This window comes from Ctenopharyngodon idella, chromosome 16 (genome assembly GCF_019924925.1).
Source record: "Ctenopharyngodon idella isolate HZGC_01 chromosome 16, HZGC01, whole genome shotgun sequence".
NCBI lineage: Eukaryota > Metazoa > Chordata > Actinopteri > Cypriniformes > Xenocyprididae > Ctenopharyngodon > Ctenopharyngodon idella.
In genome coordinates this window covers 19,222,900-19,511,257 of record NC_067235.1, presented here as the reverse complement: position 1 = coordinate 19,511,257, position 288,358 = coordinate 19,222,900, and the positions used below count along the sequence as shown (strand labels likewise).

The following is a 288,358-nucleotide window of genomic DNA, read 5'->3' as shown; positions in this document are numbered from 1 at the left end:
AGCGTTGTTTATCTGCTCCAGTCCAATACGGGTCTAAGCGGCCAGCTTTCTCCCCTTATTCACTTAGCTAGCGCGGCTCTGTCAACATGAGCTATGCTTTCTGTAGCCTTGTAAATACCAAATAACTTTGTGCCGTATCGAACCTGAGCCCGTCTGGTATTACAGCCCAGTGCTCTGAGGTAATAGATCCACAGCTACAAGTCTAGGCCATGTGCTTTTAAAGATATAAAGAGCACTTGGCCGGCCCCTATTAGATGACCCTGTTCTATTGCCAGCATTACTCAATAGACTTTATAGGATACTTGCTTCACCGGAACAATCTTTCACTCTTTGTCCTGTCTGTCTTGTGTTTCAGAGTGGCATGGCGCTGACCTATGACCCCACTGCAATGCAGAACGGGTAAGAGTCATTTGTTGTTTTGAGTTTTGACTGCTTGTTAAAGGTTGTTTGAGGATAAAATGATGAACTTAAGCTTCTAGCAGTGAATCCATCCTCATACCGGTGTTTTCTTGCTGAAAAGACCAGTAGCCACAAGCATAAAGTGCATTATGTTTTGTTTTATATGCTAGTAGTATTCTTGTCTGAGGTTTTACATTCCAGTAAAGCCTGACATATGAAATCATTTTTAAATAATCTTTTTAGAAATGTTTAAAATGCTTTTAAAAGAAGTGTTTATGAAATATTATTAGGGCCCAAGCACCGATGGTGTGAGGACCCTATTGTGATTGCTCAGTCAATTCTTCTTCTTCTCCAAAATGAATCGCTTTTTTGAGGGCCTAAACATGTTCAAAAACTCATGAAACTTTCCGTACGCGTCAGAAGTGGTGAAAATTTACATCTGATATGGGTTTAAGAATTAGGTGTGGCAAAATGGCTCGATAACGCCACCTGCAAAATTTCAATTAAGTACCATACATACTAGAAAAATGTTAAATCATGCAACACTTGGCTAAGTGCTAAAGTATGCGATTAACGCCACAAAACAGGAAGTTGTTGTAACTCAGGCATACAATGTCTGATCTGCTCCAAACTTCACATGTTTGATAATAGTCCTGGCCTAAAGACATCTGCATGGCAATATTAAGTAATAGTCAAAGCGCCACCTGATGACAGTTTTTTTTGTGGAAACTATGATGCAGAATTCTTTGATGGGTAGAAAGTTCAAAAGAACAGCATTATTTTTAAAAAAAAACTTCATGGAAACAGTGTTGGCAGTGTGTATGTATGCATTTATAAGATACATATAACATATGTATCTCTAAAAGTATCTTAGTGAAGTGAAATTGTTTCAATTTTCAATTAATTTAATGATTTAATGATTAAATTGATTGTCATTTTAATTTGGTGGGCATATTACATTAAGAAATGCAATTTAATGATGATTAAAATAATACATGCTTGGTAACTGTATCATTTTCAAACTGATTTTTCTATTAATAATGTATGAAATATTAAGTAAACAAGTTGCTTGTGAAAATACATTTTGAACTATCAAAAACCTAAATAAAAATGTATTATTTTTGTTAATTTATCAACATTAGCAAACATTTTACAAAAAAGTATCCCAGCCCGAAGGTGGACATTTTGGAAATTATAACTAAAAAAAGTATTTCTTCTTCCTGAGAAACGAATAATCCAACAGGGGGCAGAATACATGCGGTACATCATATACAACAGGTTTTTCAGAAGGTATTGATCATGTTAATGATACACACAGCTGTATTGGGTCAACTAGCCATAACCAGTAAGACAGTCTTGACTAACCAGGCGGTTCAAGCAGATGTAATTTGGTCTTTTCAGCAGGGTTAACAATGTCTGAGGTGCAGTGAATAATACGTTACAGAGTTGTCTTGTACACTGGCACACACATACACGCACAAATACTGTCATATCCAATCTGCATTTTGTGCCATTGTTGCACGGAAGGGTGTAAGTGTTTCGTCAGGTGCTGGTTTCAGGGCAGGGAGATGGGTGCTGGGCTTGGGTAAATAAGTCCGTTTCTGTCTGTCCGCTCCTGTGGACGAAGTGCCCAGGGCTCTGTCTCTGATCCGGCCCACTGGGGAAACATTCATAGTCTCCTAAATGTACCGCGGCTACCAACTTCGGCTTCTTTTACACCTCTGACTCAGCACTCGCTGTCTGCGGTAAAGGAAACGAAATAAGGAATGACAAAAATATGCAATTGGAAAAGAAGGCAGATTCTGAATTGTAAATAATAGAAAAGAGAAGTTGCAATGCTTTATTTGTTTCCTTTCTCCTTTCCATCACTTCTACCACATTAGCGTATATAATAGAGAGTTCATACAGTCTTCTTAATTGTTTAATGGCCCATGCCATCTCAATGTCAACGGGCTGAAGCTAATAGCTGGCATAAATAACAGCAGAGCGGTGCTAGGCTAAAAAAGGATTGCACAGTAACATAAACTGGTGTGTAAAGCTTCACATTTTAACCCTGCTTCAAAGATTGTGTTACCTTCTTCCTGGACATGCTCTCACTCAGGTCGTCTTGTGTGACTGTGACATAAGGGAGCATGTGCTCTCTAGGGCAGACAGCGTTTCTCTCCCCACGCTCCATTTCTCAGCTGCCAGACAAGCCGATCAATAAAGCCTAGCAACGGAGCTTGCAGATGAAACATGTCCGCAGTAGGTACACAATGATAAATAAAGTCCTGCCCGAGAACTGTAGCTATTGGAAAATGCTGTTGCTCGGGTAACATGGAGGGCTCAACAAATTAACTGTTGTGACAAGCCTATGCATATAAATAAGTGTACACAGACATGACCATTTTATTAATAATAAACTTTTTTAGTCAAAAAAGATGCATTTATAATGTTACAAAAGATTTTTATTTCAAATAAATGCTGTTCTTTTGAAATTTCTATTCATCAAAAAAATTGTGGGGGAAAAAAAAAAAATGTAACCCAGTTTCCTCAACAACAAAAAAATATTAACAGCTGTTTTCAACATTGATAATAATAAAATGTTTCTTGAGCATCAGATCAGCATATTAGAATGATTTCTGAAGGATCATGTGACACTAAAGACTGCAGTAATGATGCTGAAAATTCAGCTTTGCCATCACAGGAATAATTCACATTTTAAAATATATTAAAATAGAAAACAGTTATTTTAAATTGTAATAATATTTCACAATATTACTGTTTTTGTGCCTTGGTATGAGCATATGAGACTTACATTATACATTATTATTCTTAAAGACCCTAAACTTTAGAATGCTAGTGTATATAAAATTAAAGTATTAAGTTTAATAACTACTTGTGCTACTTGTTTAGCACATTTCACAAAAATGTGCTGGTGTTAACTGTTTTTTCCCCTCTTTTCCAAACCCAAGTTTTAAAACCCTTGTCTTAGGGTGTGGTTTGATTAATACAAACTCCTGTGCGATTGCTCTGTTAGAGCGGTTCTTTTGAATAAGTGTGAATGCGGCCCCGGTGCGCACCAAAGACCCCTGAAAAGGTTGGTTTCAGTCCACTTCCAATTGAACTCAGGTGTGGTTTGACTGAAATATGAACGCACCAAAGACCAAAGTACTCTATACAAACCAAAAACAGGATGTGATGTCACAAGATGCAACCCTAAAAAGACAGAATGATCAAGGATACATGCTTTTTCTCATCCTAGTCACAATGTTGCCCATTATAGTTCGGTACAGGCATCAGAAACGGTGTCTCCTTGCAACAGATCTTCGTTTGTGTGCAACGGAGGAATTCTTGCCATTGTTTTGACTCTTTACACATTGTTTAAGCTCTTCACAAGTTCTCAGCTGCTAAAAATACCATCATATGTACACACATACAATGAGCACACCCAGCACACATTATTGTTTTGGATGTTCGGTAAGTTCAGTCGCCAAATATATGTCATAAAAGCTTCTTTTTTGTTGTTTTGTATCTTTACGTTTCGTCTTAAAAATGGCAGTGTGGACGTTAAGCAAACCAAGACTAAATGTATCATTTTCTTTTTTGGTCCAGACCAAAAGAACCAGGAGAACCGACCTACAAGTGTGAACACACCGTTAGACAAACAGAAAAGAGTACTAATAGTGTTTTTGTATATCTTGCAGGTTCTACTCCTCACCATACAGCATCTCCACAAACCGCATGATCGCTCAAACATCAATCACTCCATTCATCGCAGCCTCTCCTGTCTCCACATATCAGGTAAGATCACAGCATGTACTGTATGCAGCGTTCAGAATGAACACATGCTGCAGGCAAACAAACTCACACATTCACAGACATTTATGCAGTGGACCCTAGAAACATTTGGATGCTTAAAGGGTTAGTTCACCAAAAAATGAAAATTCTGTCATGAATTACTCACCCTCATGTCGTTCCAAACCCGTAAGACTTTCCTTCATCTATGGAACACAAATGAAGATCTTTTTGACGAAATCTGAGAGCTTTCTGTCCCTCCGTTGACAGTCTATGCAACTGACACTTTGATGCTTCAAAAAGTTCACAAAAAGATCGTAAAACTAATCCATATGAATTGAGCGGTTTAGTCAAAATTTTCTGAAGAGACACGATCGTTTTATATGATGAACAGATTGAATTTAGGCTTTTATTCACAAAAAAAAACATTCTTCAACTCACACATTAGTTGTGGTAAATGGAAGCTCAAGCATATGTTTGCTTGATGCGTGTGAGAACTATTGAGGTTCATTCTTGTGTGCTACGCAGCACGTTTGAGCTTCCACAAGAGGTTTGTTCTTGCGCATCAAGCAGGTTCAGGTTCATAAACTACTGTTTACGTTCACTGATCAAAATTTATATGTGAATAAAAGCCTAAATTCAGTCTGTTGTTCATATAAAGTCTCTTCAGAAAATTTGGACTAAACCACTCAATTCATTTGGATTACTTTACAATCCCTTTATGAACTTTTTGAAGTGTCAAAGTTTCAGTTGCATAGCTGTCTATGGAGGGACAGGAAGCTCTCAGATTTCATCAAAAAGATCTTGATTTGATTTCCGAAGATGAACGAAAGACTTGCTGGTTTGGAACGACATGAAGGTGAGTGATGACAGAATTTATATTTTTGGATGAACTATCTGTTTAAAAGGCACACATGAATGTGCCCTTTATGAATGTCTTATTTATAATGTCATACTTAAAATATGAATTTGTTTTAGAAAGATAGCAAAGATGGGGTTTTTTAAAAATTTGTTTGTTAAATGAATTTTATGCTGTCTGGGAAAAGGTCTAGCATGAATTACTTGTGGATGCCACATGGTTTAATATCTAATGCAATGACGTTAAGCCAATTTTAAGTGTAACTTGAATGTCTAAAAGTGCCCTAATACTTTTAGAGGGCAACTGTATACAAAGACAATTACATGCAAACAAACATGTTTCTGTCACATACATATGAGGAGAGCGTGTTGCAGTATAGCGTGTTTTTCCCATCGCTCTCCATGTTTGCTGTTTTGTTAGGAAAGCTTATTAACGCTGTTCTCCAGCCTTGCAGTCAGACGGAGTGAGCAAACAATGACTATGAGCATCCTTAATTGATTTGGCTTAAGCTAAACTAAACAAAACATTGCTGAGCGTAGAGAATAGCTAAGTCCTTTAGATCATGTACCTCCCGTCCTCATGAGAACCTTGTCCTCACGCAAACACGCCGACACACACATACACAAGCACGAGCGCACATATACAAACCACCCACGCTGGCCACAGCAGCGCCCTAGTCCTAGTTTAAGCTCTCGGCCGCACGTTTCTTATGATAAATTCTGCATGCCAGCAAGGTTATCTCTTAATCAAATTTCGTGATATCATGTGCAAAAGTGCCCCACTGGCCGGCGAATTAATTTTAAATTGCAAACTGCGCTGAACCCGCCAATACTAGTTCAAAGCCAAGCTGACGGGAAATCAATGCGCTGCTACCTTTATTTCTCCCCTAGAACTTCGAGAATGGAACAAGAGACAACTGTTTCCCTCTCCGGTTAAAGGACAGAGAGGAGCAGAGACTAAGGGAGAGCAAGAGCATGAATCTTTTAGCAGTCGGGGAGAGAGAGACAAGGTGTGCACTTACACATCTTAGTGGACTTAGTGTGTTTAGAGAAAAAGAGAGAGAGAGACGCCCGAGGCAGATCACAGTGATGAACAAATCCCAAAGGCTTTTCTTCCTAGAACAACATAAAAGGACACCGCATATAAATTTAGACACCTACGACTGTTCAAACGCACTTTCATGAAACTAAATGCATACATCCATCCTCACAGACAGGAAGTGGCTACTTATCCTCAGTCCACATGGTATAAAAATAATACTCAAGCATATTGTGTCCTAAATCTGTTACTAAATCTGTTATTTTAGTATATATATGTATGTGTGTGTGTGTGTGTGTGTGTGTGTATATATATATATATGTTAGATTTTGCATTATAATAGTTTTAGTAATTTTGTTGTGTTTTTATTTTTATTAGTTTTTGCTATATGTCTATAGTGTTTATTTATTTATTTATTTATTTATTTATTATTTTTATTTATTTCTATCTAATTAAAAATGAGAATGATGTACTTTCCATGGTCACTATGATAAGTACAGTAGTGGCCAAAAGTTATGTCCGGCCTAGCAACATTGATATCTTCACCCTTTATTAAATATTATTAAAAATTTGCTAAAGATTTTGTAAGCATATTGCTTAGTTGGAGTCAATTGTTTTATTTGTAACAACGTAATGAAACATGCCAGATTGTGCGAACATAATTTTTGGCCAGACTGTCATATAAAGAAATTATGAACACATGCAAAACCAAGAGAGGATCAACAAAATATTAATAACTGATGTTGTTGATGTAGTCAGTGTATGCCTTTTCCTGTTATGCTTTTTTTGCATACTAAAATATAACCCGTAGCTGTAGTTTGTCTTTTTAGCAAATAATTTGTCAGATAAATACCTTAACCAAGTTTAGTGTTTTGTTCTTGCCTCATATTTAAAATAATGAAAAAATGTTGGTGGTTTAATAGAACTTGTAGGGTGATTAAGAACAAATATCCCCTCCAGACATCACTTTTGGCCACTACTGTAGCGGAAATAAAATGTTTATTTGTATTTTTAATATAATGTTATATTTATTTATATTTTGTTTTATTTTCAGTAAACATTTATTTTATTTCAAGTAACAAAAACATTTTTAATAGTTTTAGTTTTAGTTAATTATAGCAACCCTGTCCTAAATGGAGTTGGTGTGTGTAAGAATTACTATGGCGGCGAGATGAAAGGAGAGATTTTTTGGGGTCCAATTCGGCCTTAGATGATGAAATTGCTGCCGCAGCACTGTAATTAGGAGGCAATATCGCTGTCTGTAGAATTCCGATCCCTGTGTAATTATCGCAGTTGTATTACTCGCTCCTGCCTCGACTGCTCTGTGGGAATCGGGGCTTCGAGGCAGCGGGAAGAGGTGTAGGAGGGGGGGTGAGGAGTGAAATTAAGAAATGCTGGTTTCCGCCCACAGGTCCAGAGTACGTCCTGGATGCCTCACCAACAGTACGTTATGCAACCTACGGTAAGTGCCGCTGAGGAGGTGTTCATTTATCTTTGTGTGTGTGCGTGTGTGTGTTGGGGGACGTGAGGAAACAGACAGATAGAGAGGAATGAGGAGAGGCGAGAGTGATTCTGTTTATCTTTGTGAAAGAGTGGATGTTCTGTGAGTTTAAAAAAAATGATGTGGCTCTTTACCCCTATTGCCCTCTTGTGGCCGTGCAAGTAAATGCAGGAGCGGTGAAAGGGCAGAGAAAGGGTGTTTATATGTGTTTAACCCTTGTGCATCAATTTTAGTAAGTTACTCTGAGGTCCATGTCAAAAAACTGTCATAAAAATTTGAAGCTTTGGAGCACAGACTTAAGTTTGGTCTCATTTTAAAGAAGACTCTTGGGCGATTTTTGTTGAAGTAAGAACAAAATGAAAAAAAAAGAGGTTTATGAAAATGATTTATGAACATTATTTTATATATAATATACATTTAATAAAACATGTTGAACTCAAAAACTGCTAGAAAATCAAAGCCATATATCTAAACAAGTTGTGTTCCAAATTTGAGGTTGATATCTCAAAAAATGAGCTTTCAGTAAGATTTTGTTTGGGCGCAGTACCAAATTTTCACTATTAGATGTCAGCACAGCTCCACCAGTACACACAGTGGTTGGATTTGTGATTTGCAGTACAGTTTTTCTCTCTCAAATATTACACGCCCACACTCACAATTTTTTTTTTATTACATGCATACAAACCACACTCATAAATACTAACATACCCACACAATTATACCTGCATAATTTATCCAATTGGCTCTATAACACACAGAAGCAGAAAACAGGAATAAAGCGAGTATTTGCTTTATAGCTAAACCTGAGAAAATGCCACCATCTGGGAAAAATAGTACTAGTTTTAATGGATTTCAATGGGGACATTTTTGTCCTTAAGGTCCTGAGTGTAACTACAGTAGTCAACATTTGAAGTGGATCAAAACCTTTCATCAAAGTTGTCCTAAAATCTTCTTCATAGGACAACTTAGTTCTAGGACAACTTTGATTAACTTTTTTGATCCACTTCAAATGTTGACTACTATACTTTGTGTACCTGGTGTAAAATAGATTTATTAATGGAATCGGGGGTGAAATAGTAAAATTCCAATAAAAATACACACTTGTGCCAAAATTTATGCAGTTGGCATTAACACAGGCAAAATGATGAGACAAAAATGTCCTTAAGGAAGCACAAGGGTTAAATGGATAGTTCACCCAACATATTAAAAATTTGTGATTGTTTACTTGCCTTCATGGGCAGATCTGTTGTCTTCATCAGCACAACTTTGTCCACCTGGAGAGACCTTCTTTTCTCTTTCTCTGTCTCACTGCACAAATACACACATACAGACTACCTCTCTTATGTTCTTTCCCTTAAGTCTTAAAAGAAGGCAACCCTCGGCCGTGGTCTGGAAGTCTGCCCACTGTCTCTTTGGCTCTCACCTGATCTTGGATTTACTGTAAGCCAGGGGTCTGCATTCCACCTTGGAAATGGCCAAAAGGTAGTCTGGGATCAGGGCTTTTTCACTGGCATGGCCTGAGAAAAAAAAAAAAAGGCTTCAGTCAGCTGTTTCCAGATCCGCAGCAGGCAGATGCAGAGCTTCATACGATCCTGAGCAACACAAGAAGTGAAACAGGGTTATAGAAAAGGAGGCAGATGTCTGTCTGACTAGATAATGATATTCCAGACTTTGTGTGTGAGTGTGTGTGTGTGTGTGCATGTGTCGTCGGATGGGAGGTTTGATGATCATGATTATGTTGTGTAAATGTGTTTGTAACCAAACCCTCATATCTAATGATCTGGCAACCCATCAAAAAAGACCTCAGCTGCCTGGGAGAGAGAGAGAGGCAGTGGGAGTCTGTGAGCTGATCTCTGCCTAATTTGAAAATCCTGGAAAGAAAACAAAGGCGGAAGAAATCATGTTTTTTCTTTCTTTTTGTGGGTCCTGCAAAGAGAGAAGGCAAGCAATTAAAAGTGGCTGAGAAAGGGAAGCATTGTTATTGCAGAACGGCACTGCATTTGGCACCTTGTTACCGTGGAGACACGTGACCATAGCGACCGGAGCCGGCGATGAGGGTTTAAGCAAATCAGCAGACAATGGAAGCGCTCTGAACTCCCTCTCCGCAGTGCAGCGTGTGTGTGTGTGTGTTTTTAGTATACATCAGTACCTTACGTGCACCTGCTGTTGTGACCTGCTGATTATGTTAGCCATGCAGCTGAGTTATGCATTACTATCCCAACCAGATGACAGCTGTGTGTGTGTGTGTGTGTGTGTGTGTGTGGGCGGGCGGGCTCACTTGTGTCCTTATCAGGGTTGAGTAAAATTCAGAATTTAAGAATTGGCCTCCTTTCGAATCACAAATGTGAATTTGAATTGAATTGACCATGAACCACAGGATGCTGAATTGAAATTAAAATTGGAATGACAAGAAGAGGAATTTCCTGAAATGAAATTCAACAAAGTCATACAACAAAAGAGTTTCATTAGTTCAGCGCAACAAAAAGTGGCCAAGAACAGATCACTTTTCAGCCTGCTTCATCTAGTTTGGCTCCAACTTTTGAGGTAAACTTTGAGGTTTAGAACATTATAGGAAATTAAATATTCATCCACTACAGTCCTTAAATTAAAGCTGCTGTCCGTAACTTTTTTTGGTTAAAAATGATCCAAAATCAATTTTTGAGCAAGTACATAACCAGCCAGTGTTCAAAACTATCTTCTTACCTTAGCCCAATTCACAACGGTAAGCTTGTAATGATGTTTTATAATAAAATCGGTACTGGTGGGTTTCCGTGGGAAATTCGAGCATGCAGCCATTTGTCTTTGCGTCATTACGTCACGTCTGTAAAAAGAACCAGCTAGTAGGCTATATGTCATGTGGAGGATGTTACTGGTAGCGGATCATTTATAGTGATTTCTCACAGCAGCTGGAATAATTAAACTTATCATTTTGATGGTGGATTGTAATCTAGAAAGGTCCAAATGACAATCATCAATGACAACTGGAGATTCACCCGTAGTCAAAAGCAAAAGACTTCGAACTGCGGAGTGGCTACAGAAATTAAAATCTACAGGTAACGCTAATACACACTAAATACACATAGTCACGCAATGCTGATGTTGTTAACATTAACAATTTGTGAACAAATTATAACAAAAGTAATCGTTTGCCATGATCCGAGCTAAGCGATCGTTAGATTTAATCACCATTGGCAGCGCTATTTATACTTTTTTCTCAGTTGGTCAGAACAAAAAGTGTCAAATTTGTTACTTACTCCTTCAGATGACATTTTCCGGTGAAAATTCTTATTTTGGTAATATTTCCAAGATGTAGAATTTGTGATTCTGAAGTATAGTATCCACATCGGTGCAGTGACTGACAGCAAACATTAGATTAATCCGCGCTGAGGAGCCGTGCCGATGTACAACCCACATAAAGATGATAATTCTGCAAATAACTGCAATTGCAGGTTTCAAACAGAGATGGCAAAACTTGCGAACTGCAGCTTTAAATTGTCAAGTAATGTAGTAAACACACACACACACACACATATATATATATATATATATATACACTGATGACCAAAACATAATGACCAGTCACAGGTGAAGCGAATATCATTGATCATCTCCTAACAAGGCAACAAATTAAGGTCTGGGTAGATTAGATGGTAAGCAAACAATCAGTTCTCGAAATCAACGTGTTGGATTCAGGAGAAATGGGCAGTAATAAAGATCTGAATGACCTTGACAAGGGCTAAATTGTTATGGCAAGGTGAGTGGGTCTCAGAGTATCTCTAAAACGGCAAGGCTTGTGGGTCAGCAGTGGTGAGAATTTACTAACTGTGGTCTGAGGAGGGACAAACCACAAACTAGCGACAGAGTGTTGGACGCCCAAGGCTCATAGTTGCCACAAGGGCAACAAAGGCTATCCCATCTGGTTCGAGCCAACAAAAGGTCTACTGTGGCACAAGTCACAAGATTTTAATAATGGTTATGGGAGGAATGTGTCACATCACACAGTGATGCGTATAACATTCTACTGCGTATGGGGCTGCGTAGTCACAAACCAATCAGAGTGCCCATGATGACCCCTGTCCACCATTGAAAGCACCTACAATGCAACCGAGCATCTGAATTGGACCTTGGAGCAGTGGAAGAAGGTGCACCGTTTACCTGGGGAAGTGATGGCACCAGGATGCACTGTGGAACGACGACAAGCCAGTGTAGGAAGTGTGATGCTGTGGACATAAACATTGTTGCAGACCAGGTGCACCCCTTTGTGACATTGGAGCTCCTTGGTGGAAGTGGCCTCTTTCAGCAGGATAATGCACCCTGCCACACTGCACATTGTTCAGGAATGGTTTGAGGAACATGATGAAGAGTTCAAGGTGTTGCCCTGGCCTCCAAATTCCCCAGATCTCAATCCAATTGAGCATCTGTGGGATGTGCTTGACAAACAAGTTCAATCCACAGTGTCTTCACCTCACTCGCAACCTACAGGATTAAAGGATCTGTTGCTAACGTCTTGGTGCCAGAAAATACACTTTTTTTTTTTTTTTTGCAGTATAGCTAAAAGGGATAGTTCACCCAAAAATGAAAATTATCCCATGATTTACTCAGCCTCAAGCCATCCTAGGTGTATATGACTTCTTTCTTCTTTCAGACAAACACAATCAGAGATATATTACAAAATTCTTCCGCCGCAAATCGACTTGCGCATTCTGAGTACGGTCGTCCACCGGAAGCCATTATAAACAATGGAGGACTAAGAATATTTTTAAATGTATCACCGTTTGTGTTCATCTGAAAGAAGATAGTCATATATACCTAGGACAGCTTGAGGGTGAGTTTTTGGGTGAACTATCCCTTTAATTATCAACAGTATCTTGGCCTACCAGCTTCACAAGAAACAACATGCTGGTTGACCAGTACTAACCAGAATAAGCCAGTGTGAAAATCCATGCTGGTTTAAGCTATTTCAGCAGGGTAGCTGCACAGATGTTGTCAGCAGGGCACACACATACACCAACCAGCAGGCACACACTTACCCACAATGCACCACCCAGAGGGCCATCACTCAACTGTACCTGTTACTTTCCATCTTAGCGCAGAGAAGAATCCCCAGCCGCCCTAACCAAATCACATCCTGGAAATGAACATTAATGAATCAAGACCGCAGTGCATTACGGCAAAGCCGCTTAAAGTGGAACCGCCACGCAAGAGGAGAGAAAAGAAATGAAACGCTTCTCTAAGCCCCTGCTAGTCACGGCCATTTGCAGAAACAAAGAAGCCCATGTTTGAGTAAAGATTTGAGTTTATCTCAGCCCCATCGCAGCCCGAGAACGCTCTGTTTGAACGGTGGGAATTGGCGGGGTGTCGTGTGTGTGTGCGTGAGAAAGAAACATGCACGGTATATGTTTTTCTTAAGTGTGTTTAAATGGTGGGAATTGGTGGTTATGCCTTGGCACATATTGTTTAAGATTAATATCAAACATCCTCCCTGGCAGCCTGCTTTTTTAAAGCACCGGTACCTGAGAGAGACAAAAAGAGCCACTTCCTTTTCCTGTCTCTATTTTAAATGTCTTGGCAAAAAAATCACTCCTTCCTCTGATGTCACATGAGATTTCTGCTAGTCCAGTTTACATCGGAAACCTCTGGCTTTAAAGTGCAGCCATAGACGTTTTTGGCATCCAGTACTTGAAAACATCAGCTTAGATAAATGTATATTTGGTCTGAGGTTGAAAATGAGTATACAGGCTGCTGTTTGAAGAAAGAAATCTGATTGGCTGTCTCAGAAATCTCTCTCAGAATGTCACTCACTTTCCGAATACTCCCCCTCAGGGAAATGAAGGAAAAACACACACGCATGCACACGTACGCACAAGTGCGGCTTTAATCATCTGTCTAAGTCTCACTCTGATACGGCTGTAAATTAGAGTGGAGAATTATTCAGCATGGATTTCTTTTTTCTTCGCTCATTATGAAAGCTTGTCGCGGGGCGGGGGAACTGTTAGCTTGAGGCTCTCACGTCTGAAAGCTAAGACGCGGCAGGCACTGAGCGGGGCGGCTGAACGGTTTACCTCTGAAAGCTTGAATAGAGACAGAGCGCTTCTGACACCAAGTGCCTGTACAGTTTATTCTTCAAGCGCAGGCAAGCACCAGCACCACCAAGCTGTGCAAGCTGAGAGACAGACCGAAGCTCGCGTGTTTGTGTGTGTGGAAAGGCTTTTTTTTTTTTTTTTTTTTTTTTTACTGTTGGCACACTCAGAGAATTTGTCTTCAGAAAATGGTACATTTTACCTGGGATAACCGGTTGTTTTGAAATGACAAACAATCCAGAGTTCCCATACAATACTGGATCATATATCGTACATATGAAATTAGCATGTTTATCAGAACTTCTTAGTATTTACTTTGTTCCTCTTTTGCATTTTGAATTGGATTTTTCCCAGATTTTAAATGCTCTTAGTCACATCACAATTATGCTTGAAAAGTTGATCGCTGATGCTCTTCCACAGCTGAGACACCGCATGCAGATTGTCATGACAATGACGAAACACAGAGTGAGAAGGGCACTAAGGTGATGCGAGACTGAAGTGACAGTGGGGAGACAAATATAAATGAAATATTTCAATGTTCTAAGACAGTAATCGGATGTACTTCTGCCTAGAAAATAGTGAATTGTATCCACACACTCAGACAATGATAGAAGAATATTTAGACCAGTGGATGACCATAAATAACCAGCTTGAAACCTTGAAAACCAGCTATCATGTAAATCTAATTGGGTAGTTAGGATAAAGCCAACATGATCTGCCATTCGCAACCCATTTTACTTGCATAATGTTGCATGTTTCCATATTAATGGGGTGGTCTTGAATTGTCCTCTGAATATTGATTAGATGGTGAAATGTACCAGAATGGAGCTTTAAGGCCCATTCACACCAAGGATGATAACTATAACGATGTAGATAAAAGCCGCTTTTCCACTATCGGGCCGAACGGTTCTTAGTTTCCACTGGAGCCTGGTACGGCACAACACAATTACAAACCGTTCTCGGCCTGGAATTCTAGGCACTGTTATCTAACCGTGCTGAATCGTGCTGGTAGAATCGTTAAGTGACGTCGCCACACAGGATTGGTTACTTGTCTGTTGTCTGGCTACCAGTGTCTCCGTAGCTGGCTAAGCGCTCTATTTGAGCAACGTAAACACAAATTAATAATAAAATTAAAAGAAATTTCTAATCCTCCATAACGCGGTCGTTATTTACATCTCATATCATAAGTAAACTGTTGCATTACCAAGGCAATGACTGACGCTTTTATATTACATTCCAAAGAGCGGCTGTTATTAGCCCCACAGTGGAAAATGAAACCGTAACCGTACCAGCTGGCCTGGATCGGCACGGAATGGAACGGTTACGCAATGAGAACCGTTCGGCCCGACGGTGGAAAAGCGGCTATAGTTCTAAAAATAAAAGAATATCATTTCACCATACACTACCATTCAAACGTTTGGGGTCGGTAAGACTTATGTTTTAGAAAGACATGCTTACCAAGGCTGCATTTATTTGATCAAAAATACAGTAAAAACTGTAATATTTTGAAATATTACGACAATTTAGAATAACAGGTTTCTATTTTAAAGGGGACATATCATGAAAATCTGACTTTTTTTGTGTTTAAGTGCTATAATCGGGTCCCCGGTGCATCTACCAACCCAGAAAATGTGAAAAAGGATAACCCAGTAACTTTGTTTTGGTAAGCCTTTCTCTGCAAGCATGTGAAAAGAACGAGCCGCTCAGATTTGTGACGTTGGAAGGGGATCTTATTATAATATTACCGCCCCTTAATCTCCACGTTTCCACACTGTTGAACACCGTTACTGACAATCTAATTTTGGCTGCGTGAGATTCTCCAGCTTTGTTGTTGAGCAACCGAAGCGTGAGCTGTTAAAGCTCGGCCCTCTTTTGGAAAATAGAGAGGGAGCAGCAGCTCATTTGCATTTAAAGGGACACACACAAAAACGGTGTGTTTTTGCTTCCACCCAAATAGGGGCAAATTTGACAAGCTATAATAAATGATCTGTGGGTTTTTTTTAGCTGAAACTTAACAGACACATTCTGGGGACACCAGAGACTTACATTACATCTTGTGAAAAGGAGCATAATAGGTCGCCTTTAATATATTTTAAAATGTAATTTATTCCTGTGATGGCAAAGCTGAATTTTCAGCATCATTACTCCAGTCTTCGGTGTCACAAAAATCATAGAAATCATTCTAATATGCTGATTTGGTGCTCAAGAAACTTTTTTTTTTTTCAGGATTCTTTGATGAATAGAATTCATTTGAAATGGAATCTTTTTGTAACATTATACATCTCTTTACTGTCACTTTTGATCAATTTAATGCGTCTTGGCTGGATAAAAGTATTAATTCCTTAAAAAAAGTACCAACCCCAAACTTTTCCAAGGTTACTTATGTAAGATTAATGAAGACAAACTTTTACTTGAGAACAACATGCTCTGATGAATCGCTCACAAAAAGGTCAGGAATGTGCAATAACACCATTGACAGTAAATAGGGTTCATTTTGATTTCATGTTGACTTTTAAGGACCTCTGCAGACAGGACAGATGAATTTAAACTCCAGTTATGCATTTTGCTACTTTGGGCAAGTGATTCTGAACTGATAAGAGTCTTAAACACAGCAGTACTAACAGGAAAGAGTACTTCACACAACTGTAACCAGAGTTGTACACTGCACAATGGTTTCTCATCATCCTTTGCCAAAGCATCTGAGAAGAATTGAACTTTCTGACAAACTGTTTGACGGAGGGTCTCCTCGGAAAGATTAATCCTAATCAAGTTGGCATGTGAGAATGAGCGTGTGCGTACGTCTCTGGCCTAGTTTTGCTGAAGCGGTCATGTGACGGCATCAGATGATAGCTCAGGTCAGCGGTTACAAATCGCAGCCGTTTTCTCTCTCTCTCTCTTGTCTGTTCCTCACATGTGTTAGCACTCTCATCCCAGCGTGCCTGAAACGTAAACACACCCGTGGTGTGGAGCAGCTCTGCTGTTAAGTGAGCGATGCATCATCTCTGCAGAAGTATGCATGACTCGCATTTGGATCACATTATTTCACTTGTTGAAGTGGAACAGCTCATGTCTGGCCCTCATAATAGAGCCCAGCTGTGGCCGTACAGTGATGAGATGAGTGAAAGAAGGAGAGAGTTTTTTTGTTGAGAGCATGACTGCGTGATCAGCACATTGACTCTAATGAAGTCGTCCAGATGTATTGTTGAATGGTAGCTCATTTCCTCCCCCGTCCTTCATGCGGTTTGACCTGTAACAGTGTGTGTTTGTACATGTGTGTCCTCTCGTAGGGTGCTGTGATAACGCCAGCCATGGACCACACCATCTCCATGCAGCCCGCTAACATGATGGGACCCCTAACACAGCAGATGAACCACATGTCCCTGGGTACCACTGGCACTGTGAGTGTGTCCGCTGTCTCTATCTTAAGGCCTGTTCACCTTCAGCTGCTCTGAATCACAGAGGAGCAGAGGAAGAAAGCTAAACTCTAATTAAAAGTATGCAAACGGTTACGAAAAAAGAACAAGCAAGTAAAGCTCTACCCAGGAGAGTAAATAAAATATGGATACTGTGTCAATATCGTACTCAATTAAAAGTATCTAGCCAAAATTGTACCCGAGTGAAATAAATAAGGCTTCCACATTGATTTGTACTTGAGTATTTCAAAGTAAAAAGCAATTAAAAAGGTAAAACTTTTTTCTTAGCTTTTGAAATTAATCAAGAGAACTAAAACCAATATCCTGAAACCTTTTACCTGACACTGTTAAATGTTAAACAGCCAAACCTGATTTTATACCTGAATAAAGTAGTTTGTCGAACTTAAAGGCCCGGTTTCACAGACGGGGCTTAGATTAAGCCAGGATTAGACCTTGGTTCAATTAGGACATTTAAGTAGCTTTTTTAAACATGCCTTATTTTAAGATATGTCAGTGCAAGTTGCTTTCAGTTAAAACAGCTCAAACATGCATTTTAGTGTGGGACTAGGCTTAAAGGAACACTCCTTGGTTGCAAGGCACGCTCCCTGTGCAAGCAGGGGGTCACAGGTGCTGCATAATATCATTGCGCCTGCTGCACCCATGGTACGGCAGCAAAGTTCCTTGATTATTACGCCGGAATGAGAGTATAGTTCCTAGCCATATCGGCCTAGAAAATCGCAACTTTTAATTTTCCGTCGGTCTTGGTACACGATGTAACTACAGAAGAGTCAAGTTTTAAATAGGAAAAATATTGAAACTCTTTGGTCATTTTTGTGCGAGATGCTAACGGTCTAATCAGATTCAATGATCTATGCTAAGCTATGCTAAAAGTGGTACCGGAGATCGGCTGAATGGATTCGAAAAAGGTAAAACTCAACTGTTTAACTCTAGGGGAGTTGGAAAATGAGACTATTTTCAAAAAAAGTGGAGTGTTCCTTTAAGCCTTGTCTGTGAAACTGGGGGGAAGAAAACTACAAGTTTTTGCAATTGGAAATAAATCTGAAAAAAAATATTACATGAAAAACTTATGAAAATTACAAATGTTGGCTTGCAACCAACTGAAATAAGTTAAAGTTGAAGTGCTAAAATGACTAAAACTGAAATAAAAAAAATAATAATAATGACAAAAGCACATAAAATTACTAAAACAAAAATTCAAAATATTAAATATACTGTAAACCATAATAGTATATAAATAATATATTAGAAAAGCTGGTTTGTAGTCTGTTCGATGACCATGTTTGCACTCAAGTTCATATTCAACATTGGTTTTAATTAAGCATTAATTTAGGTTTAGACACTATACTGTATGTTGTGGTCATTTTTAGAAATTTACCTTCTACATTGATTTGTACCTTTTACCATAAATTGATTACAATGGGTGAAGGTATAAAGTCCCCGATATAATTCAAGCGGATGTGACGTCATTTTGAACAAAATCAGGCCAAAACAAACTTTTGTTGGGAGTTCCTTTTGGGAGTTTTGGGAACTTTCCAGAAAAGTTCGCTCCGGCTGGTAAACTACCATTGGTCCGTGGCGATTACGTAATAGGTAGATGTGCGCAGAGGCTCCGCCTTCTTTCACGCCGAAATCTTTTCCAGTGCATTTGTGCTCACGAGTCCTTTGAGATCAGATGTCCATGAGTGAAAACATGAACACACTGGAGAGCAGCTTTATAGTAGAAAATGAAGTTATACTTCTGATAAAACCTGACACTGACACTGTTTTGCATGTTTAATATTGTAAAGTTCTTGATTTTAAGCAATATAAAATAAACATGACCTGACTTTACTAGAGTGCCGAATTGCAGAGCTCGTGCAAACATATCCACGTTGCTATGATCAGATGCTTTTCTTATGCTTTATTAAAAAATGCTTGCTGTTTTCTTAATTTTGTTGTGTTTATTTTGTTATTGAGAGTAAAGCGCGCTGCACATATTTACATATTCATCTCCCCTCTCTGCAGTGTGGGCGGCGTCAGATGTTCGCTAACAGTAAATCACTGCTCACATATTTCGAACTTCGTTTTACCTCTAAGCAAAGAATGAAACAGCTTTGCAGCGAGTGTATCGCGGCCTTAATTCAACATCCCAAAAAACATGTTTGATATCGTTCATCATTCATCTCAATGAAATACTTCATGGAGCCCCTAAAGAGACATGGTGATGAGAAAAAAAATGATGGGAGGAAAAATGATACTTCAACGTTCACTCTAAAAAGTTTTGCATCCCATCTCATATTTTTTCCGTCACCATGTCCCCTTAGGGGCTCTGTATTTTTGCGGTGGTTACTTGGCGAATTAGCTTTTGATGTATAAGTCCCACCAGTTTCACTGTAATATGCAACAGCAACTCCGCACACATGACGCAAAAGCTTACATCTGATTGGGTAATGAGTTTTCTCATCAGACAAAAAACTAAAATCAACCTGCACTTTAGACATTGGAAAAATGTATGTTAACAATGTGAATAGGTCCATAGGAATGCTTTGTTTGCTGTGTGTGAATGTACTTTCTGTGTATGTTTTGCTGCAGTACATGACTGCGGCTGCTGCTCCTATGCAGGGGACCTACATTCCCCAGTACACTGCGGTGCCTGCCTCAGCTGTCTCAGTGGAGGTGAGTTTCCGGGTGACTGAAAATCCATTCACTGGTCCAACTGATTAGATGAGCTCTGCTAATTGAAAACATAGAGATCAGTTGCCTCAGGCCAAAATCCACCCACAACTTCCTTAGCGCCTTTTATTCCAGCTTTACAAGGCCTGACTCCAGTCTGCTGCGTCTTTAAGTTCAGTACTGTCTGAGTACCAAACACAGCCCTAAGGCCTTTTTTTTTTTTAGGTTAAAAGGTGTTTTTGTTTTTGGTGAGGGGGCATCCTATAATTATGACATCATTTCCTTCCAGGGAGTGGTGACAGAGGCTTCTCCACAGAGCGTTCCGCCCTCGTCGCAGGACGCTAGCGGTCAGCAGCAGCCTCTGGGCGTGGACAACACCAGCGATCACGCGCCCACCTACTCTTTTCAGCCCGCTAAGTGAGTTTGAGAGACACTTCACATTGATAAGATGTATAGGAGACAAAGTATCTTGTTCCCTTATGCATGATTCTCCAAGCACACAATGATTTTACAACATTGCATTTTGGTTGCAGTTGGGAAAGCGTTGCAGTACAACATTTTATAAAGAAATCAAATGTGTGTTTTTTAAAAATATATATATTGAAACAAAACCTAAATGACCAGAAATAAACAGCTCCATTTTTTTTTAAAGAAATTAATGCTTTTATTTAGCAAGGATGTATTAAATTGATCAAAAGTTAAAGAAATGTATAATTTTATTTCTATTTCAAAGAAATGCTGTTCTTTTGAACCTTCTATTTATCAAAGAATCCTGTAAAAAAAATTTATCATGGTTTCCACAAAATATTAACTGTTTTTAACATTGATAATTATAAGAAATGTTTCTTGAGCAGCAAATCAGCATATTAGAATGATTTCTGAAGGATCATGTGACGCTGAAGACTAGAGTACAGGAGTTAATTAGAAAAAATATTAAAATAGAAACCTGTTAATTTAAATTGTAATAATTTTTCACAGTATTACTTTTTTTACTGTATTTTTGATCAAATAAATGCAGCCTAAGACACTTTCCAACCTCAAACTTTTGGACAGTTATGTATAAGAAAGGTTCCAAATACATCTCATTTAATTTTATACAACCAAAATAAAATATTTTGGAAACATTGCAACATTTGTAGACATATAAAAAAAAAAAAAAAACATTTTATTTAGATTTGAACATAATCTGTACATTTGAATAATATGGTTCCTAAAATGTTTCAATGCTAGCAACTTAATAACATTTCTGAAACAATGCATGTTTTACACTACCAAATTGTTGTATTAATTATGTAGGATAAAAACGGAATCATAAAATTTTTATGACTCAAAAATACAGCTATGCTGGAGATCAAGCTGAATTATGACATGGTCTTATATTTAGGTCAATAAATGCTGTTGTTATTGGGACATCAGGACTAATTGATGATCCATGAGTAAACCTTGAATTGTATACAGTATGCTTTTCAAACTCTCTCGTTTTCCCATTGGTTCAGATAACCAGAGGAGAAGTGGGGCGTTGAGGTGACTGCGTTGCCTTGAGACTGGGGGACTGCAACGAGGGAACATTGAAGACAGAGCGCAAGAGATAGGAAAACACGTTTGTGTCTACTTTTGCACAAGCATCTTAAAAAAAAACAACAACAAAAAACAATTTATTTAACACCTGGCCCACACCGGAGGACCTTTGGAGAACTCACAACCAGACAGGAAACGAGACAAATGCAGTCTGGGAGATCGAGCCTACTGTTAATCGGCTACCCGAAAAACTGTACCTTCATGAAGTGAACGAATTCAAACAAGTACAAGTTTTCCTATTCTTTTTTTGAATGTGCAGGTAGGTTTTCAGAAACAGTGGGTTTTTCTATTAGACGAGGAAGCACGTTCTTGTAAAACAATGAGAGAAGGAGCAAAAGAAGTCTTCCTCGGATTCTAAGCTACTATTACTTTTCTTTTTTTATGAGTTAGATTTTAGTTTTCTAGAGAAGATTAATGTTTTTTCATCTTTGTTGCCTTAATTTCGAGAAACATCTAAGACTTTTTCCTGTTTGAACTGAACAGACTGATAAATGCAGTGAAAATGACCTGACAAAGAAAGGAAAATTACCTGTATAAAGCATAGAAAGAAAGAGAGAGAGGTCTCCTTGAGACGTTTTAAATTATCAGTGGTGACTATGTGTTTAAAAGAGAGGACAGACAAAAAAATATTGTGGTCATGATGATGATGATGATTAAACAGAGTTGCATTTTTTTAGAAACAGAGGAAAAAAATGTTAATCCACTGCATCATGGGAAATGCAGTTTATTGTGTAGTGCAGATCATTTTTAATGGCATTATTGTTTTTATCTGCAATATTTTTTATGAGCTTTAAGGTGTTTTTAGCCTGCTTTGCTTGTTTCATTGCGGAAAAAAGAAAACGAAAACAGTCAAAAAAAAAATGGCAGCGCAAATCTACATAGATAAAAGCTTACGGATTAAATCAAAACGAAAAAAAGCAAATGTGTGCAAAAAGCAATAGTAATAGGAAATTGTTGACAATTTCTTTAGTCTTTCTTAGCTGTGGATCAAATGCAGCCCATGGATGGCATATTTTATACCAAAGATGAAGAAACCCCCCCTCAAGACAGTGGAGTGGATCAATTTTTTAGTTTCTTTTTTTCTATTTGAGATGTTTTGGCATATTAATTTTGTTTCAGAAGTATCCGTTTGACCTTGACGGCCAAATTGGTACTTTAGGGTTTAAACTTCCTTCCACTGTTGCAGAATCTATGTCAATCGTTCAGTTGAGAGGCAGAAAACCACCATCACTGATTCACACGAGTGTGATCTCCCCACCAGAGGGCGTCAGAGAGTGGCTGAACCATCAATCATCTCGCGTCTGCCCGGCTGAATGAACTATACCTCTATCGCTGCACCTCCCAGTCACCGACCGATGGGTTGGTCGCCATTTAACATGTCGCACGTCCGTTCAGTTCGAGCTTTCTCACAAAGAAGGCAGTTTTCATCATTTCAACTTAACAGGAAGGTATCAAAGCACTCACTAGTGTATATTTAAACTCTGTGTACAGATCACTACCTCATTGAAAGCAATTTTACCATGAGGAAACACAGGAGAATGTGTTGCAGGTCATAAAACACAAGCTTTGCTTCAGGGGCACTGAGAAACATTTGCAATTAGCAGCATTAGCATGACACGTTGTTCTGAGCACCTCCGTCTTTCTCTGTAGATGTATTTGCGATCCAAACGCCTCATATTATATGCAAAGTTTCTTTAATCAACCAGATGCCATAGGAAATCTCTCGTGAAAATAACACTCTTTACTTGAAAACGAAGGCTCTGTCCCAAAACCCTTGCGGTTGCTTTAAAGTCCATATTTTGGTGACGTAATGCAGTTAGAAATCCGTAGTAGTAACCCTTAAATGTCAAATCGCAAGACAGCGAATGCACATCCAGTTTGTTATTTGGGACAGGGCCTAAGGTGCCCATCATCATGGGATTCGGCGGTTGCTCAGGTGCCTTGACAGCTCGGAATTAGACATCTCGACTTTCCATATCTGAAATCTGCTTTCATTTTATCAGGCTACCCATTCCAGAGGGGGGAAACTAGCTAACAGAAGAGTAGAAAGGGGTAACGTCTCATATATTAATATAAAAACAAGGCTGCTGTCCTTTATTTACCATGAAGTAGATGTTTTTTTGATGCGGTCTGATAGTATAGAACTCTATAGAGCACTACAGTGATGAGGTGTTTTTGTAGGCCAACCCGGAAGTTAGCATTACCCGTGTTCCTTTGACAAAAATACTAGTATTTTTCCATTGGCTTTTGGATTATTGCAGAAAATAAGCTCTGTGACCAACAAAAGTCTCACACATTTTGTTCATCATGATAATCTTCACAAATGAACACAACTTTTATGAATTCCGAAGCGTAAATACAATCGCCACAAGTAAAAAGCTACTCGTACTGTAGGCTATAAACAAACTACACCAGTCACTTAACTTAAACATCACCACCATTACACTTCTGACACCCATTTCAGTCTTTACTTTTTTTTAAATATTTTCCCTTAAAGTTTAAGTTTGCAAGAGCGCAATTATAAACACATTGAGTTCTGTAGTCCCATTTAGCCACTTGTTAGCAACCACTGTTTGCAAGACAAGTAAAGGCGTTTAAAAAAAAAAATAAAGATAAATATTAGTGATAAATTTTAAGTTGTAGAATAAAATGTGAAAATATATTGAGCTTGACCCATTCATAAATCCCACTGACTTTGGGATGATGGAACGGGAAGTGCTAGAACTCGTTTCCGGGTTTTTGGCCTACAAAAATACGTCATCCCTGCAGCACTATTAACACATCAGCAAAGAGTTTCAATACACATGGTGAATTATGGACTGTCTTTGCTGCCTTCATGGTCGTACGCTTCATAAATACACCTCCTAGTTTTACGGTCGGGTAATTAGAGTTGTCGAGGTGCTCTGGGAATAAATTCACCTGTCATTAAAGGGCCAACGAGAGTCATCAAGATCATTTTGATTTCTTCATGTGTTCTTTTGAACGTCATCATGAACTCTGGTCTTTTATTCCTATAATATGACCTCTATACAGCTACATAATAATCTCAATTAGCCACTAGGGGACAGTATTAAACAAAGTTGGTGTACTTTATCCTCTGTGATGACCATTGCAGTGAGCTATGAGACAAGTTCACACTGTGGATTAAATCGATGCCAAGTTCACAATGACCAAGTCAGCACTGCTTCAACAAGCTAGCTTTTCATATTTCACCTGTTTAATCAAAAAAAAAGAAAAAAGGAAAAAAAAGTCACTGTGTTTTGTGTCTGTCATCCACTGTCTTCTTGGAGAGTTCTTTATATCATGTGCTCGCTGCTATCAAGCATTCAGTATTTAAGGGGTCCGGGCCTTGGGGACGGAGAGAAAACTCGGGCTGGTGTCTCATATGAGAGGTGTGTGATGTCGTTGAATGCGTTATACACTCTGCAGCCTTCATGCTTTTCATTAAAGAGTGAATAAATGTGTCGGGTTAAGCTGAAGGTTTTGCTAACTGTAGGATGGGGTTCTCATCCCAACTGTAATTTAGTAAGCTAAACACCTTCTATCCACTCGAAGGTTTTCGCTGGCTCCTATTCATTGGATGTGAGGTCCAAGCCATGCATTTTTTTTATCTGTACATCTGATTGGCTGTCACGGTTGAGGTCATTGAATGACAAATGTTCGTTCGTTCGTTGGACTGTCACGAAACAGCGTACTACATTCAACCAAATTCAACACAAACGGCAAAACCTCAATTAGACACTAACGTACTGGCAGATGAAATAGAGAAATATTTATGGAAATGTTTTTTTTTTTTTTTTTTTGTACAGGTGTTGAAATATGAAAGCGGAACAGTTTTACGATGCTATGATGATTTTTTTGAGTTGCTTCACTTTCTTGCCTCCCATGTGCTCGAGCTGTGATCCTGAGAGTGTCTGTAGACCAGTGGATGTTAGGTTTAAACTTCTGTTTATTTTGTTTTCTTTTGATGAAGCTTTCAATAAAAAAAATCTACAAAATCACGCCAATTTTTGATTCTGGTTGAGCTTTTCTTTTTGTGACTTTCATGCTGTTTGTTGAAAGAGCCAATGTTACAACCCTAGAGCTGTTGCTGTACATTAAGCGGGGAGAGGAAAATTTTACATCGAGGAAAAAAAAACAGGTCTCTAGATGCGACAAGTAAATAATTTGAAATCTAGTCTGGAAAACTTTGTGCGTACCAGTGTTCCTGAGTACAGCGTGTGATGCCGCTGAGCTGTGATCTCCGATTCACAAATAAATTACTTTTTGTATCTTTTTTTAAATCAAAAAGATTCACAAAACAGCCTTAAACTCACCATAAAAATTCCATTACTTGAAATAAAATAAACATTAACTGAAATGTTTTTTTCATCTAGTTGCAAAGGCAACATTTCTCATTTTCATTTAGTTTATTTCGATATACTAAAATAACTAAAACTGAAATTAAAATAAAAACTATATAGACATATTTTTAAAAAACGGCAAAAATACAACTAAATTACTAAAACATTTTAAAATGACTAAAACTGTTTAAAAACAATTAAAAACGAAAATGAAACGTAAAAGTAAAAAGTAATTCAAAATATTAATAAAAAACTTTTAACGGGTCGGCGACAATAGCCGGTTGTGTTTTGGGCGTCCCGAGTTTGAGTCCCGGCTCTCTCTCTCCAACTTCGCTTCCTGTCAACCTACTGTCCTGTCACAATAAAGGCGAAAACGCCAAAAATAATTCTTTATCAAAAAAAACTAGCATCTCAATGATACTAAAATAACAGTTACAGAGTTCACAACTGACTCCTTCACTGAACCGCAAGTCATTTTTCAGTTATGTCTGAATATTTCAAGTTCTAAAATTAGTATTTATTGACAGGTTTTTTTATATGTAATTAAAAGATACATATTCACAAGAGTTTTGTTGTATTTAATTAATAAAGGTGTATATATATATATTGTGCAAAAATATTATTGGTTATAGTTTAGCATATCCAATTTAATGTAATTAAGGCTGAATCGACTTACAGTTTGGGACTGTAACCCTGTATCAACTAAAAATGCCTTAGTTTACATAATGTAAATGTTTAATCTTGTTTGTATGTTACTTTTTTTATATATATATATATATAAAAAGGGGGGGCAGAGAAAATCCTAATCTCTAGGAGTTACAGTGCAATTGACAACAGTACATAGAGTGTCTTGGCAAAAACTATACTCTCTGCAGAGCAGTTCTACCATACAGAGAGCTGACACTCCGATGGAAAGAATGAGAGGTCAGTGAACCCTGCCCTTCCCTATAGGGCCTGTGACTATTTAGGCCTGTCCTCCGCCCACTTCTTCTAGACTGATCGATAGAGGGATTGTTCGGACACACAAGTGAGTGTTTCAGTCATGTGCTGACCTTTCAACTTGGCCTCCCCCACCCCACAACCCGTCTCCATCCTCCTCCAGTGCATACAATACTCATTTTCATATCTGACATTTAGCTACAGTAAAAGAGGGGGGCAAGTGTGCTGCAAATACTCACAATACAACCAAATACAGAAATGCGCTGCAAATAGCACAAAGCTCAACGCTCTGCAACTGAAGAAAACACGTGCAAATAGAAAAAACACCAGCAAATTAAGAAAATATCATCAGTTTGACAACGTAATGCATTACAAGTAACTCGAGTTACTCTAGTTTTTTCAAGTAACAAGTAATGCATTACTTTTACATTTACAGCAAAATATTTGAGTTACTTTTTCAAATAAGTAACGCAAGTTAATTTGTTTTCCCATTTATTGACTGACAGCTCTCCTGTCCCCATGTTGAGAGAAATCGGGAGTAAGTGCAGAGGCGGGTTCACGGTGTAAACATGATGGTGATTCTAGACTAGTTCTAGACTAAATGTGAGCATATATTTACTCATTTATTTTTCTCCTGCGTCATATTCTTCTGTATTCCAGAATTGCAGCACAGCTGAAATGCTTGTTTGTTTAAACTGCGCCCTCTACTGTACAGGCGTGAATTTGCATTTCCTTCATCCTGAGGCTTATTCATTTCACTTTTGGTGTGAAAGAGCTGTTACATTTACCAAAAATAGAACATTTTTGTTGTTATAAAAACAACAAACAAACAAACAGCCCAGCCCAGATGAGAAAAATTAACGCAAATGTATTGTAACGCATTACTTTCCATAAAAAGTAACTAAGTAACGCGATTAGTTACTTTTTAGGGAGTAACACAATATTGTAAAGCACTACTTTTAAAAGTAACTTTCCCCAACACTGTTGACAACACGTGCTGTAAATACTCACAATGCAACCAAATACAGAAATGCGCTTCAAACACTCGCAAGTGACGAAGCTGGCTGGGACATGCTTATTGTTCAATGTCTACCTGTCAGTGGTGTTGTTGATGATCTGAAAGGTGAGTATTTTGTTTATTTTAACATCCTGATCGTATGTGCATTGTGAGTATTTGCAGAGTGTTTCTATATTTGGTTGCATTGTGAGCATTTGCAGCACATGTGTTGTCAAACTGATGAAGATGTTTTCTTAATTTGCTGTTTTTTTCTATTTGTATTCTTCAGTTGCAGCACTTTGAGCTCTCTCGGCCACCGTACTCTACAGTCGAGCTGTCAATGGTCAGTGGGAGGAGGTCAACAGAGTTTCTCCTGAAGTCCATCACAACTATCTTTGTCTTCCCCACATTGAGGGGGACAGGTTATTTGCACCACACCACTGAACCAGTTGTGCCACTTCCTCGTGGAGTTTTTCGTCGTTGTTGCTGATGAGGCCTACCGCAGTTGTGACATCTGCAAACTTGATGATGTGGTTGGAGCTGAACTTGGCAGTGCAGTTGTGTGAAAAGCAGCGGACCGAGCACAAGGCCTTGTGGGGCACCTGTGCCAAAGACTTTAGATATACAAAGACTGTGTGCTTATATTACTTATGAATGGATGAAAGTGCAATGCACAGTATGGCGGAATAAATCCCGCCTTCTAAATAAAAGAACCAATCGCTGATTGGTAGAGTCATCGCGTCACTGCAACTGCCGTTAGAAACTGGTTGCTATAAAAACAGTAAGTGTTTTGAGACGCACGCTTACGCAGTGGCGGATCTAGCCTGAAAAATAATCTTGTTTTAATGCTATTTGAACATAAGAAATACAATTTATGGGACAGTTCATGTCAGATTTTTTTGCTGATTTGAAACATGTTATTTAATTTTGAGTTCTGCAAGCAGCTTTTGAGATTTCAGGATTCCCCCATTCAAGTAGATAGGATTTGGTCTGGGATGCCCGAAATAGCTGCCTGGAGGCATTGCAAATATGGCCGCCAAGTGAACAGACTTTCTTTGAAAAGGACTTTGCCAGTGCTCAGTGTGGTAATGCTGGAGGTTTTGCAGCCAACACGGGCTGTCTGAGGTCTACTGGTTAAAAAGTCCAGGATCCAAGGGAGGGAGGAGTTACAATTTATCATTTTTTATCAGTAAAACTAAAAAATGAAAAATCGTAATCAGGCTATCTCTACATGTAAACTTGGCAAACGATTTGGAATTTTCATGTCATGTTCTTTAAGATTGGAGCTGTATTTGCAAAACTAGAAAACAGCTGCCCAGCTGCATTACCAATATAGACAGGTTTGCTTAAACAGCACTTTTAACTCAGTGACTAACCTAGTTTCCTATTTCCCATGGAATGACTGGTCAAGATTTGTGCCATTAACACACTTTCCATTGTCGTCTTTCTTTTCATCCCATCCTTCCCTGTTCCACATGCCTCACCCATTCCTTCCTCACTGCCACTGCATCTTTTTTCCCACTTTTGTCTTGTTCTCTATGTTAATGTTTCATAAGGTTGTATCATGCTGTGCTGGCACTGCCTTGAAAGACTCTGAGCTTGCATAATGTGAAGCTGGAACGGCTGCCAAAACGTATTTAGTCTGTTTCTCTCTCTCTTTCTAAAGTGTGTCACTCTCCCCCCTCCTCAAGAAGTAATGGGGAAAATGATGCAGCTCCAGGGTCAAAGGATACATTAACTCAACTAGTTGAAGGGATTTGCCAATTACACCTTCAAAAATCAAAATACAGTCACTGGCTTTTTGATTGAAATGATCAAGTGAAACAAGTTTTGACACATTCATATTCCCACAGCTCTTGTTCGTTTTCAGCCAAACACTCTTTTCTTTTAAATCAGAACAGGATTTCAACATCACTGGGATATGGAGCACTCCCGCATTCCACTGCAATTGAGTTATTTTGTCTTGTCGGAGCTGGCTATAGATGTATTATTTCTTGTAACATCTTTTGTCTCTGACAGAAGTGAGTTATGCCGTTGCAATCGTCTTTTTTTCTGTGGCTGCACAGAGTCTTCTACAAAGCAACATCATTCACACATTTCTACAAATCCCGCTTGCCTTGTGTTTGTTTATTAAATATTTTGGCTAGTTAAGGGCGCTTGCTAGGGCTCACATTACTATTGTTGTTCATACATAAAGTTAAAGTCACCATGAAATCGAAATATTTCAGTAGTTATTATAAATTGTTTATGATGATTTACACATATTTTTAATTCACGTGCCCTCGTAATCTTTTATCAAAATAACTTCTCCCTCTTGCAGTGACATCTCTTCTCTTCTCTGATGATGCATTTACTGACGCAAGGTACATGACATCACAGCAATAGCAAACCACAAGCGTCCAGTCAATTCCCAGTGGACAAAATCAAGTCCTGCCTTACATGTTTCTGGTTCAAGAAGCCGTTTCACTCGTATATACATCACAATAGGGAAGAAAATACAATTGCAACTTCCGTTTCATGCCGACTTTAACGGTTTATTCTAAACCATTAGCCTGAGTATAACTTGTGTGTTACACTTCCTGCAACGTTTATACTATGGACTTGAATGATACCTCAAATCATGAGGCAAAAAAGGCACATAGACTTTGAAGTATGGATCGGAATATCTATTTTAGGCTCTTTTGACTGGCCAGTAAGCAGCCACCTAGAAACCACCCAACACACCCTATAGCAACCCCATAGCAATATGCTAGAAAACACCCACAACACCCTTGTGTTGTTTTGTACTGGCAAGCCACCACCCTATTTTCTTTGGAAAATATCAAAATCTAGTTTGATAAATCTATATTTATATTTTTGAAAAGGCTGCAGACTTCATTCCAGTGAGGGTACACATTATTCTGCTTCATATTCATTGGCACTTTGCACCTGCAATTTAGTCTAAAGTCTATTTATGGTTGTACTTTGATTTTTCTTCATACTAAATGTGTAGCTACCTCAAATGGGAGCGGCAGCGAGCAGCAGAGTCTGTCAGCTGAGGCAGTTTAGGTTCTGAGGAGATGCTTCTGAAAGTCTCAGATACTTCTGAAGGTCTGTGATGTCCCTGATCGGTCATGCACCGGGTCTGGAGAGTATATATGTACACACAATACATTTTAAAATATACATAGCATTGGTGAGCATAATAGACTTCTTTCAAAAACATTTTATAAAATCTACTTTTGAACGGTAGTGTTCAGTGGTGTCATAAATTGTTTTTGTAGCTCAAATCATAGAACAAAAGCTGTATTTTGGATTTCTCAGTGCAAAAACTGATGACACTGAAAGTGATTGGTTCTTTTTACTGAAGGGTGGGGCTTACATTTCTCCCATTTATTTGTCTCTGAGGCCCTGTTTACACTTAGTATTAAGTTGTGTTTTGGTTGATCGGATGCTAAATACAGGTGTAAATGGTGTCTAAAATGTTTTGAGCTTGTCCGCTTTCAACCACTTCCAGAGGTAGTCAGTGTTGCCATTGGGCTACTTTTACACTGTTGCCGCGGGTTGATTTTCATGTCCGGGGGTTGAAGCAACCCCAAATAACATGTTATTTAGCCCCTGGAATGCACATTTTACGAGGGGAACCCCACCAAAAATGCAAATTTTACCACCCGGAATGCAATTTTTACCATGGGACCCCCACTGAAATGCGATTTGGCTAGTTTTGAGTAACAGTTGGGCGGGTTTTGTTCTGAAAAACTGGCAACCCTGGAGGTAGTCAAAAACGCATTTGACCGGATTGCTTTCATAATGTAGACGCTCATGTGGTCGAATGTGTTCGAACAGCCACAAAAGACCGCCTACTCTCCGCCTGCTGAATGAATGCATAAACATTATGGGAAGCGCGCTAGCCAGGTGGGATTTAAACTTTGTTGGCTGGAGATCCAAGTTTGGTTTGAAGACGAAAAAACGTACCAAGCATTTCCCCTCACCACTCCTGATTTCTAACATGCACTCAGAGCGTTCACCGTGGTCTTGCTGCTATCGGAGCGGAAAGCTGATGCCATGTTTTTTCGTCATCTCCGGGCGTGTACAAACAGTATGTACATTGCGCAAGCTTGTCTGAAAAACCCCATACATTTACCTGCTCATAGAAGAAATCAGGACAGAAGTGGTTGAAAGAGGACAAAAGAGACGGAATTAAAATACCAGATGTCTCCCTCGTCCACTTGTGATCCAATCGACCAAAACGCATCTTAATACCAGGTGTAAACAGGGCCTAGAGTTTTGTTTATAATACCCCCTTATAATACCTTATACTCTGCCAAAAAAGTTTGTTACAGTATTGGTTTTATGTCTTGCATTGCATAACAGTATTTCATAATGAAAAGTACATTGTTTTTGTAGTACTCTGTTTTCAAAGTGTTTTTCCAATGCCTCGTGTTTTTGCTAGCTCTGTTCCATGTCTCTAAAAGAGCTATGTTATTTCGTGCTGTGAGACGATATTCAAGGGTCTCTGTGTTTTTGTTAGTAACGGAGACAGATGGGATGGTGTCAAGTTTCATTTTATTATAACACCCTCTGCCTCTCTCCCTTTAATGCAAACTGACAATCACATACCTCTCTCAAAGACAACGGACGACACAACAGGCTCTCAGCCTTTGCAGTAAAAGCTGAGTCTCCATCTCAATTCCTGAGCGCCAGATCGATTACCTCAGCGCTATGGAAACCGTTACGAAGGATCTCATCCCTCATTACAAAGCACAGACCTGAGAGCCAAGCCTCTCAAGAGGCGAAGCGGAGTAACGACCTTCATAAAGGAGGGAAACCAAAAGCTGAGTGATTGACCAGGGCCTGGAAGGTTGATGCATTCATCAAGATGACAGCCGCTAGGTGTCTGGCTGAAAGGAAGACAGGACATCATCGAACGATATCCAGCCGATAGGTTTTCTTACCTTTTATTAAAGAGATAGTTAACACAAAAATGAAAATTCTGTTCTTTAGACACCACCATGTTCTTTACAATGCACCCTGTATGAATTTAAGAATAGGCAATATGAAAATATATATTTTTATAAATATTATATATAATAATTATTTAATGATTTCTTTATTTATTTAAAATTTTATAATTTTAACATTTTAAAAGTTTAAAATTTTATTGATTGATTGTAACCCAGAGGAAAATATTGCCGCTCAAGTGTATACTGTAGGTGGCTTAAAGGTAATATAATGTATTTAATAGTATATAAAGGCTTGCAATCCAAATTATTTGGAAAAACAAAAACATTCATGCCAGGCAAAAATCTGAATTATCTTAGGGTTATATGAGTTCACAATCTTTTTCATTCTTTTTTTGTCATTTATGGTCCAAGTTGATATCTTCTTCACTCTTCTTTCTGTCTTTTTCCACCAAAGTTTTCCAGGAGCTTTAGTGAGAATATCACACAGACAGTTTTTTCTCTTGTTTCCATTCCCCCTTTCAAGATATGACGAACTCCGAGGCAGAGAGGTTGCCATGGCGTCAGCACCGACAACAGGCACAAACAGTGGCAGCATGTAATGTGCTGAACATCCCAGGGCAGCACAGCTGGGCACTCCACCGACTGCTAGTGAGTGAATCCAGGTGGAGACACTACATTTAGGTTTTTCGCTTCTCATGATTGTTGCTCGTCAGTTTGTACGATGTGATCCCACCGAGATCTTGGGTAAAAACTTGGATACTTATCGATCCAAGATGGCTGGTTTTGCCGTATGACAAAAAGAAATCTTTTACAATCACCTAAAATGGTGGCAAAGATTGCACTGTGTACCTTTAGACAAAAAAGTTTTTTGTTAATCAGAGATCAGTAACAGTTACCACTGAGATCCAGGCCCTCCTGAGAGAGGAATGTCTATTTTCCAGGCAGGTTAGGCCGGTGGTGGGTGTATAGTGAATCAGAGACATATGGGTGGCGGTAGAGAATCGGTGAATTATAGCTTCTTTCAAAGCCCTGTTTGTTTTCCTATGGAGCAGGATGAGGCATTACCTCATCCTTGTGTTTTAGCTGCACACGGGTCACTGCCGCTCTGTATGTGTGTGTGTGTGTGTGTAGCGCTGGTATGAGCACACGTGTGCTGTTAGGGCATTCCAATGGCTTTCAGCATATTTCAGATTATCTCTACAAAGATGTAATGGCCCAATGGGAATGGGGTTTGGGAAGCTTGCTAATAAGCTAACTGATGAATGGAATGTTAAATTGAGTCCACTGACATGTTGAATATTGGCTAAAGCCTGCTGACCGCTTCCATCTTCTGTGGTATGTAATATCAGTCCATAACTCAGTCCATGCTAAATCTGGGATTTCTACAGTTCCGTGAAGTTTATCAGTATGGAATTTTTTAATAAATGTTTTAATTCCAGGTTTTGACATATTTCCTGCTGAAACCAGAAGATGGGGTAGGAAATAGAGAAAGGCTTGTCCTTAGTTTACATCACAGACAAGGTGTTGGAGCACATTCTACCAAACTTCTGATCTAAAAGTATTTTGTGTTATATTTTGTTCTAGGTATTCAAATGGCTTTTCTTGTTAGCCTTTTGTAGCAATATTAGTCTGTTGTAATATCTTACGCAAGGTAAGAATATTGGGCAGGCTATAATGGGTTGACCATGTATGTATACATAGATGCCACATTCGACCGCTTCAGATGTGTCGTCACTCACAGTAAGAATCAATGATGCCACAACATTGTAAAAACCACCGAGATTTAAATTCCCGAAGAAATGGGATGACCTTTCACAGGTGAGAATGTGTTGGTTTGTGTTTTTATATGTATTAACTCAATATTACAGGGTTTTAAACTATGGTACATTTTTAGTGTCGTGTTAGCTGATGCCTTCGTCTTGTATTGTGTTAGTTTAGCAAAATCATCTGCTAAAGTCTACTGTAGGTATAGATATCATATCATACATGCGTACAACTACGTTGCAGATGCACAGTCAACTTGCTCTCGAATGTTCACGGACCGGCTTTGACCATTCCAATATGGCGGATGGTTTACATATAGCGGCCCGTAGAAACATCCGCTAATGAAGCATCTTATTTATAAATATCTATGGGGTTAACTGGCCAAACGGTTAGCATATGCTAAGCTACTGGGTTGCTGACTGTAAGCTAACTGAAAACACAATGAAAGAGAAATGGTTACCATTCAGGCACGGAATACCCCAAATAGGTAAGAGAGTGTAAATTTTAAATGTTTTAAAAAGTTTAATGTGTGATTTTTTTTTTTTTTTTTTTTTTTTTTTTTTTTAAGGAGTAGGCTACACATGCATATAGAACGCTAAGCTAATATAGTTCATAGTTAACTTGGACTCAAATAAAAGTACAAAAAAATTATATTTAGATATTACATATAAAATTATATTATTATCCTGTATATGTTAAATGTTTTTGTGAATTTTTTTTTTTTTTTTTTTTTTTTTTTAGGAGTAAAGTTACAAGTAGATGCTAATCTAATATAAACCATAGCTAAAAGACTAAAATAAACATTACAAAATAAAATATTACATTTAAAGTTATATTATATTTAAATATTATATAAGAACATTGTTATCTTGAAAAATGTACTCATTGTGCGTCTTTACCCTGGGTTCCAAACGTTAGATTAGCACTGCTGTTGCTCTAGCCTTTAGGACTGCAGTGTCCTGGGACATCAGAGAGGCCCTTCTCTCTGGCTGTGTTTTAGTTGTAGTCGAAGCCAGGCACATCTGGACTCGATTAGGCCCGTAATGTCACATGGACCATCAGATCACTGTCTCTACCTCATTCGGCTCTGAGCTCCACCATCTCCAGCATCCCCACCTCCAACATTTAAACAGTTATTAGTGTTAATCACACATAATCACTGACATGTTTTACTCTGTGACATCATGCCTTAGGTTGAGTCTTCAAAACGTTATGGCTGGAGAAAAACAGAACATGAAATAGTCAGTGTGACTCCTTCTAACTTCTGTTTCACAAGTTAAATGCACAGTTTAGGGAAGCAATGAAAAGATTTCCCATACACTGTCCTGTTATAGTGTGAATTTGTCAGGTTGATGTTTTTCTCTACATAGTTAGTAGGCATTTTTATCAAAAAAAAACAAAAAAGTGATTGGACCAAATGCCTCACCCAATCACATCTTCACTTACTCTTTTTGCTTGCATAGACGTATATTACATTAATCAGGGCATAAATGCATAGTATATTTAGCTCTGAGACTGCGATTTTTTTTGATCTGGTGCTCATATAAATTCTGCATTATATGAAAGTAAAAAACAAAAATCTATAATCTTGCTCACATAGAATCAAGTGTGCAGGAGGAGGTTGTTTCAGGCCTCAGGGTCTCTCCAGCATGTATTGACTTAGCTGTGTACACATAACACTCTCAATGGTCCCGGCCTGCCAAACCTCATTTTGTCACTATCTCTCAGCCCCCGCTGAGAGTGATGTTTTCCAACAGGAAAAAAAAACTCAATTAGCAGGCTGAGTCTCCCGGACAGCCACAGGAGTCACCTGATCATTAAGAACTGACATTAATTAAAGCAGATTTGTCTTCCTAAATTAAGCTGGAATTTTGGTCTCACCTCAGCTTTGTGAGCTGAAATTTAAAGGTCAGAGGTCAGCTCTGTGGTCGGAAAAAGGTTTTCAGACTTCCAGCTTCTTGGTGTCACTCTCTCGCTCTCTCCCTCATTTTCTTTCTCTTTTTACTACCTTTCCGGTGTAAAAGGAATTCACATCTGCCCATGTAGCTGTTATGTTACGCTCTAAACATGCGTACAGTCTAGACTGCTGTGGTTGCGCCTGTTCAAGAAAGACTTATAAAAACACGTTTGGAGAGTTCTGGTTTATATTTTAGTCAATTCTGTATGTGCTGGTTTCGCAAGTTCATCACAAACACATTTTTTTTTCTGTTTGTGCTGCTTAGAGGATGCTTGGGTAGCTCAGAGATTTTGGGTGGTTGCCAGGGTGTTGCTAAGGGGTGCTGGGAATTTTCATTGTTTGTTCCACTCCATTTGTCTTTGTTTGCCTGTTCCTGTCAGTTTGTGCATTAGTGGTGGGGATTTTTCAGCAACTCTTTCTGCAAGTTACAAACATACGACAGTAGGTGGCAACAAGTGACTGTCTTTATGAGTGAGTCATTAAATCGAGTCGTTCAAAAACTCTGATTCATTCAGCAATGAATCAAGTGACAAATGTTATGAGGGAGTCATTGAATCATTCACTCAGGCTGTTTAAGTCCACTTTTTTAATGCCCTTCCCTAGCTAACTTCCATCTTGTTCACTCGGATATACGTCATTGCTTACTTTGCATGAGTGCCCACTACTGGTGGAACCCTAGAATCTTCCTGAACTGTTCATATGAGTAGACTCGCTCCCTTGGTCAAAATCGAGGGGTCGAAGGTCTGTCCAAATAAGCTACTCTCGTCCATTTACCAAAGTTGAATGCACTTCAAAATGGTGGCAGGTATTCCCCTAAGGGGAAGTGCTAAGAGAAGTTCACGAGTGTATGTCTAAAAGTTAAAAGTTAAACACAAATTTCTTTAAAAAAAAATACAGATTAATTCACAAATGTCTTTATGACGCTGTAAAACTCAAGTTCAGAATACTCAAAACATTTAAGTACACTAATTTTTTTAAGTTAGTAGAGCTTAAAATTTTTGTGACAAGTGGGGCGGGGCCAAGAGCCATGGAAGCGGAGCAAGGCCAGCGTGGTGCACAGGTGACTCTCATTAACAATCACGTCACCGGCATTCCTTCGCTCCCACAGTTCTCAGCCTCACCCAACTCATCATAATGTCAATTATATACAGTTAATTTACATAAACATCACATTCAGATCTTGGTTAAATGTTGGATAGCAAATAACATGCTATTATAACTATCAAAGAGACTGTCATTATATACTTGCATGTATATAATCAAATTACATACAGTATATGTGGTCTTAAAAGTTTTGCAACCACAGGCTCTACTCTTCACCACAATAGTAACCCTACAAAACTAACATAACGGAACGCGCTGTAAATCCCAACATAACACAACATTAAACACTAACTTGTCTCCCTATGTTAATCTTATGCAAAAACACACAAAATAACACTTAATTTCAGCATTTATTTATACAGTCTGACACAAAGCATGCTGGGAATTAGAAATCTGCTGCAACTCAACTCAATCATATTAAGTTCAGCTTACTACAATGAAATTTTGAGTTCACACAACTTTTTTCTATTAAGTACAATGAACTTTCATTATTATTTGAGTGAAACAAACTCATTTAATTTAATTAATTTCACTGTTCAGTTTTACAGTGCATTTGAAGGTCGAATCAAACACAGATTCATTCATGTATGCACAAATCATTTAATCATTCACTCAAACGATTCCTTCAAAATCACTGATTAATTCGCCACTATGCCTTTTGCTAGGATATGCGCAACTGTGGTGACTTTGTTTTCACTGGCAGAGCAAATATAGACTAATAACTAGCAATATTGTGTCTAAGATGTACATTTCTAAATGTTAACTTATTTTTTGAACTGTGGTGTAAAAGCAATATTACACTCAGTCACAATCATCCTACATTCAGAACAACAACACTCTCGCTTGTGTGATATTGCTTTAATGTACTCTATAATAAGTAATATGAATAGCATTTCTCGCATAATTAGGTCTTGGATGATTTCAATGAGAAATGTCTTACGAGATAAATCTGAGAAATAAAACACATTTTCTCTCTGTCTAACCAATTCCAGAAAAACTGAGATTTTAAATAGACCCCATTTTTCATTTTTCTTTCCTGCAGGGTCACCTGTACGTTCTCAAACAGACAGACACAACACCACAGAGAATTCACCATGCATGACTGATGAATTAAAACACTCAAGCGCATGTCACCTTCTGCCACTTCCGTCAGCATAACCGCCTGTCTGCAGCAGACCGCAAGCACTCTCTACAGGGCAATAAAAACACAAGTGGAATAAACTGATTTTAAAAGGCCAGTTGTCTGGTGAAAGTATGGATGTGTGAAGTGAAGGAAGGAGAAGGGAGGGAGGGGAAGAGGAGGCTGTGTGTGTTACATACCAGAGCGGTGAGATCGAGCATGTAGAGAGGACAAGGATAATTTAGAAACACATACCACTCTGCTCAGCAAACACACGCAGTGTACTCGCTCCTGTATTGTAGAACATTACAATGTTTGAGCTGCTGGGTCGCTGTGCGGGGTTTTAAAGCTGAGTGTGCACATTCATATGTGGAGACACATACTGTATATCCTGCTGAAAAATCCATCTTAAGCTGTTGACTGTGTTTTGGAAAATGGTAGTAGTTGGTTTATAGCTAGTCTAAGCTGGTCATTAGCTGGTGCAAGGTGGTAGCCAGCAACCAGAAGGTCGTACACAGGGCTTTTATAGCTTTGAATGTAGGGTACGTTTACATGGCAATAATGTACTAAAAACGGAAAAGTTTTTCTTTGTATTTTTCCACATACAGACGACAACGTTGTCAAAATGATCCCGTTCAAACCAATCCGCGAAAACGACTAAAAGGATTATATAATGCATGCCCGGCCAGTAGTTGGCGGTGTTACTTTGTAAAGAAACACTACGCACCAATACACTGAACACGTAATAAGCATGCGCATGATGTCACCATCTTTACACGGAGATTCAAAAATGTTCACTTTGAAACCCGTTTTCAAAAGTTTGCATTTTCAGGCCTGCAAAACGCTGTTAAAATGAAAGGGACACTTTAAAAACACATCAGATCTCAATGGGGAAAAATATCATGCTGGATATCTATACTGATATGGACTGGGTAATGTGTTAGGAACGAAAGGATGCCACATCGTTTGATGAAAATGAAAATGATCAACCTACAGAGGACTGAATTCAAAGACACCCTGAAAATCAAAGTGAAAAAATGATGCAGCAGGCTAGTCCATTTTGCTGAAATTTCATTGCAGCAATTCAAAATGGTACTCAGTAGTTTGTATGACCCCCACGTGCTTGTATGCATGCCTGACAACGTCAGGGCATGCTCCTAATGACACGACGGATGGTGTCCTGGGGTTTTTCCTCCCAGATCTGGACCAGGGCATCACTGAGCTCCTGGACAGTCTAAGGTGCAACCTGGCTGCGTCAGATGGACAGAAACATAATGTCCCAGAGGTGCTCTATTGGATTTACGTCAGGCGAGCATCTGGGCCATTTAATGGTATCAATTCCTTCATCCTCCAGGAACTGCCTGCCTTTATTAGCATGACTGTGAATCACAATGTTGCCAAAGCAACTGACTCTTTCACGTCCTCATGAAGTCTGTTTCTGATTGTTTGGTCAGAGACATTCACACCAGTGGCCTGCTGGAGGTCATTTTGCAGGGCTCTGGCAGTGCTCATCCTGTTCCTCCTTGCACAAAGTAGCAGATACCGGTCCTGCTGATGGGTTAAAGACCTTCTACGGCCCTGTCCAGCTCTCCTAGAGTAATTGCCTGTATCCTGGAATCTCCTCCATGCTCTTTAGACTGTGCTGGGAGACACAACAAACCTTCTGGCAATGGCACGTATTGATGTGCCATCCTAGAGGATTTGGACTGCCTGTGCAACATCTATTTAGTTTATTTAGTTAGTTTGTTTATATTTTAGTTTTATTATTTTTGTGCTGTCAAAGTTAATATGTTAATTTATACAATCTTCAAGTTTATTGAAGTCTGTTCTGTAAAATATGAAACCTTTTTTAATATATTCTGTATCTAAATGTAAAATGTAATTTGTTGCCATTTTTATTTTATTTTAGTTAGATTCAGAGTCATGAAAATCTATTTGGTTTATTTTCAGTTTTTCTAATTATATTAGATATTAGATATTTATTTTTATTTCATTTAACAAAGATGTTTCACTTACCACTTACCAGCTAATCAGACTAGCCAGTAATGACCATCCTGGACCAATTAAAAACCAGTTACCATGTTCAAAAACATAACTACCAGCTTAATATGGACTTCCGGCTTCCACAATGCACACACTATAACCTTTGTCTTGTACATGTTGCTGTTTCACTGCTACTTTCACACCTGAAAACATCTTAAGGAGTAAGTGAGATTTTTCCAGCTTGTCAAGTATATTTATGTCAAGAGGTTATTTTACTGTAAATACTACTATTTTGGCTGTCTGTTAAGACTGTCTGTGGCATTGGATGACGTTAGAAAGCTGTAGCCCAGAACAGATGTTCAAACACTTTATTCTGAGAAAAGCACCATATTTTCACTCAATAACATCTTTATAACCAGCCTGGTCCCTTCTCTGATCTGTCCCTGTGCAAAGATGGACCACTTTGTCCCAATTTTTAGCTCTGAATTGACCTTCTAATATAAACAAGTTTACATTTATCCTTATAATTAATACGTTTCTTATCATTCTCAAACTTGAAACATGGCTCAAGCATTTTTATTTTGAAAATAATTTGTTCATATTGATCTCTTGTTTCTCTCTGCATTGGTTCATTCAGGAAGGAGCTGTTTCACTCATACGTATGGTGATTTACACCTCTTAATTTTGTTGGTGTTACAGCTGCAGCTGAAAAGAAGCTTTGGACCGCTCAGATTTTCAGATTGTTTAATCTTTTAAGCAAGGCTTTGTTGAGTCAACATAAATTCTGTAGTCAAAGCTTTTCTCAGTTTCCCTTCATTATTCACAATCCTGTAAGCGCTGAGCAGTGAAGCAGATGGCATTTTATGCTCACTATTTTTCTTCTGATTGTTTCAACAGCTGAACTTGGAGCCCCTTGTGTTACCGGTGGCTGAGAGGAAAGGTAGAGTTACACTGCAGTCTGTGAGGTTTCTCACACCCAACCCTGGAATATATGTGCTGATAAATCAACATTGAATATTCATTCTGGAATCTTGAAAGCTTCTGATTTATACTGTGGAATCTAAAATTGATGCCTTTTAATTTTAAGTTCATTTTAAATTATCAGAATAACAATTTGACTGAAAAGTGAATGTAACAATTAACATGAAATTCAAGAAATAGGAAAATCTAACCTTGTGTACAGATGGGTTCACACGATCATTGTCACAAATGTATACTTATTTGAATAGAGAGAAATAGTGCAGCAGCTTTCTTTCTTTATTTTCTTTCTTTCTTTCTTTCTTTCAATAAATAAACCTTTGTGTTTAAAAAAAGAGAGACATATTTACTGTGATCTGTTGGGGCAACCATCAATCAGACATGTTTTATGAATCTGTTTGTTTCCTTTAACATTATTACTGATCTCAAATTACGTTGTTTTAGGTTCTGTTGTAAGGTTGTTATTTTGATAAAGTTTTAATGTATAGGCCAGACATCTGTGTTCTTTTATTTGTTCTGCAGCAGACATAGAGGTATTTTCCCATCAGTGTTTCTCTCTTTTTTAAAATCTCAGTAAATCTCTATGAAAATAACAACCACATAATCAGTAAAATCCCTTGATGGGGCTCCAAAGAGCCAAACAGGCATGTATTCAACTATTTTACTGCTTCATCGAGGAGACGCCCCATTCAAAGAAGAAATCACCTCATTCATTCTGACATCACTAGTGTTTTTAAGCTCTTTTTCGTAGTCAGTGGCGTGTCATTTGTTTGGAACCGTGTGATTAAGAACAGTGATTCACTTACAAAAAATGTTTGGTTTGACATGCCCAAATGGTGTGTTTCGAACAAATGCAAAGTCAATACATGTCCTTGGGTCATTGTTCAGCTAAACCACTATCACTGTAGTGTGAAGTGAACAGCAGTACATGAAGAAATAATGAATCATTTACTAGCTAAATGAAATGTGTCTTTTGGATTAGGGAGTGGTTGAATATATGCCAAACTCTAACGCCATTTTAAGTGGACCAAACTCAGACCTTTGGACTTACAATATAAGTACAAATATAAAGTTTCAACACAAAGTCATTACACGGAGCCTGCTTTTATAGCGACTCCTTCTGCAGGTAACAAAGTTACGCCAATAGGTGGCGGTAAGTGACTGTCTTTATGAGTGAGTCATTTAACCATTGATTCATTCAAAACGCTGATTCATTCAGGAACCGATTGAGTCATTGAATCATTTACTTAACCGATTCGTTCAATAACGCTGATTCATTCAGTAATGAAACTCAATTGTGTGTTGCTTGAATTCACTCAACGTAAATTCTGCTGTCGTCTGTCCTCTGCTGAGATATTTTCTTTGGCGTAGCGAATCAGACTGGAAAGTAACTGGAGAGGACTTGTCTAAAATGTAAGTTACTCAGTATTAACTTTTTGTGGAATTAATTGTTGTATAAAGCAATACTTGTGAGTCGCGACACCGCGGGGATAAAGCGATTTGAAGAGCAGATGGATGGATAAAAGCAATAACACACAATCGTGCTGCCACCCTGTTACAATAACTTCTCAGAAACGGTTTCAATGTGATGTTTTTGAATTAGTCATGTAGTTTTATAAGTAGAAACGACAAATCCTGAATCCTTGACAAAAGTAGATCTATACGGGTTTTGAGACACGCCTTACTGTTGTATAAAAGCTTGTATACATTAGGCTTATGTATTCCAATTTCAAGATCAATGTTCAAGAAGGTAGCCTACTTTAAATGGTCTGTGTGGTATTTGCTAAAGAATGTGTCTAGCCTCTCAAGTGTATAGTTACTCATACTTATTTCTTTAGGGTGACAGCAGCTTTTGCCCTGCATCTACTGAGCTAGTGAGCTTGTAGATATATTCAAAACATTTTGTTTAAATATGTCTTTAAGAGAGAATGACATAAGTCACAGCTTTACTCCCTCAGCCGTTTAGAGGGAAAAAAAAACAAAAAAAAAAACACATCTTTGCGTAGTACGTCATGGCGCAGCGTCATATCATTGTGTTTACTACGTTGCAGAAGTTCATTCGTGTGCGTATTGCTGTCCCGCCGGAAGCTCGTTATTTTACTTTAAAGTTTTAAATACGGATATTTGTCTTAAACAAATGCATCGATTCGCTTCAGATGGCCTTTATTTACCCCCTGGAGTCGTATGGATTTTTTTTTTTTTTAATGGATGGATGCATTTTTTTGTCTTCAAAATTTGGGCTGCCGTAACCATTATAAACATTGGAGGACTAAGGATATTTTTAAACTAACCCTTTAAAAATATATTCTCTATATTGTCTCTATCGATAGTGTACATGTATATATACAGAGGAATATTTAAATTAATATTTTAAAAAAATCAGATAGCTGTCTTAAAAAAACTTCCATATATTATTCACCTGACTGTTAAATTGCAGCACTAAAGACTGGCAGTAAAGTTAACAACCCCTGCACAGCGACGACTCCATCTACTGAGTCGACATGAAGCACTTAATGAGTTTGAACGGATCCCATAAATTCCTAATCATGACTTCTGCAATGGGTGATAAGCTGCATTGTGCGCTGCACTAAAGCCTACTCTCAAAGCGCTAATATCCGTCTACACTTTCTCTCGCTGCTACTTGGTTTGCAGTAAATACTGTGGTGACAAAGGAATGACATGAGTTTCTGTTAAACCAATCCTGATTTTTGCTTTCAAGTTCCTCAGTTCTCTCATCTGCTCTGCGGTGAGAATAATTATCTGTTCACATTAACACCATACCACATCGGCCTATTAACATTCACGCTGACACAGTGCACACATGATTTATGTGGCTGACCCACTGTCATGTGGGGATGTTCCCATTCCTGTGGGGAGTGAAACCTCCCCCAGACCTGTACTGAAAGACAATTATCCACACACACGCGTACATATCATCCTACCAAAAAACTTATCAGCTGTTATTCTTCTCAGGCCAAGATTAGCGTCCCCTCCTCCCTCTCATGTCATAGATAAGACCGCCACACACAAGGCTCTTGCAGTAAATCATTATGGCCTGATGGCTGCCTGTAGTCTCACTGCTGGCTGCATGTACTGTGAAGAGATGAGCCTCTTCAGAAAGCAACATGCAGAGCAATGTGATGTTTCCATTTACATTACATAAAATTATACTTTTTCAGGTTGTAGCCTATCTGTTGTGGTATCACACAGTGTTTTTTTTTTTTTTTTGCTTATAAACATCAGCTGATGACATTCAAATGCTGTGTGTGACTATTAGACCTACTTCCTGTCTCTAAGCCAACTGTGCACCATATGCAGTCAATATTGTACTTTAAATATATGTTTTAGAAAGACGCAGTTCAAGTCTTTAGCTATTAGGTCACAAACATGTAAATACAGACATGAATGCATGGCTAATGAATTGCAGAGCAAAGGACATCTATTTCAGTTATCTATCTGTAATTGGTTCACTTTGGGCATGGTATTTAAAAAAATAACCTCGTTATGCTCTGTCATTTCTGTAGTTAACTTGCAAGCCACATTAATGGTATAGCGCCCCCTGTGGCAACACTGATAATAAGGCACAATAAACCTCACAAGAATTGAAAATGGGCTACTTTCCCATAGACCTTTAGTGAGACCATAGACATCTCTCGAGTGACCTTTTTTGGTGCTCTGTGGCATGACTGACACATATGTGTAGCACTTCAGTTCAAACAGAGGCAGAGCGCACGTGAACCGATCATCACTTCCACTTTACAACACGAAATAAACATGAATGAATATCCGAAGGTATGTTGAAAGATACAGTACAACTTACCAAAATCCGTATCATGTCACATGTTAACGTTAATCGATGAATCAGTGTTTTAACCACGGAAAAGAGTCAATAAAACAGCTTGTAAAAATGTCACATTTACCGTAACATTTACCTCAGAAAAGCCGTTTAATGTCCAAAAACTTGTTAGTCAACTACAAAAATGAACTTAGAAAGCAGTATTTTGATATATATCCACTGTGACTATAGGCCATTGCTTATTCATTGTACTAAAATATTGAACACCGTTTTATGACAGCCACCATTTAAAAGTTTAGGCCGATATTAAATAAAAGAGGAGAAACATAATTGTGTTAACGTTAATTAAAATTGTATTATAACGTTATTATAAAAACTTCTTTATGTGTAATTTATACAGTATAACAGTGATTGACCAATCAGAACTCAGTATTGTAACGCGCTGTGCACAGTCTCGCCAGAGCTCTGATTTAAGCCAAAGTCCCTTTCAAGGAAAATCTGTTCACTCAGCGGCCATATTTGCAACGCTTCCGGGCAGCTATTTCAGGCATCCAAGACCACGTCCTATCTATTTGACTGGGGGAATCCTGAAATCTCAAAAACTGCTTGTCGAACTCACAATTAAATAACATATTTCAAATCAGCAACAAAATCTACAATGAACTGTCCCATAAATGTTGTTTCTTATGAGGAAAATAAAGTGGGTTGAATCCAAGCAGTTCTAAAAGTTTTTAGAATAGTTATAAAATAATCTGGCCTCCTTCTGAAGGTAGCCTACTCCGCCTGTGCTTGAGGGGCTTCATTTATAAAGAGTACGTACACACAAATTTGATCTTAGAGTGTGCGTATTCTTAAATTTATGCCAACGCTTATATTTATAAAAATGGTCTTTGACGTGGAAAAGCACTTAGCGCCACGTCAGGGTTTGGGCAGATGTACGCACTTTTCCTTGTCAGATTACTGCAGGTTTTTGGAAATCTAAGCTATTCTTGCAGCTCGCCATTCTAAATTAAAGGATTAGGACGATGACTAGTGATCTTTTAGGCCCTATATGTAAATGACATTAATTAGGTGTTGTTTACAACGCAGAGAACTGAAACCATTCAGCTGCGCGCAAGTTCAGGATCATTTGCGATTTATAGATTTCAAATCTGAAAGAGAGGCGTACACTCGTTTTCTGTGTGTACGTTCATTCTATGAATCACACATATGTACATCTGAGAAATGATCGTAAGATCAAATTTAGTATGGTTTCTTTGAATGCTCTGTTGATAATTTAAACATGTTAATTACACAAAAAGTTTAGCGTAGATTGATTGAACAGTTATTGATTAGCCTATATTTATTTATTGTAGACTTTATCATTAAACGAAGTAAACATTTTGCTGAAATATCCACAACATATAAGAGCGCACGGTTTATCCGTCGATAAGATGCGTGTGAAAGTTGTGTTCGTTAGAATCCTCGTGCAGTGTTTCAGAATCAAACAATCATTGTAAAAATAACTTTTGTTAGGTCAAGATGACGAGAAAATTATGTCGCGATCTCAAGAAAACAACTTTTGTTATATCAACGTGATGAGAAAATTAAGCCTACAAAAATGAAAACTACAGAAGCCCTAAAAGGCCATGGAAATCACGATAAAAAAAATAATAATCCATGGCCTTAAGAAAATAACTCGCAATCACGAGAAAACAAGGTAGAAAAAAATAATAATAACCCAAGGCCTTTTAGGATTTCCATAGTAAACTACAATGACAAACACAGATATGAGCAATCAGCATATTAATCTCAACAATGGTGACAACAAAATATTCAGATAATCAGATCAACTTGGGACATCACAAAAAGCTACTAAAAGACAGAACAAAAACCACAGCAAAAAATAAAAGCAACTAGTTCGAATTAAAGAAAATAACAGGACAATTCAGCTGCATAATTTATTCATGCTGTGATGCATGCTGGGAGTTTTGTACTACTGTTCCCAGCATGCATTATGGCATGACACTTTTGATTATCACTTTTGTTGAGATTCATGTGCTGATTCTTGATGTCTTTGTGTGTCATCTTAGAATCATTTTTTTTTTTTTTTTTAAATCTTCTGATCGATTTTGTTCCATTATATCATTTCAATGACGGTCGGTTTTGTTCGGTTTCAAAATCACTATAGCAGTCAGTTTCATTCCTTCACGAGATCTCAATAGCAATCAGTTTCGTTACCTTACAAGATCTCAAAGACTGTCAGTTTTGACACTTTTTTTTCTGTACGAGATCTCAACAAAGGTAGGTTCTGTTCCTTTGTTCCTTTACGATATTTCAAACACGGTCGGTTTTGTTTCTTTACAAAATTTCAATGATGGTTGATTTTAGCCCTTACTAGATCTCAGTGACAATCAGTTTTGTTCCTTTACATGATCTCAGTGGTTGATTGTTTTTGTTTTGTTATGACATTTCAATGATGATTTGTTCTGTTCGGTTACGGGATCTCGGTCGGTTTTGTTCGGTTACGAGTTCTCAATGACAGTCGATTTGGTTCCGTTATGAGATTTCAATGACGGTTGAATTTGAAACAATTCAAACTGTTGGTTTTGTTTAATTATGAGATGATGGGCGGTTTCTTTTTGTTACAAGATTTCAGTGATGGTTGGTTTTGTTCCATTACGAGATTTCAATGACAGTCAGTTTTGTTCCATTCTCAGTTTTCAATGACAGTCGATTTTGTTCCTTAAAGAAATTTAAATAATGGCTGTTTTTTTTTCCATTACGAGATTTCAATGACTGTTTTATTCAGTTATGAGATCTCAATGACAGTCAGTTTTGTTCCTTTACGAGATTTCAATGACAGTCAGTTTTGTTCCTTTACGAGATTTCAATGACAGTTGGTTTTCATTGTCAGTCAGTTTTGTTCAGTTACGAGATCTCAATACGGTATGTTTTGTGCTTTTACGAGATTTTAATGCCAGTTGGTTTTGTTCCATTACGAGATTTCAATGATGGTCGGTTTTATTCCGTTATGAGATTTCAATGACAGTCGTTTTTTTCGGTTATGAGATTTCAATGGTGGTTGGTTTTGCTGAATTATGAGATTTCAATGACGATCGGTTTTTCTGTGTTTTTGATCAAATAAATGCAAAACCACTACAAATGAAAAAAATAGAGTGCTTCCATGTAAGTTGTAAGAACTAAATAAAGTACTACAGTATATCATTTTTTATGTGAAACTAACTAACTACCTGCATGGTATGTGATGTAATGTAGGGCTTATTTTTGCCCCAGGGTTACACCCCTTATTTTCTGGGGTTTATTTTAACCCTTTATTCAGTACAGTTTATGGGGCACTGAAAATTTTGCGGTATGCAAAATTGGGTGGTATGTTATGTGCTGTATGGACTGTTTTACACCAGGGTTACACCCTTTATACAGTACAGCTTATTGTGACTGTACTGGGGTGTTAGGACCCACTCAGGCAACAGGTTGATCAGACCTGCTGGCCTCTCTAACACCTCTTCCCGCAGCTACCCAGTCTCCCAGGAGGACTCCCATCCAGATAGAGACCGGGCTCAACACTGCTTAGCTTCAGTGGGTGTGCAGGTGAAAGCTTCAGGTTGACTGCTGCAGGGCTTCTCAAGCATTTTTCCAACCATAGACCCTCTTTCGTAGAAATATAAATCTCAACAATGGTAACATGCTTCATGCCGCAATGCATTCTATGCATTCGGTTAATTTCGGTCGGTTTTGCTGGCTTATGAGATTTCAAATAACGATCGAGATTTCAGTGATGGTCGGTTTTGTTCCTCTACGTGATTTCAATAACAGCTGTTTTTCAGTGACAGTCAAGTTTGAAATGATTCAAACTGTTGGTTTTGTTCAGTTACGAGATTTCTATGATGGTTGGTTTTGTTCGGTTATGAGATCTCAATGGTGGTCGGTTTTGTTTTTTTTGTTCTTTCATGATATTTCAAAGACATTTGGTTTTGTTTCGTTACGAGACGTCAATGATGGTCGGTTTTTTCCTTTAGAAGATCTCAATAGCAGTCAGTTTCGTTCCTTTACCAGTTCTCAATGACTATCAGTTTTGTTTCATTACGAGATTTCAAATGACTGTCAGTTTTGTTCCTTTACAAGATTTCTATGATGGTCAGTTTTCAATGACGAGATTTAAAAGACAGTTTTCTTTCATTACGAGATCACAGTGACAGTCAGTTTTGTTTTGTTACAAAATTTCAATCACGGTTGGTTTCATTACGAGAATTCAATGATGGTCAGTTTTGTTTCTTTATGAGATTTCAATGATTGGTTTTGTTCCTTTGTTCCTTTCCGAGATTTCAAAGACGGTTGGTTTTGTTTCATTGCAAAATTTTAATGATGGTTGGTTTTGTTCCTTTACTAGATCTCAGTGGTTGATGGTTTTGTTTTGTTTTGTTATGAGATTTCAATGACGGTTGGTTCTGTTCCCCTTCTAGATTTCAGCGACGGTCGGTTTTGTTCCTTTATGAGATTTCAATGATGGTTGAATTTGAAACAGTTCAAACTATCGGTTTTGTTTGTAAATAATATTTTAAAGTATATTAAAATAGAAAATAGGGATGCACCAATGTATCGGCCGCCGATATTTATCGGCCGATTTTTGCTCAATTTACAACCATCGGCACGGCTGTAGCAGGAAAAAGGCCGATATAACAAACCGATGGTTTATAAATTAACTGCCTGAAGGCACTGAGCTGTATAATGACTGTTGCGTAATCCTAGCGCCGCTGTCTGTGCTTTAAAGTTAATCAAATAACAAAAGATCGCACACTATTCTTGACTAAGTAACTTTTGTAACTTTCATAAGTGTAGCGGACCCCATCGGAATAATGACTAATACTTTATATAACATCAGTAAAGTTTATTGCGTCCGTTTTCACTCCAAACAAATCACCACAAAAGCTAAACATTACAGAGCACAAGAAGGGCTCATTAAACTTTCTCCATGGCATTATCATCAACATACAGCGAATTACTCAAAACACTTTTTACAACGAACAGTTAACAAATACATACAGATCTTATGCCTTTTCGGGGGATGCTTAACAAACGGACAAACTTTAAATCTGCAAAATATCTCTGAAGAACTGCGTGCTCCCCATTACCTGTATTAAAGCTCCGTAGATGAGAAAACCCGTCAAAATAAGAGTCCCGCCTTAGTAAAGGAGATAGTGCAGATCTCATACATATTTAAACTTACAAAAAATATTAAAATGTATACAAAAACAAATTAGAAGATCAATCACAAAGTCTGTTACAATAAAGAAGGATTAATATGTATTTAATTTATACAGTGAAGAATATGCAGTGCTATTTTAAATGTTTACTTTATTTCTGTACCTGAAAACTATTAAACCTACCTAAAAAGCACTGTTTATGTCATATGTATCTTTGTTCAGTTGTCTTTATGTAGGCCTGCTGAATGTTAAATGGATCCAATCCATGTTCATTAAAAATTGTTTGATGATGCAGCAATAAACCTGCTAGTAGGCCTATATTTTAATGCAGGTGTTTTTGAACTTTGCTTATTTAAAACATAATCAAAATACTATCTATTTTGATGACAAAATTTCAAATAAGAGAGGAAGTGAAAAATATCGGTATTGGAATCGGTATAGGCCAATAATTTTTTCTTAATATCGGTATCGGCCCCAAAAAATCATATCCGTACATCCCTAATAGAAAACCATTATTTTGAATTGTAATATTTCACAATATTACTGTTTTTCTGTATTTTTAATCAAATAAATGCAGGCTTGATGAGCATATGAGACTTCTTTCAAAAACACTAAAAATAGTAATGATAAAAATAGAGTGCTTCCATGTAAGTTGTAAGAACTAATAAAGTACTGTCATTTGTGATGTGAAACTAACTAACTACCTGCATGGTATGGGATGTAATGTAGGGCTTATTTTTACCCCAAGGTTGCACCCTTTATTCAGTACAGTTTATGGTGACTGTACTAGGGCGTTGGGTGGTATGTGATTTGCTGTATAGACTATTTTACACCAGGGTTACACCCTTTATACAGTACAGCTTATTGCAACTGTACTGGGGCATTAGGACTCAGGTGGCAGGTTGATCAGACCTGCTGGTCTCTCTAACACCTCTTCCTGCAGCTACCCAGTCTCCCATCCAGATAAAGACCGGGTTCAACCCTGCTTAGCTTCAGTGGGTATGCAGATGAAAGCTTCAGGTTGACTGCTGTAGGGTTTCTCAAACATCTTTCCAACCATAGACCCTCTTACGTAGAAATATAAATCTCAACAATGGTGACATGCTTCAATTCAATTCACATTTATTTGTATAGCGCTTTTCACGATACATAGCGTTTCAAAGCAACTTTACAGAGAATGCATGTCAACATTACAATTTAGAGAATCTGGTATCAGAGGTGACTGTCCAATATATGTGGTTTCAGAAATGTACATATAATCATGCAGTTAGCTAACAAAGTAATAATTTAAGTAATTTAATTTACAATCACTGTTAGCAGTTTAATTGAAGGTAGAAGCAATGAGCTCCTGGAAATAATGCATTACATATTAACAATAATTATGATATATAGAACTTCATGCCGCAATGCATTCTATAACAGACTATTATTAAGTTTAACTGCAATTAACTGCATTACATCTACATGATTAAAAAATAAACACTCTGTAAGATTAGACCACTAGATGATAACAGCCTCTTCATCATCATGCTGCAATGCATGCTGGGAACAATAGTACAAAACTCCCAGCATGCATGACAGCATGAATAAATTACGCAGCTGAATTGTCCTATTATTTTCTTTAATTCTAACTATTTGCTTTTATTTTTGCTGTGGTTTTTGTTGTCTTTTAGTAGCTTTTTGTGATGTCCAGAGTTGATCTTGTCTGAATATTTTGTTGTCACCATTGTTGAGATTCATATGCTGATTGCTCATATCTGTGTTTGTCATAGATTATTATATTTAAAATTTAAATAAAAAGAATTGTAATTAAAATGATGTAAAATGTAAAAAATTTCATATAACTGCAATAAGTAAAATTTTTAAATAGAAATGGGACAAGCTTTGAATGATGGCTTCTTTTAAAAATGTTTAAAATGTCTTGAAGTTTTATAGGCCTACATAATTTATATACACTAAATATTTAATGTATGCTTAAAATTTTGGGTCAGAGTGGAAGAACACTTTATTTGAGAATTCCATTACCTGTTGAATTTCTCTGAATGGTAAATTCCACTTCCTTTAATTCAAGTTCTTGTATTGAAATGTTTTTTAAGAGACAGTGAAATGGATGTGTATTTTCTCACTGCATGTTTTTGATCTTGTTGTGAACAAATCACTCTAAAAAATGCTGGCTTAAAAACAACCCAAGTTGAGTTGAAAATGGAAAAACCCAGCAATTGGGTTGTTTTAACCCAGCGGTTGGGTTAAATGTTTGCCCAACGTGCTGGGCAGTTTTATTTAACCCAAGTATCGTTTAAAAATTACTATATGGCTGGTTTAAAATGAACCCAAAATAGGTTGGAAATTAAAAATCAGACACATAATTAATAGAGAAAACAATAATAATCAAAAGGTGAACATTTATTAATAAGCAATTTAATAAATGTTTATTGTTTAATTATTATTCATTAAACTTATTAATAGATGTTCATTTATTAAACATTTTCATAAATGTTCATTTCCAACATATTTTGGATTCATTTTAAGCAAGCAATACAGTAATTTTTCAATAATACTTGAGTTTAACCCAAACATTTAATCCAACCTCTGGGTTAAAATAACCCAGTCGCTAGGTTTGTCCATTTTTAACCCAACTTGGTTTGTTTTTAACCCAGCATTTTTTTAGAGCGCATCTATATTTTCTTTTCTTTCTTTCTTTTTCTTACTTGATGTCATTTTTGTAATGTCATCTCTGTCTTCAATTGAAAACAACAGACTTCTCTCTGGTGACATACATCTGACAAGCTCACACACAGACCTGCCTCTATCCAGTCAACAACCGATGGATAAAACCAAGTCTTTAAATCCTGAAAAGCCCAGCCCTGGATCTGACATATTTCAGAATACAATAATGTGCAAAATTAAAGTTGCATATAGTGTTTTCATTCATGTACTGTACTTGTGTAGAGTATGTTTTAGCTCTTACTGTGAGATATCTGTATCTCTTTTACATCGGGCCCTGTAATCAAGTCTTTTCTGTTTTTAGGATGGTTAGCATCTTCTCCTCAAATCCTTCCTTTTCCTTTCATCCTCTAATGACAGACCTGTTCCTCATTATGGAATTTCAAAGCCTGCCAGACCCCAAACCCAAGCAGCCATTTCTTCCACCCAAATCAGGCTGTTCTTGTGAGCTTTGCAGTGTGGGGAACGGGGGTGGGCGAGGGTTGGTTTTGCCCAAGAGATGCACTCAGACCGATCCAACCCAGCTCTGGAAGCGTTGTGTAACCATTAGCCTCATCATTTTGTGATTATCTAAGGAAGAACTGCCATAAAACCACAGTCAGTTTCTGTCAGGCAAATAACATGTGGAAGTAGCAGTGCCATTAAAAATGATGTCTGGCCATAACTTTAATACAGAGTAAGTGCTTCTTCTGGGTGGCATGCAGATCCATCAACCTCAGAGATCCACTTGAAGATAAGGAACAGGAAGCAAATCCCACATACCTCAGAAACAAGCCCTCATTGTGAAGAAAGTGGTTCAGGTCATGTGCGTGTGCTATGCTTGAATGTAAAAGATAGGAAGAAATGCTGGCATCCTTTGCAGCATCTGAAGGTGGAGGGACCCTTCTTCCTGCTTTCCTGTCAGCGACATTCCGAGCAGCATTCCAGCCCTCCAAAGTGCTTACTGTTTGGAAAGCATGTTTCTGCCCGCAGCAGGGATCGTATAGGGGTTATAGCATGGATGTAGAAGCTGCAAGAAAGTAAGAGAACGAGGTCAGCAAGTAAAGGAAGAGTGGCTTAACACCCAAAAACACACACTCGCTCTCCATTATATTTCACACAAGCATCTTTTGGCCTCTCTGCTTGAGTTCATTAAACACAATGGCTTGGATATGGGGAGGCGGGGAAACTCTTTGTGATACTGCTGCGAGTGATACACACTTCATTTCCTTTTCCTCCTTCCCTGAACTCTCCCACAATTCATCTTCAGGACAATGTGTTTGAGATGTTCTCAAAGCCAGTATAGGATCAGCAAATTTAAAGGATTAGTTCACTTCAGAATTAAAATTTACTGATAATTTACTCACCCTCATGTCATCCAAGATGTTTATGTCTTTCTTCATTCGAAAAGAAATTATGGTTTTTGAGGAAAACATTCCAGGATTTTTCTCCATATAGTGGACTTCAACAGTTACCAAAGGGTTGAAGGTCCAAATTTCAGTTTCAGTGCCGCTTCAAAGGGCTCTACACGATCCCAGCCGAGGAATAAGGGTCTTGTCTACAAAATGATCGATCATCTTCTAAAAAATTATATATACATACGTGGGCGACATTTTTCCCGATGTGAGCTGTCAGCTCCACTACAGTTTGGAGTTTTTTCCCACTACAATTTAAGGCCCAGGTATACTGCATCACTGGTTGTGATAACTGCTTTGGAACTGCATGTCTGTTATCAGCTTCTGCCACTCCCATCACCCCTCCCTCACACTTACGAAATCATTTTCTATGAAATTGATCTTGTTCCTATGCACACATCTATGTAATGGACATCACTGTGGCTATACTGGCCCACATTTCATATCCAAACATGTTGACACTGTCTACTGTCTCTTAGAAAAAGAAAAGTCCACTTAGCGCGCAGGCGCCGAACGCGTCTTTCCGCGCTCACGGGCAAAGGAGTGTCTTCGTTCAACTGTGTGCAAGACGGAGTGGGATGCGGAAAATGAAGTATACCCGGGCCTTAACTGCTCCAAATTGTAGTGGAGCTGACGACTCGCATCAGGATTTTGTTTCCACAGCAGGAGAATGCGCCGTCTATCTAATAATGTTAAGAAGGCAAAAGTCTTTGCAGTATTTCCAGGCAAACCAGTAACATTTGAAGGAAGTCCAAAAAGTGCAACCAAAGGGCAAGGCTCGATTTGTTTCTTTGTCACTAAAGAAAAACAATTAAAGATTGATAGCCAAAAAGAAGTTATGGATGGACATAACCAAAACATATGTATTAAATCCGCAGGGGCCTGATGGCAACGATCACAGAGAGGATCAATACCGGGCTTGATTTTTGCCAACCTCACTTTTGTCCAGTAAATTCGATGAATAAATTTTAATTGGATAAGACTATGATGTGCGCAAATAGAGGAGGTATGAACGTAAGTGGATTTTTCAAGCGCTCAATTCACTCGCACATGCGCTGTTGTATGCGCACCGTTCAGCCAAAAGCTCGGTCAGTTTTTACTTTCAGTTTTTGTAATGAATAAATGACTGACATTTGAGACTTCACCCGCATAACTCTTACGCAAAGTTTGCACATTGTTTGTGTGATATCCACTTCCTCTCCTTCATGGTTTAAAATGGAAATATTTTCAATATTGAAACATGGCATTTTTCTTTATCACCAGTTGCTCGCAAAATGATGGACAACAATTCACAAATCGTGCGCGTCATATCCCGTGATAATAAAATTAAGTAAATTATTAAATAAATGAATAAATAAACAAGTAACAAGCAAACTTAAACTTGCTTGTGTAAAATTTCTGCGAACAATTTGCTGATGCAGGTACAAAAAGACTTGATTTTTTTTTCTTGCCCCCCCTAACTCGAGAGTCAAATGTCACCCATTTGTATATATATATATATATATATATATATATATATATATATATATATTAACCACAAAGGCTTATCTCGCACTAGCTTTGCAATGCGCCATGCTTTACGTAATCTGTTGGAAAGGTCATGCGTGATGTACCGAACAAGTGTTTACAAAGCAATCGGGCAAAGACTAAGTCAAACGCCCTTTACAAAAAAAAGGTAAACGACGTTGGATGATTTTGAAGTTGGAGGAGAAAATGAGATGTTTGAGTTTTTCGCCCTACTTCCGCCTACATCACGTGTGACCTTTCCGACGTGATTACGTGGTGGATCACAGAGCTAGTGCAAGACGAGCATTTGTGGTTAAAAAGTATATAATTTTTTTTTTTTTTTTTTTTTTTTTAGAAAATGACCGATCATTTTGCAAGACAAGACTGAAACTGCAGATTGGACCTTCAACCCATTGGTAGCCAGTGAAGTCCACACTATGGAGAAAAATCCTGGACTGTTTTCCTGAAAAGCCTTAATTTCTTTTCGACTAAAGAAAGAAAGACATGAGGGTGAGTAAATTATCAGGAAATTTTAATTCTGAAGTGAACTAATTTTTTAAAGTAGCAACACTACTATCACTAACTTTTTTACTAGGTAAATGTAGGTGAATCATTTGGAAATTTATTTTTTAAATATTGCTTGTCCTTCGTTGTGCTATAATATGCCCATGAATGAATTATAAATTGTTATATTTAAAAAAAAAAAAAAAACTTTATTATAATTAGCTTCTTTTCATTAATGACTTGTAGTACTTTTTCCAAAAGAGTAGCTTTACTCTAGTTCTCTTTCTTTTTCTCAAATTAGTAATTTTTTGTGGTTTGTGCAAGTTTGTATTTTTGACCTCCCATTTCCTGCTTAACACACAGCAAGTGTTTTTGTTTTTCCTTTTCATCTTTTTCATGTGGCTTCTGCTTTTATTGTGAAGAATCGCTGGCTTATTTTGTTGTTAATTAGCTGTAAGCCCGAGGAATTGTGTGAACAAGCGTGCAAAGCTTTTTGAAGTGGGTAGAAAATGGAAAGTCATTGGAAACCAATGGACTTATTAATGCAGTTCAGTTCCTCTTTTCCTCTCTAACTCTCTCTCTCTCTCTCTCTCTCTCTCTCTCTCTCTCTCTCTCTCTTTCTCATACACATAATATGCACATAATCAAAATTCTGAACTTGGCTGATGTGAATGTTATTTGATGTGAATGAGAGATTTGGTGACTAAAGCACATTTAGGACAGGATTAAAATTTTGGTCAATGTCCTTAAAGTAATTGTTATTTTGGATGTGGGATGAGATGTCTGTTGAAATGACATGAAATGACATAATGAGATAGGAGTGCGTATACACTATAATCTTTACCGGCATTGGAAGATTACTGACAAGGCTGATTTGGATGGGATTGAAATCATGGAGAAGCTCTGTAATTATTACATTACCCTACTACTCCCGTCCCAACAGGGCTTTCACACAAAGCAAGGAGATCTCTGATCAGATCAGCTCGAGATCCTCTCTGTCCGCGTGTGCAGATATACTCCACATTCATATACAAGCCCAAACGTGCACAACTCTGGATGTGATTAAGTCAACAGACATGTCTTTCACCCAGTGCCATGTGTGTGACTGAATGTAGAAAGTGTCATAACAGCTGGCAAATGGGCATGAGTGAGTGGGCGATTGGTCCCCTCCAAGGGGATTAAGACCACAGGAAGTGCTTAGACACATAGCCCTGGAGCCTGGGACTGATTCCATGCACTGACTCAGTCTAATTCACTCCAAACGGACTTCCCATGAGCCATTCAGGATTTCATCCAGGCATTTGAGAGTGATTGGGTCACCGTTCAGTGCAAGTGATTTACATTTGGTGAACGGGTGCTGAGTTTTGTTGAGAAACACTCAGCCTATTTGTGGTGACTCACATCCTGTTTTTAAAAACGCTGCAAGCTAAGTTATTGTCTTAGGGCACGTTTAAACAAACACTGTGTGCTTGTCTTGAACGTAAGTGTGTGTGTTTATCCTGTGTACTTCATATTTAGTCTGAGTTAGTATACAGGCCTTTACTGTGTGTTCTTGTGTATATATGAGTGTGATTTGATCGGATACATTAGGCTCAGTAAAGATAGAACAATGTGCACCAAAACTTTGAAGTCTTCCGATAATCCTTTTAAGTCATCTGTCTTGGTCCCTTGTTTAAATACACTAGATTAGTCAGAATAGACTGCATGTAAAAGCCCCTCCTTATCCTCACCCCTTTTTCAATGATGTTATTATTTCCAAGTGCATTTGTATACTCTGCACATCCCTGTAAGTTTAGGGATAATGGGAAAATGTGTGCGGCATGACTTATCTTGGATTTGGTTCTTAGTCTGACTCATTTGATGTGGAGAAAGGTGTGGTGTTTAGTCCGAATAAACATGAATGATAATGAATCTTTTGGTTCGGTTCCTTACAACGAATCTGTCAAATAGCATAATTCACAATTCAGTTAAAATGATTTAGAGAGTTCATGCTCACGTTTTAGCTCAAAATACCCCTTGGATTTTTTATAATACCATGTTTTAACTGCCTATTTTTGGGTGGGGGGAAAATGCGCTGATTTGGCGTGTGTACCTTTAAATCCAAAAGAGCTCGTGTTCCCCGCCCCCAAGCTCACGATTCTAATACACTGAGGCATAAATAATACAGGAGAAGCTCACACTGCAAATATAACTCTCAAAATGGATCATTACAAACTGTTCGTGATGCAGCATATTAGATCACGTATATGGCATGTATTTTGTGGATGTTTGCTAACATTCGATTCTGAACGAGTTTGATAGGACGGTCATTCTTGAGTGCTGCTGTCCTGCAGAGTTTTGCTCCAACCCAACTCACCCACCTTCACGTAGCTTTAGTAATCCTGACGACATTCAAGTGTGTTTGATCAGGGTTGTACGTAAACTGTGCAGGACAGTGTTACTGGTACACCGTTGTCGCTTGCGAAAACGAAATGGCGGCGCCGTGGGTGGAAACATACAGATTCAGGGGGCGGTAATGGTATAATAAGGTCCCCATCCTACGTCACAAGGGGAGCACTGAACGGCTTGTTTTTTCACATGCTTGCAGAGAAAGGCTTACCAAAACAAAGTTACTGGGTTGTCCTTTTTCACATTTTCTGGTTTGGTAGATGCACCAGGGACCAGATTATAGCACTTAAACATGGAAAAAGTCAGATTTTCATGATATGTCCCCTTTTAATAATAAGTCAAAAGTAAGCTACTATTCTTGCCTGAATCATCTGTCATCTTGGATGACTTTTGTTCACTGAGCTTGTTGCATTGTATTCTGGGCTTCTGAGATACTGCATCACTAACACTGAAAATGTTGTATTTTAAAGAATAAATCTGTCAGATGAACATAAAGAACTATCCCCTGGTCTCACAAACAAGGCTTAAGCTAGTCCTAGACTAAAATGCATGTTTGAACTGTTTCAACTGCAAGAAACTTGTTCTGAGATATCTCAAATATGTCAGTGCAATTGATTTGTCTCAAGATGCACATCAGTAATATTTTTTTCTAAGACAAGTAAAAGTTAGGCTACTTAAATGCCCTAATTGAACTAAGGCCTAATCCTGGCTTAGGCCTTAGGATTGTGAAACTGGGCCAAAATTTCTGTGGTTCTCACTTGGTGTGCTGCGGTCCAAAAAATAGGTCATATAAGTCTGCTAAATTGTCATGTAGGGATGCACCGATACCAAGCTCATGTACTTGTACTCGTAAAAATACCCCAGATACCAAAGACCGATATAACTGACAGAATTTTCCACGCACTGAGACACTGGCGGCAGCAGCAGAAACAATGTCAGTCTCAGGGGTGTGGAAATACTTAAAAATTAATGATGACAACTGACACATTGCGAACTGCATGCAAATCGCGCTGAATGACAGACCAGAAGCGCTCTCTCTCTTTCTTGCGCGCGATCCTAGTTCTCAGACGGAGCGTGATCCCAGTTCTCTCAGACAGCGCGCGTTCAGTTCTCCTTTCGCCTGAATGGTCAAATGCACAAATAGTTGTCAAAATGTCCATCGTGTGGAGCATTTCTTGTAAATACAGTCGGTTATGGCTTAAGTGGACATAAACAGGTGGCTGAAAACAGGATATGTGTCAGTATATTACATCCTTGGATTCAGTCTTAAAGGGAGAGTAGCCTAATTAAATATTTGTCTGTCATTAATGTTAATAAAACAAGATGTTAAATGAATGTGTGTGTGTGTGTATATATATATATATATATATAATCATAAAATAAAATTTCTCATATCATGGTCATATTGCCCACTCGTCCCGTATTCCACATGAGAAATCTGGTCACCCTAGGTTGTGTTTACATTGGTTCACAGTGTTATGTTATAAACATTTGTTCTGTAATATTTGTTTAGCACTTTTTGAAAGGCAGGTTAAAAAAGATTTTTTTTTTTTTTTTTTTTTTTTTTTATTATGACTTTGGTAATTATGCCCTTTGAAGGTTATTGGACATTGTGAAATCTGTGCTTTAAGTTTGTGACAAGTACATAAAAATTATTACTTTTTTCATTGGAGTAATAAAGAAGCTGTCCTACATTCATTAGTCTCACTGTGTTGTACTTGGAAAACTGCCACATCAAACAAAAAAACAAAAAAAACAAAAAAAGAAAGAAAGAAATTAATAAATGTATAGGCATATTTAGGAAAGATAAAGGGGCTTATTGAGTTTTAAAATAAAAAAAATACATATATTTTGTTGTTGATGTCCTGTGTTGTGTGTAGTCAAATTCTTTGATATTTTGATTGGGCACAATGTTTAATATAATATAATGCATCATGTTTCATGCGTGATATCCAATGAAAATATCTGGGTCATGGCCTACTATGCATGAAAAACATGCTGAGAACAACTTTTATTTCTTAACACTCACACTTCCACACAACAAACTCTGTACAGAATAGAATGGTAAAGGTCTGACTCAAATCAAGCTCTGCATAAAGCCTACTTTCGTTAGATTACCTTTCATCTTTCCCCATCTCATTATGAATATCTCAGCCATATAAACCACTCAGCCCTCTTTTACAGCTTTCTGTGTCGGCCCTCCTATTGCATCCCTCCCCTGCTTTCCACAGCAATGGGTTCAGGTGACAGGAGAGCAGAGATACACATGGCATGCCTGTCATAGCAAGCATGCCATCAGAAACCCTACTCCTCTCCTCTCCTTAACCTTTGTGTGCTCAGAATAGAGCCAACAAAACACACGCGACACACTTAAGCTTTTTGATATAACAGATGAAAGTAACCGCAGTAAAGTTTTGTTTACGTTTATGGCTTCAGGCCTGCGATGGAACTGATGGATGTCAGAACAGATGTTTCAGGTGTTCCTGAAGAGGAGATCTGACCACACACCTGTCAACTCTGAAATGTTAGATTATTGCCAGAGTGATAGATGATGCCAACGGGGCAGGTGTATAAAGCATGTTCTCACATAAAAGTCTCAAACAAGTTGTAAAGACCTGGGATTGTTTATTACTTGTCTTAATCACTTAGTCTTTATCCACATACAAAGTAGTATTCAGATGGTCATATGATCTCAACATTGCGCCCAAGGGTAGGGAGCAATTTTCTTTCAAGTTTTCACCATGAGCAAGTGTTTATAATTTTAAGGTTGGCATGAACTGAGAATTGCAACCAAATGTAGGACTTGATTTTGTCCACTGTGAATTCATTTGATTGTTGGATCATTGTTGTTTGCTAATTGCTGCAATAGTTTCAAGCGAGTGACAGGTTGATGGAAATTTGGATACATGAATTTGTAAAAAATGATGAGCACAGATAAGTTAAAGGTTTAGTTCACCCAAAAATGTAAACTCTGTCATTAATTACTCACCCTCGTGTCGTTCCAAACCCCTAAGACCTTCATTCATCTTCGGAACACAAATTAAGATATTTTTGATGAAATCCAAGAGCTTTCTGACCTCTGATAGACTACAACGTTATTACCACTTTCAAGGCCCGGAAAGGTAGTAAAGACATCGTTAAAATAGTCCACGTGACTGCAGTGGTTCAACCTTAATTTTATGAAGTGATGAGGATACTTTTTGTGCGCAAAAAAAAAAAAAAAAAAAAAAGTAACGACTTTATTCAACAATTTCTTCTCTTCCATGTCAGTTTCCTACGATGTCCTACGTCAGAAAGCCGACTCATTATTGGCTGGTTCTTGCGTCAGCATCACACACATGCATCGTAGTGCTCATGTGAACAGCATCGGCCAATAACGAGCCGGTATTCTGAAGTAGAATCTGGAAGCGCTGCACTGTTTACTACGTCAACAGCATAGGAGACTGACATGGAAGAGAAGAAATTGTAGAATAAAGTAGTTATTTTTGTTTGTGTTTTGCGCAAAAAAAGTATTCTCGTCGCTTCATAAAATTAAGGTTGAACAACTGTAGTCACATGGACTATTTTAAAGATGTCTTTACTACCTTTCTTGGCCTTGAAATTGGTAATAACGTTGCAGTCTATTGGAGGCCAGAAAGCTCACGGATTTCATCAAAAAAAAATTAATTTGTGTTGTGAAGATGAGCGAAGGTCTTACAGGTTTGGAACAACATAAGGGTGAGTAATTAATGACAGAATTTTTATTTTTGGGTGAACTAACCCTTTAATATATAGTTATTATAATAATTACTGCACTATTCCATAAAAAAATAAGAATTGTGATTTCATGGTGACTTTAAACATATTTGTCAAATGTATTTCATTTAGTAAAACATTTTTAGGTTTAAATTACACCCTTTTTTTATTTTTATTCTGAGCACTTCACAGCTGTTTGTTTTAGCCTCCATAATTTTTTCCTAGTGCAAGTGAGCTTCTCTCACTTTTCCATATCTTGTTCTTTTACCCTCTCAGGCATCCTCATCTACCTTTTGAAAGCAGCACTTGAGCAACATGATCTCCATCACACTCGCCAGTGCTTTCATAAGTCCCTCTGCTCTTTCCAAGAGGATGTTCCGACCTCTGAGAGATGTAATTCACCTCTGGCATGTGCATCAGCACCAAGAATATGTTTACTTAACCGAACATACTGAGCAACTGGCAATACCTTTTGAAAGCTAGAGATTTACCGCCGCTAAAAATACGATTTTCTAATTTATTAATACTAATTTGACAATGAATCAGATTGATAAATTGCAGCAATCCAACATGAAGTATGAATATCAATGCATAACGATTTCTGACACGATTTCCATGCATCATTCTATGCAGTAGTTGCAATGCTTTTGTCATAAACAGTAGCTAAACATGCCCACTACATGCCAGAAAAATGTATGATTTACTGTCGCTTTGATGCTTCAAATCACTCTTTGAATGCCCCTTTAGATAGAAGCGTTAACATTAGTGATGGGTAAAAGCATGACGACATTGACGTAGAAGATAAAGTGTCCTGATGCTTGTTGGAGAGCCCTAGCTGTGCTCTTAGCACTGTTATATAAATCCAGAGAAAGATTTCAACATAATCATACACAAACAATAATCAATCATTCTCAGATCTTGGCAGCCCCAGCTTTAAATGTTCTACGTGCTGAGCTTTGTTGGTCTGCAACCCCTGACAGCATCATTACTGGATTGTTTTTGATTCTAAGTTGACCTCTTTCTCTCTTTTTTTGCTCTCTATCTCTGTATGTATCTGCTGTGGTAGGCCTGTGCACGTTCAGACCTGTTTCTCTACTCCATCCAACAAATAAGCCTCAAGTTTGACACCACATTGTTCTGTCTTTCATTAGCTGCCTCTCAAGAAAAAAAAAAGCATTAAAAAAGTCTAAAGCACTGTAGCAATCAAGCAAGAGACGGCTTATGTAGGCCTACAGTTTAAATCACAGTCACAGACAGCTGTATTGTAACTTGGTAAGGTTTAAACTTGATGCCTGACATAGCTAATGATCACTTAGGTTGTCCACTATAACAAGTGCTATGGTATAATGATTACAGGGCAGCAACTGTTTCTGTAGAGGCAAATGGGGGCCACACAGATACATGTGAATGCACGTTTACCAATGAAGTCATGCCATATAGACATACCATATACTTGTCATTGACTTCTGTTGTACTTAAATTGTCAACTATGATTGCTACCCTAAACTTGACTGTTTGAAGAGGTCTTAATATATTTATGAATGCATTTTAGCCACTTATAAATGAATTGAGACAAATATACACATTTATTATAGAACAGAAATATTACTAATATAATATATTAGACAAGTATACAAGTATGTAGCTGTCTAAATTATTGTAGATAGATAGATAGATAATGCAATTATTATATGAGAAATGAGAATTTTTTGACCTTTTTTAAAGTTCATTACTAGCGAGGATTGTCGTTTAGGGCAGTTTATTTCATTTACATTTATTTAATTATTAAATAAGTAGCATAACAAGAGCACATGAAACAAGTATAGCCTACACATGCTCGTGAGCACTACAGACAGATATTTCCACCCCAAAAATGCCATAAAGGAACCGCATCAAGTGAGAGCGTCGCGATGAAGGCATCCGTCGTCTTTAAACGACACGAATCCCACGATAATGCCGTAAACGTATTATTTAAAGTTCTACACAATAAAATTAGAAGTGAAGGCATATATATAATTACAGGGCTAGAGTAAAGACTGTGTCGAGAGGGAGGGAGACGGAGGAAAGTCCTGCCCTTTCTGAAAGATTTCCTGTTTGACTTGCAGAAGTAAGTGACTAAAGCCCACAGATTCCCTCAGTGACTGTTCACTTCAGCAGCATGAGACGCTCTCCTTCACTCCGGATCAGACGTTAAAATTATTACGCTTTCTGGTAAAACAACGCCAGCTTGATCACGTTTACATTAATGCGAGGGCTACGGGCAGGATTGTGTTTCTAATGGAGCAATATCGGCTTTCTCTGCTATGTTGGGGGACTTTTTTGATTTCTACAGTTGTCCTGGATCGGAACGCAGTCGGTGAGTGAATGTACTGACACTTCTCGCGCGCTCCTCAACTTGGCAGGTATATACGTTTGTATATGTGTTTTTATGCAGGAGGAGACCCGTGTTTTTATGATCCACTATGGCTCGTGAGCTTATAGAGCAGCGTTTGTTTCTTGACTGCTTACTTTTTAAAGCGTGCAACAGGTGATCGTATTCAGTGAACGCCAACTTCAGTGTTGTTTTTTTCCTGTCCAGTTTTCAGGAGTTACGTAAGAAGCAGCATATTGCTCAGGTGTTTTGAGATGACATCAGTCCCACAAAATGTAGTTTTATTGTTTTGTGCCGACTAAACTTTGCACGGCTGTTATAGATATGAGTGACGTTGGCAGAGGTGTCATTGTGTTTGTAAAACCGTTATCTTTGTGCATGTTTCATTAGAGATAGGATGGATAGATATGTTATGTACGTAGGCCTTTGTGTGTATGCAATGTAAAAGTTACACTATACCCCTTATGAAGTGGTTGAAGATGGTATTAGTATGGTGCTTTGATATAAACCATGATGCTGAATGATTGACATATATAGTGACATTAGTTAACTACGTTAGTTAACATGAACTAATAATGAACTGCACTTCTACAGCATTTATTAATCTTTGTTAATGATCATTTCAACATTTACTAATACATTAGTTAATGCATTGCGAACTAACATGAACAATGAACTGCTGTATTTTTATTAACTAACGTTAACAAAGATTAACAAATACAATAACAAATGTATTGCTCATGATTAGTTCATGTTAGTTAATACATAAACTAATGTTAACAAAAGAACCTTATTGTGAAGTGTTACCGACATATTTGTGTACAGTGAATAACCTACAGATAAAGTATAGGATACTGATATTGACATTGCCTTAAAATATGACATGATGTCAGGACTATGTCCATTATGTCATCCCAAACTAGTTTAAGATGACCTTAATGCTAATTTATATGGAAGGAAACACACAAAATGACATAATGAATGTTAAAAAAACCCCATAGTAGTACCGTGGTACATGAAACATTGTAGTGTTATTAAATAATGCTAGTACAGTTGTACTTTTTTGGCACTTTTGTTTATGACGATACATTCTGTCTCCTGTAGCTTTGAAATGCAAAGGAATCAATCACTATTCCTCTAATCGAGTGCATGACATTTTAACATGTTAATACATCAGACAGTTTCTGTTGTTATTCCCTCAAACGTGTTTGTGTGTGCGCACAAGGGAACGCCCTTATGAGCTGACAGCTGAAAAACATTACGATTTTGTGTTTTCAGTTGTAGTGGAAGTGTTTGACAGTGCACTCAAGACTTTTTTCCATTTCAACCAGCTCTGCATCCTTCCTCCCATTGGCATAAATTGTTTATCTCTTTCTGTCCTGTCATTAATTTCAGCCTCTGTGATTACAGGTTACTTTAGACACTAATTACACTCACTGAACTCCTCCCCACCTCACGCCTGTGATTATACAGCAGGATATGTTTGTTACACAGCACTGGCATATGCTGCGTTTGGTGGAGTAACAGAGATATTTCTTACAGAAATCATATTTTCCAGATGTCCGGCTACATCTTTGCCACTTCCTGTTTCCAGTCTTGCTTGGCTGCATGTAGTTCTACACACATCGCTGCTGAAACACACTAGCACTGTGTGTGCTGCATTTGAGCCACGTGCAGGAGTTTTGCTCTGCTTGCTTTAGGTGTTACAAATAGCATCAGACGCCCCGTGTGACACTTTTCTGTTGGTGTCTTAAAATGTTACTTTTATTTCTCACCTGCCCACATAGGTCATTTTGAGCTCATCCTGTCTTGCATCATGCACATAAACCTGTGCATTTTTGTTATTGGAGTCACTCTACCCTGAAGTTTAAAAGTGTAAGTTTTAATTAAAGTGCAAATAATTGTGCTCAGATTTTAAAATAATGCACAGTCCTTAAAGAATTAGTTCAGTTTAAAATGAAAATTACCCCAAGATTTACTCACCCTCAAGCCATCCTAGGTGTATATGATGAACACAATCAGAGTTATATTTATAAATATCCTGACGCATCCAAGCTGACGAGTATGAAGCTCAAGAAAGTGCATCCATCCATCATAAACGTACTCCACACAGCTCTGGGGGGTTAATAAAGGCCTTCTGAAGCGAAGTGATGCGTTTGTGTAAGAAGAATATCCATATTTACACAGTAAAATATCTAGCTTCCGTCAGACCACCTTCCGTATTCAACTTACGAACTGACGCAAGTTGAATATGGAAGGTGTAGGATGTAGTGTAAGCATTTTAAACTGCAAGAGGCTTTACACTTTCTTCGTAAGTTGAATACGGAAGGCGGTCTGGCAGAGTCTAGATATTTAGGGCCCGAGCACCGATGGTGTGAGGACCCTATTGGAATTGCTCCGTTTATTTACTTTATAACTTGTTAAATATGGATATTTTTCTTACACAAACGCATCACTTCGCTTCAGAAGGCCTTTATTAACCCCCTGGAGTATGTTTATGATGGATAAATGCACTTTCTTGAGCTTCATACTCGTTGGTCCTGTTCACTGCCATTATAAAGCTCAGATGCGTCAGGATATTTATTAATATAACTCAGATTGTGTTCATTAGAAAGAAGAAAGTCATATACACCTAGGATGGCTTGAGGGTGAGTAAATCTTGGGGTAATTTTCATTTTAAAGTGAACTAATCCTTTAAATGATGTTAGAAAAAAGACCTGTTCAAATCTGTTAAGAACCTCTCCTTCACTCTGAATCGCACGCTAAAATCTCTACGCTTTCTGGTTAAACAGCACCAGCTTGATCAAGTTCATATTAATGTGAGGGCTACGGACAGGATTGTGTTTATATTGGATTTCTCTGCTCTGTTGCTCTGACTTTTTTGATTTCTATAGTTGTCATGGATCGGAACGTAGTTGGTAAAGTGACTGTCTTTACACTTCTCACGTGCTCCTCAACTTGCCAGGTACAGTGTTTAAATGTGTTTTTGTGCAGAAGACCATGTTTTTATGATCCACTGTGGCTCGTGAGCTCATAGAGCAGTGTTTGTTTCTTGACCGCTTACTTTTAAAAGCTGCAACAAGTGAATGCCAACTTCAGCGCTGTTGTTTATTTCTGTGCAGTTTTCAGGAGTTGCGTAAGAAGCAGCATATTGTTCAGGTGATTTGAGATGACATCAGTCCCAAAAAAAAAAAATGCAGTTTTATTGTCTTGTGCCGACTTAACTTTGCACGTCTGTTATTGATATGAGTGACTTGGGCAGAGGTGTCATTGTGTTTGTAAAACCATTATATTTGTGCATGTTTTATTATCTATAGTGAAGTTGACGTCACAGATAGATAGATACATGCATACATACATATGTATTTATGTATGTTACAGTATGTAGGCCTATGTGTGTGTAATGTGTACATTATACCCTTATGAAGTGGCTGAAAATAATATCAGATGGTATTACTATGGTGCTGATACAACCATCATGCTGTATGGTTGTCAATGACACCTCTGCCCAAATGATATTGGCAGGATATTGGCATTGCTTTAAAATATGACATGATATCAGAACTATTTCCTTTGTCATCCCAAACTAGTTTAAAGGCTTAGTTCACCCCAAAATGAAAATTCTGTCATTAATTACTCACCCTCATGTCATTCCACACCCGTAAGACCTTCGTTCATCTTCAGAACACAAATTAAGAAATTTTTCATAGCGACGAGAATATTTTTTGTGCACCAAAAAAACCCCAAAAATAACGACTTTATTCAACAATATCTAGTGAGGGGCGATTTCAGAACACTGCTTCACTTGCGAATCAGTGGTTCGGAGCGTGTATCAAATTGCCAAAGTCATGGCCCCCAGTGGTGAACCATTGAAATTTCAAAATACTTCTGACGTAACGAAACCTCGTTTACTGAAATCACGTGACTTTGGCAGTTTGATACACGCTCCGAACCACTGATTCGAAACAAAAGATTCGTAAAGCTTCGAAGCTTCATGAAGTGGTGTTTTGAAATCGCCCATCACTAGATATTGTTAAATAAAGTCGTTATTTAGTTTTTTGTTTTTTTGGTGCACAAAAAGTATTCTCGTCGCTTCATAAAATTAAGGTTGAACCACTGTAGTTACATGAACTGTTTTAAATATGTCTTTATTAGCTTTCTGGGTATCTGAAAGTGTTAATTATCTTGCTGGCAATGGAGGTCTCACTGAGTTATTGGATTTTATGAAAAACATCTTATTTTGTGTTCCGAAGATGAATGAAGGTCTTACGGGTGTGGAACGACATGAGGGTGAGTGAACTAAATGGGTGAACTAACCCTTTAAGATTACCTTAATGCTAATTCATAGTAATGGAAGGAAATACATAAAAAACATAATGAATGTTCAAAAAACCCACAGTAGTACCATGGTATATGTCCTAAAACATTGTAGTATTTTGAAATCATGCTAGTACTAGTACAGCGGTAGTTTTTTGGCACGTTTGAGCCACGTGCAAGAGTTTTGCCCTGCTTGTTTTAGACATTACAAATACTCTAAGATGCCCACATATGCAGGTATGACACTTGCCTTCCTGTAGGTATCTTTACATGGAATGTTTTTTTTTTTGTTTTTTTTTGAGCTCATCCTGTCTTGCATCATGCACAAAAACATTTTGTTGTTGTTTAGTCATTTTATCCTCAAGTTTAAAAGTGAAAGTTTTAAAGTGCAATTAACGGTTCTCAGATTGTCAATTTTTTTTGTTTGAAACACCTTACCAGACAAATCTTTAAAATGAAGTTGACTACTATCTCTCTCTAGACGCCAATTTAGGGGCCCAAACGGACTGCAAGAGCCTGTTCTGCTTATCTAGATCTGTACACTGCTTATCGTAATGTTCAGTCCTTAAATGACATTTGAAAAAAGACCTGTTCAAATCTGATAGAGAACCGTTTAAAGTGCCAAACTAGTGCAAGTAATTTCCCTTTGGCCTTCTGGAAAAGAATCACATATTTGAAGTTAAAAAAATATATCCTCCAGAATCAAATTTTGGCTATGTTATGAATACTGTCCAAAGGAAATAGTGTGAGGTAATGGCTCTGCAGTATTATCCAGTCAGGGCGAGCAGTAGATAAAGAGTCAGTGAGCAGCGCTTACGGAGTAAAAAAGCTCCTTTGTAGGCCCTTGAAGCCATGTGAGACTCGGACTAGTGGATGAAGGTTGTGAGTCCAAGCTTATGTTTACTGAAGCCTCTCCGGGCCTCTGCACAGAGAACTCAAAAATAGCTATCTCGGGGTGAGAAGAGGAGTCACATAACCTCAAAATGGCTGCATCTGATTTGACCATATTTGTCTTCGTATCCTCGTGGCCGACACAATCCCCTCTTGGCTCGCTCCAATGAACTGGAGACTAAAAGGGCACGTAGTCCTGCTTATATGCCCAGCTCCAAAGACAGAGCTAAAGCAGCCAAAAATGACAATGGATATATCATAAGACAGATGGTATTATATATGTGTAGTTTTAATTTACAGTCAAACTAAACCTATTATTCCACAAAACAGTGATGACCTTTAACCAACACTTAATATAATAGAAATATACTTTGCAATCTATTTTCAGCCATAATTTGAACATGCAACACATCGCTTAATAATATGGGCTTATTAGTGTTGCAAAGGTGAGTTTGTGTAGTGGTTGGTTGGTTGTTTTTTCAGTAGAAGTGTCTTGGCTGTTATTCTAGCTGTGAAGGAAAACCACACATCCGCTCTATCTGTGCTTCCTTCCTTGATCAGGTGACCTGTTCCATCCTTTCCAGAAGAGCAGTGGAGATAGATTGAGGAGCGAGAGCTGAGTTAAGGGAAAATAAGGGATGGAGTTTTTGCGATTGTCGCTCTACATTGTTGTCATACTGCCTTCTCTGTATTAGAAACTCTACTGATGGACTGATTTGCAAGTGACTCCGGATTCAATTTTAAGGGGCTTTTACACCGACAGCGTTTTGTGAGTGACTGCGTCATTCATTTTCAGTGAAAGTTGGCGATTTGAGGTGACATTAGAGACTGCAGACCACTGATCATCAAACTTTATTCAAATGTGAATGCGCTAACAACCAATGGGAGAGCAGACAGTGGAGTTCTCATGATCTGCTGCCTGATACAGTCGGATGCTTTCTAGCAATTTAGTGATAAGCCAATAATTATTTTCATGTTATATTTCATTTCATGTTATATAGGCTAGCCGATATTAAAATCCTAGGTAACGCTTTGGTATTGGGAACACACATTCACTATTACTACGACTTTTGCCTCAATAAACTCTTAATTTACTGCTTATTAATAGTTAGTAAGGTAGTTGGTAGCATTTAAGTTTAGGTATGGGGTAGGATTTAGGGATGTAGAATAAGGCATTAATATGTGCTTTATAAGTACTAATAAACAGCCAAAATGCAAGTTAATAAGCAAAAGTGAGAATTGTTCCCTATACTCAAGTGTTACCAAATCCTATACTATTTTGTCAGAATAAATGTCAAACAAAACGTTAAATACTAAAATGAATGCTGTGAATAGGCATTATTATAATTTATAGTATGTTATTTTTAGATTTGCAAAATATTACATGTGCTTAGATTAACTTTAAGTGACTGTTAGATGATGACAATGGTGATCTAAATGAGCATGCATAATTAAATATACATATTAACCAATATGATACAAAAAAATAATATCTGCTGATAACTGATATTGTATCGATATATTGTCCACACCTAATTAAATGCTGTGTGAATCAGTGTTATTTTAGTATTATTATAGTATTTATTAATATTTTAAATTGGCTTTAATTTTATATTTGCAGTTTTAAGTTTAATTTTATGTTTTAAAGTCTCTAATTAGCATTGTTTTTATTTCAGTTTAGTTCTATTCATTTTAGTAATTCAACTTAATTTATTTCAGTTAGTTACAAAGGCAAAATTTTATATTTTCATTTAAATGTAATTTTTCTTTCTACTTTTTATATTTCATTTTATTTCAACTTTATTTCAGTTAACAAAAACATTGTTTTTTTTGTTTTAGTTTATAATAACAACACTGCTGTGAATGCACTTTTATGGTTTGCCTCATTTTTCCCCAATGAACCCTCTTTAATCTTTCCATTATAACACTAGAACAGTACTGTGCAGTTTTAATTAGTTTTCTGTATGATTAATGTGTTTAAATATCAGTTGGGCTTTGCAGTATGGGTTGGCTTCTATGTCTTTCAGTGTGTTTGAATGACCGGTGCCCCTTTCAGTCCCAGAGAGCCAAGGTGGCCTTTTATCACAGGAAAGTCTTGGAGGTGTGTGGTACTCCAAAGAGCAGCTAAACTAACAGATTACATAATACAGTTTAACGACTTCTTATGGATTGGCCAAATACAGACACGCTGCAATTGAGAAACCATACACACTTAGAAATGACTCATACAAGACCAGTAACCCCTTACATGTTCTTGAATTCACCTTTTGGGTTTCTAAGATTTACAAACTAAAACAGTGACAGAAGCATAACTTTTCCACTGATCTGAGGTCTTGATGTGAGTCTTTATTTTGCAGAGACAAGAGTTTGACGCCATTTGGTCTCTCTGTGCTAGTGTTTGCTTGATCGCATCAGTGCATTTAGGTCAGAGTCTCAGGAACCTGACAACAGCGCTGGAGATGAAAGCAGGTCCAAACAGGGCATTGAAAAGCAGATAAAAGAGAGCAGCATGTATATCTGATAACACAAGCATCCAGCATTTCATCTTGCACTCTTTTGTAGTCCCTTAGGACACTATTCAAAGGCAGTAGATGCAGTATTGGCCTTTATACAGATGTTGCACATCTATAGACTTCTTAATTTGATCAGATACTGTGGTTTGATATTGTAGTATAATATTGTGTCTACACTGAACACAGTTTTGCCAAGTCTGCGATTTTTTTTTTTTTTTTTTTTTTTTTTTTCTCCGCGGAATTGGACTATTTTAACACTTGATGTCCGCGAGTTGAAGCGACCCCAAATAACATGATATTTAGCCCCTGGAATGCGAATTTTACAAGAGGAACCCCGCCAAAAGCACGGATTTTGTCCCCCGGAACACAATTTTTATCAGTGGACTTGGGCTAGTTTTGGGCTAGTTTTGAGTAGCAATTGAGCGGGTTTTGTTGTGAAAACCTGGCAACCCTGACTAGACGCAACAGTTGCAAAAATCCATTTGTTCTTTGTGTCCAAAGTAGCGAGAGCCCTTAAAGTACGTCAGAAATAGAACGGGGCATCAGTTTACTGTTGAGGATTTGTCGCGCTGTGCTGCATCCAGTGTAGACAGCATCACTGATTATAATGGGTTTGCTATTTGCTTTTGTCTCGTCACGACACTCGCGTCCAGTGTAGACACGGTGTAATGCCTTTGGCTCAAATACCATAAGATTTGCATTTTAAGAGAAATGAACCCTCACGCTTTGGCTTGACTGTAAAGTGGATGCCAAGAATGCATGTTATGTAAACACCCCCTGAAAACTCATCCAATCGGATCTAATTATATAGGGTTTCAATAGTCGTAAAATGTAATTTTGCACATTTTTCTGTCAATCACAGGTAAAATAGTAGAGATATTTAATGGGTGATCTTGTTTCTGTTTTATCCTAGATGGGATGCATCCTTTACATAATCCATTTCAGCTTCGTCAACTGTGTAAGTTCTGTGACTTGGAGGTATCCAATTGTAACGGCACCGGAACCTGTGACACCAACTGCAGCATCACGTCCATCTGTGCCCAGCCTGATGAGATCTGTGTGGCTATCTGGTATGTCACTGTCAAAGCCTTGTTTTTTAACTTTTTATCATGTGTGTAACATCTGTTGTACTGTATGCAAGTGTGAAACATCTGCTTTGCATAACAGTCAAAAATCACAACTGCATCTTGTTTACAGATATTATTCTCATAAAAAAAAAACATGAAATCAAAATTGACTCTTAATAAATGCCTTTTATCTCAGTATATTTTGTTCTAAAGAAAGAAATTTTTAATCAAAGTTTCACTACTTTTGAAACAACTTTTTTACTGACATAACCAAGGCCAAATGGTGAGGGGAAAAATAATATTATCCAATAAAAGTCTAATACTTCGTAATCCAATACTAAAAATAATATCAAGTATCTTGTTTTACTCTGAAATACGTGACATTGAAGTTAACTGAGCTGTGAATACCATTTCATGTTGTCTTCAATTATGGAAACAGTGCAGTTAAAAATAGCAACAAGTCATTGCTGTATCTATGTGCTTATTATGTTTACTGGTGTAGCAACAAAGGGATATGCAGTTTACATTTTATTGTCAGTCATTTTAAAAAGTAAAATAACAAAATTGTATTTTGGATTGACAAAATAACTGTCATTTGATATCATAATCCCTTTAATCACAGTGTAGTTGTATTTGTGTCCTCTCTATGACATCAGGAGGAAGATTAATGACAACACCACGATTGAGACATTGTGCCATAAACCCTCTGAACCCCTCTACGGCATCATGGTGGAGAACTACAACAGCACCAAGTGTGAAATGAGAAAGAGGATGTCAAACAGAGGCCCTTTCCACATCTGCTCCTGCAACGCCGAGGAGTGCAACGACAAGCTGATATTCACACTCCGTTAGTTTCCCTCTTCATTCCTCCTTTCTAACTTTGTCAATCCTTGTGTCATTTATAGTAGTGGTTTAGGATAGTAACTAAAAATTGTAGTTCAGGCCATTGTGTCCTTGAGAAAGGTACTTCAGGTTGGTCCAGTGGGTTTGTCCCAGTAACTCACTTACTAGCCCAGACGGAATCTGCAGTATTGCGTTTTCTCTGCTGATTTTGAAGGAAGAGATGTGGAAAACTGCAGGAATAGATTTAAACATGGTAATTTGTTTAACGGAGCTGAATAGTACATATTTATTTGTAGATGAGAGTATAATCAAATTATTTAAAATCAACATGACCCTATTTACTTGTTTCTTGTATTTGTCATGTCATAATTTTTCATCAAAATCATCATTGTCTCTGAAGTGACTTTCCTTTTTTTGACTTTTAATTATTACAAAACTTTCCCGCCAATCACCTGGTTTCATTCTGGTAACACCCACACCCACTAAAAATCCAGAATAAAAATTCTGGATAAAATTAAGCCCTTTTGCCAAGCTTGCATTTATTTTCAGAAATAATGTTCTAAAAGTGAAAATAAACTGCAAACGAATGTTTAATAATATTAAAAGTGTTTAGGGGAAGGTGTAGGGAGGGTTTTTATTCTCCCAATAAGGCAGCATCCATTTAATAATTTTAATAAATATAATCATTTACAATCTATGATATTATTGCATCCTGTTAATGTACAAAAATACTGAGGTGCAAATAGTATCTGCCAATATAAAGTATAGATAGCATTTAATTACTATTTACTCTTATTGCAAAGAACTGATACTTTTACATGGAGTAAATAGAATCTATCGCTATTTTCACCTGGTGTAAATAGCATATCGCTAAGAAAAGGTTGCTGTTGTCACTTACTGTAAATAGAATATATTGCTATTTTCACTTAGTGTGAATAGCATCTGATTGCTATTTTCAATTAGTGCAAATAGCCGCTGCCAACAAAATAGGTGTGAACACCATTTAGATGCCAAGCAACATTATTGTTAATTAAAACAAAAACTATTTAAAAAAACGTTTTTGTTAGTTGGAATAAACCTGGAATAAAGTATAATATAAATATTAGATGAAAAACACTTCATTAGAAATGTTGCATTGACAACTAACTGAAAAAAGTTAAAGTAATAAAATTACTAAAACTTAAATAAAAATAGCTAAATGAAAAAAAATAAACTAATAAAATGACAAAAGCACATAAAATTACTAATGTAAACTAGGCCTAAAATGAATACTGAAAATATAAAAGTTTAAAATACTAATACATATTAGTATATAAATAATGCAAAAATAACACTGACAGAAAGGGCGGGAATTTTACGAATGACAGGCGTTCCAATTCTGTGGAAATCTGCAGCGTTCTTCAGTCACAGATTCCGTGTGGGCCTTTGAATTGATAAGCGAAACCAGAGCATTGCAACCTTCTCAACCGTCTCATGTGATGTAGCCTACACCTCTCTGAGGATTTCCATAGACTATGGAAACGTATAAATAATGAATTGTGTTTCAGCTAGTTTTAGTTTTGCTAGTGCTACACTTCACCACACTAGATAAGTAGCATTCAAGTGAATATAATCCCAAACCCCTGCAGAACATGTTTAACTACAAGCTGAAACAGTCTGCGTTAGCATACAATGCTAACTAGTTAGCACTGGCTCATAACGTGTAGCTCGCTCTGGTATGTGAGCTCAGGTTGTCGTAACGTTCTAAAGCAGCTGCATTGTTGCTGGCCAGGCTGTGCTGTCTCAGGCAGACATTCTATTGGCTCTGGTTGTGTGGACGGCTGAGGATCTCAGACATGTGGTTTCCTGTCTGTGTAACTTGAAGCAGAGACATCACAACCACATGGCAAAACAGCTGTGTGCACTAGGCATGCTTTAAAATAACCTTATTTACCACTATTTGGAAAGTTTATAGCATGTTTCATACGTTTTAAAAAGCCACAATTCCAATTTTTAATGCGAGGAACATCCACAGTGTGTTTTTGTAAAACCTAAAACAGTACGCGGGGATTTCTGAGGCGCAGAGTATCCTGAGGTGAATGCGCTTCCTTTTTTTCAGTGTGTAAAAACATATATCGTAAGCTAATGAGGACAGATTCCATGATGTTAAATTGTGGATATAAGTTAAAAAAAGATGGCTTTTGTTTGGAGGTGTTTGATGCCTGTAGTGTTGACTATGTAGGTAGGAGCAGTCAAGGGAATCTGTAATTCCATCCGGTGAACGAGGCCTCATTCCCCTGCCAGAGTGGGGAAGTATTGCAGGAAGTCCATGTTTACTTATTGGAACGGTTCCATGGCATATTTCTCCCGAAATGCCTGGCATTGTTTTCCCGGACCATAACATTTTTATGACATTAACTGTGAGCTGAGAGCCTGAGCATTACAGCGATAAGCTCCCCATTCTGTATTCGACTGGAGACGCCGACATTTCTTTCGACTTTATTATGGCAGCTGCAGGGTGTACACACCAGCTCATAATTATATCCTGCACAGCACAGCTTTGTCATATAGCAATTTTACACATATTTTTTGCTGAATCAAATAAACAAAGTCACACTTGCACTACTTTTGGCCTAGGTGGACTTTTTAGGTGAAAAGTACACTGTGAAAACCAAAGGTGCCTCAAATATCCCTTTTCTGTACTTACGTAAACTATATTACATTTTTACATTATATATAATGCTATAAACTGCTCCAAAAACCTTTTTTCTTCTTGATGGGTTACCGGAGAAACCATCAAAAGTTTATATAGAGGTTAATCATGAAGTTATTCCCGTGATGGAAAAACGAACGGATTATCAAAATGTATTAATATTGACTGATGTATTGGTTTATCCAAAGTATATATCCCAGTGGGTTTGTATTGCAAATTTTCATTTCCACATTCAGAGCCAATATGGTGTTTTTAATATTTGAATGCCGCATGAATGCTGAATATTTTGAATGAGAAACAGTCTGTCAGCATGAAGACATCATTATGTCTTCTAGACAAATCTCCAGACAAATGAATAGAGTGAAATAGGGAAATGGAGAAACTGTGGTTAACTGTGGATTACTGTCATTAGTTTACCAAAAAAGAAAAAAAGAAAAAAAATGTTGTAATGTAGTTTCTGCTGAAGTGTATCTAATTCACCTGCAGAATATTAGTGCTGTTACTCGAAATGGACATTCCAGAAAGAAAACAATGAGTGAAAGCACAAACCACGGAAACATTTTTGAAAGTGAACCACGGAAATGTTTGATTTTAAAAGTGAAAGTGATTTTGTAACAACAGGTTCTACAGTTTGTTAAATTTGGCTCTGAAATGGGTTGATGAGATATGAAGACAGATTGATGTCATTCATGATTGAAGCAGACATATTTGCTGCTACTCTCTTCACAGTGATGGCCATTATTGCCTGAGTGCTTCAGCAAATGTACATTTGTTTCTAATAAGCAACTCGTAAAGCTTGTCAGGAGCGTTGCACTTTTCATTGTGGTTTGCACACATGTTTTTCTGTTATTCGACTTGTAAACTTGATTGGCTCAATCGGAAGGAACATGAAGTGAATATGGAACCTTGGAGGCGTCTTGATTTAGAGGTCCTGGAAGCCTCTCGTGTTTTTTTTCCATGACATGCAACAGTGTATATACCATCACACTGAAACTAGGTTGTTGTAGGTCATTGCTGTAGTTTAATTTTTATTGTATACAACAATATTGTAACAATACAATATTGTTACTATAACGCGTAAAAATATTGCATTATAAAAAGTAACTAATTATGTAACACTGTTACATTTTTGGAATGTAACTGTCCGCTGATAGACGCCTGCTTTCAAATGCTCCCGCTCCCACTTTCAAAACTCCTTCAAATTTAAACACTCCCATGCATTGATCATTGTAGCCAATCAGACATATCTGATGAGTGTGCGAACACAAAGGCCAATCAGAGGTGTTTACGAATCTTCTCAACAGCGTTCAAAGCGTCACATTTTTACAATTTCAGTACCGAATTTGTATCGCGGTCGGTACTTTTGACAACACTATTCTATTTAGATTCAGTTTCCATAGACACAATTTTTTTTTTATTAGTTTTTGCGGATATTTTCTCTCAGCAACCATACGTTAAATAAAAAACTACTCAATGAAAAATACATGTACGTATACATACAAACATTATATATTTAATTATTATTATTATTATTATCAATAATCATTTTATTATTTATGTTCATATTATGTAATTTCAAGTAAAATAAAAACTTGTATACACGTATATATGTATATACTGTGTATATACTGTGTATATACTGTGTGTGTGTGTGTGTGTGTGTGTGTGCTTATTTTGACACATCAGTGTCATCTTTACTCCAAAACACAAAACGATAGATGCCAAAATATTCTTTCTCAGATCTTGTGGAAAGTACTCATTATTCTTTCCCAGGATGACAATCCAGGCCATTTGCCTGACAGGACAAATAAGTAGCAGCATGTGTCTGTGTCTCACTGGAATATTTCCAACCTGACAATATGTTTCTACTCAGTTGATCTTTTATCATAGGTTATTTTGATGGAAAGAAGAACATAAAGGAAAGGAAGAAGAGTGCAAACTGAGGATCAGTCTGTCTGTATAGACTTTATTTTCAACCCAACCCTGACCTGCACGTATATATGCTGGCTCGCAAACACACCCACGCTCACATGCTGAGGAATCTTGGCCTCCAGTTATAGAGCAGATAGTTAAAAGGTCTGAGTCACACCGAGAAAGCCAACGAGAGACCAAGACGGTGTTTGTGAGAGAGAGAAAAAAGTAAAAGAAAAATCAGACTTGTTTGCAGTATGAGCCATGCTATAAAACAAAGCTGTAGTCATAACAAACAAACAGTAACAGGTCTGTCTTTTTCATGTAGAGCATGTTATCAGTCTTAGTACTCCACATCAGGACAGGGCAAATCCAAAAGGCAATAACACGTACATACAGTATGGGAATCCTCACTTTGAATTCTGACATTTTCAAAAGTAAAGCAAGCTCACAATGTGCCCAGCCAACAAATCAAAGCAGGCAGAAGCTTGTTTGCTTGTTCGCAATAGGGTGGAGAGATTTGGCCTGTCAAATCAGTAAACTTAAAGGATATGTGAAATGTCATGTTCAGAGATTGGAAAAATTAATAAAATCTTAAAAAGTAATGGAAAGTCATTTTTTTATAGAAAAGAAATGCCTTAAGATATTAACCTATAAATGAAAAAAGTAAAATTTTATTTAAAAAATTTTATTTTTAATTTAAAATATGTATTGTATTTTATCTAAGTAAAAAATCGCTAAACACTAAAATTGTTTAAATGCTAGTTAATATAGGCAACACAAGTATAATATAAAAAATGTTTATTAATATTGAGTTTGTGTAATAGTGTTTTAAATTAGAGGGGTTTTTTTAACATTTATTTTAAAGATTTGGCAGAAACTTTTGCCCAAAGCGTTTTTTCAATTTATGCATTCTCTGGGAATCGAACCCATGACCTTTGCCGTCGCTTGCGCCATGCTTTGATGTTTAAGCTACAGAAAGGCAAAAGTAATGTAAACACAGGCGGAAATAACCAAATTAAATATCCAATATCGACCAATACTGTTAAATTAAAAACTCAATATTCTGGATCCCCTTAAAGGCGCAATATGTAAGTTTCTCTGCTAGAGGTCGCTTATTCTAAACAATAACAAAGGCATAGTTTGATGACACTGTGAATGAGCGTGGAATCATGGGAGTTGTCGTCTTCACATACACAGCTGATGAAAAGCAATCTGACAGGTCTCAAGCAAAAATCATGTTTTATTAACATTACTGTAGTATGAAGCAGGGCAGGGCCGAGAGCCGTGGGAACGGAACAAGGCCGGTCGAGTAAATATATATTATATGGCAGAGAAAATGCTGTATTATTGTTAATACAAATAAAGCTCTTTCTGATTATGCTATGTTAGCCACTTGACAAAATAGTGTTGTCTCTGAGGCATGGCACAAACATGTTACTCGCGGTAAATCAAGAAAATGAGATTCAAACAATAAGACTAACCGTGTTGAGCTATATAAGAATGACTAATATTCTGTCAATAAAGGTATCCAAAATCTCACCTGTCTAATAAAACACATAATATATTAAAGTGTCTAAGGTGTTTCCATTGGTTTCTGCAGAAGTAAAACTGGAACTCGAGGGTAACGCGGATATGACGTCACTGACAGGCGTCACAATAACACGGGTCGTTACACTGGTTCAAATTGTGGATTTCTCTGGATTTAAACATTTGTTGGAAACATTTAGGATAATGTAAGTAAACAAGTCAACAAAATTCAAGACTTCCAGTTTTTTTTTTTTTTTTTTTTTCTTATTTATTGTGCCTTTTAATTAATCCTTTTCCAGTAAGTATGAGCAATGGTAATAGTAATAGTGGTGCTTGTTAATGCACTAATAAGAAACATGTCTATTGGTGTGACATGAGAAGCAATTAAATTTTAATAGATTTACTTGTGAGTCAGAGGCTTTGGAAAGCGTAATCCACTTAATTCTTGTTAAGACCTTGGCACAGATGTACAGTGATGCGTTTAACAGTAGAGCCTGCAGAAAAGTGCCTCTTATTAGCTGATAATGTCATGGACCACAGCAGTGTGGCTGGCATCCTGTTTTATGTGGCTGGAAAAGACTCTGTGATTTCATGCATGTTTATATTGGTTGTTTGGCTGGAGAAGAGGTTTCTGCCGCTGTATGTGAAGGGTTGAGTGTTCCCTCTGCACCACACGTCTATGCTTTATGTATGTGCTTGCTGACTGTTCTGTCTGCCAAACGCTTTGGCATTTATTGACGTTTTCCCTCTCCCAGTGTCGTGTATCCATTTCTGTTCTTTTTATGTCTGTGTCTCAATGATAAGGCGTGTCTGTGTGTTTGATGGAAGAATGCAGACAGACGAAACACTGACTCCACTCTCTGCCCACGTAGTTGGCAGGTCTCACTTTGTCTCTGGATTGAACCTGCAGCACTAGGGCTTCCAAGCCAATCCTCTGGTTGGCAGGCGCACATCGTAGCAGTGTAAACTTTCCCTTGAAGGATGTAGTCGCTGAACAGACTCCCACTGTGTGAGCTTCACTCATGCTTCCTGGTGTGGCAGGAAAAACTGCTCACAAACTGAGTTAATGATTAAGAGTTCAGTCAAACTAGGTATAGCTAAATGGTTATAGCTGGCATTTGAAATGGCTCTAAATTCTGGACATTTCTGCTAAGTAGTTAATGAACAGATTCAGAGTGACTTAGAGTATACTTTGCTCAAGGACACAATGGTGTTACAAAACATCTCTACTTCTAACTACATAACATCACTTTTTTTTTTTTTTATCAACATGACATGATGCATTGAGATCTTTTATTGAACTCCTAGTTTTAATAATTTATTGGTGTACATTTTGAACTGAATTAATCTTATAATTAGTCTTAATTAATTTGTAAATAAAATTAAATGTTATTAAATTAATTTAATAAATAAATAAATGCTATTTTTTTATTAACTTTCTTATTTTTATAAATGTTCCCAGTAATACTATATTGTTGTGCTAATTTTAATCGGATCATTCAATGCAAAATGCCTTCAGCCAATAAACTGTTGTCAGGGCAACTAAAGATTTCTTGTTCAACAAATGATCAATTAGCAACACAAGAAATATAGATTTGTCATTATTTCTTTCTTACACAGTTAATATGAGGTAAAGTCTTGGCCTCTCAAAAAAAGTTTTGTTCAGGCAACTCTTTAAGGATAATTGAGACAACATATGGGGAATATTGTTTGTCTAACACGTGTTTTTATGTAGATTCATAGAAAATGTTTTTTGTAAAATGATCAAATTTCTTGGTATCGGAAATTCCTGTATACAGGATGAACTGTTACTTTTTTTGTTGAACTGTTACCTTTTAAATTGTATTGATTTATAAGATATACATAACTAGTTTTGATACAAACATTTGCCTTTTGCTGTATAGAGGTAAATGTTGTGACATCATCTGCTTTCTCTCCAGCTATTATTCCAGACCCCACGAATAACCAGGTGGTGTTGGTGATCCTGGTCAGTTTGCTTCCCCTCCTGGTTCTGGCTGTGCTGGTCATCGCCTCTTTCTACTGGTATCGCATGTACCGTCGCCGCAAACTTGATGAGTGGGAGACCAAGAAGCCGTCCAAACGCAAGGGCCCCAAAGGCCCGCTGGACTGTAGTGACGCCTGCGCCATCATGATGGACGACGACCGCTCGGACAGCAGCTCCACGCACGCCAACAACCTCAACCACAACACGGAACCTCTGCCCATTGAGCTGGACCTTCAGGTAGGCAAGGGCCGCTTCGCTGAGGTGTACAAAGCCAAACTGAGACAAAGCCCCTCGGAACAGTTTGAGACGGTGGCGGTAAAGATCTTCCCCTACGAAGAGTACGCATCCTGGAAGAACGAAAAGGATATCTTCTCAGACATCGATCTGAAGCACGAGAACATTCTACACTTCCTGACTGCCGAGGAGAGGAAGGTAGAGAAACAGTACTGGCTGATCACCGCCTATCACCCACGCGGGAACCTGCAGGAGTACCTCACGCGCCACCTCATCAGTTGGGAGGATCTACGAGTGCTCGGGGGCTCGCTGGCCCGGGGTGTGGCTCATTTGCATAGTGACCACACCCCCTGCGGGAGGCCAAAAGTGCCCATCGTCCACCGAGATCTGAAGAGCTCTAACATCCTGGTGAAGAATGACCTCACTTGTTGCCTCTGTGACTTTGGGCTTGGTCTCCGTCTTGACAACTCACTGTCAGTGGATGACTTGGCCAACAGTGGGCAGGTAGATTCAGCAACAATATTTCATATGGTGCATTCTGTCTGCTTACTGCAAAATTTTGTTATTGCCACAAAAAATTTTGGTAACACTTTAGTTTAGAGTCCAATTCTCACTATGAACTAGTTGCTTATTAGCAGTGCTGGAGAAAGTTACTTTTAAAAGTAATGCATTACAATATTGCGTTACTCCCTGAAAAAGTAACTAATTGCGTTACTTGGTTACTTTTTATGAAAGGTAATCCGTTACATTACTTTTGCGTTGTTTTTTTTTTCTCACCTGGGCTGGACTTGCTTGTTTGTTTTTTAATAGCAACAAAAAAAGTTCTGTTTTTGGTAAATGTTAAGGCCCTTTCACACCAAAAGTGAAATGAATAAGCCTTAGGCTGAAGGAAATGCATATTTATGCCTGTACAATAGAGGGCGCAGCTAAAACAAACCTCTCAGCTGTGCTGCCGTTCTGGATTAAAGAAGAAAAGGATACAGGAGAAGGAAGTTCAACACTCTTATTTCTAAATCTAATATAAAGTAATTTTTGCATATTAATGGTTGAATTGGATCATTGAAGGTCAGCAGCAAAGACATTGGTTAATAAAATTAAATACATAAAGTATATTTGTGTAATTTAAAATAAAGTTAATTATTACAGATTTGCGTAAAATTCTGAGACTGCATTTCACTGTTTTTATTAATTTTGAGGAGTACACAACACCTCTGCACTTTATTTCTCTCAACATCGGGACAGGAGAGCTGTCAGTCAATAAATGTGAAAAAGTAACTTAGATTTTTTTTTGTAAATTGAAAAAGTAATGTGTTCCTTTACTAGTTACTTGAAAAGTAATTAGATTGCATAACTTGTAAGTTGTACTTGTAATGTGTTACCCCAACACTGCTTATTAGCATGCATATTACTTGGATATTAGCTGTTTATTAGTACTTATACAGCAGATATTAATGCCTTATTATCCATGACCATATTCTACATATCTTAATCCTACCTAATACATAAACTTAAAGGGATAGTTCACCTCAAAATGAAAATTACCCCATAATTTACTCACCCTCAAGCCATCCTAGGTGTATATGACTTTCTTCTTTAAGCCAAACACAATCAGAGTTATATTAAAAATATCCTAACTCTTCTAAGCTTTATAATCGGAGTGATTGGAGGATGAGATTTTGAAGCCCAAAAAAGTGCATCCATTGATGGTAAAATGTACTCCACGTGGCTCCGGGGGGGTTAATAAAGGCTTTCTGAAGCAAATCGATGCATTTGTGTAAGACAAATATCCTTATTTAACGCATCAGAAGGCCTTTATTAATCCCCCGAAGCCACGTGGAGTAGGTTTTATCATCATTGGATGACTTGTGTTTGGCATGAAAGAAGAAAGTCATATACACCTACGATGGCTTGAGGGTGAGTAAATTATGGGGTAATTTTCATTTTTGGGTGAACTATGCCTTTAACAACTACCTTACTAACCATTAATAAGCAGTAATTAGAAGTTTTTTATTGAGGCAAAAGTCATAGTTGAGAGAATTGTGTGTGAATAGTGAGAATTGGACACTAAACTAAAGTGTGACCAAAATTTTATATATGCATGCATAGTGTAGGCCTATATATTTAATTTCTTCAGAATGAATGTAAACTCAAGTCATTTGTTTTCTCTATTGAGTGATCGATCGATTTATATAAATCTTTCAAGACAGACCTACCATAAACTCTGAAGACTGTTGAAGCATTAGTCAACGTAATTTCAACTTAAGATCCACCAATCTGTGAACAAATGAAAGAGAGAGATCAGCAATGAAATAGATCAGCAGAGATCTCGTCCACTCGCGTGAATCGTGTAATAAAGCCAGGCATCTTATTTATTTACATTTATATCTTATTTATGTTTGCAATAAATTTTAAATATAGTTATTATTCTTACAACAAATGACTATAAATCAGTGGTTTTATATTATACCATTGTTTTTTTATTTATTTACATCAGTTGCATTGTTTTATGGGATTGTAATTCCTTCATAAAAAATGTTTATGAAGCAATTTTTTCTCATTTTCATATATTTTTTTGCTTAAATTTTACCTATTTGATTTTAGTAATTAAGTTCGTCAGCTGAAGCAGCTTAACTTACATTTTTATCAGCCCCAGTGCATCAGACTACTTATGTTCACATGCTTTTATAGCGTTGTAAGTGCCAGGTAAAGCACTGATGTATACGTAAATTTGTGCAGATTTACAATGGCAGGGCCGTTGTCATAACTTGCAGGGAAAGTCCCCTCAGGCATCTCACCATGTGCAGATGTGTATGTATGTATGTGTGCCCTTTGTACAAACTGTCTGCTCAGATTTATGATTCACTGGCTAAAAATGAAAAGACAAAAGGCACTGAGTGAATCAGTAATGAACTAGCTAACAATCGCCTGACTCTGAGCGACGTCTCTCCATACCCAGAGTGCTTTGATGTTTGTCAACCTTCTGCTGGTCCCAGGCATTGACCCTAAACACATTCAAAGGGAGTTCAGATTTCAGTGCTGAGGTTGTTTAATTTATCACGTTTTGGTTTGGTTGGTTTATCGGTGTGACCTTTTGTACTCTTAAAGTGAAGTTGAGTAATGAAGTAATTTGTGCATGTTTTAAAGATAAAGAAATAAAAAAAGATGCAAAAGCTTGGTACCCTCAAAACAGTTTTCTGAACAAAATCAATGAACGATTAGATGAATTTATAATCTGAATGAGCATATGGAAGGAGTGAGTAAACTTGTCATTTAGATCAATGTTAATAATAATAATATTTTTTTAAAATAATACTTTTATTTTTTACATTTGTATAATAAAAATTATTATTATTATTATTAATATAGCCAATTATTTATAATAATAATAATTTGTGTTGTCATGAAATAATAGTAAAAATAAATGTATTTTTAATAATAATATTTTCAAATTAATAATAATTAAAAATTATTTATAATAATTATAATATATAACAAATATATATATATATATATATATAATATTATTATTATTATTATAGCTATTTATAATAATAATTTGTGTTGTCATGACAATAGAAAAAAATTGATGTATTAAAAAAAAATTTTTACATTAATAATAATAATAATTAATTAATTATTTATAATAATTATAATATATAACAAATATATAAAATAGATTCTTATTATTATTAATATAACTAATTATTTATAATAACAGTAATTTGTGTTGTCATGACATAATAGTAAAAAAAATCAATGTATTATTATTAAAAATATTTTCAAATTAATAATAATTATTTATAATTATAATATATAACAAATATGTATAACAAATATTGTTGTTATTATTATTATTAATATTAATATAACTATTTATAATAATAGTAATTTGTGTTGTCATGGCATAATAGTAAAAATAAATGTATTATTATTAATAATAATATTTTCAAAATAATTAATAATTATTTATAATAATTATAATATATAAAAATATATTATTATTATTATTATTAAAAGTGCTGTGTTGTCATGACATTGATAGATAGACAATATCAAATTATTTACAGTTAAATAAGTATTCTATTTATCTGATTCTCAGGTGGGTACAGCCAGGTACATGGCTCCAGAAGTGCTGGAATCGAGGATCAACCTTGAGAACATCGAGTCATTCAAGCAAACCGATGTCTACTCCATGGCCCTGGTACTGTGGGAGATCACATCCAGGTGTAATGCCATCGGTGGTGAGTACAACCATCATAAAGATCTCACTTGGAAACATAACTGTTATTTTGGCATTTCCCAAATCAATATGGTTAGTAAACTGCAGACAATGCTGTTCTATTTCTATTCTGCCTGTAATTGTCCCTCAAGGAGAACAGGGATGAAAATAGGCTTGCTTTTTTGTCTGATTCTATCAGTGGCATTTTGGTTTGTTTTTTTTCTCCCATCATTGGGCTATTGTTTCAGTACACTGCATGGAAAGCCCACTGTGGCCCACACTGTGTTTTGACCGATTTGCAGCTTCCTGTTATTGGAGGAGTCGTTCTTTAACAAGAGCAGAGATGGTACCGCGTACTCACTCTATTTGGGGAATGTAAGGAATGTGTGAAATGTCAAGTGCTTCCTAAGAACTTTCCCTTTTTTGGTCAGGTGGGAAGATTCTTGGCACACCAAGATGTAAACGACGATATATAGCTGTCACTCATTGACTATTTATGTTCTCATATGTATGAAATGCAACAGCAAAAACTGGAATTAGTTATGGTGGTAAATATAAATATAAATGCATGTGGAAACTGAGGAAGAGAGAGGGATTTTGTTGTTTTTTGTTGATCAGGGTTTTTCCTGCATTGAAAATTTTTCAGTAGCTGCCCTGTGAAATTACGGTCTGCTGAAGTAAATTTAAGTATCTTGGGTTTTGTTTTGTTTTTTTGGCTAAATGCTAAATGCTTTTGCATTTGAAGTGGATGAAGAAAAATTAACATGTACTATATCCATGTACCTCCAAATGAATAGATATTGAATCAAAATCGAATCGCAAGCTCGTGAATCCCTTTAAATCCGCTCTGGGAATATGAGTGACAGTGTGCATGTATGAGTGTATTTGCATGGTGTATATTGTTTCTCTCACTGTCCCTGTGCCTGTAGAGTTGTGTAACCCACATGCCCCGGCATGCCCTCTGTGGTTGACAGGGGTTGCAGGAGTCCTCCTGTCATGCTGCTTGGAGCTTATCTGAAGAGCTGGAGGTGTTTTCAGCCAGACAGACTGTCTCATTCCAGCCTGTGTTGAGGGGGGTAGAGACAGACATCCCAGGGTCTGTCTCTCCAAGCCATTGCTGTTTTTTTTTTTTTTTTTTTTTTTTACCACCTTCCATTAAATGCAATGTTAAAAACCTGGGATCTAATGCAAAAAGGGGGAAATGAAGTTTTCGGGACATAAGACTGCAGACAGCGGCTGCAGAAATTCAGTGTGTGGGTGATGGTGAAATGGAAAGCTGTGGCCGCGTTGTTCTGCTGCTGCGGCTCTGTGTGTATGTTAGTAAGTCCTGAATTAGCACGGGGTGCGGCCTGCCTGGTCTAGAGTAGTAGAGCGAACTTGAGACACTGCCAGTCAAGGAGAACTCCCTCCCTTCCTCAGAGAAGGAGAGGAAAACAAGTAAATGGAGGACAGCAGCTGGCTAGCAGGTGGCAGAACCCCATGCAGGGTGTTCATCCATCAGTACAGGTCTCAGATTCACTGCCACCACGCCTCTGACTGACTCAAGCTCTTCACAGACACGCAGAAGAGTCAAGTTTGTCGTGTTCTCATGATCTACCCCAAAACTCTCTGACTGATGCCTGAATCCTCCGGCAACATTGCTGCTGCATTGCTCTCTAGGCAACTTTAAAATAGGTCAAAGTGTTTAAGCAGGAATCTTACCTCCTGTCTGCCACGATTGACTGTCTCACTCACTGTGATTTATGGATGTTTTATTTAATGAAAATAGTCTCTCTTTTTATTTTTTTCTAAACTGTCAGTGTATAAAACCTTGCACAATTTCACAATTAGCATTTTATTTATCCTAAATGCAATCAAATAATATTTTTAAACTTTTTAGTTTGCTAAAATTAATGTTTGTCTAGAAATTATATTTACCTTGCGTAATTTACCTTTTTTAACATCACAAGCTACTCTTTTACGAAACTTTTGTTTCCTTAGTGACCAAGTAAACTAACTTTTGAAGAAAGAAAAAAAAATATTGGGGCAAAATTGTTCAGAGTGGTTGAAATAATGTAATAAAACAACTGTTTTTAATAGAAATAAGTATATAATATATATATTTATATCATTTTTTATTCATTTGACTTATATAAATACTTTTCAAACAGTAAATATTAAAATAGTTTGTTTACATAACTTTTTATTTAAGTTTATTAGTTTTTTTTTTTTTTTATGTTTCAAAGCCTATGTCTGGGACAATAAAACATAACAAAAGTAAATGAAGAAGGCATGATGAAAATTTTCCAAGGGAGTTTTACTTTGTGGCCTTATAATATATACCATATAAGAAAAAGAAAAAAGCTGACGTTTTTTATTTTAATAAAAATCAGCCTCTGGGACATAAAAGCACTCAAGAATGAAGAAACACCCTTAAATTGTTTTTCTTCTTCTTCTTCTTCTTGCACTCTTTCCCAGACAGAGACTCAGAAAGGCAGGTCTGTGGAGGTAGCAGACAGTTAATCTAAAGGGGAAACTGTAGTAAAAAAGCGTTTCCCTGGATAGCACTAGCTGGGCCCGGGGTGGGAGGCCTCAGCCGGCAGGACATCTGTTCCCAAAAAACCACGGCATTCCTCACATAGCGAGTGCATTTGTGGAGCCTGGCCTCTTAAGCAAAGCAAAACGTATAGAAAAAGAGACGGAGACCAAAAAAGAAAGACGCTAGGTGACCTTAATGTTGCAGACAGGCAGCCGAGTGTCCTCATCTGCGGACTGCATGCATGCTAAATTCCCATTTTGGGGTCAAAGCCACAAACAGGGCACAGAGGACAGCAGAAATAGCACCGCAGGGGCGGGAGTATTTTGTTTAAGAGCTGAAACAGGGGAAGTCCACTTGTCAAAAACAGGATGCGTTCGCTTGTGGAGTCAGCTTCTCCGCAGGGTCCCAATCACAGTCCTCCACTTCCTGTCCTGGGCTGCATGCTGGCCTAGCCCCTTCCTGTGGGCCAGAGTGCTGGGCAAGAACCACAAAACATGCTCTCCAATCATGAGCAAGCCGCTCCAAAGTAAACGTACTCATCAACCATCATTTGCTGTAATGGATTTTATATTGGCCAAGAAGAGGACAATAACCGCTGTTTTATGGGAGGTTTTGGTGTTTCTTGCAGATTTTTTTCCTGTTTAGCACCCCATGTTTGTGTGTGTTATCTATAGCTGGCTCTGGTCAAGTACTTGGCTATGGAGGCTGAAGACGGATATATGATTGGGCCTCTGCAGCTGCAAGTTTCACAAGGTCTGGAAAATCTGTTTTTGGAGCTCACTGGCACAGTCCATTGATTAGCCTCGTATTTCACCAATTTGTTTTCACGAACAAAACAAATGATCCACAAACTCAGCATTGTAAATTGTTGCCATTCTGATGGAGCAACTGACTTTTCTCCAGTTGCCACATTTACAGTTTAGGTTTTTCATGACCGGATAGAATAACCAGAGCATATGAAACATGCTTTCCCCCCTCCATCAGGGCTTGCTTCCAGCTTTAAGAGTTTCCAACCTCAGTACTTCTCACGACCGAACTTCTGAAATGCTCTAAAAGATTGATTTTTCATGCTGTCATATGCACATAGATCATATGTCTGATAATGTGATTGTCTTGTGTGTGTCTTCACAGAGGTAAAGGACTACGAACCTCCATTCGGCTCTAAAGTCCGAGAGCACCCTTGTGTGGAGAGCATGAAAGACAATGTGCTACGAGACCGGGGCAGGCCAGAGATCCCCAACAGCTGGATGAAACACCAGGTAAAAGAGCATAGGGTTGTATTTTGATCTCAGAACATGGTAAAAGACAGCATGTTAGCTGACAGACAAGAATTTTGTCAACTGTTATTGAGAACTTTTGGAAAGCGTACAATTCTCCTGTGGAAAAATAGCTTTAGTTATATATTATAAACAGATAGTTCCAGCCCTTGATTCTGATCTGGTTAAGCCGCGTTCGAAGCCGTTGTAAAATTCCCGAAAACATACAGCTGACCGCATTACATAAGTATCGCTGCGCCACTGAATGTGTATGTTGCTGCGTCTGTCTGCTGTCCCTTAGCAACTTAAACATATGTTTGTTCTCTATTGATTTTGTTCATTAAAGCTTACTGTATTATGTAGAAGAGTATTGTGAGAGAGATATCGAGTGACCAAGTGTATTATCTGCATGCAAATTTAGCATTTTCCTTCAGGTCAGTCCTATGTTCATAATAAAAGATCCGTTTGAATGTCCGCTGCGATCTTTTCCTTTTAACATGGGATTTCCACACTCATAAAGACAATCTTTACCGCCATCTAATGGCGTAATAATGTAACTTATTTTGCTGGTCACTGTCAGGGACTATTTTTTCCAGCGGAAGGAAGGCTTTTAGTGATTTTTTTTTTTTTTTTTTTTTTTGAAAGTTGCATTGATACATATTTTTTGGCTTTAGTATTTGTATTGTGTGGTAATCGTTTTATAAAAGCAATAAACCCTATGAAACCGTGGTTTACAGTGAATTTATAACAGCTAAGGGGCGTTGTTAGGCATGACGCGGAGCAGAGCTTATTGCTTTAATACACCACCGTTGGAGTTTGGAGTAAGAAAGAAAAAGAAATGAACACTTTTATCCAGCAAGGATGCATTTAATTGATCAAAAGTGACAGTAAAGACATTTATAATGTTATAGAACATTTCTACTTCAAATAAATCGTGTCAATCAAAGAATTCAGAAAAAAAAGTATTACTGTTTCGACAATAATATTAAGCAGCACAACTGTTTTCAACATTGATAATAATAAGAAATGTTTCTTGAGCACCAAATCAGCATATTAGATTGATTTTTGAAGGACCATGTGACATGTGAAGTCTGGAGTAATGATGCTGAAAATTCAGCTTTGCCATCACAGGAATAAATCACATTTTAAAATGTATTAAAGTTAGAAAACAATTATTTTAAATTGTAATAATATTTCATAATGTTACTATTTTTACTGTATTTTTGGTCAAATTAATGCAGCCTTGTTAAGTATAAGAAACTTTTTTTTAAATTTGTTAAAAAAAAATTTACTGACCCCAAATTTTTGAACTATAGTATACATACATTTTATAACACAAAATTCTGTTATTTCTCTGAAAACAAGGCTTATCTTATGTCATTTTGCTTCTGACGTTAATGTGTCTTGTTTTAAGGATGTTTAGATATTTTTATCTGAAAACAATATACTGAGTAAGGGGCAGTTCACACAGAACATATTTTTCCATTCCACTGTGCTACTTTTCCATTGTTTATCAAAGTAAACATGTGCTAGATGGACATGTTTGACCATTGCGTTCTAAAAATGCGGTGTTCAAGTTAAAATAAGACCCTGTCCACACGAACACGAATATTTTCAAAACCGCAGCTTTCTATGCGGTTTGGCCATTCATCCACACGCAAACACAGTAACGGTCGCTGAAACCAACTTCTTTTTAAAACTCCTGCCAGGATGAAGATTTTCAGAAACTTTTGAGAGATTTTGGCTTGTGACGTCGGAACCAGTAATAACCTTTTTTCCAGGCTTCTGATTGGCCAACATGGCTTTACGGTTAGGGTTATATCGCCACCTGTTGGCGTGCTCTTGACAGCGCTTTATAGTGTATTTTTGCGCTTTCATATGGACGCAATTTATTTTATTTTTTTAAACAAAGGAGGAAAAACTCTATCTACTCTTATTTATAAAAATACCCATGTATGTGTGGACTAGGCCCAAGTTAAACTTAAAAAAAAAAAAAAAAACATCTCTAGACCTTACAGGGTTTTTTTCACTTCACTGACCTGCATCGCACATTTTTAACCGCAAAAACGTGTTCTTTGTGAACGGCCTCTAAGAAAACAATTTTGTGCTTGTGCTTTTGTTTATTTTTTTTTATTAGTTTGACTGTCAAACCGACCCCAAACTTCTGAACAGTAGTATATACTGACAAAAAGAGAGATTTAAAGAGAAAAAACGCCAGGGGTGTAGAGTTTAGTTCTCAAGTTGAACCCAAAGATGTTGATGAGCTCAACTACTATAGCTATAGTTGATTAAAAAATTAGATATAGTTGAGTAAAATATTTGTATATGACATGACGAAATATTGACTGAATTTCAAGGGTGTTTTCATCAAAAGACAAAAACTAAGAGAAAACAACACTGTATTGTAGGCAAATACATGCACAAACACTTTGTTTTGTCTCCAGGGTGTGGCTACAGTCTGTGCCACCATCAACGAGTGCTGGGACCACGATCCCGAGGCCCGGCTTACAGCGCAGTGTGTGGCGGAGCGCTTCAACGACATGGACGACGACCTAGACAAGTTGTCCACCTGCAGCAGCTCTGAGGAGAAGATTCCAGAAGATTGCTCTGTGAGCGTGAGCGATGACAAATGAGAGCGAGAGAGAGGAAGGTCACTCTCTCTCTGCAAAAACTGAATGTGTGGATCCTTCCATTGAGGTGGAGTGGAAGAATATGGCCTTTTCATTAAGCTTTGTTTCATAACCAAAGATTTCATGCACTTTATCAGATTATGCATAGCTCACACTGAGGAAGGTCAGGCTACTGCGCAAGAGGAGCTGGACAGATGCTGGGTTTTCTCCTCTGACAGCTGACCAAGAGCCAAATGTAATCAGGAAAATGTTTTTGCCTTGACACTAAAGATTCATAGGAGATTGTAAGACTTTCTACAGATCAGTTCAGGATTTTCTGGATTTATGAAAGAATGTGTTTGGTGAGAGATTTGTGTGTTTGTGTGCACGAGTGTGTAAGAATACTAGCGTGTGTGTTTGTATGTTTGGTGTTGCTTTTACAGAGAAGTGTATTGTTCTTGTTAGCCAAAGAAAAAGTATGTTGTAAATACTTTTTTCGACATAAAAATCAACCCACACTATTGAGAGAGCTAAAAAGGGAAGAATATGCTGTACATACCTAGGGCTGGGCGGTATATCGTGTTTGTACGATATATCAATATATTTTTATAAACTAAATAGGATGAGGCAATACCGTTTATATCAATATGTGGTGTTTTCCTCAGTGCATCACTTACATTTCACAGGTATATTCTTAGAAGGTCATGCATTTTACTGTCAGATGTGGATGAGCCTTATGCAAGATAGTCTCCACTAAACTTCACAGACTTCAGTGAACGAGCACTGCCATGCTCCAAACCGACGGAAATACAGAGATATGACTTTTTTTAGCCATATCGCCCAGCCCTAAACATACCAAAAAATGTGTTAATCGAACAGTATTTTGAAATCACAAAATGCCTCATATGTTCACATATTCTGGGTATTGAATTGTGCCTCTTTTACTACTTTTCATGTAATATATTGTAAATCTTTGATGATTAAAATACATTTATGTACAGTATTGACACTAAAAATGGGTCACCTTTTTTATTTTGTTCATTGTGTAGTATTCTTTGAATTATGAGTTTTTGGAAATGTGTGACAGTTCCTTTCATATTAATGATGATTGACAGCCAGATATTAACTGCAATACCGCCGCTGGTTGCAACAATGTTTTCAGTTAGTCTTTAAAAAACATTCCATTAACCATTTGTCACGCACGCCCACTAGTTCAGTGTTGTGGGAAACAAACCTCTTTAATGAAAATCAGCTGTCAAATATGCCTCGGAGAACTGACACCTGCATTTCAGTACATAAGCCTCAGGGTTTCTACTACAAGAACACCTTTAGCTGTTTCTAAATCAAGAAGTTGTTGTGAGAAAGTATCTTTTACCACAGAAGCCAGTGGGTAACAGTGTAAAACTGGATTTTTGTCATTTTCAAAAGAAAATCCAAAACCCGCTTTTGGTGATTTTAAGCATTGTTATTTCAGTATTATTTATATAATATTATAGTATTTATAAATATTTTGAATTAGCTGATAGATTGATTTAGTGTTGAATTTTTCATTTACTCAGACAAAATAGTACAGAATTTAAATATCTGTTTTAGATGGGTTATCAACATGAAACTCATGTTGTATTTTTAATTTATTCAGACAATAAATAGGCCTATATACAGTAATTTTAATATCTGTTATTTATCATTATCGCCAAGTTTCAAGTTAGGGTAGGCAATTTTTTAAATAAACACTTTTTGTTATACTGGTTGAAACTCTCTTCACATCCTGATAGCAATCACTAATAAAAGTGGTCTAAATATGAATACATGTACATATATATTCTGTGGAAGTCTCAGGACCAAAAAATTTTCGTCCAATGCAATGATACGATGTCCTACCTGCCTGTCAACGTAATTTAATGGCGTCTCTCATTACGCTTTGCTGACTCTGCTGTGTGCATTCCATAGACTGTATAAAACAATGGACGTAACGTCACCCATAGGTTTCTGAAGAGCATTTTTGAAGCCCAAAGTGGGCGGAGCCAGTTATCGCCATCTTGGCAGCGCGTCACCACGCATCACTCCTAGATAACCGAAAATGGGCAAAGAGGCGAGATGTGGGTGGAGCTGAGGTACCTGGTTGCTGAAACCATGCCCACCTAGCGCTACGTGATCAAGTTAGCTCAGGCTAAGGAGCTTATGCTATATGCTACCATTCTGTCGTTTCATGTTGAGCATCCATTGGTCCAGCCTGAGATGGTCTGGATCACCTAGAGGAAAACTTTACACAGACAAATAGATAGTTGCCTCCTTCACAGACTACTTTACATGCAAACAACTTAAATTACTACAGTGTCCAAAAGGTCATCATATAGATGTCTATGGGATTGACTCCCTTTTGGAGCCTGTCTCTAACGGCTAGTCGATGAATTGTAGTTTAAGTCACTTCCGTATTGGATTCAAGAGAGAGACCGGAAGGTTGCTGCTTGGTGCATTCATGTGTTTTAAAGGAGGACGTGGCTTTGGAGAGGGAGGGTGGGATCTCATGCTTTCAAAGCTAGCTTGCTATTGCTAGCCTCTCCGAAATTGCCTACCCTACCTTTAACATCAAATAATTATGAAATAACAATTATTATTAATTATTAACAGATTATTTCTCGTCCGTCCATCGGTATTTATCATTAGTCTTGCACTGCGCATGCTCAGTTGTTTCTAAGTGTGAGCTGGGGCAGACGGCTGTCTAATTGAGTGAAATAATCTTCCTCTTTGACTCTCTTTTGTGGCGTGAGGCTGTTTGAATTGAGCTCTCACGCTGGAGTCAGTATAGCGGTTTATCTGGGCTTTGTTTGGGAGTGAGAGTTTTGAAATTCAGGACTGGGAACTGCCGCGACCATAATGACAGAGAAAACGAAAACTGCAGAGTTCCTCAGACAGGTCATTTTTATCCCCGGCAGTCGTACACACCCCTGTTCCTTTCACCATCCCTCTTTTTCCCTATAGTGTCTATTGTTTCTTTACTATTTTAGCCCCTAAACTGCTGGAACGTCTGGGGGGAAGAAGCAGACAGGGGAATAAACCAGTATCTGTGGGGCTGAAGGCCTATAAATATCTCTCTGTGGCACTGATCTCAAAATAGGATTTATGGGCCCGTTCTGAGACTTGGCATTTATTGTTGTTGTGGTGTTCTAGAGAGAGCAGAGCTGACCAGAGGGAACCGTAGTGCATCCACATTTGTTCTCTTGTGGAGAGGAGTAAACAGTTTAGTCTCTAGTCTCCATTTTCAGAGATGTCTGTAAATAGCTGGAGTACTAAAATGTATAAACATATGCTAAAAGAAAAAATTTACAAGACCTCAAATATGTGCCTGTGAAAGAGACTTCTTGTGAAGTGAGGAATTCATAACAAGTGCATACGGTAAGTTTTCATATAGCCTACAACAACTTTCTTGGGCACAGTTAAATTCATCATTGTACATAATACATCATACATAATACATTGATTATCTTTAATTGTTTAGTTAATCCTCAATCCTAAATAACCCAAAACAAAAAGTTTATTTAAGTGGCACTTTATTTAAAAACCAGATTCATCTTAGCCTGCAGGCTTTAAACGCATTAAAATAGTGGTATGCCATATTTAAATTAAAATATAAAATAAGACATTATACTGTAAATTAAAAAAACAAAAAAAACAAAGGCTTTATATGTGTAGTCTTAGTATACCCTGTTTAAAAGTATGAAGTACATTTAGTAGTTAGATTTGACTCAAATTACTTTTGTAAAAAGAAAATACATCTAGCCTCTTTCCTATGCTCAGACACACATTTTTTCTTTCACACTTGGACTGCATTTTGTTTATAAACATGCTCGCACAATAATTCTGAAATTAAAATAAACTGACAAATAAAATTAATGTCTGTTTGAAGATCAAAAGTTCATAGACCAAATAAATTTGAAAAAAAAAAAAAAGAGGGTTCAAAAAAGGAGGGTAAATAGATAACAGTTTATGCAAGTAAAATGAATATTTTTGTTTAAAAACATTTCAGAGTAATACTGATGTTGTTTTGATGCTGTTTTGGTAGAAAAAGAATGTTTAGGTTTCATAAATTTAGACTGTTTTGAGCAGTCATGAGTTATAAGTTCAAGGCCCGGTTTCACAGACAGGGCTTAACCTAAATCAGGATTAGGCCGTAGTTCAATTAGGATATTTAAGTAACTTTTATAAACGTTCACTAGAAAAAAAAACATTACTGCTGTGCATCTTGAGACAAAACAATGGCACTGACATATTTTAAGATATGTCAGTGCAAGTTACTTTAAGTTAAAACAGCTCAAACATGCATTTTAGTCTAGGACTAGCTTAAGCCTCGTCTGTGAAACCGGGGGAAAAAGAATTAATTAAATCCATTGAAGTCAACGGAGTTCATACTGGTAATTCTCATATTGTATGTTCTTATAAATTTCATATGATATATACAAATAAAAATTTTTATAAATATTGATAAAAATATATATATATCTTTTCTTGCGTCTCACTGCTTTGTGCTGTAGGTCTTGTGAAATTTGAATTAATTGAATTTATAAAAAGGCACATTTGCACATTTACTCATTAATGAGAAGTTACTGATCAGATACAATATGGTTTTAGTTGAAATAAAGTTTTACAAGCTTACGTTCCACCGGGTCTAAGCGGACCCGGGAATGCAAAAGCTGTATACAGTTTTTTTTAATGCATTACAAGGGTTAAAATGTCATTTATTCCTGTGATGGCAAAGCATTACTCCAGTCTTCAGTGTCACATGATCCTTCACAAATCATTCTAATATGCTGATTTGGTGCTCAAGAAACATTTTTTATTGTTATTATCAATGTTGAAAACAGTTGTACTGCTTAATATTTTTAAAAACTGATAATAGAAGTTTAATAGAGAATGATAATAGAGATTTTTTAACAATGTAATTCTCTACTGTCACCTTTGAGCACCCTTGATGAATAAAAGTATTCATTTCTGTCCAAAAAAAAAAAAATGCAGATGGATCGTCTCTGCAATACTGTCTTTGTTGACAGTCTTTGAAACTCCCTTTTAAAGAGTTGATTCACATGGCTGATTAGATTCATTCACTCTTAGTGATTCCCCCCTGCTATCTGCTTCTTTTATAAACTTATAAAGCTTCAAGTTTTGCTTGAGTGCCACATTCATCATCACCATAACAAGGCTGGCACATTAAATGTTGTACCAAAGGCCATGAAGGTCTTTATGGGTCCTCTCCAGTTCTTTCAGCAGTTAAGTTGAAGTGGCGGGCTTTAAGCCATGTGCCGGCTGACTGATAAGTATCTGTTTGAAGACATTCACCTTTTTCCCTGCACATCTGGTAGTGAGCCACCATCAAGCTGTGTTTCATCATGCTCTTTGATCGCTGGCGCCACCCGAGGGTACAGAGATCAAACAACAGATAAGAGATAGACACTGCAAGGGGAACAGTGCACACAGCCCTAAGACACAACAGACTATCATACTTGCTTCCAAACAAACACACGTGGAAGGAGCTGGGATAATGACAGGATGGCCAACTGGAGTATTAGTGCGCCTCCGTTATATTTTTGATGACCTTTGGGCCATAAAAGTACAAATTAATCCAAGAAGCAAACTGTCAAATGGTCTATTTTTAGGACTATGAAGACTGTTATCATTTTCAATTAAAAACATTTAACAGTCTGTTGTTAAAAAAAAAATAAAAAAATAAAAAATGATGGAGGCCACTGTGCTCATTGGGACCTTCAATGATGCAGACATTTTTCTGTACCCTTCCCCAGATCTGTGCCTCGATACAATCCTGTCTCAGAGGTCTGCAGACAATTCCTTGGTCTTCATGGCTTGGTTTGTGCTCTGACATGCACTGTTAACTGTGGGACCTTATATAGACAGGTGTGTGCCTTCCCAAATCATGTCCAATCAACTGAATTTACAAGGTGGACTCCAATCAAGTTGTAGAAACATCTCAAGGACGATCAGTGGAAACAGGATGTACCTGAGCGCAATTTTGAGCGTCATGGCAAAGGCTGTGAATACACAAAACACAAATGAGATTGATTGATTATTTATTTATTTATTTATTTGGGAGATAAAATCTGACCTTGACGTGCCTAACAGGATAGCTCATCATTTTAAATCATAATTTACATAAATTTGCATATATATAAGCCAGGTTGAAAGGAGTATCAAATATACATGAGAATTAATTAATTCATTTATTTATGTATTTATTTATTTTTACTTTTTGGAGATGAAATCTGACCTTGACATGAGCTTAACAGGATAACTCATAATTTTAACTCATAATTTAACATAAATATACATTAAGCCAGGTTGAAAGGAGAATCAAACACAAGTGAGATAAACCACCAAAACCAAACCAAAACAAGAAATAAATAGTTAACACATTTCAGCACAAATCTTTTAAACTTGTCATTTGCAACGATCCCAAACTGTGTATTTCTGCTGTTTGTGGCCTGCTCCACAGACATTGCTTGTTTACTAAACACTTCCGTTCCCAGACTAAACCACTAAATCAAACCCTTTTGTTGTCAGAGATCTAAGGATTTGACTTTGTTTTACTCCAGTGATTGATGTTGGGCAAAATTTGTGCATGACAGCAGTTCTGACTCTGTACTGAACTACACTGCCCTCTGTTGGTCATTGTTAAATCCCATGGTAAGTGAATATGGTTCAGTACCATGATATATGCAACTCCTGGCAAAAATTATAGAATAAACACACTTAGAGGATGTTCACCCAGCTTTTTTACTTTATAGCACACAAGCAAATCACAGAGTTGACACAAAAAAGGTTTTGTTCAATAGCTTAATATTCTGGCTTCATGAAACATACCTCAAACAAATTCACACATTTTTTTTTTAATTATTATTAATGGCATGTCTTTTTCCAGACCAAATAGAGGAAAACAGTGTGGAATCACTCAATATTGAGGAAAAAAAAATATGAAAAACACACAGACACACACACACACACACAATACTTTATTGCTCCTCCACTGTCATTCGTGACAGCCTGAGGCACTAATGAAAAACAATATTCCCCATCAAGCTGGTTCCAACTTTCTCAAATAGCAGTTGACAGATCAGCTTTGCAGGATAAAGCCTTATCTTATCTTTTTTTTTTTTTTTTTTTAATTTCCACCATAAATTTTCAATTGGATTGAGATCTGGACTGTTTGCTGGCCATGTCATTGAGTTTAACACTCTTTGATCTGTGACAAGATGCATTATCATCCTAAAAAAATGACTCCATCATCACCAAACCTATTTTCGATTGATGGAATGAGAAATGTTTCCAAAATTTCAATGTACGCATTGATTGCTTAAGTAATGATTGCCGTCTCTCCTGGTCCTTTACCTGACAAGCAACCCCATATCATAAATGAGTTGGGAAATGTGATTGTTTTCTTCAGGCAGACATCTTTATATGTTTCATTAGAACGGCACCAGACAAAAGTTCCAGCATCATCTCCTTGGCCAATGCAGATTAATGAATCATCACTGAATATCACTTTCATCCAATCACCCGCACTCCATGATTGCTTCTCCTTAGCCCACTGTGTTTTCTTCTGTTTTGGAGTTAGTGCTGGTTTTCATTTGGCTTTTTTATATTTAAATCCCATTTCATTCAGCTGGTTTCTTACAGTTCCATCCCAAACATTGACTCCTGTTTCCAATCATTTGTTTTTCATTTGTTTTGTTGTGCATTTACTATTTTCAAGGCATATTGCTTTGTGTTTTCTATCCTGATGCTTTGACATATATCTTGGTCTGCCTGTATGTTTTCCTTTTATAACCTTCCCATTTGGTTTATACTTGCACCAAATTTTAGACACAGCTGAATGGGAACATCCAACTTCTTTGGCCACACTGTGTTGAAATTCCTAGTTGAAGGAGTTTTATAATCCTTTCTATTGTTTCAACTGACAACTCTCTTGTTGGGGCCATGTTTTCTTTCAATTAGCCAAATTAAAACAACTTGATAAGGTGTGTAAGCACTTCCCTTTTAACTGCTGACTAATTAGCATTTTTAGACGTGTCCCAGTATTTGTTTTAGAAATGGAAATTAAAAGATGATTCCAAATTTTTTTACTTAACATTGAGTGATTCCATACTTTTTTTCTTCTACTTGATCTTGAAAAAGACATGCCATTAAGTGAATTTGTTTGAGGTACAGTATGTTTCATGAAGCAGAATATTAAGCTTAATAAGCTAATATTAAGCATCCTTTTTTGTGTCATATCTGTGATTTGAAAAGAAAAAAAGGCTTCTAACTCTAGAGAGAGAGAGAGCTGTGAGAGAGAGATATATGAAAAAGTTTGTATGCAAGTATTTTTGTTTGTGTGGCTAAAGACTTATGTGACTGTACATCATTTTAAACATCATTTTATTTTTATTTCTTTAAACTGATAAAATTATGTACCTATAACTGGATCTTCCCACAATGCCAAGCTCCTCACTGGCCATTGCACACTGTAAAACCTAACAATAAAAATCGCTAAATGAAATAAGTTAATTTGACTTAAAAAAAAATTTAAAAGTTAATCCAGCTTAACAAATATTTGTTATGTGAACTCAAAAATGAATCAAAAACGAACTCAATCTGAAAAAGTTACTAGAAATAATATGCTATTTAAACTCTAATGAGTTAAGTTACAAAAATGAATTTAATCTAGTAGTTTACGTCTATGGCTGACCACAACATATTTAAAAGAAATTTGAACTTATTTTATGGTTTCTAATTTCTTTTAAATAATGTTTTTTGAGAAATTACATTTGGTATAGCGTAGGTTATGCTTTTATAGCTTTCATAACTAATTAACTAAAAGCTAATCAAATAAATACATAAACAATATATGAATCTCCTGTTCTGTCATAATTGCTTTGTGCCAATGTTAGTTTTTGTTTATTCTTATATAACTTTAATGCTTTGAGTTTGATGAACTTAAACCATTTAAGGCAAATGGTTTCCTCAAACCATTTAAGTAACTATAGTTAGATGAATTTAGATTTGTTACCTGAATTTAAACTGAATAAGTGGAATAAACTTAAAATCTTTAAGTTGAGTTTACTCTAATGATTGACTAAATCAACACTAAAATATAAGTGACTTTATCTTAATGTATATGAGTTTACAGTACTCATACTTATTGATTTTAAAACTTAAATGGTTTAAGGCAATCTGTTTCCTCCAGGTTTGAGATACTGCAACTTATCGGATTTACAGTGCAGTAATTTATTCCCGCTGCAGTATTTATAGGTTTTACGGTCCTAAAATATGTGCTTTATGATGGTAATTTCTCTGGAAATTGATCATTTGGAAATAATGCATGTGCTGAGAATAGAAAGCCTTTTTAAACATTTAAAAAAATATTTGCTTTATCACGCAGTCTATTAATTAATTCTTTTTTTTCATTCCGAGTTGGGTAGAAAGCCAAAGCAAAGTGATCATTTACTAATTATGAGCCTGTGCTGAGCTCTGGGTCGTCGCCGCGAGTGCCTCGCTGTCTCTACAGATCAATCTAACATCTTTTCCAGCACTTCCGTCCCCGAGTCCATTAAAGTATTACTGGAGAAGCCGATGAGAAATAGGAAAGCAGTTTTACAGCAGAAGGCCACCTAATGAAGACAAACAGACCTTCTCCACACTGCAAGTATGTTATTTTGTGAGACGTCTCTGCAGATACAGAGATAGATCAATGCCTGTGAGTAGTGGCGGAGTAGATTATGGAGTATGTAGTGCCATTTTGTTCAGGACCATTACGACACAGTACTACAGTCCGGCCTTCAACATCTAATGGAGGCTTGCATGATGCACAGTTGGCTTTGATAAAAAGTCATAAATAAACTAACAAAATATGTCAATACATTTTATTGATTTACTGTAGTTTGATAACCTATAAAACATAAAAGGAAACAAAGAAATTACTATATTTAAAATGTCTGAAAAAAAAAAAAAAAGGGTTAGCTCTTGTCCATACAAAATCACACCTTGATGCTAAGGTTTTTGGGGGGTGGTTGCCAGGGTGTTGCTATGGTGTTATGGTGGTTGCTTACTAACTTAAAGGAATAGTTAACCCATGTCATTCCAAACTTGTATAACTTATTTTTCTACAAAACAGGTCTCAGTGTTTTTTATTTATTTATTTATTATGTCATGCAATTAAAGTCAAATGGGGTCCAATGTTGTTTGGACCCCAGCATTATTATACTATTTTAAAAGTTCATAATTTTGTTTTGGATGTCTCCTACAATAGGTTTTCATGCATTCAAGGTCAAAAAACACTAATTTTTTCATAATATACACTGAAGCATCACTTCTTTTCTCACAATGTCTGAAACAGTTTGATAAAGGTTTCTCTAAACCCCTCCTTTTCGAAAGGCTTCTCTGCTCTGATTGGTCAGGTGGCCCAGTCTGTTGTGATTGGTCTACCGCTTACAGTGCGTGTCGGAAATGAAACGCCCATTACCATATCTGAATTTCAGCTCCTGATTTTCCTCATCCTTTGGAAGTGCAAACAAATTTGCTTTTGCAGCTCAGAAAACAGCGTCTTCTTGTCATATCGACAACACGAACCAAACTCTTCCAGGCCTCAGCTACAACAGTGTTTGAGGGCGGGTCAAAATGGACGTTGTTCGCCGGCAGCCAATGAAGACCATAGGCTGGCATTATGCAAATTTGTTACAAACCCTCATAGGTTCGTGCAGGAAGTAAGACTGGAATTATTGACGACTCGTTTCAGGCAGTTCAGAATCGATTCTTTCTTTTGGTAAACAATAACATTTGTTGTGCACTTTAATCTTTGAAACTTTGCAGACTGTTTGAATTCAGCTATATCACACACTACATGAAAGGTAATATCAGAAAAAACTTAATGGGGCACGTTAAAAAGAGCCCACAACAAAACCTAAAAATGTCTCAGGTCCCTCCAGCAATGCAAGTTTTACCAGTGTTATTGACAACTGTATGTATGATCTCTTAGAAACATCTGTCTTTAACAACCTGCATGAATTGAGATGTCATTTATGTCTGTAGCACAAAAGGTGCACTGAATTTGAATATGAATGAACCACTAAAGAACAGACTAATGAACAACAACAGATTAATCAAAGTCAGCACTAATCAAGATGTGTCCATCAGTTGTTTCCTCTGCGATAGCTGCAGCTGTCTTCAGAGACATAAAGGTCTGGAGCACTGTGTTCTTATAGCTTATATCATTCACAATAAATGGAACAGCCCACGAGAATAACAGTCTTTCAGAGCTCCTTTTTCTTCTGTCGAACAGATACACACTCAGCCTCATTAACTGCCTCAATCACGCACAACTGATCTGAGTCACCAATAGGTAAGTCGCATCATGGAGGAACCGTCTGATCTCTTCTAACCTCTTCATACACAGTTTTTTTTTTATTATTTTGCCTAAACTTTCGTGATTCAAGCTCCTACAGAAACAAAGACACCACAGAGGAAAATAAAAGAGAAAGAAACCGGATGTTAATGTCAAAATGCAATGGGTAATTGCTTTGGCATTTAAATAAGAAGAGAACTTCTGGATTACAGAAATGTTCTTGGTGCCATTCTCTAGGAACACAGCTATAAAAAATTAAATAATGGCACCAGGAAAAGACCAACTAAACACACTGAGAACACACTGAGCACACCACAAAAATATCATTCTCTTAATCATGTTCTTTCCAGTAAAAAGACGTAAACATCCTAACCAAGATACATGTATTCGTGAAAAGATTTTTTTTAGTACATAAGCTGTACTGAAAAATATGAGTCTTTGCCATTTTAATTATCAATATTTGGTAACACATTAGTTTAGGGTCCAATTCTCACTATTAACTAGTTGCTTATTAGCATGCATATTATTAGGATATTAGCTGTTTAATAGTACGTATAAAGCACATATTATGCATGACCATATTCTAAATCTCTTAATCATACCCAATACCTAAACTTAACAACTACCTTACTAACTATTAATAAGCAGTATTTATTGAGGCAAAAGTTGTAGTTAATAGTGAGAATTGGACCCTAAACTAAAGTGTCACCCAATATTTTTTTATCTAAATGGCTTTACAATTCATAAAGAGTGTCAGTTACAATATTTCCATAAAGTAACTGGAATTTTAAAAAAATGATTTTAAATAAACCAGTATATAAAAATGCAAACTAATGTCAAGACCAATGATTCCACTTATATTTTGAATTATATATGGATCTATATTTTTAACAATTATCATATATTTGTGGAGGACTGATGGTTAAATCAAATATTAATTGCATTAATTGCAACTTTTTAGCCAGGGGGTTGCTGTGCAGTGGCATCATGGAAACTGTGGGTGTCAGCAGAGGTACATTGAAGCTGTTCCAGATCAGAACAAGACTTACTTGACAAACATTTGACACTTAAAAAAAAAAAAACTTTTGGCAAATGTGATTTGTTTTAAAATGCTAAGCATCTCTCCAAATTAATTTACCCTGGTAATTTTCCTAATGAAAAAGATATATAAAAAGGCCTGTTACATTCAAATACTATGCAGGACACAACAAATTTTCCAATACAATATAACCAAAGCCACATGTGCAAGGAAAAAGAGGCTTAAATTTTTCCAGATGCTAAGCATAACAATAATCAATTGGCTTAAATGCATCTATTGATTTTGTACTGACACATGCTTAATGTTGGATATTGTCTGCAGAGATGGATTCCTTGCACTTGTGGATAGAGGCATGTTTAGCTAAACCAAATGTTTAACTTCTAGTTTACTGGTCACTGTTAAACATCACATCTGCAATGTCACATTAATGGATAACTTGAACATGTATTGTAGACAGAGCAATCCACTGACCAATTAAGGCTGCTTTTAAAAACCTTGTTATTTTTAAACATGACCTTAAAGCTTAAAGGGATAGTTCACCCAAAAATGAAAATTATGTCATCATTTACTCACCCTCAAGTTGTTCCAAACCTGTATGAACTTGTTTCTTCTGCTGAAAGAAGATAACAAAGAAGATATTTTGAAGAATGTTGGTAACCAGACAGATGACAGTAACCATTGACTTCCATAGTATTTTTTTCCTACTATGGAAGTCAATGGCTACCGTCAACTGTCTAGTTACCAACATTCTTCAAAATATCTTCTTTTGTGTTCGACAGAAGAAAGAAACTCATACAGGTTTGGAACAACTTGAGGGTGAGTAAATGATGACAGAATTTTCATTTTTTGGGTGATCTATCCCTTTAATGCTGAATTACCCTTGAAATAAAACAAAGCCAAGTAAAAATATAATCCATATAGAAACATTTGTGTTAATAAATGTTTTTTTTTACCATTAAAACTCATTTATGTCTTGCTTATACTGTATGAGATGTAATGGAACTGATTTTCTACTGTGCCTGTGATGCGCAAAACTTTAAAAGGCTGTATGATCTATACTGCATGCAGATTTTGAAAAAGTGTGTTTTTAAGCAAACATATCCTGGAATGACATTGTGAAGTGGCTTCAGTGGTTGAGCCTAAAACTGGGATCATGTTTTAGAGGGGATACAGGAGAATATGAGAGAACCTGATCAAGGCAAAGAATTCACTTTGTAAATTTCAGATCACCATCCTATGTTACTGTGGTGTAACGGTAAGTTTTCTAGATCCTATGCTATATTAAAATATTTCGAATGTTCATTGGATATTTTTATCTCCAAACACTTCGGCTTTAAAGTATTGCTTGTAGGTGCTTGAGAATGACATTATCCAACCATTTTATTGATTTATTTAGCTATAATTTTTTAATGATTTGTTTTAAGTGACTCTTGAAAAGAAAGCAGCTGATACCGTGTGTCAGTTGCAAAGTCATTCAGATCTAATAAAAATGGCAGAGACAAGCTGATATTGTTTTCAGTACAGCTACAGCTTGAAGGCTACTTCTAAAATGTGTGCCTTACGCAATTTTGTTTCTCAAATAATTTATCTTGTTATTTTAGGATGAATACACGTTTACTGGAGATTACAGATTGAGAACTTTTTTTTTTTTTTTTGCGGTGTGCTCAGGATGTTCCTGTTTAGCCGGTCTTCTTGATGCCATCATTAAATCTTTTACTGCTGCAGCTTCTCAGTTTATTATTGTGCAATATGTGTTCAAACTGTGTCCAAAAGCAGACACCAGTAGCTGGCATAACAAATACAGACACATACAAAGCATGCAGATGTAATATACACGATTAATGTAGCATGTTTGCCAAACATTTTATCATCATAGAAGGGAAAGTTAACCTAAAAATGAAAATTCTGTCATTAATTAGACACCCTCATGTCGTTCTAAAACGATATAACTTTATTTCTTCCGTGAAACAAAGATTATTCAGTAGACATTTACTCTCATTGCAATGGAGTTGCTGACGACTAAGGAAGTCATTATGGCTAAAAGCTCCTATGAGGGTGAGTAGCCTAAATGATGATGAGACGTTCATTTTTGAGTGAAACATATGCCTTTTTCGCGATAAAACGCAATAAATGCCTGGCACAAACTTTATGTCGTCATATCAAATCAATCGTTTGACATCCGCATAAAAATATCGTTTGCGTAGTATGAAGGCAGTTTTTGATGCAAAATTCATTTATTTCATTGGTGTATCGCGGCACAGCGCCGCGACGGTTATTCGTGCTGATTGGCTCAAACGAGTGTTCGTTATTAAAAACCAGGGACAGGATTGGCTAACCTCCTGTCAACGTTTTTCCGTTTGTGTTTGTCAACGTCCCAGACTGTGCGTGATCTCATTGGCTTCTGTCAGTGGTTTGCTTGCAGCGGATTGGCTGAAAGAGTCGCGCGTGTGACCCGCCTTGTTCTACCTGTCTCGCTATGAGAGGCTGAGAGATTCTTCCTGCTGTGTATGGAACAGAACCGCCCTGTTCACCCCCTCCTACCAGTGGATCTCGTGTGCCGAATGGTACAAGCCGGTTAGCATGCCACTCAGACGCGGAATCTGCTGCAAATAAATCGAAATTGTTAAAACACAACGTCAAATACCTGCAGTTGGAGCGAAGGCCTGGTTGCGCAGAAATATTGGCGCCGAGGAGGGAGCGGGTTGGTGGAAAGAGGGGTGCGTGGCGGTGGGAAGTGCTTTCCTAACCAAATCCTCCAGAACATGGCGGAGCACCACACCGCCTCCGACTGTAAGCACAAAGCGAGCTCCAACGCTGGAGGTTCGGTCTCGGGCAACGGACGGCCCAACTCCCCGGCTGGATGCGGCGGCGGAGGCCTGTCCGGAGGACTGACGCAGCCGGCGGGATGGCAGTCTTTGCTGTCGTTCACCATTCTCTTTCTGGCCTGGTTGGCAGGGTTCAGCTCTCGACTTTTCGCAGTTATTCGCTTCGAGAGCATCATTCACGAGTTTGACCCTTGGTGAGTATAAAGGAGGGCGGGTGTGTGGCGCATTTATAATCTGACGTTTGGAAATGTAATGCATGATTAATCTCGCCGTGAATGAAATGTCCGTGCGTGATGCACAGAGCTGCTGCGATCCTTCATTCATCTCCGTGTAATTGTCTCAGGAAGCGTGCTTGACAATTTTGACACGTAACCGCATGGCAGTTGCCCTCCATCTTTTTATAATTTACGATAATCGAAATTGATTTTGATTGCGTTAGCAACATGCTATTGTAATTTTGCACGACTGTTGATTACTATCTGTTGAGATATAATGAATATTACACGGTGTTCTAAAAATCCAAATCAGGAAATGATTGGAAAATATTATGTCATCGTTTTTGTTACCATTTCTTTTTGTTAATTACTAGTAAGTAAATCAACAGTGTCTAAAAGCTAACTAACATCATTAGTTCTATTATCTATTCAATAATCCACTATTACATATTCATTGCATACTAGTACCTACTCCTTGGCTACTAGTCACTAATACAGGAACTAATTACAATTGGAGTGCACACAAGTACTAGTGTCTAGTCAATTAGATCTAGGTAAATGTAAAGAATAAGTACTTAGAATAAGTTTTGTACTCCGAATAAATTCCTTCTGACTAGTACCCATTCCAGTTTTACCACTTACTAATCATAAGTGAATATCTGAATTGCATATTACTGTAGTGTCCTATCACAAATGTGCACTAACCAGTGATGTAATAGTTACTTTTCACTGTTGGGAAAATGACTAGAAACAAAGAAGTTGTATCTAATGAGAAATATATTGTGATATTCAAGATATTACTCTCTATTGGATCACATTTGCTTAATATGGATGACTGTTTGTTACTATTGATTTATTGTTAATCACTAGTAAGTAATTCTATAGTGACTATAAGCTACTCTGTAACAACAGAATAGTTACTTGTCACTATATAATATAATATGGATTGCTGGTAATTAAAATAAGTTTTAGTAACATAAATATAAGTTCAGTTTTAAGAAATAAGTGTTAAATTGACTTGCCGTACAGTATTACCACCTCCAGATACTATTAATGTGTGCATATATGGTTTATTCATAAAAATCTGTTTCATAACAATGTCAGATTTGCAGATAAGTGTTATTCTTTTGTTCCATAGAGCTGTCAAATGCAAGCTCTTAACTTCTGCTTTAGAGCTAATGGTGTATTTTTAGCTCTAAAATGTTTAATCCATTCATGAATCATCGGTTTGAATTAAACCCCTTGAGCTGTAATTGCATCCAATTGAGACTCAAAAGCATTTACTTTCTTTTCTTCAACATATAGACACATACTGTCAATTATTTCCTTTTGTCCTTGAAGAACAGTGAAGACATACCCTTTTTTTTAATCAAACTGTTATATAAAGTCTCAAGGTGGTAAATGATGCTGGATGAATTTAGGTCAACTTCTGATTTTATCATAATCTGAAACTTTATAGTCACGCTTCTCACCATGACAGATTCTTTAAACACTTTAATGGTGTGATCAGGAATTGCATTTCAGCAGTTATGCTACATTTCTTCTCTAAAAGAATAACAGCAGGAACATCCTTTGACGGTATGGTCCCAATTTTCAGATTTGCAGGCATAACTGCTTATCTTGAGGGTCATGGTGCTCTGCATTCATTAGTCTGAACGGAAGATCAAACAGTGTTATCTATGTGCTTAAACAAACTAACTCCTAACCTGCTTCCTAGGCTAAAATTAATGATATTCAATGGACAAAACATCCTCATTCAAAGCAGGTGTTTTGTTTTTTTGGTTGTTGCCAGTTCTGGTTTCCTCTTAGGTGCTGTAAAGCTTGGTCATTACTAGTGATGCTCCGAAAATTCAGCAACTGAAGGTATTTGACCAAAATAGCATACAAATACATTTTTGGTTTCGGCTGAAATGGTTTTAGAAGGCTGAAATCATTGACCAAAGTAGTGACTTTTAATGAGCACTTCTGTGATGATGCGTTTTGACTGTCAGTCTATTTTGTCCAGTGTGCACACAACCAATATAAGCTACAGCAGGTAAACATGTCAGCAGTGTGGACAAAAAATGATGCTAGAGTAGAAATATGTTAAATTTGTTTGGTTAAAATTGAGAGGCGGCTTGTTGCTGAATAGCTTTACTACAGATGGTTTAATTTATTACCTATGAAAACAACATCAATCGTTTAGAACAATAGTTTATAAAGTTCAGTTACCCAAATTTAATTACTAAAACTTTGTTTCGGTGCATCACTAATCGTTACACAGTTTGCAGTGTATAATGTCATGTATAATAGTGTATATAATTTATGATGAAGCACACAAAATTGCTTGCAATTTGTTTGGTTTCTATGGACAGTAATCTTGCAGAAAACTATTAAGTGTCTCAAATAAAACTCAATCTCTTTCAAACATCTGAAAACATTAATGTAGCAAACTCTGGCCAATATAGTGATGTCTAGCTTGAAAGCGTTTATTGCATCAACCACATCCTTTCAAGACGGACAGATAAAAAAACCCAACCCTATGTTCCCAAACTCCCGGAAGTTGCATCTATTTAGCCAATCGGATATAGGTTGCTAGATTGAGAGAGTACAGTGATGGTCAGGATGTGAATAGAATGGATAGGTCACAAAAAACAAAAGTTTAAAAAGTTCATAAGACATTTGTTGCCTTGATTTCACAATAGCGAAATTAGTAATAGCCTCAGATATAAATCTGTCCACATGACTTTCACAATGTTTTTCACAGTTGCTAAGACATTTCTTAAAAGTGCAATATGTAATATTTTCTGTCCGCTAGAGGCCTATTCAAAACAAAGGCGTAGCTTGATGACGCCAAGTTTGAGCGTGGAATCTTGTGATGTGAAGACCACATGTCCCAGCCGGTGGAAATAATCGGGATAGGACTCGGGAAGAAATCATGTTCATGGATGCGATTATTAACGTTATTGTAGTATGAAGCAGGACTGAGTGTTGTGGGAGCTGAACGAGGCCGCTGGAGCGATTGCGCAACACGCCGCGAGCAGCGGAACTTTTTATTATGTCACAGTCGCCGGCGCTGCTTCCGCTTTTCCGGTCATGAGTATGAGGTAATGCAGCTCTGTTTATCATGTCAGATACATTTGAGTGTGTTGAAAATGTTATAATGTTACTTTGTGTTTTCGCTCGGCGGCTGCTGTGAAACACTTGTTGCACACTGCAATAAGCTAGATTGATTTTATAATATCATATTAAATGCTGGATGGCTTGTGTTGATAAAATGAAATAAAATCGGAAACCGAGGGTAATGCGGGTGTGACACAATTGACAGGCGACTCCTCACACGTCCCGGAGCCTTGGTTAAAATTGTAATTTTCTTACGATTTACAAATAGTTGGAAACATTTGGGATAATGTAAGTACTCAAGTGAACAAAATATATAACACTGGCCTAGTGGTTTTGGATATTTTACTGCAAAATTCTTACATATTGCACCTTTAACAAAACCAAATCTTCAGACTACATTCACAAAACCACTGACTCTTCTGGCAAAATAAAATCTTTTCACCTGTTCTCAAAATCAAACAAAGCTTTCAGATCATACACACATCAGTCAATATATAAACTAGAGCATTCATTAGATACCTCATCAAAAAAAAGAGAACATGGCATCCAGAGCATGTATTTACAGAAAAAATGTATATTGTGTACAGTAATTTTGCAGTAACGTAAAAAGTATTGTAATCGCAACTTAGTAAGGTGACTATATATTGTATACTGTATGTACTGCAAGTATTGAATATTGTATAGTTGAATTTCTGTATATTTAGATATGCAGTAGTCCTACTGTTAAAGTACACTGAAAAAAATGGCAAAACTGCAATATCAAGGTCAATGAAAGATTCATTCTACCTCAGCATTTGGTCTTCCTGCCAGGGCTGGTCTGAGAACTTTGTCTGCATCACTGGCAATGATGTCTCTTGCCAGGCAAAGGGAAAACCCTTTGCTGTTGTGCCGCATCCAGCCTTAACAACATTCTGACCACACTTTGCTTTTTTTCATTCTATCCACCACCTCTTACACATACACTTCCTCTTCTCCGATACTTTCCATCTATTGTTCATATCAACATTCAGTTGCAAATGCAAATGGTGTCTAACTATGTGAACTTGTTTAAGGTTTTGCCAAAAGAGTGATTTATTTTATTTGACAAATGTTTAGGCCACTGAGCATTTGCTTCAGAGAATGGGTTTTAGTATTTTTTGCAGTTGATTAAAAACTGTAGTAGCATGTTAACCGGACATCCATGAGAAGAACTGAATTTCCTCTTTGTGGTCTATTATTGAGTCCCCTAAACTGCATGTAAACCCGAAACAAACTGTGCTTGGTTTGCTTTATATGTTGGCCAAACAGTATCTTTGTGTAGGAAGTAGGTTTTACCGTCCTTCTGATTCAGTTGAATACTGCAGTCCAGTAGGAACGCCTACTAGCAAACAATAGCACAGATATTTGGCGATCAACAGCCATTTAATGTGAACTATATGTGTGAACACCCCTTAAAGAACATTCTTTCATTGGCTCAGGGATTCATTGACTATATGGAGTAAGTGACTATATGAGCACCACTTGCATGAGTAGATTTAATTAGCAAACCGGTCATTGCTGTTTGCTAATGGCCTTTCTGAATTTTATTGGTATAGTTTTCTAAAGCATTTACATATAATGGCTCAGCCATACCGGGCCTGTGTCATTAGCCCATTTCCATTCACAGAGTTCATAAGACACACAGCATATTCTGAAATGGCACGACAATTTATTTAGCGTGATGCTACTTTTTTCCTCTGATGCTATTGCACACTTGGGCAAATCTGTTGGCATCTGTTAACGTTGAAGTGTTGTTTTTTTTTTTTTTTCTTCTTCTTTTTTTTTTTTCAATGTTAGAATAATTTCTCCTGTCCTTGCTTGTTTGAGCAGCCTAAAAGAAAATTGGCTCAACAAATTGTGTGAATTTGAGACCATTTGTTTGGCTGACCAATGGCAGATGGAAATAAAATCTGCGTTTTTGCCTTTCAAAAATGATTCCATTACCTTTTATTAATTATTTTATTCCTTTTACATTTTTAGATGTAGAAATATGTGAATAGGTGTGTATAACATTTGTCTATGCTATGAATGAGATAAATACATATATTTTTTTTTTTTTTTTTTTTTTTTTTTTTGGCTTGCCGCCGCTTTTCAGTCTGATCGTGTAATTTCTTCCAATCCTTTTCATAGTCTTTTCTGCCTTTTGTGCAATTGTGGAGCGTTCAAATGGTCTCTGATATAACCCACTGATTGCATTTTTAGAATTATATCTGTTCGTTTGTGCCATTTATTTAGCTGTGAATAAGACATTGGATTTTTTGTGATACATAGTGCTTACCTTTTGTTTGCTTGCACACAGGCGAGTGTCCTCTCAAGTGTGGCATTGACACCTCTCCGGCTATTGTGTGCTCTCGTTCAGTAATCTACTTTGACATGCAGGAGGAGTTTTTCTTTTTTGCTGGCAGGCGTGCATTGGCTCAGATTGATTTTCCAGCTCTGTTAGTCATATGAATGTTGAGAAGCTTTTAACTGCGTGAGAGTGCTCAAGTCCCTTTGTAGAGGTTGGGATGGAGGTCCCTCTGGGTTATTGGTTTCCTGGGCACAGATTTGGCCTAGTCTTGGATTTGAGCCCGCTGACACTCACCAGTGATTCAGCATACAAATATATATATTTTAATCTTCGGACAATGTGTAAGCATGCATCTAGAACTTCAAACATAGAAAACATGTAGCATGCTAAAATAAACAACACCTATATTTAAGATTTGCAGGCTTTTGAAACTTGATTTTTCCCTGTAGTTGCACCAGGTGTTTGGTTTTGTCTGAATGCTGGTTTCTAATATTGAAGGAAAAATTTATTCATCCTGTCTCTGTAAATACCACAATTTAAAAAAGCTTTGAGGCTGACTGTGCTCCATAAGTGTTTGGAAATTGTAAAAACTCAGAGCACCTTACTTTCAAATGCTTTGTTCAAACAGCTTTTTTTTCTGTTTCCAGCCAGAGGCTTCATTGATTTGAGAGCTCAAATGAGTAATTGTTTCATGTCCAGATAATTTCAGTGCAACACACACATACACACACACACTTTGGTTCTCTGGGTGTCTCATTTAGATCCAGCACACTGCCCCGAGCCTGCTCTGTCCTTTCTCATTTTTGGATTCTGGAGTGTTGTTTCCTGTTCTGCTTTTCTACTCTTAATTCCTCTAGTGTATTTTCTGTCTATCGTTTTCCTCTCACTTGCTTTAGCATGTGCACTTCTTTCACCTCTCTAAGGCAAATAACACAGCCTGCTATTAGGTCTGGAATGGAAGTCGAAATGTGTCGACCTGTAGAGATTTTTATGTGCTGTATATATTGTGGTAGGCATACTTTTGCTGCTATCAGTGGGCGGGAACCATTTACATTATTTACATGCAACAAAGAATCGGGGTGTTATGAAAAATTACAGAGAAGAACCTGAGCAAGCTAGGAAGAAGACAACTGTACTTAAGGCGTCACAGGCATAGGTTAACATATATTTATTAGTTATTTTACATCAGCTTCGAATGTGGCTCATTAAATCAGAACTTAAAAATATATATGCTAATATTAGTTTTTGTTTTTCTTAGATCAAGTGTTGCATAATGTTATGAGACATTCAATTCGTTATGAATTTATTTACTTGTACTAAATAAAAGGTAATCAAATTAGATTTAGTTATGCTTACTTAATGATTAATTAAATTTAAAAATATCAATGCAGTATTGAGGTAAAATATTGCCACATTTTGAAAGATATTTTTTTTTTTTTCCCCCTTCCCAACTCTTATATAAAATGGATCATACTGTGAAATGAGTTTGATCATGTTGCCCATATCTAACCCTTATGTTCTCTTTGCAGAAATAAGGGCAGCATTGCAAAGCTCATATTTCTGTTTTACCTTCCCCTATTTTCTTTGAATTCCTCTCTGCTCTCTTTATCCATATGGCATTATCCATCCACCCTTGCGTTAATTGAGCTTTCATCCTGTATCTCCCTGACCGCGGCTGCATTGTCTGTGACGGGCTTTCTGATCTGAAGAAGCATTTGAGTGCCACTTATCTCTGAGCTGCCTGTGGAGTTGAGCCGCTTTCTTGTATATCTGAATGAGATTCTACTTTTATTGGAGGATATGAGGAGAATTATAATGTTTCAGGGACCACAGGGCTCTTGTTTTCTCTGCCTGGCCTTGAATATAAGTCGTCCGATTAATTAGTCTCAAAAAGGAGGAAAAGATGCCAGGCACAGGTCATCTTTTTACCGCGCTTAGTGTAACCTTCTCCAAATATTGTAAAGAGTAGTGGGAAGTTGTCTGTTAATTAGGGTGGTTTAAAATGGCACCAGGTATTGTGGTAGTGTTGTACTCCACCTTTAGCTGTCTGGTTAGCATCCCTAATGCCACTGCAGCTCGATCCAGGTTTGTGACCTCTCCATATTTGTCTATTAGCCAGCTCATTAATATTACTACTTCCTGTTCAACTGAATGGAGAGTTCCCTTGTCTTTAACATTTCAGTAGCCACGTTTACATGTCATTCCGATTAAAATCATTCCGATTGAAAGATTCAGTGGACTGTTTACATGAGGCGTTATCTAATCCGATATGGTGTTTACATGTGCCGGCACTTTCAATCGGAATGACTTTGTGACATGCGCACATTAGCGTATGTCCTGTTTGCCGCCTTTTATTCCTGTCAACACAGAGTTCCATTATTTCTTATGCGTGCTATTTTTTTTTTTTTTTTTTTTTTTGTTAAGTGTTGCTCTTAACCAAGCAACAGCGTGAATTTGTAGCATATTACTGCTGGAAGGTATGAGGAAAAGATGGGTGCGGGAAGCTAACCTTTTTGGTGGCTCCCTCCTCCGAAAGCAGAAGCGTGTGGATGAAGGTCCGTAGTAATGGTACACTGAGTTCCTTCAGTGTGTTTAATAAATGTGTTGTTTCAGTTACTCCAGTTTGATTTTGCTGCCGTCATTTTGCATTCTGACGACCCCCGACCTCTTGACGTGATGTAGACGTGAAGTAATCGGTTTAACGCGTTTACATGGCAGAATTTTTATTTTGTTTGGTTTATAGAAAGGTTTATCCCACCCCTCTCAAACCGATTACAATTTCATTCGGTTTGGGCATTTTTATTCTGATTGAGGTGTTTATATGAAGCATTTTCATTCAGATTGGACTTTTAAACCGATTACAGTGCTCCATGTAAATGCACCTAGTGTTTGGCAGCCATAGTTGTCAGGTCATGGTAAGTTGACCTTCATGTCATTTGCTTTTGATTAGTCAAAAGTCTGATTGTGGTCTGTGTAGTAATAGAAATGGAGGGGTGGATGATGTATATAATAATGTCCTCCTTCTCCTCACACAGATAGAGATCAGTCTGAACAAAAACCATAGATTTTTTGAAGTCTCTACCGCAATCCCTTTTTCATATTCTTTTTTCTTCATTGGCTCAAGATGATTCGTTTAAAACTCGATTTTTCACCATTTACTGTTTTCCCACCATTTTGAATTTTCCGGGGGAAAAACAACTTTTTCAAACTCCTCCTAGGCCATTGCTCTGATTTTCACAAAAATTGAATTAGATCATCTTCAGACCATGGCGGGAGAAAAACATGGAATTCAAGTTGATTCATCAAACCGTTCTTGATTAACGTGCGAACCAGTTCTCCACAATGGGCGTGAGGCTATATCTTTGCAACATTTTAATGTATTCTGACCAAACTTGGTGTGTTATGACAACCATGACCTCTGGGAACCTGCACAGGTTCGGCACAGTGCCACCTACTGTTTACGAGATATAAAAAAAAAATTGCCTTTTTTTTTTTTTTACTTATAACTTCTGAACAGTTTGACCAAAAATCAAAAGACTGATCTCTTTAGATTTGGTGAAACATACCTATTGTAATCAAACTGGTCTTAATAGATTCCTTGAGTCATGCCAAGAACATGGATACCAATTTTGTCATAGTCGGCCCAACTTCTTGTCCACCATTTTGATTTTCTTTAAAAACTTCCTTTTTTTTTTTTTTTTTTTTAAACTCCTTCCAGATCGGACAAACGATTTTCACCAAATTCGAGTCAGATCATTTTCAGCCTATTCCGGCAAAAATGTATAGATTTTGTGACAATAGATGCTATTTTCGTATACTGCGTCAATGAATTCGTTGGCATAATGCCAAACTGTTTTTGAGGGTGTATCTCTGGAAAGATTTGACATTGACGCCAAACTTTGTGCGTAATTGTCACCCAACACTGACCACACCAGATCATTTTGGTGTCTGAGCCACCCATTTGTCAAAAGTAATAAGCAATGTCACGTTACAAGTGTATTGTATTGTATTTATGGTCTTTCAACTATTTTGCTTAATCTTCTCCAAATTCCTACTAATTTTTGCAGTTGGTCTCATGCACGCAGTCTTTTTTTATTTTTTTTTTATTATTCTGCCTCTGGTGCTTGCAGCTATATTTTTTAAGATGATGATGATGATAATAATAATAATAATAATAATAATAATAATAATAATAATAATAATTATTATTATTATTATTATTATTATTATTATTATTATTATTATTATTATTATTATTATTATATATTATTATTGTTATTGTTATTATATACATGTATTTATAATTTAACACTGTATAAAATCAAGTCAAACAAAAAGAGACTTTTATAATTTCCAGCTATTATTGCTTAACCTAATAAATTTATTGTAAAATGTTTTGTAAAGAATTTAATTTTTAATAAAAAAAAAAAAATACTAATTATTCTAACAAACAAAAATATGATGCATAAAAAGTATCCGTTTTGTGCCGAAACTGGTGAAAATTTTGGCAGAGCCCGTATAAATCTGAACTACTTGGCCAGCAGGAACAAAATCTTTGTTTTTGAGCCCTGCTCTATCTTTAACTGGTATATCGCCCACACCTAAATGGAAGTAAGGTTTTAGTTTCTTCTTTGCTTCTGTATCTGGCATAGTTGTGTCTGTAGCCTTCTCCCACTCAAGTTTCATTCATGCAGTGTCATCTCTGCTTGAGGTCAAAGTGGAGCAGTTAACACGGTCCAATTGACTGTGAAAACATGATTATGGGGGCAGTTCTTCTTTATTCCTTCATACTGTTGGAGTCTTTCAGCATCTCCTGCTTATTGAAAACCTGCTTGTGGTCCATGAGGTCGCTTGCAATGTAATGTTCCACCCTGCCCATTTCTTATGATGGTTATTCTTATGATAGTTCACAGCTGTAGAAACTCATGGATTTATAATGCTCAAACAAGGGGTGCAAGGTTGTTGTTGTTTTTGTGGCAAGAAATGTTATGAAATCAAGTTATATATTAAGGTTTCCTTACAATAACATTGTTGTTAAAGCAACTTGTTATATTTCAGATCTTTTGAAGGTGTATGATAGCTTTGTCATAACTATACTAAAAATTGAGGTTCTTTTTTACTGAGGTCTCAATCTTATCTTGTCAAGCTTTCATTTGCAAATTCGTTAATGTGAGCAAATAGTTTTTATAGTCTTTTCAAATAGTGTTTTCTTTACAAAGAATCAGTTGAATCAGTTCACAAATTTGAATGATTCATTCCTAAGTCTAGCTCTTGAGTTCAGTTCGACTTAAATTGCAGTCTTTACACAGAGATATTATATATTATGTTATATGTACCTGGTGTCAACAAGGCAAACTTTGTGCTTGCCAGTCATTGTGAATTTAATTTTTTTCTTTTTCTGCACCAGATAATTATCGGTGACAATTAAACATAGATATGGGATCATTAGCAATTTTCAGAGGAGTCTTACAGAGAAATCTAGTTAAGGAAAAACCTATCAGTCTCTGTGTCTAGTTAATGAAATGTAAAATTTGAAGTAGCACTGATTGCCTAATTATTGTAGACGGAGGTTTTCTAATCTGTCATCACACAGTGATATGCTAAATATTAATCGCGATGGTTTTTCGGCCCACTTGGGTAAAGTTATTTGCTCTGTGTGTGATGCACAATACGTCGCAGGCGTCTTTGTGTGCTGAAACGGAATGGGTTTTAATTAGGATGTGCTCACTTAGCTGAGCTGCTTTGCATTCACAGCACAAGCTTTCCCCCTTGCCAATTACGGGCCCTCAAAGTTATTCCAAAAGCATTTGATGTGCTTGTGTCAGGCGGGACGAACTCCTTGTCCTCATCCGGAAAACCTTCCGTATCGTTCCTCAAGGTTAATCAGTTCTTTTATGTTGGATTAAATCTCCAGGAAATGAACACAAAGGAAGTGAGATGTGAATTTGGCATTTGCTGTTTGGTTTTCCTCCTCCCATCAGCGATTAAAAAGATTAAAGTTTTTTCAGTATGAGGCATGATCAATGCTTAAATCATTCAGACTCATTGCTTTGACCAGACGTGCTTGATGTGTGAATTTGGATTCTTAAATATAATCAGGTGTTTCATGAGTTTCTGAAGCACAGTTTCTCCTTTAAAAAGAACAATCTCCAAATTTTATACAGCTGACTGATCTGTTGATCTAGCCAGTTCAGTTATGAAATCTTTTTCATCCTTTTTGTTTTTCTTTCAGAGTTCGGGTCAGTAATGGAGCCATTGATGCACAAGAATGTACTTGCATTTGGTTGTATTCTGAGCTTCATGCTTTTACTTGGATGAATTTGGTGACACTTCACAATAAGGTCCAGTTAGTTAATGTTAATGCATTAACTAACGTTACCGATGAGCAATGTTACATTTGCTAGCTCATGACCATTAAATAATATAAACGGATGCAACTGTTGATTTTAATAATGTATTAGTAATTTTTGTAATTGACATTAAGATTAATAATGCTTCAGATTTTTTTTTTTTTTTTTTTTTTTTTTTTTTTTTTTCCACTGTTAGTTCATGGTAACTAATGTAGTTAACTAATGTTAACAAATGGAACATTATTGTAAAGTGTTACCATAAATTCTTCTTGGCTTCTTAATAATACATCAATCATTATTAGTCTCATTTTCACTAACATTGTAAAACACCAGAAAGTCCAAAGATTAAAATCTGATGGATTACATCTTAAGTGATATGATGTATTGTGCTTTGTAAAGGTCAGAATTTATTTAAATTCATAAATAATTACTTGCAAATGTCACATTTGTAAATTGATTGTTATGCATTTTTTATTTCAGTTGGACAGGAAAATAAAGTGGCTGGAGTTAGCTGTGCAGTGACCAAAATAGCAATGCAGTGTCCAATGTCCAACTTCAATTCAATTCAAAATATATTTAACTTTAGTATTGTGATCTTGTGAACAGCCTTGACATTAAAACAATTGCCGGCCTATTGTATTGGGCAGAAATTTAATATCAGTGTAATATAACGAAGATAATTTACAGTCAGTTTTTAACAATTTGAGGACATTTTTGAATTTTAGTCCTTCTCTTTCACAGGATTGAGGATTCTGCAAAGCACCAGCACTCACTTTTACTCCCTGACATATTTAATGCACACAGAAGACAGCGCATCTCATTTAATAAACCATAACTCTTTTCCATATATTATTCAGCCATCAGACTTCTTTCTGCTGAGTTGCTCTGCCTAAAGCAGTCTTGCTTAGACAGACCCATTTTTAATGGAGCAGGTAAAAAGAGCAAACTTAGCTGAAACCCCATCACTCCTCCATCAAAACTCCAACCTGGCTCTAACTTGCAGTCTTCACTTTTTTTACAGAAGGATCCATGGATTCACGAAGCACCTGTATTGTTGAGGTTTGAGGTCTTTGCTTGGTTTTTTGATATCTGTTTTACACAGGCTGTATGAAGGATGCTGAAGTGCGGTACCAAAGTGGTGTACTTTCTCCACTGGGTGCTGACATGGTTTTGTTGGCATTTTCTTGTTGATGGTATAGTCCTTGTTTTGTTTTCTTCTGTAAATGCTGTCACAGGCCATGACATAAGCTTGTGGTGCAATTGAACCAGAATCTGATCTTAATGAGTTGGAGATGTGTGTTTGTTTGGGCTATACTGATTGAGGTCAGATACGTTGGCCCCACGGCCACCTTCAGAGCACATTAAAGCATAAAACCCTCTTTTAATTCTTTGAAGGGTGGAAGACTGCCTTATTAGATCACAGTAATTGGCTTTTTGAAGAGGAAAAAGGTTAGTGAAGGAATAAAAAGACTTAAGGAACATCCACAGACTGTTTATCTCTCAGGCTACATCTATTTTTGTCAACTAGAAAATAGGGATGTGCAAAACCTGTATTTTAAAAATCCACTTGTCTGTGGTTTGCCTGAACGTCTCCTTGACTAATAAGGAGCCCTGTGCAATAGGCTAGTTTTGGGTTCACCAGACCCAACGCGTTATTTGCATTCAAACAACAATAGATGCTACACAATTAAATTTAGAAAACAAGCAGCTTGGCAAAATTTTGGCAGAATAGTTGCTAAAGGATATCTACAGTTCTGTCCCAAAGGTTTTTTTTTATTTTTGTTTTATTTTCTCCCCTAATTCATGACCATTAGGATCATGGTTGGGCGTATTTTCTTAGGCTAATATTTTAATGCTAATTGGAGCATCACCACTAATAATTTACTTTTGGTCTAGTAGGTGACTATTGTCATCCATCCCTACTAGAAAAATAAATAACACTTAAAGTCAGCATGAAATGGACATTTGCCCTATCTATTTTCTAAATGCATGTTATTGATCTTATTGTGAAGGATTCATCCATGTATGTTTCTTTTATAATTATTTTTTTTATCTCCACATTTCGATAAAATATACATATCTCGATCTCGTGAAATGACAGACTTCTCTCTAGTAAAAATTTCCAGACTTATTTAACCCTGCCCCTTTCTTACAGTCGACTGCAAGCTTGCATTCAGATCTGCCTCCATCCACTCAACAACTGTTTTACTATTGTATGTCAGAATACAGAAGAAAATAACTTCCAATACATAACAGCTGTAAATGTTCTTTCAATGCAACTTGTAGAATTTTATTAAAATCCTTTGTAGATTTTTTATTTTATTTTTTTTATTAGCTTTTAGCCATGTAAGTTGGCCTGGATGTAACATTTAAGCTGTGCTTTATCCTGCTATTGTGCTGGTTTATATGGTAGTAAATTAAGGATGAGTTATTATTAGGATTGCTTAACAATTTTCCCCAGAGATTGTCATCTTCCATATTTGCAACCCTTTTCTTTTTCATCAATAGCGGGCTCCTATCTGCTCCAGATTCTAAGCTCCTTGTGCCTGCATCCTGATTAAATTGATGAAGGTGATACAGGCGTAATGTCAGCCATCAAATTTAATGACAACCCAGCCTGACGACTCTGTATAAATTACTACAATCATTTTTCCACAACCTCCATCTCAAAGGAATGCTTTGCAATTTGCGAAGTCTAAAATGTCTGAGTTTTGACCTTTGAGATGCACAAGGTGTGATGGGGTGGAGTAATCAGAAACCCAACAATTGAGTCCAGGCTAGCCCCTCAGTCTCATTATGATACCCTTAGTCACGGTGAGACATTTTAGATTTAATACGCTTGCTCTGTTGTTGATTTTTCTCTTCCTTTTTTTGTCCCATAATGCCTTATACCAGGTCCTTAATGACCACAGAGCGATTTGCAGTGACAATGTGGCCGGAAGTCATTTGTTTTCAATAATAGTTGGAGATTTGAAGTTCACTGCTGGAGACAGTGAAGCTTGCGCAATTTGTTGCCGCCTTTGGATACTTAATACAAATAAAAATGCCTTGTCAACCTCCCACAATATCAGCATCGGTGTGAACGCTCCTTTATGCTACAAGGTTGAGCTCTTTCAGGCTGAACAGGCAATTATTAGATTCCTAGCTTCATTTCTTACTCTGGTTATTCTAGCTTCAGTTGTATTTGCCAAGCAACAAGTTATTAACATGACCTTGCCTTTACTGCAGGCTTTAATAAACTCTGAATCAGTCCTGATACCTTTAATTGCTTAAATCTGTTCTACATTCTCAAAGTAGTGCTGCTTCTCACCTCTGGACTCTAGCCGTTTGGTCTACAAGAAACTTAAAAGTTTAAACAACCTTTATGTCTAGCGTTTTCAGACACGCTTTAAGCAGCAATTTCTGCCGTACCTTCTGCAGTGGCTGTTAATAAATGTTAGGTTGCTGCACTCCATTGAATGGGACCTTTTCAAAGCTCTGCATGTATGTCCACGCAGTGTGAAATTGAGTTTTATGAAGTGCGGAGTTCAAGAGTTGCCGGGAACGTCGAGCAGAACGTGTGTCACAGAGGTTAAACTGCAGAAGAAAGAAGTCTAGTTCACTGCTTGCATAAAGACATCTCAATGTATCCAGCTGATAATACAGTCACAAAATCTGATAGTCCTGCACATTGTCTGCTGAGATTACCCCACCTTAAAACGACATGGCTCAGTGTCACCCTGGGTCATTTCCGGGTGACTTCCCTGTGATTGTGTATCCTGGCGAAGAGTGTGCGGTCACAGATACATTAGGGTGTTTCTTCAATCATCTCATGATGGCTGCTTTTTATTAAAACTAATAGATTTGAATTTTTTTTTTTCCCTTATATTACAGGTTTCATATATTAGGTTATATTAAGGTTACATTACAGCAGTGTATTCTCCATGCCTTCATTTATTTTTGCTACATTTGGCTTTTGTTTCATCTTTGTTCCAGATCAGATGTTCTTCTGATCTGGTAATAACTTATTATTATTATTATTATTATTATTATTATTATTATTATGGATTTTTATGAATTGAATTTATAAATAAAAATGAAGAAAATCAGGGTTTTAAATGTCTGTCCCACAGTTGTGACATTTCCATTACAGGTTAGTTTACCAAGGAGACAATAGTGCCGTTGAAATATGAGACTAGTGTACGCTACCTTTAAAGATGTGGGGTCAGTGTATTTTTATTTTTTTTAAGAAATTAATACTTTTATTCAACAATGATGCATTAAGTTGATCAGAAGTGACAGTAAAAACATTTATAATGTTACAAAAGATTTCTATTTCAAATAAATGCTGTTCTTTTGAACTTTCTATTCATCAAAGAATCCTGAAATGTGTCCAAGTTTCTACAAAAATATTAAGCAGCACAATTGTTCTCAACAGTGATAATAATAAAAAATGTTTCTTGAGCACCATATCAGCATATTAGAATGATTTCTGAAGGATCATGTGACACTGAAGATGTAATGACTGCTGAAAATTTGGCTTTGCATCACAGGAATAAATTACATTTTAAAATACATTAAAATAGAAATGGTTGTTTTACATTTTTATGTCAACATTTCTGTTTTATTGTTTTTATCAAATACATGCAGTCTAGAATGCTTCTTTCAAAACTTACAAACTTACTTACAAAAAATGTCAAAATATTATTTAATTGTGTGTTTAGGATTCTAAAAATGTTAGCAAGACAAAGTTGGTGTTTTATTCCAAAAGTGTAATTTGTCAATATCGTTTCCACCACAGAATGCCATTAAACACAAATACATAATTTAATGATGATTTGACTTGCATCTTCTGTAATGCATTTGTTCACTTTCTGACACTTTTTATTGGATAAACTTTTTATTGACTTAACTAGTAAGAATGTAAAAAGTGTTTGAGAGTTTATTTTCTAAAAGTCCTCAGGGCCAAAAGTGCCCATAGTTGAAGAAACAACCATTAATGGAATAAGAATTCAACTCCTAGCAGTGTATAACCTCTTTAATGCAAGTCAGTTCACTCTATGGTCGTCTTCATAACAGCATCCCTGGGCCGCTATTCATGTAGGTAATAGGCATTAAAGTACAGAGTCTATTTGCTTGAATGGGAAAAGTCTCCAGAAGATTGCATTTCAATAATGTATTTCAAATCAGCAATAAAATCTGACAACAAGGGTATCATTTAGTTTTGCTGGTGTGTTCATGTTGTTTGCAATGTCCTTTCTGCAAGGAGTGCTCAGTGAATGCCAAAGACCCGGTTCAGATATCAGATTGTGATGGAGAGTTTGACCATGCCAGTAAAGGTTCTTGAATCTTTAGCCTCCCTAGAGAGGGAAGAAGGGTCGGAGAGGCGCGGGGATGGGAGCTAGCAGGTTGTGGTGTCAGTTAGCAGCCAGGGTCAGTGAAGCATGGTTTGTGTGCTTTAAAGGGGTCTTTAAATACACATGATTCACAGTTCTGCTGTTCCTCCTACTCAAGCGCCAGGTTGCCAGATTCTCTTGCAAGCGCCAAGTGTCTCTTGCCAGTGAGACGGCTGTATTATAAAATAGTAAGGACATTAATCTGATGGCAGGCCGTGTGCTGACACTTGCCATGCATGCAGAATCTGATTAAATAAATTCAGAAGTAATGCATTTCTATCCCAGTGGACACAATTTACTTGTATTAACAATAGCAGCAATCAGGAATTCACTGAAGCCGTAAACTTTCAATAAGAGAGCAGTATTCGATGGATCCTAGCCAGAGCTGATGCTATATTTTACGTGAATGAAAGTGAGCTGCGTCAGTTCCAATAGGTTGTGCTGTCTTGCGGTCCTGTGTAGGGATGTGCAAGACTAGTTGACATTGGAAATACTGGTCGTTTACTTTTCTCTTTTTTGAACAATCTTTAGCTTTAAATTGTTACAAAAGCTACGTTCAAATTACGGTCATGTTAATGTTACATTTTAAAATGTTATTTTGTAAAGTATCATGTCATTTTACCTCAGACCTTGCATCCATTCAAAATGTCCACTTGGAAGATGAGCAAGGTGAGGTAGTTTTTGACTAGAAAATGGAAAAGTTTTGTGTCTGCTTTGTTTAAACTGGCATATAACATTTGAGCTTGCTTATAGGTTTGTTATACCACCGGTTACTTGACAACAACAGATCCTAATGAATAGAATACCTGTTTGATTAATCCTGTTTGGTTCGGTTAAGTAGATTATTTCAAATAGATTGTTAATTTACACTTGTTTTGACTGTCTTTTGGGGGTTTGTTAGACTAGTAGACTACAAATTAGCCTGAATTTAGTCGTGCCGCACATCCCTAGTCCTATCCGTTTTTTTTTTTTTTTTTAAGGAAAGGTGTATTTTTAGTTTTGTGTTGGCTGAGCGATTGACTAGCATTCGATTGCCTATCTCTCTGAGCCTAATTTTCATTTACACAAATTAAAGCTACTGCGCTCTCATTGAAAGTTTACGGTTGTTAATTTTATTATGCAGTGAATAGAAATTGTATTTGCTCATTAGCCAGTGGTGGTCTTATTTATTTGCCATATTTGTTAAAATATCACCTGATTATTCTGGCTTCCTTTCAGCAGGGCTCATCCTGCATATATTAATGAACTCGTGCATTTCGGTGAACTTGGCTTTGCTTAGTCCTGGGCTTTTTCTGGGCTAAAAATGGCATGTTTAGTTTACTTTAAGCACGAAGCAATCGCACAGGGCTGTGCCTTGATTTTTATTGTGGATAAGGAGAGTTTTAAAGGCTATTTATCTTGTGTTGGTAATGAAAAGGTTCAGAACAACTACTCTGGAGTTTTGAGAGATAGCAGGACACAGTTTGCTGAACTTGGGCTGATAAAGGCATTAGAGAGGATTACACAGTTTAATTACAGCCATGTTCGTAGTGCTTTTGTTTGAGGTTTTTCTTAATCTGTTGTGCATCGAATTAATGGTTCTAAGTTAATAAAGACTATCAGGAAATGTATTCATTTGAGCATTTAGAGATTTTAAGGTGTATAAAAAAAGAAAATAAAGTGCTGAATAAATGTAAAAGTTTTTTTTTTTTTAATAAAGCATAACAATATTATTATTATTATTATTAATAATAATAATAATAATAATAATAATAATAATAATATTATTATATGCATAACATAATATATGCATGTGTATTTTTACAAAAATGTCGCTAAAAGTAACACATACATACTTGTGTACATAATTATATACATAAATATCACATACATAGATATACAAATAACAGCTTTTATTTATTTAATGTTATTTTCTTATGTGGGGCAGGGTAAATATTGGCAGGGTAAATCTGAACCCCACCCTTTTACCTTTCACCTAATTTTTACCTTTAAGTAATTTGTTCTTGCTGCAGAAAAACTTGCCTAAAGGACAAAGCAGCAAAAATCCTTGTTCAAGTATGCATGACTGATTGAACAGGTGTCTTCCTGTCTGTGTGCACTGAGAAACAGCGAGTCAACAAATCTTGTCCTTGAAAACACGTGTCCTTCAAGATTAAACAATTGAAACATTTAACCAAAACATATTTTTCCATCTCATTAAATAGTCCATATTTTAGTTAGTTAACCGTTTCAGTGCTTCCTAGTGGATGTTCTTGTTGTAGTCTTTGTGGTTTGGCACTGGTGGTAGTTGGCAGTTGAGTATCTATATGGAAAGATCTGTCATTTATGCAGTGTCTTAACACACAGCTCTGAACGCTGACATGCACCTCGTCTCACATGCCAGTGTTGATAAAATGCTGCCTTTTCTCATTAGAAGTGACACCACGTCCTTTTCTGTTCTTCTTTGTTTACAGGTTCAACTACAGATCAACTCATCATCTCACCACTAACGGCTTTTATGAGTTTCTCAACTGGTTTGACGAGAGGGCCTGGTACCCACTGGGCAGAATAGTGGGAGGCACGGTAAGTCTCTTTTTTTCCTTTACATTTTGTCTTTTATTTTTCTGATAACACTTAACAATAAGTTCTCATTCATTTCCATTGTTTAATGCTTTACCTAACATGATCTAGCATTTAAATCTTTAGCCGTCTTTAAAAGTCTTTACAAATTTGGTTGTTTTCAAGATTTTTAAAAGTCTTCTGTTGAACACAAAAGAAGATATTTTGAAGAATGTTGGTAACCAGACAGTTGACAGTAGCCATTGAATTGCATAGTATTTTTTTTCCTACTATGGAAGTCAACGGCTACCGTAAACTGCTTGATTACCAACATTCTTCAAAATATCAGCTTTTGTGTTCAACAGAAGTAAGAAACTCATACAGGTTTGAAACAACATGTGGGTGAGTAAATGACAAAACTTTTTGTTTGATTGAAATATTTTTGGGTGAACTATAAATATTTTTGGGTGAGTAAATGATGACTGACAATTTTCATTTTTGGGTGAACTATCCCCTTTTAAGTACTGATAACAAATGGAACCTGATTGTAAAGAGTGTTGTTTGTTTTTTTTTTTTTTTGTTTTTTTTTTTTTTTCCTTTTCATTTATTTCTTTTTTTCTTTCCTTTTCTTTTTTCATGATCCATGTTTGAAGCCTTTGTAAAATATACTCACATCTGAGCGGTACTTTTTTCACTATTTAAATACATTTTTATTTAACACAAATGATTCATCATTTGAGTCATATTTTAAGATCAATATATGTTAATCAAAAGGACTTTTAATCTATATGCATTAAAATAACAAGTGATTTCTGCCATTCACACCCCACCACCAAAGACTCTTTAAAATAAATCTATTATACTGTTTCTTTTCCCGATCCAGAAATACTACTACACAAATTATTTGTAGTTGAATGCTTGATGTCCACATTGTTGTCGCTGCATTCTTATGCCAAAGGTTTGCATTCTATGCAGTCACTTGTGAGTCCTCACAAACAGCATGAAATAATTGTCAGCTCATTCCAAACTTTGCGATTGGCTCAAACTCTTTGACAGCAGACCTCTTACATCATAGCACTCTGACCTTGTTTCACGAACAGTTATTGCTGCAGCGTTGTTCACATAAAGCATCAATACAGAACTTTTCCAGTAATGCTACGGCTCTGCAAATTGCTAGTTCTGTTTTGTCTGCAATTCGACAATGGTTCTTGTTAACCCATAACCTCTATATGATAAAAATGCAGTTAAATTCATGCCAAAGGCTGTTTGTGTGCAAGCTCCTATGGACAGACAGCCTCCAGATGATTTCTTCTTAAAAACAGCATCTTTCGTCCCTAAATAAGGCCAACCCCTTTAACACTCCCTGTCACTGAGAAGCACAGTGCTGCTGAACCTAATGAGCTGGCTGGAGAAAGTTTGGCTAACGTTTGGCATCTGACAGCTCTGGTGTTGGAGCTGTAGGGGGGCTGCAGGAGGCAGGGAACAGCATTTGTTGTTGTATACAGTTCAAGCAGTCGTTATACGGCCTTTAGAGCAGGCTGGTCTGTTCCCAGCACAGCCTGCAGACTCGCTTGAGAGATGAAAAAAGAGAGCGTGGGATTGTGGAGGTAAAGGATGGGGTATTTCCTTTCTCACTGCAGTTTGGCTGCTAAATTCAGCTTCAGAAATGAAAACTGTCATCATTTACTCTCCCTCATGTTATTCCAAACCTTGTATGACTTTCTGTGGAACACAAGAAGATAGCCTTTTTTGAAGAATTGTTTTTGTTCTTACAATGAAAGTCAGTGGGGTACAAAACAACATTGGAGACCATTGACTTTAATTGTATGAAAAAAAACAAACAAAAAAAAAACAGACAATATATATATTTTTTTTTTTTCAAAAGAATTTTTGGGAGAACTGTATAAGATGACTGATTACTATACTCCTAAGGGTGTGCTTGAGCTAAACTTTTAATTATCTCTACGTCTTGGGGCCAATCGAATATTTAGGAATGTTTACAGGCTTTCTTACAGATCGTGATTTCATTGACAGGTAGTTTTTTCCCCCCCCCCTCTCTCTCTCTCAAATTGCTGCAGGCAAATTTCTTGTTGATCAATTTTGCATTCGATTGCATTTATTAGCAACTCCTATATCTCGTCTTTTGCAGGTGTATCCTGGTCTGATGGTGACGGCAGGCCTCATCCACTACATACTGAATCTGCTTCATGTGACTGTGCACATACGTGATGTTTGCGTGTTCCTGGCCCCCGTCTTCAGTGGCCTGACTGCCATTTCCACCTTCCTGTTGACACGGGAGCTGTGGAACCAGGGTGCCGGGCTGCTGGCGGCGTGTTTCATCGCCATTGTACCCGGCTACATTTCACGCTCTGTGGCCGGCTCGTTTGACAATGAGGGCATTGCCATTTTTGCCTTGCAGTTTACCTACTACTTATGGGTTAGTTGAATTAAAATGTCACAGTTTGTTTGTGTTTCTCTTTATTTTTTCTTTTTTTCTTTTTTTTTCTTCTTCCATCCAAACTATCAAGTTTAATGATGTGAAATGAATGATAATCATAAAAGTTGACACAACAGCTCACACAATCATCTTGAATCAATTGTTCATGAATCTGAATGTTTTGGTTTTGTTTTTTTGGTCAGATCTTTTCAATGAATCACTTAATTTGGTTCACAGAATTGGTCTGAATCTGGTTAATGAATCTGAATGTTTTTTCTGGTTGACTTTTGTCAGTTACAGCCATTCTCAAGCTAACCGCTCAATGGAAAAGTTAATTTCAGCCTGTTCATCTTTTTGTGATCAGCCTGATATCTATCGTGTGTGTGTGTGTGTGTGTGTGTGTGTGTGTGTAAGAAACAAATCAAGTGATTCATTGAATAGCTTAAATTTTAGCCTGTTCATAACACAAGGAGTCACAAGGACTTTTTTTAGTGTGTTTATAGTGTTTTAAGGTGCCCTTTGAGAAATGTTCTAAATGATATAAATCCATTTCAGAAACACTAGCGCTGTCCCACACAGTTGAAATGATGAATTAACCTTGACAGACATTCATCACGTTTTTTTCAGCTGAACGACGAGACAGCTGGAACGGATGCAGTGGCAGCATACTTTGTCTCTTTCGGCGCTGTGAATTTTTTTTCTTTTTTTTTTTTTTTGGCGCCCATCCCTTCTCTCTGGAGCTTGTTGTCAGCTGAGACGGCAAGGACTTTGCTGTCAAGCTTGACTTAAACATTGAATTTCCTTTTTCTCTTTCTTATCTTTGAGTGTTCCTCATCTTGGCTTTGTTTGAGGTGATGATATCGGACCCTTTGTTTGGGATTAGCAGAATTAAGTGTGTCCTCTCCACACAGGTGAAATCGGTGAAAACTGGCTCTGTTTTCTGGACCATCGGCTGCTGCCTCTCGTACTTTTACATGGTGAGTTTTCATTGGACTTTTTACCTTCAGTTGGTGTATTGCGTTTCATTTCTGATAATGGTACTTGGTAATACCACAGTAAAATACTCAGACAGCTTTTCCTGCCAATGCTTATAGGAAATTACACTAACTTTCATTGTTAATATTAAAAACAGTTGTGCTGCGTAATATTTTTGTGGACACAGTGATAGTTTTTTTTTTTTTTTTTTCATGATTTTTTTTTTTTTTTTTTTTTTTTTTTTGATGAATAGAAAGTTCATGCCTTTACTGTTACTTTGCTGAATAAAAGTGTTAATTTCTAAAAAGAAAAAATTCTTACTGACCACGAACTTATGAACGATAGTGTGTAGCGTGACAGTTGTAGTCCAATTTGGGATAAATGGTGATTCTTTGTGACTCATTTGAGTCGTTTTGACTGATTGAGCAAACTTTACTCACTCAAACTAAAACAGCTTATTTACTTAGTGAATCAGTTGGTGCACTTAGGAATTAACATTTGATTCACTCATTGAACTGCAAGTCATTACTTGGCGTTATCAGTTGAATCATAATATTTGTTTTACGTTAGGTTCATGAGACGTAAAACAGTGTAATTGCTATAAAATGTTGCGTAATATAAAATTAAAGAACCATAATCAAGTGAAATCATAATCTGAAACAGAATCATTAAATTCTTATGATTCCCATCTGTAGTGTTGGGGTGTTCTGGGTCTGGTTGCACATCTCCCTTGCTCTTTTTCAACCCATTAATGTGATATGTAAAATAAATGAATAAGCAAACAGCACCATCCATCATGCCACCCTGGTGGGGGCCATGCGCCAGTCGGTTATGAATATCAGCCATTTCTGAAACTTGAGATTCTTCCCCTGGAGGAAGGCACCGCTCATTAATAATGGAAGCCTACAGCCCTGCCCAGCCCCCAATAGTCTCTGGCTTTCCAAATGTGTTTATAAACATAAATGACACCAGTGCAATCTGAGCCATCTGCTCTATCAAGACCTTGGGGTCCAGCACAGTCCGAAACAGCCTAGAGGCGCTACCAGGGGCATGAGTTGAGAAAGGCTCTCTTGAGCGGGACATTCTAAGTGACCTAGAAAAGTGCAGAGGTTCCAAAGGCTGAGTGTGCTAATGGAATTTTCTCGTAAATGTGGTGTGTAATAGGGGGTGAAAGTCAGCAGGGACCTGGACGATATGTTATAACTTGGTCACGACACATTGCGTTTCTTTACCTTTAGTGTGTAGTTTATGAAAACTGGTTGTAATCTTTAACTCACTTGTTTCTCTTTCACACCATGTCTACACCATGAGCGGCACGACGTAATAAATGACAATAGAGACCATTGTAGTCATCAATACTGTCTACTCTGGTTGCGGCGCGAAACGATAAATCCCAGAATGGGTTCTATTTCTGACATACTCTAAGAGCTTGCGCTGCTTCTGACATGAATTTGCAGTTGTTGCGTCCATTGTAGATGGCCTCAAAGTGTTGTGACGTGACAATGATCGTGCCCGGTGTAGACACAGTGTTAGACTTTGGTGCTTTGGACGAGTATTTTCTAAACTTACAATGATGATAGATTTTGGTCAAAGATGAACACTGGTGTTGACCACTGTTATTTTACTCCGTTTTTGTCTTTTGTCAAATGTCCTTTTTAAATAGTTTTGTATTTTATTATTTTAATTTATTTAAATTCATTCATTGATTTTTAGTCAGTTTTTCTCTGACTCTAAACTCTTTACACCGTGTCTACGCCGGACGTGAGCAGCACGACATAACAAAAGACAATCTACACTGGATGTGGTGCGACAAATTCTCGTCAGTAAAGTTCTATTTCTGACGTACTTCAAGCACTCACGCTACTTCTGAGTTCTGACACAAAGAACAAATGATTTGCAACGATCGCTTTGTCGCATCTATTGTTGACAGCCTCAAGCTGTTGCGCGACGGCTGTCGTTAAGAGACAATGTAATATTTTTTTTGTCAGTGTCATACATGAATTTTTCAGTCACTGAGTAAAAATTGTACAGACTAAACTTAAACCAAACTTAAACTAAACTTCTTTTTTTTTTTTTTTTTTTGTGAACTTTTTTCATGTTTTTCTTCATAATGTGAATTAAACTTCATATACTTAACACCCAATACACCATAAACAAATTTTTTTTTGTTGTTGTTCTGGTAATGTGACCCCCTAAAATATCATTATAATTAGTATGCTGAAGTATTAGCTACTTATCTAAAAATATAACTTGATTCTTACCGTGAGAATGCTGATACAATATTGTGAGGTGAAATATTGCAATATTTGGAAGTGTGCAACATGATGTGTTTTATATTGCAGGTGTCAGCATGGGGAGGATACGTCTTCATCATCAACCTGATTCCCCTCCATGTTTTCGTGCTGCTCCTTATGCAGCGCTTCAGCAGGAGGCTTTACATCGGTGAGTCACCTGTGTTGTGTGTATGTTTGTGTGAGCGTCTCTGGTTCTTGTATGAAGTACACACTTCACCGCCCACACAATCACGCTGCGTAGTGTTTGTTCTCCGATACAATAACGAAGCGTGAACCTGCTTTTTCCCACTTGTTTTTGATTTGGACATGCAGAGACACTTGCGCAGTCGTGGTCGACTGCATGAGTCTATCTTCACATTGACAGCAGCATCAAGTTGACGTTGATGTTTAATGACACATTTTTCCCGCCCACTTTACTCTTGCCTTTCACAACCAATCACATAAGCAGCTGCTGTTCTGAGAATACATGGATCTTCATGTCGCAGAAAAAGCCTTTGGCTCCGCATCCGCAGTCTTAAACAGCAAAGCAACTTGCTAACTGTCAATTAGGACCTCTGCTAGCATGAATAAGCTTGCCACTTCTGCAAAGAGGAAAAAAAGACACCAGTACTTTTTTCCTTCAAGAACAAAGGGTAATTTTTGGAGTCCTCCTTTTGTCTTTGACAGATTATGCCACTTTTTTTTAAGTGGATGAATAATTGAAGGTGCAGTGTTTTTGTGAGTCTCCTGAGCGAGCACTCTGATAAAAGAATGAGGCCTTGTGCCACTGGGCTAATTTTGTTTAAATCTTTATTAGCCCCTCCCACTCTGCCGCAGCTGCCCTGTACGAAATGCGCTACTGATGGATGCTGGGTATTAGCTCAGTTCGTCTCTGTTTGAAAGTTCTTGCACTTGCCGCAGGTCCCACTACACATTTGCCATGGCCCGACTCCACATGGAGTATCACTGCCACCTCTCATAATAGATCATACTGATTAGATTAAGTAGCACTGCACTCGGTTTATGGGGACGGTGCCTGGACAAAGAACAGCAGTCATGTTCAGATGGATGGAGAATGGTGTAAAACCAGTGGGATCTGGTTATTGCATTTATGTTTCACCTTGTCGTCTCCTTCTAGAGTGACGTCTGCTTTGGTAGATGTCTGCTTTGGCAGTTTAATGACTGTTTAATGTATATTTTGCCCACAAAAATAGCAAGAACTGTCTGTAAATCATGTCTGAACTGATTGGCTAGGTGATACTTGATTTTCAAGGGTTTCCAAAGTTGATGTTCAAGGTTAATAACATCAAATCAAAATATATTCCGCGTTTTGATTGAGGCGCTTATTAACAAGTAAACTATAGGCGTTTTTTGACCGCAGGAACTTTTCCCAAAGAACTAGGGACTTTTGCGTGGTACTCCTTGTTTCGACTGCAGGAACCAGGGTCTAAATGAAGTTCCGGGTAAACATTTCCCCCTCAGAACGTTCCTGCTCGCAAGGTAGTACTTTTCAAAGTTCAGGAACTTCCGGGGGTGGGACTTGGGCGCTGAACATGCTGATTGGTTGAGTTCGCACAGCATTTTGATTGGTTAAAGGAACACTCCACTTTTTTTGAAAAAGGCTCATTTTCCAATTCCCCTAGAGTTAAACAGTTGAGTTTTACCGTTTTCGAATCCATTCAGCCGATCTCCGGGGTCTGGCAGTACCACTTTTAGCATAGCTCATTGAATCTGATGAGACCAATAGCTTCTTGCTCAAAAATGACCAAAGAGTTTTGATATTTTTCCTATTTAAAACTTGACTCTTCTGTAGTTACATCATGCTAACGGTGCTAACGGTCTAATCAGATTAGATTTAATTTGAGATTTGGACCAGATTTTAGTTAGATAATATGACTGTGAGAATCTAGCCACTTTCCCACTGCAGGAAGTAATGCACGCTTCAGGAACTTAAGAAGTTGTCCAACTTGTCAGAATAGTTTTGAAGTTTCCAAAAAGCACTTTGAGGTTATACAGAGAGATTGAGTTGCCAAAACGTCACCTTTCCATGTCTCATCTTAAAAACACAAAACCAATGTATCTAAAGAGAGTCCTCCATCATTGTCATTGGTATTGCTACTATTGTGTCATGCACAGAAACGACACACACTAGATTACATCACCAGATGGTTCCGTTATAGGTGCCAATGCAAGAGGGAAAAGTCTCTTCTGGTGTATAATTCCACTTCCAGGTAGTCGCTCACGTGGAGAACCAGAACTAGATGCTCAGAAAGCCCCGTTTGACTCTAGACCCTGTATATTACGTCACTAGTTAAATCAACACTTTTAATCGCTGTTCTTCTCCACCACCTTTTGAGAGTTTTTACACACAACACCCTGTCAGCTGTCCACGAATGAGGAAGTGTTTGTTTTGTGTCTGGAGGGCAAGGTGTGTATTGTCTCATTAGAGCATCCTGTTTTAGAGTGAAGGTGGTCCAGTTTGGCCCTTAATAGATGCTTCTCAAAGGCTGACAGCTCATACAGTCGCTCTGTCACAAGCGGCTTCGGTTTCCTCAACTGCGCAGCTGTATCGCCGTCTCTCATGTACACACACTCGTACCAGTGTGTTTTGGACCTCTCTTCTGACAGGCTGTTAACACCTGTCTCTCCGGTAGGGGTCCACTTCACGGAGCTGTCAGTCAAGTATCGCACAGGTGACAGACCGTTGCGATTTGTCATTCTTCTAGGAATGACTGTTCTCCGTCACTGGCGTGTCAGTGTTTTCTCTCCATTTTGTTTTTATCATGCAGTATTTGTCACTTTGGGTAATATGAAAGGACAGGTAGGAAATACCATAATAGCTGGTTTAGAAAGGGACGGATATATGTATATTGTGCACTAAGTAGCTTATTTGTTGATTTTTATGTGTCTGTTAAACACCCTCTTCCTTTTCTAAGTGGGCGTTTCTTGGTCCAAAATAAGATACAGTGTGGATCTTTGTTGAATTTTTTTCGTCTTTCAACTCTTACTTAACTGCTCTTGCATTGCTGGGACCGGAGCCCAGATTAGAGCGCATTCAGGGACATCCAAGCCCCCTCGTCTCCCCTCACAACCCGTACTGCTTCAGGAAGACCCACATACCACTGCTGCCATTAGACAAATGTAAATCCAGGACGAAACAGGACTGCACTGAATAGCTTCATTTCTGTTAGCAGCCATACTTTGCAAATTGTTGTGGTGCTTTAAAGAGTACTTCAAAAACCTTTTTTTCTTTCATTTACTTAGCAGACTCTTAGCAATTTGCAAATGGGGAAAATGCAATTAATTATAAGGAGCTAACAATATTAAGAGTGCCTCAGTGCAGGATTTGGAGCGTTTGCATCAGGAGAGAGCAAAGTGATACAAAACATGGTTATGAATTAAATATTACACTACTGTTCAAATGCTCACCAAAGCTGCTTGTATTTGATCAGAAATAAAGTAAAAACATTAATATTGAAAATATTACAACTTTTAATTCTTTTACATTTTAAAACATAAGAAAATAGAATTTTATTCCTGTGATGCAAAGCTGTATTTTCAGCAGCCACATGATCCAGTTTTCAGCGTCACATGATCCTTCAGAAATCATTCTAATATGCTGATTTGGTGCTCAAGAAACATTTCTTATCAATGTTGAAACCAGTTGTGCTGCTTAATATTTTTGTGGAAATTTGTGTACATTTTTCAGGATTATTTTATAAATAGAAAGTACGAAAGAACATTTATTTGAAATAGAAATCTTTTTGTAAATGTATATATATTTTACTGTCAGGTTTGATCATTGTAATGCATCCTTGCTGAATAAAACTATTTATTCCTTTCCAAAAAAATATCTTACTGACTCTCTTGAAATTTTGAATGGTTATGTACATTTATGCAATTAGCAGACACTTAAGTGACTTACAGTAGAGGAACATAATCAATTGGTCACAGGGATGAGGATGGTTCACTCAAGAAATGGAAGAAGAATGTACTGTTATTTACTCATGTTGTGCTAGACCTGCATGACTTGTTTCTGTGGAACAGAAAAGCAGATATTTTGAAGAATTGTGTTGGTTGCTCTTTTCCCTGCAGTTACGGTTAATGAAAGAATGAAAAAGCACAACAAAAGCTGACCTAATGCTCTATATTCCAAGTCTTCTGAAGCCATACATTAGCTTTATGTGAGGAACAGGCCAAGTCATTACTTTTTCAAGTCTTCAGAAAACTTGAAATAAAGTGCAGTTATCTAGGCCACTTTTATGGTGCTTTTGTGTCCCCTTTTTTTGAAGCTTGACAAACTCAACATCAGTCACCGTTCGTTGTAATTGCATGGAATACTGCGACTGGGACATTTTCTTCAGAATTACTCCTTTTGTGTTCCACTGAACAAAGTAAGTCCTGCGGGGTTGGAACGTAATGGTGGTGAGTCAATATTGACAGAATTTTCATTTTTAGGTGAACCATCCCTTTATGCTCACATAAGACGAGTTTTTTTTTTTTTTTTTTTTTTTTTTTGAGACGAGACACAATGACCATCTATGGCTATTCTCAGTTTCTTTCTCTGTTTCTCTTTATCTCAGCCTACAGCACCTTTTATATAGTGGGGTTGGTGCTGTCCATGCAGATCCCCTTCGTAGGCTTCCAGCCCATCAGGACGAGCGAGCACATGGCTGCTGCAGGTAAGACTGGTTTGCCTCCATTCTTCATTAACTGTTGCTGTTTTACACTAATTTAAGAGCAGCTCTCTCAACTCAAATCCATAAAGCCATGAGGGCGATCATTTGCATTGCATCCAATCAGCACTAATACTTCATGACCTTGTGTTGAGTATATGGGCTAATGGGGCATGTGTGTTTGCAGGTGTATTTGCGTTACTTCAGGCTTACGCCTTTCTGCAGTATCTGAAGGACAGACTGACCAGGCAGGAGTTCCAGACACTGTTCTTTCTGGGCGTTTCTCTGGCTGCGGGGGTGGTTTTCCTTACTGTTATTTACCTGACTTACACAGGTGAGTGCAAAAGGACCACAGCTGCATTTAATTTGAACAATTTAAAAGACTTTCAACTAAACTTAGACTTGGTTTAAATAGGTCTTTGCTTGGATATCAGTTAGGGGAGAGTGGGGTAAACTGCCACTTTTTACTAAAGTTATCCTTTTTGCAAGAAGTGAGAGAGGTAAATATTAATATTCTAACTTCAGACAATGGCAAACATCCTGAAATATAAGAAATATATTACATACAAACATGGCTTATGAAAAAAAGACAGCTTCACCCACATAACCTGGGTTTATTTCAAAATTTGTAATTCAGGAATATGTGAACTATTTATACTACCGTTTGGGGTCGTTACGATTTTTTTAATGTCTTATTCTCACCAAGGCTGCATTTATTTGATCAAAATACAGAAAAAAAAAAACACAAAAAAAAAAAAAAAAAAACAGTAATATTAGAAAATCTATTACAAAATTAATTTTAAATTTCAATGTTCAAATGTAATTTTTCCCTGTGATGCTGAATTTTCAGCATCATTACTCCAGTCTTCAGTGCCATATGATCCTTCAGAAAGCTTTCTAATATGCTGGGCTAATTTCTAAAATACTTGTTTTCATTATTATCAATGTTGAAAACTGATAATACAACAGTTACAACTATGTTGTAAACCGATTATGATGAGGCCTATATAAATATTTGGTTACATGTTAAAAATGATGCCCTGTTTGATAGAGTAAGGGTCTGGCACAGATTTATCCACTGACATATCTTACCCCACTCTGTATTGAAAGGTCAGAATTGTCACAGGAAGATTTTATTTTTTTTTATTTTTTTTTATTTTTTTTTTTTTTATGCCCTACTTTTTTTTGCAAGATTGTCAGTAAATAGATTGCACCATAATAAATTGTCGTCCTGCGTGACTGATTTGCAGAATAAAAAGCTGTTTTTTGTTTTTTTTTCCCAGCATGATATTAAAAAGGTTCATTGCTGTTTACTTGTCAAGTAGAGGACACAACGCTGATGGACTATGAAACACTTTTTTTTTTTTTTTTTTTTTTTTTTTTTTTTTTTTTTTTTTTGCAAGGCAACATATCACCCGCCTTGACATTCAGATAGCAATTTTTTTTTATATTTCGCCCTTCATCCAAACCAAACCCTCTTCAGTGAGGGAGCAAGAAAGAAAAAAAACATCCATGCCATCACATCCAATTCTCTGCCTTCTCACCTGAATACAGCGTGACTCCATGACCTCAGCCTCTTAACACCGCACCTCTGCCGGTATATATGGAGTCAGGGTGATTTGCTTGTATTCCCGTCGTACCCGAGGCTTTCATTAATCTTTCTGCTGCAGGTCCTCGTCTGCAGCAGGCCTCTGAGATCTCATTAAGCACTTCCCTCCGCTCGCCACACTGCTTTTCAAACCGAGCGCGGTCTCGCGGTGCAGATTAATTGAAAATGTTGCTGGCTATATGTGTGGTATTAAGGTTCACTGGATGTAGTCCAGGCTCATCAGCGCCTCAGAAGCTGCTTGAAAGTGCTCTTGAGTCAGTAATGGTCGGGCGGTTTGCATGCGCCTGTTTGTTTAATCACTCTGTTGTGTTTATGTGCTTTTCAGGGTACATTGCTCCTTGGAGTGGGCGTTTTTACTCTTTATGGGACACAGGGTAAGTATGCCTTATAGTTTACACTGCATACATTTTTTTTTTTTTTTGGTGCTCGGTCGTACAAGCGAGTTGCTAATATCTCATTAGCACACCCTGTTAAACGGCTTAACAACAAAAGAGCTGATTTTGTCACAGGCTCAAGCATGTAGCATGATTTATGTCTGTAAGCAGGTTCTTCAACTGGCTTGAATTATGTCTGAATAGCTGCCTTCAGTTGATATTCATTCACACCGCCAATGAAACCCTGCTGCTAGTGCACAAGCATGTGGTACTTTGCTGTTATGACAAATTGTAATTGTTATTTGCCTTGATATTGTAATCACATTTTTTGGGAGGGATTAATAGAATTTAGTTTAATCTTACAAAGGTTAAAAAAAAATGCCTAGGTCATATTTCACTCCAGAATCATACATTAAATAAATAAAAAATTTTGATAAATAGACTTTGGTTGAATCTCACAGTATTTATTTTAATTTAAAGGGTTAGTTCACCCAAAAATGAAAATAATGTCATTTATTACTCACCCTCATGTCGTTCTACACCCCTAAGACCTTCGTTCATCTTCGGAACACAAATTAAGATATTTTTGATGAAATCTGATGGCTCAGTGAGGCCTGCATTGAGAGCAGAGCCACCGAACCTCTCAAGATCCATAAAGGTATTAAAAACATATTTAAAACAGTTCATGTGAGTTCAGTGGTCCTACCTTAATATTATAAAGCGACGAGAATACTTTTTGTGCGGCAAAAAAACAAAATAACTTTATTCAACAATATGATGGCTCGTGATGGCTGATTTCAAAACACTGCTTCTGAGCTTTATGAATCTTTTGTTTTGAATTACTGATTCGGATCTCCTATCAAACGGCTAAACTGCTGAAATCACATGACTTTGGTGCTCCGAACCACTGATTCGATTCATAAAGCTCTGAAGCAGTGTTTTGAAATCGGCTATCATTAGATATTGTTGAAAAGTTATTTAGTTTTTTTGGTGCACAAAGTATTCTCGTTGCTTATAATATTAAGGTAGAACCAAACAGATTTCGCCCCCATTGACTACCATAGTATTAATTTTTCCTACTATGGTAGTCAATAGGGGAACGAGATCTGTTTGGTTGCCGACATTCTTCCAAATATCATCCTTTGTGTTCAGCAGAACTAAGAAATTCATAAAGGTTTGGAACTACTTGAGGGTGAGTAAATGATGACAGAATGTAACCCAAACAATTCCTCAGCAGACTTTAAGTCTCATACATTTACATTTAAATACTGGGCTGCATGTGATATTCTTTATGTAGGCTGCAGATCCAAAGAAGGTTAAATCCTGTGTGGTAATTTATTTGTGTTTAAGTAATGTATTGCTGTTTTATATATATTTAATATCTGTAGATCAAGACCTAAACAGTCACCTAAATGGTCAACTTCACATTGGCTCTCTTTGCAGCATGAAAAACTATGAATTTTAAAAATAACATATATACACAGGACGCTAACAATGCTAGAACATTCCCATCACATTGCAATCAAGCTGTCAGTGCTTGCAGTGTTTGAGCTCTGCAGTTCAGTGCAAGCTCTCATGAAGCGTTCTAGTTTTGTCACATCACTCACTTCTTGCAGTGTATATTGGGTGTTTCACCAAGTACGGTGAAAGTAAAAACTTTTCAGGACTCTAATTTGTGTATCACCACAAACAGAAGTGAAACAAATTATACAGCTGTGGACCAGACTTCTTCAAACATGCTCAATAGGACAGGTTGTCGTTACTGATAGGCGCTTCTTTCGTAGTCTTGGTTATTTATTTAATTATTTTGGCAGCCCTGTATGGCAATACATGTATGGCAATGTATGTACCTCTTTACCTTGCAGCCATAAAACCCATTTGCTTTTTGCCAGCTTCTTTTTGTTCTTTGCCCTCAGTGAAATGTCGCCCATCATAAATTCATAAATGTGTAACTCCCTCAATGCAGCAGCTCTGCAGGGAGACCCACAGTCCTGTCGAGCTCTCGCTGTGCGCAGTCAGCCATCTGCGCTGCAGTCCGCACAGATACGGAAGGTCAGGTCGCCAGATAATGATCAGAAGAACACTGATAGTCACCAAAATTGAGCGCAGTAATGCAGCAAAATTGAGAGGACGAACAGCAGCGCAACTCCACAGCAAACACCGTTTTCGCTTGTCCAAAGTCTTGACATTGTTTCACTTATTAGGTTCTGTTTCATTTCTTTTTACAAGGCAAACTTTAGTCCTTAGAGAGTGAAACTTTTTGTTTGGAGATGCTCTTCGCTGATATAAAATTGGCTTTATTCTAAGAGCTGTTTTGATATGGATTTTGTGGATGCTTTGCTTTTAAAACTGACACAATCCAGTGGAACTCTTTCTGAAACATTTCTGAGATGGGTTTTAAACTCAATATGTAATCAAAATTGAATTTATGGTGTGTGACTGTCTTCGTCATCTGCCGTCACCGGGGTTGTGCCAGCTTAGGTCATGCTAACCAAGAGCAAAATAGCTATTTAGGCGTTAATGTGACTTTCATTTGCAACATATTTACATAGTGAGTCAACAAAGCCCTCCTTGCCTGTTATCCACAGATACGCAAAGATCCACATCCCTATCATTGCATCAGTGTCAGAGCACCAGCCTACCACCTGGGTCTCCTTCTTCTTTGACCTGCACATCCTGGTCTGCACCTTCCCAGCAGGCCTCTGGTTCTGTATCAAGAACATCAATGATGAGCGAGTCTTTGGTGAGCAGCTCTAATGTCCTTGCATTCACCAGATGATGTGTCTGTATTCAGTTCGATTCATGTGGATTTGTACAGTGCTTTTCAAATAGTTTCAAAGCAGCTTTACAGAAAATGCATGTCTCAACTCTGATGCCTTGGCTTTCTTGTTGCTTTTATGATCCGTATCTGTCTTGACAGACTGTGACAGTTGATGTAACAAATATATTTATGTAATACATATTTCATTTAGTCAGTCAAAATCTGCTAAGGGGAAATAAAATGTAACAAATCATGTAAAAAATTATCATTTTTTTTATTGGAAAATTAAACATTTTCTTAAACTTTGATCATCTTTTAAACTGAGAAGATGGTGATCAAACTACATATTATAAAAATAACCTGTCAAGTTTATAATATTACATCAGCATATGAGAGTTAAATTGGATGACTTCATCTCAAGATCATCTCTTGCCAAAATTATGAAAAAAGTATTAAAAAAAAAAAATCAAGAATAGAAATCAGTCAAGAATAGAAAAGTAATGAAAATATTAAAATTAGGAATGTCAGAATCACAATGTGTAGTTTGTGTATAAAAAAAAATGGCCGTCAAAACCAACACACGTTGAACTGTGTTCACTAACCCGGCAAAGTTTTTCAATTGAATTGGCGTTTATTTTCTTTAGCATGCAGTGTGAAGTATTTCACTCAGTTCCCTGATCATTCAGATTCAATTTCAGCGGGTGAAGAACAAATTTATACTTGTGCACGTTATGCATTACGTACGTTATTGTCTCTGACAGACAGCTTTTTAAAGCCACTCAGGCCGCCATTTTCTCCCTTTTCTTGGAAAGCGATGACACATTCAAAACATCTGGTAGTGTGAGTTTTCCAGGAAATTCGTGTACTCCCTGGACCTCTGCTTCTCGTAAATACTACCGTGTATTGTGCATGATGTTGTGATGTTCAAATGAAATGGATTTGAACCAAGGTGTGGGAACCCTGTCTTTGATATTTTTATACAAATTAGATTTCTCCCACTAACTTTGGAATAATATTGAACCTTTGTTTATAAAAATGCCTGAAAATAAGGATCTATAAAATTCAAAATATAAGAAATGTTTTCAGGGTATATTCTTGATATGCCACTTGTTTTTCTGTAAAAACAAAAAAAAAACAAAAAAAAAAAACCTTGATTTTGAGCCTCCAGAAGTGGGACTAAAGATCCATGTGCTTATTTCTGCCAGCAGGCTGTTTATTCGGAGCAATTTTAACTTGTGGTGATTGTATCCTGTTTGTATCTGAGAACACTCACTGCTATTTGAATGTCTGCTATGAGTATTTCCATTTGTAGAGGCGCTTGAGAACAGAATGCATTGAATTAGTCTCAGTCCCCAGAAGAGATTGTTTTATTTTTCAATGGCTGTCATGGTGTTCTTGAAGTCTTTCACTAGAATAAACAATGAGAACTTGAACAGACGACATGTTGCTACACGTTTAAAGGCCTACTTCCGTGTTTTTTGATTTCTCTCTGGAGTTATCCAGTACAGAACTATAAACACTACACTAGTTAATTAACTGCAGTGCTGCATTGTCTACTGGAATCATAACTGATGTTTTCTCCATCGCCCCCTAGTGGCTCTATACGCCATCAGCGCGGTGTACTTTGCTGGTGTGATGGTGCGTCTGATGCTGACACTCACCCCAGTGGTGTGCATGCTGTCAGCCATCGCCTTCTCCAGTGTGTTCGAGCACTACCTGGGTGATGACATGAAGCGTGAGAACCCTCCGGCCGAGGACAGCAGTGATGAGGATGACAAGAGGAATCAGGGGAACCTCTATGATAAGGTGAGTGAAGGGTCAAAGGTCAGGCTAAGGACCCTCTAAGTGGATAAAATGTCACAGTATAGCAGTATTATGTATTTTATATATTTTTATATATATATATATATATATATATATATATATATATATATATATATATATATATATATATATATATATATATATATATATAATAGCTAATATTATTGAAAATTAATAGAAATAATAATAATTACATCTATAATTATTTTCATTTTGACATATTTCATAATGTGCCCCCAATTTTCAATTGATTTACTTCAATTAAAGGTAAGATTATAAATTTGTTTTAATAAATGATATATATATATATATTGCAGTATCTTATGTAACTATTTAATAACTAGTATTTTAAATTGAATAACATTTTATTATTAATGTTTATTGTTATTATTGTTATTATTATTATTATTTATTATTATTATTATTATTATTATTATAACAACTGTAGTTATTTTTGTTAGTTTGAGATCAAATGCTACACCCCTATTGAATACCCTGTGTTGGTTTATAGGAACTACTTTGTTGTTACAGAAAACAGAATGGTGATTTGTGGGTAGCTTGTTTGTAGCTTATCTGCGTTCAGTCTGATCTAATTGATGTGTCCGTGTGCATTTGCAGGCCGGCAAAGTCCGAAAGCACGTGTCAGAGCAGGACCGGCCAGAAGAGGGTTTGGGCCCCAACATCAAAAGCATCGTTACCATGTTAATGCTGATGCTCTTGATGATGTTTGCGGTGCACTGCACGTGGGTCACCAGCAACGCCTACTCCAGTCCCAGCGTAGTGCTGGCATCATACAACCATGATGGGTAAGAGCACCTTCATGTGGCCTTTTTCTTGTTTGAAATAAGAAATATCGGAGTTATTGATTTTTCTTCATTAATTTATAATTGCTTCTAGATCACGCAACATTCTGGATGATTTCCGTGAAGCGTATTACTGGCTCAGGCAGAATACAGATGAACACGCTCGAGTCATGTCCTGGTGGGACTACGGATATCAGATCGCCGGCATGGCCAACCGCACCACGCTGGTGGACAACAACACGTGGAATAACAGCCACATAGCACTGGTGAGGGCAGCCATTACAATGGGGTCTGATTTGCTATAATTTAAGAGTAAATCTGAACTTTTTCTAGAACAACAAGAAATGAACAGATTTGACTTCGTATCAGTGCTTTGTCTCTGTAGTGCCATCTTGAGGACACTGAAAGACGTATATTCTGTTCCTTCTGCAGGTCGGTAAAGCCATGTCCTCCAATGAGAGTGCAGCCTATGAGATTATGAAGTCCTTGGATGTGGATTACGTTCTGATCATCTTTGGGGGAGTGATTGGATACTCAGGCGACGACATTAATAAGTTCCTGTGGATGGTGCGCATCGCTGAGGGGGAGCACCCTAAAGATATCCGGGTCAGTGTCAATGTCAATCCTGGCTTTTGTATGTCCAGTGTGCTATGTTTGAATTCTTTATAGATTAGGGATGGGCAATTTTTTTACAATTTATAATTTTTCCCCCTCAGAATAGTATGTAAAGTTAAGGGAATTAGATGATTTATTGCATTATTGAATTTGTGTAATAAATGAAAAAGATTAGGGATGGGCAGAATTGGTGACTTGTTTGAATCAAACAATAATGAATATTTTATAATTATAGCACACCAGACATCTCATAAAATGTCTAATCATAGATTAGATTAGGGATGGGCAATTATAATGTTCTTTTAATTAATTTATATTTTAACAATTTATAAATTTCTTTTAGTATATTGTTTTTTATATAGTTTTTATTTTTGCTTCATTTCCTTTTTGGGAATTGTTTTATTGTATTGAATTTGTATATGGAAGAAAGAATAGGGATCAGCAGGAATGGTATCTAGTCTGAAAAAAGAATGTCATCAACTAGTTTAAGCTTTTCATTTAGTTATTTTTAAAATATTGAAGTACAATATTTCACAATTATTTTATTAGACTGATATTTTAAATCCATCAAAAGTTTTTTTTTTTTTTTTTTTTTTTTTTTTTTAATCTAAGGGGCCGTTTACACAACATTGTTTTCAAATAAAAAAAATGTATGCGTTTTGGCTGTTCATTTACACGACAATGGCGTTTTGGGGGCCTGAAAATGTAAACTTTTGAAAATGGGTTTTCAAAGTTCAAGTTTTTGAAAACTACACCGTTATCATCTGTGTGTAAACTACAATAACACAAATTTGTGGAAACAGCGATGTTACGCGCATGTGTATTACAAGTTCAGTCTATAGGTTTATAGTGTTTCTTTACAAAGTGACATCGCCAACTACTGGCCTGGAAGTACATTACAGCGTTTCTAATCGTTTTTGCAGATCTGTGTGAATGGGGATCGTTTTGACAACATTGTCTAAACGTGAAAATTTTTTTTAGTACATCGTTGTGTAAACGTACCTTAATTCAGTCCAGTTAAATTTGAGTTTGTACAAAAAATAGAAAATATAGATTTTTAGGTGTTTTATTATATTTTACCTGGATTTTTGCCATTTTAAAAACAAAACCAAACTTTTTTTTTGTAGAAGTGTTGTAGAGCGAATGAGCTTCTCTGACAGGATTTGATCATGCTGATGGCATGCTGTGTTTTAGCGTACTGTTAGACTGTCACGTAAACTCTCTCTGAGATGTTGCATCTCTAAAATGAATCCTCTTTAATGCTCCCCCACTACAGCAATTAATACAGCGCTTTATGTAACATGCGCTGTCTTCTATAATACATTAAGACAGTTACTGTTGATGGGCTTTCAGGTCGCCCACAGTGAAAAATATTCCTGTTATTATATGTAATTCAAATGTTTCTGATATTTGCTGTTTTTTTTTGAGGTGTCTTTTTGTTCTTTTGCAGGAAAGTGATTACTTCACTCCACAGGGGGAGTTTAGAGTGGATAAGGCAGGCTCTCCCACCCTGCTCAACTGCCTGATGTACAAGATGTCTTACTACCGCTTTGGGGAAATGCAAGTAAGTGTTTCTTCCTTTTAATTCCTTAGATCTATACATTAATTGTTGTGACAACAAGGGTTGATCCTTTAGCTATCACCCTTGTGCCCTTCTGAGAGTGTAGGAATATGTATATATAAAAACTAACAGCAAATGCCTTTCCCACAGCTGGACTTCCGCACACCCCCTGGATTTGACCGGACACGGAACGCAGAGATCGGCAATAAGGACATCCGTCTGAAACATTTGGAGGAGGCGTTTACCTCTGAGCACTGGCTCGTGCGCATCTACAGGGTGAAGAAGCAAGAGAACCGACAGGCCCTGGACCACAAGCTCCGCAACATCGCAGCCAAGCAGAAGTACACCTCAAAAAAGGTTCTTCCCTCTAGATTCCATTACAACAGCATTATGAACATTTAATGATCTGAGACTATTGTAACTTTCAGTTTTTCAGTTTTCAGTACTTTCAAATAGGGGTGGGCGATATGACCAATTCTTATTTCCCATTATGAGAAATTTTATTTCATGATATATATCACGATATAGGTATTTTGGGTTATTTTCTCATTTCTGTTTACATATTAGGCTGCTGTCACTTTAAGACCAAACGCACGGATCCAATATACCGATACACATCCTGTTTACACCCAACTGTTTACTTTCTCTTAAGACATAACCAGCTGTGTTTACATGAATACTTCACACAGTGGGCATTTTGACATAATTGTGTGTGTATTTGGCCATTTAAGCACAATAAGATGTGAAAGGCCTGAATTCGAGATCGCATGCTGAGAGACGAAGCTTTCTGTGCACGCGCTTACATTGTGTGTCAGTCAGTGCGTGCACCTCTTTTGGGCTTTTCACACTTGAGATGGTGAACCCTGGGTCATTCTAAACCCCGAGTAAACAGAATCCTGGGTTATCATTATTCACGTTTCACACTGCACATTCCTAAACCCTGGGCTAAAGTCCTATTTGCATATTTGCAGTGTCAGTGTCACTGACTGGACAAACGCAGCACATGACCGGTTTACATAAAGGCTCTAGCGTCCTCATATTACACATTGCTGACTGTAATATCAAGTTTTTCTGAGTGAGCGTTTCGAACTATAAAGGTAATACATCTGGCTGTGTTTCTGTGACTGCCCAAAGCGTGTGAATATAAGGCACGCGATTGGTTGTCGGTTGCTAAACATCTAGTTGTAACATTCTAACAATGCATCGTTTCAAGGTTGGCACAGCAGTGCGGAGTTAACACCGCAAAAATGCTGCTAAACCTGCTCTGGAGCTGGGCTTCATAACCCCGGATAAAAACCGGTGCTATCCCCGCTTCTAAATCACAAGTGTGAAACGCTCCCTTATCCGGGGTTTAAAGCGGTGTTTAAAACAACGATAATCCAGGGTTAAGATCAGTGTGAAAAGCCCTAATGTGTTCTTATTCACTGCATATTGTGCTTGACACTTTTACATTGAACTTTCCCTTTAAGGGCTACCCTGTCCATGTAGCCTTTTTAATAATAATACTTAATAAATGTAATTAATAAAATTAAAAGTTGTAATAATAGTTATACTATTGACTTATGATTGGTTATTTCAAATGTAATTAACTTGTTTCTTTTCATGGTTCACAGACAGCCAAAAGGAAGAGGGGATACATCAAAAACAAGCTGGCTCTGAAAAAAGGCAAGAAACTGAACAAGAAGTCTGTTTAGCTATTGAATGATAACGTTGAGAATGGAAAAAGAGGAAAACAAAAGACAAGGACAAATGCAACTAGTAAGTAATCCACCAATCAAAAAGAACAAACATGTTGTCTGGCGCCGCCCACCTGAGAACGTTTGATTGGAGGCTTTTGGTCCGGCGATTGCCACGAGGTTCCTGGAGGTTCCATGACCGGTTGGAGGATGGGGATCTGCACCGCAGTTTTATTCTGACAACTCTGGACTTAATTTGTTCATGTGTTCTTTTTTTGTTTCATTGTTTTTTCTTTTGTACTTGAATGTGCTGGTGAAGCGAGAGCGCTGCCGTGTCTCAAACAGCAGGCACTTTTTTTGTGGTACAGTTTAATATAATACAACCGAATGCTAAAACAACCAACAAATATGAATTCATTAAGCTCAGTGAACCTTGGAGCACCAAAGAGATTTTTTTGTTTTGTCAGAGCCTGTGATAAATTGTTACCTTTTGATTATAAAACCATTTAAAAATAAAAGATGTGGGAAAATCTGAGGAATATGGAGCCGTCTACAGTGTGACGGCCCCTAAAATGCTCTCTTGGTTTTAACTGTTATCCGACAAACCCGGTTTCTATGTGACAGAATGCAGTGGGGTCTTTGTGGCTCTGAATTTGTGAGGGGTTTTTCTTTCCCTATGGCAGACATGGCAAAAGACTAGATTATTAATAATGTTTAACTGTTGTGGTGATTTTTGAATATAAATAATTTTGTTTGTTACATCATTTTGAATGTTTTTGTTTCGTTTTTCTATTGGTTGTAAGATTTTATGCAATAATTCTAAATAGAAATGAAGAATCCGCTTTTATTTCCTTTATTGCTCATGTGTTTTGTCCAGAGGGGGTGCTGTGGCTTGGCATCACCTGCGCACACGTTTGCGAAAAACAGATGTTTTTCTTGGGCCAATTAGAAATCAAAAATTTTCCCCCCTCTTCCTAAACGACTGTCTGCCAGGACAAAGAGTGAATTTAATTAGTTGTAGGTTTATTAAAATGCTGCATTACTAGCCTGAATGCACTTTGTCTTAGTTCACCTTAATGTGGATCCACTACTGAGTAGCATGCAGGTGGAGAGTGCGTATTTTTAGTGTGAATATTCCATTTTTTTACGTTGAAAAGGGCGCTTCCTGCAACATCCGATGGGTTTTCCTTTTCTCAGTTCTTCTGGGCTGCCATTTAAACATTTCCCCCTTTGTTTTCTGCCTTTCTGGTTTTCAACCTTACTGGTTTTCAACCTTACTTTGCTTTTGCTACATCTGTTTTTTTGTAAGATAATTAGAAGGAAAAATTGATCGTTTTTTCCCCTCTTCTCTGCAACATATCCATATAATTCTTCTCAGAGGGCTCTGAATCTTAGAAGGTATTTATTAATAAGAATGAATTTGAAGTTGAGAAGAGGACGCTTTTCATCCTGAAATGCAAAAACTGTATTATTATTATTTTTTTTTTTTCAAGTGAAAATTTATTCCATAAATTGTAAAATAAAAAAAAAAATTAAAAAGAGTGAGAGAAAGGCAAAGATGCTGTTTGTGAGAATGAGTTGATGCCATTTGTGATTAAAAGACTCGATGAAAGAATCCGCCTTATCCATGTTTGTGCACACATCGTTTTTTTTTTTTTTTTTTCCATTTTGTTTGTCCTTTTTTTTTATATATCAGAAATAGCATAATAGGGGCGCTTTAAATACTATTTTAAAGGTTCCTAATGTTGTTTTAGTGGTCTCCTACAATAGTTTTACATGCATCCAAGGTCAAAAAACACTCATAAAATACATTGCAGCATCACCCGTTTCTTAGAGTCTGAAACAGTTCGATTAAGGATTCAGTCTCTCTAAACCCCTCCTTTCCAAGAGCTTCCTCTGCTCTGATTGGTCAGACGGTACAGTCGGTTGTGATTGGTCTGCTTACAGCGCATGTCGAAAACAAAATACCTGAATTTATAACTGAATTTCAGCACCGGACGCTTCCTTAGGGTCAGAATATATGATGTTTACAAGCAGCCAATGAAGACCATAGACTGGCATTATGTAAATTTGTTACAAGCCTACTGGAAGTATGACTAGAATTACTGAGAATCGGTTCTTTCATTTGGGAGATAACTCCTTTGTCGTGCACTTTAATCTTTGAAACTTTGCAGACTGTTTGCATTCACAAACAACTACATCACACACATGAAAGGTAATATCCGAAAAAGCATAATAATAATAATAATAAAGCATAAAAATCTGCTCAAGTCCAGCTGTACTGCTTTGGTGTTACTCTACAAGTGTCCTGTAGGTGGCAGCTCTAGCACATCACACCAAGGAGATGGTCAAGTATGAGCCGCCTTCAGAATTTATGCGAATCAGATGAGCTGTAAATGTCATGTGACTGATCACTCTGGAAAAGCGCGTCATGACAGCACAGTCTCAAGCGACTATCCTCATCCAGGCAGGGAAAAATGTATATTTCATGTTTTTAAGAACCCTTAAAATTAGCACTGGTAATACATCTAATATAGTATAACGAACTATTTGTGCTTTTTACATTCTAGCCAGAATAGTTCCTTTTGTCTTGCTTTCAATGAAGGGGAAAAAAAAAAAGAAAAAAAAAAAAAGCTTTTTTCTGTAATTACAGTCTCTACCAGCAGGGGGAAATGACGGAATTCTAACTAGGCAAACCGTGAACCTTTGAATCGTCTTTGTTTACCATGTTGTATTCTCATTCAGATGTAGCTGAGAGTGAAAACGTTGAATTGGTTTTCATATACATGAAATCTGAATAATCTACTTTAATAATAATTTCTTCCAGTTTCTGAATTCCTGGTGTTTAAATATGTCCGTTACATATTTATTTAAATTCTAGCTGGCTGTATTGACCCTTACTTACCATTATTTACGCATCTGAAGTGTGCACACTTATCTTTGGCAGAAGTTTCTGTATTTTAAACAAGTGTTTGGGGAAGTCATCTCTGAGATAATTTACAGTAGAATCACTGTGCTAATGGAGTGTTTTAATCAAAGCTCAATACTGTCTTATTATCACTGGCACAGAGAGACGAGTGGATTTGTTACGCTTTGCAAGTCTGTCTCAGTCAGACCCTCAAAGGCACACATCTTCACTGAGTCAAGATACTTTATGCCTATTATGGAAGTCACAAAAAGCAGCAAGTTACATAACTGGATATGGTTAACTTTACCTTATTTAGATGTGCATGATTAAGATGTGCAAAATCAAATCAATTTAAACTTTAACTTTAACTGTTGTTTATTATATCAGATACATTGTAAATTGTACTTTCCATTAAATGTCGGTGTTCCACTACCTTTTTTAAGCATTTGAGGCAGAAATCTTTTTTTTTTTTTGTACGAAAAATAAGTGACTGAAAAGCATGCATTATCACTGACCTTGCTTGAAGGAAAAAATACATTTGCACATGATTTTAAATCCACTCCTTCAAATATCCATTTTATTCTTTCTTCAGGTGTGAGAGACTCAACTGAAGCGTAATACTGTCATCAAATGGTAAGATTGATTCAGTCATTCAAATAACATACGAACATGAGGGGTGAGGTCTCTTAAACATGAATACATACTCCTCACATACTATAGCCTCTCTGTGCTTACTGGTCTCAAATACCCAGAATTCTCTATGGTGTTCTAAAATAATAGCTATCAGTCATTAGTGTTATACTCTCTGATACAGATGCTACATCTCTTCTGTGTGAAAATTCACTTTACTATAGTATTGATTACCAGAAGTAATATACAAATATAAAGATATTGCACAAGGTCACACAATTCAGGCCTCCATGTCCAAATCTTCATCATCCAGAGGGGCTTTTGAGGTATTTTAACCACTCTCGAGTCCTTTTTTTTGTTTTTGGCACCTTTCATTCTCCGTACTACAAGTTGGAGAAAAAATATCAATGTCTTTCCCTGCTGCTTGAGTCCCATTGGTTGGCCAGCCCCTCGTTTACATGGCCACTCCCATCTGTGGGGCGGGGCTGCTGTGATGGACCGGAATCATGTGGCTCCAGCTTTTTCTCATCACTTCATCTTCCATAGAGGATTGTGGTACACCCATCCCTCCCCCTGAAGGCAATTCAAGGGCAGAATAAAATTTTAGACATGCTAGATCTGATATGAGAACTAATATCCTGCATGACTCTGGAGCTAATCAAAAGAGGCGAGACATGAAGGGAAATTAATAATATTCAGCCCCGTCCCAAACATGGTGACAATGTAAAATGCTGTATTGTGGGTGAATTGTCACCACATAGATGGGTGCTATTGAGCACCCTTTTAAACCATGACATTTAAGTGAATAAAAGCCTAAATTCAATCATATAAAGCAATCGTGTCTCTTCGGAAAATTTGGACAAAACCACTCAACTCATATGGATTAGTTACAGTGTGCTTTTTGAAGTGTCAGAGTTTCAGTTGCGTAGCTGTCTATTGAGGGAAAGAAAGCTCTCAGATTTCCTCAAAAATATCTTAATTTGTGTTCCCTTTAACCCTTTAAGACCAATTAGTTGACTAGTACAAATACTGAATAGTCGATTATAAAAATATGTAGTTTTGCACACCCTAAGTAAAATGACAAATGGGACTTATCATGCACAAATGAAGACTTTGAGGCTACAAGTCCTCATCAGGTTTTTAATGCTGAAGTCTCACCTCTTTGATAAAGTATTTGGGTTTCCAGGTGGTGCTGCTGGCCGTTCTCTGCTTCCCTTCTCTTCTCTGCTTCTCCTCCAGCTGGTGTTTGTGTTCAGTGGCTGTATCGATGTCCCCGGCCTTCAGCGCCGCTGTCACATGCTGCCACAGCCGTCTGTCAATCATTGCCACAAAACAGGATTATACGACAGGATGATACTTTTTTCATTCTTGTATATTGTTGTGGAATAATATACTTCAGATAAATTTGCTCCTAAATTGCAAAACTATTTTGCAGTTGCCCCTATATAACATTTTTTTCTGGTCAATATTTGGTCAGTATTTCAAATATATGCTAAATGTTGCATGCATTCTTTTTTATCAGCACTTGAATGTGGTTAAGCGGGTAAGCAACATTTTGAACAAAAAGATGAGAAAAATCACGTTTTTGTCAAAGACTACGTCCAGATAGGGGTCAGACCTATGATCAAAACATTGATGGAGTAGAATGAGTCCATCAATACCCCCAAAGCTTCACAGTCCTACACCTCATCCTGGGTTGACATTTCATTCAGTAACGTTAAGCAGTTTTGATTTATATGCTGTTTAATGTTTGATGATCGCGTTATTTTACATGTGCATAAGCAATGCTTTTATCGCTTATTTCTCCTTCACTTTAAAACAAGTGTGTGTTTTTTTTTTTTTTTTTTACACCAGAATAAGCTGCAAAACTTTGCTGTTTAGACAAGGGTGTTAAGTCTAGCCATACTGATCAGGATAAGAAAAACAACCTCATATGATGAATCAGCCAAATCTTTTATTAAATTTGATCCCAAACCTTTCAAGGATCAATGGATCCACACTTTTTGCAAGTGTAGCACTGCTTCAGAAGCACCTCTCTGCCGCTATATCTTCTTTTGATTGCATTACGCGGCTGTGGTACTGCCAGGCTGAGAGCATTAGACTACTCTGATGGGGCTCTGTCCTGTCCGGCTGGATCTCTCCTCTACAATAAGCCAATAAGCAGCATTAGAGTTTATTAAGTGAATCCTCCAGCTCGCTCAGGGCCAGAGGAGTGCATGAGGGTCACGAGTATTGTATAAGAGCTCTAGAGGTGCAGGATTTAGCTAAAATGCTCTAAAAGGAGAGATGCTCATCTACCGTGGCATTTATCTGGATCACTGAGCTCTGATCTTTCACACTCGCTGTTTATTTGTATTGCCCGAGTAACACTTTCCCCAAGAAGGAAGGTTTCACTATGCTTCCATTTGAAGTTAATAGACTTCTGCAAAATAAATAGAACAAGCTAACTCAAAATAAAAACACACATTTGTTGTATTTTGTCCATTTTGTACTTTGGCAAGTGTGATAATCAGATAATGTTGGCCATTTTGACATTTTTTTATTTGTAGGGTTAGTAGGGAGATGACCCAGTCTCAAACATGTGTTGTATACATGTTGTATGTCATGCACCATGACTCTAATTCGTCTCTTCCCTGTCAGTCTCTTCGTTGTATAGACAGTGCAGCGCTTCCGTGTTCTACGTCAGAACACCGACTCATTATTGATTGGCTCCTGCGTCAGTATCAAACGCAAACGTCGTGCTGCTCACGTGAATAGCGTCGGCCAATACTGAGCCGGCGTTCTGACATAGAACCTGGAAGCACTGAATGTAAACAGCGTAGGAGAATGACACAGAAGAGAAGAAATTATTGAATAAAGTCTTTATTTTTGTTTGTATTCTTGTCGCTTCTTAAAATTAAGGTTGAACCTCACGTTGACTATTTTAACGATGTCTTTTGTACCTTTCTGGACCTTGAAAGTGGTAATTAAATTGCTGTCTATGGAGGAGTCAGATACCTCTTGGATTTCATCAGAAATATCTCAATTTGTGTTCTAAATTCATGACAAAATCTCACCTCGATTCATACAGGCCCTGTTTCTCCAGTGGGCGGATCTTCTTCTTAATGACTGGCAGTTTGGATGTGTCAATCACTTTGGTCTCTCCACTGCTGTAAGTGAACTCCAGGGTCCCGTTCCACTCCCCCTGAGCCTTGCATACGATGGTACCAGTGGAATTGTGTTTTACCTCACCTGTGACTCTGTTGAAGAATAAGAGAAAATAAGTTAAAGGGGCTATATGTAGAAAATAAAACCCTTGTTTTAAGTGACTTGCAGCCAGCAAGTTATTGCAAGTGCTCGCACTTGTGCACATGTAACGTATAAAAGACTGAACGTGATTCAATGCCCCGATATACTCACGGCGAAGTTATTTTTCACTCTTTGCTAAGAAGTAAAAAGAAGTTTGAAATACCTTTGCAGCGATATAGCGTTAACAAACATCCCGATGCCGCCCATGCTGCTGAGAGCGAGTTTAGATGAATATGTAAATATGTGCTGTGCGCTTTCCTCTCAATAACAAAAACACAACAAAAATGACAGCGGTGAGAAAACAGAAGTTAAGAAAACATCTAATCATAGCGATGTGGATATGTTTGTACAAGCTCTGCAATTCACCAGCATCATGTCGACAGATGAGGTAATTAAAATTAAACTATGATAGTTATAAAGTATATTTGAGACTATAGATAGACAATATAGATCTGGCTATGTGAGACTATAGTTTGATTAAAAACTATAGTCCCCTTTTTCTTTGCATGACACATTGACTTTACAGAATAGCTCTTTCAGCATTATCCTGAACATTGTATATGCATTCGTTTCATGAGTCATTGTCATCCTTTTGATTTTCCCTGCAAAAACGTCCTGAGTCCTTCACATAAAAATCAGCCTACAGGCTTTCATAGACAACCTAGGAAGTTGGAGAAGGTCACGTTTGAGTTTCGCTACAAGCTGTTCACACACTGGCAATAAAAAAAGTGATTAATACATAAAGATTCTTACATATAGCCCCTTTAAAGATGACAAAAAATAACTGTTATTATTATTATATAATCCGAGTAAATAATCCAAAACTTGCCATCAGCAAAATACATATTAAAATATGATGCATGTTTTACCTGATCTCAAATAAAATAAGCTCTCAAAGACAAGTTTCTTCACTCTCACCTGTGAACTTTCCCTCCGTAGAAGGGTTTGGTGTGGAATGTGACGGTGGCAGAGTATCCGCTTTTGGCGCAGCAGATGGAAACTTTCCCGCCCAGCTCCACCCAGGGCACTGTGAGGATGGAGCGGGCGTAGGCAGAGGGCAGCGTGAACACATACTCCTCGTCATGCTCCAAGAGATGCAACACTCCTAACATAAAAACACAGGGCACAAGTCACACTCTGTTCACAGGAACCGTAGCAATAGTATAGAGCGCGAATGGTTTCAGCTCAACTCCATACGAGGCAAAGATGGACAGCAGTTCTGATTAACGTTGATCCCAGTGCTCTGCAGGCCTTTATAAAGCTCTTGTTTGTTGCAAAGGAGAAATTCAAGAAGCACACAAAACTGGATGTTTAGGATATGATCAAATTAAAATGTGGGATGAGCAGAACAGTAATCTGTCAGTTGTCTTTGTCACACAGACCTGATCTTAGAAACTCTGATCTTAGTGGATTTTTAGTGCAGTGGGAATATTGACGTTGGTATTGTTAACTAAAACTATTCATAACTAATAATATTAGATGAAAAACTTGAATGAAAATTTATATATTATATATATATATATATATATATATATATATATATAAACTGATAAAAATACAAAAGCACATAAAATTACTAAAACAAATGATAAATTAAATAGAAGCTATATAATTTGAAATATTAATAAATACTAAAATAATATATAAATAATACTAAAATAACACTGGTTATGGAAAGCAGGCATAATACTAATTTTAGTAAATAATAATAAAAAAATAATAATTAAATTAAATGGAAATAAAAAAGACACACTGAGGAAAATGAAGCTACATCAAAACACATATTTTTAAATTACATTAAAAGTTTTAACGTTCATTGTAATATTAATAAAGTTCAATGTTTGATTTTAAGTAGATTTTTTTTTTTTTTTAACCTTGTATGATACCACTTAAAATCTGGGTCCTGAAGCAAAACTAGTTGAAACCCACTTATTTGAGCGTATTAGAAGTCATTCCAAATTATATTTGCGAATCATTAACATTCCTTTAGGAATTAATTTCCTCTATAATCCTTCTGTCCAGTGTCATGTTTTGACCTGTTCTGATTTATTAGTAATCTGGATGACAGATTCTTTCTCAGAGATTTAACTATATCAGTTTCATGGTGTACTTTGATTTTAATACACAATCCCCCAGTTTCACAGACAAGGCTTAAGCCTTTTCCAGGACTAAAATGCATGCTTGAGCAGTTTTAACTGAAAGAAACTTGCACTTAAATATCTTAAAATATGTCAGTGCCATTGTTTTATCACACCAGTAATGTTAAGCTACTTAATGTCCTAATTGAACCAAGGCCTAATCCTGGCTTAATCTAAGTCCTGTCATTGAAACCAGGCCTATTTTATAATGAAGACCACAAACTACATTTGGAAGTTATTAATTAAAATATTTACTTGTGTCTATAACTCAGGTAAAATCTGAACAGTGCGTGCATGTTCACAGCAGCTTTCTCAGTGGGCCTGGCCTCTTTTTTATTCTGGTTACATAATGGACAGCTGTCTAGTGGCAAAATCTCTGTGGGCTTTCAGCCAGGTCTGACAACAGCACATCTGTTTCCCAGAGACAAGAGAGCTAAGGGTGGGGGGTGCAGTTCAGCTCCCTGGTTCTCTGCTCCAGAGGGGTCAAGCATGTTGCAGCCCAAAACAGTGATGCTAGAGGAGTTCCTTGTGATAATGCTGAGTCCAGATCTTCTCTGATGATCCCAGATGAATTCCTCTGTGCTGACACATGAAGAAACTACATTTGATGGAGCTGACATGGCTGATTAGCAGAGGGGACATTCACCGTGTTAAGGGTGTTCAAGCACACTTAAATCAGTCAATTTGTAGGTGAACCTGGAAGGTTGATTGACAATGGTTCCATCAGGAATTCTACAGCATTCATTAATCTTAAGCCCGGAACACACCACACCAGCGTCTGGGTCCAAAGGTACCGACACACCAAACCAACGCTCGACACCCGACGGCCAAGTAGCACGTCTGTTCTGCGCCTGCGTAAGAAGAAATGCCTTTCTGTACCAGCAGGTGGCAGTAGCTGAACAGCTAATCAGAATGATCAGACAACGAGTAACGAGCTCCGACACCGATTCGACATGTCGACTTGGCCGAAAAAAAGCAGACGAGGACAAACAAAAACTGCCCGACGGCCGACCGTCGGCTTGGTGTGTTCCGGGCTTTAGCCAATGTTAATTTCAACATGTACTGGTACATTTTAACCCTCGGGTGCTCTTCGGTCATTTTTGACCAAAAAAGTTTACGTTTTGTTTTTTCGAATTTTTTACTTCATAGGAATGGTACAAAACATGGTATTGGCATTGCTAAAAAAGTGAATAAATTGATTATAACTACTGCATAAATATAATTTAGTACCATAAAATCCTTTGTGTCGAATCATGATTCGGATCACGTGTCAAACCGCCAAACCGCTGATATCACGTAACTGTGGCGCTCCGAACCGCTGATTCGACACAAAAGATTCATACGGTCCGAAGCTTCATGAAGCAGCGTTTTGAAATCGGCCATCACTATATAATGTTTTTTTGGCGCACCAAAAATATTCTCCACTGTACTCACATGAACTGATTTAAATATGTTTTTAGTACATTAATGGATCATGAGAGAGGAAATGTCATTGCTGGCTATGCAGGCCTCACTGAGCCATCGGATTTCAACAAAAATATCTCAATTTGCGTTCCGAAGATTAACGAAGGTCTTACGGGTGTGGTACGGCATGAGGGTGAGTAATAAATGACATTATTTTCATTTTTGGGTGAACTAACCCTTTAAAATCAAAAGTTGTATATAACATTAGTTAATGCACTGCGAACTAACATGAAAAAAAAAAAAATTACATTTTTACTTACAAAGATAATAAATGCTTTAAAAATATATTGTTCATTGTTAATTTATGTTAGCGAATGCATTAAAGGGGGACTCAGTGATATTTCAAATCCACTGTTTGGAAGTTAGTCGGGCCGAGTCCAATAACAAACGTCTAACCAATCAGCATCAGGGGGCACATGACGGTCGAGGAGAGAGAACGAGCAAGAGGGAGATTTGAAAATAAGAAAAAACAAAAAAACTGCAGAACGAGAAATGGGACACAATACAAAACAGCTCAAAAGAATATCAATGGAATAAGGGTTTATGCCTGGACAAGTGCTTTAGGACCCGCGTTTATATTAGAAAAGCTTTCCAGTGCTGGAGAGAGCTAAGAGGGAAGGCCTGAAAACTGCTTTGATCCCGCTTCTCATGTGAGTACACTGGATTTTGATTGTCTGGAGCTGCTGTGCTGTTTGCGACTAACAACGAACACTTTGTATTTACTTGTGTGTACTGTATGTTCATTTTTTGTGCTTCCTTGTCGTTCGTTCATCAGAGCAGAGTGGTTAGAATTGGAGTGTGAGTTTTGGAGGTGGAGCAATGAAGAGAGGGGTGTGTTTGTTTGGGTTGATTTCTAAATATCAACAATGTCCAACAGCGTAGTTCAAATACCACTTACTGCACCTTTTAAGTAATGTTTACAAATGAGACTTTATAGTAAAGTGTTACCAGAAAATCTTCATGTCAGAGTTATTATAGTTAACTAAAACGAAAACCATAAAAAAAATATTTAGAAGTTATTTAAATAAAATAAAACAATTAAACTTATTTCATTTAGCTTTTTGCCAAGGAAACATTTATGAAATAATTAAAACTAAAACTGAAGTAAAAATATATTTTTATACATATTTTCTCAGTATCTCAGTGATACTAAAATAACACTGTAGTGCTTCATGCAGATCTTTTTCATATAATGACCAGATCAGTAAATTAATTGTTGTTGTTTTTATGCCAGTTCTTTTCACAAAATAGACTGAATGATGATTCACTGAACAATCAGACTGAATCACTTACAAAGAGCTCAGTGACTTAATGATCTGGTTGCAGTTCTAGAGTTAACAGAGAAAGATTATCAGTGAATAACAACTTTGTCTGTTCTTTATCATATGACTTCAGAAAAGTTATATAAATAAAAATATGATCTGTCGTTGTTATATGGAAAAGAGCGTGAAGATTCTTAAAAATCTCTTTTGTGTTCCATAGATTTTGAGCAATATGAGGGTGAGTAAATGACATCATTTTCATTTTTGAGTAAAATATCCTTTTAAATTCCTCTAAACTTCCTGCTGCTCCAATTAACTCTGTGTACATTACTCTGGGGGATTAGTGTTAGCTGTCTTATAAGTAATTAATGTTGTCCTAATTACAGAAGAGTCCTAACTGGTTAAGCACACCAAATGCTACCTTCATCCTGCATGATCATCCACTTCATTGCACTCTCAGTTTGACTTAGGTCAAGAAATTTTTATTTCAATTAAATGCTATTCTTTTGAACTCACTATTCATCAAATAATCATTGTATCATGGTTCAGTGGAAAAAAAAAAAAAAAAAAATCAAAGAAAAAATGTATCATGGTTTCTACAAAAATATTAAGCAGCACAGCTGGTTTCAACATTGATAATAATAATACATTTTTCTTGAGCACCAAATCAGCATATTAGAATGATTTCTGAAGGATCATGTGACAGTAATGATGCTGAAAATTCAGCTTTGCCATCACAGGAATAAATTACATTTTAAGATATATTCAAATAGAAAACAGTTATTTAAATTGTAATAATATTTTACAATATTGCTGTATATTTGATCAAAATATCAACCTATTAAGCATAACAGACATCTTTCAAAATCATTATACAGTCAGCTTTTAATTATTTTTAAACGATTTTAGGCCTACATTCCTTAAGTGTATTTATAAACAACATTTATCTGGCTTTATCGACCATTTTGTCACAACGTGACTGGGATTTTATTCTCCATGATGAACATGGCCAAAACAAGGTATCTTAATTAAATTAAGGCAGAATCTTTTGGAACAATGCCTGAAAATGCTCCCTTTTCTGGCAGCTCAATAGTTTTGGGATCAGAGCGAAGCATCAAGTGAGTGAGTGAAGTGAAACGTCAAGGGGAAAGTTTTTCAAACAGCAGTACATTTCTGTTGTTATTCCGGGAGACAGATGGAGTTGTGATATAAGCAAGCACCAGTAAATATCACAGGCCCTGAGGCGAACACCCATCTAACCACAATCAGCTGATCTGGAAACTGTATGCTCTTTGGACACACATTTGAGAGAATGGAGGAAAAACAGTTCTGCCTGAATGAGCAAACCCTCAGGCTTTAATCAAACAGTAATGAACAAAGCTCAATGATCCCAGCAGACAAATGATTGCCATAAACAAAACACAACTTTATGAATAAATAAATACTTCTAATAAACTATATTAGCATTTTATTTTTCTACAAATATTTTGTTTAATGTGAAAACAAAGACTTGTAGTAAGATCTTATGGATAGTTCTTGAGCCATGTAGCCCTGCCCACTGTGAAATCTCATTGGTCCAAAACCTGCTCTACTTAGCTGTATATTAAACAAACACATTCTGATTGGCTGTGATTTGTCACTATGCATAGTACATTTTCTCTTTTATCTTTCTTTGTGAATTATGCTGTATAATTTTTTAAATAAATGTCTTTCAAGATTAACTGTGAGTTAAGATGACAACAAAAATCCTAACCCTAAGCAAATGTAAAATTAGGGGAAATGAGCACAAACAATTAAATATCCACTGATACCAATTAATTAAAAAATCTATCTGTCAATATGGTACTAATATATTGTGCATCCTTATGTGAAATATTTGTCACACCAATAAAGTACATTAAAATTGAAACTGGTGTTAAGAGAGACTCAAACTCACCTTCTCCAACCATTGACACTCCTATGGACATGCCCATGAATTTGCTTTTAGTCCAGACATGGGTGTTGACACATGTCCGGCGCTCTTTGCACTCGCAGTAAAATCCAGAGACCGGGGGGTGGTGGGACACCTGTTCAGCCACAAAGCGTAGCCGATAAGATTCTAACCCCTCATTGGAGGTGGTCTGGGCGGAATGAGCAGCCGTAGGTGCTGGGCTTGAGCTGGTAGTCCTGAGGGGCCGCACCTTATCTCGCGGTACGTCCCATGTGCAGTGGAAGCTCTCCCCCAGAATGGGGTTGTAAGGCTTCTTGGCCACAGCACCTTTTCGACCCTCGTGGAAAGCGGTCAGGTAGTATTCCACAAACCGGATCATGCGTTCCTCTGGTGTCGCTCCAGACGTGATGGCCAAAAACACATCCGGGTGGGCCATGAAGTTGGCGTACATCTCCAAAAGGGAGCGCTTCTCTAGGATAAACGTGGGCAGCACCACCTGAGAACAAAAGATATAGGCCTACATTATCTGACCAATCTGTAGATACAGTTTTGATGGTATTTGAATGTGAGTGAGAAAAGATTTCACGGATGTTGCTGAATGTGGTCCCTGAATGCATTTTGTATCAAATGAATTACAAAATGAAGAAGTTTAGTTTGCAGATACTGCTGATATGCTGACATGTAATAGGTATTGAGAAATCCACATACTGTAAACAACTGTAACATGTTGCAATACCAAATGCGAGGAGCAGAGGCCATAATATTATAATAAATTATATAATATTATATTATATTATCGCACTGTTTGTACATTCCAGTGTGCACTGGGGATTTTTTGCGTCCTAATGTGCATACTATCCATCCTAAATAGTATGTGAGATTACAATAAGTGTGTCCCAAAGCATTGTATGTTGAAAAGTGTATGCCAGGTCCCCGGATGGTCTACTATTTCTGGTAGATTTTCGAAGTGTGGATCCGTGCACACTATAAAGGCTAATATTACCCACAACCCATTGCACTTTGGAGGAGGAATGAGATGGTCCTCACTGCAGAACACAAGATCCAGGGGGCGAGGTTGGATCCTAACCCTAACCCTAACCTAACCTAACCCTAACCTCCCACTTTACATACCCCTAAACTTACCCGTCTCCACCTCCTGATCCCTAAACCTACCTGTCTCCACCCCCTGGATCTGGATCCTGGATCTCGTGTTTTGCAGTGAGGAGCTACTGGGAGGATTCAGTTCAGAACTACAAAAATGAATAAAGTGTTAAAAACTACAAACATGGCGGACGTGTGTGACCGATGGTTAAATAGAGAGGTTTAGATAAAGGGGTTTGAGTGACTAATAATCAACATTTAACCTGATTAAAAATATTTATTTAATGTTATCCGTGTTATATTTCATCTGCAACAACAATGCAGACTTTTATAAAGATCTGCTAGGCCATTAACTTTAAATGCATCATTATGCAAACACAAATGAGTTGAGTTCTACACATAAAAGACCCACGACTAGCAGATCGATGCTACTTGTTTTTTCTCCAATAAAGTAGGAAATGAAATGAAATAAAATGTGGCGGATTTTACAAGATGATTGACAGTCCAGTTTACAGTGACAAGATGCATGTAAATATGTGACAGAGAGTCCGTTAAAGATGCAATTTAATGGCGTGATAGTATGACCCAAAGCTTGTCTACTCTTTTGCTACACACTCAAAAGTATGTACTTTTTCTTCAACAAAAGAGTACATACTTTTAGGGTGTAGAATAAGTAGGCGAATTGGGACGCAGCATCTGTCTTTTTGTGCAAGTCACTGAATTATTCACTCAACCATTTCAAAACGCAGGCTTATTCAGGAATGAATCGCCCCTACTCTTACTAAGTCACACAATGGCTCTGCTGTGAATTTGTTCTCAGCTGTTTCTGTTGGTGGAGCCAAAACAGACAAAGCAATATTGTGCCTAAATTTACTCTATTCTTGATTTTTTATACTTGTGTATAAAAGCAATATACTTGCAATTGTGCTTTTTCAAATATTATCAGCATGGCTGTGATTACCCATGGCACTCACATCTGCGCCAATATTAAAAAAGAGCATATTGTTCTTCTAATATTGCTAAAATATTATTTCATATTATTTAACTATGCAATGTGATGTCAGTCTAGACGCACCTTATTACTGGTGCTCAAAGATAATATAATAACTCTATGCTTGTCTTTGTAACACAGATTCTGACTCCATTAATGCTCTGTCCCTCCCCCTGAGGCCTACAGTACACATACATCACTGAACTTCATCATCTGAGCTATCCAAATGACTGCTCAAATCCTGCTGAACTATAAACACAAGCCCAGAAGGAAATGTTCATATCAGAGAGACTAAACAAAGATGCTTCTGTAGGTAGTAGAGAAAAACGTATATCAAAACCAACACTAGACATTCCTGAGGCTGATGAACCGTAATTAGGACAATGATATCATGACACCTCTCGACACGCTTGAATCGGTCAATTAGATTCCTAATCACAAGGACGAATAGGAACATCAAATCAGATAGCGTATCCTGTTAACTGATTACGTAAAGTATAATTATGAAACTGAATTTCCCCTGAGCTATGATTATGTTAATAATATTCCTTGCACGTAGCATGGTACTGTAACGGCGTGGTTCAATCAAATGAAGGAGAATTTCAAAATTCCAAGAATTAGTCTTTAATAATAAACCAAAATACTCAGGAGGTCATACAAATATGCAGAAGAACAGTAGTGTCACAAGTAGTGTCAACAAGAACCGACAAGAGACTAAACGGGTATATATACACAGGACTAAACAAGCAAGTTGACAATAGGCAGGTGGACACAATAAGTTACTATGGTAACAGTACACACTAGAAAACTAGGTCAACTAAGTTAGACAGGAAATGAACACAGGAACTGGGAGCAGGAAATGAACACAGGAACTGGGAGCACAAAACTAAGCCAAAATAGAACATAACCATGGCATGTACATTCTAAATCAGTGTCCAAGACTGGACAATGTCCATGCAAGACTACAATACATAGAAAGACATATGAGGTCATGGAAATGAGGCACAAAGCCTTCACTCCAGTTATGCACAACTAGATCACCTGAGCACTGTCTAACACACATTTATTTCTAAATAAAGTCATAAAATACACCTTTGATTATACTAAAGATTATTAGTTTAGATTATTAGCAGATTATACTAAACATTTTGCATTTTTAAAGTAAAAAAAATTATTTTAGATCTTTCAATCAATTAAAATATTCAATTGTGATTAACTGCATACTTGTTCATTTATTATTTCTTAAAAATTGATAAAAACACTAAGAAAATGTAATAAAAAATATATTAAAAAACAAATATATAATAAAATTATATTGGTATACATTATATTAATTTTACTGGTATATAAATTCATTGTGTATTCCAAAAATATTCCAAATATCTGTGTGTTTATGGCATGTGTGCATGTATGGCAAAATTTCCAAATCATAAAAAGCTGGAAAACCCATCCTTTGTTCCCTGAGATTGAGAGCGGATAAATAGTCTTGAGTGGTTCCTGTTTGTATTTGAAAAGGAAGAATAACAAATACAAGTAGGGAATGACCGAATTCTTTCAGCACCATTAACTTGATGATTAGTTTGGGTGGGACAGCAACTCTGTGAGTGTGTGTGTGTGTGTGTGTGTGTGTGTATACCCGTGTGAGGTCCATGCCCAGTTTGAGTTGGGACAGCAGATGGAGGATGATGCTCCTCTGGTCATCCAAGACTCCGAGGTCTTCCTCCTCATTATCTTCTGTGTCTGTGATCTCCTCGCTGGAGTCCACCGATTCTGGGCTGGAGTTCTGCAAATCACACACAGGATAATTTACAAATGTTACTGAACAAAGATCACTTGTGATTTACTCTTAAGTATATTTTTAAACCTAATTTCTGTGCACCACATCTGTGGCATGCTATGAAAGCCCATATAAAACTGACAGTGTGAATGTAACCAGATACTAAAGCTATGTTCACACTCAGTTTTTGGGACTGACAACCGCATTTGCTTACAGGTGTGAGTTTCGAAATGTCTTACCAGTAACCATAGCGACAGTGACAGTAAAGTAATAACAAAGATGGCAAAGTAATATCCAAAAAACTGAAAAGTCTTGAAACTTTTGATATGCCAAGAGTCCAATCGAGCCTGCGAGTTCATCCATCAAATCTTCATTAAATGACAGCAGCTTTTATATCTGGTTGGAGAGCATTTGAGTCTCGCGTCCTGATGGGAACGGCTCCGGTGGAGAACAGTGACTGTATCTAAAACCTTCAGATGACACACAGCTCATATCTCTAGCGCTGTAAGTTACCGAATACAAAACCACACACGAAAACCTGAAACAAATTTGTGCAAAGCATCTCTCTCACACTGTATGGTGTGACAGACAACTAGTTGTTCAGTGTGGTTCCATTCACAAGGCATGGGTTTTCTGAGAATGCGGTTGTGAGTCCTGAAAATTTATGGGTGTGAGTTCAGTTATAGAATGCGGTTGTCACTTCTTAAATAACTGTACTGTGTGAACATCACCATATTAATGACTCAAATACAGGACTGACAACAGTATTCTGCTGCTGTGTGAACATGGCCTAAGTCTTAATTATCAAATAAAAATATTATATACTAAGTGAAAATATTATATACCAAGTCATAATTATGACTTTATCTCATAATTTTGCCTTTTTACAGGTATGTCATAATTATGATTTACCAAAGCATGATTTATTTTATTTGTATGTGGTACAAATGGGCTTCCATACCATGCTGTCAGTCACCACAGACAATTTTGACTTTTGAAGGAACTTGATTATGTAATTGTTTTCTTGAAAACAGCTTTCAATATTCCTTTAACTATAGAAATGCAACCAAAAAGAGAGAACATGGTGGAAAAAAAGATCAATTTTATTTTTAAATTTAATTATTTTAATTTAATTTGAAGTTGTCATCGTTATATTTAGTTTGCCAATTTTTGCATGTAAAATTGTTGAAAAAAATATGATTATATAAAATATATCAAAAAAATTCTCTCCAAATGACAGATGCTCTTTGGTTGCAAGGCAACTGTGCATTTTTATGCAGTCTTGGGTGGCTAATGTAGTTGGTACCTCCTGCAATCGCTCATGCAAAAACGTTAAATTGTTCTTAATGCATAATGTAAAGAAGTGGTCCAGAAGCGCCTGCCCCAAAGCATCATGGGAAGTACATAAAAAGCCCCTTCCTCTAAGGGCTCTACGTAGATAGTGTTGACAGATGAGCGGAGCAGATCACATGATCCTCTCTCAGTGGATCACTCCTTTTTCCTTTCCAAGGCACACGAATGTGAGTAACTGAGGGGCAGCAGATGGGATCTAAATGGGTTACGATATGATTAGACTGTAAAGTAAAACAGTAGGGTTTTGTGGACTAGCTGTAATCCCCGAGGTAACACTTACGACTGGGCACATACCATTGCCAGTGGCGTTATGGCTCTATTTTATTAGATTCTCTTGCAAACCATTTATCATTTTTTTTTCTCTTTCCTTCTGTGTTCTCTAATAATGGTAAAAGGGAATATTGTGTTCCCAGAGAAAGTACGGGAGCTCAACGTGCCGGATGGAACGCCCTCATTTCGAGCTGCAGCGATCCACCTGAATATTTCATAGAACAAGTACAGAGCACTTTCTCCTTCCCTCTATGACATCACAGATATAATTAAATAAACACATGCGAATGAGGTCACATGCAAGGTCACGCATCCAGCGTGACCACAAATCTATACACACAAATGCATCATCAATACTAAATACAATGTTCCATGATGGCATGTTGTTCAATCAGCATCCTACTGTCCTTTAATGATTTGCAAAGGATCATGTCAAGGACACTCACAATTAATTTGTGTCCTCCTTTCTCTGTGGAGGCTCAGTTCGGTGGTTTTGTTTTGTTGGACTGTGGTAGCTACAGTAACTAGCCAAAAGTTGGTTTATGCAAATCAAATCAGAGATAATTAAATACACAAAGATTTTAAAGATGCAGCGAAACGAAGAGAAAAAGTACTTCGAGGTTTCTTCTAGAAAACAATCAGATTGAAAGGAAAGAAAATGGAGGAATCTCACATGTCTCCTTTAAAGTTTCAGAAGAAATCTTAATGTCTCGAGCTGTGCTCAGATTTACCCATATACCAAAGTCTGCGATCAAAAGCCAGAGATTTCAATATGAACTCAAGTATTTCTCATCAAACTGTCCCAAAACCAAATTATCTAAGCATTACTATCCATATTAATTTTATAGCTCTATCACTCTCTGTTACAAATGGTCTCTTGAGATAATTTTTTTCCTACATTTCTCCTAAGGAAAATTTATTGAGAAACATCTGAGACAAAGTTATACATAAAATATTTTATACATACATAAATCATAGAACACCATTTTGTCTCCTGAGTTATTAAAGAGCAACCACTGAGCAAGGATATTTTCCTCTGGGAGTCTTCATAGGCTAAAAACTGGCACAACAATAGGACCAATAGGAAAACATTACAACAATGAATGAAAGTTTCCAACTTTCCTCACTCCCAGCAATCCAAAGGGTCACCCCTCCCTCTCGCCAACAGGATAAACATGCTACCCTAACGATTAAAATGAACTCAAACTTACATTCATTTCAGAGCTGGTTCAGAAATACGCTCTTGGGTGTTCATCTCATAGTTTCACTATGGTGGGATCCACAAAACTCTCTCTTTCACGATCATTCACTAACTCTGACACTCTTATCTTGCTGCCCAGCTGTCCCTGAGCTGAGGAAGCACTGCTCCCTCCCACTTTGCCAGCCTGTACTCTCTCTCTCTCTCTCTCTCTCTCTCTCTCTCTCTCTCTCTCTCCCTCTCTCACGCTGCTGCCACACTACAGATCGCTTGTTTAAAATACAGCTGAACTTCATGAGCTTTGTTTGCTCAGGACTATGGGGAATGGAGACACAGTAGAAGAGATGGAAATCATGACTGTTGAGAAGATTAAAATTGAGTCCCCCCCCATATTGTCAGAGCCCCTCCCACCACATTCACTTTCACAGTCACCTCTGCCCCGCCCCCGTTACAATGCAACCAATTGTACCTATTTTTACATGCATTACCTCTGTTTCTCAGAGCATGCACACAACGCTGAAGACAAGTGTAGTTAGCTTAACATGTTGGAAAATTCAGTACAATTTCAGTCTAAGTAAAGACAAATTATTAAAATCGAACTTTTCACAGTGCAGGTACATTTATTAAGTGTGTCCAGTCACTACCAGTTTTATCTGCAGTCATCAAAAAGCCCCTTTAGTTACTGTACTAATACTAGTCAACACACCTGCACTAACCCAAACTTTTACAAGTCTCCAATAAATACACAAACCCTTGGTGCATTAGAAATGTACTGTAATGCTTTAAAAAAAAATTTGCATTTCAATAGATTCCTGTGATGGCAAAGCTGAATTTTCAGCATCATTACTCTGGTCTTTAGCATCACATTATCCTTCAGAAATCATTCTAATATGCTGATTTGGTGCTCAAGAAACATTTTTTTATTATTAAAGTTGAAAACAGTTGTGCTGATTAATATGTTTATGGAAACCATGATCATTTTTGTTCAGGACTATTTGATGAAAGGTTCAAAAGAACAGCAATTATTTTAAATAGAAACCAAATCAAAGCTAATTAAATACACAGAGATTTTAAAGATGCATTGAAATAAAGGGATAAAGCAAGAAAAAGTACTTTGAGGTTTCCTCTAGATACGGAGCCCTGCACATGACACGCAGGAAAAAAAAATAGTCGGCTAAATCATGCGCACGATTTGCTAATTCGTTCCCTTGATTTGCTAAATCATGCGCATGATTTATAAATAGAGGGAACGAATTAGTAAATAGTGCGCGCGATTTAGCAAATCGAGGGAACGAAATAGTAAATTGTGCGCACAATTTAATAAATCGAGGGAACGAATTAGTAAATCGTGCGCACAATTTACTTTTTTTCCCTGCATGTCATGTGCGGGGCTCCGTATCTAGAAAACAATGAGATTGAATTGAAAGAAATTCTTACATGTCTCCTTTAAGGTTTCAGAAGATATTTACCCATATACCAAAGTCTGCAATCAAAAGCCTTTGGTCAAAAGATTTTTCATTCATAAACGTCTTTACTGTAATTTTGGATTAATTTAAAGCATCCTTGCAGAATGAAAGTATTAATTTCTTTCAAAAAGAAAAAAAAAAGTCTCACTGACCCCAAACTTTTGAATGGTAGTCTATAAATCATGGTAGTGTCAAAAAAATAAAATAAAACCCAGTGTCTGCCATGATGATAGTTGATAGATGATAGTTCACCCAAAAAAAAAGAAAGAAAATTCTGTCATCATTTACTCACCCTCAAGTTGTTCTAAACCTGTATGAGTTTCTTTCTTCTGTTGAACACGAAAGAAGATATTTTGTAAAATGTTGGTAACCAGACAGTTGATGGTAGACCTTGACTTCCATAGTAGGAAAAAAAAAATACTATAGAAGTCAACGGCTACCGTCAACTGTTTGGTTACCAACATACTCAAAATATCTTCTTTTGTGTTCAGCAGAAAAAAGAAACTCATACAGGTTTGGAACAACTTGAAAGTAAGTAAATGATGAAGAATTTTCATTTTTTGAGTGAACTATCCCTTTAAGAGTGTGATGTGTTCAGTCTAATTTCAGATGATGTGTTTAATCCCCATGTGGTCCCATGACATGGTCTGATCCGCACATGATTCCACAGGAACCTCCTGAACCTAGTGTGTGTATACGTGACTATGTTCATAATGGAATACTAGAATACTGCTTATACTGCACAGAATACACTGAATACTGCCTACTATTTGTTTAAAAATAGTATGTGAAATATTTCAAAAACTGTTCAATGCCAAGCGATTCAATAGTAGTACGCTATATAGTTACAAGACCTCATTATGCCCATATCTCAGAAAATGAAAAAAGGTCTATTTGGATTTTTAATCCAATTTTCTCTAAAAATGCTAACAAACTGTTGAGAGTGCAATCAAATCATGACTGGCATTATCACGACCGACATCAACTTTCATTGGTTTTAATTTAAAAAAAAGGCACCTAAAAAGCTCCCGATCTTAAGCCTGAAATCCTAGAATCAGCCCTGCTTTATACTGCAGAAATACTAAGAGCAGTATTGTCAGAAAACAGCCTCAGTGTGTGATGAGCAACAGAGGAAAGAAAAAAGGGAAGAGAAAATGAGAAAATCCCCTAGTCAGAGGATTAAGTGTGGACTATAGACTTCACATTGGCCATTGGTATGATCTCAGATTATACTCTGCTATGTCTCGTGCTTTTAATATACAGCAGAGAATAGAGTTCACAAACACAACTCAAAGTACAGCTCTGGCTCCAGGCTTCAGCTTAGCATACAGAGATGCTTTTTATACAGAAAGCAATTAGCTCTGTTATACACTCTATGAAATACAGTGGGGTTCAAAAGTGTTGAGAGACACTTGTGCTTAGACTTTAAATAATAGGAGACACTGTTTGCGGAAACCTTCCTTTTCAGGGCCCGATCATAAAATCAGCTGACTTTGGTCAGGTGACCTGACATCATGTTAGAGCTCCTGAGAAAACAGTTGAGGGAAAGCACTGTTTTGAAACAGCATCACCTTCATGAATTAATAATCAGCGGCAGTACGTTGTCTTCAGGGACACGGTTAACGGGAGTGCCTACGCACTGAGAACAGGATGAAACCACGCTGCTAAGACAAAGAGCCTTTAATGAACTCTACCATGTTGAATTAAAATAGCAGTAAAACTGTCTGCAGAAACAAACAGATTGCAGGGGTGAATACAATGATAATGAACAACACAAATGCAAACAAAGAAGTCAAACCATTTGAATTCACCACTCCAAAATTATCCAAAAATATATAATATATATACTAGTAGCATTAAACTGAAGTGTATAAATAATGATAATAATAATATAATATATAAATCTTAAAATAAACTACAAACTACATTTTACTTTTTACTAGGGATGTAACAATTCTGTATATCGTGTCACAATATCACAATACAAAAATGCAACAATATCGTATCGTGGATAGTGACAATATGTGTTGTGCATAGTTCACCCAAAATGAAAATTACTGTGTGAGAAAAAATTCAAGTTTACAGAGTTTTAGTGTCAATACTACATTAAACTACTATATATAATGTTGGATATTATAATAATGCAATGGGGCATGTAGGTCCTGATAATGCCAAATGTCTTATGTTGCCAGTAAAAAGTGGCCTACATTATTTTAAATAATGTAGTCAGTGACAGAGTACAAGCACATTCGAAAATAAATCTGTTTCAGCATTAGAATCATGAATATTTTTATTCCGGCATCACCATTGTCCTGTACATTGGGTTACCAGCACCAAGTCCAAGCTATTCATTTCCACTCACAATGTAATAACAAATTTATCATTTTAATCAACAGTACATTTTTTGTTATCCTTTTACCATATGTCTTGGAGTATCGCAGTAATTTTATATCGTGATATGTATCGAATCGTGACATGAGGGTATCGTTACACCCCTACTTTTTACAATTTAAAATATTATTACAATATTATTTTACACTAATAAATTAATATGAATAAACACAATAATAATTTATAAATATTTAAAAATACTTAATTTAATTTTTTTTATTTTAATTTTACATTACAATAATAATTATCATCATTTTAAAAACTTAAAAAGTAAAAAACTTAAAAAATAAACTACAAGCTACATTTTACTTTTTCATATTTTTAATCTTATTATAATATAATTTTATATTAAATTAATAAAATAATACAAATTTTAAATACTACTTAGTAAACTATATGCTACTTTTTTACATTTTAAAATCTTATAATATTATTGATATACATTGATAAAATAATAATAATCATTTAATGTAGCACCTTTGTAATGTAGCACGTAGATTTAATCATTTTAGTGATAAATTATGGCCAAATTTAGTAAAATATTCCAAGAAAATGTAATCAATCAAGTAAATTATTAAAGGCGCATTTAGATATTAAAAAATTAACACTTTACAATAAGATTTTGTTTGTTAACATTAGTTAACTACATTAGTTAACATTAACTAACAATGAACAATACTTCAACAGCATTTATTAACCTTAAAGCTGCAGTCCGTATTTTTGCCTCTTTGTCGCCATCTCTGTTTGAAACCTGCAATTGCAGTTGTTTGTGGAATTATTATTTGTACGTGCGTTGTGCCTCGGCACGGTTCCACAGAATGAATCTAATGTTTGCTGTCAATCACCACATCGGTGTGGATACTGTACTTCAGAATCACAGGTTGTAATCTTGAAGTATGACGAAAATAAGATTTTTCACCGGAGAATGAACAAGTCAACATCTGAACAACGACGAACATCTGAACAAGTAAGTAACATTTCTGCCACTTTTGTTCTGACCAACTGAGGGAAAAAAAGTATTACAATAAATCATGCTGCCAATGATTAAATCTAACGATCGCTTTGCAAATTATTATTATTGTTATACTTTGTTCTCAAATTGTTAATGTTAACAACATCAGCATTGCGTGACTATGTGTATTTAGTGTGTATTAGCGTTACCTGTAGATTTCAATTTCTGTACAGTCTAATCATCACTAACGTTAATTTGTCATACCATACAATCCGTCATCAAAATGATAAGTTTAATTATTGCAGCTGCTGTGAGAAAAGGCTATAAATGATCCGCCTCACATGCGATATAGCCTAGTCAGCTGGGACTCGTTCTTTATGTAAACAGACGTGACGTAATGACGCAAAGACAAAAGGAGACATGCACAAATTTCCCGCGAAAACCCACCAGTACCACCTGAATAATAAAACATTATTACAAGCTTACTGTTGTGAATCGGGCTAAGGTAAGGAGATCGTTTTGAATACTGGCTGGTTATGTACATGCTCAAAAATTGTAACAGACATTAATGTCCTAAGACACGAAACGATCGGTTTGTGTGAGAAACCGAACAGTATTTATATAATTTTTTTACCTCTAATACACCACTATGTCCAACTGCCTTAAGCTTTCTGGTGTGTGAGGTCTGAAAACGCGCTCTGATGCCGGAAGAGATTACTTCCGGCGTCAGAGTGCATTCAGACCTCACACACCGGATGCTCAAGGCAGTTGGACATAGTGGTGTATTAGAGGTAAAAAATGATATAAATACTGTTCGGTTTCTCACACAAACCGATCGTTTCGTGTCTTAGGACATCAATGTGTCGTCACGAGCCGCAGGGTTTAATTTGGATTTGTCTGTGCATGTTTTTTGACTTTTATAGATGGAGTTCCCATTGACAAGCATTATACGAGTGACAGAATGCAACGGTTGGAGTTAAAAATCATCATTTGTGTTCTACTGAAGAAACAAAGTCACCTACATCTTGGATGCCCTGGGGGTAAGCAGATAAACATCTCATTTTCATTTTTGGGTGAACTATCCCTTTAACAAACGAGAACTTATTGTAAAGTGTTACCAAATTAAATAAATAAATAAACAAACAACAACTGTAATAATAACTTGTGCTTGTGGGAGTTTAACTACAAAAAATCCATTAATGGACCTTGAATGTCTGCATTCTTGTAAACCAGAACTACTGGAATCAAAATATGAACCAAATCGATATATTGCATATATTCCATCCCCACTAACACCTGTCTTAGCTGTGGCCCAATATGTCTGGTGAACTGACCGCTGTAAAACCTTTTCTATTTCCAAGAACACAAATTCAAACCCTGTTCTGTTTCTGAGAGTGTTACCTTTCTGCCCCAACAGTGACAAGGACAGATGTTTGCCTTCTACTCACACGCACACAAACACCTCACCCGAGAGACACAAAACACCCATACACACACCAATTGGAATCTCGACAAGGATTTGCACCGCTGCCTCTCCTGTCAAACATCTGGGATATGTATGCTTGATGGGCCATGTCTCATAGCTCGGTTTTGTTTTTCTGTTCCCTGCAGTTTTGCTGCCGTTATTTTTTTCCTCTGACAGCGCAGAAGAGCGAGCTGTCAGACCATGAACAGACAGGAAAGAAAGGCACGCTGGTCCACAGACATCACTGAAATCTCTCTCTCTCTCCTTTCTGAGTTGAGACTGCTGACAGCCTAATTTCAATCCCAGTTGTCCAAAAATCCAATAAAAATCATTGTTTTAAAAAAGAACCAGTTAAATGCTCTGTGTACATTACACAAGCCTACTATACTTCCTCCCCAGACAGCTTTATTCAGTCGTGACCGCTAGTCGTGACTGCTTTCCTCTGCGGTTCACTTGCAATCTTCAATCACTGCAATCTTTTCTGCTCTCTGCCTTCCTCTACTGGTCATTACGATGAAGTACAACCATTCTAATAAAGAAAACAACAGGCAATCTGCCACAAGAGATTGTATTATGTTTCATTTACATCAGAGCAAACACAATCTGCAGGCATTCACACACAAAGGTATATATTTGTCAATTAAAAGACTCAGACGAATGCTTTGGCATTTGGCCAGCGGTGATAAAGGAGAAGTCCCCTCCGTCCAACTCCGAACGCAGCCAAGATTTATAACCTCTCGAGTGGCACTGTTGTTTTACAGCATGTCTTGCTGTTTCTGCATTCAGACAAGAAGAATCACTGGGGCGGCTGCTGAATAAATCGCTTGGCTAATCATTTGTTGTGTTCCCCCCATATCCTTGAGCAATTCCTGTGAATGTTAAACTGTTATGGCTGGACTACCGGCCAGGTGATTCTCATTGAGTGAGTAGCTATGGGATCGACCCATGGCCCTGTCTGTCAAAATTAATTACAATATCCCAAACTCACGTAGAATAAGTAATGATACATTCTTATGTGTCTACTTTAATAAGAAAGTAGGATATCCACAAAATCTAATTTTAAATAGGTATGCCACTGATTAGGTCAAGGTCAATGTATTATAAATGTTATACAGCAGTTAGTTCTGGTAATTTGATCATATAACAAAACTGGACTGTTTTAAGTAAAAATAAAAATTATGGACATGATGTATCTGAAAGGACAGTGGTAAATATTAAAGGGATAGTTCACCCAAAAGTGGACATTCTGTCAGAATTTATTCACCCTCATGTCGTTTCAAACCTGTATGATGTGAAATCTGTGAAACACAAAAGAAGACCTTCTGAATATTGTAAATTTCAAGTGTAAAAAAGGATGTAAAAGCATCATAAAAGCATCATATAAATCAGGAATTCCCAATATGTCAGGCGAAACCATAGACTGTATAAAAAAATAAAAAAATAAAATAAAATTTAAAAAAAGATTGACGACGCACCTTCACTCTCTTCAATTGTAGTAAGTGAAGCCGCCAGTGTGCCAAAATGGCACTGACACTGACGTCTCATTTTGAAGGCCTCGTCCTCCGGAGATCGCATTTGAAGGCTGCATACATCATTGAGGCGGTCTCATTTAAGAAAAGTAACCATTAGATTTCATAGTAAGAAATAAATTACAGTATTTTACACCTCATGAGGAATAACAGTCAATTTTATTACAGTTACTTTTTAAAAAAATAAGACATCCTTGATGACGTATGCAGCCTTCAAATCGACCTCCTGAGGACACAGCCTCCGAAATGAGATGCAGCTCTTGAGTCTCGAGCCTGCGCCGTAGTGAACTTGGAGCCCGAGTCTGCGCAGCAGTGAGTGCAAAGTGGAGCCGCGATATCAAGGTCCCACCCACACTCCTGCAGAATCAGTTAATACAGTTTACTGCAGAACAATGAATTATGTTGGTGTGAAATAAACAGTTCTGGAAATGTAGAAATTAAAGTTAAAGCTCCAATCTCCTCCCGAAGATCCAGAAAAAAAGTCAGTTGGTACTTCAGTGACTACTTCGCTCAGAGAAGCTGTCAATCTAAGCTGTCAATCATGGCATCAAAACCCATGTTTTTTTATAGCATCAAATAACTAACTAAAACCAAACTTATTTAAAGAACGAACACTTGAACTAACATCAGGAGTGATAAAAACGGCCTAAAATGGCAGAAACCATCTTTAGAAAAAATATTTGATGTGTAATATAATTGTTTAGTTTGTCTCACGTCCCATTACATTACATGGAAAGGGTGGAGTTTATGACCTATACTGCATCCAGCCACCTGGGGGCGATCGAGACGCTTTGGCTTCACTTTTCGGGACTCGTTTGGGACGCTCATGCAAAACATTTTTGACCTAAAATTTTACTTGAAATACCCCCTAAGTGGCCGTTCACACAGAACACGTTTTTCTATTCCAATGTGCTACTTTTCCATTGTTTTTCTATGTAAACAAGCCCTAGATGGACGTGCATTACCGTTATGCTTGCGTCTCTCGTCTTTTGACCAATCAGAAGAACTTGCGAGAGAAGAATATGAAGAATATGAAAGTACGGTTTTGGCGGAAGCACTTGGAAGGCGATCATTTGTTTATATAAAGCATATACATTTACATTTTTTTCGAAAATGACCGATCGTTTCACTAGATAAGACCCTTATTCCTCGTCTGGTATCGTTTAAAGCCCTCTGAAGCTGCACTAAAACTATAATTTTGACCTTCAACCGTTTGGAGGCCATTCAAGTCCATTATAAGGAGAATAATCCTGGAATGTTTTCATCAAAAATCTTAATTTCTTTTTGACTGAAGAAAGAAAGACATGAACATCTTGGATGACATGGGGGTGAGTAAATTATTAGGAAAATTTTATATGAAAGTGAACTAATCCTTTAAATCGAAAACAGCAACCCAGATATTCTTTAAAAAGTCTCCTTTTGTGTTCCACAAAGGTAAGAAGGTCGTATGGTTTGACTTTGAAATGACATAAGGGTAAGTAAATGATGACAAGGTTTTCATTTGTGGATGAACTATTCCTTTAATTCCCACAGCAGCTGAAGTGGCTTTTCGCAGATGGCAATCACATTACACAGTGCGAAGACTTCAGATAATTACGTATCTCCAGGGCTACAATATCCACAGTGTGATAAAAGATCACCAGAGCACTCCTGTGTGACGCAGGCACATAGGAGTATTTCACACAGCACCCATACAGCAGCAGAAAATGTAAACGCACTGCACTTTCAGAAAGCTTGATGGGATTGATTGATGGGGCTCATATGAACTCTTTTCAGACCTCAGATATCAGCATATTTCACTGTCTTTGCTGGTTTCATGCCCAGATAATGCATGAGCTATGCAGTAGATACTGATGTTGCATGTATAAATCTGCATTTGTTGCTGGAAGTGCCTTAAAATAACTAAAGTATACACGTACCGTGCATTTGTTTTATACATCAGCATCGGCTATCATCATCTTTTTAATATTCAACAGCACGAACAGTGATTTAAAGGTTTAATGATATGAGTCACAATGTTAAATTAATTAGATGCATTATACCGGGTATATCAGAGAAAAAACAAAGCACAGATTCTGTCTGTTGCATTCTGGGAGCATGTTCATCCTCATAGGGTGCCGATTTAATGACAAGCACACACAAAGCAACCGCAAAATGAATTCGCTCTCTTCAGGCACACGCACACACACAAATGAACCAGTATTTATACATACGCCATTGCATGCATGCAAACAAACAGTTGCACACGCTTACGCTGAAGAAACAGCAGCCCTGGCCTCTCTCCAGAGGAACGCAGGCGGATAAAAGGTTTCCAAGAGGGACGGGCTGACTCATTCAGGGCTCCAGAGGGATTGTGGGTATCCTCAGTCACCCGCCACAGATGTTAAAACTAGAACATGTCCAATTAGTGCTCCTCTTCCACTCCTTCACTGCAGAAGTCTGGCAGGCGTGTGTACAATAGCGCAGCCGCTTTTCTAAAACTTTTCAAAGACATGCCTACTCTACGGGAGACTTTAAATGAGTCAGAGACCATCCTGATTTTTGGGGGGCTGTTATCAGATAGGCTGAACAGATCCCAGTGACAGATTTTACCCCTGAAAGATCGTTTCCCTTTAAAAGTGATAAGCGGCATGTCACAGAGCTGCCAGCTTCAGAACGATAATGATGGGTGTAATGATGACTATATTGCAGGGGTGTTTTCTTTGAGGAGGCGAGGAAGAAAGTGCTGCCTCAGAAATTTGGATGAGAAAACTATTAGCAGTCCAAAAGCAAAATAAAATGAAATATGAGACCATATAGTGTTTAAACTACAAATTTTTCTGAAGTTACGCTGTCTAACAGTGACTGCGGCAGATAATGTTTCAGGCAGCATCTAGATGAAAATAAAATAAAATAAAATAAAATACTGGTTTCTCTACCAACAACTGCTATACAAAATGTAAAGGATGCTAGGAAAAACATAATATATCTGTGTCCTTTTCTAAAGTAACACTGTCCAAAATTGACACCAATGGATAAAGTTTCAGGCAACATAAATAAAATAAAATAAAATAAAATAAAATAAAATGTTTGTGAGTACCTCCGTGTCTTTGAGGCGTTCTTTGTTCCTGTGAACAGGGGAGTGGGGCTGATGTCTAGTTGAGGTGTTGTTACGTGCCAATTCACCATTCTTCACATGGTCTTCTGGGGCAGTTTTGGGCCTTGACCAAGCAGAGATGTTTTCTGCACACAGGATGACATCAGTTATCATACATTCACTATTAGCAAAATTTGTGAACACTGAACGTCAAATGAAGCTTACAATACTATAAATCAGACTATATATCATATATGATATCAACAAGAGGACACATTTTGGCAAGCTGAACTAACACACATCACACACTTCAGAAGAGACAGACAGTGCCATATTCTTGCCTGTATTCGATGCCTGCGTGTGGCTGTGGGTGATGTGTTGGGCCGCCTGGCACACATTATGCTGAAGGATACTCAGGCATTCTCCCAGACAGCTGAGTGTGGCTGCAGACGTGGCTTTGAGCAGGAGCAGGTCCTGATCCAGGGAGGACAGCGGCCCGCGGCTCGGCAAGGACTCGATGGAATTCACCAGATTCTTCTGTTGGCCCTCCGCCTGGGACATGACCTAAAAAGCCAGGTCAACAGACAGACTTCTCATCGATTCCATTTGGACTTCAAAAACATCTTAATTAAATCAATTTGAACAGCACACATTTGTATTTAGAGCTACTTCAGTTGGGCTTTCCATTATCTACAGAACAGCCCTCGAGTAAATGAATCCTTGATTAGAATACACTTAAAATCTAAAATTAGTTCTCTAATATTTCGACAGGCACATGCTGCCAGCTTGTATACAGCATTTATAGCTCATTTTACTTCTGTAGAGTGAAATATTTCTGTAAATCTGAATATTCAATAAGAAAAAACTAGAGCATGACCTAATTTTATTCTTTAAGAATTGATTAGATCATGAAAAGTAGGTGTTCCAAAAGTAAAGCCATTTCAGAGCCGGAACAAGTTTTGATTTCATATTGACTTTAACAACAAAGTAATGTAAAAATGTAACATTATTATATATATATATATATAAAAAAAGGATGGACAGCTGATCAAAGAAACAAACAACACATGCAACATGACATGCATATACTGTATGTATACACACACACCCATGTTAAATGGTGAAAACAGTTGCGCTGCTTACTATTCTTGTGGAAACTGATACATTTATATATATAGTACATATAGTACATTTATACATTACAGCTTCCACAAGAATATTAAGCAGCACAACTGTTTTCAACATTAATAATAATAAGAAATGTTTCTTAAGCAGAAAATCATCATATTAGAATGATTTCTGGAGGATCATGTGACACTGAAGACGGAGTAATGATGGTGAAAATTCAGCTTTGCCATCACAGAAATAAATTACATTTTAAAATATATTTAAGTGGTATAAATTTAATTTAAATAAATTGAATTGTAATAATATTCACAATTTAACTGTTTTGTATTGTTGATTAAATAAATGCAGCCTTGGTGAACAGATATATACACACACTCATTTAAATAACAAAGAAAAATAACAGATATTGAGGTAAAGTAGAAATGAAAAGTGTAGTACAATAATCTAATATTGTGGCTTTTACTCCAGGTGTCTGATTTAGAGCAGAATGAGACACCTGTAATCCCCCCGGAGTGAAAGTAATCTCCTGGATTAGCTCAATCCCATTTTCCCAGTGTTCAAAACAAACCACATCCTGTCAACTGCAAATCCCTCTCACTGAGAATACATGGCATATTTGTGTATATGTTGCTCAGTTTACCCTTATTAAGTGTTTATGAACATTTCACATGATTGTGAAGCAAGTCGTGAGGGAAAGTCTGTAGTGTTTGCCACCCCCGTTTGAGTCCGTCATGAAGGTAATAACCATGGGCTTTTGTGGTAGTGTGGATATTGGGCAGCTGTAATGAAAAGCAGACACATAGCCAAAGAGGAGCAGAAACTTGCAGGATGTGACTCATCACTGTAGGCCGCTCTGTATGTGCATATTTCTCTCTCTCTCTTTCTTTCTCCTCCCTCCATTTCAACACTTCAGTGATTGCAACACTATTACAGCACAGCTGTAGTTTTAATAGAGGAAACATATACGCACACTTAAAAGGAACATTAGAGTCTCCTCCAGATATCTGCTTCTCTGAAACCGATCAGGTTTTGTCTAAATATATTAATAAACACTCAGAATCAAATAAGATTATACAAAAGATGCACATTCACCATTCAAAAGTTTTGGGTCGATAAGATTTTTTTAATGAAAGCAGATTCTTATGTTCAACAAGGCTGCATTTATTTGATCAAAAATACAGTAAAATATTAATATTGTGAAATATTATTTATATTATTTATAATTTAAATAACTTTTCCATTTTTAAAATCAAATTTATTCCTGTGATCAAAGCTGAATTTTCAGCAACATTACTCATCTTCAGTGTCACAAGATCCTTCAGAAATCATTCTAATATGCTGATTTGATGCTCAAGAAACATTTCTTATTATTACCAATGCTGAAAATGATTGTGTTTAATGTTTTTGTGGAAATCATGATACTTTTTTTAGGATTCTTTGATGAATAGAAAGTTCAAAAGAACAGTATTTACTTGAAATTGAAATCTTTTGTGACATTATAAAAGCTTTAGTGTCATTTTTGAACAATTTAAAGCATCCAAGCTGAATAAAGTGTCAGTTTCTTAAAAAAAAAACTCTAAACTTTTAAACAGTAGTTAACCTTTTAAAGGAACAGTTAATTGAAAAATAGAAATTAATGTCATTATTACTGATTGCAAACTCATGCTGTTACCTTTAAAGGAAAAGGTTAACTGTTAAGGCCAATTCACACTGCACCGAGTCCGACAGACGAAGACCAGCGGCGACAGTCACCAGATTACAGCACATCACTTCTCAGACATTCTAACTCCGACTCAGCATGTTCAATCGGCGACAACAAGCTCCAACAGACAGTAACAGATTCCAACAGGGGTAACACACTGATCCGACAAAGTGTCTGTTGCCGTCTGTCTGTGCGGTGTGAATTGGACTTTAAGGCCCATTCACACCAAGAATAACTATAAAGATGAGCATAATGATAACTATATTAGCGTCTATCACACCAGTGGATGAAAACATTCTGTTTATTCTAAGCGCATGGTGCAGTTTTGTCATCTGCCGCATTAAATGCTTGAGCTCAGATTCGAAACAAAAGATTTGTAAAGCTTCAAAGCAGTGTTTTGAAATCGGCCATCACTAGATATTGTTGAAAAGTCGTTATTTTGGTATTTTCTGGCGCCAAAAAGTATTCTCGTCACTTTATAATATTAAGGTTGAACCACTGTAGTCACATGAACTGTTTTAAATATGTCTTTAGTAACTTTTTGGGCATCTGAAAGTGTTAATTATATTGCTGTCAATGGAGGCCTCAGTGAGCCATCGAATTTTATCAAAAAGATATTAATTTGTGTTCCGAAGATGAACGAAGGTCTTACGGGTGTAGAACGACATGAGGGTGAGTAATAAATGACATAATTTTCATTTTTGGGTGAACTAACCCTTTAAAGCAAGATGGATTCTGATTGGCTGTCAATGTTTTTATCATTCACCAACTTATAAAAAAAGTTCTGAAAGTGCTTACAATGATTATCTATTGTTATAGTTATGGTGTGGACTCTGATATTCTTTTATATTTAGAACAATTTTTAGAGCTAGCTATATCTTTATCGTAAACTTGTAGTTGTTGCCCTTGGTGTGAATGGTACTTTATATGGAAAAGGGCTGTGTGAAAATGATCCAACATTTTTCCTTATGTGTTCCATGGATAAAACAAAGTCATAAAAGTTTAGAAAAACATGTTGTTGAGTAAATGATGACAGATTTGTGGTTTTCTGGTAAACTATGCCTTTAATGTGGTTTCACAGGTTAGAATGTGTTTGGTCCCACAGACATTGACGTCATCTTTAAATAATTCACTGAAACAGGATATCACTGGTGGCTCTCTCTACAACAAGTGAAAGACTTTAGGGGTTTTTATAATAACTGCCCTGTCTGTCTGCTACAGCATGGCAAACTTTGAGCAGAGAAGAGATTTTGAGGTTGTTCATAACCCAGCTCTCATAAAAAATTGATCAGTCTCTTTATTCTCTCCCCTTGAACCGTTTCTCTTTTTGAGTGAGTATTAAAGGAAAAAGACAAGCATCACAGCTGTCACCTGCTCTCAGCACAGAATTCCCAAGGATCCCTGCACACAGGTTTAGTACTGATCAGGAGCTGAGAGATCAAACACGCACAAAACTGTTGCATAATGCGGAGTGAAAAAGACCAAAATAGCATTAAAGGCACAGTTCACCTAAAAATTTAAATTCCGTCATCATTTACTCTCTCTCATGTCATTTCAAACCTGTATGATTTGCTTACTAACATGAAACACAAAAGAAGAAACTTTGAAGAATGTAATCATTAGTTCATGAAATGCAAATGCAGCTGATGCAGGTTTGGGTCCGGCTAATTCCTCATAATTCCTTTGTTTTTTATATATTCTTGAGGTGTTGACTATATTCTTGAAGTACTGACAGAAAGCAGAGATAATTTTAGCACGTCTCTTAGGGTATGTTTCTCATGAAATGAACAGAAAATCTATTTCTTGTATTCCTGCTACTCTTTTTACCTCCTCCTCTCTGGTTCCTCCTTCACAAAATTAGTCTTTCTTGTCATGTCTTTTTCATTTTTCACCGTCAAAATGTTCATAGTAAGAAAGGTTACAATTCTCTCAGTCACTCTCCATCACTGTCACTTTTACATCATTATTTCTCTCTCGCTTGCTCTCTTATAGGACATGCAATGCCACTGGATCTTTTATTTTGTAGCCAAAGTTTTAGACCTTTTTAAAGTTTGGGGTCTATAAGTCTTTTATATTCTTGTGGAAACAGTGATACTTTTTACTGGATCCTTTGATGAATAGAAAGAACAGAATTTATTTGAATTTTAAATTGTTTGTAACATACAACCCGAATTCCGGAAATGTTGGGACGTTTTTTTAAATTTAAATAAAATGAAAACTAAAAAGACTTTCAAATCACATTAGCCAATATTTTATTCATAAAAGAACATAGATAACAGAACAAATGTTTAAACTGAGAAATTTTACAATTTTATGCACAAAATGAGCTCATTTCAAATTTGATGCCTGCTACAGGTCTCAAAATAGTTGGGACGGGGGCATGTTTACCATGCTGTAGCATCTCCTCTTCTTTTCAAAACAGTGTGAACACGTCTGGGCATCGAGGTTTTGAGTTTCTGGAGTTTTGGTGTTGCATTTTGGTCCCATTCTTGCCTGATATAGGTTTCCAGCTGCTGAAGAGTTTGTGGTCGTCTTTGACGTATTTTTCTCTATAGGTGAAATATCTGGACTGCAGGGAGGACAGTTCAGCACCCGGACTCTTCTACGACGAAGCCATGCTGTTGTAATAGCTGCAGTATGTGGTTTTGCATTGTCCTGCTGAAATACACAAGGCCTTCCCTGAAATAGACGTCATCTGGAGGGGAGCATATGTTGCTCTAAAACCTTTATATACCTTTCAGCATTCATAGTGCCTTCCAAAACATGCAAGCTGCCCATACCGTATGCACTTATGCACCCCCACACCATCAGAGATGCTGGCTTTTGAACTGAACGCTGATAACACACTGGAAGGTCTCCCTCCTCTTCAGCCTGGAGGACACAGCATCCGTGATTTCCAACAAGAATGTCAAATTTGGACTCGTCTGACCGTAGAACACTTTTCCACTTTGAAACAGTCCATTTTAAATGAGCCTTGGCTCACAGGACACGACGGTGCTTCTGGACCATGTTCACATATGGCTTCCTTTTTGCATGATAGAGCTTTAGTTGGCATCTGCAGATGGCACAGTGGATTGCATTTACCGACAGTGGTTTCTTGAAGTATTCCTGGGCCCATTTAGTAATGTCATTGAAACAGTCATGCCGATGAGTGATGCAGTGTCGTCTGAGGGCCCGAAGACCACGGGCATTCAATAAAGGTCTTCGACCTTGTCCCTTGTCCTATTGTTTTTAAAGTATTCCACAATCTTTTTACGCACTCTTTCACAGCTCTGCCCATCTTTACTTCTGAGAGAATCTGCCTCTCTAAGACATCCCTTTAATAGCTAATCATGTTACAGACCTGATATCAATTAACTTAATTAGTTGCTCTTTTCAAAATGTCTTGCTTTTTCAGCCATTTGTTGCCCCCGTGCCAACTTTTTTGAGACCTGTAGCAGGCATCAAATTTGAAATGAACTCATTTAGTGGATAAAGATGTAAAATTTCTCAGTTTATTTTATTCCATTGTGAATAAAATATTGGCTCATGTGATTTGAAAGTCTTTTAGTTTTCATTTTATTCAAATTTGAAAAACATCCCAACATTTCCGGAATTCGGGTTGTAATAAATGTCTTTACTGTCACTGTCACATCAATTTAATGCATCCTTGCTAAATAAAAGTATTAATTTCTTTAAAAAAACAACAACAAAAAACAACAACTTTTGAACAGTAATGTACATCCTTGTTAAACCACAATTTTCTATCTAAATGTGTAGTATATTTTGCAGACATGTTTTTAGAAGCAAATATTTGACTTCATGCCTTAAGAATTCACTACTGTACAGAAAGTACCAAAAGGAAGGTGTTTGGTAATAAATTGAGGGTCAAATAATGTAAACTCAATGTTTCTATGGTTTTCTTTAAGTTATATACAGTATACAAATTCTGTTATGCATAAAACATTCCATCTATGAATCACTGGAATATCTGATTATGAATGGTCAATCCCAGCATTCTGCAATTACATATTTTTGTAAATGATTATGCAAAATAAACCCTTAAGACCAAGTCCTGATCACCCTGAAACAAAAACAGACACAGCAGCACATCCCTATGAAAGCGATCATCTCTAATACTGGCTAATGATTTCTGTGTGAATGCAATTTCCACTCACACTTGTTGAGTGGAAACAGTGTGACTAATTGCACATCAAGCCATGGATAAAAATAAATGCAGCAGGATAATTAAAATGCCAACAGTTTCACGCAACTATAACAGCAGTCACTTCAATTCAAAGAGCCTTTCAAAACCGTATCTAGAGGTGATGCGTGTCATTTCTTTCAATACTGCAATACTTTCTTTTACAGCTTAAAATCCAGGCTATACACTACTATTCAAAAGTTTGAGGTCAGTAAGATTATATTTTTATTTTTGAAAAAAAATGAATACTTTTATTCAGCAAGGATGTATTAAATTAATCAAAAGTGACTTTTACGCCGTTATAAAAGTTTTCCATTTCAAATAAATGCTGTTCTTCTGAAATTTCAAAGAATCCTGAAAAATATTATGCAGCAGAATTGTCTCAATATTGATAAGAAGAAACAGTAGTATAATATATAACAATATTACTGTTTTGCTGTATAAGCGCAGCTTTGGTGAGACTAAAACAACCATTAAATGTTAAAATTCCTTACCGACCCCAACCTTTTGAATGCTAGCGTGAGTAATTAAGCCATTTGTAGGTTGTTTCCACAAATGAGTATAAACTCTGTGGAGCTATCACAACATTGAAATGTTTGTTTGAGCATCTCAAGTCCCGACACAGCAATATTGGTTCAACCAATGACGTGAAATGGAGGCGGGACTATCTATGTAGCCGACCAATGGCAGATGGGGGAGTGTTCCGAAAAATGGTTTGAAAACAATCATTATTTTTGCATAAGTATTTTTCAGTTTTGGGACTCTAGTGGTGCAGAAAAGAAAACTTTGAACATCAAAGACTTTAAGTTAATACATCTACAGAATATGTAGAGCTGATGGAGGGAAAAAAACTTTTAGCCAAACCTCAAAATGTACGGCAAAAGATTTCCACCTGCTGAAAAAAAAGTATTAGAGATGAAAGAAACTGGTGAATATGAAAAAGAAAAAAGCAATGCATCTCAGTTATCTCCAGTCGGCAGGGGAGAAGAGGTCACTTTATGTCTGGACTTATTTTCAAAAGCACAGGCGCTAGCCACATCTTGATTGACAGCCCAAAGATTACCCTCTTTGTGCTCTATATCAGCAGGTGTAAATGGGCCAGGGTGAGTTTAAATACGTGTATTGGAGTGGACTGGCTCCAGGACCAGGAAAGATCGGCTTGACTGAAGACGAATGAGAGGATGACTGAATCCACCACAAAATGCTACATATAAAGAGAATGTTATTAAGCTATTGCTCTCACTTTAGAGGGATAGTTACCCAAAAATGTAAATGCTGTCATTATTCACTCACCCTCATGTCGTTCCTAAGAAAGTCATACAGGTTTACAATGACATGAGGGTGAGTAAATAATGATAGTTTTATATTTTATGTGAACTATCCCTTTAAAAACGCTTGCCAATTTTACACCCAGTAATATATACGCTGGCAAGATATTCAGAGAGATTGCTAATAATAATTTCCACCTCATTGCTTAGATGCACACACATTTTGAAAGCACATTTTATGAGTCTCAGCTGGTTTCCAATGACTTGCTGCATGTTTCCTTTGTACTGTCATTGAAAGTGACAGTGTTGTCTAATTCGAGGACAAATATGTGGCCTAAGAGCCAGAAAAAGCAGCTGGTTGTCACGAAAATGTCACACCAGGGCAGGGTCATAGAAACTGACAGTTTAAAACACAGTAAAAATAAAGTTTCTTAGATACGATTCATTGATAAATGTGAGGGACCTCGCAAAAATAAATGCTATTTGCCTTTATTTAAAGATCCATTTATACTATGTAAGAGTGATATTATGAAGACATTATTTTTTCACATATGTCCACAACCACTGTAGTCACGGCGACGGTTTTAACGATGTCTTTAGTATCTTTCTGGACCACAAAAGGTACAATGTCGTTGCTGCCTATGTGTGGATCAGATACCCTTGAATTTCATCAAAAATATCTTAATTTGTGTTCCGAAGACAAATTAAATTCTTTCAGGTTTGGGACAACATGAGGGTGAGTACTTAATGACAGAAATTTCATTTTTGGGTGAACTAACCCTTTATGGCACATCAGCTTAGGACAAACTAAAAGCCTCAGATCAGATCAAATAAGAAACACCATGGCAGGTATCAATTTAAATGTATGCCATAAGTATTTTTTTAATTAAGAATCAATCAACAAATAAATAAATAAAAATTATATTATATATATATATATATATATATATATGTTTATGTACACACACACGTATTATCAGTATTATTATTAGTCATTAATGTACTACATCAAAAGAAAGTAGCAGTTTGAGGTGTTTTCTAGCACAAGCAGTACTAGGCGAGTTACGTGCCAAAGTTTAATACTTAGGGTTAGGAATTCATCCAAATCCTAAGCATGAGCAATAGTAACAGTGATGTTAGTCTTAGCAATTAGCGCTAAGTACTGTAATCAAGAAATTGTAATTACTGTCATTTCATTCAGTGCTGAAACATGAATGAGAAAGAGTGTAATTCACATAGTTCTGTGTCAAAAACTAACAATTTCTAACATTCTCACTCCATTGTGAGATATCACTGCAACAATGTCAAAACAATGTGATGACAGAAGCTTCCTGCTGAACAGCCACTTTCTGATGCTGACGCAGCACTCGCAGGCCAGCTGAGGTTGAGACGTTCCATAAGGGAGTCAGCTCAACACTGTCAGTGCTGCATTTTGAACCTTTGTCAAGCCTTCAAAGCTTAAAGCAAGAGACAGTGTGCTATGTTTAATAACTAATAACATGTGAAACCCAAAACTCCTCAGCAGAACAGACAGACATTTTATATTTAACCCTTTGATGCATAACTACTACTATCTATAATATCTACTACAGACAGATCTTTAAAAAACATTTTTTAATCATTAATCAATATTTTACATCCAAACCATGTATCTATGAATATATATTTTTTATATAAATATATATACACACACAAATATTATATATTTACAAACTTTTATGTTAAATGCGATTAATCACAATTAATCGATTTGACAGCACTAAATATATTATTTTTATAGGTTATTTACATATATAACATATAAAACATGTTTTATATATATATTTATATATATATATATATATATATATATATATATATATATTTACTTTATATTATAAACAAATGTAATAGATAAATATTTTATATTTAATAAGTATTTTCATTATTTTAATACTAATTTAATAAAAATACATTGCTAAAAACAAAATTAGTAATCATTGTGGTGCAGCTGGTGAAAATATTGACAGCCAAAAAAAACCTGAACTTCTTAAAAAAAAAAAAAAAAAAAAAAAAAAAAAAATCTGCATCCAAGGGTTAAATCAAATAAATAATAATTTGTTTAATTGTTTAATAACAATGGCTAGCTGGCTCTGTCTGACGCTGTCCATACCTCTTTGACCTGGTGCAGTCCTGCAGGGTGCTGACTGCAGGCCCGGTTGCTGGCGGTGGGGGACTTGTGGTGGGTGATGGTGATGACAGAGGCGGGCGTCCCGTGCTGGGGGGTCTGTCTTTGGGTGGAGATGGAGGAGCACTGTGGGACGGGGTGTGGGTGCAGGGAGAAGCTGCGGGTCCGGCCGGATGAGGAGGAAGAGGAGGTGTTGCAGGAGGAGGAGGATGTGCAGCCCTGAAAGAGACAGCAGCAATGGGAGCAGCAGGAATGAGAGGGAGAGCAGGCGCCCTGGCCTCGCTTCCCCACGGGCACAGAAACCGGCCCTGTGCCACCAGCACGGTTTGCCATCACACAAAAGAGCATCATCGGCCTGACACGACCAAGACAGCAGCCACATACAGACAGGGAGGGGGAGAGGAAGCAAGGGCAGTGCATGGTGGGAGTGCAATATGAGACGGCAGAGAGAGGAGGAGAGAGCTTCCTGTGCAGTACTGTTCTCCGCAGCAGAGAGATAAAGGTTGTCACTCGTTTGAAATGCTTTCATCTCTAAAAGCTCTCTGGTACAACCTGAGAACTGCAATCTCATTCCATCAAAGCTAATCAGAGACATCATTTTTCCATGATTCACAAAAGCATTTAGTGTGCTGCTGATGAAAAATGCACAAAAGCAAGTGTCTAAGGCATGCTTTCACAAATGTCACTAAATTGCAAGTCTAACTAGATTTATACTTTTTTTTTAAAGACAATGTGCAAAACTTTCTTCTACAATGCTTCTGGGGTTACTCAAGGGTTGGGAGTGTTTTTTACCACATTGCTTCGTGGCTTCTACAAAAGATCTTTCAAATATTCTCATCCATATTTCAGGTCTAATATTTAATGTACATTACCATTGAAAAGCTTGGGGCATTTTATTTTATTATTACTATTACTTATATTTCAAATAAATGCTGTTCAAAAATATAAAGCAGCAAAACTCTTTCCAACATTGATAATAATAAGAAATGTTTCTTGAGCAGCAAATCAGAATGATTTCTGAAGGATCATGTGACACTGAAGACTGGAGTAATGATGCTGAAACCATCATAGAAATGAATTAGATTTTAAAATTCATTAAAATACAAACCATTTATTTAAAATTGTAATAATAATTCACAATTTTACTGTCTTTACTGTATTTTTTTATCAAATAAATGCTGTTCTTTGAACTTTCTTTTCATCAAAGGCTCCTAAAAAAAAGTATCAAGGATCCCACAAAAATATTCACAGCACGACTATTTTCAAAACTGATAATAATAAGAAATCAGCATATTATAATGATTTCTGACTAATTTTAAACTGTAATAATATTTGACAGTTTTTACTGTATTTTTGATTAAATAAATGCAGCCTTGGTGAGTGACTTCTGTGAAAAACATTTTAAAAAATCTCACTTTTGAACAGTAGTATAAAGCCGTGTTTCCACCGAAATCACCTGGAACAATTTGTCCCAGGAACTTTTTTCCCCCAGACCTATTGCTGTCTGCATTTCCATCACGGTCTAAAGTACCGTGAAGATTAGGCAAATTAGTCCGGTGACGTAGGGCTGCGCGCGACTTTCCAGTTCCCGCTGAATTTCGTCCTCCACATCTAAGCTTAATAAAGCCTGAACCTCATCGTCAGTCCATCGGTCGTATTTTTTAAACTTCATTGTTGATTCGAATAGCAAACAACTCTTACTTCACACACACCGCAACAGACTTTTAAAAATGGTGGTTGAAATAAAATGCTGTGTGGAGTCACCAAAATAAAATGCTATGTGAACTCAACCTATCAGCATGTTCAGCACCCAAGTCCCACCCCTGAAAGTTCCTGAACTTTGAAAAAGTACTACCTCGTGAGCAGAGACTTTCTGAGGGTGACATTTTTACCCGGAACTTCCATTTAGACCAGGGGTGTCCAAACACGGTCCTGGAGGTCCAAGAGTTTAGCTCCAACTCGCCTCAACACACCTGTCTGGAAGTTTCTAGTATGCCTAGTAAGAGCAGCTGGTTCAGGTGTTTAATTGGGGTTGGAACTAAACTCTGCTGGACAGTGGCCCTCCAGGAGCAGGATTGGACACCCCTGATTTAGACCCTGGTCCCTGCAATCGAAACACACTGAGTACCACCCCAAAGTCCCCAGTTCCTGGGGAAAGTTCCTGCGGTGGAAACGCAGCTTATGTCTATTGTGAGGTTTTGGCCTTAGTATGCACCACTAATAAGTACTGAATTGCCACAAAACACTGGGAATGTAGTTGGTCTGAGACTAATTTCTAAAGCCATGCTCTATATCAAAAATTATTCATATCAAACAAACAGAGGATGTGCTTAGGTAAAAAAAGAAAAAGAAAAAAAGGAAGTTAATAGCACCTGTGCATTCATAAGAAACTACATGGAACACTGCTCCCCTGGGTGTTTCAAAATGGACTCTTAGGCTTGGAGGAAGATCGCACTCTTTGATATGGCCCAAAATGAGACTGCACTATGAGGTTTTCTGTACAAGCTGGAATGAGTATTTTATTCAGGTCTGATGGAGCTCCCCCAACCTCATTCTTGCAGTCAAAAGGCAGTCCATTTTCAGACATCTGAGATTTCAGCCGTGATCTAAAACCATAATATATAAATATATATATCCCGTAATGCTCACCAAGGCTGCATTTATTTGGTCACACGATCATGATCAATGTTGAAAACAGTTGTGTTGCTTAATATTATTGTGAAAACTGATCATTTCTTTTCAGGGTTCATTTATGAATAGAAAGTTCAAAAGAACGGCATGTATTTGAAATAGAAATCTTTTGTAACAATGCACTGGAAATGTCTTTTGATGAGTTTAATGCATTCTTGCCTAATAAAAGTATTAATGTTTTCCAAAAGTGCAATTTATTTCACTAATTATTCAAAATTGCATAATGCACCTTTAAGAAAAACACAATAGTACACTGCTAACACTGCAGCAGATAATAATCAGTGCAGTAAATAATAAAATATATACACCAATTTTTACAGTTATGCTAAAAATAAAAATAGATACACTGAGTATAGAGAATCCATGGAGCATCTGTTGCATGCATTATGGATTTAGTCATTAAATGAATAAATATAACACACTGGTAATGTAATTGGCCTTAGGCCGATGATGAAGACAAGGCCCAGATTTGTGTGGTTTCAAATTGCTTTGCTTATAATGTGATTAATTAAAGAGACTGCAAGGATTTTTCCTTCTTTTAGAGCGCATTAGCAGCTAACACTAGGTTGTGTTATTAGACCACCATTTGTTGGTCATATATTGAAAATGAATGCTAATAGAAGTCAAACAATGTTTTAGCCTCAAGGCTAAATTCCATTCCATTCCATTTAACCCACACTCTAAATTAGTGGATAATGCTGGTCTCACCCATATGTAAACACTCATTTTCAGATCTGACTGGAATTATTCTGCCACTCAAGAGCACTGAAAATTACAATAAATAATTGGACACAACACCATCTGCCTTAAAGAGTCTGTCGAATGCATATTTCAGCATTTAAACATCCATTTCAATCTCTTCCAGGCTGCAAAACAAATATTATGCATCTTGAGGCATGATTTAATGACATGTTTCTAAGGAGCCGAATGCTTAAAGATTAACTCAGTAAAGGTTAAACAAATCACTGTGTGTTCAAAGTCAGACAATAGTGGGAAATGGAGTGTGACACGCAATGTGTTTGTCACATGGTATGTGAACTGACACAATAAAGATAAGTCTGTTTCTCCTCTCAGTATAAAACTATTGTTTATATTTTTGGACAAAGATAAACCGTGCCATGTGGATAAAAGAGAAATGAGACTACACTTACAGTAAATGATCATGTCAGGTGAGCTGTCACCTGTATAGATCATATGTCTCCGTACAACTACTTGTTTTATTGCGTAAAATTACAATAACCATAACTGAAACCTGTGAATAACAACAGCAATCCTGTATATATGAGCATGATTATAATATTAAACTTCTTCACATTTTCTGAAGGAAATGTCACAGAAGTCACCATCTATGTAATGTTGTTATTTGTTAACTAAAACCAAAACTACTAGTCACTTAGAAAGGTTAAAGTACATCTCAACCAGATAAGCAAACTCAAGACCTCATTGAAAATGTCACCCATTACAATAAGCCTTATATCCAATGTGATGAACTTTATTCTCTGCTGAAAGGAGACAGAGAAAGTAAACAGCATCACAAATCACACAACTAGAGGGCAGTTTGTCATCGGAGTAGCGCCTGGAGAGGCCAGAGGAAATGGAGAGCAAGTCAGTCAGGACAGAGAATGTGTGTGAGAGAGAGACAAAGACTGGAAGGATGACAAGAGGCACTTACAGAAAGGACAGTAAGTACATCATCGATGACAGGGTGAACAAAATCAAAGGATGAGAGCCTCGAGACAAACACTGTGCTATCAAAAGCAAGAGGGAGCGAAAGAGATGTAAAGGAAGGAAACGAGAGCACAGTGTGCCGAGTTAAATGTAACTGGGTTACCTTGGCACTGCCGTCTGAGTGGCGACGGGCACACAGCTGAAGCTGGGTCATCCACATCTGCTGCTCGCGCGCATCACAAGCTAGAAGAAGATAACATAGCCTATAAATGGCCACATTCATTCATGTTATCTCTATGGCTAATTTAATTAAATCAGTAAGGAATAAATGACGACGGGCCGTTGAATTATTAGAAAATAATGCACACCCGAGGTGGTAATGCGGCCACGATGCGAAGCTGAGTAATTCAACGGACCAGAGTCAATTATTCCGCTTATACTACGGTTTCCACACCTCAAGATATTGTTCAGATGATGTATTTCAAGACATTTGGCCTTAAAACGCTCTTGTGTGTAGGTCTAACTTCTAACGCATCTCCATTCCTCCGTTGCTAATTCAAAAACGTAATTTTAGAGAAAAGCGCGGTTTTTACCTCGCTATGTGAGAAATGTCATGTAGCATTTAAGTTGCTGAACTAACGTTATTTTACTGATAAAAATGTAAGAACAGCGCTGACAACACGTTTCTGTGCAGTGTGTCTGTGTGCGTTTAAGTGGGAGAGAGCGGGGAGTATGTGCTTTCCGTACATAATAAAACGTAATTTTGTGGCAAAAAAACATGGAAATAATTTGTCATTTTATCATTTTACTATATTTATTTGCTTGGTCAGTGACGTTGTGGGTTTTGGTTCTTTTGCTGTTGTAGGCTGTAAGGATCTTTGAAATAAAATCATTTGGCGAAGTGATATTATGGACATGTAATGAGGCCAAGACCTGCCTGGAACTACTTTAGCCGTGCGTTTCCACTAGTCTGAAAGAAGGCATGGTTGCATCAGAAATCGCATACTTCTCTACTATATAGTAGGCGAAAAACAGTATGTGACAAAAGAAGTATGTCCGAATTCACAGTATTTATGCTGCGTTCACGCCACCTCGTATTTACCGGAATCCTGAGATGACAACACGTGACGTTATATTCGGAGCTGTTCACGTCCTTGGACTGGGAATTATGCGTTTCCATGGCACCACTATCAACGCCTAAATAAATCTACAGCGGTCAGGTAGTACAGCGGCCACGTGGTATATCTGAGAGCTTTCAGAAAACTCCCAGCTTACAAGCTGTAATTACGAACTCTACGAGGACGTGAACGCTTTTTACAGGCGTTGGTAGCTAGAATCTGAACGCACCTTTATAAAACAGTATGCAAAAAGTACCCAGATGACCTCCTTTTTCCGGCGAGATTCTGAAGTATGCATACGATGGACACTTGGGCTGCATCCGAAAACTTAAAAATGCTTCGGAGGACGCATTCCAAGGTAGGAAGGCATCAAGGCACGTCCAAATCCAAAGTTAGCTTCACGTCCTGATCGATTTTTGAAGGCAGCATAGCTGTATCCTTCGCTGCCTTTGATATCCCATAAATAATCCTGCGCTTTCCATTCTGTGCTGATCTAAAAAATAAAGATGGCTCTGAAAGTTGAGGTTGGTGGTCAGTTTGTGTGTAAATGTACGTTTTTTTGTAAGTTGTTCCAAATGTACGTTGTTTTCCACAACGTTGATGTCAACGTTGTTTCCAAATGTACGTTGTTTTCCACTTTTGATGTCATTTCTAGCAAAAAATTACTATTGTAGTAATTAAATATACGCTTAGTTATCAACAAAGCTTGCGATATTTTGCTGTAGATCATTAAATCTTTACGCTGCCTCAGAAGTCTGTCCGAAATCAGTTTCGTGAGGTGCCTTCGTGCGCAAATGCTGCCTGCAAAGTCACTGCCTGATAGGGCAGCGAGGCACCATGTTAGCTGACTAGGTTTTCGGATGCAGCCTTTACTATCCCTCGAGGCCACGGAAGAGGATTTGTGAATGGCAGTGAAGCGACACAACTGATGCTGGTAGGTCACGTGATAAGGACAACATGGCGAATGTAGTATGTCCAGACTACATTGCCACTATACAGATTCATACTATATAGAACATACTTTTTTAGCGGTCATGAAGTAATTACTTATTCAAAACAAGTACCTACTCAAGGAAGTATGTGATTTCAGACACAGCCCATGTTATGAAAGAAAAATCTCAAAATTGACCAGTGCATGAAAAAACAATTGTTTTACCTGTAGTGTCCTGCCTTAAGAAGCATATCAGACAGAGTTTTTATATGGCTTATGAAAATTTAGTTTCTTAATAAACCATTAGGTATTGTATGGTTACCCATGTAGAATAAATGCAAGCATTTTCAGACACAAGACCAGAAAACAAATTTGTCGCTTGTCTGTTACCCGGGGTAAGACTGAGAAGGTGTGAAATGAGAAAAATAGCACCTGAAGATTTTCATTTCAGAAGACTTGAACGCTGGGAGTGGGAGCTGACGAGACTTTGCCCACAGCGAGGCTGTCGGACTGCTGGGAATAACACTAGAGGTGACAGCTTTTTTCCTGCAAAATTCATCCCCTCACAATCTCTCCGAAATTGCCTTTGTTACAAATGGCCGATTTGGCTGGTGGCATTTTGCTTGTAAACTCCTGACAGAGTCTAAATGAGTTCTCAAAGTCGCCTTAGACCGACAGAGAATTTTGAAGTAAAACCATCATAAAAAATTGTGGCATATAGTGAATGCCAACCATGAAAAGACTCTTGGCATACTTGAGACAGAGAGAAAGAGAAGTATAGAGATCTAATCTGATGTGGAAGTCACTGGTGGGAAAGAAAGGGTGAATGTGGACAACAAAATCCAATAAAGGGGGATGCCCGAGGGGAAAACAGATATCAAAGAGGTACTTCTTTAATAGACATAGCACGAGGAGACTCAAGTTAAAGGAGAATGGAGACGGGAGGGATAAAATCGGACACAAATGACCATGTTAAAAGCAAAAGATTAAAACCCACAAAGAGGAGAGGACACTCACCCCGCAGTTTGAAGAGATCTCCATTCGCAGCAAAGACTGTGAACATGAAGGGAAACTCGTCACTTAGGGCCACCGAGGAGCCAATGAGGGGCAGGGACCCTCGTGGCTTCTGGTTCTTACTGTGCTCGTTGATGAAATACTGAAGTTGGCCAAGCTCAGGGTCCAACACAAAGTACCTGCATGATGAAAGACAGAGAGGAGAAGATGATGATATTACAACTAACCAAGATTTTGACAGCGAGTGATGCCTGATGTTGTATTGCATTGGTATGCATTTTCTAGGGTGTTCTCGTTGGTTGCCAGAGCATTGCTAAGAGGTTGATAAAATGTTCTGAGTGGTTGAAAATACTAAATCTGATCGCTTAGAGAAGTAGCAGCACCTCTTCTCAAAATGCTGCACGAATTGAGGTATTATTTATGTTCGTAACAGAAACCTATTGTGTGAGTTACAGTTTGTGCCAAAGTTTAATACTTTAGGGGTTTGTTCAAAAGAATGAGCAGTAATAACAGTGATGCTTGCCTTAGAAAACACAACTACACTGTTATCACAACATTTTTTCTTTTGTCAAATCAACTTAGATAATTAATGTGGTTCAAATAACATAATATTTTGTGTTTCTGTTGATTAAACCAATTGCCTTCAGTGTATTACCTCAAATTTTTCATTTCAATGAACTCAAAATTTTAAGGCAACCAGGTAACTTACTTTTTTAAGTTAAACCAACAATTCTTTTTTACAGTGTACATACTAGTATAACTGGCCTACAACAAAAAGCATATGAGAGCTTTACAGTGGCCATTATTACTGTCTCTCTCCCTTCCTTTCTCATTATTCGTGATGCATTACATGCCATGTCTGGTTCCACACTCAGAGCCAACCAGAGAGGTGCTTTATACGGGATCGTAACTCTACAGGGAATGGATTGTAATCACACGGTTTGGGTGCTAAAACACAACAGCCACCCTCTTAGTAAAAAATGGATGTGCTGCCAGTTTCTTTTCTACAGTCTCTCTGATGGGGTCTCTGAAAGCCAGACAAAGACACATCATTATTTTAAAAAGCAGCTAAAAGTATGAAGATCAAAGCAGCAACAAATGCATTGCTTTTGATGGCGGAGGACAGGCGGTCACTGTGGACCTTTGGTGACATTTGCTTACATAACCTGATTCCCCAGTATGAAAAAAACATGTTATATCCCCTCACCCTTTAAAAAAAAAAAAAAAACCCTGGTTTCACAGGCAAGGCTTAAAGCCGGGCTCACACTACTGGAGTTTTAGGCCGATTTATCCCTGATTTTCCCCTCCTGAGAATCGGAGAAGCAATCTTGTCGAGGACCTTGATCGGTTCCGATGTTCGGCGCAGATTATCTGGTAATGTGAGGCATTCACAGATCAAGTCTTGCAGCTCCCGATCTGCTCTCACACAAATCGGGGCCGCCCCGATCATATCCTAAATATCATACCAAAATTGTTTGATATTTAAGATTTTAAATCGGGAAGATCAAGTCAGTTCTTTAACAACAGCCAATGAGAGAAGTGAATGAGAGCACTTTTAAAAATCGATATCTTACAGTATGTCAGTCTCAAGATGCACGCAAGTTCTGATTTTGCCGAGTTAGACACGTTCCTGGGTCAACATATTTTGTTGATACAGGAACAACATTCCTGTCCGAAAATTTAGTCCTAACCATGTCCCTACCCCTAAACCTAACCCTGCCTATAACTTATCCCTAAAATCAGAGGGAAATGATTGGTGAATAACACTGATGTAGAAGCACTGAACCCTGATTGTTAGCCTAAACTTGATATAAACTGTAAACTTGTCCCTCAAATCTGATTGGTTGATTGGAATGTTGTTCCAGGATCAACAAAGATGTTGATCCAGGAACATGTTGTACTTGGTGAAATCAAGTTCTGCCAAGATGCACACCAGTAATGTTTTTTTCTAAGGCACGTTTATTAAAGCCTAATCCTGGCTTAATCTAAGCCCTGTCTGTGGAACCAAGCCATAGAATAAAAAAAATGAAAATATTTATGAATTTTTTATTCTTTTATTTTACATATTTTACACACATATTTATTTAACATGTTTTTTTGTTTTTTTTGTTTATTTATTTACTTTTGGTCACATTTCATATGCTGGTACTATGGCACAATATATAATACGGTATAATACCATTTCTATATTATACATGCTATTAAAAAATGCATGCTTCTTCAAAGAATACCATGGCATATTATGTGACATAAACAAACTCTAACTGTGCTAACATGCTCACATGTGTGTCTGTCTGTGGGTAAATTAATTACATTAGTGACAGACATTCTCTTAGTGGTTCTTTTCAGTAAGTTATTCTCTCCAAGGCCCAATTCTCATCAGGTCAGAATATTGAGTGATGTGGAAACCTCTGTCTCTCTTACACACACACACACACACACACACACAAATCATTAAGCACTAAACAGTGACTAGTGCTGGGGTTAACGTGAGGGCTATTTCTGAGCCATTGCGGAGGGCGAGTAACCCTCCGGTCCTGATGCTCGTTATATGCTTGGCCTGTTTCCTTATCGATCGCTGGACTAAGCAAGAGAATGAGCACAACATTATGGATGTGAGGGATTTCCCATCACGGATGAGTCATAGTCTCTCCCAGATGAAAGAGCCTTAACTGTGGGCTGTGCTGCACTCAACCCTGCAGAACACACAACCATGAAATCCGACAAAAACAAAAAAAATCTGCTTTCAATGAGAGGCTCTTGCTTTGGAGTGTTTCTTAAAGGACTCATTTCACATTTAGATTCCTGACTACAAATAGACCCTTTCATTATGAGAAGGTACTCTAAAACAGAGAACTGATGTTCTGATTACTGATGTCTGGTTTTAAGATGCAGAAAACCTTAATTATCTCTGATCAGATTTTGTGTTATTATGTAGAGATATAACCTGCATACTAAACATACTAATGAAATTATATTACAAATCTGCAATAAGACTGTAGAGTCAAACCATAAGAGAATATTACATAACACCAGAACTTAGATAACAGGTAGGCAAACTATGAGGTGTGATCTTCTATCTCAATAGATTTCATCAGATTTTACAAAATGCAACATTACCTGAGTCTTATTTGACAAAAAAAAAAAAAAAAAATGACATTGATGGACAGTGATCAAAAATCTTTAGGAGAATCATCACATTTTTTTTACAACTAAAGATTTTCTTGACATTCATGTGTATGTATATATATACACACACACACATATATATATATATGCATGAATGTCAAGAAAATCTTTAGCTGTAAAAAATCTGATGATATATATCTGATTATATATAAATATATTTTATTTATTTTTAACCAAACTGTTTAGTTTCATGCATGATGTCATAACGGATCAAAATTAATTTTATTCTTAATTTTATCCTCTTTTTGACCAAAAGTCGACACAAGCTGATATCAAACACGACGTTGAAGTACGTGGATAAAGCTGCCCATATGCTCAGCATCTTCAATGGGGGAGAAACCCAAAAAATGTAAACAGTGAAACATATGTTTTCATTCATGCATAGCGTCATATTGCATTGAATTAGACCGCGTTCTGTGCATTGCTGGAAGATGACGTGTCTTCATTCTTTGATCCAGATACTGGATGTCATGGAAATGAAGGAATGATATGATCAGAAATGTGAAAAATCTTCATCATATTGAGCTATAAGTCTGCCACGAAAAACATTTCGTATGGGTTTAAAAGTTGTAAAGAGTGAGCAAACGCCAAAAACTCTTTACCTGCTCTGCCAGCCTTGCAATAAATTGGTGTATTTGTTCAAAACCCCCTCCAAGTGTCTCTTCTGGGTCTGCGATGGATGAGTGTCCGAAACAGCCACTGATCCCGGACTATACGAGCCGCTTCTTGCCTGTCTCTGTGCGGGATTCCCCAGATCCGCGGACCACTTTCCTTTACTGCTCCCTGAATGCGACACGTTCAGTGTTTTTTCCATGATTATTCCAAACTCTGGTTCATACAATATGACGATTCAAAATCCAAAGCACAGTTTCAAAACCAAACCAAAGATACTGATTATCATCGTACGAAGAGGACGTGATTGGAGATTACTTTCATTTATTATCTTGCTGCCTTGCCTTGGACTCTTTAATGGGCTTCTCTGTTTCCATTGGAATCAGTGTGTGGTCACTCCCCTCCAGCTCTCCTCCAACAGGAATGCAGCATCAGAGAGGCGAGCGTGAATGTGAATGTGAATACGAAGCCTTAAATCAAAACCACGCCCCCTTATTATCATAGGTACGGAGAAATTCAGAAATAACATAAATAACAGTAATAATAAACAATAAAATAAACAAATTAAAAAAGTAAAATAATATTAAATTAAACGAAATAAAACAATACAAATTAAATAAAAATATACAACAAATGATAAAAAACTTATTATTTATTTATTTATTTATTTATTTAAAGGGTTAGTTCACCCAAAAATAAAATTTCTGTCATTAAGTACTCACCCTCATGTCGTCCCAAACCCGTAAGACCTTCTTTTGTCTTCGGAGCACAAATTAAGATATTTTTGATGAAATCCGAGGGTATCTGATCCACACATAGGCAGCAGAAAGGTACTAAAGACATAGTTAAAACCGTCGACGTGACTGCAATGGTTCAGGTTCAACCTTAATATTATGTAATATTATGAGAATACTTTTTGTGAGCAAAAACAAAACAAAAATAACGACTTAATTCAACAAATCCGTCTGTCCCCTGTCATACTGCTACGCTATTTTCGTTGCAGAGCTTCAGTGTTTACGTCCGAACAGCGGAAAAATAATTTCATTCATATTTTTACATTTTCATATTTTAACATTTGAAATTGTGGGTTTGATTATGTAAATCAAAGTCTTTACATAAAAGGCAAAAACAAATAATGTGAGTGGTAAAAAAGTTTTCAAGTTTTGACCACCACATTGCAAAAAGAAAAAGAGGAAATTGTTGTAAATGTTGATAGTCTGTGAGACAGAAAGAAAGAAAGAAAGAAAGAAAGAAAGAAAGAAAGAAAGAAAGAAGATGCAGATTTTCTCCTCAAAACAGTAATTCTTTTCTTTAAAACTATGAGTATGTATTAATGTAATGATGAGCTATTAGGTTTAATGACTATTGTTCACAATATGTTCACTATAAGCTTTAATCTGTTCAAGTAGAGTGGATAGCCTAGTTCTACAAAAGCGCTATGCACATAAACTGAATTAGATGATCCTCCAATATGTGTCAAGGTTTTTACAGCGACTATTTTAGACATTAAAAAGAAACCTGTAGAAAAAAGAGAAAAAACTACAACTCCCAGAATTCATAGCTGTCGTTGATGACGCAGTCAAAGGTGGACCAGCGCGTTCCCTCTCAACTGCTTGACTTTATAGTATTATTACCTACCGGTATATTGTTTACTTGAAACATTTATCCACTAGTTGAACGCAAAGGTAGTGATGGCAGCTCCGCTGAAAGTATGTATTGTTGGTTCAGGAAACTGGTGAGTACGAACGTGTAATGGTTAGATATTATCAATATGTGATTGGTAATGAGATTAATATACAGAACATATGGCGTGGACCAACTGCTATAGCTCAGACAGTACTTACTTAAACTGGAGCACAAGTTTAATTGCCTGCATATTCATATTGATATTCAGGTCCATATGTTAAACGTTGTTATTCTGGGCAAAATCAAGTGATTAATGACTTGATCTGAAGAGCTGCATGCTGCACAACACTCATTTGACCGCAGCTGGCAAAGCTTCTGCTGTAAACCCTGCTTGAAATGTCTCAGTGAACTGCTGTTTAACAGCACACTGGCATTTTGATTAAAGATATTGTTGTGTTGTCCTGTGCCAAGGGGCTCTGCAATTGCAAGGATTATTGGCTCAAATGCACAGAAACTCCAGTGCTTTGCCACAACAGTCAAGATGTGGGTGTATGAAGAAATGGTCAATGGCAAAAAGCTTTCTGAGATCATCAACACAGAGCACGAGAATGTCAAGTATCTTCCAGGCTACAAACTCCCAGAGAATGTGGTAAGACAGTGGGTGGGGTGCCCTAAGAGTTGGTAAATAATGATGATTATGGATAATAATAAATAAAAAATAGTGTGAGTGGGAGAATTCTGTAAAAAATATTTGCAATAGTTTGTGCATCTCTTTTTGGTATCATTGGATTTAATTATATACATTTAAAAATATTTATATATGCACTTTATATTGGTCATTACCACCCTGCTGTCTCAATATAATTTCTTACATGCTGATTAATATATAGTTAATTCATACAATAATAGATATGAAAATATATATTACACTTATTATTTGATTAAAAAAAAAATCATTTTAGTCTTTCTGATTTGCATGCTTGCCATCTGTTGATCATTATTTAAAAAGCACCTTTTGCACATCGCTATGCATAAATATTGTCTTAAGGAAGTTTGAATAAGTGTCAATTTAATGGTGTTTTTCCGGTAGGTTGCTGTGCCGCAGCTTCGGGATGCCGCAGATGGTGCCGACCTCCTGGTTTTTGTGGTCCCTCACCAGTTCATCCGGAAACTGTGTGATGAGATGGTCGGCTGTGTTTCGGAGAAGGCTCGTGGAATTACACTAATCAAAGTAAGAATACTCAGCATTGTACAGAATTTAAATTGTAGTGCTTTTTGATGGGGCTTCCTAAGGTATATTGAAGAGGTAAGGTTTTATTGTTGTTTGGCTATAAACTGATGCAGGATTGACAGCACCTTGAAGCCTAGTGTACATGGTAACCTAGTTGGTGGCAATTAGGGGTGCCATGCACCTAAACCACACAAAAGAATGGGTGAATGTTGATGGTAGACTTCATGGTAGTCGCCATGAAATCAAAATTGACAGTTGCTGTTTTTTTTTATGGGATATTGCTGTATTTATTATAAATGACTTATCTGTGCACGTAATTATTTATTTTTTAAATCCATGTGCCCTCGTAATCTTTAATCAAAATAACTTCCCCTCCCTCTTGCAGCGACATCTCTTCTCTGATGACAATCCAATTGATTCCCAATAGACAAAATCAAGTCCCGCCCTTCATTTTTTTTACATCACATTAGAGAAGAAAAGACTATCGCAACTTCCATTTCATCCCGACTTTAAGGGAAAATGATTTGTGCAAGGTGCATTTTGACCGAATTTAGACAGGTACTTTCTGCATGCTGCATTTTAGACAAACATTTTCCCAACAGTAATATTATCAAATTAATTTTATGTTTTAATAATTAATGTAATATTTTTCTATAAAATTATATAAAAGTTTATTACAGAGATACAGTTTATTTTTTTATTTTATTTTTTGAAAGTTGCACTCAAAATCAACTTGGCTTAAAAAAACATGATAATTCTTCTCATAATGCTTGCACTTTGTGAAACAAAATGCATTTTCATAATGGACCAATGAGATTCAAACAGATAATAATTTATTCCCATTGTGCGATGATAATGAATGCCAGTATTATATTCAGCTATGCGCCAGCTTTTTGATTTAAGATTCCAAGGCTGTGTCCGAAATTGCCCCCTATAACCTTAAATAGGGCACTAGTAGTGGACGTTATCGAGTGCACTTATTAAATCAAACAATGCACCGCAATACCAAGTGTACAACCGATGTACGCTCAATGGGTAGAGAATTCCCATAATGACTTGTGAGAGTCGTGTGGCGAATGAATTACCGCGTCTCGCAAGAAGATGGTGCCCGCAGCTGAATCTTCCATCCATCCATTTTCCAAACCGCTGGTCCAATGTGGCTACAGCGTAATAGCATACAGGTTTAAATCCCTTTTTAATTGATTATTAAATTGTTTAATTAAGGTTTATACATAGTTTCCATGACAGAGTTCAAGATAAATCTTTTCATCTTACTACTGGAGCTGCCAGTTTGCTAAGTTTCAAATAATTATTGAACAGCAAGCACAAACTATGCAAAAGTGACAGCCCTTCTCACAGTGTCCGAATTTGCTCTCTAGTTTTCATTCACCCGCTCAAGTGAATTATATTAGTGGACTAATGTAGGGAATAGTGAATGAGAATATAGGGGGCAAGTTTTGGTCTATCCTTGAGCATCCTCTTCCACACAGACAGGATGTTCAGGACTGAAGAATGCTGAGGAGTCTCAGACTTGATGTCTTTTTAAAAGCTGAGCACAGTGCACCATATGTGGAGTGACTCATGGGTAAAAAGTGCCCTCTGTCCTGCTGGCAAATTCTTTGCGTGCATTTTATCTCTTGGTGCCAGTTTGTCTCCTCTGTTACTGACTGTGCCACACAGCGCTTCATCTCTATAGTTGTACCTCAACAAATTACATTTATCTTCTCCACTTCGCTATTTGAAGTAGTGGCCTCATTTAATTTCTCAGTGTTCCGTGTTTAATTTTAAAAGATAAGGTTTGTCTGTTCCCTTTTTCAGATTTCTGCCCATTTCTTGTGTACTCATTCCACCTCCCTTATTATTTTTGTTCTGCTTTTGTGTTCCTCCTCATTTTTTGACTCATTAGGCAAAGATGGTCCTCCAAACAGCTGTGCTGCAGAGTTATATCTACTGAGGGGGAAACAGTGTGATGCTACATTAAAAGAGCATTGGTGTTTAGAGAACTTCCCTCTTTTTTCCTTCTTTGTAGGGAATAGATGAAGGACCAGAAGGATTGAAACTCATCTCTGACATCATCCGGGAAAAAATGGGCATTGATGTCAGTGTCCTAATGGGGGCCAACATTGCCAATGAAGTGGCGGCAGAGAAGTTTTGTGAGAGCACCATTGGTGAGTGAATGTAAAGTGTGAAAATTCATCCTAGCAACCACATAAGCCACGTACACACTGCAGTTAAATTCAGTTGTCAATTCATCTTTTAGTGCTTAATCCTGTTCTGTACATTTGTGCGCGGTGCAAGAAAATCACAGGTAAAGAATTACAAGCCTTGACCATAGTCTTTACCTTGAATCATTCATGTTGCCAGATCTTGTTAGAAAAAGCACCAAAACAAGAACAAGCCCATAATAAACTGAACAAAATCCAAATGTTTTATATTGAAAATAAGACAAAAATATTGCAACCCGCACATTCCCACCATAAACTTGATCGCTTTATGAGCCAAGCCCAAACAACAGGTCCAAAAACGCTTATAATAAGTGGACATGGCAACACTTCAAGAGAATGGTCTGGGAAGCAGCCTTCCAAGCATAAACAAAACAAGATGTCTCTGTTGGCAGTTGTTTAGTTGAAATTGTAAAACATAATGGGTCTTTGGTCACTCCCATATTTAAATGCAGTTGTCACTCCTGAAACTTTACAGTGTATGCGTTGCCATAGTGCTGAAAAGCACCATGGGGAATCTCAACAAATATTTTCTGCGATCCACAGGTAGCAAGGTGTTGGAGAATGGCTTCTTGTTCAAAGAGCTCCTGCAGACGCCTAACTTCAGAATCACCGTGGTGGATGATGCTGACACAGTAGAGCTCTGTGGAGCCCTTAAGGTAAATATCAATCTTGTTTCGCTGCTCATCCCATGGGAAATATCTTGATGCAGGCACCTGAGATGCAGGGCTTCGGGGGCACGACTCAGACCTCTGTGTAAAGAAGAGCTTGCTCTGCTGAATTTACAATTAGATGCTCTAAGGCTGCTGTCTTCCTCGTAAATACATTGTAAAAATCATTGTAATATTGGCAAGCTTTGATGAATAATCTGGGTTATTTACAACTTAAAGAGATCATTCACTCACCCTCATTTCATTCCAAACCTTAATGTCTTTCTTTCTTCTGTGGAACATAAAAGAAATTTTTAAAAATGTCTCAGTGGCATTTTTTTTTTTTTTTATCCATACAATGAAAGTCAATGGCCACCAAAACGTTTGTGTTACCTACATTCTTTAAAACATCTTTTGCAGAAGAAAGTCATACAGGTTTGGAACGACATGACTGTAAATTAATATAACAGAATTTGGTCACACTTTAGATTAGGGTCCAATTCTTACTATTAACTAGCTATTAACTTTTTCCTCAATAAACTCCTAATTACTGCTTATTAATACTTGGTAAGGTAGTTGTTAAGTTTAGGTATTGGGCAGAGTTAAGGCATGTAGAATATGGTCATGCAGAACAAGGCATTAATATGTGCTTTATAACTACTAATACACAGCCAATATCCTAGCTGTATGCATGCTAATAAGCAACTAGTTAATAGTGAGAATTGGACCCTAAACTAAAGTGTTACCCAGAATTTTTATTAAAAAATCATGTTGTTCCAAACCCATATGATTTTTTTTTCTTCTTCTGTGTAACATGAATGAAGAATGTACTGAACTTTTTTCCCCCCATACAGTAAAAGTGATTGGGAATTTGGGCTGTCAACCACAAAGAGACAGAAAAGCATCATTAAAGTATCGTAAAAATGGTCCATATGAGTTTTCTGAAGTAATTTGATAGCTTTGTTTGATAAATAGACCCAAATTGAACTTATTGTTTTCCTCTTCCACTAAAAAATTTGAACTTGTGCATCAGCTGTAAAGTTGTTTACATCATCATTTTGAGGTGGGACTACTTTTCTAAGTGAATTATCTGTTGGTTATTTGCTGCCAACACACACCAAATCTAAGATGGACTTTCACTATACAAATATTGTGCTTTACAGATTTACGTTACATTCAACCTACATTTGGTTAAGATGTAAAAGATATAACTTAACACACTTAATCCCATGCTAAATGTTATGGTTATACTTCCAAAAGACGTGTGATGGTTGTATATCTTATATAATTGTATATCTGCCATAAGTCCAGGCCAGAATATGTATGTATAGTCCATCAGCATTTGATTTGCCAAAGTTACCAAAAAGCTTTATGCCGAACATCACAAAAACAAACAGGAAAACGGGTCTCATTGCATCCGCTTGTCGGAGAAAGTGTTAATGGCAGTACGAACTGACAGTGATCGACTTTTAAGGTAATCAGCTAACCTAGCTGGTTGTTTTTATTGTTGCCATTATGATCATCGGCTATGCTCATCTTTGCTCACTCCTTTGAAGGTATCTTGAGTAAACGGCTCTATTTTTAACAAAGCACAAACAAAAGACCCGAACCGGAAGCGATGTGATCTGTTTTACAGAATACAGAAGTTTGTTGTGCATAACCCCCATTTTAGATCTTACTAGCATTCTAATAACCCTTGCTTCACCATTATTTTTAGCAAATTAGAATAATTTTTGAAGGATCATTTGACACTGAAGACTCAAGTAATGGCTAATAAGAATTCAGCTTTGCCATCACAGGAATAAATTACATTTTAAAATATATTAAAATAGAAACAGTTATTTAAAATTGTAATAATATTTCACAATTCTACTGTACTTTAATATAAATACAGCCTTGGTGAGCATAAGAGACTTACTTCAAAAACATTAAAAAAAAAAAGTCTTACCAACCCTAAACTTTTGAACAATGGTGTATCTAATACTGGAATGTGGGATTTGTGCTTTTATGGCTTAAAGTAATTGGACACTAATTTGTACCATATTTATGGAAAGTGCTGGATGCACTGCACCATTCTGGCATTCTAATAACCTTTTCATCCTTATTTGGCCCTGTTTTAGAACATTGTTGCAGTGGGCGCAGGATTCTGTGATGGTCTGCAGTGTGGAGACAACACCAAAGCAGCCGTCATCCGGCTGGGCTTGATGGAGATGATTGCTTTCGCCAAACTCTTCAGCAAAGACGATTCTGTGTCCTCCGCCACATTCCTCGAGAGCTGCGGCGTGGCTGACCTCATCACCACCTGCTACGGAGGACGAAACCGTCGCGTGGCAGATGCTTTTGCCAGGACAGGGAAGGTAAAAAGAAAACCGATCCATTTCTTAATCTCTCCACTTACCTGATGGCATGTAATGCATGTTTTATGGATTGAAGGAAGATGCTGAGCATTAGGCACATTTGCTGATGCAGAAAAGATCAATACAGATTTCTTTTTCTTTCAGAGCATCGAGGAACTGGAGAAGGAGATGTTAAATGGACAAAAGCTTCAGGGACCATTGACTTCTGCTGAGGTCTATCATATCCTCAAACAGAAGGGCCTAGTGGATAAGTATGTGTAACCATTTTTTTTTTTAGTTTTTTATTATTATTATAACTGTATTATTTATAGTATTATAAATTTGCATTAGCCTTTATGTTGGTTGACATTCTCCTGACATGGTGTTCATGTAGGTGACATATGTAGGTGATATATACTGAATAAAAATGTAAAGTTAAAATAAAAATTTAATTTGCATGAGTCCATATAAAAGAGATCTGACTCTGGAATTTTATAAATGTGCTTCTTTTTAATGCATAATTTTATCCCCCTGTGTCTGTCCTTATGCATTAAAAAGGTATTTTTATATGACATTTCCAGAGTGAAGATCTCTTTTTGTTTTGTATGGAATTATTATGTGGTCGGAGCATCTGAAGGGTGTGGTTTTCTAGTAATTCTATTAAACATTAAATAAAAAATACAAATTAAATACATTTTACAAATTAAATACACTTTAAAAATGCCAGAATGTTCCCTCAGTTCAATAGATTGTGAAAATAATAACATGATTTTAATTATTAAAAATGTCCATTTTAGAGAAAGTACAGACATTTGTTGCAGTTGAACTAGCTACTTAATAAAATTGTTAATTATATTTAAAAAAAATTATTTAGATAATTGATCAACACTACCATTCAAAAGGCTACGTTTAATACATTTTTATTCAGCAAAGATGTATGAATTTGTTCAAAACAGGCATTTATAATGTTACAAAAGTTTTCTATTTTAAATAAATGCGGTTCTTTTAAACTTTCTATTCATCAAAGAATCCTGAAAGAAAATGTATCATGGTTTCCACAAAAATATTAAGCAGCACAACTGTTCTCAACACTAATAATAAGAAATGTTTCTTGAGCATCAAATCAGCATATTAGAATGATTTCTGAAGGATCATGTGACACAAGAGTGAAGACTAATGATGCTGAAAATTCAGCTTTGACATCACAGGAATAAATTACATTTTAAAATATTCAAATAAAACAGTTCTTTTAAACTGTAATAATATTTCACAATATTACTGATTTTACTGTATTTTTAATTAAATAAATGCAGCCTTAGTGAGAAAACATTAAAATATCCTACCAACCAAACTTTTAAACAGCAGTGTACCTGATACTAGAATGTGGGATTTTATCGCCTAAAAAATTGATAGGACACTAATTAATTATACCCTACATATGGGAAGTGCTGGATACATTGCACCATTCTTCATTTAACAGACTGTGTGTTATTCAGGGTGACTTACAGAACACTTCTTCTGACAATCCCACTGAAGCAACCTGGGGTTTAAATGACTTTGTGCTCTAGGGCACAATGTTCTTTGTCTAGATGCATTTACAGAATTGGTGACATCTCAAATCTGCATTCATCTCCAGGTTCCCCCTGTTCACGGCTGTTTATCAGATCTGTTTCGAGGGCAAACCAGTTCAGGAGATGATCACTTGCCTGCAGAGCCATCCAGAGCACCTGTGAGTGTCTCACAGGGACACGGTGCCCCCCTTCTCTACCACCATCCCCTATGGTCTGTTAGGTTGTCCTACCTCTAACACTTTTACATACAAACACAATGTTATATTTTTAACTTTTTGTCCCAGGTCCAGTTCTACACTAATGGTTAGACTTGAACTCAGGGGTTTGCTTCTGACCTAGTTAGGGCCCGAGCACCGGTGTGCGAGGACCCTAATAGAATTGCTCCGTTTATAGGTTTTGTTGTTAGCATACATGACAAAATGTGCTCAGAGATTTTTTTTTTTTTTTGGAAAGGCCATTGGTTATCATCTATGGAAGATGTTTTCACCACGGAATAAAACAATTTAAAAGATGATTGCTACTTTTTATCTCACAATTCTGACATTTTCTTACAACCGCGCGTTTACATGTCACAATTCTGACTTTTTTCCTCGCAGTTCTACTTCTTTTCTCAGAATTGTGAAATATAAACTCGCAATTGCGAGTTATAAAGTCCAATTCTGAGTGAAAAAAGACTGACTTTTTCTCAATTGCGAGTTTATATCTCACAATTCTGACTTTATAACTCACAATTCTGAGAAAAAAAAAAAAAAATTATAACACGCAATTGTGACTTTATATCATGCAATTCTGATGGAAAAAAAGTCAGAATTGTGAGATGTAAACTCGCAATTAATTTTTTTTTTTTTTTTTATTCAGTGGCAGAAACAATCTTCCATCGCCACTCTGTTTGAGCCATTATGGAGTTTTTAACTTTTCTCTCTGTCTGACTGCCCTCTTGTGGATGGTCCACAATATCACCTCACTGACAGATGAGATGAAATGCCTTTTTTTTTTTTTTTTTTTCTTTTTTTTCTTAAATGACCATAGAGATCTAATCATAGAGGCTCACTCCATGTCCACATTGAAAGCAACATGACACGACTAGAACGTCTCCGATATAATCAGTGAAGTACTTGCGTTTTAAGATCCTGTCAAACCAGCACAGTACCACTATCCTTAATAAAAAAATAAAACTTGGGAGTTTTTGATACTTTTACACATTGTTCGACAAAAGGGCACAAGCTAGGTTTTAATACTAAGTATACACATTCTTTATTTCAGTTCTGATTGCTAAGTTTCATGTTTATAAATGTTGAAGCTGCCATTTAATCTAACGTTTTGGGACACATTAGATTTAGATTTCTTTAAATGTGAAGATGCCTTTCAACTTCTTACTGGTCCGGAACATTTCTCAGACAGGTCAAATAACACTTGAATGGACTCAGTTTGGGTTTGTGGTTGTTTTGTTTTGTTTTGTTTTAAACTATAATGTATTCTATAAAAGGGGCTCAAATCTGTCATCTCAACCCCCTTTTAAGACTAAGTGCTTTCAAGACAGTGGGAACACGAAAACTTGTTACAGAATTACATTGTTGACTAACTTTTATTGTGTTAGTGTTAAAATAATGCAATGTTACATATCTAAGCTTTGAGTATACATTAAAATCTTGTTAGAAACTCCTAGTCATTGATGCCCTAAGTAGTAATCATTTTAGCATCCTGAAAAACTGAACAACAGTTCAGATGTTACTGTTTTGGTATTCACATCTGTATAAATGAAGAATAGCATTAAAATACTTAATTTGTAGTTGTACTATGAAAAGAATGAAGGAATGATTTAGTAAGATCTGTAGTTTTCAAACTAGGGAGTGTGTTACGAGAGCAGCTAGTGTTTGAATCCATAATGGCCTTTTTTAGCACTGTACTGTGCTTATAGATCTGTTAGCTCATAACTAACACAAAATGTTTAGCTTTTAGCATGTATCTGTTACAGTGTTTCATATTATTCCTGTGTTGTTTTTATTTTTCAGTGTTCATGTAAGAGTTTGAATCATACAAGTATTAAACTGTGCAAATGTTGCAGTGTGCTCAGTGTAACACTCCAGTGGATTAACTATATAAAACCACTCCATGTTGTTTTATGAACCCGTCCTGTATTGTCTTTGCACATTGTTCTAACAATGTCATCAAGGCTGAACAAATGCTGCTTTTGAAATTAACCAATAAAATGTTTGTTCCATTAATGCATTGATCTTGGTTCAATCTTAACTTCAACATTTTAAGATCCTAATGTAGCATAAGTTGTATTTCACAATTTAGACTGTAGCTCACAAGTTATGTGGATGAACTGAAAACTCCATTAAAATATTACTCAAAATATATTTTTATTATATTAATTAAAACTATCTATTAAAATCATTTTTTTTTTTTACCCTCAATAACTATTGTTTTTATTGAAGAACATGCAATTCTTAAAACTTATGGTAGGCCTATAACAAAATACAAGTAAATTGTGGTTAATTTACCTGTATCACTCCCAGTTTCTGTGAACTATATACACCGATCAGGGAACGTTCCTAATATTGTGTTGGTCCCCCTTTTGCTGCCAAAACAGCCCTGACCCATCGAGGCATGGACTCCACTAGACCCCTGAAGGTGTGCTGTGATATCTGGCACCAAGATGTTAGCAGCAGATCCTTTAAGTCCTGTAAGTTGCGAGGTGGGGCCTCCATGGATCGGACTTGTTTGTTTAGCATATCCCATAGATGCTCGATTGGATTGAGATCTGGGGAATTTGGAGGCCAAGTCAACACCTCAAACTCGTTGTTGTGCTCCTCAAACCATTCCTGAACCATTTTTGCTTTGTGGCAGGGCGCAAAAGAAGCCACATCCACCAGGGAATACCGTTTCCATGAAAGGGTGTACATGGTCTGCAACAATGCTTAGGTAGGTGGTATGTGTCAAAGTAACATCCATATGGATGACAGGACCCAAGGTTTCCCAGCAGAACATTGCCCAAAGCATCACACTGCCTCTGCCGGCTTGCCTTCTTCCCATAGTGCATCCTGGTGCCATGTGTTCCCCAGGTAAGCGACGCACACGTACCCGACCATCCACGTGATGTAAAAGAAAACGTGATTGATCAGACCAGGCCACCTTCTTCTATTGCTCCGTGGTCCAGTTCTGATGCTCACGTGGCCACTGTTGGTGCTTTCGGCGGTGGACGGGTCAGCATGGGCACGCTGACTGGTCTGCAGCTATGCAGCCCCATATGCAACAAACTGCGATGCACTGTGCATTCTGACACCTTTCTATTAGAACCAGCATTAACTTCTTGAGCAATTTGAGCTACAGTAGCTCGTCTGTTGGATTGGACCATACGGGCCAGCTTTCACTTCCCACGTGCATCAATGAGCCTTGGCTGCCCATGACCCTGTCGCCGGTTCACCACTGTTCCTTCCTTGGACCACTTTTGATAGATACTGACCACTGCAGACCGGGAACACCTCACAAGAGCTACAGTTTTGGAGATGCTCTGACCCAGTCGTCTAGCCATCACAATTTGGCCCTTGTCAACTCTCTCAAATCTTTACGCTTGCCCATTTTGCTGCTTCTCACACATCAACTTTGAGGACAAAATGTTCACTTGCTGCCTAATAGATCCCACCCACTAACAGGTGCCTTATGTTATGCCTAATCGGTGTATACTGTATGTGTGTGTGTGTGTGTATATATATATATATATATATATATATAGGGGTCCTTTGGATATTATTTTGGACAGTGGGGGGCCTTTGAGTCAAGAAGGTTGAGAACCACAAAATATAAAAGGTAGTTATATATTAATATCAGTGTCTGTGCCATACACTATTGGCTGTATTTAGTCCTTTAGTCCTCTTAAAGTGTAATGTATTTTTCACTCAACCTGACAATGCTGATAAAATACCCAATTTAGATTTCTTTTATGAGATTCCTTCCTGAACAGACACAATTTATATTCAGAATTTCAGTTGTAGCACAAGATAAATGGTGGTAAAAACATTTTATTCCAGAATGCATTTTTTTCTTTCCTCTAAATGTGACACAATGTATAATAAAATACAACTCCAAAAGTCCCAGAATCAGGGATTTTGAGTGTCAACGTTTTGCAAAACAAAACCTAAAACAAAGATTAAAAAGGGTAACTGCACAGCTCCTTCATAGAAGCCATTTATGTACATCCTGTTGGACATCTCTAACAGGACAGTTTCATTTCTATGAAACACTGAATAGCCTCTTTGAAATCAACCTCTATGTTCCATATTCCATCATGTTTTAATTTCCAATTGTTTTTTTGTTTCTCTTTTTGTCCATACGTTCATCACAGTCTTTAAAAAAACTGTCATTAATGATTGATGTTGTTATATATCATTACAGTACTTCCCTCTTCCTGCTATTGATGATCCTCCAGAGGCTCATAATGACTCATACGTTTAACAAAATTATTTAACAAATAAGCTGCATGAATTTCACTCTCACAAACACCTATTTACATCTATCACCATCTACACACAGAAATATATTTTTAAAAGAGCAGATTGGTCATTGCAAGGACCAGTCTGAGACACAATCTGACCAAAAGAAATGCCTGAATCCATATCAGACTAATCTTCCTCATCATCATCATCATCGTCATCACCAAAAGACAGCAGACTGTTGTTCTTCACCTTCACACCAGCTTTTGACTCTTTCTTCTCGCCATCCTCGCTTTTCTTCTTCTTGCTAGAGCTGGCCGTGATGCCTTTGAATTTATCAGAGGAGCGTTTGACAGGCTTCTTAAAGACGATCTTTCCATCTGCTGGAGGCTCTTCATCTGGAGAAAATGAAAGCATTTACTTTAATTAATGACTTTATACTCACTGAACATCAGAACATTAAGGGAGACTGGGTCGATTTTTTACTTTTTCCGTCATAACTCACAGACTGCTACAAATCTACATGCCATCTTTGCTATAAGAAACATTTATATGTGTCACAAGTAACTATCATTAACAGATTAGAAGCCAGACAGAAATAAAAATCAAAATTAAATTTAAAGAAGCTGGAGTGAGAGTTTGCAACTTGGGCAAAACTGAAACTTTAAATTGCATATTTGCTCACCGTCTCTCAAATAAATGCACATAATAAATCTTCTCTAATAGAAATTATGTATGTTACTGAATATTTTTCCTCAATGAAAAGACATAAAATATAAAAAAATGTTGGTTCAATCCATCAAGGTAGGCTATACAATGAGAACCTTTGAGAAGAGCTGCTAAGCAATTTAAATATTCAAAATGTGCAAAAGATCAAAGATCTTTTCTTTATGCAAGTAAAACCAAGTCTGTCATCAACCACGTTCAATCTGAGCAACACTCTTATTTAAAAGTTAATGTATTTAATACATTTAATTAAATATTAAATAAGGATTAAGTAAATAAACACCTAAATATTTCAGTGTCATTAAAAATTTAACTTTTTCTTATGAATAACATCTTTTAATGTGAACACTGTGCCAATATTTATTGTATTATATGAAAGAACTACAGCTTTATTATGAATTTAAATATATATATATATATATGTGACGTACCTTTACTTGTTTATTTAATTTTAACTGAGATAATTATTGCATTTTGAGTACTTGGGTCAACAAGAATTTACTTAGAATTGCATGAAAGGCTTGGTTTGATCACATTCGTACTTATCCATGAAAGCAATGCACGTACAACGCATTACCTGTGTTTGAATCCTTTGTATCTTTTTTGACTTTCATAACCTCTTCAGCACTCAGATCTCCCTTTTTTAAGACCACGACCTGCGGCATCTCGTCCTCGCGATCACTGTCACCATCACTGTCATCATCACACTGCGGCATCTGCTGCTTCTGCAACAACAACAACAACAACAACGTTTACTTACTATTCTATTTCCTACACTAAACATAAATACAATAGAGGCCGTCTGAAAACCTAGTGAGCTGCCTACATGGACAACATGCGTCCGGATAGCATTTTTACGTTGGCATCTCACTATGTTTTGACGCACGACTAATGAGACTAAAAACGCTTACTTTAGTGTCCACCGTCGGCCCTTCTTTATAACCAACATCATTCTTAAATTTCTTCAAAAAAGATGGTTCGGCTGGCTTCACCCATGATACATTACCCTTTTTACTCATTGTTTTTCAGTTAAAATCAGCCTAATAAACGGTAAATGTGCTTTATGTTTTACAAACACTTAACACACAAGAACCAGGCGTGTAAATTTTGCGTCCATGAAACCTCATCAATAAGCGTCTATAAATTACCAATCAGCGCGCGCCTTCACGATTTCTTACATTGAGCGGCGAATGTGGCTTGTTAGTAACATTTCCACAATATTTATTTCCTCAAGAGGCGCTTGGCGGCTCAGAAAGCCGAAATCTCCATTGAGCCCCGCTCATATCACAGAGTGTTTTTGCCCTATAGATTTGTATAATCTAATAATCGATTAAATATATAGAGTTTAATAGCTATAATTTGTTATACAAATGGAAATTTCGACAAACTATTTTTTTTTAAAATTGTGATTATGCCGTGCCAACAAACGACTGTGATTGGTCCATTATAAACAGCGTTGAGAAAAGAAACACTTATCACATGACGCTGACAAATTCTTCAGCAGTGGTCTAGGTGATCATTTTAACGTAAATAATTACACTTCAACATTAAAAAGCAATTACACAGAAAATACACGGTGAAGACTTAAAATACGACGTTTTTATTTAGGTCCACAGCGCATGTTTTTATTAGTCCCGCCCATTTATTGACTACCGTTTCATGCTGACTGCCACTCTAAGCTACCGGTTTGATTTATTTCTGTGATGCACAGTAGGTAGTTTCATTATCATTTTATGTCTTAAAATGTTAAAGATGGCGGTAAAATAATGGTGTTACCGTAGTCAAGTCTGAGTGAGTCAGTGGGACTGAGCTGGAATTATGTTGCCTGGGGTGTTTTATGCGTTGATGGCGGGGTTTTTGGCAGCTTTAGCATCATCTTCTGCTAAGTTGTCCCTGGGTGCTGATTACCTGAAAGATGTGTGTGAAACAGGGCTAAAGATCTGGACAGATGAACAAGGAAACACTGCCGGAGTTGATACCACAGCTTGTGACTGGGTAAGAAGTGTTCTTTATATATATTATATATATATAACGATATATATATATATATATATATATATATATATATATATATGTATATATATATATATATATATATATGTGTGTGTTTCAATGACCATAATATCATTTTAATGTTGTCATTAATCATAGTTACATATACCTCTGCGCCTGCTTTGTGGTGGTCTTCTGTTCACCTGCAATGCTGTGATGTGGACCTTCTTCGCCAAAGCCCTCCGACACTCGTCTTCCTCTGCCCGGGCCACTGTGACCACCACTGCCTCAAATTTTATCTCCTCTGTAAGTTTTCTCAAACCTTCAAGTTCATTTCAGAAATTAGTCACTTAATGATTTAATATGCATTGTCTTTTTTCCAGGCTTTCCTTGGACATGTGATCTTTGGTGAAACTCATGCCACGTTGTGGTGGGTTGGTATCATTTTAACCCTGACAGGGCTTCTTGTCTTGCATGGATCAACTCCTCAGGCTCCACAGGAAAACGTGGATAAGAAATATGAGTGACAGAACAACACAGGTAGCAACAATGCCTTATCTAATGCTTGAAGTTTAATCAATCAATCAAGTCAGATGGTGTGAAACTTAAAGCATGTAAAGCTAGTAAGAATTATGCACGACTGTATAATAGAAGTATCTGTGCTACAGTAAATATATGTATTTCTGTCATGGGATTGTTTTATAAAATCTGTGTAGTTAATTTGTTATTGTGCATCATGTTAATGTGATTAATGACACGATGCAAATCCTTGAAATGTGTCTCACTTTGTGCCTATAGTCATGCAAGGGCCTCGATCATATAGGTCACTGCATACTTTAGCCGTCAAGGGCATATTATGTAAGTTTATAATAGATCAATTCATACTCTTAGTTTCTACTATGAACTTAAATATGTATATCAATATCATATTGTATATATGATACACAAATACTCTTTAATTTTATTTTATTTTTATTTTTTTGCTGGATATTGGACCAAATACAGCTGTGGATTTCATTTTGTTTTGCTGATACATCTTTTTTTAAGTCTTCCAAAGTAAAACCTATTTGAACTCACTCCAAGTAATGAACAGGATGCACACATGGATGTTTAATGTTCAATCATACATTCATTTTCTAACATTTTTTAATAATCATACATTTTATTGTTTTATCATACACTACACTGGTTTAGTTCATATGAATTATATTTGGATTAAATAGCACCTTATAAGCAAAATGGTATGTTTTTTTAATAAAATAAATAATTTACATATATAATGGTTGCAGAGTTCATGTGTTTTAAAATGAAATGTTCTTCTATTGTGTCATTTTAAGCAAACCACTGACCTGAGGCCTCATTTATAAAACTGTTCGTAGATTTTATCCTAAAAGTGTACGTACTCAAAAAAGCTAGATTTTGTGTCCTAAATGTGTATATCAAAGGGAAAACAGAGTTTGAAATCATTGTGTTCACTTCATTACATTTCTCACACCAGGAAAAAAAAAAGAGTTATGCATGGTCTAGAGTTTCCGTACGTAGCGCACATATTTACGGCAAGTTTATTTTTTATAAATCCTGATACGTGCGTGGAAAATTGCGTACGCTTATTTTTATGCCCATTACACCCAAAATGGGCATAGAAATAAGCGTAATCATTTTTGGTTATAAATGTGGCCCCTGGGCTCTATTTTAAACCCAACCACAAAAGCAGCAACTGTTGAGCACAGCTGGCCATTTTCTGCCCAGAAATCACATATGAAAATTGACCTGGTACTATATGGGTGTATAATAGTCCACCTGCCACCATACAGTTTTATTCAAACAACTATGGACTTTGTGAAAAACAGCATATTTATTTGAAGAAGCTTAAACTGAAGTTGTGCAGCCATGGGAAACATCAGGTAATTTAAAAAATCCAAAACATAAACAAAAAGCCTGTAATGGAATTTTTTTATTTTTTTATTTTTAAAAGATTGTAAATACAATGGAAAAAAGATATGACATGGAACAACAATAAAAATAGGTAATATATCAATCAGATCCTGGGATGGTAAATCTTACACGTGTTTTTACTAATTATGGAAAAGTCTCAACAGGTCTACATATGAGCACCATAAATTTACATTATCAAATAACGCACCGGAATTTGCATAGTCATGAGTGCCTTTCAATGCCAGGCCATTTTAAAAGTGTTGTAGTACATTAAGGCAACATTTCAGAGATTATATATATTTTTTAACTGATGATACATCTTAAAGGTCCTAGAGGAAAAAGTTTTCTTGCAGTTACTTAATAAAATATTTTTAAAACTAAAACTATAAACTCCTGGGCAAAAAATGGTTCAAGCCAAAAGTGGCAAAATATTTATTGGTCGTTTAACGGCCTTAACCATTTTATTCACAAATCACTGGTCAGGAAATTAGCAAGAATTGCACAAATGCTGTAGATAAAGTAACTTAGCACAGAATAGCCTTTCCCAAATTGTAGATAGCTTTTTAAAAGAAGAAGAGTCAGTGTTGTTCCACTCAATGATAATGGCTTCAGACAGTTCATGAGTAGTTGAAAAATGTCTCCCTGTTTGTTTGAGTTTAATGTGAGACTAAATATTCACTATATGGTTCAAATCTGGACTTTGAGCAGGCCAATATATGAGCCTGATGGACTTGTTCTCAGGCCACGTATTGGTTGTCTTTCCAATTTGGGCAAAAATAACATCTGATCATTCCTCTTTAGATAACAACTTTCAATTTGTGGAAGCAAGCCATTCTGTAATATTCTCCTGTACTCTAAAGCATTAAATGACTTTTCACAGTGAAGTAGCTCACCAGTACCAGCAGCTAACAATGACACCTCTTCCTCCATGCTTCACTGTGGTAGAGATGCATTTATTATTAGATTTCTCAGCAGATTTATGAAGACACCGCTCTGGAGCATCACCACACAACTCGGGTTTCATTGTGATTCATCACTCCACACACAACTTCCCATATTCTGCCAAAAACTTCATTCTGTCTTTGATGTTTTTCTGAGACAGCATTGACTTTTTAAGTAGTTAATTTGCTTAAATTTCGCCAATTTCCAGACCAATAATTTGTGGTTAAAACAATCGAAAGCTTAGTATTTAGCCATTTTGGACTTGGCCCATTTTTTTTTTTTTGCCCAGGTGTGTAAACATCACTGCTCCAGGAACAGCTTGTATAACGAGCTCCTGACAAAGTCTCGTCTCTATGCATGACACAAGGTTCTCTTTAGAATAGTGAGATGTATTTTTGGTTGTAAATACTGTTTCAAGGCACTTTGGTACAGTACAAAAATGCTGTTTCCATAGGTTAAAAAACAATCCAAATTCAAATATTCACAGTATTCTCTTTGCCAGTCCAAGGCAGGAAATGTGCCATTTCAGTCACCAGGATTTAAGCAGCAAACACCTTGTCATCTAATAAGGCTCCAGAGGAATTTCAATCACATCCTCCTCAATGATCTCACCCTGTGGGAACATGGGAACAGGATCCGAAGCATCTTTCTGGCACGAGAGATCTGTGAAAGGGTTCAACCAGGCCACAGAAAAAGGACCTCCGAATGCCGACTTCATAGCTTCCCAGGATGTAGTCTTCTCCCATGTAGGGTCTTCACGCTTTAACTTTTCAATGCCCTGCATAAAGAAAAACAACACATCTGTGACTCTCAAAAGAGATATGAAATAATATAATCCATATATGGAAAACAACATCCATATTGCCAAAAAAACTTACATTCCATTGAATGAACTGAAAAGAAAGCAAATGGTTACCATGGTTAAAAAAAAAAAAAAAAAAAAAAAGGGGCATGGGAAGTGAATTATTTTACTCATGCACCTGCGTGCTGCTGGTGTTTAATCTTTAATGAGAGAGAACCTGACTGGAAGAAATGGTTCGACTGTCACTTTATGGAACAAATTAAAACACATGAAGCATGCAGCATGCCTTCACATTCCAAAGGTGATATCTAAAGAAAAAGAAAGACAGACCATTTTAAAAAGCATGCGATCAGGCAAACGGCACATTGAATGTGTTTGAACGGCCTTTATATCGGTAGCAATCAAAGCTTACCTCCATCACACCAATCAAACAGGGACATCAGCCTAATTTAATACTAAATATAATTAGTTGCTTTTAGATTCATTTTAATACCCAAAACCATGAAGGCTGGATATTTCTGAGCAAGGGAACCATTCATAAGACAACACAAAAGAATAGAAAAAATATACAAGGACTGTTTGGGGAAACTAGGTTAGTGTCAAAGACAGAGAGGAAATGGACAGGAAAATACAGATCAAGCAATTTTGAAAACATTTGAACTTTTTGACAGATTTTGCAATGCGTTTCAGCTGCTGAATTTCCTGTAATCCAATTTTAAATTTTCCAGAAGCAAAGACGGTTTTGCGTGTTGCTGTGCATTTAGGAAATCCAATGTCAGACACTTTAGAAGTGATGTGTTGTTATATAAAGCACTAATGACCAAGTGTTTCAGGTTTTTAATTCACCATTTGACAAAGAAGAACAGAATGATTGTCTTTTTCATACACACTTAAAGCACATATCATCTGTTCATCATAACAAAAATGTATATTAATAAAATGTAAAATATATGCAATTAACCAAAACAATGGCAACAATGGTGAATCAGTGAAGTTGTCGAAAACACATTTTATCTGACATGTAATATTCAGATATTTAGATTTTTTTTATATATATACTGTTTATAAACGTAGTTTATCTTACGGTCAAATTCCTACAATTTCTTAAGCCTTTCTTATACAGTTCTGCAAACCAGGTTTATGGAAACATACCAAGTAAATTAGCTATTTATTTCTGTAATGGAGTACCGTAAGAGCTGCTATGTATAACAGCAAAAGTACTTCTGATATCTCAAAGAACATTCTGTACATTTATAAAATAATTATTTCAATGGAATTATTTATGCTTTAGAGGTGTAAAAATGATCTGACAATGCACTGAGTGTGGAATTTAAAGGGATAGTTCACCCAAAAATGATCATTTACTGCCCCTCAAGTTGTTTCAAACCTATATGCATATCTTTGTTCTGCTGAAGACAAAGGAAGACATTTGGAAGAATGTCAGTAAGCAAACAGATCTCGCCCCCCATTGACTACATAGTTGGAAAAAAATACTATGGTAGTCAATGGGGGGGGGCGAGATCTGCTTGGTTACAAACATTCTTCCAATATCTTCCTTGGTGTACAGCAGAACAAAGATATGTATATAGGTTTGGACACAACTTGAGGGGCAGTAAATTATCATTTTTGGGTGAACTATCCCTTTAATATTTAATAATATCCAATCTACATGTTAAATTCTGTTATACAATACTTGTGAATGCAAAAACTGGTAGATCACTTTGTTAATATTCAACTACAGTATGAACAGTCCTTTTAGTTACATTTCTGTTTATTACCATTTTCAAAGTTATTCTAAACAAAAGTTATCAAACCAGATTGTGATCAAATGTCACGACCGCATCATTTAGTATAGAATCATTTAGAATCCAAGCTTTGTCAGAACAAATATTTACACCCCTATTAAACTTCCTATAATATTTTATACTATTTTGTATACAGCCAAAGTCAATAACCCATGGTAAAGGGATAGTTCACCTAAAAATTAAAATCTCATGTCGTTTCATCCAAAGCCAAAAGACTTTAGTTCATCTTTGAAACACAAATGAAGATATTTTTAATGAAATCTGAGAGATTTCTGTCCCGCCATTGAAAGTCTATTCACTCAAATCTCTGACAGTTCAAAGCATTCATAAAGAGATAGTAAAATAAAAAATAACCGTGTCTCTTCAGAAGACTCAGATTAAACCGCTCGATTCATATGGATTTCTTTTACGATCTCTTTATGAACGTTTTGATGCATCAGCATTTTAGGTCAATAGACTTTCATTGGAGGGACAGAAATCTCAGATTTCATCAAAAATATCTTCATTTGTGTTCTGAAGGTGAACGAAAGATTTATGGGTTTGGAATGACATGAGGACGAGTAATTGATGACAATTTTCATTTTTGTGTGAACTACCGCTTTAAGGCCTTTTCACACCAAGGACCATAACAATAATTATATTGGCATCCACACCAACAAATGATAGTTCTCTGTTTATCATAAGGGCGCACCGCAATTATGTCATCTACCGCTTGAAACGCTCAAGCTCCTTAAAGTCGTGTGGATTCCGATTGGCTGTCACTGTTATCATTTATCACCTTGAAAAAATTTTTTTTTTTGAAAGTGATTCTAACAATATTGTTCCTATGTGTCATTATCCTTATACAGTAACTGTGGTGTGGACTTCCCTACTCATTACAACGATTATTAAAACTTTATAGTTACAGATATCATTATGGTTATCATCCTTGGTGTAAACGGCCCTTTAAAAAAATTTTGTATCTGTAAGAAAAATAATCCTTTTTAGTGAATGGTTGTCAGTGCTCTTATGCTGTAAACCAGGAAAGAACAGGGGTTTTATATTGTAGATAGGTATAAATAATTAAAAAGGGTGTTTGAAGGTATTTCAGAAAGTAGGTTATCATTTTGGACAGTCCAGCAAGATTCTGAAGAGATTACAATAGTGATTATATTAGCATAAATTGGCTTCTATTATCTGCGCATCATTCATCTTTATTTCTGTGTAGCTAGGCAGAGATGCTTGAGATTTTGACATGATGAAGCTTCCACTTTCTGTTTTTAATTCAAATAAATAGAGGCAAGGATAATTGGATATGCAATAATTTGTTCCCTGAAAAAAAAGAAAAAAAAAAGAAGATGAAGGTGATTTAGTGTCACTGGTAAATGCTCCGCTCAAGTCGGGATTACAAACAAATTAAAAGACGCTGTTTATAAGGGCAGTCCAAGTGCACTCGAGTCTCTAGCTTAAAGCTTCCTGAGCTCAGACCACATACTGGTAGGGGTCAGCTTTCCCGTGGTCAGGTGTGGAAAACGGGCTAAACCATGCTATCGAGAAGGGGTGTCCGAATACCGCCTTCATGTTCATCCATTTTGTTTTTTTAGCCCATCTTCTCTCTTCCTTTTTCAACTGCTCTATGCCCTAAAAACAAGAGATAACCGAGACTTCAGAGTGTGTGAATATTAGGAAAAGAACAACTGACCCATTCCATAAAACAGAACTTTAACCATATTTTCCTCTTAGAGGAGTTAATTTAGTGATTTTCATAGTGAAAAATCATGCCATTAAGTTTATGTTCAGAATAAAATACTAGCATACTGCTTCAGTGCAGTATACTGTACACTGCCCACTTATTTTATAAAAAGATTGTGAAAAAATGCATTATGTAATGGTATGTATTTCAAACATACCATTACATAAAGTAGTATGCTACAATTACATTTTATTTCTAAAATGTAACATTTCTAATCCAATTTTATGTAAAATGCCTTAAAGAGATAGTTCACCCAAAAATGAAAATTCTGTCATCATTTATTCACCCTCAAGTAGTTCCAAACATGAATGAATATCTTTGTTCTGCTGAACACAAAGAAAGATATTTTGAAGAATGTCGGTAACCAAACAGTTGATGGGCCCCAAAGACTTCCATAGTATTTATTTATTTATTTATTTTTTTTCATACTATGGAAGTCAATATCTTCTTTTGTGTTCAAGAGAACAAAGAAATTCATACAGGTTTGGAACAACTTGAGGGTGAGTAAATGATTAAAATGTTCATTTTTGGGTGAACTATCCCTTTAACTCTCAATATTCCAAACAAAAAAGGATTCAAGAAGGCTAAGAAGGTTAAAAAGTACATCTGACATTACTTCAGGTTTATTCGCCACACTAGGAAAATAGGTAAAACTGAGTGCATTGCGTTTTGGTATGATGGGTCACATCCAATATTCATCTTTTTGGAAATATTTTATCAATTTTTTTTTCTAAAACTACAATTATTTTAGTTCATTCATCAGTCTGGAAAAGGAAGGTCAAGTTGAACGAATTGCATTGTTGGAAATTTGCTTACTGCACACAATATACACTACCATTCAAAATTTTAGGGTCGGTTTGATATTGTAATGTTTTTTTATGTTTTTTTTTTTTTTTTTTTTTGTAATGTTGTTTAATCAAAAATACAGAAAAATCAGTTATACTGTGAATATATTAATATATATTAAAGATTTAATTTATTCCTGTGATGCAAAGCTGAATTTTCAGCATCATTACTGTCACATGATCCTTCAGAAATCATTCTAATATGCTGATTTGCTGCTCAAGACACATTTCTTATTATTATCAATATTGAAAACAGCTGTGCTGCTTAATATTTTTATTTTCTTAATATTTAAGATTCTTTTTCATCTTGATCATTTTCAAGACCATTTTGTAATGTTTTTAAAAACAGAAGTCTCATGATGGCATTTATTTGAGTAAAAACAGTAAAAGTAATATTGTGAAATATTGTAATTAATTAGTCTTTACTGTCACTTTTGACCAATTTAATGCACCCTTGCTGAATAAAAGCATTAAAAAAAATTGAACGGTAGAGTATATACTGCAGAAATAGTACACTACAAGTAGTATGATAGTATGCTATTCTGAGCAGATGCTACACACCTGCAATTATCAAAGGCATCTAGTGGATACAGAACATCAACACACACCACTGTAGTCCATCAAAGAGAATCTGATGGCATTGTCAAATATCATCCTCCTCAGAATAAGATTTAAAGGATATTGTTGCATCTTTACAACAGGAATATGTCTGTATTGTGTTTTCCAGGTCAGTTGTTAGAAGTTCACAAGAACATGTGTTATTGCCCAAAGCACTGGATCACTTGGACTCATATGTGAAATGCCAATATGGTGTGTCATCATGTACAGCATATTTTAATAATAACTAAAAAGGAACAGTATGTGCCAAATAACCAGCGTGGATATATGTAAGAGTATTACTATTCAATACACAATGACCTAGTTATACTTGTTGTATACAAGTCACATTTCACTTCAAGCATAGTAGCATTTTAGGTAAAACTGTCCACACATTAACCTAAAAATAACAGTGCATATCAGGCCACAAGCACTACCTCCACCACATACGCCCACTGCCGAAAGGAAACGATCTCTTACCGTCTCATCTGTGCAGATGGAATGGACTTGGGTGCCAAACATCACAGAGGTAAAGATGAGGAAGAGGAGGCCCTCAAAGCACAAGAGGATGAGAAGGATGACAGTGGCTGGAGGGGAGAAGGAACTGCACTCTGGGGTCAAGCGGGGAGAGGGAACACACACATACACATGGCCTTAACACAAGTTATCCAATATACTAACACAACTACTGTATAAAATATTTGTAACCAGAAGGAAAAAAAAGGGTTTATGGGAATGAATATCTGGCAACACATATATATTTGCATGTACAAACTAGGACAAAACACGGTTGGAAAGCATCTAAACACATCTGAACATGGGTTAAGAGCTTTTAGCCAAGCTTGGTTAGCAATATACCAGTGACCTGTTTGAAAACACCATTGATTACACTATTTTCACTGTTTGGCGTATATATATATATATATATATATATATATATATATACACACACAGTTTGGGGTCAGTTTTTGGTGATCTCTTATGATCATCAAGACTGCATTTATTTGAACAGAAATAATGTAAAAACAGTAATATTGTGAAATATTATTACAATTTTAAATAAGTGCTTTCTATTTTAATATATTTTAAAATGCAATTTATGTAATGGAAAAGCTGAATTTTCAGCATCATTACTGCAGTCTCCAGTTTCACATGATCCTTCGGAAATCATTCTAATATGAAACAGTTGAAAACAGTGCTGCCTAATATTTTTGCGGAAACTGTGATACATTTTTTTTAGGATTCTTTGATGAATAGAAAGTTCAAAAGAACAGCATTTATTTGAAATGGATTTTTTTTTTTTTTTGCAACAGTATAAAAGTCTTTTGATCAATTTGATCATTTTAATGAATCCTTGATGAATAAAAGTATTACTAAAAATCTTACTGACCCAAATAATTTAAATGGTTGTGATGATGAAAATCATTTGAACATTCTAAAAAAACTCCCAATAATGCTGAGTATATTCACCAGCACACTCAACATTAAACATAGGTTAAAATGCATTCCTGAGAGGAAACAAAAAAATTAATAATGCAATTTTGAATTAAAATTTCATATAAAAGTGTCACTGGAGCTGTGGTAAGGAGGCTAGCACACATCCTCCAACACATTGAGTCGTGGTGCTCATCTGTGCAATCTGAGTTTGAATCTTACATTTACTTATATCACTTCCCCATTTTCATTACCTGTCCTTTGACCACCTGTAGTACCAATAAAAGTGGCGTTATATTATATTTGCAGAATATAGTTTGTCCGTCATAAAAAGAGGCATAGCAGCAATTTTCTGTTCTCACACCAAAGGATCAACTTCCCCAAGCACACAGACTATATCTACTTTTATGATGCTTTTGCATCCTTTTTGGAAATTAAAAGAGTTATTTACACTGTAAGTGAATGAAAAAAAAAAAAATGACCAGTATATTAATCACAAAAAACACTTCTAGAATGAGGGTGATTAAATGACAGAATTTTCATTTTTGGGTGTACTGTGGGATAGTTCACCCAAAAAATGAAAATTCTGTCATCATTTACTCACCCTTAAGTTGTTCAAAATCTGTATAATATTCAATTTTTGTTGAACACAAAGGAAGACATTTTGAAGAATGTGTTAAACTGAACAGTTTTGGGGCACCATTGACTTCCATAGTAGTTTTTTTCCTACTATGGAGGTCAATGGTGCCCCAAAGTGGCCTTGTTACAAACTTTCTTCAAAATATCTTCCTTTGTGTTCAACAGAACAAAGGAATTTATACAGATTTGGAACAACTGGATTTGCAAAGTTTGGACTTCTTTTTCCCAGTAGACAACATTCCAAATTGCATGCTTGCCATCTGACCCTGTCATCTAGAGGTCACTGGGGTCAAGTTATCTGTCTTGCTAACAATAACCTGCTTTTCTCACTTACTTGTCCAGTCATCTTCAAAGCAGTAGAGAAAATGAAAGACCACCATGACCAAGGTATGCAGAGAGATCAGGCAAATGTACATCTGAAAAACACATCAGCATCAGCATTAGATGTTTGTTAGTGATGGTTTCAAATAATCTGAATGGAATATGAAAGAAAATATACAATTAAATCCCTAGTGAAATCATTAAAATCAATTTAATATTATTAAGACTTCAAAATTCAGAGGGGAGTAATTAAAGTCTTATATCAAGACTACCTTTGTAACCCTTGTAAAATGCTTGCAACCTGTGGCTAAAACAACTGTGTTTGTGGTATTTTTAGAAGTGTGCAGGATGAGACTTTTTTTTAGTACTTACTGTGAAAAGCACAAAGTACTTCTGGTTATTTTCCCCGACACAATTGTTTACCCAAGGGCAATGATGATCCATCTTACGTATACAGCGCTTACAAACACTAAAATGAGTTTGAAAAGAAGGTTGGAGAAAGAAAAGAGATGAAAAAGTCACTTTAACACTGTGAAACAACTGAAAGATTGTTTGTAACTGAAACAGTGCTTTGAACTGAAGATAGAGCTTTTAAAAATATTAAGCTTCATATATGTAAATATACACCAACTCAAAACATGCCTATGCTGTACGAAATGTGCAAATGATTAAAAGATGGATGGATATAAAGCATCTAAAAAACCAAGCAGGTCTCGTCTCGACTGACATTCTTCCAAATATCTAATAAAAGAAATTTATATAGGTTTGGGACTACTTGAGGGTGAGGAAATGATGACCAATTTTTCATTTTTGGGTGACCTATCCCCTTTAATGCAGAAAACAACAACAACAAAAAAAAAAAACTTGCAGATTAATATGACCATGATGTATAGTGCTGCTGCCGTTATGCATATATGGGTGTGTTCACACTTGTAGTTCAGTTCCCTTGGTTCTTTTGGTCTGAACCAAAAAAAATGATACATTTAGTCCTGGTTCACTTAGCATTCACACTGTCATTTTTAACACCTAACCTAAAGACTCAAAACAAACAAACAAAAAAGGCTTTTATGACGTATATTTTGCGACGGAACTTGTCAAACATCCAAAACAATGCTGTGTGCTGGGCTAAATGTGTGCATATGATGGTATATGATGGAGCTGACAACTCATGGAAAGCTTATTAAATGTGTAAAGGAGTCAAAACAGCAGCAGGAATCCCTCTGTCACACACACAAGCGAAGATCTGCTGCGAGGAGATGCGGTTCTGATCCTGTACCGAACTGTGATGAGCAACATCACAACTATGATGAGAAAAAAGCTTGAGCATTCTGTCCATTTTAGTGTCGAATCTTGTGACATCATGTTCTGTCTTTGGTTCGTTTACGTCTATGGTCGAACCATAGACTGAGACCACTTTCAAATCTTGTGGGGTTCAACTGAAATATGTACGCAACATTTGTTTGGTGCACAGCAGGGTTCGGATGGCAGCGTTCACACTCGCACTAACAGAGCAATCGTACCAGAGTTTGTTTTAATTAAACCAAACCTGCCAAGTGTGAACACACCCTATGTCTCCATATGTTCCTCTCTCACCTGCAGTGGTGAGCTCTATCCGGTTTAATGCTGCAGCACTTGGGACATTTGTAAACCACCTGGCCTGGCTTCAGCTGCAAGCTCTCGATGTACTCCTTAGTGGCGTTGCCCTTTGGCACGGCTCCCTAAGAAAGCATCAGGCAACTTCAGCAACATTTTAATAGTGGTATGGAAAGCATTTATGACACCATGCTGAAGATTTAGGGGAGACTGGGGGCAGATATCAAACACTAAATCACTTAAATTGCAAACATGTGATGACATTTATGCCCATTATTTTTATTCTGCTGTGTAAAGTTTTGATACCTACTGAATTCAAATGAATGTCTATTTTATATCTAGGCTTGTTCTGTTGGTTAAATGGCCCCTATTATGCTCATTTACAGGTTCATAATTTTGTTTACAGGGTCTACGTTAAAAAAAAAAACAAAAAAAACAAAAAAAAACAAACAAACAGTATTTTTCTTGTAATTTACATTGTTGCAGCACCTGTTTTCACCCTCTGTCTGAATGCTCAGTTTTAGTTTCAGTTTCTTTAAAACCCGCTTTGAAAAGCGTAAAATGCTGTGATTGGTCAGCCGTCCCCAGTCTGTTGTGATTGGTCTACCGCTTAGAGCGTGTGACGGAAATGTAACGCCCCTAACCAAAATATTAACATATAATGAAACAACATAATATTAATAATTAACATTTTCATTAATATTAAGCTGTTAATAATAATAATAATAATAAAAGTAAATAATATATACATATAAATGTTAATTATACAAGTAATAATTATAAGTATATATAATATATAGATATAGTGGTAACACTTTACAATAAGGTTCATTAGTTAATTACATTAGTTAACATGAAGTAATAATGAACTGCACTTCTACAGCATTTATTAATCTTTGTTTACGTTAATTTCAACATTTACTAATACATTATTAAAATCTTGGTAACATTAGTTAATGCACTGTGAACTAACATGAGCAAACAATGAACAGCTGTATTTTCATTAAATAACGTTAAAGAAGATTAGCAAATACAGTAACAAATGTGTTGCTCATGGTTAGTTCGTGTTAGTTAATACATTAACTAATGTTTAACTAATGAACCTTATTGTAAAGTGTTTCCGATATAGTAAGTTAATATCATTTATAAGAGTTATAATTCCCCCTATATACTGTATAAAATCCCCTCACAATGGGGATTTTGTCTCCCCTACCCAGCAGGCACCATGAAAGCATTTATTACTGTAGGTACAACCCACCGGGTCTGTGCACATGGCTCTGAAATGAGACGCCAAGGCAAGGAAGGCCAGGCTGTTGAACAGGGTGCCGTTCACCAGGCTGTAGGCGAGGTTCTTCGATGGAATCAGCATGACGAACAACACGACAAACTCAGCAAAGAAGACAAGAAACCAGGTGATGATCGCACAAACGATGCCGCAGGCATCTCTGATGAACCACATGTTGTTTTGTCGCTCATGACAGGGAGGAAGACACTGTGCGGGCTGCAGGCCGCCAGCCTGCCTCTCGACGTCCCTGAAGCGCGGCACTGGACTTCTCATCCTACCACAGAGATGCCATCCTGTCGGGGATGATGGAAAAAGAGTCAAAGATGAATAAAACAGCCTAATTTCATCGCAAAAGTTAGTGCACAATCTATTTTTAGTTCACAAAACCAAACGTTAAGCAGAAGTATAGATGTGTTAGGACAGCAAGAGGAATTAAAATGATTAAAGTAAGCTAAAACAAACATCAAAAAGATATTATGGCCCAGTTTCACAGACAGGGCTTAGCCTAAGTCAGGATTAGGCCTTAGATCAATTAGAGTATTTAAGTAGCTCTTATGAACATTTACTAGAAAAAAATATTACTGGAGTGCATCTTGAGACAAAACAATGGCACTGACATATTTTAAGATATATCAGTACAAATTGCTTTCAGTTAAAACGGCTCAAACCTGCATTTTAGTCTAGGTCTAGCTTAAAGTGATAGTTCACCCAAAAATGAAAATTCTGTTGTCATTTACTCCCCCTCAAGTTGTTCCAAACCTGTATAAATTTCTTTGTTCTGCTGAACACAAAGGAAGATATTTGGAAGAATGTTTGTAACCAAGCAGATCTCACCCCTCATTGACTGCCATAGTAGGGGGAAAATACTATGGTAGTCAATGGGGGGCGAGATCTGTTTGGTTACAAACATTCTTCAAAATATCTTCCTTTATGTACAGCAGAACAAAGAAATTTATACAGGTTTGGAACAACTTGAGGGGGAGTAAACGATGGCAGAATTTTCATTTTTGCCTTGTCTGTGAAACCTAGGGTATATGCCTTCAGCTTTGATAATTGGGGGACTTGGAGAAGCTTGAGATCCACTGGTTTAGGAGACAGGGAAGGTCATATTTAGTGGACACAGCAATATGGGAGCTGCAGTCTGACAGATACAGTCACTTGAGCAGAAACAACAATGTCAGTAGAGGACACACTGTAGTTCCAGTCTTTTTCTCTCTTATGGCCCACAAATCAATACATACAACTTTTATGCCTACTGATGACATTCCTATCTACTTGGGTCCACAATGAGACAGTCAAGCATTGTTCAAGAGTGCCAGTTATTTAGCATGATCACTATGCGTTTCAAAATAAACCTCACCAAACAGCCCAAAATCTGGTCTGACAAGCCAAAGCAGCAGAAACAGGACAGAGTAACACAATGGCGTAAATTACGCACTGACTGTGCCAACTGCCAAGACATCAGCAATAACACATACAGCATCCAAAAGCACTGTTTATCATATAATTACATCTCATGAAATAGAAAGTACGTAACATGACAGTTAATAATAACACGATATTGATTGAATAACACTGAATTCAATAAGCCAACTGTGTGTAGAAACCTGCGCTACCTGGCCATGGCGATACTTACATATTTGGCGACATTGGTGCTCCTCGCGTTTGTTCGCCCAACCAAGGCCGAGAAGATCCAATAATGCATGGATCACACTAACAGTGGAACATGTTCCAGTTTAGTTTTAACTAAAAAAATGTGGTTTACCCGATTAATGCACGGAAGCTGGTGAAATGGTGCATTTTTGTGTGGTGCCAGCTCCTCCCTTCACTGGAGAAACTGATAGCCACACCTCCCTTTCACTGAAGGCGCAACTGGATCACGATCCGAAATGGAAACCACTTCCAGAAAATGAACCATTGGACTGCTAGGCGTTGCTTAGGAGACTGAAACTTGAGTTCTTTTATTAGGGGGCGCTTGGAGGCTCTGAAAGCCCAATGTCCCATTGACCCGCATTCAAATCTCTGGTTGTTTTTATACTATTGGATATATTTTGTACTAATACAATTATAATCCTTTAAAACTGTTACTTCATAAAAAACCGAATCAGATACACAAATGCATATCACCGCGATAACGTCTTGTAAAAAGACTTTTAATGTAGCACTTATAGTGACCACAAACGACTGTGAATGGTTCGTCCTGACCAGCGGAGAAAAAAGTAACATATACCTCGTGGTATCGCTAGACCTACAACACACCAATTAGAGTTAACCTAATATTTTCGCTCATATTTTAAGATTGCTGGTTGCCATTCTAGCCTCTTATTTTATTTTTTGTATATTAAATCGACGTACACGGTCCATTATAATGTGGGCCGTTGATTATTTTTGTGAAACACAAACAGAGCCAGAAGTGTATTGAAAAACATTGCTTTGATGATATTTATCCTAAATATAACATAATATATTTATAACGTAAATAAATAATTTCAGATCAATTTAATCACTGATCACTGTCATATATATTTATCTCGTATAATTTTATCATCCACTGTCCGTTACTAAAATTACTGTGTGCGTGAATTATATTTAGATTTTTTTGTATTTATATTTTGAAAAAAAAATGAAAAAAATTTATATTTTCAAGCACGGACTTTTATTCTGTGGTATAGCTGAACATTTAAAACGTCCCTTAAATATTGCGCAAAATAGCCTAACATGCGGGTTGCCAGGTTGCAAATCCGTTCTAACCCACGTTGTTGAACAAAATCATATTGTTTGACAAAACCTTACAGATGATTTTATATAAGTTTATTTGAAATTGTAATTTTATTTTATATTTCAGTTTCTCTGCAAGAACAACGTGACTAAGTATTCGTACAAAACAACCCTGGTTAATTATTCTTCTTGCCTATATATCACTGGTCTATGTAGCACAAATACAGAACCAGTACGAACAGGTGTGTTTCTTTTTTTGTGCAAAAACAAATTTTTTCTTAGTACAAATTGTGTATTTGCGTCTTTTGCTGACACCAAAAATTATTACACGTTTTAATCCAGGGATATTATTTTATGCGGACAATCTGGCAACCCACGGACTACTGATCAGTTCCCTGTTGGTGTGAGATGGTACAATGAAGAGACGATGGCTGCCTGCATCAGAGTAATATGGATGAGATTGACCACCTTGATAGCCGCCATTCATGATGGTTCTGCTCTCCTAAACTCTTTCTTTGCCAAAACACACTAATCTCCCTGTTCGTGCCATCTGTAGAGATCAAGTGTTGTATTTGCATCAGTCTGCTAGCCCCGTGCTATGATTCTACCCACATCAACTCTCTTTAATTGACCTGACGGGTAAGTAACTAGATGGATCTGTACCATTTGGTAATTAATTTACCCATACAAGATCTGTGAATGAAAACTAAAGCGAAGTTACCTCATCAAGCAACAAAGATGTCAGCTGGCTATGTTAGTAGCTAACATTAGCAATTGCTATTGCAGTTCATTTGCTTCCTTGATTGTTGCTGGTAAAGGTCAATATGGCAAAATGGATGAAGCAAAAGTATATGATATAATGCTTAGTTTTTAAACCTCAGAACGGAATATTTGCAAATCCTGAAAATAACATGTTTCCAAGGACTTGGACATGGATTTTTTCAGTACCTTCATATAATCCATATGTCTGGATTGCTAATGTTGCTTGTCTTCATTTGTTTGTTTTTTAAAATTTGATGTTTCTTCTTTGAAAATATTAATTAACACACCCTCTGTGTTCTCTCTTTCTCTTTAGATATCACTCATAACATGGCCATCACACAGTTTCGCCTTTTTAAAATATGCACCTTCTTAGCATCTATCTTTTCATTCTTGAAAAGACTGATTTGCAGGTGAGAATAAATTTATTTTGTTAATTTGTTATTTTACTTATCTTGTAGATTGTCAGTCCTTAGGGCAACTGTTGACATATGGACGAGGATCCAGAGATGAACGTGACCCTTACAGAAGTGATGCTGTGATAATGCGTTTCCTCTGCTACACTATGTTTTGACTGTTGTCTTTTGTTAATGTAGGACTGGAAGGTCACGCAAGCTGAGTGGGGATCAGATCACCCTCCCGACCACAGTTGATTATTCTTCACCAAAGCAGGTCAGAAAATGCTACGTTGTAAGAAAAAACGCTATATACAGTATGGCAAAGCTTAGCTTGTATATTTTTTAGAGCTGCAAAATGAATCGAAAATTAATCAAAATCAAACACCCATGCAACCTTATTTCTAAATGACAACGATTCGGCAATGTCTGTTAAACCTTTGACAAGTACGATCAGAGCGGAACATTCAAGTCTGTGTTCTGAACCAGACAGAGCAGTTGTCAGTGTTAAGGTACGAAACAGCTTCATAAACAGCTTCTTTTCAACAACACGGTATCATTATTTCTGTGTAACAACAATTCATATTATCACAGAAGTAGGCAAGGGATAAAAGTTTATAGTTCAGATATAAACACTGATGTCTACGGTTGCAATAAAAATAGAGTAAATCGCTTTTTGAAAGTAACTTGACACTTCAAATAAAGATTGTATCATTACATCGCTACACCAGTAGGTGGCGACAAGTGAATGTATTTGTCATTGAATCATTCATTCAAGAGATTTGTTCAAAAACGCTGATTTATTCAGTAATGAAACAAGTGAAGTCTTTATGAGTGAGCCATTAAGTGTGTTCGACCTGGAAAGATGACTGTTACTAGTATTGACCTCTGCTTGATTAAACAAGTGAATATTTGTTTGTTGTATAAATAGCCGGAGATTGAGGAATGGAGCTCATGGGATGAGGAAGCTCCTACGAGTATCAAAATTGAAGGTGGTAACGGGATAGTTCCACCTCCACAAAATGAAGGTGAAGAGGAAGAGCCGGACTATTTCAAAGACATGGCTCCCACCATCAGGAAAACACAAAAAGTAGGTTCATTATTTGGTTTAATGGAAGAAATTCAAGAAAATCTTGTGGCTTTGTGAATAACAGTTTTCATCTTGTGATGAAAAACGGGGCAAATGTTGTAGCCCTGGTGCAGTGGTAGTGCTGACCTTCTCAATCCCATTTTTCCGTTCAAATATATTATACACTTCCCCAAACTTTTGTCTATACAGTATTATTATTATTATTAATAATGTAGAATATAATATATATTTTGTGCTTTTTTTTCCAGATTGTCTTGAAGAAAAGGGAACCTCTGAATTTCTCTATGCCAGACAGCTCCTCGGGTTTCTCCAGCCGACTAGCCGCCACTCAGGACATGTCCTTCATTCAGCCCTCTGTGAGTACAAAGTAACAATTGATACGAAGTAACAATGTTAGTCACACAGTTCTTGTGACTCTAGATCAGCAAAAAGAGAGAATTTATGGAGAATAATTCTTTATCTGACTGCAACTCCATCAACTCACATTACTTTATTTGGTGGACCAAATTATACAACATTTACAAAACACTCTCTGTGGGCTGTAGGCGGAGCTGGGGGACCTTGACACCTGGCAGGAGGACTCCAATGCCTGGGAGGATGAGGCAGATGCAGCCTGGGATGCAGAAGAAGTGCTGAGGTATGGTTCATTACCAACAGACTGTGAGGTGTTCCCCAATTTTATATTGGGTTAGACAATGAAATTTAAAGAGCTGGTTTTAGACTACAATAATTTATTAGTATGGTGTAGGGCCTCCTTTTGCAGCCAATACAGTGTCAGTTTGTCTTGGGAATGACAGATACAAGTTCTTCAGGCTGGCCAGAGGGATTTTGAGCCATTCCTCTTCTAGAACAGTGGCCAGGTCACTATGTGATGCTGGTGGAGGAAAACGTTTTCTGACTTGCCCGATCATGAATATTGACATTGTGGAGCTCCCCACAAACCGTTTTGGTGGAAACAGGAGAGTCGAGGTGCACATTTAATTCTTCAGTGAGTTGGGCAGCTGTGGTTTTATGCTTTTTTGGATATAATCCGATGTGGTTCATCCTATGTTGTAGTTACCCGAAATTACCCTGGATACCATAGCTCTCGAGTCTCGATACACCACAAAGACTTGCTGTCCTGGTCACAGATGAGCCTGCTAATTGCTTTGTTAATTCAACCTTCACACTCTGCTCTTACTGATGGAATGTAAAATCAGCGGTATCAAATTTTCATATCACAATAATTGCAGAAGATTTTATCACAGTATACGGTATTATCGTGATATTGAATTAAAAAAAAAAAAAAAAAAAAAAAAATTTGTTCTCCTAACAGGTTAAATAACTCCTTAAAACAAAAAGAACTCTGAACATTTAAATACAATAAAACAGTACACTAAAAATGTATAAAGTAAACAAATGTTTCACAGATTAAAGTGCTAAAGAACAATTTGTAACACTAAGGTCAATAAGGTCCCATTAGTTAACGTTAGTTAATACATTAACATTAACTAACTATGAGCAATATCTACATTTGTTACCATTTGTTACAGAAGTTATTATTCTTTGTTAACGTTATTTAATAAAAATACAACTGTTCACTGTTCATGTTAGCTCAGGTCCATTAAATAATAACAGATTCAACTTTTGATTTTTATAAAGTGTTAGCAAATGTTAAAATTAACATTAACCAAGATTAAATAATGCCTTTAGAAGTATTTTTCATCGTTAGTTCATATTAACTAATAAATTAACAATAATAAAGAATAAGAACATTTTCAATCAATATCTAGGGCATGTTTAAGTCCAGATTAAAATGTAAAAAATGTTTAAGTTCGAAAATAAACAGTTATTAAGTCTTTAAGATTTGGTGCTGAACAGCTGTTTGGCTGTTTAAAACATTTAAATACCTTTCAGAAAAAGAAAGCGCAGCAGCTTTGTTTACAACGGCTGCGTTCTGCTGTTCCACAAGCGCCATCTACTGTCAGACAGTGAACGTCATTTTCATTCAGTTCGTCTGCTTCACTCGTTCCGCCATTTTGCTCATGCGTGTTGGGGTTGTATTAGTGTATATCGGCACATGTCTAGTCAGACGTTACAGTTGTTTAGAAATCAGCTCAGCAGATACTGTGCGAGCCTGGCAATAACACATAATTCACTCTGAGGAAGAATTTGTTTGTGTTCTGGTTGTTTTTGTCCACTAGGTGTCAGTGTACAATCACAGATGATTTCAATCTGCACTGCATTGTGCCAGTCCTTGACTAAGCTTTACTTTGATCTATCATGTATCACATCATATTTGAAAGGTCATGCTTGTTTATTGTTTTTTCCCCCCTCAATTTCACTGAAATTACGTGTCTACCTATTTAAGTGTCAGTACTTTAATGTGAAAAGTGCACTGCATACATCATAAATATCTCTCTAAATTGACCATAAATGCAATGGAATTGATCTTTCTCTGTCTATCCTGAACACAGGCAGCAGAAGTTGGCTGAGAGAGAGAGACGGGCCATGGAGCAACAGAGGAAGAAAATGGAGAAAGAAGCACAGAGAATGATGAAAAAAGAGCAGAAGATCGCTGTCAAACTTTCATAACATTAATATAGCGCACCGGACACTCAAAACAACAGCCAAACAACTGTTCATATTACATTTTACTTTGTTTTGTCCTGCCCTCCACACTGCTGTCTTCAACTCTTCCGGATAATTTTTTTTTTAGTCCATCAGATGTCTTTTTTGTGTGTGTGTGTGTATGCGCGTGTGTGTGTGTGTTTGTTTCTTTTGGGATTTTTTTTATTTATGTTTTTTTTTTTTTTTTTTTTTTGCATTGGACAACACAGCACAAAAAATCTTTCCTTTCATTTATGAGTTATGACTGTTCTCTGACTAGAAGTTTTTTTTCTGTCAGTATTTATAACACTTGAACGATTTTGTCCAGAATAATTTTAGATAAGGAATTCCGTTCGTTTTGGTTTGTACATTTTTTTTTTTTTTTTTTTTTTTTTTTTTTGTTGTTTTTGCCTTTTTTCCCACCTGTTTTTCTTCATCAAAGTCTTGTAATCGTGCTTTAAACACTGAACCTCACTAGAAATGAGTGATTTCAGTATTTCAAAATAATCAACAAATTTATGCAACCTTGAGTTTCTGCTCTCCACATTCTATTTAATCTGGTACCATTCAGTTTACCTGATAATCATGCTCTTAATTGTATAATTAAGAACTTCAAGACCTTATATTTTGATCTTGATTTTTATAAACACAAAATTGATTTGGGTCATCTGTGTATAAGAGTTAAATAATTGTCAGTGGTAATGGAGAGCAGAGATGTACAGTATGTACTGAGACTCGAGGAGAGCGCTTTTTAGAGATGTGGGTTGGTCGTCATGGAAACGTTGAAATTTTAAAATATCCAAATTGGCAACCAAACCATCTTTTATCTTTAGTAAGACTGGAAAGATCATTAACTGAGATGAACATTCACCATTTATTTTAAGGGACTTTCACCAGGGGAATAACTTTGTGTCTTTAACTATTAAAGAATTTCCCATCTCTTAAAAATATATAAATTGATCATGGTTTTTTGATAAAATGATGATGGTGAGCTGAAATTAATCTCTGCATGCTGTGATTATTAAGGAACGAGAAGCCATGAGAGCCACATGCACAGATAAACTGAATGAAAAACTGAATAAAATCTCATTTTTTGTTATCATTTATGTTTCCCCCTCATGCATGCTCATGCCTTTTTAAGTTGTTTTTACAATTTTGCACAGTCCAGCCTTAGCTGTAATAAACATTTGGATATCTGTTCAGTGGTTTATTTGTATTCGGAGGGTTTCAGAATCTTCTACATTTCTTCATCAAAAAAAGAAAAGGAAAAAAAACCATGCTCATTGTGCTATGGTAAAGATGATGTCTTGGGGTTTTTTTGAACATAATCAGCAATACAAGACTTTATTCAGTCTGTTTGTTCCCAGACTGTTAAACTGTTCAATCAGCATCATAAAGCTGTCATAATTTGTGATATTCAAGGTCAGACGCATTGTCCGGACCGGTGGAATATTCCAGCTCTGAGAATGTGATGTCATAATCCCCATCTGCCTCAGCAACGCCCCCCCGGCCGACCAATCCTCCCACAGCCTGACCCACTTACACGGAGAGAGGAAAATAAAGTATGACTGAATTATACATTACATGCTGTCTTCTGCAGCTCTGCGCATCTTTTCGCACCTCACTTGGGTTTCACAAGCGTTTGTCTTTGTAATCAAGACTTCTGGATCATGCTCATTAAATAAAATGTATATAAACACTGTTCAAATATTTTATGCACCAAAAATGTAACATACAAATGCAACAAGAGGGGAAAAAACACCAACAAAATCATATTAGCACTGTTATCTTTTTAACAGTGTTATCAGATTTCCCCATTACTTATCTACAAGCTAACTGTAGTGTCTAACTGGGCTAACAGTACATAACAGCAAGCATTTGCTCAGTCTTGACATTTTGTGAATGCAGGGCTGCATGTTATGCAACAGTCAAGTCCCATCTGTTAACAGATGCACTGTGCATTCTTCAGGCAGCCCAGGGTTCCACACTTGCTGTGTAATGGTTGGTCTCAGCTTCTGAGTGTAGCAGTGCTTAGGTTCATACTGTATATTCCATATATTTTGTATTACATGTATATATAATGTTTTGGTTGTGTGTGTGTGTGTGTGGTCCTGGTATTCCCTACTTTATGGGGAACAAATGTCCCCACAGGAAATACCAGTACATTTTGACCTTTTGGGGATATTGTTTTGGTCCCCATGAGGGAAAACAGCTTATAAATCAAAGAATAATCTTTTTTGAAAATCTGAAAATGCAGAAAGTTTTCTGTGATGGGTAGGTTTAGGGGTAAGGTTAGTGTAGGGGGGTAGAATATACAGTTTGTACAGTATAAAAATCATTACATCTATGGTCCACATAAAACATGGAAACCCAACATGTGTGTCTGTGGGGGTCCTGAGCAGGTCTGTCGCTGCCTACAGGATTTCTCTTAAAACATATTAAAGTTTAAAACCTCTGAACAGTTGCTTCATCAAGTAAGGGCACTTTATGTCCCAGGGGGCATTTTTTATTATTATTATTTTATCATTTTTGTTATATGAAGGTCAAAGTAGAACAGTCTTACAAACTTCTTAAAAAAGGCAACTATCACTTATATACAGAACAATTTCATTTTTTAATCAGGATGTTGTCAAATGATGAAAAAAAGTGTAAAAAAAAATATTATTTGTGTACATAAACAAAATGCTAGCTATGAAATTCATTGGCAATTTTATTATATTTAAAATACAATGTTATGAAACAATGTTGGAAAGGCCACTGTAGGTATGGCACAGACATGACATAACTATTTTCTGGTTTGTTAAAATATTTCTTTTATAAACAAGTAGCTTTCTAAAGAAACTTCATATTGTGAACTGCAAAAAATTAAACTGCATTAATCTAGGATTAAAGCTAATCCTGGAGATTAAGACTCACTTTAACTCACTTTGCTGGGCAGATCACAGCATTAAACCTTTTTCTCTAGAATAAAACATCACTTTCATTCTTGGGTTTTGGAGATTTTTGTTATATTTATTTAAAAATGTATAAATATGAGATACAGCTGAAAAGCAGGCCCAGATAATCTACCAACTGTTTTTGCAAGAAAACATGCAAATAGTTGGGGATGTGCACTTTATAAATGACACTCATTAAATTCTGTAGAGCAATCCACGGGCATGAATTTACAGTGTGCCTACCTACTAATAAGACAAGTTTAAACATTAGACAACTTTACCACACAACAAAAAAGGCCAAAATTGAAGGGGTTTTCCATGCTTTAATAATAAATATAATGATATACATTTGATATAAACAAAAATATTGCACATAGCTTAGGCACATAACAAGTGTTCGCTTTTGCAAGTACTGCCTTTCAGGAAAACGTCAGTTTACAGAGCAACATGTAAAAGCTCTAAATCCAAGGAGAGAAATACGGTTTCACTTAACACAAAACGCTGAACACATTTAAGCTTTGGCAGAAGGTTTTAGTTCTTTTGGAACACAAGTGACATTTTAACTACAACAAAAACAACGGTCAACTGACAGTCAACCCCTATTGTCACTCCAAATGCCACTCCAGTCAAAAAGCAGGGAATAGCAGTCAGCAAAGAACAAGACTTGAGCAACATAACCACCTACATGATCAGATTCTGCAAAAATATTTATATATATTTATATATACACAAATATAAGGGCAATAAACAAAAAAGACAAAAGTCCCTTTATATCCCCTTAAATTCATCCATTGTGCCTCAGCTGGCAAAAACACACAGTGCAAAGTAGGAATGTCACAACTAAACGAAAATAAGTGTATGCGTATAATCACAGGTGTGCAAAAACACAATTTCTACTTGAAGATGAAGTTTAAGTGCTCTTGTTGTACATGTGGGTGAGGGCCACTAAGTGTCTGGCCCGTGAGAGACATGGCGGAGTGAGTGCAATCCCATAACGCAACAGCCTCGAATCAAAGCTGCAATGTTGTACACTGGAGCCCCTCCAACCAAACCGTGCTGCGAGTAGAGCCACGCTACGGTGGGCAGAACAGGTGCTGCCACAGCAACCAGATCGACCAAGAAGTTGTTGCTCCAGTGGCTTTTCTCCACCACTGCCATGCTAGATGTGTTCTTTGAACTCTTCAGGTCGAAATTCAGCTCCTCCATGAACTGGGGACTCATTTCGGACTCGGAAATGCACAGACCGGAATCACTAGGAGCATTTTGGGCAGTGCTGGAGCAAATGAGGCCAACATCTTTGACTTCTTCATCTCGTGCATTAGGTAATTTCTCCTTCTTTATGGGTTTTTGTGCTTCAGGCAAGTCCTCAAACTTTTTGGGAACCTGAGCTGAAGGTAATTCCTGGGATTGGTGGGGAGAAGTAATAAGGAGGCCAGAGAAGCCACCACCCTGGAGCTTTAGCAGCTGGAAAAGGAGAGCTTGGAGATCAGCAGTGTAGATCATGTCATCCGTCTGGACACCTTTATCTTCTGCACCAAAGGGGTCGCTTGAGATATGCTCCTCTGTGCTCTTTTCCGAGACACTCGGCTCCAAGGTGGACAGTCCTGGTTGGGGAATGATCTTGGTGCCACCGTCCTGGCTGGAATCGACTGCAGTGGACATGAGAACCTGCTCCAGAATCTCTGCTCGGTTTGCCATCTCGTCACTGGCTAGCAGCTCACTATCAGCCATCTCCTCCACTGCTTGTTCTTCACCATGTAGCTCCATCTCCAGCTTGCCTTCAGTAGATCTTTCCGGACACTCACAGAAGTCCAACGTTGGCTCATCCTGTAAGTTGCAGCCATTCTGCGCCAACTCCATGCTGTGGAGCAAGGACTCCAGCTTTCTGTTTTGGATGTTTATGTCGATGAAGTACTTCTGGATGCCCTTGTCCTTCTCCATGAGGCTGTTCTTCATGGTTTCCACCACTTGGCGCAGCTGCTTGATCTCTTTGCGTGCTTCTTTAAGAGCAAGCTGAGCTTCCACACGGTGACATTCCTCCTCTATCCAGTCCTCCCTCATGCGCCCCAGTTGGGACTTCAGCTCCTCAATCTCAGACTCCCTGTAACCCATCAATGTGATATCAGTGTTGGAATTGTGTCAGAGCTCCCTAGGGAATTGCAATTAAAAATCTCATTTGTTTCATTTTTAGTTGAATAACTTGACTTCAATGACGCTTTTTCTGGTAGTTTTTGTATTAATTTTTTGTTCTTAAGGGAGTCCCCTAACTATTCCAATCAATTTGAACACAGAGTGATATATTAGCCAATGTATGTCAAAGCAGAGTCTTACCGGTCACAGACTGTGTTCTGTGAGTCTCTGAGCTTGGTCTTCAGGTGTCGTATGGCTACCTCTTTCTGCTGTAGGGGGGTAAGGTACTGCTCTGGATTGGGAGGCTTGATGCCATGATTGTCTCTGCAGGAATGATAGCGCACAGGAGTGGTTCTTCTGAAAGTAAAAAAAAAAAAAAAAAAAAAAAAAAACACGTTTACCTTTTTAAAATGTAATGCAGCATGGTATTATGAAAGCTACAACAAGAGCTTAAAGGGTTAGTTCACCCAAAAGTGAAATTTCTGTCATTAATTCCTCACCCTTGTGTTGTTCCACATCTGTAAGACCTTCATTCATCTTTGGAACACAAATGGAGATATTTTTTTAATGAAATCTGAGAGGTTTTTGTCCCTCCATAAAGATCCGATGCAACTACCACTTTCAAGGTCCAGAAAGGCAGGAAAGACATCATTAAAAGTACTCCATGTGACTCCAGTGGTTTAACCTCAATTTTATGAAGCGACGTGAATACTTTGTTAGTGCAAAAAACAATTTACCACTTTATTTGCAAAATAATATTATCCAAACTGTGTTCACACAACGTCAGCTTTCTCATGAACACAAAACGCATGTGTAGTGGTGCTCTCGTGAACGTGCTTTACAGGTCAATATTTTCGTAAATAAAGGGGTAAATTATGTTTTTAGCACTTGCGTCACTTTAAAAATTGAGGTTAAACCACTGGAGTCACATGGAGTACTTTAATGATGTCTTTCCTACCTTTCTGGACCTTGAAAGTGGTAGTTGGTTTGGATCTCTATGGAGAGACAGAAAGCTCTAAGATTACATTAAAAATATCTTTATTTGTGTTCCAAAGATGAACGAAGGTCTTACTGATGTGGAACAACACGAGGGTGAGTAATTAATGACAGAATTTTAATTTTTGAGTGAACTAACCCTTTAAGTAATAAACCAGGGGTGGCGAACGTCGGTCCTGGAGAGCCTCAGTCCTGCAGAGTTTAGCTTCAACACTGATAAAAACTCACCTGCCTATAGCTTTATAGCAACCCTTCAGACCTTATTTAGCTTGTTCAGGTGTTTGATTAGGGTTGGAGCTGATCTCTGTAGGACTGTGGCTCTCCAGAACCGACGTTAACCACCCCTGTAATGAATTACATGGCCTGTTTCCATCCAAATGCAAAATCTAAAATGTTCAAGCTTTTCGAATATGAAAAATGAAAAACTTCATAGCACATACATTACACAAGTCACCACAACTAACTTTAGTTTGTCAATTAAATTTGGTTTATGTCAGTGGTTCTCAACATGGGTCGTGACACAAATATGGACTGCAGATGTGTTTAGATTGAGTCATGGTCAATAGGGGAAAAAAAAAAAAAACAAAGATAAAAATAAAATAAAAAACAACAATCATGCATTAGATAGCAAAATATAAAAAAAAAAAAAAAGTGAAATATATATATATATATATATATAAAATTTAAGGATATTTCTTTTATGATAGACAATTTTATTACTGTCACCATTTGATCTCAAAAGAAAGAAAGAAAGACACACACACTCCATTTTGCTGCTTTTTTTTAATCCAAGCACAGAATGTGTGTGCTCTGTAATGCCTGCCTGGGCTTCTCCATAGTCCTTGTTTGTTCTTCTATTGTTCCATCTCTGGCACAGATGCAAATTTGACTTCAAAGCAACATAGCAGGTTGCTAGGAGATTGTGCCTCTAGTCTTGTTGGCTGCTAACAGGGCCATTGCTTTGACACTCTTTCTTTCTTTCTTTCTTTTGAGATCAAATGGTGACAGTAATAAAATTGTCTATCATAAAAGAAATATCCTTAAATTTATTATATATATATATATATATATATATATATATATATATATATATATATATATATATGGAAGATACATATATCAGAATAAACCAAAAATCACTCCTTTCCAACATGTTAACAAGAATACCCACTGGTTTTCTTAACCTCATCCCATAAAAGGGAAAGTTAAAAAGTCAAAAACACCACATCATGCTATTTAACAAGCAAAACAACACACCCTGACTGTGCACACATGAAATATTAATGCCTCCCTCACCCTCTCTACAAAAATTTGGCACTGAAAAACACTTTACTCCTATCAGCCAGTCAACGGATTTGCTGTCTGCGTGGGCAAAATGAGAGCAGACAGTTTTGTCAAAATCCCCTCAAAGCCTCGCAGAGCCAAACTGTGACCAATCTAATCCTTTATTCTGCGAAGAGTTTGAGGACATGATAACACTCTCTATCTGTATGGTGCTTGAGCTCTGCATAGAACATATTGGCGATTACTATGTTCTCAACTTCATGTCCGTGTCCTCAGCCTCCTGTCTGTCTGTCTGTTTGTTTGTTTCTGCCCCTGGTCCATACCTTCTGGTAGAGCTTGAGTTGCTACTGCTGTTGGTGATGGAAGGGGCTTTGGGGGGCGTCCTGTATGGGGCATAAAGCTCTGCGTCACGAGGGGCGGTGGGGCTTCCTGCAGGCTTGAATACAGGCAGGCTCCTGATGTGAGGCCCACGGCTGAGGGAGATAAGAGCAAGCAAACAGGACAGGACAGTGTCATGATAGGCAAGACACGTAGGCTATATTTGGAATAAAAAACAACCATGCAACTCATTCTTTCAGAATGCATGGAACTTGAACTTCCATTATCAGCGTGATGTTTTGTAAATTTTTGTATAACTGTACGCCATTTACTGAATTTAGCATGCATGTAATAAGATCATGTGACAACAATGTTGCATTGTTTAATGCATACTGTTTTAAACATATTATAAAAAACGTAATAAGTTTTTTTTTTTGTTTGACTCAACATGCAAAACTGTAATATCCCTTGCAAGAAATATCAAATCAAATATAAACAAATATCAGCCATCTTGTATTAGGCTACAGATACATAAAATAAAGCATAAACCATACCTGCGAGAAGATGAAATCTTCCCTGCGGAGTTGCTGGGCAGAGTTTCACGAGTCTTGTAGCTTCCGGTGCTGCTAGATGAGCTGAAATCTGTCTCGCTGCCTACAACACATAAAAATGGAGATCAAAAGCTTAAAGTTTCTTCTAAAAAGTCTTCAACATCAGCAAAACTTATCCAAGGGTATCCAAAAAAGACAGTGTGGAAGTAGAGACTTCAAACCTGCCAAATGCACAACCCGAGCACGTTTCCAATTAGCATATTTTCAGTAGCCAGATCAAAAAGGCTTGTCAGAGGATATAGGGTTACACACTTCTGTGATGAACACTGCCTGCTTCCATTATGGAAGAACTAAAGCTGGGAAAGTCAAAGACTGAATCTTTCAGAGACAGAGGAATCCTTCACATTGGATTTCTCTCAGACTTTTGTGTAAGCTTGAATATCACCTTACCTGCAGCAACCATTATCTTTTCCAGTTAGCTTTTGCACTTAGACCACTGTTTTTGCTTTGACAGCCATTCAAAAGTAATGTATTCTATCTTGCAAGCAACATATTAATTGCAAAAAAAAAAAAAAAAAAATCTCAAAGTGATCTCAAAGTTTTTTCCAAGAATATACACACCTGAGAAGCATCTCTTTCCTTTTGACAAAACCATGATAAAGTGTACTTTTTTAAATGTGCTAACTATCTACCTAACTAACCAACCAAATAACCAAACAAATGTGACTAACTCACTAACAATTACAAAATTGTGCAGTTGCTCAATACAAATCAAGCTCAAATGCTGTGAATTCTTACAAACAGTGGGAGGAGCCAACTACATTTAATTGCACTGATTGGCCATCTACAAGCCAACCAATCAGTGGCCTCTATGAGACAGGGTAATCAAGCACATGGCACCTGCTGCTTCCTGGATTGTTTTGCCTCCACTTATTTGTTTTCAAGAAAAGACTTCAGAGAAACCCAGTCTCAAGAACACCTAAATGGATTAAACAGGCAGGTGTGACCAACACATTAAATAAATTAATTACTCATCATACTTTTAAAATAGGAAACGGAGAGATGGGAAATAAGAGAGAGAGAAATAAGAGAGTTTTCATGTTTGTACTTGCACCCCAGTGGACGTGCACGCTTGCACACAAGTTGATAAGGATTTCATGCACAAACTGTCCTTGTACTATTCATGGTTGTTTATGTGACTAACCAAACATTAAAATTCTAAACCCAGTGATTCTAATTTGACATACTTTATTGAATGCATAAAACATGCAGTTCTATAAACAAAGTGATTGTAAAGTGTCCTTTAGCACTATATAAAATATCATAATAATAATAATAATATATTATTATCAAGGCTTGACATTAACACCCACCAAATGCGGGTGGATTTCAGCAGTAGTGTGTAACGCATTCACTCCTATTAGCCACTTTCGTGGGTTGAATATTAAATATAATATAAACATTTTTTAACTGTAGTCGTCTAAAAAGGCATCTGAAATAATAAACTAAGTGTAATGTAATGTTGTCAAAAATATAGATTTTTCGATACATATTGATACTGTAATATCTGAAACGCTTCCAATACTCGCTGTCTCGCTCTCTCATCCCTCCGACAGCGAGTTGACACACAAACCTGCCTCCCCTCACTCACTCATTTAATTTGCTATGGATGAATATTGTTAGTGTCACAGGGCATGAATTCCCACAGATTTTGCCGCATAAATCTGCCTCTCAGTACTAAACTGAGTTTTTTTTTCGCTGCTTATTGCACTTAAACAGTCAAATACACACAAAATGATGCCGGTCTTGGCGAGTATTTATGTAAACACAGTCAGTTATGTTTTAAATTAATGCAAACAGTTGAGAAACAAAACGCATGTGTAACAATATAATGGATCTGCGTGTCAGGTCCTAAAGTGACAGCAGCCTAATATATCTGCTGCCAAATTATGAGATAATATTAAAAATATCTATATATCCATTTTTCCTCATAGTATCAATGTCAAAATTGTGGCACAGTGGCTGGTGAGCAAAATAGTTAATGTCAAGCCCTGATTATTACTTTTTTTTTTTTTTTAAATAACTTTTAGAATAAAAAAGTAGCTAATATTGCAGAAGTAAAATTACCTTTATGCATGATGGAGGCACGCTGTTGCTTCTCTCTCTTGTGCTTCTGTGTGGGTGTGCTCCACTCAGCAACTACGTTCATCCGAACTCTCTTCACCTTGACCTTGCGCTCTCCCAGAGAGGGTGAACCCAGTGGGCTGTTGTCAGAGCCTGAGGGGGTTTTGGTTGGCGATGCACATTGACTGCTTGGGCATCCAGTATCATCTGAGAAGACAGAAACAAGTGTAAATACTGCTCTACAATGATGTAACACCCATTTAAAGGTCATGCTAGTGTGCTTTTCCTTATCAGAGAGGTCGAATGTATTAGGAAATCAACACACAAACTCCAGAGCAAATAATGACATTTCAGGGCTCTTTTGTGATCTAATGCTACATTATACTTGGAAAAAAATTCCCAAGTATCCTATCAGGATGGTGTGGGGTCATGGCAACCTCATGTGGCCTACCTGAGGACAGGCTGTTTGGACTGATGGTTCTTTTCGAGTGCTGGGAGCTAATGTCAAAATCCTTGCTCTCCTCTTCTGACAGTGGCATGTTGGATACAGATGACTCCTTCGCTTTAGTACGCAAGGGGTGGAGGACAAATCGAGGGATACGGCTGCGCATGCTTCCCTTTTCCTTCACCTGCAGGAAATGGTGGGGCTATGATTACATAGAGACAAGCAACCTACAGCCAGCATCTGAGGTGAGTTATTTAAAGCTGATATTGAGCTGAATTATGCTTTGGTCCTTAAAGTTATTTGAGTATCCAATGTAAGTCTTGCATGCATGCCACTTGTCTCGCTGTAAGGAAAATGTGTTATTTAAAGTTAAGATAGTAAAGCACCTCATACGTCTGCAAAGGTCCCATTCTTCTTAAATAGGGAATACTTCAAATAAAACTGTAAAAAATAAGGAAACATGTTGCTTGAGCGTGATGGTATGACAAACAAAACAGAACAAAGAAAGATAATAGTGTACAAAAGTAGGTCATAACACAAGATGCCAGGCTGCTTTAACCCAATTTATGAATGGCTCTATAAATAGATTATAGCTTATGGCTGAAGCTAAAGTATGATAAAGTATAATTCTATATTGTCCATAAAATACAATAAAAATTGTCAAGTCTTGTTTTCTATCCCAACATTTTTTTCGCGGTGTCATCTGTTTCAGCCACCCACTAAATCTAAATTAATTTCACTAGTACTTGGAATTTAAACTGCATGAACTCTTATTATAAATTAAACTGATCCAGTGCTCTAATTTAACATGATTCATTTGATGGTCAGTGAATTTACTGAGTGTTATGTAAAAGGCTTTGCACTTTGAGAAGGAAGTAATATTGTCAATTTAATCCTTGTCCGTTTTGAGAGATGATAAAACCCCACCCTTCTGGTTAACTTATTTAACTGCTTTGGGTGTTCCAGATCTGCTTATAACTAACAGACCAAAGCCCAGCGGCTGAATAATTTAATATAATGTATCACGCTTGATTGACTGACGTCATTGGTCCATTTCCTGTTGTTAGTGGTGTCTGTTGTGGTTGTGTGCGACTTGTTTTTCAGCATCTTTTTGATGTTGGTTATATAAGGGTTAGAGTTGCTTTCAGTGCGGATGACGTAATTGACCACTTAAGGTTCACGCTTGTTGCATAGCTGCGTTCTTGCCTCTTTCCATTTTGTATCCGGATGTCATGTTTCATTACAAAAGATGTCAAAGCACAACCTTTATGTAAGTTTCCCATTCCTTTCGGCTATGGAAAACATGCTACTTGATTTTGAGTATCTTATGTCACTGCATTCTTTTAAATTATGCAAGTATTTTGCTACTTTTTAAAAATGTTTATACTTCATTTAAAGAAAAAATATGTTTACTAAAGTTTTTTTTTTTTTAATGTTCTGAAAATGTACACTAGTACCATTCAAATGTTTGGGGTCGGTAATATTTTTTTATTATGCAAGAAATTAATACTTTTACACAACTGTTTTCAACATTAGGCAGCAAATCAGCATATTAGAATGATTTCTGAAGGATCATGTGACTGAAGACTGAAGTAATGATGCTGAAAATTCAGCTTTGCCATCACAGAAATAAATTACACTTTTAAATATATTAAAATAGAAAACAGTTCTTTTAAACTGTGATAATATTTCACAATATTACTGTTTTAGATCAAATAAATGCATGCAGCTTTGCCGAGCATAAGAAACTTCTTTCACATTTATAAATCTTGCTGACCCCAAACTTTTGAATGATATTTTTCCCCCTTATTCAATTAGCTTTAAAATCAAATTGCCACTCATGGGAGCTAGACTGTTCTCTTTTGGAGCCCAAGTCAGAGCCTTAGCAACAGAACCTAGCAACAAAGATCTGGCAACACGGAAAAACAGAGCCTTTAAAGAAGCCAGATAGTGGTCAGTGACATTAGGCAGACATTCAGTCCTTAATTGATGTCTTGTGTCAGGACAAGAAGCTTAGTGTTTTTACCCCTTATCAGCCTAATAGAAAAGCTGAGACTAGTTTCAGCTTGACACAGAAGTTACTGATGTGATCTCTCTTAAATCACCTTATCCATCCTATATGGAAATGGCATGACTGGCTTGAGGTGATAAACAGGAGTGAAGTCACAGAGTTAAAGCTTATATATTCGTTGAGTCACAACAGCTTATGTAATGTACTTCTCATATTTAATTAAGAAGAATGATTTCATGCATAAAACATGACAGTAAAAACCAGCATCATCTTGCATATTATACTTTAACCCTTTTTATTTAAAATATACTGTAAATTTGAACAACTTTTCAGTTCTGACATGCAGAAATATACGTAAACAGGCTGTTCTCCAGCTAAATACCTAGTCAACACAACACATTAGCATCTAGAGACACTTTCAATCAGTTGCCTCAGCACCAGTGACTCCTCATTCTATCATTAGTCCACTAAAGCAATGATGACTCAATGTTATTGGAGACAGAGAGTAACGTGAACAAATGCATTTGCTACTGGCTTTGAGTGCTTTCTCTGCTTAATTGTTGAGCTTGACTACAGAGGACGATGCCTAAATACAGGCTGTCAGCGTACATGAGTACAAATTTAAGCAATTCCTTTTCTCTAGTTGCTTCTCTTTTCCCTAATAATCTGCACTGTGCAGCATTCCTACATTAACTCACTAGGTTTTTTGTGTGCAGCAGATGTGAAATCTCTTTTTCCAGTGAGAATTCAGTGCATCTACTCTGATACTTTTTGGTGATCTTTTCACCAGCTTTTGAGAAGACATGTTGCCCCACAAGTATTTTGCCTGGTTTAACTGAATACTGTTTCATTGGTGTTTATTTTAAGCTACTTTTTCACTATTTTTAAATCAGTTCAAATTAAAGGGATATAAATTTGTTCTGTTGAGCACAAAGGAATTACTATTCTTTTATTTTATTTATTTATTTGTTTATTTATTTTGAAGAATGTGGGAAACTGAACAGTTCTGGGGCACCACTGACTTCCAAAGTATTTTTTTCTTTTTCTACTAAGTCAATGGTGCCCCAAAGCAGCCTGGTTACAAACTTTCTTCAAAATATCGTCTTTTGTGTTCAACAGAACAAAGAAATTCATACAGGTTTGGAACAACTTGAGGGTGAGTAAATGATGGCAGAATTTTCATTTTTGGGTGAACTATCCCTTTAATTCTCGTTATTGTCAAAGGGGATTCTCGTAAAAATTCTATTTTTTATATATATATATATATTTTTTTTTTACTTAAATCAGTATAACATGCGACATATAGGCCTATAGATTATAATAATTAAAAAAGTATAAAAATCTAAACTTGCACTTTTTCTTTGAATCTCAATTTAAATCAAAGTTGATTGACAGTTACCTGACTGACAAACGTTGACGATTCTGCCCCGCCTAAACAGCAACTAAGGAACAAAAAACACGATTTAAAATAAACTCCATTACTAATTGAAAAGAGAACTTTCATTTAATCCCTATCGTTTCCTTAAATTAAACATTAATCTTACTCAAAGCGTTAAACAATAGCAGTGTTATTCAGGTTTAGAGCAAACATGTTGAATTGAGGCTTCCGTATGTCGTTTTCGAATTAAAAAATAGCCTATATCAAATAATATAGAATAACTATAACATTCATTTCGTTAATTTATGTTCGTTAAAAAACCCCGCTATGGAAAACAACAATGTGACGCAGTAAGTAAATACACTTGCCTCGAGATGGGCTGGATGGATTCCTGTGAGTGAAAGTGAAGGATGCGCAGCTCCGTATCCCTTCAAAACAACACAATGCGCGCTCTCGCTCCTCAGCTCTTGTTTTGATCTGATGTGAAGGATTCTCAGCCTCTGTCTGCGAGGGAAGCCAGATTATTCCACACAGCACATCTCAGTGCATCAGCGTATGTGCTCAAGCAGAAGAGACTGAGGACATTGACATGGCCAGTACGACGTTAATGTTCCAAGTGTGTTATGTAACGAGCAGCAAGAATTAACCCTTACGTAGCCGAGTGATATTTAACAAGTAGGTTTTATTGACGTGCACGGTTCATACTAAGCAGCCAACTGAAGACGGTAGGCTAACCAGTCACTTGCCTTAAGCTGTTATCAAAAGTGACTAGAAGTCCCCTTGTTTTAGGGTAGTGATGGTTAATGGATTGGTTTGACCTGCAACCTTTTATTTAGCAGCCTAGTTCTTTCACCTCACACCATGGCGTTTTTTTATTTATTCTTCATTGTCATAGACAGTTTTATAAACTATATAACGACTTTATAACCAAGAAGTAAATATAAATAAATATTTAAAATAGCAGTCTTATTCAGTATCAACATCAGAATGAAAACTACAAAACTTTAATAGGATACACCAGGTAAATGACTTGTTGGTTATGCAATACTTTGCCAACAATAGTTTTTTTTTTTAAAACATGCCAAACCAAAAGTAGCATAATTCTTTATTCATGTATTCTTAAAATGAACATCTGAAGTGTTTAAATCAAGTACATTCTCCATTATCCCTACAAATCCAGTTTACATTTTTTAGGGTCGTATGGGCTGTCCAAGCCTGCCTGCTGAAAAGTGCCCAAAACTCATCTTAGGTTGACCAGTCTGGGAAACCATCTAAGACGAGAGAACCAGCTTAAGCTGGTTTAATATGTTTATTTTCGGTAGGGTTCATACTTGAGTAGCACTGCTGACAGTAAAGACTTGAGTGCAGTGAGTGGAGGCGTCGGCTCTCCATGGTGCTGAAGTCAACTCACCAAACGAGCGTGAATTCAGAAGTCATTCTTCAGATAAGATTCTCCGTGTTAACTCAGGCCGATTGAGTAACATCCAGATTATAACAACACAAAAGACATTATTTTACTCAGTCATTTAGTTTAGAAACTTTGTACATTTCTTAACGTAACAAATTAATGTTACTCCAAGCAAACACGTGACCGATTGAATATATAACCTACTGCTGTTTGTCAAATGACGGTCGCGCAATAATAATATGGTTTTTCACTGCCCTCTGCTGGTAAGAGAGTAGAACGACAGGTGGCGTTTGACTGTTTAAATGATTAAAAGAAACCCCAAATACTAAAAGTGATGAAGTACTGATGCATTTGTTGTAGGCGCTGTCTATCCTAGTGTAAAAAATATCTTTGTGAGAAAGTAGTTTCTTTATACAAATCTGTACAAGGTTTCATATTTAGTCACTAATTGTGTTATAGGGAAAATAATGAAACTATGATAGGCTGTCATGCTGAACTGGACATGTGATTTATATGTCAAAAACGAATACAATTTATTAACTACAGTATTTACCTGTTCTCGTAATTGTTTATATTTTTGCTTGTAGAATATAATGACAGATTCTATTCTGTCAAAAATGGTGCATGCAATAGAGAAAATGACTAAAAATTAGCATTCCCTGAAAAATATTCTAGGAAGTAAATATGACAGCTGTATGTGTCTGCATATTTGTTAATAGCTCTGAAAATGTTATGATGTTTAAATAATATAATCGACCTATAGTATTAACTGAACACGATTTTTTGCTGGTTTCAGACTGGATCATTTGTCTATGCTGCATTTTTCAAAATGCAACGCTATTGCAATGGATAACCGCAAGGAGGCAGTGCAGCGCAAGGTAACGAGGCATTTGAAACCGGAGAATTAACCGAGTGTCTTGCAGCCGGTTACTCTGAGGATAGAAGTGAGACGACTAGTTACAATAGCCAAAATTCTTCAACATATACTGAGACAAGACTGTTTGGAAATATTGACCATAGATTTTAATAAAATTGTATTACGTTGAAGATTGAAACTTCCAACAGGTTATTTACCAGACCAATTATCGTGGACTTAGCCTACACTTTACAACAATATATTCTCACCTGGCCTGCAAATAAGTTCTCAGTTTCGACATTTCATAATAATAGTATTGATTTATTAAGCAACATTTTCGTTCTACGGCACTGGTTCAGTTCTTCGCGAGACGATGTGCCCTGCAGTGAGCTGCTTTTCGCACTATGATCACTAGCCAGTGCAATAGATCTATGAATATTTTTGTCGACCTGTTAACCTCTGTCAACATGTTAGCCTACTTGGAAGACCTGGCATCCTGTTGCCTGGTGCAGAGACAGAGAGTATATAGACTATGACTTATTTTCCTTTCAGGACAGACTCCTGAGACCTAGCAATAATAATAATATAAATAAAATATGAAATTATTTTATATATATATATATATATATATATATATATATATATATATATATATATATATATATATATATATATATATATATATATATATATATATATATAAAATAAGAAATGTTAGATGTACATTTAATAAATCATATTAAATTAAAATATTAAAATAATTTTATATTAAGTAGGCCTACATTTATTATATTTATTCTTCATAATATGATATTATTATCGCTATTAGCCTAAAATTATTATTAATAATAATAATGCTACTGCTACTGTTACAACTACTACTACTAATAATAATGTTTTTACATTTTTATAGCAAATATTAAAATGACTTAAAAAAAAAAAAAACAACTCTGGAGGTTTACAGAGAGTCTGGAGAAGTTCTCCAATAAATACAGGAGCTTCTGTGTAGTGGGCGTGACTCGTGAGTGAGTGTGTCTGCAGCCTCGCGCTCTTGAGCGTACAGCGCACTTCACTTGAGACACGCAACACGGATCTCGCGCTTTCCGCGCTCGTGAAACAAACATAAACCAAAAAACCCGGCTTCACTGGGAGACACGGCTCTGCTTCACTTCTGGGGGGGACAGTAACACCATGGATGCCTTGAGAGCAGTCGCCTTTTACACGCTCTTCATTTTCCTTTGGAGTTTACCTTGTTGCCAGTCAGCTGCGCTTCTATCGCAGAAAAGGAGCAAGGGTGCCAGGAGCGCGTATGATGGACAAAGGTCACCCAAATTTCTTAAAGAGATTTTCGCATCCTCCCCGGGCGCGAGTCGTCGGGATGATTTAAAGGACCCGGTTGTGCCCCACGATTACATGATCTCTATATACAGGACTTACTCCGCCGCTGAAAAACTGGGGCTCAATGCAAGTTTTTTCCGCTCTTCAAAGTCTGCAAATACCATAACGAGTTTTGTAGACAGGGGAAAAGGTTTGTTTTATTCTCTTATCCATGCATTATCTGAATTATGCACTCTAGCATTTTCAGTTTTTATTAATTAATCATTCTTCTTACTTGAAATCTTTATTCTTTAATCATTTTAAAATGATGTGCTTTAAACGCGTACTTGTGAAGCAATGACTTGTTAGTAAAAAACAAGGCAAAAACATTTTGCGCTAAAAAAACAAAACAAAAAACGTATAAATAGACCCGTTAAAGAGGAAAGTAATATCTTCCGTTGAAATTGGATGAATGATTTTCAGGGTTTGTCGTGCTAAGGGTTTGGTAATCACTCGTCCTGCTTGGGCCGCAATTTAATGGTCAGCACGACCTCATATTTTGGCTAGTATAAAGTTATATTGGATTTACATTGACCCTAAGGTAACATGCCAATAAAACACTAATTGGTGCGTTTTCTAAATGAAGGCAATAAATCATTCCCATAACATCCTCGCGTGCAAGCAGTCCGAGCGGTTCTCACAAACCTCATGAGGAAAAACTACAGTTACGCACATAACATATTATTAATTTGCTTTTTTTTTTTTTTTGTACTGAAAGTAAATATTTTTATTTCTACAATACAAATCATTATTTTTTTCTTTTAAAAGTTAAAACACTTTTAATCCAGTTTAGAATAGTTCCCAATTACATTTTTCGTATAAATTGTAGTTCAGTTGTATTTTCTTGCAACAAAGTGAATTGTGTGGAGAAAAACGAACACAGAAACATGCAATAAAAAGAGCAAGGCGGCGCAAACGTACTTTTCTTTTGCAGATAAACGCGTTCGCAGAAAGAAGAGAAGCGCACACTGATTTGATGAAAAAAGCTTCACTTTCCTCACTGATTTTGATTTGATGTGTCACTGGCTATGACCCTTCACTGGACCCTCTGAGGGTTGCTTTGCATCAAACCGCTGATTGGAGTATTTGAACTGGGTGATCTAATTGAGTGTCCATGTCATAACATATCAAAAATTGTCTATTCTCCCGTAATGAACTAGTTCAGCTAGTGGCACATCACCAAAAACTGAAGAGGACCTTACGTCTGCTCAAGTTTGAAGAATTGTTACTTTATGGACATTTTGCTGGCTTTATAGTCTCCAAATTGTGGATAGTTAAGTGCATTGCGGGGTTACAGATCAAAACGTTTTTAAAAGCACCTTAAAGTGCTGTAGCAATCGGTGTGTAACATTTACCGTCAGTGCTTAATGCAAAATCAAACCGTTCCAGTTGCCTGGCTGCACTACAGTGTCTTGGCTATATGCGCCATGCGCGTCATTCGCTGCTGAATGTCATCAAGAATCATTTCCACTCAAGCGCCGTTCAATTATGATAAGGCGGTAATCTTTTTGTGTAACAGGAAGGAATTTCCTCCAAAACAGATAAGACATTTCCCCAAATTTTAGATCGTTATGGTTGCAAGATCAGACAAGAACAAACGGAATGTATGAAAATTACTTTTGGCACTTGTAAGTAACTCATTAAAACGCAGATGGTGCCCCGGTAGCCACACCAAGAGAAGTCTCTTTCTCTCTCTCTCTCTCCCCCCCTCTCTCTCTCTCTCCTACTGATTCGAATTATTGGACAAGAATGTTCATTGATTAAAAGCGTGCGATTGTGTGGCTGTGATGATTTATGAATTTATGTTCGTGGCTAAACATGTTTCAGTTATCTATTTAGGTCGTCGCGTAAACTCGTCCAACTCTTGCTGCATGCAATTGCATTTTATATGCGCAGTAATCACTTTTGAACCGGTATGTTTGTTTTTGGCAGAAGGGAGGAAATATAAGAGGGGTGCATTTCAATGGGGTGGGAGGGAATTTAGTACTGTTAATTATTTGGTGACCTTGTATTCGATTTGTTTGAGGTCTTATAAAAACGCTAATGTGGACCATACTTGCATAGGAACGAAAACAAACAGTTAATTTGAATAATTTGACAAGTTCACGCATGGTCATAATATAGCCTTAATATCTTTAATTTTCGATTTATTTGTTGTAAATAAATAAGAAGTTTTTGAAGGTTTTGAATCGATTTTAACTGCAGTGCATTTTGGTATTTCTGAACATTAAAAAGCAATCGGCTCTCGAACAGCCAAATTAAAATTAGTCTGGTGTTATTCAAAATTATGCACGTATTTATCTGGCATTTTTTATATCTGTGCCCAAGGCGTGTTTAGAGCGATAATAGTCTAACAGTTCAACTAAATTTCTTACATACACAAGCCCACGTGAATTCAGATAAATGCTTCTCGTTTGGTCCGTCAGAGAGATAAAAGGCGGTGATAAAGTGCGACTAGGCCTCTGGATTCCTGAAGGGGAAAGAATGCATTAATTGTGCATTGTTCAACACGTACAGTATGTCGCTTTGTGTCTGGCGCACTCTTTCCCCCCCACTCTCTCTCTCTCGCTCTCTCCCTCACTATGGATACCAGATCTTATTTGTGTTATCACCTGTACATATTTATGACAAATTATTTTGCAAACTGTTTATCTATTAGACATGAATAATGACCACCACATAAAGAAAATATATATATATATATACCCACATGCTATGATGTATTAAAATGGGATATAGTTTCGAAATATGATTCACATAAGAATGTTAAGCTAAAAAACAAACAAAAAAAAAACTTTTTCTTCTTTTTGATTGATCTGACGAACCTGTAGCCTATATCAACCAAGATCTTTTTTGAATCTCCAAATGACCAAATGTAGCCAAAAATGTTTCTTCACCTGAAGAGCGGAGGGAAACCAAAAAGTTTTGCTCCACTGACCAAGCAAAATATTTTATGTCTGAAAATATTTGTCAAAAAAAATTGCTACTGCTACTGCTGTTTCATCATGTTAATTTTTTTCTACTTGATTTTCTCCTTGATAATTGATTTTGTGCAAGTTTGCCCCACACTGTAAAAAGAATAGTTACCTGGTTGCCTTAAAAATTTGAGTTCATTGAAATTAAACATTTGAGTAAATATAATGAAGGCAATTGGTTTAATCAACAGAAACTCAAAATATTATGTTATCTGAACCACATTAATTATCTAAGTTGATTTGACAAAAGAAAAAATGTCGTGATAACAAATCATCAAAATATTTTTTTTACAGTACACTTTCCAACTTAAAAAGCTAATAACGCTGAAAATAAGGCGTTTTAGAGTTAGCAGAGAAGTTATTTAACCATCCATCTTAATTTTATTTTTTAACCAAGCTGCATTCTAGTATAAATATATTAAAATGTTGTTTACAGTTACCAAACTTCAATTAAACATTTTAGAAAAACAAAAATGACGAAACTGCGTTTGCGTTATCATAATCTTCGTTTCTCCTTTAAAAAATTAGCTATCTGCTCTCTTATGCTTAATTTTGCATATACTTTTTCCTCTGTTCAACTTTGTTCAACAAAGTCTCAAATAAGGCCGAAAATAAGGTTTTAAGTTTTACCTGACCCCTTAATGAGAATGTGAGTCACTCTAAGTGATTCTGACTGCAATTATTTCTCTTTATCTTGCAGACGATCTCACGCTCTCTCCTTTGCGAAGACAAACGTATCTGTTTGATGTCTCAACCCTCTCAGACAAAGAGGAGCTGGTCGGTGCTGAATTAAGGATATTTCGCAAAGCGCCCGGGGATGTCCAACCGTCCCCATCAGGCGTCTACAACATTCATTTACTCTCATGTCGATCAGAGAGGCCACTGGCTTCCAGATCCCTTGATCTTCAGGATTCCCGAAAAGCAGAATGGGAGGTTCTGGACGTTTGGGGGATCTTTAAAAACAGGCACCAAGGGAATCAGCTTTGTCTCCAGCTCAAGGTTACGCATGGCAAATCTGACACTGAAATCGACCTAAAGCAACTGGGTTTCCACCGGCACGGCCGAACGCAACAAGAAAAGGCCATTTTGGTGGTCTACACGCGGTCTAGGAAGAGAGAAAACTTGTTTAATGAGATGAAAGAGAAGATCAAGTCTCGCGGAGACCATGAGGAGGAGGAAGAAGAGAGCGCGCTGCAGTTTAAAGCGCGGCGCAGGCGGAGAACTGCGCTCAATAATCGCCACGGGAAAAGGCATGGCAAAAAGTCCAAATCGAGATGCAGCAAAAAGGCACTGCATGTTAATTTCAAAGAGCTGGGATGGGACGACTGGATCATCGCTCCCCTGGATTACGAAGCCTACCACTGCGAGGGCGTGTGCGACTTCCCATTGAGGTCGCACCTGGAGCCGACCAACCACGCCATCATTCAGACGCTCATGAACTCCATGGACCCCAACAGCACGCCGCCGAGCTGTTGCGTCCCTACAAAACTCAGTCCCATCAGTATACTATACATAGACTCTGGCAACAACGTCGTGTACAAACAGTACGAGGACATGGTTGTCGAACAGTGTGGCTGTAGGTAGCGAATCACACACGAGGGTTTGGCACCAAGACATAAAATAAAACTTGAACGATGCGTAAAGACGCGCTTGAGCCGCCCAAACTGCGCATTCTCACCTATGCAAAAGGGATTCTTCATCAGAGACATTTTAAATGATCTACACCGGCCACTGCTCATGGTTGTGCCAAGAGCGCGTGTATAGTTTTTCTAGACTTGGAACAAAATCTTGTCATTTTTCCTTACACATGCTGGGTTTCTTTTTTGTAATTACGTGCCCAAAAACATAAATATTTCTATAACGATTCGTCTGTCGGACGAGGCAAGTAGAAGAAACGCCAGATTTAGTGCATAACCGTCTGGACAGGATTCACTGAGGATTGTGTTACACCATTATCTGTGTGGACTCAGAAGAATGCGGAGACGGGCACCTGTTCAAACTCATCTGTTAGTTAGGCTATATGGATAAGATACTGTATGGTATATGGATATGAATGAATGAGCAAAACTAAGTGCCCTGGAAACGCTTTTTTACGACCACCGGTTACGCATGGTCGACTCATATTCCGTTTTTGGGGGCAAAGGTGAATGTACCAAACACTAAACACGGCTTCATCCCTGCAGTGAGAAAGAGAGAGACTGGCTGATGCTTTTGGAGGAGCATCGGACAACTGTTTTTTTGAAGTGCCTGGACGTTTTACTGTAGGTAAAAATCAATAAATGTCATTTTGTACTTTCAGAGAAGTCAGAAAATGGAAATCATCAACGTTTGCATCTTTACAAAATGCACTTCCGCAAGTGTCCAAGTAGTCTGGAAGGAGCGTTTTTTCACGACCTATTGACTGACAAGGAAAAAACAAAACAAAAAGAGACTCGCAAGCGAGATTATATTTAAATGCACATTAGCTTTGAATGCACTGTTGTTCATTATTTGAGCTGTAAATATTTGTAAAGTAAAACCTAAAGTGCAACGTATGAAGAAATGCAAAACCACATTTCTTTGTTAATGTACATTTATAAATGCACTCAAATCGCTATAATTTCTATTCTATAATTATTTTATTATTTGTGATGTACAGAGTTTCATGATAATCGTGTATTTCTTACGCTGATAAAACAAAATTAATTTAAAATGTATTCATTATTGCTGAGGGTGGAAATACCATTATCGATGTCTACCTCATAATTGCATAGAATATACGTTCTGAGGTGCATTCAGCTAGAGTTTAAGGTTTTCCCAAATATATATATAAATATAAATACAGTATATCAATGGATAATACTATATCCACACTATTACTGTACTAATAAAAGGAATAAATGCACTTTGTGTGGTGCCAGTGACTCCCCAGATCCATTTAAATCTTTTGTCTTTAGAAACCATTTTGAATTATATATAGTTTTGAACTATATGTCAAGGTTTTCTTTCATTCTATGAGATCAAGTTTTTCCCTCTCTGTCTTTCTCTCTCTATATATATTTAGAGAAAGATATCTCCCCAGATATCTTAAAAGATTTGAAGTATGTGAACGAAATGTGATGCTACTGATCGGAAATTGTTCAATCTAATCTGTAAAGTTACACATGAATCAAATCTTCTTTTTATATGTGTGTAATATTCTTCTCGCAGTTCTTTAACAGAGAAAGTAATTTTATCGGGATAGGGTTAAATAATTGTCCCGAGAGACTGGAGATGATGACCTCATAAGCCACTACAGCAGCTGTTGAAAACCATGATTCAGATCCTGTAAACTTCATGTTGGCCTCTATATTTTGAATGATATGTCACTCATAGTTTTTAACAACAAATATGATGTCGATATTTTGCGGAAAAACTCTATCTATACCAAATTGTATAGTTTAAATTGAACAATTCACACAACTGACGTACGTTACTTTCTCATAGTTTGGGGCCTGAGCAGATGATTTTATTGTGTTTTGTTTCCCATTTAGTTTCATACCAAATGACTCATGCGGAGTTGGAACGTTAGTTTCAGTCCTGTGTGAAGTCTAACAGTTCTGTTCTTGTTTTCACTCAGCAGCTTCTTTTCATGTGTCCATCTTTGGTTTCCATTCTACTGACAGATCCTCTTCTGAGATAATCCAGCTCTTCACCTGATCTGTTTCTCATTTTTATTAGCTCTCAGACAGTTTTAAAACCCCATGAGAGTTCTGTGGCTCATTTTCACGGTGCATTATTAGCAGAGTTTTTATCCTCGCATACGCTTCTGCTCCAATAATCAGCTCCGCATAATGGTGCTAATATGTGGCAGAGTAATTCCTTGCACAGTGTTTAAATAGTGTTGAAACGTGGACCACAGAGATTTAAGGAAATACATCTCCAGCGTGGATCTGAGTATACGAGCAACAGGCTGTTTTTCAATGAATTAGCTATCCACAGGTCAAGTTTTTTTAACACTGTAATGTTTCCCAATCTTCAGATGAAAAGGTTGAAGGCAGGGATTGCTTCCATATAGGCATTGGCCTTGGCCTGGAAGCAATTAGGAAATTGCTTTGAAATGCTATATGTTGTCCAGACTCTGTTACAGTATCATGCCTCTCTACACATGTTTGTTCAAGGAGGGGGAAAAGATGCTAATGTGCCCTTTAGCTGTCTGTGCGAATGACACTTACAATGATAATGTCTTTCAGAATGAGGATTGAGACAGCATGTGCAGTGTCAGGTGGGATCTCTTCACCCATTACAGGTCCTTTTAGAATGGTCTAAACAGATGGATATACACACAGGAACTCATTCTGTGGGTCTACCATCTTCGTGGTAACACTTTACGTTGGGTTCAATTTGTTAGCATCAGTTAATTCATAAGGTACAATGAATTTTTTTAACAGTATTTATTAATCAGGGTTTAAATATATTGTACATATAAATTCAAAAGAACAAATTATTTGAAATAGATTTTTTTTGTAACAATGTAAAATTCTTTGCTGTCAGTTTTGATTAGATGCATCCGTGATGAACAAAAGTATTAACTTACTTAATAAATAAAAAAAATAAAAAAAAACATCGATATTGTATATACATCGATACATACATACACTACAGTTCAAAAGATTGAGGTCAGTATTTATTTATATATATATATATATATATATATATATATATATTAGTGCTCTCAAACAATAAATCGCGATTATTCGCATCCAAAATAAGTTTGTTTACATAATGTGTGTACTGTGTATATTTATTATGTATATATAAATACACACACATACATGTATATATTTAAGAAATATAAAATTAAAATCATATATATAAAATTTATATTATATAAGTATAAATATTTTAAATATAAATATATTTTTGTTAAATATATACATGGATGTGTGTATATTTATATATAAATATACACAGTACACACATATTACGTAAACAAACTTATTTTGGATGCTATGAATCATTTGACAGTACTATTTTATTTATAGGCTATATATATATATATATATATATATATATATATATATATATATATATATATACATATATATATATATATATCTTTTCTGGTTTGCACTAAAGGTTTACAGTGGCCAGCACTGATTAAAGATTGTGTAGAAAGACACAAATATGGCATATGCTGTGGATCAGAATAAAATAACGGGGATTGCTTTTTTTTTTTTTTTTAGATATGATAGGCTTCATGTCATCTTGACCATATTATGGATTTAGGTCCTTATTTGAGGTTTTCAAGGACTTTTGAGTATGAAACTGTTCAGAATCTGTTTTTACTTCTTATAGAACATCAGTGACCTTTTAAGGGATAGAAAAGGAGACTGATTGCAGATCCGAGACCGTTTCTTATTTGATTATGATTTATGAAATAATGGCCGGGTTCATAGAAAGAGTAGATGGAGATCGGAATGCAGGAGATACAGAGGGTGTTTAGCAAAATGGAATGCAGAGTTTACCATTCCGGGTTCCTCAGTGCATTCCTGGACTCGGTGCTGCATTAAGTAAATGGCTCTTCCTGGTCATTGGAGAGCTATCTTCTACTGTCGGGAATGCCTCTTGAGACATCACTGTTTATTTGAATGTTATGTCTAATGTGTGTGTATGTGTGTTTTTGTCTTTCATAAAATTGTACAGTGAAATGCCTGGCAGAGGGACAGATACCTTTCAGTGGAGATTTGGGGAATGTTCTTCATAAATAGCCTTGACACATCACATCTGTGCACGGCGCTATCAGACAGGATTTCGGCTGTAGAGGGCTCTGGTAATGCTTAATCTCAAAGATATACAGTCTTGATTCTTTCTTGATTCTGGGAAGCACTCGTAATCTTACAAATCAATTACAGATAATGGATTCATGAAGTAGACATTAAGAAAGCATAATTCAAAAGTGTGACATACATTTTAATAAAAAGTTAAAAGGAATATTCTGGGCCTAGTGCAAGTTAGAATTAATCTGCAGCACTTGTGGCATAATGTTGGTCACCACAAAAAAATGATTTATTTAAAGCAAAAATCTGGGTTACAGTGAGGTATACTTGGGTCAATGACGTGACAGGTCTTTTTTTTTTTTTTTGTCCAAAGGCCTTAATAATAATAAAAAACAAAGATATGACATCTAAAGTATGTAAGGTAGTACAACTAGATCTCTTTTATTGAATCCAAAATGTTTTAATTATATTTTGCTACATATAAAGGTATTTTAAAGATTTTGAAGTGTCAAAAGGTCATTCGGTTTAACCGTCCAAAAGCCATACAGCCATTTCATTTGTGATTAAAATATCTTAAAATGTAATAAATACATATTTTTTTTTATTCTGGCATGATTTTATAACATCATATATCAACATAGTGCAAAATGGTATTAAAATTATGTGTATTGATGTCATTCGGAGTAACCAATATAAAGGGACGATTTTGGATCAAGTCATGCAGTCAGTATCATGTGACAGGATGTGACATCATTCAGACACCTGCAAAGGACCACATGGTTGTGAAACAAAGTAACTAACTCTCTTTTAACTATTTGAAAAATTCATGTTTTCACTTGCTCATACGCATGTCCTGAAACATCAGTTCATTCGGTACAACCGCTATAAAACATGGAAAATGTTGTAATATTTTAAAAACTTATACTAAATATAAAATGTTTAATTGTCCTTTTGTTTCTTAGCTAGCAAGCTAACTAGCTAGCTAGCTAGATATCAGCCTGTTAGCATTGTTCGAAAATATCGTCATTTGGTATAACCAAAAGTGTTTCTTTGATAACAAATTTTGTCCATATTGTAAAAAATGATAAAAGCAGTGTTAATTGATTATAAAAACCACATAATCTCATTGTTAACACTTGATAAAACTTAAAAATTAATTATATCTCCATTATGTTTTTTACACTTTTAAAAACCTTATTTGTCAATGACCCACTTACAATTAAAGTAAATGGGGCAAGTTTTTTAACCATTAAAATACTGTTTTAATTGCATAACTACAAGATGTAAAACATCATGTGTGTCAACATGATTTTAGTAAAACTCGTATACTATTTCTGTGTATATTTATTTAGTTTTCACAACTTTGTTGCCAATACGCAAAGCCATAAATGCTAAAATGACTTAAACAGCTTTACAGCTCAAATAACTCACAATAATATGATAACAGAAGAATGAATACAAGTATTCTTTAAGTATTAGCTTCCCCCTTTTTCCCCTTTGCCATATCCCTTTAGAGGCCCCGTAATAATGATTTTTTTGTTATAATCAACATTATACCACAAATGCTGTCAGTTAAATGGAAACATGAAAAATTAAATGTGAATTCACATTCAATTTTCTCCCACTTTTAATGACATCTTGTTGTTAATGATTAAGATTGCAGGACACACATGTGTCAGGAGCCTGTTCATAAAACTGAATAGGAAGAGAGACAGATCAAAAGACAGTAAGGAGGAGTGTGCATTTGAGGAGACAGAAGGACAGCAGCGCACACAGATGGGAAGATGGAGGGTGGATGAGAGCGTGCTTGAAGGGTGGCAGATGCCTTGACTGACCCCCAGTGTAGCCCTGCATTCATCCGCTGGACAGACAGAGACAAAAGGCCGACCTAAACAGTACATACACTTGCCCATGCCTTGGAGTCAAAGGTCAGATTTTGTAGCACTGTTCTCTTTGTAAAAGGTCTTTATATCAACAGGGGTCATAGCAATTAGCGGCTGCACTGTAAAACCAATTTTTCACAGTTTGTACTGTAGTATGTTTTACAAGAAAATGTAGTTTTTCTACTTCAAAATTTCATGATTAATTCAATGTGTTTCTTGCTCTTTCTAATTGTTTGTGAAATTTTCTAGCAATTTCTGAGTGAAAATTGTTTCCACACCAAATTTTTCAGCTTGTTGATTTACAGAAAAACACATGACGGAGCAGGACAGATGAAGGAAAAAAAGAAGAAAAAAAAAGGTGAAGTTCCTCTAATGGGGCATCTGCTGAGTTTCCCCTCTCTCCACAATCACAGCCTGAGATGCTTTTGAGTAACACCTGGGTTTAGCTTACCTGCTAATCACATTATAACACAAGCTAGGGGCCATTTTGGAAACCGAGTCATGCTTTTATCTCATTAACAGCAGCAAAACATTTCAAATCTAATAGTAGCTTGTGGAGAATGTTCAGGATTGATTGTTCTAGTTTAAAGGGATAGGTCACCTAAAATGAAAATTCTGTCATCATTTACTCAACCTCAAGTTGTTGAGGGTGAGTAAGATATTACTCACCCTCACACAAAATAAGATATTTTGAAGAATGTTGGTATTGGACACAATTGATTTCCATAGTATTTTTTTAGTCAATGGATCCCATCAGCTGTTGGGTTATCCAAATATCTTCTTTTGTGTTCAGCAGAAGAAATAAATTCATACAGGTTTGGAACAACTTGAGGGTGAGTAAATGATGACAGAATTTTCATTTTTGGTGAACTATCTATCCCTTTAAGAAAGGGAGAATACGCAAATATTTGCAGAGTGTCTGCAATGATGAACGTTTCACACACTTGTTTGACAAGATACTTTATTTTTCTGGAAACTCTTTAGGCGTTGTCACACTTGTGGCTCAATTGAGTGTTTAGAGACAATGGTCTGGTATTGGTTAGTGTCGTTAAGTGTGTGTGCGTCTTGTCTCGGGGTTTGGATAGAGTGTGTACTAAGAGAAGGGTAAATTTGCACAGCCGATCAGACAATAGCGGTGTTTAGTGGCAGGGCAGGGACGCGACCTTTTTGCCACCCTCCATCTGGTTGCGCTGCTGGCCGTGTGCCTTGACTGCTACTCTTAAAACTTGACTTAAAGTTCGGGTGAGCCGGAGACCTGCTTGATTTCATAAAAACAAGCTTGCGCTGAGGGGAACAATGGAGCGTTTGGAGTTGTACTGTAAAGTGATCCACTGAGGAAAAACAAACACGGGGTATGAGCAGCGAGCTAGCAGGAACAGACCCTCCACGAACGGGGCGGGCCGGGGGATTGAACTCAGGTACTTGATTGGTAAGTCGGCCTGATGGACACCTCCGGGCTCTGTAGATGGTGCCTGGGGTGTCTCAAAAGGTCACAGCCCCTGCTGGCTCGCACCATCCATTAGTCATGAGGCTTTGCAGCTTACCTGTCTAGCGTTTCAGCTCGGCACAATACAGTTAACCTCAATTGCGCTTGATTAGGAGGTGTGGAGAACGGCCGGCTAGGAGTGCATAGCCTTCCTAAAAAAAGATCAGACATCAATTATGCACCTTCAGGATGGAGTTCGGGTGACATCGACTTTTCGTTGGGTTTTGGTAAGTTTTCGGGACATCAGGCTGCACATTCTGTGAGCCTTACTAAAGAAAAGGGGTTCAGCATTGTCTTGAAACCAACCGCCCCCCACTCGGTAATTACCCCATTACGTGTTAGTGGCGGATGGAACTGTTACAGATGTTTTATGGCGGGGAGCCCTTTTCATTTTGTCTCCCTGATGAGGGACAGATTTATGGTGTAACTCGACGATGCCATTCAAGAGTGAGATTCCAAAAGCACACACACAAACAACAAACAGATGAGTTGTTCCGGATGTGTTTCGTTTTTGTAGGCTCCCGTCTGGGAGACAGTCAGCCGGCGTGCATTCATGATGTGGTCTGACACTCTCGGCAGCGAGTGTACCACATGCAGTTAATTTTGACTTGGAGAGCGAACCGGGAAAACAGTTCTTTATCAGAAATCTCTATGTGTGTAGATTCATGAGAACTAAAAGAGATTTTCTCAACGGTCATGGCCCGCAAGGAGATGGGAGGAGGAGGTGGTTATCGATTGAAGAAGTTTCTTCTCTTGCCTTTAGACTTATTTGAAGTTTAACAGCCGACGCAAAAACCACATTTGAGACTGATAAGTTTTCAAACAGTATGCTGTTGTTGTCTTCAAAAGCAGTGGATGATTCTCTGGCTCCTTGTGGCTGTCTCCATTACTGTGTTCATCTTTATATAAAAATGTTTGATGACGTAGTTGCTGAAAGACTCAAAAGCTTGGAATGATGATATGCGATTTAATATTTCGTCTCACTGTAAGAGTGCATACCAGACTTTATAACTTGTGCTCAACATAAAATTTAGTTGACACTGTTATCAAATTATAAAAACAAAACATCTACCATGGTGAATTCCTGGTCATTTACCTCAAAAGTTCATGAATATGATGTGTTTAGGATAAAGAATTTTTTTTCCATTACCATAATTTTCTCAGTGATTCTTGTTATTCTTATTACTACATTTTTACACTTTATTTTAAGTTGTCCTTACAGTGTAATTATAGTCACGGTCACACAGCAGCAGAATACTGTCAGTCTTGTATACGAGTCCTTCATAAGGTTATGTTCACACACAGTATGGTTATTTACGGAAGTGACAACCGCATTCTATAACCGAGCTCACATTCTCGGAAAACACGCGCTGTGTGAACGGAACCGCACTGGACAACTAACGTTAGTTGTCTGTCACATCATGCAGTGCGAGAGAGCCGCTATGCTAAGGGGTTTTGTGTGTGTGGTTTCACTTGCGATAACTTACAGCGACGGAGATACGAGCTGTGTGTCATCTGTTAGATTCAGTCACTGTTCTCCACCGGAGCGGCTCCCGTCAGTTTTGTGGTCTGTGCGCGACTCAAACGCCGCGTCATGCGCGTGAAACGGCAAAGGACGTGAGACGCCAGTGCAACGGTTAAATGCGTCCGGCTGGCGCGTGTTTTTATCGAAGCGTCTGTCGGTCAATGAAGATTTGATGGATGAATTCGTGCCTCAATTGGATTCTTGTCGTGTCAAAAACTGATAAGACTTTTCAGTTTTATGGACGTCGCCATCTTTGATATTACTTTGGTCACTGTCGCTATGGTTACTGGTAAGAGAATATGGGCTTGACTCTTGTTGCACATTCGTTCATACAGACTAGGGACTATTCGAGACGCTACTCCAAGTTGCTGCGTGAACGGGACATTTCGAGACTAACACCTGTAAGCAGTTGTGGTTGTCAATCCTAAAAATTGACAGTGTGAACGTTTAATTACTGAGTAATGTTAACTAACACCATGTACTTACTATAGAGTTAGGATTAGAGTTTGGTTTAGGGTTAGTTGCATGTAATTATGGATAATTTACTGTTATTATATGTACCTTGTATAACAAAGACACTGTAAAATAAAGTGTTATTAAAGTATTTTTTTTTTCAAATACTTGTTAAATTTTTTATTGAAATGTATTGTTTTATTATTTAAAAAGGCAGCACAACAAATACTACCAAGATGGTATAAATGTTTTTGAAAAATTATACTATAAATCCTTATTATGATTCTATATATATATAGATTATTTTATATACTTTGTATTTATTTATATAGTAAGCATTTATAAGTGTTTTGCATTACAGAAATGAAGTATTATTATTATTTTCATAATGGGAAAAAATGCTTATAATTGTAATGAATTTGTCACAAAGCAAAAAACTGTCATAAAAAACCTCTTTTTAAATGAATAATATCTTATCTCTAATTTCTTAAATTAATAATTTCTTCCTTATTCTAATTTTAGGTTAAAAAAAGACCTGCACATGTTCTTCACAGGTTTCGTGAGATTCACCCACCACCAACCTGGTTTATATTGTCAGGTAAGTTAATATTACAATCTTGTAATACATAATATTAATATTGTGCAATTAGTATTAAACTTAATACTAACTTTGCAAATCTTATAAAGAGGTAAGCTTATAAACTTAAAGCAAACAGTGAGGGTTTTTTTGGAGCAGTTTCTCTGTGTGACTGATGAGGCATTTCTCTTCTAGCTAAGGGTTGAGAGTTGTCAGGTACAAGTCTTTTAACCAACAAGGTCAGAGGAGGAACAGTTGACATTAATCATTTACCAGCGTGACACAATGGGGACCTGAGAGACTAGATAGCCCGGTGCAACCAGGCCTCTGTGAGCCAAACACGCGCTCATCAAGCCCTAGATAAAACTGACAACACCGCAGCTTAGTGCAAATCAATCAAAACGGATGCTGATTGGATCACACATTCTCAAAATCATTTGCGATTAATATAAAAGAATTCTTAATAGAATTGATAATTAAATTCATTACTTAGGACGACCGGCATGGCTTTTTTGTTGTATTTTTCAGAAATTGCTGCATCTGAAATTCAGAATGGGACTGAATAGGATTCAGGATTCAAAATGGCCAATTTTCCCATTAAACCTAGTGTGTCACAATCCCCTTCCTGTCTAAGCAGATGTAACTTCATCTTCCTCTTGCTTTTGTCTTTTTTTCTGTCTCCCATCACCTAAGAATGAGAGCGAGCGAGAGAGTGTCTCTCCAGCCTGATATTTCTGTTTGCAGAAGTCTGACCTTTTTCTGAACTGTTAAGTGAAAGGCACTTTCAGCTGTGGAATCAGATGGCAGTAACCATATGCTGCTCAACTGATACAAAGGTGGGAAGGGAGGGAGGTTAGAGAGTCGGCATGCTGTGGTGAAAAGGAAAGTGTCGTGCCACTTCTCTTTGTGGCGGTAAAGGGTATGTTGGTGCTTGTGTGTGTGTATGTGTTATAGTGTTTGACTGGACGTGCTGAGAAACACACAGACGGTATGCTTTGCCGTCGAGATGGTGCTTTTACATGGATGAGTGCCATGAGCAAACAGAATTCTTTCCTTTGTGGACCACTTTGTATGAGAGTGTGTTTGCATGGGTCTGAGTGTTCAATAGTGCATGTAAGTGGGTGGGTCTGCATTTGCCTGCAGATGAGGGACTCTGAATCTCCTGGTTGGGGTGTAATAAACTCCTCTTGACCCTTGGGTTCAGTGAAGTTGGGAGTCAAACTCTCCCTCTTCTTGGTCCTGCTCCTCCCTGGGCCGCTGATCGTCCCATTTGATTTGCTCAGAGGATGACAGAGATGGAGAACTGGGCCAGCTGTGAGTGGTCAAATGCCACTAATAGACTGTTTCTCAACTGGCTATGATTCACCATCTAGATTTTACAACACATCAGCAAAAAATGTGAATGGTACAAGGTATGAATGAGAATACATGGAGGACAGGAATTCATTTTATCCATTGGTAATTGATTGGATCATAGTAAAAGGTGTTACATACCAGAATACAGTCAGGCCGAATGCAAGTTTGCTAAAAACAATGCCTAAAGAGCTGTTTGGTTATTATCATTAAAAATATCCAAAAGTCCAAGTGAGTGACCGTAAAAAAAAAAAAAAAAGAAAGAGTGAGTTTATTTTGATAATTTATGACAAACTTTTTTTCTTTGGAATAACATGCTCAAACAAGTCATTCATGAAGACCATGAAAGTGCATTAAGAGCATAAAAAGGACAATTTAGACTTTAAAAGCATTGAAATGTATAAATACAGTGAAAGAGAGATTTGAACCCAAATCAACAATGTCTGACATCAACAATAAAAGATAAGTCAAGCGTTCCCACTACCCTTAAAGTTTATGTTCATATTAGTTCACAGTGCATTAACTACGTTAACAAATACAACTTTTGATCTTAAAAATGTTTTATTTTATTAGTATTACTGTTTTTGGTGTATGTTTGATTAAACCTTGATGAGTAATAGACTTATTTCCAATACATTAAAAAAAACTTTTGAATGGTGGTGTTTTCTGGCACTACTGCTTTCATTTGAAATCATATTATCATACTTATAACTGCTTTATGCTTTCAATTACACCTAAATTAATAATTGTGAACGTGACCCTCAGTGTGTGCCCTCTTCCAACCCCTTCATAAAAAATCTCTTCAAGATCCCATACATACACACACACACACACTATCATAATCGCCAATGTGGGGAGGGGAAGAGGGGGATGAGAGGAAGAGGAAGGATGTTAGTTACAGGAGCAACATTAATTCATTCCTCCAGCTCTTCTTTGAAGAGCACAGGCAGCTATGACAGGCTAAACGCTTCCAGAGATGTCACATTTCCAGCCAATCTTAAAGAGCTTGAGCCTGCACTCTTCCTTTCATGTTTGATTCTGTTTTCAAGATTCTATGATAAACAGACGAGGACGGACTGGGGGCAGGAGAGAGAGAGAGACGGAAAGACAGAGGGCGACAGGGAGGAGGGCAAGTCTATGCTGTCAGGGGAACCAGATGCCTTTGCAAATTGGCTCTTTGTCTGTTTCATAAGGGTTTGGAAACGCAAGTCCAAATTAAGACCTGGAATTTGCCTTTAGCCTTCTAGGATTGCAAGGATAGTGCACTGACTCCAATTAATTTACGTTTTCAGGCCACCAGATCATGACTTCAAATGGTTAGATGGTTAGGTTAAACTATTCTTCACATGCTGCCAGCACTACAGGCAACTGAAATCTATTCTGGTCACAAAGATGAATGAGTTGTTTCTGGTTTTAGAAGAGACATCAAGTGGCAAACCAACGCTCTACTGAACTTGTTTGTTGTACAAAATAATAATAAAAATGTTCTTGAAGTCCATGTGGATTGCAGTTTCTATACAATTTTACTTTAATTTGATGTATTTCCTGAGTGAAACTGGATATTTAAACAATGAAATAATGTAGGCCGGGCTTCATTTGATTGGATGGTTAAAAGTGGGCATTACTTATCAGAATTGAGCCAGACCAAATCCTAAGTTTGACACTAACAAACAATTCTGGTGGTATTATGGTAAAGTGATGGTATTAGATGGTAATACCATGGTATTCTTGGAAGTACTGTGTGAATATCATGTAGAATGAATTGTTCCATGATATATTTCAATGTGCCATAGTATTACTGTGGTATTTATCATTGGGATTCTTGGAAGTACAAAATAAAGATATAATAATAATAATAATAATTAATAATAATAATAATTTTGATAAGACTTTAGTGTAGGGAACACATTCACATATACATATATATGTATATGTGTGTGTGTGTGTGTGTTTAAGAGAGGAGTTTTGAGGAGCTAAATTTAAGGTAATTGTATATGTGTCTGAGCAGTTAAAGGACTTAGATCAACGGGAAATGTTCCGCGTGGCATTGTGCTCGAGTTTAAGAGTAAATGTAAGCCAGAGAAAATGAGTTTAACCACATCCTTTTGACATCTCAAACCTAACCCCCTCCTCTCTTGCTCCCTCTTTCTGAGGTCTGTGGAGTATTCTGTGTCCTAACACAATGTTAGGGGGCAATAAAAGCCTTTGGGGAAACAGAGCTAAACTCCGGAAAAGAGGCAGTAAAGGGAATGTTAACCCAGGCAAAGAGAGAGAGAGAGAGAGGGGTAAAAAAATGAGCACCCATAAAAATAAAATCATAAAAATACCAGAACAGTAGTGAAACATCTTTTCATTATTCTTAATAAAAGCCCTAAACAAGCCCTCAATAATGGGTAAGGTTTCATAACAAGGGACTGGTTAAATGTCTTGGAATCTTGTTAAAAGATATTGGTTAGAGCCGTTACATGGTCGGTTACAACGATGGGTCACTCGATAAATCTACCTTGTGCTTCCTTCAACAGGGTGGATGGATGGATGCTCTGGAAAGCACGTGGAAGGTAAAGGTCTTCATGGGATCTCCTGATAGACAATCTGAGAGAGAGAAACCCCAGCTTGGGGGCAGTGAGGTAGGTCTGGATGCTGGCAGAGGTGATTGAGTTCCCACAAGCTGGTGGTGCAGCCCATCCCAGGGTTTTGGCAAAGACCGGGGGGCTCCTAGTGGGTTTGGTATGAGGAGGGGGCATTCCAGAGTTCCAGCCAGGCTGATCGGTGATTGCTACTCCTCCTCTCCGCTCTGAGGCAATGCACTGGCCCCGAGCAGCAGGATGCCCCCTGACTGGCATGTCTCATTAACTGGAGTGAGTGGTGAGAAAACGAGAGAACGACCCAAGGAAGCCACTTTCCATGCTGAACACTCCTACTACTATGGCTGCATAGTACGTTTCTTCGGGTATAGTCAAAGGTGTAATCAAACTAGATTCAAATATACAAACAAATGCTCACTTAAAGGTCAAGAAAGGACATGTAAAGAGAGATGAGCATATTTGACTGAATGAGTAATGTGCAGTCTGAGAGGAAAGTGAGATTGAAAGCAGCTCGCTGGCTCCATCAACAGGTCGCTGATCTGAATGACGTGCCCTTGGGCCAATTGCATTGCTTAGTGCAACAGCCATTAGCCAGTTTAGATGTGAAACACCACTGACCTCTGGAAGCTGGGACGCATCTTAAGAACATATGGCAGGGTGTTCAATGTCTTTTTGGGGACTTAATTTAATGATTGTGGAGCTTTTTGATTTCATATTTATTTTATTTATTTTGGTGTGTTTGTTTGCTTTTCCAGAAGTCTTTTTTTTTTTTTTTTTTAAGTTTCTATTTTTTTTTAATTAAAAAAAAGTTTTTTATTTTTTTATTTTATTTTATGTTAATATTCATTTCTACAGTGACAATTCATGCATTTTAACCATGTTACATAAAAGCTAAATTTCAGCTCTAGTCCTTAGGTTGCAGCATAGACCATGAAATTATAGACTTACAAAAGGTATGATTTATTAAAATACTAATGTACACATTGTTAAATAAAATGTCTAAACATTTTAGACATTTAGTGCAAAACACTAAGTACATTTCCCTTCCCAGAAGATTTTTTATTGTTTAAAGTGTTTTTTTTCATTTTTATTTTAATCGTTTTTGGGTTTTTTTACAGGGAAAGATGTATTACATAAAAGCTGAATTTCAGCTATAGTCCTTTAGATGTTTTATAAAAATCCTAATCTATACATTAAATAAAATGTCTTAAAAATAGCAAAAATTATACGTAGTACACAAGTGCGTTTGCCTTCCCAGAATATATTTTATTGCTAAAAACCCTGCTTTTCATTGCTCTTGAGACTTAATGTGGTTCTTAGTTTATTCATTTTTTTATTGCACTCATGATCACCATAATTTTGGTTTTAAATTTTGTAAATCTGTGTTTTTCAGCAAACTCCCAGGTTTAAATCCCTTTTTTATTAAGTCCATTGTATATCCAAAGAGACATCGGCAGAGCAGAGAGTTCACTTTTAAAACACTGAATAATAACAATCCTGAAACAGACAAACAAAAGCTTTCCAGCACATAGAACTGTGTCAATAAAAGCTTGGATTTACAGACATGTCAATTTTATGAGTTGGCAGTCGCAGGACCAACACTCTTCTCTTACTGTGCACTGAGCCACATAAAATGGCTCGAGTGTTTATTTAGCCTGTGGCAAAGCTCTGCTCTTGGTTACAACAGTGCCTGCGTGACAAGATGTTTCCGGATGAGGTTATGTGTATGATAAAGTTGTAGTTTCACATCACATAAAAAGGAAAAATTACAAATGAGATCTTCTCAAATCTCAATTGTTTCTCCTCGACTAAAGTGTGTTGGACAGATGGACAGTTTCTTGCTTCTCATATTTTCTCCCCTGTAAGTTCAAATGGATTTTCAGAAGAGACCTGTACAAAGATACTGAAATTTGCGATCAGAAGTCAGACATTTCTGTATGAACTAAAACATTTGTCATTAAATAGTTCCAAGACCCAATTTCTTTGAGCTAACTCTGCTGAAAATATATGCTTTAAACCAGCCTGAGATGGTTGGCTGGTCTTAGCTGCGTTAAACTGGCTTAAGTGGCCAAAATCCCTCTAAAATCAGTCAAGAGAGCAGCAGCAAATTAGTTTAGGCTGGTTTAAAGGGATAGTTCACCCAAAAATGAAAATTCTGTCATTAATTACTCACCCTCATGTTGTTCCAAACCTGTAAGACTTTCGTTCATTTTCGAAGCACAAATGAAGATATTTTAAATGAAATCTGAGAGTTTTTTTGTCCCTCCATTGACAGCCTATGCAACTACCACTTTCAAGCCCCTGAAAGATAGTAAAGACATCATAAAAGTAAATGTTCACAAGAGCACCACGATGCATATGTGTTGTGTTGATGAGAGAGCAGACGTTGTTGCGTGAACACGCGTTGGAGATTAATATTTTGTAAATAAAGTGGTAAATTATGTCATAAAATGGAGGTTAAACCACTGGAGTCAGTTTAATGATGTCTTTACTACCTTTCTGGGGTTTGAAAGTGGTAGTTGCGTAGGTTGTCAGTGGAGGGACAGAAAGCTCTCAGATTTCATTAAAAAGATCTTCATTTGTGTTCCGAAGATAAACGAAAGTCTTACAGGTTTGGAACGACATGAGGGTGAGTAATTCATGACATGAACAATGAACAAACCCTTTAAGATGTTTTTTTTTGTCTCTCTCTCGCCCTTTAGGAGAGATGATTTCCACATTCAAATAGAACATCTATACTTTATATCTTGACTGTATATTAACATTTAATTGAATTTGTTTATATTTTCCCTAAGGAATTACAGTAAAAAACATTTACAGTTGATCTCAAAATGTTGCTAAGAACCACAGTTAGGTCTCATGAGAAATGAAATAGCAGTGTTTTTAGCAATATAATTTTCCTCTGGGAAAGCAAACTTGAAACTTCTGAAGCACTTGATGCTTAAACTGGTGATATGTTTTTTCTCTTACTAGGGAAAAAAAGAGAAGTTGCCAGTATATAAAAGCATTACGCACAGCATTGCTGTAAACAGCGTTTTCAACAGAAACAGCTCTGGCTATATACATGGAACAGGATGGTGGCAATCTGCTTTTAGTGATGTCATGTTGCCGGGGATGGGGTCTCCCACCCCTGCTCAGTGGGGAGATTTTACAAGGGACACTATGATCTCACATACTACCCTAGGATCAGTGGTCGGCCTGTGGGGGAGTTCTGCAGTGCGGTGTGTGTTTCTCTGCCAAGCACAAGTCTAAGTAAATAAACAGTGGAACATTAAAAGCTTGGCCCATTCACCTCTGCACCGCTGCATTAGATTGTGCAAACATACATTCATCCACAGTTAGCGCTGACACTGTGCTCTGGAGTTTGGCGATGATCTTTTCCTGCAGTCTTGACAAACCACTCTTTGCTCTTTTGATCTAAAAAAAAAAAAAAAAGACTAAAAATGAAAATTCTGTTATCATTTACTCGCCCTCATGTCATTCTAAACTTATATGACTTTCTTTCCTCTGCATTTTAATAATCTAAAGAATCTTTTTTCCACTATGAAGAACCTTTAGTGCAGTGGTAAGTTTCCATGGATGTTAAAGGTTCTTCATGGAACCATCAATGCCAATAAAGAACCTTTATTTTTAAGAGTGAATATAAAGAATAGGCACCATAAAAGTATCTTAAAAATGACCTATGCAGTGTACACTATATTCTGAGTCTTCATAACCATGAGCTTTTTGGTGAATGAAGCTTTTCAGTCTATTGTTTGATTCTGGTCTAAACAATTAATGAATTAATAAAAGAACTGAATCCGTTCTTTTAGTGCTATAGCGATCCGTTCAACTAAATACAAAATGACTTTAGGAGACTTGAAATGCGGTGCACAAGTAGTATGGACTACTGTACTTAAGTATATTTTTCAAGTATCTGTACTTAATCTAGTATTTTTATTTTGGGAAACTTTTACTTCACTACATTCCAAAGCATAACATCATACGTTTTACTCCACATCATTTCGTAAAAACATATCATTCCTTGCTCTTTCATACTGAAGAAATCGCCACCCAAACCGAGATGCAATAGCAATGTCTGATTCGTGAACGAGCCGATTCTTTCCAATGAACCCTTTAAATTGCTTCACAAATTGCACTGAACAATTCATTCATGAATCGCACTGATTCAATTGATCCAATAACTCACTGATTCAACGATCCAGTCAAAATGTCTTCAGAATATGAATGGTGTGAAAAGTTACTGCCAAATTTGTAAATGAAAGTCAGATTTAGGTCATGACTGTCAGTTATTTGTGAAATCTGCTGTAAAATACGTATAATAATAAGTACAATGTATAATAAGTTTTGGCAATAAAATAAAAAGTTTGCTTATTTGCAGATCAGTACATACTAAATGTCTGCACTAATCTTTCTTATTAGTGCTGACTAATAACTAGTGCTGGCTAGAATAAATAATAAACATGGTTCATCAATCATACTTTTTACTTTCATTACTTAAGTACATTAAATATCATTTACTTTTGTACTTTTACTCAAGTAATAATGAAAATGAGTACTTATATTTTTACTGGAGTAATATTTTATTAGGGTATGTGTGCTTTTACTAGTTTTGTGTACTTCTTCCACCACTGGTAAGCTTGGACCCCATGTGAAAAACTGACCCCATTTGAAAAAGAAAAAAAAACATCACTACATTAATAAAAATCCTTTTGGTTTATCCTTTTTTATTATATAAAAAAATAATAAATATAATTTTGTGTTCCACAGATGAAAGAAAGTCATTCAGGTTCTACATGACGGTGAGTAAATCATAACAGTTAAAATTTTTAGTAAATCAAGTTATTTATCTTCACTTGTGTACGTCTGAGAGAAAAAGTGAGAGAGTTAAGTGCACTCACCACATTTGGTCTGTATTTATCCGTGAGCTGTTCGTTTCCCTTAATCACCTTGGCAACATTACCATGGTTTAGAAAACCAAACAATCCCGTTTCCAGGTAGATCCACCAGCATTAGTGGATGGAAAGCTCTCGGCTCTCTAAAGAGCTTGTGAATTAGAAACCATACCTTTGTGTGCAGTGACCACATCATTAAAAGTAGATGCCGAACATGCCCTTACATATTTGTGAGGGTGCAAGCATGTGTTCATCTGTTTGTGTGTGTGTGTGTGTGTGTGTGTGTGTGTGTGTGCATATGACCTGCATTACCCCCCCTCCCCCCCACACCTCCCCAAACCCTGGTTACAGTCTTTCGTGTTTTTGACTCATGATTTGCGCCCCGAGGCAGACAGCAGGGGTTCCATTCTTAGCTTCCTGTAAAAAATACCTCCCTACTCCACGTCCTAATTAATCTGAAGGGCATGCCCAAGATCCCTATAAAATCATACAAGACTATACCAATTTCCTGGTAGTTGTGCCCTACATGTGCTTCTTGTTCATGAGTATAAGTTTCTTTTCCCGTGACTCTACAAAGATTTATGCCTTCTTGTGTTTAATCATTTATGTATGTTTGTATTTATTTATTTAAAGTTTTCCCTTTGTGAGATTAAGGTGTTATATTGCATGATAGTGAAAAATTCTAGATAACAAGCATATGGATTATCCTAGTTTCTTAAAAACATCAAAAACATGTGGCTCTTGCTGTTTTAGCATATGATATGATTAACCCAGGTTGTGTGTCTGTTTTAGAGTATGTGTGTCTGAGAAAATGAGGGATTGTATGTTGTGTGTGTGTATGTGTGTGTGTGTGTGTGTTTGAGAGTGAGCATATATGCATATTGAGTTACACAAGGCCTAAAACAGTCACGGTCTGACATGTAAAGAAACATACATTGATTTCTGCAAGCGCTCCACCTCCAGACAAAACGACAAAGCCAGTGAAAGAAATGTCTGCGTGAAACACAGCAGAGCCTCGGTGCACATGCTAGAGCTGTGTGTCATGATTACAAAAGAACAGCATACACTCCCAAACCAATGGATGAAAAAATTAATACAAGTATTGCTCAAGTAATCACAAAGCACCGATTCTAAAATAAACCAGATTTTATTCTCAATCATATATAAATGGCCATTCTATAGCTTGATAAGGGTTAGTAATTTTTGTATGAATTTAAATATTCAGAAAATTAATTTGTTTAAGAATTAGTCATTAGGCTAAATTAATAGAATAAAGAATTAGGCTAAATTAATAGAATAAGATATATACAATAACGTTCAAAAGTTTGGGGACAGGAAGATTTCAACGTTTTTTTTTTTTTTAAGTAAGTCTATTAAGCTCATTAAGGCTGCATTTATTTAATCAAAAATGGTAATATTATGAAATATTATTACAGTTTTAAATTACTGTTTTCTATTGTAATGTTTTAAAATGTAAATTATTCTTGCAAAGCTGATGATCCTTCAGAAATCATTCTAATATGCTGATTTGATGCTCAAGAAACATTTCTTATTATTATCAATGTTGAAAACAACTGTGCTGCATAATATATTTTTGGAAACAGTGATACATTTTTTTTTCAGGATTCTTTTAATTCTAAAGAACAGCATTTATTTTAAATAGATTTTTTGTAACAATGTAAATATTCTGTCACTTTTGATTGAATGCATCCTTGATGACTATAAGTATTAATTTCTTTTTTCTTTTTCTTTTTTTTTTTTAATCTTACTGACCACAAAATTTTGAATGGTAGTGTGTGTCAAATATTAATTTTGTCAAATATTAGTTTCTTACTATGCAAAATTGTGATAACAGGATTTATTATTTGGTCTCTTTACATACAAAGAAAAAAAAAGTTAAAAAAGAGGACACTTTAATTTGACCACATCTTGAAAGGATGCTGATGTTGAATTTTTACTTCATAACAGGAAATGTATGTTATTAACAGGGTAATGGGGTTGCCACATAATCTGGGGAAACAATTTTAAGTATTTTTAATAACACATTGATACAACTTAAATGTAGAACTTTATGTCGAGAGAACCCAGACTGGTAACACTTTATTTTGATTGTCCCATGTAGACATTCTGTTGACTATAAGTAACATTGCACCTTCATGCAAAGTAACTCTCATTAGAGTATTTGTAGTCTGTCTGCTTAATATCTGCTAACACTTTATTTTGTTGCTCCCTCAACAGATATTCTACTGACTATAAGTACCTTTGCAAGTACATTTCAAATTATTACTAACCCTAACCCTACCAATCTACTAATACTCTACCAATACTCTAATTAGAGTTGACATGTAGGTGCAACATTACTTATAGAAGATTACAATGAAGATTGGAAAAGCATTCTTGGTACTGTTTTGTAGAATGCCTCAAAAATGTTGTGTCAGGTAAAAAAGTACACATCAGTAACTTTTGGTGGTTAAAAGGGTCCAGTTAGACAGAAATAGCTGCTTTAAAGCTGTACATTTTCACTTGTACAGTGCCGCCTGCTTCTGGTAAACATGTTGAAAGGTGGCAGAATTTCAGCTGGTTTAGTTTTTAAGTGTTTGGCTATGCTTTATAAGTGATTGAATAAAGGTGCAATGGCAAGATATGAAGGTGGCCTAAGTGCTGCTAAAACAAGAAACACTTCCCTTCCTCTACCCTACAGACTGTGACGCAGTCCAGATCCCATTCCCGAGAATGTGTGTGTGTGTGTGTGTGCTTAACTTGTTGTGAACTAGCATGGGCTGCTGCCTCTTATCTGTGCTGTCCCTCAGAGGAGATTCAATCCATCATGCCTAGACTACAAACTCGTTTATTGATTTATGTACGTTTCGAAATTGAACCCAGTCTTTAGCATTTGTTCAGTAAGTAACTTTTTGTTTAAACTCACTCCATATAGGTTATATCCAAACTGCAATCTCGACACCTTGAGGTGGGTTTCATGTAAGAAGGTTTTTATTGGCCTCAGACCAAAAAGCAGGAAAAGAAGGAACCTTGGCCAGACCCTAGCAACAGACTACAGGCCTGAGGAAACGACTGTCGTTGGGTAAAGGCGAGAGCTTTGTGCTGACTGATGGATGATGGAGGTGACAGTGTATTGATAAGCAACAGTTTTGGCCGCAGCAGCGAAAACGCTGAGAGAGAACAATGTCTGTGGTCAAAGGGAGGAAATTGGGATGTGCAGTCGTAAAGTTGCTTGGTGGAACAAGAGCGTTGTATTCTCACATCAGTTCTGTGCTAAGAGAGATTACAAATAGTAAAACTTTCCAAAGAAAAATACCTTCTTTTTGAAAAATGTGAACTTTGTCTCACAATGTGACTCACGTGACTTTGTCTTATATATGTGACTTTGGATTTCACAAACTACAACTGTATCTATAATTGTGATTCATTATATTTCACAATTAAGACTCTGCATTTCTCAGCTGTAACTTTTTTCTTACATTTGCAACTTTATATCTCACAGTGTGACTTAGCCTGCATATTTTATCTCACAATTGCCTGTTTTATTTTTTTATTCTGGGGCAGAATTGCGCTTGCATACATTTATTAATGCTTATTTTTTTATGTACTTGTGTATTTTAAAATTTGAAATAGTGTTACTGATGGTGTCAGCTGTTTAAATAGACCCTTTTTTAGATGATAAAAACAACAGAAAACATCAGTCAACCAAAACAAACAAACAAACAAACAAACAAAAAAGTGGACATGCAGTTTTCTGTTGTTTTATATCATTTTTTTGGCACATGATAATTAAATTTATTGTATTATATTATATTATATTATATTATATTATATTATATTATATTATATTATATTTAAAATTAACATTTCCTTAACGTATTAACTACAGCAGAGCTGTAAAATAAAGTATAGACACGATTCCATATTTAACAGCCACATTTACCTTTACAGGAAGCACCCACTAATTAGGCTTTTGTTCAAACAGGCAGAGTGTGACTGCTGATGTGAGCAAGACGACCACGGGAAACCCTCCTATTACTCATAGGTGTGCTGTGTTTCATGAAATTTAGTCACTGGAGTTTTAAGTAAGTCTCGATGCAGTCAAAGGTTAGATATTTCAGAGGGCACTAATCAAGCCGTGTTCTCCATTTCCTCCCCATCCGTTTCGTCCTCTCACCTAGCAGCTGCATTCTGTAAGTCTAGCCTTGCACTGTAACGCTGCATCCCTTTCATCTCATGTCCTCATTAGCATTGCAAAGACTTGTGCATAGTTAAGGTTGCTCACGGAGAAAGGGCTGGCCAGGCAAGGAGGGAATACTCGTATAACAGTCCAATAAATATCAGGTCTGCGTTTATTGGTTCTGAAGCATATTTGCTATTTGTTGGGAACACTAAACCAAGGAAGGGTCCTGGCGAAGTGCTGGGGTGGTGCTCCTTTCTGGGTCAGTGAGAACACTGAGGAAATCCACCATGACATTAACAGGCTGCTATAGGAAGTGTTGTTGGATTAAACCTACGTAGCGCTGGCGGGCGGCTGGAAAGGCGGAGGTTGGGAAATCATGGAGGCTGGGGTGAGGGTTTGATCTCAGAGTTTCTGGCGAATATTGGCTCGGGTACCTATGATGTAGATTTTGCGAATTTGGAGGCCCTGACCACAAGGGTCTCTATGAGCGAGAGGTGACTCATAGGTGTGGCCTGGCTCCTGTTCCTCTTTGCGGCACAATTATGCCCCAGGCACAGGGCGTGTCATCGAGTGGAGACGACAGAGTGTAAGGGTGAATCACTGATGGCCGAGTGCCGAGTGCCTGGTAGTCTTTCTTTCTTGCTTTATTTTCTTTCTAACCTTGAGTTTTTTTATTTGTTTGTCTCTCTAGAAATTGTGGCACCATGCACCCAGTGTCCAGTGCCACCAATGATGACAATAATCTTCACCCTTACAGCACTGAGCCAGCTGCATTTCAGCTATTTCCTGTTACATCACCCACTGCATGGCCCATTGCTTCTCAGGACCCTTTGCTTCTCAGGGTTAATAAGCAGGTAAGGATTTTAACATACTGTTCAGATTGTAACACATCTCTTAAGTTCAGAAATGTTTAGGCTAGATCGGTACTATATTATTATTATTATTAAAGATCACATATGTGCTGAAATGAGTATTGTATGAATTTCTTTGAATTGCATTCCATTAAAGGATTAGTTCACTTTAAAATGAAAATTGCACAATTTACTCAACCACAAGCCATCCTAGGTGTATTTTAACTGATGTTGAAGTTGAATACGGAAGGCGTAGGATGTAGTGTAAGCGTTTTACACTGCAAGAGGCTTTATACTTTCTTCGTAAGTTGATTACGGAAGGCAGTCTGGCAAAAGCTAGTTATTTTACTTTATAACGTGTTAAATATGGATATTTTTCTGACAAATATGCATCACTTCACTTCAGAAATTAACACCCCGGAGCTGTGTGGAGTACGTTTATGATAGATGGATGCACTTTTTTGAGGTTCAAACAGGTCGTTTCCATGCACTGCCGTTATAAAGCTTAGGAGCA

The 288,358-nt window shown here is 37.0% G+C and overlaps 11 protein-coding genes and 1 long non-coding RNA gene across 20 annotated transcripts in view; 8 read left to right on the top strand and 4 right to left on the bottom strand.

Moving 5' to 3' along the window:
• rbms3 (RNA binding motif, single stranded interacting protein) overlaps nucleotides 1-25,325 on the top strand; it is a 171,879-nt gene extending 146,554 nt beyond the window's left edge. For both annotated transcript variants that reach the window (XM_051864407.1, XM_051864406.1), the window contains exons 8-14: nucleotides 356-399; nucleotides 4,086-4,182; nucleotides 7,485-7,535; nucleotides 16,942-17,052; nucleotides 19,660-19,743; nucleotides 20,030-20,157; nucleotides 21,237-25,325. In XM_051864407.1, coding sequence (XP_051720367.1) covers nucleotides 356-399; nucleotides 4,086-4,182; nucleotides 7,485-7,535; nucleotides 16,942-17,052; nucleotides 19,660-19,743; nucleotides 20,030-20,157; nucleotides 21,237-21,240 — 519 coding nt within the window. In that variant the 3' untranslated portion in view covers nucleotides 21,241-25,325. The remainder of the gene's footprint in view (nucleotides 1-355; nucleotides 400-4,085; nucleotides 4,183-7,484; nucleotides 7,536-16,941; nucleotides 17,053-19,659; nucleotides 19,744-20,029; nucleotides 20,158-21,236) is intronic.
• Nucleotides 25,326-31,977: 6,652 nt separating this feature from the next.
• On the top strand, nucleotides 31,978-41,749 carry LOC127497878 (uncharacterized). Its single transcript, XR_007925682.1, has 2 exons — nucleotides 31,978-32,521; nucleotides 33,064-41,749. It is a non-coding gene; the product is annotated as an uncharacterized LOC127497878 (long non-coding RNA).
• A 23,059-nt stretch (nucleotides 41,750-64,808) lies between these two features.
• On the top strand, nucleotides 64,809-94,689 carry tgfbr2b (transforming growth factor beta receptor 2b). 2 transcript variants are annotated; one of them, XM_051865806.1, is made up of 7 exons: nucleotides 64,809-65,053; nucleotides 73,703-73,859; nucleotides 74,513-74,703; nucleotides 82,773-83,575; nucleotides 87,171-87,312; nucleotides 90,940-91,067; nucleotides 93,509-94,689. In XM_051865806.1, the coding sequence occupies exons 1-7, from the start codon at nucleotides 64,975-64,977 to the stop codon at nucleotides 93,695-93,697; spliced, it is 1,689 nt and encodes a 562-aa protein (XP_051721766.1). In that variant the 5' UTR covers nucleotides 64,809-64,974; the 3' UTR covers nucleotides 93,698-94,689. The 2 variants fall into 2 exon arrangements, with proteins under 2 accessions (XP_051721766.1, XP_051721767.1); XM_051865807.1 differs by lacking the exon at nucleotides 64,809-65,053 and adding an exon at nucleotides 65,077-65,099.
• A 13,069-nt stretch (nucleotides 94,690-107,758) lies between these two features.
• On the top strand, nucleotides 107,759-152,010 carry stt3b (STT3 oligosaccharyltransferase complex catalytic subunit B). The gene is made up of 16 exons (XM_051864451.1): nucleotides 107,759-109,117; nucleotides 128,727-128,835; nucleotides 130,961-131,248; nucleotides 132,160-132,225; nucleotides 134,566-134,665; nucleotides 139,080-139,178; nucleotides 139,360-139,506; nucleotides 141,107-141,155; nucleotides 143,744-143,898; nucleotides 145,511-145,722; nucleotides 146,359-146,546; nucleotides 146,638-146,809; nucleotides 146,976-147,149; nucleotides 148,609-148,722; nucleotides 148,870-149,076; nucleotides 150,333-152,010. The coding sequence occupies exons 1-16, from the start codon at nucleotides 108,861-108,863 to the stop codon at nucleotides 150,411-150,413; spliced, it is 2,418 nt and encodes an 805-aa protein (XP_051720411.1). The 5' UTR covers nucleotides 107,759-108,860; the 3' UTR covers nucleotides 150,414-152,010.
• A 1,639-nt stretch (nucleotides 152,011-153,649) lies between these two features.
• osbpl10b (oxysterol binding protein-like 10b) lies at nucleotides 153,650-203,686 on the bottom strand. Of its 2 annotated transcripts, XM_051864449.1 has the most exons (12): nucleotides 203,246-203,686; nucleotides 199,458-199,633; nucleotides 196,555-196,634; nucleotides 192,018-192,251; nucleotides 181,926-182,148; nucleotides 181,588-181,730; nucleotides 167,744-167,890; nucleotides 164,022-164,511; nucleotides 158,140-158,326; nucleotides 156,990-157,172; nucleotides 155,092-155,245; nucleotides 153,650-154,506 (listed from the first exon to the last, which is right to left on the bottom strand). In XM_051864449.1, exons 1-12 carry the CDS (start codon nucleotides 203,455-203,457, stop codon nucleotides 154,462-154,464), a joined length of 2,274 nt encoding a protein of 757 aa, XP_051720409.1. In that variant the 5' UTR covers nucleotides 203,458-203,686; the 3' UTR covers nucleotides 153,650-154,461. The 2 variants fall into 2 exon arrangements, with proteins under 2 accessions (XP_051720409.1, XP_051720410.1); XM_051864450.1 differs by lacking the exon at nucleotides 192,018-192,251.
• Nucleotides 203,687-204,805: 1,119 nt separating this feature from the next.
• gpd1l (glycerol-3-phosphate dehydrogenase 1 like) lies at nucleotides 204,806-217,437 on the top strand. The gene is made up of 8 exons (XM_051866801.1): nucleotides 204,806-204,990; nucleotides 205,353-205,530; nucleotides 205,972-206,112; nucleotides 208,142-208,280; nucleotides 208,881-208,993; nucleotides 211,105-211,341; nucleotides 211,486-211,592; nucleotides 212,957-217,437. Exons 1-8 carry the CDS (start codon nucleotides 204,947-204,949, stop codon nucleotides 213,051-213,053), a joined length of 1,056 nt encoding a protein of 351 aa, XP_051722761.1. The 5' UTR covers nucleotides 204,806-204,946; the 3' UTR covers nucleotides 213,054-217,437.
• Nucleotides 216,901-219,194, bottom strand: kiaa1143 (KIAA1143 ortholog). The gene is made up of 3 exons (XM_051866806.1): nucleotides 218,965-219,194; nucleotides 218,631-218,778; nucleotides 216,901-217,725 (listed from the first exon to the last, which is right to left on the bottom strand). Exons 1-3 carry the CDS (start codon nucleotides 219,070-219,072, stop codon nucleotides 217,517-217,519), a joined length of 465 nt encoding a protein of 154 aa, XP_051722766.1. The 5' UTR covers nucleotides 219,073-219,194; the 3' UTR covers nucleotides 216,901-217,516.
• Nucleotides 219,195-219,714: 520 nt separating this feature from the next.
• tmem42a (transmembrane protein 42a) lies at nucleotides 219,715-221,325 on the top strand. The gene is made up of 3 exons (XM_051866804.1): nucleotides 219,715-220,048; nucleotides 220,205-220,351; nucleotides 220,429-221,325. Exons 1-3 carry the CDS (start codon nucleotides 219,872-219,874, stop codon nucleotides 220,570-220,572), a joined length of 468 nt encoding a protein of 155 aa, XP_051722764.1. The 5' UTR covers nucleotides 219,715-219,871; the 3' UTR covers nucleotides 220,573-221,325.
• A 664-nt stretch (nucleotides 221,326-221,989) lies between these two features.
• On the bottom strand, nucleotides 221,990-235,850 carry zdhhc3a (zinc finger DHHC-type palmitoyltransferase 3a). Of its 2 annotated transcripts, none has more exons than XM_051866802.1 (7): nucleotides 235,612-235,850; nucleotides 233,949-234,268; nucleotides 232,691-232,815; nucleotides 231,470-231,566; nucleotides 231,111-231,192; nucleotides 229,184-229,314; nucleotides 221,990-223,700 (listed from the first exon to the last, which is right to left on the bottom strand). In XM_051866802.1, the coding sequence occupies exons 2-7, from the start codon at nucleotides 234,246-234,248 to the stop codon at nucleotides 223,485-223,487; spliced, it is 951 nt and encodes a 316-aa protein (XP_051722762.1). In that variant the 5' UTR covers nucleotides 234,249-234,268; nucleotides 235,612-235,850; the 3' UTR covers nucleotides 221,990-223,484. The 2 variants fall into 2 exon arrangements, with proteins under 2 accessions (XP_051722762.1, XP_051722763.1); XM_051866803.1 differs by lacking the exon at nucleotides 221,990-223,700 and adding an exon at nucleotides 226,711-227,149.
• A 1,208-nt stretch (nucleotides 235,851-237,058) lies between these two features.
• On the top strand, nucleotides 237,059-242,724 carry ebag9 (estrogen receptor binding site associated antigen 9). The gene is made up of 7 exons (XM_051866800.1): nucleotides 237,059-237,332; nucleotides 237,769-237,865; nucleotides 238,049-238,124; nucleotides 238,779-238,937; nucleotides 239,186-239,293; nucleotides 239,483-239,574; nucleotides 241,394-242,724. The coding sequence occupies exons 2-7, from the start codon at nucleotides 237,783-237,785 to the stop codon at nucleotides 241,509-241,511; spliced, it is 636 nt and encodes a 211-aa protein (XP_051722760.1). The 5' UTR covers nucleotides 237,059-237,332; nucleotides 237,769-237,782; the 3' UTR covers nucleotides 241,512-242,724.
• A 2,041-nt stretch (nucleotides 242,725-244,765) lies between these two features.
• On the bottom strand, nucleotides 244,766-256,312 carry sybu (syntabulin (syntaxin-interacting)). 5 transcript variants are annotated; one of them, XM_051866796.1, is made up of 9 exons: nucleotides 256,068-256,312; nucleotides 255,721-255,763; nucleotides 252,697-252,751; nucleotides 252,317-252,494; nucleotides 251,869-252,072; nucleotides 249,745-249,844; nucleotides 249,196-249,345; nucleotides 246,794-246,946; nucleotides 244,766-246,563 (listed from the first exon to the last, which is right to left on the bottom strand). In XM_051866796.1, the coding sequence occupies exons 3-9, from the start codon at nucleotides 252,718-252,720 to the stop codon at nucleotides 245,408-245,410; spliced, it is 1,965 nt and encodes a 654-aa protein (XP_051722756.1). In that variant the 5' UTR covers nucleotides 252,721-252,751; nucleotides 255,721-255,763; nucleotides 256,068-256,312; the 3' UTR covers nucleotides 244,766-245,407. The 5 variants fall into 5 exon arrangements, with proteins under 5 accessions (XP_051722756.1, XP_051722754.1, XP_051722757.1 ...); XM_051866794.1 differs by having other exon boundaries at nucleotides 246,794-246,949; nucleotides 256,068-256,310; XM_051866797.1 differs by lacking the exon at nucleotides 252,697-252,751 and having other exon boundaries at nucleotides 246,794-246,949; nucleotides 256,068-256,310.
• Nucleotides 256,313-259,012: 2,700 nt separating this feature from the next.
• On the top strand, nucleotides 259,013-265,227 carry gdf6a (growth differentiation factor 6a). Its single transcript, XM_051866799.1, has 2 exons — nucleotides 259,013-259,491; nucleotides 263,016-265,227. The coding sequence occupies exons 1-2, from the start codon at nucleotides 259,155-259,157 to the stop codon at nucleotides 263,897-263,899; spliced, it is 1,221 nt and encodes a 406-aa protein (XP_051722759.1). The 5' UTR covers nucleotides 259,013-259,154; the 3' UTR covers nucleotides 263,900-265,227.
• The last annotated feature ends 23,131 nt before the right edge of the window (nucleotides 265,228-288,358 follow it).

What these genes read in the sequence shown, in the direction of transcription:
- tgfbr2b (XM_051865806.1), top strand. Translation starts at nt 64,975, where the DNA reads ATGGAGCAATATCGGCTTTCTCTGCTATGTTGGGGGACTTTTTTGATT. An exon ending in GAGATCTGTGTGGCTATCTG is followed by an intron (nt 73,860 to 74,512) that starts GTATGTCACTGT and finishes CTATGACATCAG; the next exon opens with GAGGAAGATTAATGACAACA. An exon ending in CAGGTGTAATGCCATCGGTG is followed by an intron (nt 87,313 to 90,939) that starts GTGAGTACAACC and finishes GTGTCTTCACAG; the next exon opens with AGGTAAAGGACTACGAACCT.
- stt3b (XM_051864451.1), top strand. Translation starts at nt 108,861, where the DNA reads ATGGCGGAGCACCACACCGCCTCCGACTGTAAGCACAAAGCGAGCTCC. An exon ending in GCCTCTCGTACTTTTACATG is followed by an intron (nt 132,226 to 134,565) that starts GTGAGTTTTCAT and finishes TTTATATTGCAG; the next exon opens with GTGTCAGCATGGGGAGGATA. An exon ending in AGCACCCTAAAGATATCCGG is followed by an intron (nt 147,150 to 148,608) that starts GTCAGTGTCAAT and finishes GTTCTTTTGCAG; the next exon opens with GAAAGTGATTACTTCACTCC.
- osbpl10b (XM_051864449.1), bottom strand. Translation starts at nt 203,457, where the DNA reads ATGGAAAAAACACTGAACGTGTCGCATTCAGGGAGCAGTAAAGGAAAG. An exon ending in ACTCAGACGGCAGTGCCAAG is followed by an intron (nt 192,252 to 196,554) that starts GTAACCCAGTTA and finishes TGTCTCTTTCAG; the next exon opens with GGCTGCACATCCTCCTCCTC. An exon ending in CAGGGCCTGTATGAATCGAG is followed by an intron (nt 155,246 to 156,989) that starts GTGAGATTTTGT and finishes AATGATTGACAG; the next exon opens with ACGGCTGTGGCAGCATGTGA.
- gpd1l (XM_051866801.1), top strand. Translation starts at nt 204,947, where the DNA reads ATGGCAGCTCCGCTGAAAGTATGTATTGTTGGTTCAGGAAACTG. An exon ending in GTTTTGTGAGAGCACCATTG is followed by an intron (nt 208,281 to 208,880) that starts GTGAGTGAATGT and finishes TGCGATCCACAG; the next exon opens with GTAGCAAGGTGTTGGAGAAT. An exon ending in CAGAAGGGCCTAGTGGATAA is followed by an intron (nt 211,593 to 212,956) that starts GTATGTGTAACC and finishes ATTCATCTCCAG; the next exon opens with GTTCCCCCTGTTCACGGCTG.
- kiaa1143 (XM_051866806.1), bottom strand. Translation starts at nt 219,072, where the DNA reads ATGAGTAAAAAGGGTAATGTATCATGGGTGAAGCCAGCCGAACCATCT. An exon ending in GGCCGACGGTGGACACTAAA is followed by an intron (nt 218,779 to 218,964) that starts GTAAGCGTTTTT and finishes TTGTTGTTGCAG; the next exon opens with AAGCAGCAGATGCCGCAGTG. An exon ending in TACAAAGGATTCAAACACAG is followed by an intron (nt 217,726 to 218,630) that starts GTAATGCGTTGT and finishes CATTTTCTCCAG; the next exon opens with ATGAAGAGCCTCCAGCAGAT.
- tmem42a (XM_051866804.1), top strand. Translation starts at nt 219,872, where the DNA reads ATGTTGCCTGGGGTGTTTTATGCGTTGATGGCGGGGTTTTTGGCAGCT. An exon ending in ATACCACAGCTTGTGACTGG is followed by an intron (nt 220,049 to 220,204) that starts GTAAGAAGTGTT and finishes CATTAATCATAG; the next exon opens with TTACATATACCTCTGCGCCT. An exon ending in CCTCAAATTTTATCTCCTCT is followed by an intron (nt 220,352 to 220,428) that starts GTAAGTTTTCTC and finishes TCTTTTTTCCAG; the next exon opens with GCTTTCCTTGGACATGTGAT.
- zdhhc3a (XM_051866802.1), bottom strand. Translation starts at nt 234,248, where the DNA reads ATGAGAAGTCCAGTGCCGCGCTTCAGGGACGTCGAGAGGCAGGCTGGC. An exon ending in GAGCCATGTGCACAGACCCG is followed by an intron (nt 232,816 to 233,948) that starts GTGGGTTGTACC and finishes ATGCTTTCTTAG; the next exon opens with GGAGCCGTGCCAAAGGGCAA. An exon ending in CTTTGAAGATGACTGGACAA is followed by an intron (nt 229,315 to 231,110) that starts GTAAGTGAGAAA and finishes GCTTGACCCCAG; the next exon opens with AGTGCAGTTCCTTCTCCCCT.
- ebag9 (XM_051866800.1), top strand. Translation starts at nt 237,783, where the DNA reads ATGGCCATCACACAGTTTCGCCTTTTTAAAATATGCACCTTCTTAGCA. An exon ending in ATTATTCTTCACCAAAGCAG is followed by an intron (nt 238,125 to 238,778) that starts GTCAGAAAATGC and finishes TTGTATAAATAG; the next exon opens with CCGGAGATTGAGGAATGGAG. An exon ending in CCATCAGGAAAACACAAAAA is followed by an intron (nt 238,938 to 239,185) that starts GTAGGTTCATTA and finishes TTTTTTTTCCAG; the next exon opens with ATTGTCTTGAAGAAAAGGGA.
- sybu (XM_051866794.1), bottom strand. Translation starts at nt 252,720, where the DNA reads ATGGGACCTTTGCAGACGTATGAG. An exon ending in TCCAAACAGCCTGTCCTCAG is followed by an intron (nt 252,073 to 252,316) that starts GTAGGCCACATG and finishes CTGTCTTCTCAG; the next exon opens with ATGATACTGGATGCCCAAGC. An exon ending in TGCCTCCATCATGCATAAAG is followed by an intron (nt 249,845 to 251,868) that starts GTAATTTTACTT and finishes TATGTGTTGTAG; the next exon opens with GCAGCGAGACAGATTTCAGC.
- gdf6a (XM_051866799.1), top strand. Translation starts at nt 259,155, where the DNA reads ATGGATGCCTTGAGAGCAGTCGCCTTTTACACGCTCTTCATTTTCCTT. An exon ending in TTTTGTAGACAGGGGAAAAG is followed by an intron (nt 259,492 to 263,015) that starts GTTTGTTTTATT and finishes TTTATCTTGCAG; the next exon opens with ACGATCTCACGCTCTCTCCT.